Source organism: Oncorhynchus mykiss, chromosome 22, assembly GCF_013265735.2.
Source record: "Oncorhynchus mykiss isolate Arlee chromosome 22, USDA_OmykA_1.1, whole genome shotgun sequence".
In the NCBI taxonomy this organism is placed as follows: domain Eukaryota; kingdom Metazoa; phylum Chordata; class Actinopteri; order Salmoniformes; family Salmonidae; genus Oncorhynchus; species Oncorhynchus mykiss.
In genome coordinates, this window is record NC_048586.1 from 21,781,441 (window position 1) to 22,069,798 (window position 288,358).

The following is a 288,358-nucleotide window of genomic DNA, read 5'->3' on the forward strand; positions in this document are numbered from 1 at the left end:
GCCCTGTCCCCCTGTTTGAAACAATGTTCCAGAATAACACCTCACCTGGTTGATCGGAAGAAAAAGCCCAACCACCAGAGCTCTCATGTTTTTCACTATTTGTTGTTGACAACTACAAAACCTTTGGCCCAGGTTAGTCGCTAAATTTGTGCCAAAACAGATCTGCAGAGAAGAATGGGAGAAACTCCCCAAATACAGGTGTGCCAAGCTTGTAGTGTCATACCCAAGAAGATGAGGCTGTAATCGCTGCGAAGGTACTTGAGTAAAGGGTCTGAATGCTTTTTCAATTTTTTCTATTTGTTAAAAAATATATATATATTTGTCATTATAGGGTATTGTGCATAGATTGATGAGGAAAAACAAAACAATTTAATCAATTTTTGAATAAGGCTGTAATGTTGCAAAATATGGAAAGAGTCAAGGGGTCTGAATACTTTCCGAATGCACTCACCCATTGAAGTTTAAATTTAAAATGGGTAAGGCAAGGTTTAAGGTTAGGTTATGGTTTAGGGTAGGGATGTCCCAAGGATTTCCAATAGCACTAACCCTTGAGTGAGTGCTCGGCTTGTTCTTGAAGCTGTGGGCACCCGTGTGCGCATTGAAATCTACGCCCACCGTGAGGTATAGCACAGCCCACTGGGTGAAATGGCATGAAAATTTTGTGTCCCCTGACTTAACTTTGAGCATGGCAACCGCACTCTTGCCATAGTGATGTGGGGGAGGAGTGTGGAGGCAGGGACGGACTACAGCGTACTCCCAACATTCCTCCATCTAAACCTCTTGACATAGAGGATCAGAGGGCTATCAAGGATTCACTCTTGACATAGGCTACGGAGATTAGTTAATTACCTTTATTTATTCCTCCACAATTGCCCACCGAGAGACTGTTAATTGTTATGAGTACCCTGCTTCAGCAGAGCTCAAAATCTGTTAATTAGCCCCAGTAAGCCAGAACAAAAGTTAAGGTATTTTGGGGGATTCAGATTACTTTTTGAAATAAACCCCTTAGGGCATTACAAAAATAAGATTGTTTTATTAAGTTTAAAATAACCTCATCTCTAACTCAAGTGTGTAACCTGTACAAGTGTGTGGTGTGAAATGGGAAATGTGTTTTTTGCATATCCCACTCACCTTTGGAGAGTGGGGTCACAGCCAGGGATCAGCCATTATTTAGACCCGGGAGCAATTAGGGTTAAGTGCCTTGCTCAAGGGCAGATCAACATATTTTTTCACCTAGTCAGTTCGGGGATTTGAACCTTTCGGTTCATATTTAACATTTTGTGAAATGTAGAGATGTTGTCCTTTGACTTATTATCCCTATTATTAATGTTGCAGAATGATACTAAGGCCGAGATTCAATCCGATCAGTTTTAGATCCACTTAATAACACGTTGGACAGCTCTCACTGCTCAAGGTTAAAGGCACCTTTACTTTTAGAGGATTAGTTGGAAGTGCAGTAGATCCACATTCAGAGACAGAGTTGGGAGAAAAGACAGGTTGTTTTTGCAAAGGTGAGGTTCGGGTCACTTGTGGCCTTAGGTGATCAATGATTATTTGACCCATGGACTTAACGCTCAACAATGATTTTAAGGCAATGTGACAGCTTTGTAAGTCTTATGTACAGTATACACACAGTTTACACAGTACGTACAGTATATCACAATTGTATCTACTAATGCCCTCACAAACCAGATTGACTCTTCACACACAGACATAAATACTTTACACAACACACAAATGTTCTTTGGTCAATATAACACTATAACAATGTCCTATGGTTGTAGCAACACCATAAGTGCTGAAGTAGTTTATTTCACCCTGATAATAGTTTAGCATGGAACAGAAGATATTACTGTCAAACATTGGAGAAATTATCACATGTGGGAACATAACTGGCATTGGGTTCATAGAAAAACAGGCAGCTGAGAAGAAATGGTGAAGAACACTAATCATAATACATAGTACCGCATACAAATACTGGGTATTAAGACAGGAATGCTAGAAAAATACAATAGTCCTTTGAAATTGACTCTCCATAAATATCAAAACACAGACTCTATACTCTCTCTACTAGTACCACATCGGAAGACTTGATTGACACTTTAGAATGGTTTAAATGGCTAGTATACATTACACATGTACAGGCAACTGCCAAAATAAAGGAAACACTTGAGTAAACTAGGGATTTAAAGTATATTGAAAGCAGGTGCTTCCACACAGGTGTGGTTCCTGAGTTAATTAATAAGCAATTAACATACCATCATTTGTATTTGTATTTATTAGGGATCCCCATTAGCTGCTGCCAAGGCATCAGTTACTCTTCCTGGGGTCCAAACACACCAAAGCAAAATTATATATAAAACAAAAGATAAAACAGTGAACTATGTTTGTATAACATCCCTACACCATCACATATCCTCAACACAAAATGTTCAATACCACCATACAACAATATCACAATGTATGCATGTCTCTTCACAGTCCCTGTTGTTCCAAGGTGACATTTTTATCTGTTTTTTTAAATATGATTCTACAGCTTGCATCAGTTACTTGATGTGGAATAGAGTTCCGTGTAGTCATGGCTCGATGTAGTACTGTGCGCCTCCCATAATCTGGTCTGGACTTGGGGACTGTGAAGAGACCTCTGGTGGCATGTCTTGTGGGGTATGCATGGGTTTCTGAGCTGTGTGTTGCCTATTATTTTGGCTACCATGGCTCGAAGATATCTCAGTGACTTTGAAATAGGGGTCTCAAAGGAGCATAGGGGTTTTAAAGTGTGAAGTTCTGGCAGTTCCTGGTGGCCCAACGTCCTTTATTTTTGCTGTTACCTGTATATTGCGATACTCAAAACAACAATGGACAGTTACTCCTATTTTCTTACATATAAATGAAAAATTGCAATAATTAAAGGGTTATAATGAATGTAAACACTGATGTGTACGTGTTAGTGTGTATTAGGGGAAAGCAGAACATTTTAAGTGGCATCTAGTCAAATTACTTATTTGTTTGAAATTGCATTACAATCTGTTGACAAACATTTCATTGTCGTCAATTAATGTTACACAATAGTTTAAAGGGGCAATCTGTGGTTGTATCCATTTTGGGACTTTTAAATGAATGATACATACCCATTATGTTTAAAGAGTTTAACTTACAAATGGCCCATTAGCTTAGCTGTCATACCCCTTCAGAACCCAAAATATAAGCTTGTTTTACTCCATTGTTTGTCACAATGTAATTGTAAACAAACACTCTACAGCCTAAAAACATGGTTAAAACTATAATTGTGATATCATGGATGGTCAGTCCTTGCATCTGTATCCCTGTCTATGAATTTGAGAGTGGTTACATTTCTCAAGACCCACCAGCTTTTACCAAAACGGTGGAGGGGGATGTGCTTTGTAATCGTTTGAACTGCAGATTTCCCTTTGTTTGTTTATAGGGAGTATACATAGAGTAGTCATATTGAAAATGTACCTGATATGTATCCCAATAGTTTTAGGCATTTTTTGGCTTGATTCTCAGAAAGCCCAAAGGCTTTTTCTGTCATAATACATTTACCCATTTTGTCATGAGTGATGATGTAGGCTGGACTATGGTCAGTTGGGAATATGGGGGCAATACAATAGGTAACATATATGGGTCTTTTTCTTTTATAAACTAGGGCACCAGTGAGGATTCACTGGACAACTTGTTACAGCTGTTGATAATAATCTGCAATTTTTTCCCATCCCATTACATTAAGATATAATGGGGAATCATAGCTATATTCAATACAATTAATGAGTTGATTTTAAACCAATGTTTAACCCTTTATGGTTGGTGTCTTGACGGATTTGTCCAAAATCGTGTGACATAAAACATTACTTTTCTGGCCTTGCATTTACGGCTGTGTAAGTTATCGTTGTATCATATATTGAGAATTAATCAGTTAAGTGGAACTTGAATCCTGGATCCAGCTGTCTGACAGTTTCTTCTATAAGGATTTCAGAAATGCAGTGTAACTATGTAACATTTTGTGTCTCTTTATGTTAGGGGGTGAACAGTTTATGGGCACATAAATCCAAAATAAAGTATGCATTGCAAAATCAAATGCTTCTAACCAAAAGTATCCCCTTACCTTGATACATAAAACCTAAATCGATACTGTGATTAATGTGATTATTCAATAATTATGCATAATATTCATTGGATGCACATTTGGTGTCCAGCTGAATAGTTACCCCATGATATTTTCACACATCATCTGATCCAGGAAGACATTTTCAGAATGACAGTCAAGTGAAAACTGATGTTGTGATAGGGCATGTGGTGCAACAACAGCCCAAGTGCTGGAAAAAAAGGTGTTTGCGAGGAATGTCCAGAATATTTTTTTGTCTCATTTGTTACACCAGTGATTGTGCCTGGATCCACATTGGATCTAATATCCCTAGTTAATTGATGTTCATCATCTGTTGTTGTCTGCTTGATTTACAGCAGGGTCTCGTTAGATTTAACAGAGAAATAGTCAAGTTTCATGTTTTTATATGTTTTTGTGCCATAGATTGGACACGGAGTCTACTGTGAGCAATTGTGTAGGATAGACTATTGAGCAACACGCAACATTATTAATTATTCTGGATATAATGACAAAATGACATAGCCTAGTGGGTTTATTCACAATATGATTTGGTAATGAAATAACATGACAAATACATTTTGTTTTCGATGTTAGACCTGCAATTTTAAACAATATACAAGGGGCTTGAAGTAGCCTTCTTGAATTTGAAGCTCCGAAATTAATTTACTACCTTCAGACAATCCTCAATCTGATGCTTGAAAAGTTCTAATGTTTATTGTAGCCTATGTATAAGTTATCCCTCCCCCTTATAATTATCTGTTATTTCTTTCTGTTATTTGTTTCCTGCCTCTTCAATTGAAAGGTGTTGCACTACTATGTTGCGGTAAAACCATTTGCGGTTATTATGAGGACGACAGCATCTAATGTTGGCTTCGACTTGGCTTTCCATTAAAAAAATTACTTCATTTTTGGTCACTTTCTCATTATAAAAACATATAACAGCGATGGTGAGATTCCAATGGTGAGATTAATGCTACCGCTGTGCATGTCTAATTATGTGTGCCACATACTGTAGGCTACAGAAAAAAGCCTACGTTTTGGACATTTTTTGCATGCTTTTTGTGGGGAGGGGGAGTTCTATATTAGGCCCTATATGTACAATTATATAACATTGAGGTCCTTGAAAATAACAATGAAGTGCATGAAAAAGTCCATGAAAATGCTTGAATTTGACTTGCCAATGTCTGTATGAACCCTGCTTAGGATGCATAGGCCTATGTTGTTGTATAGGTGGAGTTGTGGGCCAATTTCTTCTAAGTACATTTTTTTTTTATATACCCCAGGTTAACAGGACTGAAGATGAACTATATACACAAGAGGAGAGAGACCGCCCTGAGGTAAATGGTCATCACAAGGCAAGGCAGGGAAACATTTTCCAAAAGCGTTAGGGAAGTAAAACATTTCATATAGCAGCTTAAGTTGCCAAACATGTCAGGATGCGTTCATAACAAGTAAAAGGTCAGACAATATACATTATATTTGGAGCATAAAATGGAGTTGCCTACATGCAATACCTCACACAGCCATTTTAGATCAAGTTGGATGAATGGAAAACACATGTTGGTTAACAATTAAGTACATTACCATAAATTAAAATGGTAAAAAAAAAAAAAGTTTCTTAGAAAATAGCAATTTCTCAAGCAAAAATGTAGCTAGGACTGTCTGGGGGTCGTCTGAGTTGGGAAGGGAAAACTAGCTGTTATTGGCAGAGAGGTTTGGAACTATTTCTTATTTGTCTATTACCAAATTACGACCTGGTGACGTCACCAGGCAGGCCAAAACTCCATCCTACCAAAACAGGCTGAAATTTCAAGGAGTCTTTTCAAACAGCTCTTACGCTAAATGAGCATTATCATCATTTTCACAATTTCACAGTATTATTCCAACCTTAGAGTGTGTTATTAATATGTATAAAACACTATATCATTTTGACTGCACTGGGCCCTAAAAAAGTATCAGATGTAGTCCATAAAAGACTAATAGTATTTCTGTTGTATTTTTATATTGTTATTTGTCAACTGTTAAATGTGCACTTCGCTCAATTTGTCTCATGTGTTCATTCAACTAGAAATTATTATTTTGGCATCTTACCTAAAAAAAGGTGGTGGAACTAGTTACGCACGCACGCACTCACGCACACACACACACACACACACACACACAGTACCTTTAACATATTTTCAACATATTTGACACATTGACGTACAATGCATTCGGAAATCTACACACAATACCCCATAATGACAAAGCGAAAACAGGTTTTTAGAATGTTTGCAAATACCTTATTTACATAAGTATTCAGACACTTTGCTATGAGACTCGAAATTGACCTCAGATGCAGCCTTGAGATGTTTCTACAACCTGGAGTCCAATTGCTTGGACATAATTTGGGAAGGCCACACCTGTCTATATGCGGTCCCACAATTGACATTGCATGTCAGAACAAAACCAAGTCATGAGGTCAAAGGAATTTTCCAGTAGAGCTCTGAGACAGGATTGTGTCGAGGCACAGATCTGGGGAATGGTACCAAAATACTTCTGCAGCATTGAAGGTCCCCAAAGAACACAGTGGCCTCCATCATTCTTAAATGGAAGAAGTTTGGAACCACCAAGACTCTTCCTAGAGCTGGCCGCCCGGCCAAACTGAGCAATCGGGAGAAGGGCCTTGGTCGGGGAGGTGACCAAGAACCCGATGGTTACTCTGACAGAGCTCCAGAGATCCTCTGTAGAGATGGGAATGTCCTTGAGTGGTACAGCCAGAGCCTGGACTTAAATCCGATCAAACATTTCTGGAGAGACCTGAAAATGTCTGTGCAGCGACACTGCCCATCCAAACTGACAGAGCTTGAGAGGATCTGCAGAGAAGAATGAACATGAACTTACCCCAAATACAGGTGTGCCAAGCTTGCAGCGTCATTCCCAAGAAGACTCAAGGCTGTAATCGCTGCCAACGGCGCTTCAAGTTCAAGTTCAAGTTTTTGTTTGTAATAATTTTGCAAACATTCCTAAAACATGTTTTTGCTTTCTCATTATGGGGTATTGTGTGTAGATTGATGAGGGGATTTATTTTTATGCATTTTAGAATAAGGCTGTAACAAAATGTGGAAAAACTAAAGGGGTCTGAATACTTTCTGAATGCACTGCACATGCTTACATAGTTCATTTATACATGAACTATTATTCAACATGGCATTCCGATATTCCTGCTACGCCACCATGTTTGTGTCAGTTATCATTTAATCTGACTATTCTCTCATCATTAATTTGATTTACTTATTTAAGCAATTTTAGGTTTTCTGTATAGTTGTCAAATGTTGGTAGGGCATATTACTCTGTTTTGATGTTATTCCTTAATCAGTATTATTAATAAAATAGTTTTTATTGTGTACTATTAACAGAACATTACAATAAGGAGAGGTTATAATTTTTGTGGGGGTATGATATTTGTGCATATGTAACTTTGTCAATCATCATTATTCACGATACATTCAGGATTATCCGTAATCATGGTAGCATCTACATTCATGTAGAAGTGTTTAGAAACATTTTCTATTATTATTTACAAGTGACACATAATAATCTAAAACACAACCAAAAGAAACAGCAAGTGCATCCAACAAATTTGAGGGGTTTGAAGCTTGATATAGTCATTGCATGCTATGGATATGGAACCAAATACTTAACTTTTTCACTACTTTAATACACATAAGTGAATTTGTCGCAATACTTTTGCTCTCCTAAAATGGGGGGACTATGTACAAAAAGTGCTGTAATTTCAAAATGGTTTATCTGATATGGATAAAAAATACTGTCAAATTAAAGCTGACTGTCTGAACTTTAACCCTAGTCAGTGTTTGATTTTAAATGCAAACTTCTGAAGTATAGAGCCAGAAGAAACAATACTTCACTGTCCTAATAATTACACTAAGTACAGTAAGTACAGTAAGTTGAAAACATTGTATGTGTGTGTGTGTGTACTTCCAGCCTTTTTTTCCCGGTAAGATGCCAAAATAATAATTGCTAATTGAATGAACATATGAGACAAATTGAGAAAAAATTTTGATTGACAAAAATTGAAATGTGCATATGTTTTCTCAAGTTTGGGCAAACTAAAAATGTTACGTTCAGGTAACACTGACTGAAAAGTGAAGTAAACCAAAAAAAGCTGAGGAACCAGATACTTGATAATAATTAGGTGAAACTAGATTTTATTTTAGTGTACGTGTTGGGGTTGAATTGAACACCTGCTTATAACTTATAACTTCAATATAGCCATATATTAATAAATATTTCCTAAATGAGTAATTGCATTTCCCTGAGCAAGCTGCATAGCAATATTCATGTTGAGCTTATGTATAACTGAGATCTGAGGCCTATATGACTATACACAAGTTTAGGAATGTGTAACACGTAATAAAAAGTGCTTGATAAATACAAAGTTAACCTGCTTTTATATTTACTTGTTCATACGGTTTGAGGCTGAATGTACTACATCTACTGATGTACAGTTATAAGTAGAGATCCCGCCTACACTGTACTTCTTTGATTGGTGGCTTATTATCCAAATCAGAGAGCCTTGAAGTTGTTTGTTGTGAACTGAAGCGTCAGTTGACAGTACATATTGCCCAGCACAGAACCTAGCTAATTATTTGTACTGGAGCTAGTCAGTCTGTATTGTATTGCAAACTGTTAAAGGGATAGTTCACACAAATTATATGTTGCTTTCCTTACACTGTAAGTAAAACCAAAGCATGGATTGCTGCCTTACCTTGGTCAATGACTGCTTACAAGGTATGTGAGTTTGTAATTTGGGTGAACTATCCCTTTAATAAAAACTGTGAAAGAAAGAAGATCATGGGGACCTTCTTCCCAAGCCATCCATCTACATGTAAGTTGACAAAATAAGGAACAATTAGTCAGCTACAGTACCGTAGCTAAGTGTGAGCTAACTGGTAAAGCTACTAATGAGGCTAATGTGTGTCAACTACAGCAGACCATGACTATTTCCCTTGACTTTAAATCAATGGCATGCTGATCTTAACACTTCAGGTACGTACTGTGGATAGAAACCCATCAGACAGAAATGGGCAGCTTTCAGGCTTCTAGTAGCCTTCATATGTTACCCTAAAACATTGTATTTGGCAATTTTATTCTGAAATTCAAAACACACAGAATAAAGACATGATTCAGAGGTTGATCCATTATCACAGGTTTTCAGCGAGCACCCATTGTTCACTGACACCGTGTTGCTTTTCGATGAGCCATGATTTGAGCTTCGGTGGAGCCAGGATGGTATAGGTAGGAATGGTAGCTTTTGCCTGACTCATGAGCCATTATAATCATGACTCTCTCCTTCAGGTTACATGGCTGCTGATTGCCCTCTCCCCACGATGCTGCACATTTTGTTTGATCATTTAGTCTGAAATGGAAGAGGAAAAGAGGATTAGATGATGCAGTGGGGAAAATCAACATCTGTGTTACACAACAAATGCAAATGCCATTGTTTCATTATGAAAAACCGCAAATTTTGCTCACCCACTGCTGTTGGGCAGAAAGTAAAACTGGGTCAACTTTCCTAGTACATCAAATCTTAGTGTTTCAGCCATATGGACAATAGTGGATTTTCATTGCAAATGGCATGAATGACTTGCAATTGAACGATTATAAGCTCAGCAAAATGTTTGAGACCTGTCGCTCTGCAGCTGCCAACGTGTTGGAATGTAACATCGGGTCAAAGCCATAAAATTAAGTCTGACGGTAGTTATTCAAATGGCAAAGGAGTTTTAAACCTTAATTAAGTGCATATTAGTGCATTAAACAAAACCTACAGGGCAGACTTTCGGGGGGGGATTTGAGGAAAGGTGAAACATGCTGATGTGTTTATTAATAACATTTGAGGAACTATGTCTCTTTGCTGGACTATTTAGTTGGTTTCAATGGGAAATTGTGTAGGGGCACAGATGGATAAGGTCTTGCGTTTGGCTGTTAAATACATACCAATAATGCTAATCATCATGCCAATCATTGGGTGAAAGTGGGGACCTAGAGGACTGAAATAAAGATAGTTCATTTTTTTTAAATACAGCTGTATATAGGGCCCAAAGTTTTCCCTTGCATGTGTCGTGACCAGCAAAATCCCTGGTTCCTAATCATCACCAATCCTACATTACTATTAATACTGTGAAGAGCCAACTAATGGTACACCCTAATGAGAAAACCATTATACACTTAGATAATCTACACACCAAAGTACTAAACTTATTGTTAAGGCTCCACAAAGGACTTCCTGCCTCAATACCAGGGGTTGGAACCGGTTCAGGGAACAGAACCAAAAACTGTAAAATAACGTAATTTGTTGATATACAGCAACGAAAACTGGGAACGAAAGTGACCTATACTGATACAAAACAAAAATTCAGTTGACTGCCTAGGCTAAAAAAAACTATAAGTTGCCCCCTGCATAGCAAGCTGCTCTACCTGTACTGACTGGTGAAGTAATTTAATGTAGAGCTAATAAAATAAATTAGAGGTTTAAAAAGGAACGATAAAAAACGGTACTTTCTTTGGGTTCGAACCACTTTAGAACTTTATTTTACACCTCGGAATAGTGGAACGGAATGAAAAAAAATAATGGTTCTGTTCATAACGAAAAGATTGGAAAATAATTTTGGTTCCAACCCCTGCTAAATACAGGTAGCAAACCACTATGACTTTGTTAATAACAATATGCTTCAATAAAAGCCGTATTTGAATAGGAAGACAATAACTATGGCATTGTAAAAAATAAAAACTTGATAATATTCTATTTTGACCTTGGGACCAGGACATTGCAAAGATACTTTCAGGGCTACCGGAACAGAGGTTTGAAATTTGCCTGGAGTGAGGAGAAAAAAACATGTCACACACACACTTCCTGAATTCGTCTTAGAAAAAAAGCTACCTATACAGAAATATGATACAGAAGCCACACTTCATGTCAACTTCAATTTCATGCACACAAAAGTTTTCTGACAGATAAAGGTGCCAAGAACATAACACATATCAGTCATCGGGCCATTGAATATCTAACCTTTCAGCAAACTACGGTACAGTGAAGGGTGTATAAAGAATTTTTAAAAAGTATTCTGCTGCTATTAAAACAACAAGACATAAGGCAGAAACTGTTCATATGAGCAGTTCTGTAATAGTCTAAAACAGTGTGTGGGTGATTCTGCAACTTTGGCTACTTTGGCCCTGCAACCTCTCAGAAATTAAAACTTATTGAAACCATTTTACTAGTATTATAATTGCTTTAGATTTGTCTGATAATGACTGCGATCGTACTATTCAGGAATGTATATATTTTTGTCATTTTTGTCTGAGGACAGCCATAGACAAATTTTATTTCCATCACGTCATTAAACATCCATTATTGTTGAAAATTAAATATATCATACAATTAATTTATAAAATGTCTTATACATTTGTACATGAACTTGTATTGAATATTATTTTTAGGGATGTTTAAGGTTTTCCTAATATTAATAATTCAGTATGACCCATGAATGTATAAACTTGCCTTTGTGACAGCTGAAAACATGTATTTATCGTGAAAAATAAGATATATCCAGCCAACCATATGATTTCCATATCTAAAACAAATCAAATGTAAATTATACATAATATACAAATGTACCTAAAAATATGGGTGTGGTGGAAATTACATGTAAAATAAAAAAGTATGATTTTACAGTACATTTTGAACAACAACCATTGTCTTATATTAATTAAATGTTTAACAAAGTTCGATTCCAAAAGTAGCCAATGGGCAGAGCTCAAGGTGTTTTTGAGAGATGGACCCAGATAGCAAAGGGCTCATCTACATAGAAGAGCTCAGTGAGCAAAGTGAAACTGTATAATTTGTGACTCACCACCTGGATTCGTTCTTATGTAGCAACATTTCAACTTCTGTTTTTTACATTGGATAAAAGTAGAGACAAAATTGTATATTTGTCTTTGAGGAAACAATGGGAAAGTAATTCTGCTTTGAAAGTTGATCAACTTGTAAACTCACTTTTGAGAAAACCATCTTTCAATGTTTTGGTACAACTATTGGAGAGCCCTTCTTTGTCTACACCTACGAATCCAGGTGGTGAGTCACAAATTATACAGTTTCACTTTGCTCACTGAGCTCTTCTATGCAGGTGAGCCCTTTGCTATCTGGGTCCATCAAACTTTTTAGGTACATTAAGCTTTAGCCCCACCCATCTCTTTAATGGTTGATCCGTGAGTTCTGTACTGACTTCCCAGCTACTTCCAGACATTTAACCCTTGTATTGTCTTAAGGGTCAAACATGACCCGCCACTATGTTAAAAGTAGAGACTCAGAGCTACAAAATGGTATATCATACACTGAATTTGAGGAAACAATGGGAAAGTAATTTTGCTTTGAAAGTTGATCAACTTGTACACTCACTTTTGAGAAAACCGTCTTTCAATGTTTTGGTACAACTATTGGAGAGCCCTTCTTTGTCTACACCCATTCAGCATTGTTCACACCCTCTTAAGCTTTAGCCCCACCCATCTCTTTAAGGGTTGATCCGTGAGTTCTGTACTAACTTCCCAGCTACTTCCAGACATTTAACCCTTGTGTTGTCTTAAGGGTCAAAAATGACCCGCCACTATGTTTAACAGAAGAGAAACCCCCCTAAATTACACTTTTTCAACTTGAAATTTGATGACTTTTCCTAGAGTGACCTCAACATTAGAAAAAGTCGCCATTATTCATTTTTCCATGAAAGCTGTACATCACCAGGGTGCAAAGATTGTCTTAGGGTCATGTTTGACCCGGCAGTTCTAAAATCATTTACACACCACAAAAACCACAAAGACACACACACAATTAGAAATTGAGATTGTGTGCTACTGGTCCTCATACATAGCCTTCGTGATATGGAACAAGATCAACCCTACCTGGATGCTTGATAAGCGGAACAAGAGGAGGGTGATCCTGGAGCAGCTGGGAAAGGCACTTGCAACCCCACACATTCAAAGAAGGGAGTGCATCCCCCGCACAGCAGCCTCTGCAGCACTTGTGAAACCTGTTCAGGGAGCTAAATCTTGTCCTGATCCACCCGAGGCTGCAGCTGGTGCAGGCAAGAGGAGGAGATGCCTATTCTGCCCCCCAAAGAAGGACTGTAAAAACAAATACTCTGTGCTGCACATTTGAGAAATACATCTGCAAAGTCCGTGCATACACACTTGCATACTGTCCTACATGTGCTAATTAGAGTTGAATGATTTACATTCTTCATATTTTTGTTTTGTATCTATTATCTTATTTTATTCTTATTTATTGTTGTTGTTTATACACCATGTGGGTGGGGGCAATGGTTAAAAATGGGGGAAGACTAGTCATTTGTAGTTGAATTCCTCATTGTACATAAGTATATAAGAGTATAACATACTCACAAGAATATAACAGTATGTAAGAGTATTTCACTAAGACTGTTATTTTTTCCCTTCAATGAAATGCATTCAAAACTACTTTCTGCACATTTCTGCTACTTTCTTAAGCCATACAAGTGCTATATCTTGCAAAAAATATTATGTTTACACCTATGCAGTACCTTTAGCAATAATAAAAATAAATAACAATAATAAACCTCTATTTTAGTAAAGAAAACAATTATGACAAGTGTGTTGTAATAGAAATTAGTGGTGTCCACTGATTAAATGCATTCTTTCTGTATTGTGAAGAGGGAAAACCCAGATATTCACAAAGTTTGTGATGAATGGCTGGTTATTTCTTCATGCAAAATAGATTTGGGGTTTAAAATTCAATTAAGCTTCTTTATTTTAGATAGTGAAGGCAGGTCATTTTTGACCCTTAGGACAAGGAGAGTATGCAGACTGTTAAGACTACACAAGGGTTAAGAGAGCGAGAGTGAACATTACTCGCCCTTGCAGAGCTGGTTAGGCTGTTACTGTATGTTATCCAGAGCATTGGTGACTGTAACTGTGCTGTCAGATTGTCCGTTCGTAAATGCAGAGTGTTCCGTGTTAAGAGCACACACTGGACCTCACAATGACAGTCAAGCACCCAAGCTACCTGGCTAACATTGGCTAGCTACTTCCAGACACATAATGAGAGAACACCCCACTCTGACCACCCCACTCTGACCACCCTAGCAGACCTGGTTAGGCTGTTTCCATGTTATCCAGAGCATTGGTGACTGTAACTGTGCTGCTGGCAACAATTGAATTATGCTTTGTTGACATTTACTGACACCAGACTTATTATACGGGTGTTGAGTGTTCAAAAATTAATCTGTTATTCTGCGCTCTGGCACACTAAAATGAGAGTATTTTGTTAAACAATGTAGCTAGATAACTAGCTAGGTAAACAATGAATCCCAACGCATGACGTAACGTTAGTTAGCGAGCTAGCCAACTAACATTAGCTAGCTAACAGTACACTAACTTGGCATGAAAATACTTTGTCAAATTTAGAAACGCGTAATATCTGAACATGTAGCTAGCTAGACCATGGTCTGAAATCAGAGTAGATAGCCAGAGCGAATTTACCAGCTAGTACGCCTTATCAACAGTTGGAATGGATACTTGCATAGTGGAGTCTTTTGTTAAGAAATGTAGCTAGCTAGCTACCACTTTCTGTCAAAATTAGAAATGTGTAATATCTGAAAATGTTGCTAGCTAGACTATCTTACATCATGGTTGGACGTGTCTCCTGTCTGATGCCATGCATGGTTGCCCATAGTTTGAAGATGTAATCCAGACTGGTGTTTTCTCCATCTCCTTTGTTATCATACTCGAATTCCACTGATTTCAAAACTCAGTCCTCCAGAAAATGGAGAGCATGCACATAACGTTAGATAGTGAGCCAGCCAGCTAACGTTAACAGTACACTTTAACTTGACATTAGGTTTATGCAGTTTTACTACGTGATACATTTAAAAAAGGAAGCTGTGTTTGACAAGCGTGCTATAAGGCAGACCAATCCAAACCCATCTCTCGGCATGTCCAGACCACTCATTATCTCAGCCAATCATGGCTAGCGGGAAGGTTACTCTCGTTTTCTGTGGCTAAACCAACTAGGCTTGTAATTTAGCAATTTTATCAGTCTTTACAGAGTTTGATATTAAGGTTCACATGTTCGAGAAGGCATTTCTGCCAAAAAAACGCATTTTGATAAAAACACATTTTTTACATTCAAACGGCTCTCCTGTGACGTCGTGAATTGCGACATACCCCTAGTTTCCTGAATTGGGTCACATTTGTGGCATATCCAACACAGGTGTGGAGGGTCACCTACTTGTGAGAATCACCTAAGTGAGTTGCCTGGATTTCACTGGTGTGTTTACACAGGTAGTCTCTGCAAAGTCAATATGCATGATGATCTCCTCTTTCCGCAGATTATCTTTTAATTCTCTCAGTTTGGAGTATTGGTGTCAAATGTTGTACACGTGTTTCCCCAACTTCTCTTTCAATCATTTTACATTTGAGTCATTTAGCAGACACTCTTATCCAGAGCAACTTACAGTTAGTGCATTCATTTTAAGATAGCTAGGTGGGACAACCACATATCACAGGCATAGAAAGTACATTTTTCCTCAATACCTTAGCTGTCAGTAGTCAGAGCTAGAAGAGGGTGGTGGTGGTCTAGTGGGGTCTAGTGCAAGTGTTGGTGTTTTTTTCGAGGTAAGGAGGAGGATTATTTAAGATACTGTTTGAAGAGCTGGGGTTCCAGATGGGCAGGGAGTCTGATGTCCTAGCTTCAGGGGGAAGCTGGTTCTACAATTGGGGTGCCAGGACAGAAAAGAGCTTGGACTGGGCTGAGTGGGAGCGGCCCTCCCGTAAGGGTGGCAGAACAGAGTGCTCGGGTTGGGGTGTAGGGTTTGAGCATAGCCTGAATGTAGGCTGTTCCGTAGGTAAGCACCATGGTCTTCAAGTGGATGCAAGCTTCAACTGGAATCCAGTGGAGTGTCAAGGAGCAGGGTGACATTAGAGAACATGGGGAAGGCTGAAAACCAGGCGAGCTGCTGCGTTCTGGATAAGTTGCAAGGGTTTTATGGCACAAGCGGGGAGCCTAGCCAACAGTAGTCCAGAAGGGTGAGGATAAGTGCCTGAATTAGGACCTCTGCCGCTTCCTGTGTGAGGTACGGTCGTACTCTACAGATGTTGTAGAGCATGAACCTACAGGACTGAGTCACTGCTTTGATGTTTGCAGAGAACTATCCTCTCCACGTCACCTGGTAGGAGCAGCTTGCCAGGTAGGATGCAATCCAAGAGTGTGTATAGCCTGAGACGCCCAGCCCTTAGAGGGTAGAGAGGAGGATCTGATGGTTCACGATGTCAAAGGCAGTGGATAGATCTAGGAGGATGAAAACAGAGGGGAGAGAGTCAGCTTTGATAGTGCGGAGAGCCTCCGTGACACAGAGAAGAGCGGTCTCGGTTGAGTGACCCATCCTGAAGCCTGACTGGTTAGGGTCAAGAGGATCGTTCTGAGAGTGATAATGAAAAAGTTGATCAGACGTCAGATATGTCTAGTGTTGGTTTCTTGAGGAGGGGAGCAACTCGGGACATTTTGAAGTCAGAGGTGACGTGGCCAGTGGTCAGGAATGAGTTGATGAGGAAAGTGAGGAATGGGAGAAGGTCTCCAGAGATGGTCTGGAGAAGGGAGGAGGGGATGGGGTCGAGCGGGCAGGTTGTCGGGCGGCCAGGCCTCACTAGTTGCAGGATGTCATCTGGAGAGAGAGGGGAGAAAGAGGTCAAGGTGTAGGGTAGTTCTGTGTGAGTGAGACCAGTGCACTCAATAGGCTGAATGAATGAGCAGCAGATGTGGTCAACCTTTTTTTCAAAGTGGTTGACAAAGTTGTCTGCAGAGAGGGAGGGGTGGAGAATTAAGGAGGGAGGAGGTGTAGGAACTAGTGAGAAGTATAATATATTTTTGTCTTTATCTGTTGTGGTAGAGTTCCATCTTTTTGCTAGCTAGTGCCATGTACTTTAAGTGCTGCCTATTTTCCCAGTGGTCTACTTGGTGTGTAAACGGCTGACTGCTCATAATTTGCAGATAGTTGTTGACACATCAACCAGGATCAAGGGGCAGGGCATTTTGTGACTTTGTTTGGTAACCAGTATCTGTATTGGGGGGTGAGTGGCTCTCCACCTCTGCTAGGCAATTAGCAATTATTGATAGTTCTTCAGTCTCCCCTCTACCCTTCTGAGGTTACATTTGCAAAACCCTTGGTTAACATAGAGATTCTGGAAACGTCAGAATGTGGCAAGAAATTAACTATATTCTGGTAATCCAAACAATTGAACATATGTGGTGGTACTTAATGAATATGATGTCAGTTCCGTTGTCATCTGAGACATTTTCATCAATGATAAGATGACATAAACTCTACAATGGAAAGTCTACACATCAGAGTTATCGGATTCACATGGAATTGTTGTTCAATTTAAATGAATTTGAATATGAAATTATTTGTGATGGGATGAAATGTGATTTTAGCTTCTAAAATGTGACATTTGGGTTTTCATAAGATAGGGCTGCTCAATCAGTGGCCCTCCCCTGTGAATGGACAAGGGCTATAAAACTTTTCAAACACACCCTCCTCTCCCTTCCTATATAAGCTCTTGATGACAACATAACTTCCTGTTCCGATGATATGAGGATGACGGTCCTATGTCAGAATGGTTCAGATAATAACTACAGAATGAAGCCAACATCAGCGTGAGCTTTGGTTGCGAATGGTATGAACTTTGAACTCTTATTCACTACAGAAGTGATACCTCCTAGCCGTTGAGTTAGCAACCGCAGCTGCGGTTACTGTAGATACTGTATTTACCATAGCACAGCTTTTTCCCTTTGTTCCTCAGTCTCCCGCTCTTTCACTCAACCCAGACACTTTTCATTTGTGTAACAAGCTGTCATATCTGTTCTGCCCGCTAGGGACGTTTTCCTTTATGACATAATTTGTAATAAAGTTATGATTAATTGTGTGTATGTGTAATTAGTTAGGTATTTAGTAAATAAATAATTAAACCCAATTTTGTATTGCTGATTCAACTTGTTAGCCAGGGTGTCACGCCCTGGTCTTAGTATTTTGTGTTTTCTTTATTAATTTGGTCAGGCCAGGGTGTGACATGAGTTTTGTATGTGGTGTGTTTTGTCTTGGGGTTTTTGTTAGGTGTTGGGTTTGTATTATAGTAGGGGTATCTAGCATAGTCTATGGCTGTCTGGAGTGGTTCTCAATCAGAGGCAGGTGTTTATCGTTGTCTCTGATTGGGAACCATATTTAGGCAGCCATATTCTTTGAGTGTTTCGTGGGTGATTGTTCCTGTCTTTGTTGTCACCAGATAGGCTGTTTAGGTTTTCTCACATTTATTGTTTTGTTAGTTTATTCATGTATAGTTTTCTTCATTAAAAAACATGAATAACAACCATTTTGGTCCGCTTCTCCTTCACCTAAAGAAAACCGTTACATAGGGTTCGTGCATTAAAAGGATTTACAACTTTCAGATGAGACTGAATTAAGATGACAATTGATATTGACTGACTGTTGATGTAAAATATTACTAGGTCTTTAAGAGTTTATTCGGAAGATAACAGCTCTATAAATATTATTTTGTGGTGCCCGACTCTCTAGTTAATTACATTTACATAATTAGCTCAATCAGGTGATATTAATTACGGATAAATTATTTTGTAGAATAGCATGTTATATCATTTAATCTGGCATAGCAAAGACACAACACTGCTTTCAAGAACAGTGAGTTCATCTCAGCCTATGCTACCCTTCTGTCCCTAGACTTTTTGGCCCTGAGGAAGACATGGATCACCCCAGAGAACACTGCTACTCCAGCTGTTCTTTCTCTCATAGTCCAAGAGCATCTGGTCGTTGCAGTGGTGGCACGTCTACTAATTTCTCCGAAGTGGAGATTTTCTTTTCTCCCTCTGAGTCAAGACCGGGAGGGGGACAAGGTGTTTATAAAACATATGGATGAGCTAATTAAGAAGCTGAGATTGAAGGTAGGCTTCTTTTATAGAAAAATAATGCCTCTCCCTAAACAGCAGGAGGAAGATTGTACAGTCAACTTTCCTGACATTTCTTGACTATGGTGACACCATTTATAAGAATGCAGCAGACACTACTCTTGAACCTTTGAATGCCGTCTACCATCAGGGTTGAGGAGTAACAAATTTACATGTAATCCTCTACGTTAAAACAGCTAAAATATTGTAATCAGATTAGATACTTTTGAAAACTGATTACTTTGAGGATTACTTTTACATTCAGAAAGGACGTTTCTTATGGAAAAAAGTGGGGCTTTTATTGCTCAATCAGAAAAGCACATTTTTTTGTCTATTTAAAATAACATCCAATTCATCCGAAATAAAGTGTAGACATTGTGTTGTAAACAACTTTTGTGGCTGGAAATGGCTGATTTAAAAAAACAATAATAATAACACAACGTGCCATTGGAACACAGGAGTGATGGTTGCTGAGTTTACTTGTTATCTTTGTGTACTATTTAAATTAGTTTGATCTGAAACATTTAAGTGTGACAAATGTGCAAAAAAATAAGAAATCAGGAACGGGGGCAAATACTTTTTCGCAGCACTGTATATAGTACCAGTCAAAAGTTTCCATTTAAGATACATTTAAAAAAAAAAAAAGAAGCTGACCAATCCAAACTCATCGTTCGGCATGTCCAGGCCACTCATTATCTCAGCCAATCCCGGCTAGCGGGAAAATTGCACTCGTTTTCTGTGGCTAAACCAACTAGGCTTGTAATTTAACAATTTTACTATAGAATAATAAAAGGGGTGTTCAAAGTAAATAGTCTTGTGGCCATTTGATTAGTTGTTCAGCAGTCTTATGGCTTGAGGGTAGAAGCTGTTAAGGAGCCTTTTGGTCCTAGACTTGGCACTCCGGTACCGCTTGCTGTGCGGTAGCAGAGAGAACGGTCTATGACTTTGGTGACTGGAGTCTTTGAAAATGTTTTGGGACTTCCTCTGAGGTCCTGGATGTCAGGAAGCTTGGCCCCAGTGATGTACTGGGCCGAATGCACTACCCTCTGTAGCGCCTTACAGTCAGATGCCGAGCAGTTGCCATACCAGGCAGTGATGCAACCGGTCAGGATGCTCTCGATGGTGCAGCTGTAGAACATTTTGAAGATCTGGGGACCCATGCAACATCTTTTCAGTCTCCTAAGGGGGAAAAGGTGTTTTCGTGCCCTATTCACAACTGTCTTGGTGTGTTTGGACCATGATAGTTTGTTGGTAATGTGGACACCAAGGAACATTTGACCAGCTCCACTTCAGTCCTGTCGATATTAATGGGACCTGTTCGGCCCTCCTTTTCCTATAGTCCACGATCAGCTCCTTTGTCTTGCTCACATTGACAGATATGTTGTTGTCAGGTCTCTGACCTCCTCCATATAGGCTGTCTCATCGTTGTTGGTGATCAGGCGTACCACTGTTGTCATCAGAAAACTCAATGATGGTGTTGGAGTCGTGCTTGGCCACACAGTCGGGGGTGAACAGGGAGTACAGGAGGGGACTAAGCACGCACCCCTGAGTGTCCCCAGTGTTGAGTGATCTCTGTGGCAGATGTGTTGTTGCCTATCCTTACCACCTGGGGTCAGCCCATCAGGAAGTCCAGGATCCAGTTGTAGAGGGAGGTATTTAGTCCCTGGGTCCTTAGCTTAGTGATAAGCTTTGTGGGCAGTATGGTGTTGAATGCTGAGCTGTTGTCAATGAGCAGCATTCTCACATAGGTGTTCCTTTTGTCAAGGTGGGAAAGGGCAGTGTGGAGTGCGATTGAGATTGTCATCTGTGGATCTGTTGGGGCGGTATACGATTTGGAGTGGGTCTAGGGTTTCTGACATGATGGTGTTGATGTGACCCATGACCAGCCTTTCAAAGCAAGTCATGGCTACCAACGTGAGTGCCATGGGCCGGTAGCACTCACGTTGTTAACCATCATTTTTTTGGGCACAGGCGCTATACGTGGTCTATTTGAAACATGTATGCATTAGAGACTCGGACAGGGAGCGGTTGAAAATGTCAGTGAAGACATTTGCCAGTTGGATTACCAGGACGTGGACTGTCTGGCCCCGCGGCTTTGGGAATGTTGACCTGTTAAAAGGTCTTGCTCACATCGGCTACAGAGAACTTGATCACACAGTCATCTGGAACAGCAGGCGCTCTCATGCATGCTTCAGTGTTGCTTGCCATGAAACGAGCGTTAAAGGCATTTAGCTCATCTGGTAAGCTTGCATCACTGGGCAGCTCGCGGCTGGGTTTCCCTTTGTAGTCCGTTACAGTTTATGCCCTGCCACAGCCGACGAGTGTCAGCGCCGGTGCAGTAGGATTCAATCTTAGACCTGTATCGACCCTTTGCCTTTTTGATGGTTCGTCTGAGGGCATAGTGGGATTTCTTATAAGTGTCCGGATTACCCTTTAGCTCGGATATTTCCTGTAATCCATGGCTTCTGGTTGGGATATATACGTACGGCCACTGTAGGGACGACGTCGTCAATGCTCTTATTGATGAAGCCAGTGACTGAGGTGGTATACTCCTCAATGCCATTGGATGAATCCCAGAACATATTCCAGTCTGCTAGCAAAAGTCCTGTAGCATAGAATCCTCATCATATTCCCTATTGACCTAGTCACTGGTACTTCCTGCTTTAGTTTTTGCTTGTAGGCAGGAATCAGGAGGATAGAGTTATTGTCAGATTTGCCAAATGGAGGGCGAGGGAGCGCATTGTATGCGTCTGTGTGTGTGGAGTAAAGGTGGTCTAGGAGGTTTTTTTTCTCCTCTGGTTACACATATGACATGCTGGTAGAAATGAGGTAAAACGGATTTAAGTTTGCCTGCATTAAAGTTCCCGGTCACTAGGAGTGCCGCTTCTGGATGAGCATTTTTTGTTTGCGTATGGCTTTATACAGCTCGTTGAGTGCAGTCTTATTGCCAGCATCGGTTTGTGGTGGTAAATAGACTGTTACGAGTAATATAGATGAAAACTCTCTTGGTAGATAGTGTGGTCTACAGCTTATCATGAGGTATTCTACCTCAGGTGAGCAATACCTCGAGACTTCTTTAATATTAGATATTGCACACCAGCAGTTATTGACAAATACACACCTCCACCCTTCGTCTTAACATAAGTAACTGCTCTGTCCTGCTGAAACACAGAAAGCCAGCCAACTCTATATTATCTGTGTCATCGTTCAGACAAGTCTCGGTGAAACAACAGTTTTTAATGTCCCGTTGTTAGGATAGTCTTAATTGTAGATCATCCAGGTTGTTTTCCAATGATTGCATGTTGGCCAATAATACAGAGGTTAGTGGTGGTTTACCTACTCGTCTGCAAATTCTTAAAGGCACCCCGCCCTCCTCCCCCTTTTTCTGTCTTTTCTTTACGCTGATGACTGGGATTTGGGCCTTGTCTCGACAAAGCAGTATATCCTTTGCGTCGGACTATTTAAATAAAACATCTTTGTCCAGTTTGAGGTGAGTAATCGCTGTTCTGATGTCCAGAAACTATTTTCAGTCATAAGAGACGGTAGCAGCAACATTATGTACAAAATGAGTTAAACAATTTAGAAAAAAAACTAAATAACACATTTGGTTAGGAGCCCGTAAAACGGCAGCCCTCCCCTCCAGCGCCATTATGTGTTGTCTCTGGTCTCAATGGGTTCTCCTAAATAAATAAAAGTAAAATAAAAATGAAACAAAATACTAATTGTTGCTGATATTCCAATCAATACATGTGACTTAAAGTGACCCACTGGAATACACAGAGTAGATTTATGGTCATTCTTTCCTGCTGTCTGTTATCAATCTTCCAGGAGACATTCAGTGAAATAGGATAGTTAGAGGCTTGACAAATAGCTTAGACCTGTGGGGTTGTATTGTGATGGTCAATATTCTCAATCCTGACAGAGACATCAGGCTGGCCCCAGTCTATAAGTGCACAGGACATTGTTAAATGACTCACCATGCTCCAATTTGGCAAGGGATTTGAAGAGAAATAACCAAGAGAGCATTTATGGTGGTGGTCGAATGCAACCAGGAAACAATATAATACTTTTCAGACTAAATTAATTGATATTAATTGACCCACTTGTTTGTTAAAGAGATTGCGTTCTCAAACCTAACAACACCACCTATTTCAAAATAGATAAGACTCCTTGAACTTTCTTGAAAAAAAATAATCAATTCCATCTGTATTTGATATCCACCAAAACAAAAAAGGATATACAAGATATTCTCTTATGCTGTGAAGGATTACAAAATATGCCTGGGGCATTTTATACAATTAACATACATTGTATGATTGATTGACATGTCAACCATTGTGAATCCTTTTCACAAGACAATTCTTATTAATCTCTAGATTACGAAAAAACTTGTAGTGACCATCACATCGGAAATCCTTGATTCATTATAGAACATGACAGGATGGGCCATTTGTGGAAACCATGAAAAGAAATAGTAATCATTTTAAGCATTAAGCAATTTAAAAAATATTACAAATGTACGTGAAGAGAGATTTCAGGTTCCTAATAAAATACCGAATGAGGCCTCTTGAGCATAGTGCTTATTCATTGGAACTTAACATCTGCTTTCATTAACAAATGTGATGTTTGCAATAGGCAGACACTTTATCAACCATGACTCACGCACTTCATCAGGCCTTATGCATGGTTTGCCAAAGGATTCGGAGCTCATTATCCCACATTTGATTTGTTGTGTGTAATTTTGTATTTAAACTGGCTCCACAGAACCCAACCTTTTACATATCCACTCCTGTAAGTGCATGCCTATGGTTGCTCAACTACAGCGGATTTAAGAGACTTTTATTTTATTCAGAAAACTCCTTTGCATTACTTGATTGCTATAATCAATTAATTGGATATAAAACCGGTTCTAACAGTGCTTAAACTGGAGTATCGACTGCTCTCTCTGTTGGCTCATAGCAGGGGTGGTCTTTGATTTGAAATGGTTAAATCTTGTTGGTTACATTCCACCTACCAATAAAAGCAACAATCATTTTAAAAAAAACTCACTGCTGATGGCTTCTTAGCAGTCGTCCTGGTCATTCTTTCACAATCATGTTATTCTAACTGCCGAGAAAAGGGGAAAAAGAGCAGTAGCTGAGAGCACTGTTTTAAGTTCTAAGAAATTCTAAGACCGCATTATAACAGCAGTGTCAAGTTACCTTGCTCTTACAACCTCAGGTTTACAGTATCTGCAGTGCATACGAATTTGGTAAATTGTGACACTCCATGTATAAAAAGTATTTTTTTTTACATTAAGTTAGTTTATTACGTTAAATTAAATCACTTGATATATGAAGAGTGTTGTGCCTTCCTTACATCCATTCCCAGTAGTTAGACATTTTTCTGCAGCACCTCTATTTGTTTGAGCACAAACCTTTTTGTTTCAAACTAAATATGACAAACAATCCTTGCTGTTGCGAAAAATTATTATTGCCATGGCACTGTCGAGTGTCATTACACACAAAATGAACCTCATACAGAAAATAAGTTGAAGGAATATGTCCTGTTGAATTGCACACAGTAACAGGAGAGCAAGACAGTTGTAGAATAAAACATCTAGAGCCTCTTTCACTGAATCTGGTGTTCGGTAATCAAAAAGGTTTGCTAGTGTCCCGTCTTAAGGCATGGTCATCACTTAACATTGGTGATTTTGTTTTGTTTTTCCAGTTGACAGTACACCCCACCTCAGAAATTGTGCCAACCAAAAAATACAGCAGTCTGGGCCACCTGATCACCCTCTCTGCAATGAGGTATGAATTTAAATTACCACCGATATTATTTATTTCTGTGAAATACATCTCCCCTCATGACAGGATCATTTTGTGTCTATTTGGCAGAGTCTAAACTGGGGCTATCATTTGCATACTAATCTGGGCAAGCCTCTCCTCTGCTCATTGAAAAGGTGATCGTCTGCCTTGATGCTGGCTTTAGTTGTAGTAATAACAGGGCCTGATCCCTGTCGCCTCCAGGACTATATTTACATCGAGTTATTGCATTTATAGGACCCTATTTCTATTTTACTGGCACCCTAGTGCCATAACAGTCATAATACGGGCATGATGGGACATTGAAGTTCCCAGCCACACTTCAATAATACTTCAGTCAATATTGAGATAATGATTAACCTATTGTGATTGTATGTGGCATGATATTATCCCTTGATACTGCCTTCCATTGAAACTAGCATTTTGAGTCCCCTAAGTGAGATTTGATTAGCCCTGAGATTTGATTAGCCCCAAATCGAATCCTCTGTTAATGCTCATGACCAGACAGAAAGAATTCACACCCCTTGATTTTTTTCCCACATTTTATGTGACTGACATAATTAAAAGTTTCAATTTGTAATTTGTCACTGCCGTACACACAATACCCATAATGTCAAAGTGGAATTATGCTTTTCTAAAATTTTACAAATTAAAAGCTGAGTAAGTATTCAAACCCTTTGTTGGGGCAAGCCTAAATAAGTTCAGAAGTAAAAATGTGCTCAATTGCATGGACTGGACTCTGTGTACAAGAAGTGTTTAACATGATTTTTGAATGACTACCTCATCTCTGTACCCCACGCATACAATTATCTTTTAAGATCCCTCAGTCAAGCGCTGAATTTCAAACACAAAGACCAGGGATGTTTTCCAATTCCTCGCAAAGAAGGGCACTTTTAGTGGACGGGAGGGAAAGATACTAAACAAAACACATTGAATATCCCTTTGTACATGGTTATGTTATTAATTACACTTTGGATGGTGTATTAATACACCCAGTCACTACAAATATGCAGGCGTCCATCCTAACTCAGTTGCCGGCGAGGAGGGAAACTGGTCAGAGATTTCACCATGAGGCCAATGGTAACTTTCAAACAGTCTGTGATAGGATAACATTATAGTTACTCCATAGTACTAAACTCATTGACAGAGTGAAAAGGAAGCTTGCACAGAATAAAAATCTTCTAAAACATGCATCCTGTTTGCAACAAGACATTAAAGTAATACTGCAAACAATGTGGCAAAGCAATTAACTTTTGTCCTGAATACAAAGTGTTCTGTCTAGGCCGTCATTGTAAATAATAATTAGTTCTTAACTGACTTGCCGGGTAAAAATAAATAAACAAATGTTCAAACATAGTGGTGGCTGCATCACGTTACGGGTATGCTTATAATCGTTAAGGACTGGGGAGTTTTTCAGGATTAAAAAATGGCGCTAAGTACAGGCAAAATCCTAGATGAAAACCTGGTTCAGTCTGCTTTCCACCAGACACTGGGAGATTAATTCACCTTGCAACAGGACAATAACTTAAAACACATGGCCAAATCTACACTGGAGTTGCTTACCTGAAGAAAGTGAATGTTCCTGAGTTACAGTTTTGCCTTAAATCTGCTTGAAAATCTATGGCAAGTTCTGAAAATGGTTGTCTAGTAATGATCAACAACCAATTTGACAGAGCTTGAATAATTTTGAAAATAATAATGGGCAAATGTTGCACAATCCAGGTGTGGAAAGCTCTTAGACTTACCCAGAAAGACTCACAGCTGGAATCGCTGCCAAAGGTTCTTCTGCAAAGTTGACTCAGGGGTGTGAATACTTATGTAAATGAGATATTTCTGCATTTCATTTTCAATAAACTTGCTACAATTTCTAAAAACACGTTATACTTTGTCATTATGGGGTAATGTGTGTAGATGGGTGAGAGAAAATATGTTTAATCAATTTTGAATTCAGGCTGTAACACTACAAAATGTGGAATAAATCAAGGTGTACGAATACTTTCTGAAGGCACTGTATCTCTGAACAAGATATCTCTGGGCTTTACCTGAGACTAGTCTGGGCAGCCTGCTCTGAGTATCACATACACTGGCACAGGTCACAAGGGGCTCAGACAGGGATTGGATGGGCTGAAGGAAGGCCACAGTGGGATAAGGCACTGATTGAACACGGGTCACAGTGGTGTCGGATAGTCCGGGATGGTCCTTTGAGCCGGCAGGCACTCTCCACCTGGGTAATGGGGAGAGCGACACCTCTGCACTAGAGGAACTGGGCACAGTGGGTGGGCTGAGGGAGTGACCCCGGGCCGATGGGGACTTGGGAAGGAAGTGGAGGAAGGAGGAGGAATCAAGGAGGGTGAACGTTCCAATGCCGCTGTCCAATGTTCGCATCTTGCAGCCAGAGCCTGAGACACAAGGAGAACACATGATGGGGCTTGGGGATGCAGGCAATGACAAGAGTTACACACAACAAAAGGAAAGAGATAACGGAATGACACATTTTTAAATAATTGGTTGAAGAGGAATCAACAAAAGACAAGCACATGCCTATTGTAGTGCATCAAATAAAAATGAGATACAATAATACTGCAACAATTATTTATACCCTAAGAATAATATAAACTTCCTCATGACCAGTTTAATAATCTAGGAATGAATGTGTTTCTAATAACATTGGGAATATGTCTCAACAACATGAACTGCAATCTCAAAGTGCAACACTATCCACAACATTATCCATTAAATTTCATGCATTTTTTTCTCTCCAACCTGATTTGATTGTATGTTTCCTCCTTGCCCCTGTCCTACCTCACCTACATTATGTTGTGCATGAGTGCGTCTTAACCAGTTGTGACTGGCTCCTGACACCCAGGCAGCCTTGTAGAATTTCAGTGCATAAATGCAACAGATGGTCTGGTTATTTCATTCTACCACACTCGACAAATGTCCTCTAAGAACCAAATGGATGGCAGTTCAGTACAATTACATGTAACTGTGACGCTGGCTTATGATTCCTCGCTATTGTTTCCACCAGAGAAAATCAGGCACATTAACCATTGATTTGGTGTCAGTGTCAAATGAGGTGAATATATGCTATTGTACAGCACTTTGAGATATCAGCTGATGTTCGAAGGGCTATATAAATACATTTGATTTGATATTGTACTTGTTGGTGGCAAACCTATTGCTAATGAATTACTGTTCAAGCTGTAACGTATACATTTAAAATTTAATACAATTAACTGTGCACATCATATAGTATTCTGGCCTACATAATAGTTCAAGTACAGTAATTACTTATTTTTCATTCTCATACTTCTCGCTTTGATACAATGAAAAAAACAGCAGTTTCAGATCTTATGTGAACTTTTTGAAAGAATTGAAAAAAAAAGAAGGTTTTATTCCTGCTGTCATGAAATCGAAAACCTGACCAAGCCGCTGATGCTTTATTCTGAAATGTTTCAACTATCCCTCCAATGAACTGGCACAGACAAACACAGCTCAGAACAAGATATCCTGAATTCAAACATCAAAGTCTTTGTCATGCTAACATGATTTTTGACATAATATCCAGTAGATTTCTTTATCAACGGAAAATATTGTCTCCTCTCCAGTGATCCAGAGGAAAGCTTGACAACTTCTTTGATAATTGGGTGTCTTCATTTAGTATGCATTTTATTCATGAATCAAGATGATTAAACTTAAATGATTCAGGTGGTCAGTTTCAAATTGTGATAAACAGCTCTAGAAATAAATAACGATGAAAGTAGCTCTACACTACACACTAGCTAAGGATCATGTCCTTGTCTGATCTCCTTTCAATTGGCCTGAAGGAATGAAAAGACTGAATGATGACTAACAAGCTAACACCTAAAAAGTTCAGGGGCTACAAACAGCCGAAGATGCACAAATGGAACAGTATGAAAATTGAAATTCATAAAAGGATGACTATAGTCCCCAACTGTTGTTAATATTCATGAGAAGGAGCGTAGTATTATACATGGCATGATGTTTACAGTTCATCCATATTCAAGCGTTCAAGATAATGTTTGAAGTTCAATGCACAGCAGCATAGTTCAAAGTACTAGTCTAACATAGTCACATGTTCATACTAAAGCCTGACATGTCATTTCAGTCAACTATACCCCAATAAGCCAAAATGGATGAATCAACATAGTTTCTTCATTATTTCAACTGACTTATCAACTTTGCGTCAATGTGGCTAGGTGGTTGAATTTGCAAAAAGTCAACCTAGTCAATACAGTCTTTGTCACATTCAGCTAATGAAACTCTTTAAAAGTGTGAAAAAAATGTGATCTGTGTTATTTCCTGATAGTTTCTGGTTGAAAATACAATCTACACAGGACCAGCAGGTTTGCATGGGTGGGAGTTTCGGCTTTCCAAGGTGACATCACCATGCGGTAAATTGGTTAATTGACCAATAAGAAAGAGTTCCAAACCTCTCTGCCAATAACAGTTTTTGCTTCCTCACTTAGACCACTCCCAGACAGTCCTAACAACATTCTTGCTTGAGAAATAGTTTTTTTGCTAAAAATCTATTTCTGACCATTTTAATGGAAAGCCATTACAGTTAGGTTTGTTACCCAGAAATGACGTAATGTTGATTAAAAAAAATGACTGTCATGGGTTTGGTATGGGTTGATAGGGGTAGGGGTTCTTAGCCTAAAAAGTTAGAAAATCACTTCAGTACAGACCAAAGATCTTTATGAGTCTATGAATTAATTCCGAGGAGACGTAAATGCATTTGTTACATGCACACTTTACAGATGTCTTGGCAGACCGATTTTACAAGTAAATTAATTCAAAAAGCCAAATATTTAAAAACACATCAGCATATTCTCCTCAAATGGCACAAAGAAAATTGCTCAAATATACTGAGTGACATTTAGACCTCCACTCACTTGGAAGTTGATTCTAGTTGCCTTTAAATTGGATACTTATATTACTTCTTAGACTCATGCAGAGTTGAAACATTTCATTTTAGCATGCTTGGCAGGGGCTTTGATACTATCTAAATCGTCCTTAATTATAGAGACAGAGCGAAAGAGCACTGTACTTCAGTATTTCTCTGTGAAGTTAAATGCACAGAAGGAAATCAATAAATCTGAGTGAGGGGGTGTCACGTACAGTCAAAACACAGTGTATGCCCACAACCTTGCTCTTTCAACTGTGGTTCCATCTCTTTCACTCTGGTTCACAGGTTAAACTGACATGTCAGAAAAGAGGTCAGAGAGCTAGGAAGTAAATCTGCCAGTATTAGCAATGCCTCAGTAATTTGATGGCTGAAAAATGTAAAAGGTTTTCGGAACCAAGTTTGAAAAATACTATATTGGGGTTTAAACAGAGGGTAAAATTGGCCTTGACTAATGGAAAGAGTACACTTGTGTAGATCTAATAGGATTGGATAGGTGCAAGTTGGGCTTATGACCATGAAACACCTATCTAATTCTTAAATCTACATGAAGTTCCCATGGGCAGGAGCAAAAGGTTGCTTCTCGACAGGTCCAATCTACCAAGTTCAATACAAATTGTTTTCTTAAATCCCTTACCGGTCACGTGATCTTGACCGGGGCTCTTTAATGCAGCTCCATTGTCGTTATCAGTCCTGAGGTTCATCCTCTGTGTTTTTGTCTGTTTGTGGGAGCAAGAAGAGAGAATAATTATACCTGTATGGAACAGAGGACTAAATTTGGCTCTGTGAATTGTAAAGAAGTAGATGAGGCGGCAGGTAGCCTACTGGTTAGAGCGTTGGGCCAATAACCGAAAGGTTGCTAGTTCAAATCCCTGAGCTGACAAGGTAAAAAGTAATTCTGCCCCTGAACAAGGCAATTAACCCACTGTTCCTAGGCCGTCATTGTAAATAAGAATTTGTTCTTATCTGGCTTGCCTAGTTAAATAAATCAATAAAATGAGTTCTCTATACTTGTGATTACATCTTTTATATTTAATTTGTGGTTTGCATGATTATAAAGTGGTATGACTGTATTCCTTACAAACGCAGACTGATTGGCTGACTCAAATTTCGTCTTTCATGCAATCCTCTATGTTAAGACATGTTTTGAGTTCTTTGTAAAGCACAATCTCACAGAAATTGGCATTGTTGACTTATTTTTACCCCTTGGTAATCTAATTGAACAGCGGCGGTCAGACTTTTTGTTAAGTTTGGTGGGAAAAACTAATTCTATAAACTAATTAAATTGCCATTTTAGTTGTCTAGATTATCTATTTGTGCAACAGGCTAACAATATTTATCTGAATCACATCAGGACAATGATGGACTGTCATTGAAAATGCTTTTAAGCAGTGTTCATTCTAATGATCACTCCATTATCAAGACTGCCTGTGAATGTTTGTAGATACTGTATCTAAATAGTCCATAGATTTCCCTCAGTATCTACATGAAGTATCTCCAGTATTCCCTGCATGTTTGTGTGCATGTATGTGTGAAAGCATGTGACATGCGTGAACGTGTGTTGGAGTGATTCACACAATCTGTGAAACACAAAGTTTTGTTCTGGTTATCTGTTTCATTGGTGTCTAGTAGTTTATAGTTTTTTAATCTCTCACCCTAATTCCATATCCATCTGATCTGCCACATATCTTCCTGGGTCCTTTATATTCTTCTCATATTTTCCTTTCTTTCGGTCACCCATCCCTTTTTTCTTGAATTAATCTCACATTTCTACTTTTGAATTAGATGGGACCTTGCGAGGTCAGTTTTGATAATACAGTATTTATTTCGCTTCACTTCCTTTCTGTATAGATTGTGGTATTATACAGAAATACTACCATTCAGAAATTGTGTTTTCTAGTGTTAGGGAAGAGATTGCAAGTCTTTCAGAGGATCTAGGCTACTGACAGGTTGAAATGAACTAGCACAGTTAAATGTTAATATAATTTCCTCATCTTACTTATGGTCCATGCAAAGTGGTGTTGGCACAAATTGTCATACACAGAAATACAGTTCTCTCACTGGCCATGCAGACATGTATATTCAATAAAAATCCTTAGACATTTAATTGACACGTCGTAGAGTTATGGTCATTTAATTTTCCAGTCAATTCAGGAAAGTGATTGGACATAGAATGTGTATGGGAAAATGCCCATAACATGAATTGAGCAGTTCTCAATTGTAGTTCCAGTTACAATTTAATCCCTGCACTGAATCAAATCTACATGAAATTGGCCCTAACCGACAACACAGTCCTTCTCTGCATTCTGGGTCAAATGGAATGTACCTTTGTGTCCCCACAGATGCCAGTTTGTCCTTGCATGTTGCTGTTAACTGAGGCTCCCTGGGAGGCCATCGAGAGGCAGAGGAGAAATGCATCTTGGGAGTCTCTTTTCCCCACCGAGCTGAAAGAAAACAGGTTCACTCGACCACTATAATCTACGTATCTTTCATATTTACGCAACATGCCCAGGGTGTTCCAGATAATAAAGTATAATGTGCAGCCGCTGCCTACCTCTTGAATTCTCACTGTGCTAAGTGTCTGAAATGTGTCAGAACTGGTCTCAGGACTTAGAAGTATTATAAATGTTTCTAACAGCGCTTAATAAAAAATAGCTTAAGATATCTGGGGCAATAAATCACCTCAAGGAAAGATATGAAGAGATCTGTTTGATAGTTCAGTCAAGTGGTGATGGTTAAGTGCACATGATGAATGACTTAAAATGGAGAACTCAGTATCTTTAATTCTTCAGACTAAGATGTTGGGATGGTCCAAAAGTTTTAGAACACCTACTCATTCAAGGGTTTTGCTTTATTTTTACAATTTTATACATTCTAGAATAATAGTGAAGACATCAAAACTATGAAATAACACATATGGAATCATGTAGTAATCAAAAAAGTGTAAAACAAATCAAAATATATTTGAAATTCTTCAAACAGACACCATTTGCCTAGACAGCTTTGCACACTCTTGGCATTCTGTCAACCAGCTTCATGAAGTGGTCACCTGGAAGGCATTTCAATTAACAGGTATGCCTTCTTAAAAGTTAATTTGTGGAATTTCTTTCCTTCTTAATGTGTTTCAGCCAATCAGTTGTGTTGTGACAAGGTAGGGGTGGTATACAGAAGATAGCCCTATTTGGCAAAAGACCAAGTTCATATTATGGCAAGAACACCTCAAATAAGCAAAGAGAAACGATAGTCCATCATTACTTTAAGACATGAAGGTCAGTCAGCACAGGACATTTCAAGAACTTTGAAAGTTTCTTCAAGTGCAGTCGCAAAAACCATCAAGCGCTATGATGAAACTGGCCCTCCTGAGGACAGCCACAGGAATTGAAAACCCAGAGTTACCCCTGCTACAGAGGATACGTTCATTAGATTTACCAGCCTAAGAAATTGAAGCCCAAATAAATGCTTCACCGAGTTCAAGTAACAGACACATCAGGCCTTCATGGTCGAATTGCTGCAAAGAACCCACTACTAAAGGACACCAATAAGAAGAAGAGACTTGCTTGGGCCAAGAAAATGGACATTAGACCAGTGGAATTGTGTATTTTGGTCTGGTGTCCAAATTGGAGATTTTTGGTTCCAACCTTCGTGTCTTTGTGAGATGCGGTGTGGGTGACCGGATGATTTCCGCATGTGTATTTCCCAACGTAAAGCATGGATGAGGAGGTGTTATGGTGTGGGGGTGCTTTGCTGGTGACACTGCCTTGAATTCTAAATAAATCACAGACACACTTAACCAGCATGGCTACCCCAGAATTCTGCAGTGTTGCGCCATCCCATCAGGTTTGGTTTTAGTGGGACTATAATTTATTTTTCAACAGGACAATGACCCAACACACCTCCGGGCTGTGTAAGGGCTATTTTATCAAGAAGGAGAGGGATGGAGTGATGCATCAGATGACCTGGCCTCAACAATCCCCCAAACTTGAACATATTGAGATGGATTGGGATGAGTAGGCTGCAGAGTGAAGGAAAAGCAGCCACTAAGTGCTCAGCATATGTGACAAATTTGTCAAGGCTGTTGGAAAAGCATTCAAGGTAAAGCTGGTTGAGAGAATGCCAAGAGTGTGCAAAACTGTCAAGGCAAAAACTGACTATTTGGTGAATATCAAATATCAAATATATTTTGATTTGTTTAAACCTTTTTGGCTACTATATGATTCCATACGTGTATTTAAAAGTGTTGATGTCTTCACTATTATTCTACAATGTAGAAAATGTAAAAATAATTTTAAAAAATCCTTGAATGAGTAGGTGTTCTAAAACTTTTTGACCGGTAGTGTACAGTCGTGGCCAAAAGTTTTGAGAATGACACAAATATTAATTTTCACAAATTCTGCTGCCTCAGTTTGTATGATGGCAATTTGCATATACTCCAGAATGTTATGAAGAGTGATCAGATGAATTGCAATTAATTGCAAAGTCCCTCTTTGCCATGCAAATGAACTGAATCCCCCAAAACATTTCCACTGCATTTCAGCCCTGCCACAAAAGGACCAGCTGAAATCATGTCAGTGATTCTCTAGTTAACACAGGTGTGAGTGTTGATGAGGACAAGGCTGGAGATCACTCTGTCATGCTGATTGAGTTCGAATAACAGACTGGAAGCTTCAAAAGGAGGATGGTTCTTGGAATCATTGTTCTTCCTCTGTCAACCATGGTTACCTGCAAGGAAACATGTGCCATCATCATTGCTTTGCACAAAAAGGGCTTCACAGGCAAGGATATTGCTGCCAGTAAGATTGCACCTAAATCAACCATTTATCGGATCATCAAGAACTTCAAGGAGAGCGGTTCAATTGTTGTGAAGAAAGCTTCAGGGTGCCCAAGAAAGTCCAGCAAGCGCCAGGACCGTCTCCTAAAGTTGATTCAGCTGCAGGATTGGGGCACCACCAGTACAGAGCTTGCTCAGGAATGGCAGCAGGCTGGTGTGAGTGCATCTGCACGCACAGTGAGGCAAATACTTTTGGAGGATGGCCTGGTGTCAAGAAGGGCAGCAAAGAAGCCACTTCTCTCCAAGAAAAACATCCGTGACAGACAGATATTCTGCAAAAGGTACAGGGATTGGACTGCTCAGGACTGGGGTGAAGTCATTTTCTCTGATGAATCCCCTTTCCGATTGTTTGGGGCATTCAGAAAAAAGCTTGTCCAGAGAAGACAAGGTGAGCGCTACCATCAGTCCTGTGTCATGCCAACAGTAAAGCATCTTGAGACCATTCATGTGTGGGGTTGCGTATCAGCCAAGGGAGTGGGCTCACTCACAATTTTGCCTAAGAACACAGCCATGAATAAAGAATGGTACCAACACATCCTCGGAGAGCAACTTCTCCCAACCATCCAGGAACTGTTTGGTGGCCAACAATGCCTTTTCCAGCATGATGGAGCACCTTGCCATAAGTCAAAGTTGCTCGGAGAACAAAACATTGACATTTTGGGTCCATGGCCAGGAAACTCCCCAGACCTTAATCCCATTGAGAACTTGTGGTCAATCCTCAAGAGAAGGGTGGACAAACAAAAACCCACAAATTCTGACAAGTTCCAAGCATTGATTATGCAAGAAAGGGCTGCCATCAGTCAGGATGTGGCCCAGAAGTTAATTGACAGCATGCCAGGGCAGATTGCAGAGGTCTTGAAAAAAAAGAGTCAACACTGCAAATATTGACTCTTTGCATCAACTTCATGTAATTGTCAATAAAAGCCTTTGACACTTATGAAATGCTTGTAATTACACTTCAGTATTCCATTGTACCATCTGACAAAAATATCTAAAGACACTGAAGCAGAAAACTTTGTGGAAATTAATAATTGTGTCATTCTCAAAACTTTTGGCCACGACAGTTTACAGTTACATACTCTTAGGTTGGAGTCATTAAAACTCGTTTTTCAACCACTCCACACATTTCTTGTTTAAAAGTGCTCTAGCATAGTGGGCAGCATTCGGAATTTTGGATGAAAAGCATGCCCAAATTCAACTGCCTGCTACTCATCCCCAGATGATAAGATATGAACATTATTAGTAGATTTGGATAGAAACACTCTGAAGCTTCTAAAACTGTTTGAATCATGTCTGTGAGTATAACAGAACTTATTTTGCAGGCGAACCTCCGAGGACAAACCATTCAGTTTTTGTTTTTTTAGGTCACTCTTTTCAATGGGTTTTCATTGGGAATCCAGATTGCTAAGGGACCTTCTTGCAGTTCCTACCGCTTCCACTGGATGTCAACAGTCTTTTGAAATTGGTTGAGGTTTTTTATTTTGTGTAATGAAGAAGTTACACAGTTCAGAACGAGACTAGAGTGAAGAGGACTCTTTGTTAGAGACGCGTGACCTGAAAGCTAGCTACAGTTTGTTTTCCTCCTGTATTGAACACAGATCATCCCGTCTTCAATTGTATCGATTATTTACATTTAAAAATACCTAAAGTTGTATTACAAAAGTAGTTTGAAATGTTTTGGCAAAGTTTACATGTAAATTTTGACATATTTTGTAGTCACATTGAGCAAGTTGGAACCAGTGTTTTTCTGGATCAAACACGCCAAATAAATGGACATTTTGGATATATATAGACGGAATTAATCGAACAAAAGGACCATTTGTGATGCTTATGGAACATATTGGAGTGCCAAAAAAAGAAACTCGCCAAAGGTAAGGAATTATATAAGGAATTATACCTTTATTTCTGCGTTTTGTGTCGTGCCTGGAGGGTTGAAATGTGCTTGTCAGTGTTTGTTTACTATGGTGCTATCCTCAGAGATAATTGCATCGTTTGCTTTCGCCGAAAAGCCTTTTTGAAATCTGACATATTGGCTGGATTCACAAGTGTAGCTTTAATTTGATATCTTGCATGTGTGATTTCATGAAAGTTTGATTTTTATAGTAATTTATTTGAATTTGGCGCTCTGCATTTTCACTGTCTTTTGGCCAGGTAGGACACTAGCATCCCACATATCCCAGAGAGGTTTTAACAAACTATAGTTTTGTGCATGACACATGCCATTTTTCCATCAATTGTTTACGGACAGATTATTTCACTTATATTTCACTGTATCACAATTTCAGTGGGTCAAAAGTTTACATACACTAAGTTGAATGTGCTTCTAAACAATTTGCAAAATTAGAGAAAATGATATCATGGCTTTATAAGCTTCCGTTAGGCTAATTGACATAATTTGAGTCGATTGGAGGTGCACCTGTGGATGTATTTCAAGGTCTACCTTCAAACTCAGTGCCTCTTTGCTTGACATCATGGGAAAATCTAAAGAAATCAGCCAAGACTGCAGAAATAAAAATTGTAGACCTCCACAATCTGGTTCATCCTAGGCAGCAATTTCCAAACACCTGAAGGTGCCACTTTCAACTGTACAAACAATAGTACACAAGTATAAACACCATGGGACCACGCAGCCGTCATACCGCTCAGGAAGGAGACGCGTTCTGTCTCCTTGAGATGAACGTACTTTGGTGCGAAAAGTGCAAATCAATCCCACAACAACAACAAAGGACCTTGTGAAGATGCTGGAGGAAACAGGTAAAAAAAGTAGCTATTTCCACAGTAAAATGAGTCCTATATCGACATAACCTGAAAGGCCGCTCAGCAAGGAAGAAGCCACTGCTCCAAAACCGCCATAAAAAAGCCACACTACGGTTTGCAACTGCACATGGGGACAAAAAATCCTACTTTTTGGAGAAATATTCTTTGGTCTGATGAAACAAAAATAGAACTGTTTGGCCATAATGACAATCGTTATGTTTGGAGGAAAAAGGGGGAGGCTTGCAAGCCGAAGAACAACATCCCAACCGTGAAGCACGGGGGTGGCAGCATCATGTTCTGGGGGTGCTTTGCTGCAGGAGGGACTGGGGCATTTCACAAAATAGATGGCATCATGAGGGTGGGAAATTATGTGGATATATTGAAGCAACATCTCAAGACATCAGTCAGGAAGTTAAAGCTTGGTTGCAAATGGGTCTTCCAAATGGACAATGACCCCAAGCATACCTCCAATGCTGTGGCAAAATGGCTTAAGGACAACAAAGTTAAGGTATTGGAGTGGCCATCACAAAGCCCTGACTTCGATCCTATTGAAAATTTGTGGGCAGAACTGAAAAAGCGTGTGCGAGCAAGGAGGCCTACAAACCTGACTCATTTATACCAGGTCTCTCAGGAGGAATGGGCCAAAATTAACCCAACTTATTCTGGGAAGGTTGTGGAAGGCTACCCTAAACATTTGACCCAAGTTAAACAATTTTAAGGCAATGCTACCAAATAATATTTTAGTGTATGTAAACTTCTGACCCGCTGGGAATGTGATGAAAGAAAGGAAATAAATAATTCTCTCTACTATTATTCTGACATATTTCACATTCTTAAAATAACGTGGTGATCCTAACTGACCTAAGACAGGGATTTATTACTAGGATTCAATATCAGGAATTGTGAAAAACTGAGTTTTTGGCTAAGGTGTATGTAAACTTCCGACTTCAACTGTATATATGTTTATATATATATTTTTACACATATTGAACCTCTTTTTTGGTCAAGCACAGACTACTGTACCTTCATTCTTTCATTTGTTTTTCTTAACCGGTACCGGTTACATCCAGACGAGTCCTGAGCCACTTGTGGGGGTCGTAGAGAAAAACTGAGAGAATTTCCTCTTTCCACAGTGGAGTCCCATTAGTTTGTAGCTCAAACGGTTCGGACTCTACCAAACAGAATTGGCACATGGACCGTATCGACTTCAGACGAGTCTCCTGACACTTGTGGGGGCCTTGGAGTAAAACTGAGTTTGTCGGCCAAACCGTTCAGATGCAACAGACATTTACGTGAGAAGACACATTTTTAGAATGTCTCATGGTCTGAATAACACAGCTCTAGCTCTGCTATCTTAGACCGCAGATGAGGAATTGCGACACTAGTGGTTTTGATGGATTGAGACGCATCCAATGCAAAACAAACAGATAAAACTGACAGATTTTGATGGGGATTTTTTTGTAATGCAACTTAGATTGATGCACAGGTGCGTCAGTCGACTCTAGGGGGTTTAAGCAGAGATTCTGATGTTGGATTTCATTGATTTTAATCTTTACTGCATCTCTGGTTACGAATATATAGTACAGTATATTTCGGCCTTTGTGGTAAGTATGACAAATGCATTTCAATAAAGCAAAGCATTATTTTGTAATTAATGAGATGTTACATTATCTTGATGCCTCTCAAAAACATTATTTTCCCAGCAGTAAAACAGTCAACATGACTTCTCAGCTACCCAACCTAATCAATATAAAAGCCTTACCTGTCCATTCGATGACCTTCACTTTTCCTCCTCTCCTTTTTGTCGGACTTTGCCTGCTTCCCACCCAAGAGAGATCCAAGCTTAGGCTCCTTCTTCTCCTCCTTTCCCTTTTGAGTATCTACGTTTTTGCCACTCGGAGCTGGGAGCTTGTTCTTACGGAATCCGAACCAGTTTGCCAGGGATGAGACGGATTTCTGCTTAGTTTCAGTTGTCTTCTCCTGCTCCTGAGATTTCTGCAAATTCTCCTTGATTCCCATCATGACCTTCTCCTCGATGATGGACTGCCTTTCTGGTTCCCCATGGATGGGTTCACAGAAGGTGCTAGAGAGCTGTATCTCAGTCTGGAGATGTGATGTTGAGTTTAACCTCTTGTGTTTCAGATCAAATCGATCACTGGAAGCCCCCAGATGTGGAGGTAGTGGTAAGCCTTCCTCAATCATGAAATTGTTAACGTGGGATCTGTTCATGGGACAATGGTAGCTGTTGGAGCAACTCATACTGCCCCAAAATACATCACCAAGAGAGTTCAAAGAGCTTCCTGAGTTAGTTTTGATGTGAGAACGGACTTTTCCTGATCTGCTGACGTTTGGTCTGTCCATGTAACGTGCTCCGAAGCTTTGACTGCGAGCCTTTGCTCCGTTCATCCCCATAACTGGGTGGATAGGAGGCTGGGTAGAGACTGAGACTGAGCGCTTGAATAGCCAGCCCTCTTCATCAAATCCCCAGTCCAAAGTTACACCATTCTCTGCTGCTGTAGGTGGGAGTGTAGGCTCCTCTAGTGAGCTACAGCGGGTCTTGAGATTTCTCCTAGCATTGACCTTGGCTACAGCTGCATTGACACAGTGCATCATTGGACGTGTGTAGGTGTCCTGGTAAAGGTTTTCAAAAGTCTGCACTCCCCTTGTAGCAGTGTTAACTGTAGAGTTGTTGCCCGGCTTTGAGGTTGACTCATTGGTTTTGGAGCCAAAAATAATGGATGACTTCACTACCCTGGTCATAGAATGTTGAGAGTTACTAACTATGCCATGGCAGAGAAGAGATGCTGAGGCCTGAGGTAAGAGCTCTGTACTTTGTAGCTCATCATTGCTTTGCTGGGACACAGGTAAACAGCCCTGGTTTGGCACCACAAAGGGGGCACTATTTTCCTGATGGGAAGCTTGTGCCACAGTCCAGCTCAGTGAGGATTGGGAATAGGCTGTTTCCTTAGATTCTCGAATAGGGGTAGAAGTTGGTAAGGTATGGTGAACTTTGGTAGGGACCAGTTTCGGATACTTTTTCATCTGAGAGCCCATTTTGTGATCCATATGATGAGTGTCTTGCATTTTGATGGGGGCTTGAGCTTGCTTTTGTAAAATAGATGAATGATGACCTGACTGAGATTTGGTGCTATTGGTGGTTGCCTTCACAGTGCTAGAGGTTTGGGGCTGAACCACAGGCTTATGCGCCTGAGGTAATGAGTCATGATCAGGTCGTATTAGTAGGGAGGTGGTCCGACCTGGTGGGGGTGGAGGAGAAAGGGACGTGATATCATTGCGAGGTGGATCGGAGTGCTGGTCTTGCTGTCTCTGTTTGAGTGGAAAGCAAGCTGAATTGTTGGAGTTGGGGGCTTTTGCTCCACTTGATGGGAGTTTGGAGACTGGTTGGGATACTTTAGATGGTCTCTTGGGGTAATCATTCAGCCCAGGGGGCTTAAATACCTTGACCAGTTTCTGAGGTGAAGAAGAAGGGGACCTCTGTACCCTATTCTCAAGTGGCCCTGAAGTTCTTGCACCAGTAGCATTCTTACCTTTCTCAAACATTTGTACTGATGCCTTTGCTGGACCTGGTGCCTTGTTGAGGTAAGTCTTTGTGCCAGGGCCACTGGACTCAGGAGTGTTCATGTGGTTCTTGGACCTTTGATTGACCTTTATCAGCTTCTGATGTAGAGGCTGGTGTAGCTTGGCCTGGTCTGGGCCTCCGTCCGCACTCTTGCTTCGGAGGAAAAAGGCCTTCCTTGCTGAGTTGCAGGCCTTAGGCTTTGCTTTCCTCTGTCGGGACTCCAAAATGGTGTAGTCCTTGGTATCAATTTCACCCTGGCTGTTCGGCTCTCTGTAATGCTTCGTATCCATGGAAGCACTGCGCTGTCTGACCTCACTAACCCAACTCAGAGCTCTGGATGCTGAATGATGAATGGGTTGTCTCACTTCCCTAGCCCCTGTCTCTAGTTGTTTGTCTGTAACTTTTTCTTGTGGCTGTTTAACACTCTCTGGCCTCAAATTGCAACTGTCCATAACATTCCAGTTTGTAAAGGCAGACTGCTTGTCTTTTTCTATCCAGTTTGTATTCTCAAGTCCACTCACAGTGGTAGGGGTCGCTGTTGGGCTAAGTCCAGGCTTCAGTGTAGGACCCTTGAGCAAGAAGACGTCTTTGATAGGTGAGGGGGGGTTGCTGGGACTTCTTACGAGTCTTACAGGCTCCTCTTGGGAGTTGTAGTCCGTAAAGCTCTTTTCCCCTTGTGCCATTTCCAATTCAGACGCAGGCTGTCCTTCCAGATGATGAGTGTCTTTGATGGGTGGGCAGCAAGACTCCCTGACTGGGGATTGAGGCGATTCATCATCTGCATCGTCCGAGTCAGAGATTAAGGTACTGACTCCTGCTCCTGGCTTGAAAGGCTTTCCCTTTGCCAATGCGGGCAGTACCCCTATTGGATGACACTTGACCCCTAGAGAGTATATGCCCTCGTTGGAGGTCATGCAGTTCTTGAAATGTGACGTGGAGGCAAGTGAAGATGGCTCCTGGGGAGCTGGGCTGCGCATTTGGAGCCTCTTTAGGCCCTTCAGAATGTGGCCCTCTTTCCAGCTTAGGTCCGGCTGCTCTGCTGAGACAGAGCAATAAGTTGCACTCATCCTCTTCTCTCGATTTATTGCAGACTGTTACAAAAGAGAGAGACAATTTAGTCATCAACAAGAAAAAAGAAGACATGGAATTTATTGATGAATGTTGAGGAACCTTCCTGCATAGTAACTTATTACAAGTTTACTTCACTGAATGAAACAGCAATTTGTTTAAGATCAGACTGGGAGACTCACCTGCTTGGTGGAGCCGCGTCCTTCTGCCCAAGTATGTGAGCCACTGGAGTACTCACTACAGGCACTGGATAAGGAGGCCTCACTGCCACTGCAGCTACTGTGTGGACAGGTCAGACTCAGCAGGCTGGGCCACCTCACTGCAGGAACACCGGCCTTCCCATTCCGTTGGACCTCCTGAAAAATAAGGAGTGTGTTCAGAAATTCAATTCAATCTTTACTGCCTCTGGAGAGTAGATAGTGATCCAGGCACCTACTGCTCAGTACGATACAAAGTAAAAACTAATGTGCAGCAGAAGAGGCCAAAGTACTATCTACAGTTGAAGTCGGAAGTTTATATACACTTAGGTTGGAGTCATTAAAACTCATTTTTCAAGCACTCCACAAATGTCTCATTATTAACAAACTATAGTTTTGGCAAGTCGGTTAGGAAATCTACTTTGTGCATGACAAAAGTAATTTTTCCAACAATTGTTTAAAAACAGATTATTTAACTGGGTCAGAAGTTGACTGTGCCTTTAAATAGTTTGGAAAATTCCAGAAAATTATGTCAAGGCTTTAGAAGCTTCCGATAGGCTAATTGACATCATTTGAGTCAATTGGAGGTGTACCTGTGGATGTATTTCAAGGCCTACCTTCAAACTCAGTGCCTCTTTGCTTGACATCATGGCAAAATCAAAAGAAATCAGCCAAGACCTCAGAAAAAAAATGGTAGACCTCCACAAGTCTGGTTCATCATTGGGAGCAATTTCCAAATGCCTGAAGGTACCACGTCCATCTGTACAAACAATAGTATGCAAGTATAAACACCATGGGACCACTCAGCCATCATACCGCTCAGGAGGGAGACGCGTTCTGTCTCCTAGAGGTAAATGTACTTTGGTGCAAAAAGTGCAAATCAATCCCACAACAACAGCAAAGGACCTTGTGAAGATGCTGGAGGAAACAGGTACAAAAGTATCTATATCAACAATGAAACGAGTCCTATATCGACATAACCTGGAAGGCCGCTCAGCAAGGAAGAAGTCACTGCTCCAAAACCGCCATAAAAAAAGCCAGACTACGGTTTGCAACTGCACATGGCGACAAAGATCGTACTTTTTGGAAAAATGTCCTCTGGTCTGATGAAAGAAAAATAGAACTGTTTGGCCATAATGACTACCGCTTGCAAGACGATGAACACCATCCCAACCGTGAAGCACGGGTGTGGCAGCATCATGTTCTGGAGGTGCTTTGCTGCAGTAGCGACTGGTGAATTTCACAAAATAGATGGCATCATGAGGTTGAGAAATTATGTGAATATATTGAAGCAACATCTCAAGACATCAGTCAGGAAGTTAAAGCTTGGTTGCAAATGTGTCTTCCAAATGGACAATGACCCCAAGCATACCTCCAATGTTGTGGCAAAATGGCTTAAGGACAACAGAGTCAAGGTATTGGAGTGGCCAACACAAAGCCCTGACCTCAATCCTATAGAACATTTGTGGGCAAGGAGGCCTACAAACCTGACTCAGTTACACCAGCTCTGTCAGGAGGAATGGGCCGAAATTCACCCAATTTATTGTAAGAAGCTTGTGGAAAGCTACCCAAAATGTTTGACCCAAGTTAAACAATTTTAAGGCAATGCTACCAAATACTATGAGTGTATGTAAACTTCTGACCCACTGGGAATGTGATGAAAGAAATGAAAGCTGAAATAAATCATTCTCTCTACTATTATTCTGACATTTCACATTCTTAAAATAAAGTGGTGATCCTAACTGACCCAAGACAGTACATTTTTACTTGGATTAAAAGTCAGGAATTGTGAAAATCTGAATATAAATGTATTTGACTTAGGTGCATGTAAATTTCCGACTTCAACTGAAAATACAGTGGCTTGCGAAAGTATTCACCCCCTTGGCCATTTCCTACTTTGTTGCCTTACAACCTGGAATTAAAATGTATTTTTTGGGGGGGTTGTATCATTTGATTCACACAACATGCCTACCACGTTTAATTAAGATGCAAAATATTTTTGGGGGTGAAACAAACAAGAGATAAGACAAAAAAAGAAAAGAAAACTTGAGCGTGCATAACTCCCCCCCAAAGTCAATACTTTGTAGAGCGAACTTTTGCAGAAATTACAGCTGCAGGTTTCTTGGGGTGTCTCTATAAGTTTGGCACATTTAGCCACTGGGAGGCAAAACTGCTCCCGCTCCTTCAAGTTGGATGGGTTCCACTGGTGTACAGCAATCTTTAAGTCATACCACAGATTCTCAATTGGATTGAGGTCTGGGCTTTGACTAGGCCATTCCAAGACATTTAAAAATGTTTCCCCAAAAACCACTCGAGTGTTGCTTTAGCAGTATGCTTAGGGTCATTGTCCGTCCCAGACTCAAATCTCTGGAAGACAGGTTTCCCTCAAGAATTTCCCTGTAATTAGCTCCATCCATCATTCCTTCAATTCTGGACAGTTTTCCAGTCCCTGCCAATGAAAAACATCCCCACAGCATGATGCTGCTACCACGCTTCACTGAGGGGGATGATATTCTCGGGGTGATGAGAGGTGTTGGGTTTGCGCCAGACATTGCGTTTTCCTTGATGGCCAAAATGCTCAATTTTAGTCTTATCTGACCAGAGTTCCTTCTTCCATATGTTTGGGGAGTCTCCCACACGTGTTTGCTTATTTTTTTCTTTAAGCAATGTATTTTTTCTGGCCACTCTTTACATAAAGCCCTACTCTGTGGAGTGTATGGCTTAAAGTGGTCCTATGGACAGATATTCCAATCTCCGCTGTGGAGCTTTGCAGCTCCTTAAGGGTTATCTTTGGTCTCTTTGATTAATGCCCTCCTTGCCTGGTCCATGATGTTTTGGTGGGCTTGGCAGGTGTGTTGTGGTGCCATATTATTTCCATTTTTTATAATGGATTTGATGGTGCTCTGTGGGTTGTTCAAAGTCTCAGATATTTTTTTATAAGCCAACCCTGATCTGTTCTTCTCCACAACGTTGTCCCTGACCTGTTTGGAGAGCTTCTTGATCTTCATGGTGCCGCTTGCTTGGTGGTGCCCCTTGCTTAGTGGTGTTGCAGACTCTGGGCCTTTCAAAACAGGTGTATATATACACTGAGATCATGTGACACTTAGATTGCACACAGGTGGACTTTATTTAACTAATTATGTGACTTCTGAAGGTAATCGGTTGCACCAGATCTTATTTAGGGGCTTCATAGCAAAGGGGGTGAATACATATGCATGCACACTTTTCAGTTTAACATGTTTTTAAACCTGTTATTTTCTTCATTTCACACCAATCTGGACTATTTAATGTTTGCATGAAATCCCCCAAAAATCAATTTAAATTACAGGTTGTAATGCAACAAAATAGGAAAAGCGCAGAGGGGGATGAATACTTTTGCAAGGCACTTTACCTCTATTAGCATGTTAACTGAAAGATTGCATTCTTTTGTCACATCCTGATCTTTGTGATTGTCTCCAACCCCCTCCAGGTGTCGCCCATCTTCTCCATTATCCCTTGTGTATTTAAACCTGTGTTCTCTGTTTGTCTGTTGCTAGTTCGGCTTGTTTGTTCCAGTCAACCTGTGTCTCAGCTCCTGCTTTTTCGAGTCTCTCTTTTCTCGCCCTCCTGGTTTTGTCCCTTGCCTGTCCTGACTCCCGAGCACGCCTGCCTGACCACTCTGCCTGCCGACCGGTACCTATGCCCCACTCTGGATTAACAACCTCTACCTTACCCTGAGCCTGCCTGCCGCCTGGTACCATTGCCCCACCTCTGGTTTACTGACCTCTGCCTGCCTTGCCTTGTCTATTGCCTGTCCCTGGCTTCTTTGCTGCCCTTCTTGACACCAGGCCATCCTCCAAAAGTCTTTGCCTTATTGTGCGTGCAGATTAACTCACACCTGCCTGCTGCCATTCCTGAGCAAGCTCTGTACTGGTGGTGCCCCGATTCCGCAGCTGAATCAACTTTAGGAGACGGTTCTGGCGCTTGCCCCCTGGGTTTTGGAGCTGGGTTTTGGAGTTCTATCATATCTCAAAAGGTAATGCATAATACAGTATGGGCAATGATCAATAATCACGCAGTGATCTATTACTCAGCTTCATTCCTCCTCTCTTAGCCTCTGCCTCACTGGCTGGAACCATGGAATCTTCTTTCCCAAAAGGAAAATTCTTCATCAAAATGTCAATCACATAGTCTGTGAGCAAAGAGAGAGTGTTTTCAGCCATACTTGATGGGTGAGAAGTTACATCAGTAGGAAAACAAGTATGTAGCCCTCTATTTTCAGTAGTCTTTCCACTATTATTTAGCAAGTATCAAATTGTATGAGGGATAAACCTTTGTTTATCCATTCACAACTAGTCCCAAAGTTGGGCATACATACATACATACACGCATGCACGCACGGAAACACGCAAACACACACGCACGCACGGAAACACGCACGCACGCACGGACGGAAACACGCACGCGCGCGCACACACACACACACACACACACACACACACACACACACACACACACACACACACACACACACATAAATGACTTAAAGATGCTGCGTCAAAAGCGTGCTATAATTGCTCAATGCGGTTCTGGGTCAAATCCAGATAGAAACACCCTGAAAGATGGCAAGTGTTGTGTGCGCTGTGACTCCTCTTTAAGTAGCATTGATCTCTAGAAGGGCAGCCATCGCCAACTTTCGCTCAAAATCATTAGTGTCGTCTGTTAGCAATAATTGATGTGAATAGTAAATAATTGCATCAGGGAGCTGGGGACGAGGTCAATTTGGTCCATTCATTGATATTCACCTAGTATTTGATGATCCGCTCTATTCTTTATTTCCCATGCGCTGCGGCAGAATGCCAAACCAAAGCACGTTCCAGCGGACTAATCTGGGAGCTAATTGCCGTTGGCAACTCCAAGAGTTTCTCAGAGATTTTACATCACTGATAAAGTCAGATAAAAACATTGAATTTACAGCAGCAACTACGATTCAAGGGTGACTTCAGTGCCAGTGCTGGGAGAATTGTTCCTCCTTTCATTATCTCAAGGACTTTAAGGGAAGTTTACTGTACAATAACTCAAATGTTTGTGTTTTTTTTGCTACTGAGATTACTTTTGAAAGTGACACAATTACAATTTGGAGGAACTACAGAACAATTGAATGTAACACAACAATTGCTTTAGCCATGAAAGATTGGCCTTCATTGCACAATACTTTTTTTTAACCTAAAGGCTACAACACTTTGGAGTTGGCACAAAAACATTAGTGCCCTGGACCTTAACCTAGACCATTGATTCCCAACCAGGGCTTACTAGGACCCCTGGGGGTACTTGGCTTATCCCCAGGGGGTACTTGAAAAGACTCATGAGACCATAGGCCTACTGGTAAAATGCACAAGGGGTACTTTAGGGGTATTCCAGGCAGAGCAAAAGTCAGTTTGTGGTCCAGTAACTGAAAAAGGTTGGGAACCACTGACCTGGACAATTTAAATGTCTTTCCTTTTGCACATTCCTCAAATAGTGGTCCATCCTCTGTATAAGCAATGTAATGTGATATTGATATAGCCTTTTGAAGAAAACTGGACAAACTCTGCAGCGCGGACAGTAATTACTACAGATTTCGATCAGACTGATTTCTGTGCAACATTGCTTATTAAATGACTTTATATGGAGGGAGATGGAATATTCAAGCATGCCCTGGGCTTTTATATAATTAGGGACTTAGAACATTGTCTTGACGGATGAAGCAGGTATTTTAGTGAACATATATTGAGAGTGGAAAGATTCCAGATTTCCTGTTCATTCGATCATGATATTGGGAGTCCTCCAACCGGGATTTTGGGAAAACCAGGGAATTTATTGAAAGTTCCTGGAATTTTGCAACCCTACTCAGTAACAATCAAATGTCAATCTGAGCAGATCATTAGCCTGCTTACTCTATGCCCCTCTAAGAGCTGAGTTAACATTGGTTGACATTACCTCATTCTTGTAAAGAATTGACAGAAGTCGGATTCCAATGTTGAAGGACATCGGAGGATTACACATATTTGAATGTGTGCTGTAATTTGTGCTGTGATTAATGTAATTGCAAAAGGTCAGTTTAATCGTATAGTGAAACCCTATAAGGCTGACTCATTTAAACTTTCATTCCATTCGAAATGAAAGCAGTCAATTCAGGAAGTGATGCGAATTCAAAATTAAAACATTAATCTTCTACTTATCAGTTTGAGAATTTCAGTTTACTTCCTGCATTGACACAAACAGTGGGGCCCAGAATTATGGACACCATTGATAAAGATTATCAAATATATCTGTATGAATTAAATAATTTAAATAGTGAGCTATATTCTATTTGCCAAAAAATAGGGAAATTATATTGCTCAGAGAAAGAGATTTTGTTTAAGATGTAATACTTTTTTCTCAAAAAGGTAGGGGTCAAAATGTTTGTTTTCAATAGTTTTCAATACCTCGCCATGCGAGGATAACAGCACAGCCATTTTCTAAAATGTTTTATGAGTTGGAGAACACATTGGGAGCAATCCTTCCAGATCCTTGATATCCTTTGTCTGTGCTTATGAATTGCCCTCTTCAATTCCCAAACCACAGCTCTTCATTGGGTTTCAAGTCTGGAGACTGAGCTGTCCATTGTAAAATGTAGATTCTGTGGCCAATTAACCATTTCTTTGTGGATGTTGATGTGTGCTTGGAGATATTGTCTTGCTGGAAGATTCACTTGTGGACAAGTTTCAGCCTACTAGCAGAGGCCACTAGGTTTTTAGCTAAAATGTCTTAATACTGTGGTATCGTGTGTCTCAGTTTGTAAAGCATAGAGCACTTGCAACGCCAGGGTGGTGGGTTCGATTCCCAATAGACACATAAAAATATATGAATGAACAATGACAGAGCGGCATAGGCTAAGATGCAATAGATAATATAGAATACAGTATATACAGTGCCTTGCGAAAGTATTCGGCCCCCTTGAACTTTGCGACCTTTTGCCACATTTCAGGCTTCAAACATAAAGATATAAAACTGTATTTTTTTGTGAAGAATCAACAACAAGTGGGACACAATCATGAAGTGGAACGACATTTATTGGATATTTCAAACTTTTTTAACAAATCAAAAACTGAAAAATTGCGCGTGCAAAATTATTCAGCCCCCTTAAGTTAATACTTTGTAGCGCCACCTTTTGCTGCGATTACAGCTGTAAGTCGCTTGGGGTATGTCTCTATCAGTTTTGCACATCGAGAGAGTGACATTTTGTCCCATTCCTCCTTGCAAAACAGCTCGAGCTCAGTGAGGTTGGATGGAGAGCATTTGTGAACAGCAGTTTTCAGTTCTTTCCACAGATTCTCGATTGGATTCAGGTCTGGACTTTGACTTGGCCATTCTAACACCTGGATATGTTTATTTTTGAACCATTCCATTGTAGATTTTGCTTTATGTTTTGGATCATTGTCTTGTTGGAAGACAAATCTCCGTCCCAGTCTCAGGTCTTTTGCAGACTCCATCAGGTTTTCTTCCAGAATGGTCCTGTATTTGGCTCCATCCATCTTCCCATCAATTTTAACCATCTTCCCTGTCCCTGCTGAAGAAAAGCAGGCCCAAACCATGATGCTGCCACCACCATGTTTGACAGTGGGGATGGTGTGTTCAGCTGTGTTGCTTTTACGCCAAACATAACATTTTGCATTGTTGCCAAAAATATCAATTTTGGTTTCATCTGACCAGTGCACCTTCTTCCACATGTTTGGTGTGTCTCCCAGGTGGCTTGTGGCAAACTTTAAACAACACTTTTTATGGATATCTTTAAGAAATGGCTTTCTTCTTGCCACTCTTCCATAAAGGCCAGATTTGTGCAATATACGACTGATTGTTGTCCTATGGACAGAGTCTCCCACCTCAGCTGTAGATCTCTGCAGTTCATCCAGAGTGATCATGGGCCTCTTGGCTGCATCTCTGATCAGTCTTCTCCTTGTATGAGCTGAAAGTTTAGAGGGACGGCCAGGTCTTGGTAGATTTGCAGTGGTCTGATACTCCTTCCATTTCAATATTATCGCTTGCACAATGCTCCTTGGGATGTTTAAAGCTTGGGAAATCTTTTTGTATCCAAATCCGGCTTTAAACTTCTTCACAACAGTATCTCGGACCTGCCTGGTGTGTTCCTTGTTCTTCATGATGCTCTCTGCGCTTTTAACGGACCTCTGAGACTATCACAGTGCAGGTGCATTTATACGGAGACTTGATTACACACAGGTGGATTGTATTTATCATCATTAGTCATTTAGGTCAACATTGGATCATTCAGAGATCCTCACTGAACTTCTGGAGAGAGTTTGCTGCACTGAAAGTAAAGGGGCTGAATAATTTTGCACGCCCAATTTTTCAGTTTTTGATTTGTTAAAAAAGTTTGAAATATCCAATAAATGTCGTTCCACTGCATGATTGTGTCCCACTTGTTGTTGATTCTTCACAAACAAATATAGTTTTATATCTTTATGTTTGAAGCCTGAAATGTGGCAAAAGTTCGCAAAGTTCAAGGGGGCCGAATACTTTCGCAAGGCACTGTACATATGAGATGAGTAATGCAAGATATGTAAAAATTAATAAAGTGGCATTATTAAAGTGACTAGTGTTCCATTTATTAAAGTGGCCAATGATTCTTCAAGTCTGTATGTAAGGCAGCAGCCTCTCTGTGCTAGTGATGACTGTTTAACAGTAGCCTTGAGATTGAAAAACAACTTCTGTCTCTTGGTCCCAGCTTGGATGCACCTGTACTGACCTCGCCTTCTGGATGGTAGTGGGGTAAACAGGTAGGGCCTCGGGTGGTTGTTGTCCTTGATGACCTTTTTGGCCTTCCTGTGACATCGGGTGCTGTAGGTGTCCTGGAGGGCAAGTAGTTTGTCCCCGGTGATGCGTTGTACAGATCGCACCACCCTCTGGAGAGCCCTGCAGTTGTGGGTGGTGCAGTTACCGTACCAGGCGGTGATACAGCCCAACAGGATACTCTCAATTATACATCTGTAAAAGTTTGAGGGTTTTAGGTGACAAGCCACATTTCTTCAGCCTCCTGAGGTTGAAGAGGTGCTGGTGCGCCACCTTCACCACACTGTCTGCATGGGTGGACCATTTCAGTTTGTGCGTGATGTGTACGCCGAGGAACTTACACCGTTCCACCTTCTCCACTGCTCTCCAGTCGATGTGGATAGGAGGGTGCTCCATCTGCTGTTTTCTGAAGTAAACGATCATCTCCTTTGTTTTGTTGACGTTGAGTGAGAAGTTATATTCCTGACACCACACTCTGAGAGCCCTCACCTCCTCCCTGTAGGCTGTCTCGTCGTTGTTGGTAATCAAGCCTATTACTGTTGTGTCGTCTGCAAACTTCATGATGGAATTGGAGGCGTGCATGGCCACTTAGTCATGGGTGAGCATGCAACCTTGTGGGGCCCCAGTGTTGAGGATCAGCGAAGTGGAGATGTTGTTTCCTACCTTCACCACCTGGGGGCAGCCCGTCAGGAAGTCCAGAACCCAATTGCACAGGGCAAGGGTTGATACCCAGGGCCTCAAGCTTAATGATGAGCTTGGAGGGTACTTTGGTGTGGAATGCTGAGCTGTAGTCGATGAACAGAATTCTTACATAGGTGTTCTTCTTGTCCAGATGGGACAGGGCAGTGTGCAGTGTGATGGCGATTGCATCGTCTGTGGACTTATTGGGGCAGTAAGCAAATTGAAGTGGGTTTAGGGTGGCAGGTAAGGTGGAGGTGATATGATCCTTGACCAGACTCTCAAGGCACTTCATGATGACAGAAGTGAGTCATTTAGTTCAGTTACCTTTGCATTCTTGGGTACATTAACAATGGTGGCCATCTTGAAACGTGGCGACAACAGACTGGGATAGGGAAAGATTGAATATGTAAACACACCAGCCAGCTGGCCTACGCATGCTCTGAGGATGAGGCTAGAGATTCCGTCTGGGCCGGTGGATCTTTGATGTCATGGGGCTATTTTGCTTCCACTTGTCCTGGGGCCCTTGTTAAGGTCAACGGCATCATTATTTTTACCCAGTACCAGGACATTTTAGCCAAAAACCTAGTAGTTACGAAACTTGGCCACAAGTGGATCTACCAGCAGGACAATAACCCCAAGCACACATCACCCTCCCCCATCCTAACAAAATGTATAATTGGCTCCAAAATGTACATTTTGCAATGGCCATCTCAGTCTGCAGACTTGAAACCCATTAAAAACCTGTAGTTTGAATTGAAGAGGGCAGTCCATAAGAGTAGACTAAGGATATCAAGGATCTGGAAGGATTCTCTATGGAAGAATGGTCTATACAGAATGTTGTGTGTTCTCTAACTCATAAAACATTTTAGAAAAAGGCTCAGTGCCATTATCATCACAAGGTGAGATGTTGAAAGGTATTGAAACCCCTACCTTTTAGCTTCTCCGAGCAATTGTATTGGTATAAAATGATATAATTTTTTTCATACAATATAGCTTAGTATTTTAATTATTTATTTTATACAGTCATATTTGCTCATCTTTTTCAAGGGTCTCAATCATTTGGACCCCACTGTATATGTGCATTTACAATCAAGCAACGTATGTCAGGAGTTCTCATTGGTAAAACGTACACTCTTTGCATGTGGAGGACATACACTACAAAAAAATGGCATATTGAAGACTTTCTGGAAACTTGTTTGGAGAATAATTATGCTTCAAAGCCCTCAGAACATTGAAGATTGCGTAAAAAATGCCACAAGAAAGTTAAACAATATCTGTGTTTGTGTCACACATGTACAGTATAGACAAGTCTTGGAGAAATTGTTGATGCTTCTCTACTGATGCCACTTTGCCTCAAACATCTATTATTCTGACCACGAACTCTGAAATGGGGGCAAAGTAAACATGATTTATTGACATGGTTCTCTTTGCAATTAATCGTTTGTAGCAAACATTTCCAAATATATCTCTATATCCCCTCCACACACTACCCTAGCTAAGGTGACACGCTACCCTCACCTGTGTCTTATGGCTTGGGGGTAGACGCTACAGTATTTGGGAGCCTCTTGGACGTAGACTTGGCTCTCTGGTAATCATTCTCCTCAGTGCTCTTGTCCCTCTTGTTTCCCCTGCCCACCTTCTTTCCCTCTCCATTCCCTGACCCCCACTGCCCCACCCTCAGCTAGTCACCCTCTCCCCCTCTTCTACATCTTCTTCATCTCTCCTATTTCCTCTTGGTTGCTGAGCACCATGCCTCACACAATAATTAGGCTGTACTGCTGTTCACTTTCATTTTCACACTAGACAGAGAGATGGTGAAACCAGCACTGGTGGCCTGGAAAGCCAACAGATAAAGCTAGGTTTTGGCCTATGTAGCGTAATGTAACCCTGAGGGAATGAATCTCCTGTGTGCCTCTATGTGACCTTTCTACAGAGCCTCAATATGACTACCTTTCTAAAGTGACTTATTGTCTTGGGGTGATTTTCCCAAAACCTTGGTATGTTAAGTGGCTTCCAAGTGGCGCAGTGGTCTAAGGCACTGCATCTCAGTGCTAGAGACGTCACTACAGACACCTTGGTTCAAATCCAGGCTGTATCACAACCAGGTCGGTGCACAATTGGCCCAGTGTCATTCTTGTTTGGCCGGTGTAGGCCTTCATTGTAAATAAGAATTTGTTCTTAACTGACTTGCCTAGTTAAATAAAGTTCAACCCTCCTGTTGTGTTCGTTTCATGTTAATTCATTCTGTGTACCCGGTCCAAATTGACTGCCCCAATATATCTGATTATATATACATATACACATATATATAATGTTGTGTTAGATCTTTTTGTGAACATTACAAGTTTCTATTTGCTATTTATGGCCTGAAAGCCATAAACTCGTTTTTGAGATAGAAAAAAAAAGCATAATGCATGGATTATTTTGACTATAACAAATATTCAGTGGAAACATATTGTGCTATTTATCAGACTACTTCACTGTCAGTTTCCTGGCCTCTCCTCCTCCTGGCCTCTCCTCCTCCTCCTCCTTGGCCTCTCTCCTCCTCAAAGATATGATCAAGAGCCTCACATACAGTATATCATTTGGTCATTGTGCTGCCACAGAAAGAATTGTGAGCAAGGCCTCAAAGAAGCTTTATATACCAGAGCTGTGGGTGTGGGTGTGTGGGTCTGGGTGTGTGGGTGTGGGTGTGGGTGTGGGTGTGGGTGTGGGTGTGGGTGTGTGTGTGTGTGTGGGTGTGTGTGTGTGTGTTCAAACACACATGCATGTGGGGGTTTGAGAGAGGAAGTGTGTCCATCTGATGAATGGGCATGTGCCTGAACTCAATTTTTCTACACTAATTGTAGTCTCACCCATTCATTTCTAATGACTGGTCATTTTTGACCCGGAACACAACAGGAGGGTTAAATAAACAATTAAAAAAATGTTTGAATCTTCATTGCTCTCCACAACCCAGCCACACTTCATGAGACAGTAACGATAGTAAAAATAGATGTTTGACAATCAGCCTTCTGTGCCTGAAGGAACGCAATTCGTTAAATTAAGCACTGCTGTTTTATGTGTGGTGAGCATCTGGCTCGTTGATATGTACGAAATACCACTTTAGCTACAAAGGTTTTGGGAAACACCCAAAATACTTCTACTCTCCATCGTGTTATTAATCTTGTTTCTGGGCCCTGTTTGATTTCATGTTTGTGTGTTTGAACAGGCAATGGTTATAGCCACCATCTCTAGTATGTGTATGTCTGCTTTGGCTATTTGGGAAATTGCCAGTGATAGGTATAATAAGATGTTTCAGCTCTCTGCAGCCGTATAGAGAAATCACAACCTCTAATGGAACCTGGGCACTTTGCTCCAGCACTATTGCAGTCCTAAGGCCATGGACCCTTGTCTTGATCATCACAGGCTTCATTGTTGCACATTAGAGAGACAGGGCCTTGAGACTGTTGTAGTAATGCATGAGCAAAGGCTTCTACATCTAATATGTCTCGGATATAATACAGTTCTATACAAACTTAATGTCTAACATTTAACTGAAAACAGTGAATACTTTTAAAATGTAAATCACAAGGTACATAATTCCAACTCCAACTCTTTCCTTTCTCTACTGTCTTCATCAACCCCTTCTTTCACTCTTCGTCTATCTCTGTCTGAGTATACAAAACGTTATGGACACCTGCTCTTTCTATGACAGACTGACCAGCTGAATCCAGGTGAAAGCTATGGTCCCTTATTGATGTCCACTTAAAATCAGTGTAGATGAAGAGGAGGACACAGGTTAAATAAGTGGGGCAAAAGGGTGGGGTGCAACTCAATATTAGGGAGGTTTTCTTCATGTTTTTTACACTCAGTGTATGTACTGAATGAGCTTGAGGCTCAAGTGAGGCAGATGTCACCGATGGGTAGAGTGACTCACTCAACACTGTCAGCCAACCTCTAGAGGGACGGGTGACACCGAGCTCTTCCAGTTAAGTGATTTCAGAACACATCAAATCACATCACTGACACTCTGAACGGAGAAAACAGGACATTTATTCAGTCCAGTGTCATGTGGATAGAGTAAAGGTGGATTGTTATTGGAATCTAAACATGATCAAATAAGTACCGTAAATTCCCTCAATGAATGAACACCGGTAGCAAGTGGACCGAACCCTGACACGAGATACTGTATGTGAAAATCATGTATTAATGTCTATAGAAGAATAGCATTATGTGAGTTACATGCCCAGATTTCAAGTTATGATTCTGCCTAAAAGCATAAAGTCATTGCCTAAGCATCTCGATGGCATAGTAAGGCTGTCTAGTACACCCACAGCATATTGGATAATGGTGTGTGCTGAACCAATAAGTCAGAACTGGGAGCAATCTCCACATTACATGTTCCTGTGGGCCATTACCACTTTATTCCAATGCTAAATATATCATATTAGCTGCATTTGAATACTCATTCTAACTGTACTATTTGTGAAGTAAATTCAGTATGTAGTATGATTATTGGTCATAGTATGGATATAGTTAGTATGCCAAAAGCTCCCGGATGTCCTACTACATTCGCCAAAAAACAAAGTACAGTGGTTTACTCCAGTAAAAGTTTTGTAATTATGCTGCGATACTTAGAGGTCATTTGTAGTTTAGTATGGTACCCTGCGTCACCACAAGCAGTGGACAAAATTTCCGTGCTTTTAGGGCAATAATGCAATTCTTCAGAAAATGGGCGTAGCTTTACAACGTTTTCAGATTTTAAGAAAATGGTGGAATATGTGCAGCCGAACTCTGCCGAAAACAGATATACATTAATTGCTTCAACAAATTATGACAAATGTTAAGACATTTTTTAGCAATGTAATAAAGTAATTACTTTTCAAATACGTAAGTTACGTTACATATTATGTTGGATTACAATGTGTTAGCTACGCTAGCCTTACAAACCACATAGCATGTCATAACAGTTGCTTGTATGTACCAGTTTGTTAGCTAGCTACCTAGCTGGCTACTAATACATCGAACTTGCCAGTATATTAACCATATGCAATCTAACTAACTACCCAATGTGTATTGACTTGATTATTCATGAAATGCTAGTTTAGCTAAGTGGTATAGTCATTGTGCGTTCTCAAATGGACATTCTTAATGAAGTTGTAAGATGTCTAGCTAGTAATTTGTTATGCTAACAAGCTAGCAAGAAGTTGCATAGCAACAGGATACACTTCCAGTATACAGGTGAAGTGCTAGTACAATCAACTGAAAGGATACCATTCATTTACAGTATACTAAAATTAACTAATAGTATATAGTATAGTATAGTATTCAACCCCTTTGCAAGCCTAAATAAGTTCAGGAGTAAATATTTGCCACAAAATAAGTTGCATTAACTCACAATAATAGTGTTTAACATGATTTTTCAATGACTGCCTCATCTCTGTACCCCACACATGCTCAGTTGAGCAGTGAATTTCAAACACAGATTCAAAAGACCAGGGAGGTTTTCCAACGCCTCGCAATTAAGAGCACCTATTGGTAGATGAGTAAAAAAAAATGAAAAAGCTGACCGGTGGCTTCAAACGCCTATCATTGGCCAGTACATAGCATCAGAGATCCATGGTTGAAATACATCAGGGATGGGCAACTTTGATGGGGGTGGGGGCCACACAAAATCTGAACTCATTTTATAACTAATTTCATGCAATTCTACAAATTTTGTCATGGGGCGGAGAGGAAAATGAGCTGTTTCCTGCAATTCTACACATTTTGCCATAGGGTGGTGAGAAATGTTTGCAGCTGTTAATTTGACCATGATAACAAGTTTAGAAAGCTGACTGCTAAACTAACTTAGTCTAAAAAGACTTCACTGACATGGCCAATTTTTTTTAACCTTTATTTAACTAGGCAAGTCAGTTAAGAACAAATTCTTATTTTCAATGACGGCCTAGGAAGTGGGTTAACTGCCTGTTAACTGCCTGGGCAGAACGACAGATGTGTACCTTGTCAGCTCGGGGATTTGAACTTGCAACCTTCCGGTTACTAATCCAACTCTCTAACCACTAGGCTACCCTGCCGGCCCAATTGACTGACATAACAAGAGAACAACTGCTGATGGAAAATCAAATATTGAAATTGTGTATTTTACCATCTAACCTTCAACAGTAAGTTGAAAGCCTGACTGAGTTCCAAAATTGTTATTATTTTGTTTTTTAAATTGTTTTTGTTTCGTTTTTTGGGTAAATTGACCTGAGGGCCTTCAAAAGGGGAGCCACGGACCGCCAGTTGCCCATCTCTGATGTACACTATTGGTTCTACCCTGTCGGATCTGTACCAATACAACTCCCTGCTTCAGTACCACTGATCTCCGGCAGGAAGAAGTGCAGTCAGTTGCTCCCTTAGTGAGTTGGTGAATTTGACCTTTACAGAAAAGGCCAGGGATGTGGGACAACGGTTTACTGCCCTTTTAAGCTCATAGTAAACTTAATGAACTGACAGGGGAATCAAACATTTCATGTTCAAACCATGACCATTTCCAGTGAGGTCAAAAAAGGAAAAGAACAAGACAGAGACCATAATAATTGTAATCTGTAATTCTCTCCTTCTATTGCATTTCCTTTTTCTTAAAATTAAATACCAACATTTAAATCGTCAAAGATTTTTTACTCCCTTGTGGACCTGTGTAGCCTCCTAACTGGCCAAGGCTTTGCAAAAAGATAAAATGATCCACCGTACAGTAGATGTGAAAACATCTACAAGACTGCACAGGGAGTAGATGTGCTGAATCCCCCACAAGACAGAAATATTAAAAGTGTCTCATACACCTTTCAAACCAAGATGTTTTTCCGCCAACTTTAGCATCCCACTAACTTTTTGCCCCACAATACTAACCTAACTGACAAAGTGAAAATAATGAAGCCTATACAGAGTACAAATGTTCCAATACATGCATTCTGTCTGTAACAACACACTAAAGTAATACTGCAACGCAATTAACTTTTGTCCTGAATACAAAGTGCTAATTTTGTGGCAAATCCAATAGAACACATTACTGAGTACTAGTCTCCACATTTTCAACCATAGTGGTGGCTGCCACAAGGCCAAATCTACACTGGAGTTGCTTACCAAGAAGACAGTGAATGTTCCTGAGTGGCCGAGTTGCAGTTTTGACTTAAATCTACTTGAAAATCTATGGAAAGACCTGGAAATGGTTGTCTAGCAATGATCAAGAACCAATTTCACAGAGCTTGAATACTTTTGAAAAGAATCATGGGAATCCAGGTGTGGAAAGCTCTTAGAGACTTACCCAGAAAGACCCACAGCCTTAATCACTACCAAAGGTGCTTCTACAAAGTATTGACTCAGTGGTGTGAATACTTGTTGTAAATCAGATATTTCTGTATTTCATTTTCAATAAATTATCAACATTTTCTAAAAACACGTTTTCACTTTTTCATTATGGGTTATTGTGTTTAGATGGGTAAGGAAATATAAATATAATACATTTTGAATTCAGGCTGTAACACAACAAAATGTGGAATAAGAAAGCCACCACTTTTATTTCCGCCAACCAACCTAGTCATGATTGCAGTAAAGTTCTGCCTACGGCTTAGTGTGAAATGTAACCTTAATGCTGAGGCGGAATTGGCACTCACTACGCTCTTAAGCTCTTGATGGTTGCTAGGCAAGGCCTGTTACTACTATCCTCCTGGTAATACTAAACTTTGCGAAGCGTGTCACTTCACCCATCTCTTCGAATAGCCCACCATTTGCACTGTTTTCTTAACCACAACTGGATAGATCTATAAAGAATTACTGTGGGAATAAATATAACTGAATGACAAAAATATTGGACGAAAGTAGGTCAAATTGGTCAAATTGTTGCTTACTGAAACTCCAAAAGTCATCCAATTGTTATAATTCATTTTAAGCAATAAGCCTACCTGCATGTGTTCCACGGTTTCGAGTTGCTTTGAGACAAGTGTGTAGACTCGTCTTAATAAATCAATCGTCAGATTTTTCTTTTCTGGATATTGGTTAGGCTACAATTTGGCCGTAGAAATATTAGCTAAATTGGGTTGAGTGCTGATCATTATCATCTTTCCCAGTTGGTTAATTTATTAGCACTAATCAGAACATTTTGCCAGCATGTTATGTAGCTTAACAAGTGGATTATTTTGCTCTTCACTCGAAGTCACTTTGTAGCCTAGGCCTACTCCCAACTAAAAGCCTCTGACTTATCTTAACGTGATTTTGTTTCACTGAATCTCCTTCTGTATATTTGGTTAATTATCTGGCTGATCAAATAAGTGGTGGTATAGCTCATCTATTCATTTGCTCAATTATCACTGATTAGAAACATTTAGCATGCATTATATAATGGCATTGAATACTCCTTTCTGATTGGCTTATATTTGCACGGTAGAATTAAATTGCTATAGTTCAGTTTTACACGTTTTGTTTGATATGCTTATGAAAGCAAAAGTCAAATTGAAAACAGTATTGGTATTGTTGAAATAGATTTTCATGGTTAGCTAAACTATCAAGTCTGTTTGTTTTGTTACCACAGCAACTACTGTAGCTATCTAGTAAACTTGCTACTTACTTCAGTGGATGTTGAACACATTTCTACCAACAAATTAACACATTTCTAGTGGCAAATGTGTTAAATTATAGCCATGGTATAAAAGGGATAATCAACTCGGGGTTCTATGTGTTCTCTGGAAAATAATGCAACTCTGTGGTAGGTCCGCTTCCACGTCGTTCACTATTTTCCATAGAAAGCATATCCCGTGTTGATTATCCCTTGCATAATGTAGACTAAATAAAGTATAGGTCTATTATTTTGTTCGATTGTGTAAAGGTGACTCCAAAAGCCAACAGAGGTTGTGAAATATGAATGAGACACATGCTTTTGAAAATATATATTGCTATTATTTTCATTCGGTATCATGATGAAGATAGCCTACTCTCAATGTAAGACCCTACGCCTGTTCCCTAACAAAGAGGAGTGAGGGTAGGAAAGAGATGAAAGGATAAAAAAAAAAATGCATGGACTTGCCTTGGGCTCTGTTTCACTTTTTTTTTATATGACAGCAGTTCCACACCTTTCCGTGACACAAGATGTGTGGGAAAAATATATTATTTGCATTTTATTCTGTTATATTTAATTATATTCTTACAAACAAATATGTGTGTTGACTGTGGTCAGGGTAGGTGTTTGTCTGTTTAATGAACAAAATAATGAACTATTGACTTCATTCATTTGGATGTAACAAACTCAAAATATGCTATTCTATTGTTCTGAAAATAAATTATATTAGTCTTGTGTTTTTTAGGACCTGCCTAAACAATAGACGCCCAACCACATCTTCACACCACTACTACCACTTGTCACTGGCATGCCTACCACTTGTCACTGGCATGCACATGCGAGGTATAAAAGGTGTATCCAGACAAGAATGTGGTTAAAATGGGCCTGTTTGTAAGGGGGTCATATAAACATTGCCTATTTTTTTAATAGGCAAAATACCATAAATCCTATGTGAAAACACTATAAGTTCGGCTGATCTACCTCGAACTTTGGGGTATTAACAAAGTAGCTCCTGGGAGTCTTGAAAGCAGCCACACCCTGAGATGACAAAGTTAGCTGTTCAAGGAAATTAAGGTTGGTCTCCTCTGTCTTGGATCTGCCGTTAGCTATCGTGAAATCAATATCATTAACAACTGTTTTTGAATATCTAAATGAGACAATTAACAAGATACTGTAATTGGATGTCATAACACTAAATTATTATTCGGAAATATCATTTAAATTACATGATTAGTCTGTGTGTATACACACACACACACACACACACACACACACACACACACACATGCACACACACGCACACACACACACACACACACACACACATAGTAACAGTCACAAGTTTGGACACACCCCCTCATTCAAGGGTTTTTCTTTATTTTTACCCTTTTCTACATTGTAGAATAATAGTGAAGATATCGAAACTATGAAATAACACATATGGAATAATGTAGTTACCAAAAGAAGTGTTAAACAAATCAAAATATATTTTATATTTGAGATACTTCAAAGTAGCCATCCTTGGCCTTGATGACAGCTTTGCACACTCTTGTCATTCTCTCAACCAGCTTTATGAGATGCATTTCAATTAACAGGTGTGCCTTGTTAAAAGTTAATTTGTGGAATTTATTTCCTTCTTAATGTGTTTGAGCCAATCAGTTCTGATGTGACAAGGTAGGGTTGGTATACAGAAGATAGCCCTATTTGGTAAATCAAGTCCATGTTAAGGCAAGAACAGCTCAAATAAGCAAAGAGAAACGACAGTCCATCATTACTTTAAGACATGAAGGTCAGTCAATGTGGAAAAAGAAGTTTCTTCAAGTGCAGCCGCAAAAACCATCAAGTGCTATGATGAAACTGTCTCTGATGAGGACCGCCACAGGAAAGGAAGACCCAGAGTTACCTCTGCCGCAGAGGACAAGTTCATTAGGGTTAAGTCCACCTCAGATTGCAGCCCAAATAACTGCTTTGCAGAGTTCAAGTAACAGACATCTCAACATCAACTGTTCAGAGGAGACTGCTTAAGATCAGGCCTTCATGGTCAAATTGCTGCACAGAAACCACTACTAAAAGACACCAATAATAAGAAGAGACTTGCTTGGACCAAGAAACACGAGCAATGGACATTAGATAGGTGGAAATCTGTGGTGTGTGATGGTGTGGGAGTGCTTTGCTGGTGATACTGTCTGTGATTTATTTAGAATTCAAGGCACAGTTAACCGGCATGGCTACCATAGCAATCTGCAGCCATACACAATCCCATCTGGTTGCGCTTAGTGGGACTTTCATTTATCTTTCAACAGGACAATGACCCAACACAACTCCTGGCTGTGTAAGGGCTATTTGACCAAGAAGGAGAATGATGGAGTGCTGCATCAGATGACCTGGCCTCCACAATCACCCGACCTCAACCCAATTGAGATGGTTTGGGATGAGTTGGACCGCAGAGTGAAAGAAAAGCAGTCAACAAGTGCTCAGCATATGTGGGAAAAGCATTCCAGGTGAAGCTGGTTGAGAGAATTCAAAGAGTGTGCAAAGCTGTCATTAAGGCAAAGGGTGACAACTTTGAAGAATCTCAAATATGAATATATTTTGATTTGTTTAACTTTTTTTTTGGTTACATGATTTCATATGTGTTATTTCATAGTTTTGATGTCTTCACTATTATTCTACAATGTTGAAAATAGTAGAATATAAATCAAAACCACAATGAACAGGTGTGTCCAAACTCTTGACAGGTACTGTATGTAAGTCATTGTCTTCAATAACTTCTTGATGCACCCATCCCGTTACCGGGATCATTTTCGTCAACATCCGTTGAATTGCAGAGCGCCAAATTCAAATTAAATTACTAAAAATATTTAATTTTCATGAAATCACAAGTGCAATATAGCAAAACACAGCTTAGCTTGTTGTTAATCCACCTGGCGTGTCAGATTTCAAAAAAGCTTTTCGGCGAAAGCATATCAAGCATTTATGTAAGGACATCTCTCTCAGTAGACAAAACATTACAAACAGCTAGCAGCCATGTAGATTGGTCACTAAAGTCAGAAAAGCAACAAAATTAATCGCTTACCTTTGATGATCTTCGGATGTTTGCACTCACGAGACTCCCAGTTACACAATAAATGTTCCTTTTGTTCCATAAAGATTATTTTATATCCAAAATACCTCCATTTGGTTGGCGCGTTATGTTCAGAAATCCACAGGCTCGAGCGGGTCCCGACCACGCAGACGAAAATTCCAAATAGTATCCGTAAAGTTCGTAGAAACATGTAAAACGTTTTTTATAACCACTCCTCGGGTTGTTTTTACAATATATAATCGATAATATTTCAACCGGGACTGTAGCTTCTTCAATAGGAGAGAGAGAGAAAATGTCTGCTCCAAACTGTTGCGCATGCAAAACGCTGCTGGCACCCAGCCATCCAATGAGGCGATGTGATCTTTCTCACTCATTTTTCAAAATAAAAGCCTGAAACTAGGTCTAAAGACTGTTCACACCATGGGGAAGCCATAGGAAAAGGAATCTGGTTGATATCCCTTTAAATGGAGCGAAGGCAGGCAATGGAACAGAGACATTTCAGGAAAAACAGCACCTCAGGGTTGGATTTTCCTCAGGTTTTCGCTTGTAATATCAGTTATGTTATACTCACAGACAATATTTGGACAGTTTTGGAAACTTTAGAGTGTTTTCTATCCTAATCTGACAATTATATGCATATTATCGATTCCGGGCCTGAGAAATAGGCAGTTTTATTTGGGTACGTTTCTCATCCAAACATCAAAATACTGCCCCCTACACTCAACAGGATAAGCAATGTCTATACACTGAACATACAAAATACCTGCTCTTTTCATGACAGACTTACAGTACTCATAGAAATCCACTTCCAGGTGAAAGCTGTGATCCCTTACTGATGTCACTTGTTAAAAATCCCCTTCAATCAGTGTAGATGAAGGGGAAGAGACAAGTTAAATAGGGAATTTTAAGCCTTAAGACATGGGTTGTGTATGTGTGGCATTCAGGGGGTGAATGGGCAAGACAAAAGAGTAAAGTGCTTTTTGAACAGTATGGTAGTAGGTGCCAAGTGCACCGGTTTGAGGGCGTCAAGAACGGCAACGCTGCTGGGTTTTTCATGCTCAGCAGTTCCAGTGTGTATCAAGAATGGTCCACCATCCAAAAAACATCAGCCAACTTGACACAAATGTGGGAAGCATTGGAGTCAACATTGGCCAGCATCTCTGTGGAATGCTTTCAACACGGGCCAGCATCCCTGTGGAAAGCTTTTGACATCTTGTAGAGTCCATGCCCCAATGAAGTAAACATTTTTTTGACCAATCCCATGAACCTGCTCAAGAGCTAATATAGCTTACCTTTAACTAGATTTATTGTTGGTCTTTATCCAGTCTATACTAAGCCAAGCCTACCTGGGAGACAGGGTTGCTGGATATTTTGACCCTCTGCTGGAACAGAACGTTCAGTATGCGGTTCTGCTGCTCCAAGTCAAACACGCGTGTCCTCAGCTTCACACACTCCTCTTTTAGGTCCTGAACATTCACCCACACAAGCACAAAGAAGGTGGGTTAAACGTTGTATAAACCGGCTTATAATTATACATGTCCATTGTGCCTTCCATTATGATTTATGTAGCGCTAGGAGTTTTTCCTGACCATGTGACCTAACCCGGAAACACTTAGGGCCCTATAAGACAATCTTCATACATTAAAATGGTAGTATGCATTCATAATATTTTACATACACACGACTCATAGAAAGTGTCCCTATACTATTAATTCCCAAGCATGGCACATCAGCAGAAAGTTGATAAGCATATACCATACTACTGTTCCAGCTGGCTGATAGCAATTCTTACCTAGGTAATGTAAAGCACAGAGAATTTTCAGCCAACCTTACTTGGCGATATGTTACTTCCTCAATTCCTGAATTGGAAGACAACACATTTCTTCTAAACTTCCATGGCTACTTGCAGGTGGTTCATTTTAAATTGACAAAATGTTACCTTATTAAATGAAATCATTTTTTTGCTCCATGAAGTGTATGCCGCTATATTACCTATTTCAAATCTTCTCATTGATCAAGACAGGTGAGTGTCATTGAACGCAAAGCATGATTTGAGATAGATGGGAAATAGAATAGACTTCATGGAGCAAAACCTTGATTTTATTTAATAACTTTTTCTTAATTCAAACAAACCACCTGCAACTAGCAATGGAAGTTTAGAAGACATGCATTGCCTTCCAAGTCGGAAATTGATTGGTTAAAAATTGGTTGGTTAAAAATTCTCTGTGCTATGCTTTACATTATAAGCAACAACGGCAATCAGCTAGCTGGAACAGTAGTAATGGCCTGACTAGTCAATGTAATAACTAGTAGTGAGCATGTGGTTTTTCAGTTAAAATAGACATGACGTGCTAACTAGAACACAACTAATTCTATTTATCATTATTAGCATTCCATCATTATTTATTTTATAGCCTCCCTTAGACTTGATTGACTAATGATGCTTTAATCAAACAAAACAAAGACAAACCTTTTGAGTGAGGAGTGCTTGAACAACCTGATTAGCCACCTTCAAGCAAAAGAGAGCAGAGAGAGAGAGGAGACAAACGAAAGAGAGACCTTGCATAAACACAACACTCAAAGAAAAGTTAAGACAATGTTCAGTCAGCATGTCATGATAAAGAAATCTTTGTCTTTCAGGCTTGTTGTACAACGTTTGTGTGAAGATGCAGAGACATTTACCTCCCCGATGTTTTAATTTTCCCCCATGATGAAATCGGGAGGGGACTGTAGATCTGTCTCCCTCCGTTTGTTTGTACTTTAGTCACACGCGATATCTCAGACAGCATTGGGATGATTTTGACTAGACTTGGGTGAATGATGCGTCCTGCTATAGAGATCTGGCATATACAAAAGTACACGGATTGGCCAAAGGCGGGAGCGATAGTAATTAACTGAAATTAGTTAGTCACACTCAATATCTCAATTGGCCCAAGGGGGTGCTGCATCATTCATGGGGGACAACAAGTTTACTGTTGCCTTGTTGTTGTTTGTTTGTTTCAAGGGCCCTAGTTGTTACTTTCATTACATATATTTAAAGCTTATACTATCATATACATCTCTACAGTTGATTGTGTGTGTGTGTTTAGGACAGCCAGTGGAATGTTGTAGATGGTAAATCCCCACACGCCCCTCATTAAGTTCTGATACAGTACAGTTGCGTATTAAGCCATGGCTAAAATCTAGTGTTTGTTGATCGGGAAAAGAGCGATAAAATAGATGCCAGAAGATTCAAATCAAATTTTATTTGTCACATGCGCTGAATACAACAGGTGTAGGTAGATCTTACAGTAAAATACTTACTTACAAGCCCTTAAAACGTATTAAAGCACTGTAGATTAAGAAAAAAAAGTGTTAAACAAAAAATAAATAAGAAGAAAATAGAAAATATAAGTAACTAATAATTAAACAGCAGTAGTAAAATAACAATAGCGAGGCAATATACAGGGGCTACCGGTACAGAGTCAATGTGCGGGGCACCGGTTAGTCGAGGTAATTGAGGTAATGTATACATGTAGGTAGAGTTAAAGTGACTATGCATAGATAATAAATAGAGATTAGCAGCAGCGTAGAGAGGGGTCTGGGTAGCCCTTTGCTTAGCTGTTCAGGAGTCTTATGGGCTTGGGGGTAGAAGCTGTTAAGAAGCCTTTTGGACCTAGACTGGCGCTCCGCTACCGCTTTCTGTGTGGTAGCAGAGAGTGTGGTAGCAGTGTGGTAGCAGAGAGTGTGGTAGCAGTGTGGTAGCAGAGAGAACTTGGGTGGCTGGAGACTTTTTAGGGCCTTCCTCTGACACCGCCTGGTATAGAGGTCACGGATGGCAGGAAGCTTGATGTACTGGGCTGTACGCACTACCCTCTGTAGTGCCTTGCAGTCGGAGGTCGAGCAGTTGCCAAACCTGATGATGGTGTTGGAGTCGTGCTTGGCCACACAGTCATGAGTGAATAGGGAGTACAGGAGGGGACTGTGCGTGCACCCCTGAGGGGCCCCCGTGTTGAGAATCAGCATGTCGGATGTGTTGTTACCTACCCTTACCACCTGGGGGCGGCCCGTCAGGAAGTCCAGGATCCAGTTGCAGAGGGTGTTTAGTCCCAGGGTCCTTAGCTTTGTGATGAGCTTTGAGGGCACACGGTGTTGAACGCTGATTTGTAATCAATGAATAGCATTCTCATATAGGTGTTCCTTTTGTCCATGTGTTTGTCCATGTGGGAAAGGGCAGTGTGGAGTGCAACAGAGATTGCATCATCTGTGGATCTGTTGGGGGGGGGTGTGCAAATTGGAGTGGGTCTATGGTTTCTGGGATAATGGTGTTGATGTGAGTCATGACCAGCCTTTCAAAGCACTATATGGCTACAGACGTGAGTGCTATAGGTCAGTAGTCATTTAGGCAGGTTACCAATGTGTTCTTGGGCACAGGGACTATGGTGGTCTGCTTGAAACCTGTTGGTATTACACTCAGTAATAACTCAGTAACTGACAGTTTGAAAATGTCAGTGAAGACACTTGCTAATTGGTCAGCACATGCTCGGAGTACAGCCTTGTGAATGTTGACCTGTTGAAAGGTCTTACTCACATTGGCTACGGAGACCGTGATCACACAGTCGTGCGGAACAGCTGAAGCTCTCATGTAGTATGCTTCAGTGTTACTTGCCACGAAGCTAGCATAGAAGTTTTTTAGCTCGTCTGGTAGGCTCGTGTTGCTGGGCAGCTCGTGGCTGTGCTTCCCTTTGTAGTCTGTAACAGTTTGCAAGCCCTGCCACGAGCGTCGGACCGACGAGCGTCGGACCTGGCGTAGTACGATTCAATCTTAGTCTTGTATTGACACTTTGCCTGTTTGATGGTTCGTCGGAGGGCCTAGCGGGATTTCTTATAAGCTTCCGGGTTAGAGTCTTGCTCCTTGAATGTGTCCTTTCGCTCCGAGCAGATGTTGCCTGTAATCCACGGCTTCTGATTGGGGTATGTACGTACATTCACTGTGGGGACGATGCACTTATTGATGAAGCCAGTGACTGATGTAGTGTACTCCTCAATGCCATTGGAAGAATCCAGGAACACATTCCAGTCTGTGCTAGCAAAACAGTCCTGTAGCTTAGCATCTGCTTCATTTGACAACTTTCTTATTGACTGAGTTACTGGTGCTTCCTGCTTTAGTTTTTGCTTGTAAGTGACGATAGACGATAGAATTATGGTCAGATTGGCCAAATGGAGGGCGAGGGAGAGCTTTGTACACGTCTCTGTTTGTGGCATAAAGGTGGTCTAGAGTTTTTTTTCCCTCTGGTTGCACATTTACCATGCTGGTAGAAATAAGGTAAAATGGATTTGAGTTTCCCTGCATTAAAGTTCCCAACCACTAGGAGCTCCGCCTCTGGATGAGCATTTTTCCTGTTTGCTATTGGCCGTTTACAGCTCATTGAGTGTGGTCTTAGTGCAAGCATCTGTTTGTGGTGGTATATAGAGAGCTATGAAAAATTCACTGTCTTGGTAAATAGTGTGGTCAACAGCTTATCATGAGATACTCTACCTCAGGCGAGCAAAACCTTGAGACTTGAGATTTCATGCACCAGCTGTTGTTTATAAATATACATAGAACGCCACCCCTTGTCTTACCAGAGGCCGCTGTTCTATCCTGATGAAAAAGCTTAAAATGTATGTATGTTATTCATGTCGTCGTTCAGCCAACTCTACCATTATGCTTGTTTACACTGAGCTGCGCTGGGGTCGGACAGCATGACTGTGTAGATGGAGACACTTTAGAGCCAGGAGGAGATATGGCCAGATCCTATTTTTGCCACACTAACAATTGAAATAAATGTCTTTAAAAATGGAAGGCAGTTGTGATGAGGCAAGATCAGGTGGTACCATTCTAGCCAAATGAGAGGGCAGATACGTGTGTGAACAACCACAACGGTCCTTGCTATCCTGGATCCTTAGGTTGTCCCTACCCCACTGAAGTTGAAATTTAAAATGGTTAGGGTAGGGTTTAGGGAAGCGACATCCCAAAGACCCTGGATAGCACAAAGAGGCACAACTCCAATATAGAGTATTTATTTCTCAAAGTTGCCGTGATGTCACGTGTCCTACTTATATCAGTACACTCGTAACAACCTAATAACCTAAGATTTACAAAATGTGTATTTGATCAAATAAGCGTCAAGTAGCAAGTAACCAATTACATTTTTTGTTGACCAATTTCAACACTCTCATTGACCTCCTTGCAAAAACTTCTCGCTTGGTGAGCGCAAAAAAACACCTGCTGGAGAAGACAGATTTTGGGCCGAGTTTGCTTCACCCCTTTCTCTCTGATGTATCTCAATCCAGGGATGAGAAATGCGATGTACTCACAATTGTCACATTATCCCCACTGTTACATCGATTACACAACTGCTAGTTTTTTCAAAAAGCTGCCCTTTTTGTCCTCAGGTAGCAGAAGCATAGAGAATGATAGAAGCATCGAGTCGTCAAAAGGCCATATTAACATGGGCAGCACCAGAGGGCTTCTGCCATTTTATTGTAGTCAACTGGGTGAGACTTCCAACTACATTGACTGATCCCCCCCCCTGGTGACCCTGTTGGAATCATGTCCAACAGGATCATCAGGATGGATCAGCCAATCGTGAAGAAGAAAATTGACTACTTCAAAATGGAGATAGCCTCAATAACGCTGCCCATAGTGTCACAGATGCTATAATGGCACAGATACAAAGATGAGTCCTCTATATATCTCTATGAGCAGAAACGATGTCAGCCATTTTCTAATGGCACTAGAACGTGTGTTGAACAACAAAGGATATTCAGCCAATCAGGCTCCGTGCAGACTACGTCGTCACGCTATGGAAATGTCAAAATAAAAGTACAGCGTGGTTTATGGCTTAGTATATGTCAAACTCTCCCAAAACTACGGATGCTCTTCCAGTACAATAATTGCTAATCACATCGACGGCGCTGTAGTGGAGCAGGTCGAGAGCTTCAAGTTCCTCTGTGTCCACATTACTAAGGACCTTTCATGGTATGAATACAGTCATGAAGAGGGAACAACAATGCCTCTCCTCCTCAGGAGGTTGAAACGATTTGGCATGGGCCTTCAGATCCTCAAAAGGTTCCACAACTGCACCAATGAGAACATCTTGACTGTCTTACCGACCATAGGACGCTACAGAGGGTAATGCGTAAGAACCAGTACATCATTGGGGCCGAGCTCTCTGCATCCAGGACCTCTATACTAGGCGTTGTCAGAGGAAGGACCTAAAAGTTGTCAAAGACTCCACTTCTATCTGCTATCGCACGGCTAACAGTACCGGAACCAAAAGGATTCTAAACCGCTTCTATCCCCAAGCCATAAGACTGCTTAACAGTTCATCAAATGGCTACCCTGACTATTTGCATTGACCCCATTTTTATTTGCACGGACTCTCTTGCACTGGCTCTATGCACACTCACTGGACTCTACCCTCACACATACTACACTGACACTCCAACACACACATACACCTACATACGCTCACACACACAAAACACACAAGCAAATTGATGCCACACACTTACACACTCAGTGGTACAAAAAGTACCCAATTGTCATATGTGGATAAAAGTAAAGATACCTTAATATAAAAGTATTTGGTTTTAAATATACTTAAGTATCAAAAGTAAGCATAACTGCAAAAATATACTTATGTATCAAAGTATGAATAATTTCTAAAATGCTTCTAAAATGTATGGAGTAAAAAGTACATTGTTCTTGAAAAATGTAGTGAAGTAAAAGTAAAAGTTGTCAAATATATAAATAGTAAAGTACAGATACCCCCCAAAACTACTTATGTGGTACTTTAAATTATTTTTACTTAAGTACTTTACAGCACTACACACACTCACACATAGAAACACTTGCGTCCGGGTTAGGGAGGGCTTGGCCGGTAGGGATAACCTTGTCTCATCGTGCACTAGTGACTCCTGTGGCGGGCCGGGCGTAATGCACGCTAACCAAGGTCGCCAGGTGCACGGTGTTTCCTCCGACACATTGGTGTGGCTGGCTTCCGGGTTGGATGCGCGCTGTGTTAAGAAGCAGTGCGGCTTGGTTGGGTTGTGTTTCAGAGGACGCATGGCTTTTGACCTTTGTCTCTCCCGAGCTCCCGAGTAACTACTAACAAATGGATACCACGAAATTGGGGAGAAAAGGGGATACATTTTTTTTTATCTCACGCTGGCCACTGTGTATTGATCTACACTGTCATGCTGTCCGACCCTAGTGCAGCTACCTAACTAGGAGAGTAGCTTGCACATTTGTTACTCCTGGTTTGATATTTGATATTATATCCTCTTTTACACTGTTTAAAATCTGTCTGTTTAAACTGCTGTACTTCTTATAATTAAAACAAACTTTTACGTGACAATCTCAAATCTTTTCAATAACGTTTTAATATGAGAGGCCCTCCGTCCTCTTCCTCAAAGCTGGATTATTATTTTTCTGGGGATACATTTATTTTATGGTAGCATTGAATATGAATTAAGGTAGCAGAATATCCTGAAAGGCTTGAATTTATATAATTGTGCAATTATGTTGTTTAGTTTCAGAGATCATTCAACATTTTTGCATTTTCTAGTGTGATGTTGAATGCATTACATATTGCCAACTGTGTGAGCTGGTAGGGGGCAGAAGATAGTGGTGCTTTTGGAGGGCACTTTGAAAGGTGATGACTGGTCAAGAGTTGCGTCACAGTGACCACAAATTCACAGCTATAACATGGCATAATTTTATCTAATGAGTTACGCTAACCTTATGTAATATCAATAAGAGCTGAAGGATGGGAGGAAGGTTGGAAATTGATGTACAGCAGTAATCTGTAAACAGAAATTTGAACACAAACAGATTATTCTTTGTCTGAAAGACAATTGCGCCTCCCCCTAACATACCATGCTGGCTCAGATCATTTCTTTCACATTGTCCATTTCAGCAGATCCTGAAACTATGGTAGATGAGTACCCAGGCTAGCTCAGACACAATACAACTAGATTACAACTAGATTCAGTCGCAGGTCTATTTTTTTCTTTAGCGGATGGTCTGGGGGCTGGAACATAATTAAGCAATAAGGCCCGAGGGGGTGTGGTATATGGAGAATATACCACGGCTAAGGGCTGTTCTTATTCACGAAGCAACGCATAGAGCCTGGATACAGCCCTTAGCCATGGTATATTGCCCATATACCACAAACCCCTGAAGTGCCTTTTTGCTATTATAAAGTAATTAGATCAGTAAAAATACATGTTTTGTCATACCTGTGGTATACCACGGCTGTCAGCCAATCAACATTCAGGGTTCGACCCACCCAGTTTATAATAACAAATCATTTGTCGACTGCAAATTGACTGCAAGAAGCAAACAGATATGTTTGACTAAAACATAATACTTTCAAACATTGCTTATATTTTTATACAATCACGTGTCTCTTTATTATACGTGGGAATAGTAGGGAACAGATTACTTAAATTAAAATCACTTGGAGCTCATTCCCTTGTGTCCAACAAAAATAGAAAATATATGCACATTCGCAAAGTATTCCGACCACTTGACTTTTTCCACATTTTGTTAGATTGTGGCCTTATTCTAAAATTGATAAAATAGTTTTTCTCCCCTCATCAATCTAGACACAATACCCCATGATGACAAAGCAAAAACTAGGTTTTTAGAAATGTTTGCAAATGTATTAAAATTAAACTGAAAAAATCCCATTTACATAGGTATTCAGACCCTTTACGCAGTACTTTGTTGAAGCACCTTTGGCAGCAATTACAGCCTTGAGTCTTCTTGGGTATGAAAAATAAGCTTGACACACCTGTATTTGGGGAGTTTCTCCCATTCTTCTCTGCAGATCCTCTCACATGCTGTCAGGTTGGAGGGGGAGCGTTGCTGCACAGCTATTTTAAGGTCTCTACAGAGATGTTCGATCAGATTCAAATTTGAGCTTTGGCTGGGCCACTCAAGGACATTCAGAGACTTGTCCTGAAGCCACTCCTGAGTTGTCTTGGCTGTGTGCTTAGGGTTGTTGTCCTGTTGGAAGGTGAACCTTCACCCCAGTCTGAGGAACACGTTTTGTTCAAGGATCTCTCTGTACTTTGCTTTACTCTGTTCACCTTTGCCTCGATCCTGACAAGTTTCCCAGTCCCTGCCACTTAAAAACGTCCCCACATCGTGATCACCACCGTGCTTCACCGTAGGGATGGTGCCAGGTTTCCTCCAGACGTTCCTACAGCATGTTCTGAGTTCAATCTTGCTTTTATCAGACCAGAGAATCTTGTTTCTCATGGTCTGAGAGTCTTTAGGTGCTTTTGGCAACCTCCAAGCAGGCTGTCATGTACCTTTTACTGAGGAGTGGCTTCCGTCAGTAAAGGCCTGATTGATGGACTGCTGCAGAGATGGTTGTCCTTCTGGAAGTTTCTCCCATCTCCACAGAGGAACACTGGAGCTCTGTCAGAGTGGCCATCGGTTTCTTGGTCACCTACCTGACCAAGGGCCTTCTCCCTCGATTGCTCAGTTTGACCAGCTCTAGGAAGAGTCTTTGGTGGTTCCAAACTTCTTCCATTTTGGGGACCTTCAATGTTGCAGAAATGTTTTGGTACCCTTCCCCAGATCTGTGCCTCAACACAACCCCCTGAGCTCTCCAGACAATTCCTTCGACCTCATGGCTTTGTTTTTGCTCTGATATGCACTACCAATTTAGGGACTTTTATATAAACAGGTGTCTGCCTTTTCAAATCATGTCCAATCAATTCATTTACCACAGGTGGACTCCAAACAAGTGGTAGAAACATCAAGGATGATCAATGGGAAACAGGATGCACCTGAGCTCAATTTCGAGTCTCATGGCAAACGGTCTGACTCCTTATGTAAATAAGGTATCTGTTTTTTATTTTCGCTTTGTCAATATGGGGTTTTGTGTGTACAGTTTTGGTTCTTAAAGTCTTATCCCATCGCTATAGTTCTCATACAAACTCGGGAGAGGCAAAGGTCGAGAGTCATGCGTCCTCTGAAACACAACCCAGCCAAGCCGCAATGCTTCTTGACACAATGCACGCTTAACCCGGAAGCCAGCCGCACCAATGTGTCGGAGGAAACACCGTACACCTGGCAACCGTGTCAGCGGGCACTGCGCCCGGCGCAATGGAACAAGAACATCCCTGCCGCCCAAACCCTCCCCTAACCCGGACGACGCTGGGCCAATTGTCCGCCACTCCATGGGTCTCCTGGTCGGGGCTGGCTGAGACAGAGCCTGGACTCAAACCAGGATCTCTAGTGGCACAGCTAGCACTGTGATGCCTTAGATGACTGATTCACTCAGAAGTCTTGTGTGTAGATCTCTGAGGAGTTTTTTTATTTAATCAATTTTAGAACAAGGTTGTAACATGACAAAATGTAGAAAAAGTAAAGGTCTGAATACTTTCCTAAGGCACTTTATATATATACAGTGGGGAGAACAAGTATTTGATACACTGCTGATTTGGCAGGTTTTCCTACTTACAAAGCATGTAGAGGTCTGTAAGTTTTATCATAGGTACACTTCAACTGTGAGAGACGGAATCTAAAACAAAAATCCAGAAAATCACATCGTATGATTTTTAAGTAATTCATTTGCATTTTATTGCATGACACAAGTATTTGATACATCAGAAAAGCAGAACTTAATATTTTGTACAGAAACCTTTGTTTGCAATTACAGAGATCATACGTTTCCTGTAGTTCTTCACCAGGTTTGCACACACTGCAGCAGGGATTTTGGCCCACTCCTCCATACAGACCTTCTCAAGATCCTTCAGGTTTCGGGGCTGTCGCTGGGCAATACGGACTTTCAGCTCCCTCCAAAGATGTCCTATTGGGTTCAGGCCTGGAGACTGGCTAGGCCACTCCAGGACCTGGAGATGCTTCTTACGGAGCCACTCCTTAGTTGCCCTGGCTGTGTGTTTCGGGTCGTTGTCATGCTGGAAAACCCAGCCACGACCCATCTTCAATGCTCTTACTGAGGGAAGGAGGTTGTTGGCCAAGATGTTGCGATACATGGCCCCATCCATCCTCCCCTCAATACGGTGCAGTCATCCTGTCCCCTTTGCAGAAAAGCATCCCCAAAGAATGATCATCCACCTCCATGCTTCACGGTTGGGATGGTGTCTTAGGGTTGTACTCATCCTTCTTCCTCCAAACACGGCGAGTGGAGTTTAGACCAAAAAGCTCTATTTTTGTCTCATCAGACCACATGACCTTCTCCCATTCCTCCTCTGGATCATCCCGATGGTCATTAGCAAACTTCAGACGGGCCTGGACATGCGCTGGCTTGAGCAGGGGACCTTGCGTACGCTGCAGGATTTTAATCCATGACGGCGTACTGTGTTACTAATGGTTTACTTTGAGATTGTGGTCCCAGCTCTCTTCAGGTCATTGACCAGGTCCTGCTGTGTAGTTCTGGGCTGATCCCTCACCTTCCTCATGATCATTGATGCCCCACGAGGTAAGATCTTGCATGGAGCCCCAGACCGAGGGTGATTGACCGTCATCTTGAACTTCTTCCATTTTCTAATAATTGCTTCAACATTTGTTGCCTTCTCACCAAGCTGCTTGCCTATTGTCCTGTAGCCCATCCCAGCCTTGTGCAGGTCTACAATTTTATCCCTGATGTCCTTACACAGCTCTCTGGTCTTGGCCATTGTGGAGAGGTTGGAGTCTGTTTGATTGAGTGTGTGGATAGTTGTCTTTTATGCAGGTAAAGAGTTCAAACAGGTGCAGTTAATACAGGTGGGAGAACAGGAGGGATTCTTAAAGAAAAACTAACAGGTCTGTGAGAGCCGTAATTCTTACTGGTTGGTAGGTGATCAAATACTTATGTCATGCAATAAAATGCAAATTAATTACTTAAAAAGTCATACAATGTGATTTGTTTTAGATTCCGTCTCTCACAGTTAAAGTGTACCTATGATAAAAAAATAATAGACCTCTACATGCTTTGTAAGTAGGAAAACCTGCAAAATCGGCAGTGTATCAATGTCACGTTCTGACCTTTATTTCCGTTGTTTTGTATTTATTTAGTATGGTCAGGGCGTGAGTTGGGTGGGCAGTCTATGTTTGTTTTTCTATGTTTTGGGGCATTTCTATGTTTTCGGCCTAGTATGGTTCTCAATCAGAGGCAGGTGTCATTAGTTGTCTCTGATTGAGAATCATACTTAGGTAGCCTGGGTTGCACTGTTTGTTTGTGGGTGATTGTCTATGTTAGTGGCTTGTTTCAGCACAGGTCTCATTTTGTAGCTTCACGGTCGAATTTGGTTTATTGTTTTTGTTACTCGTTTGTATAGTGTTCAGTCTTTCTTTATTAAAGATTTTACCATGGACACTTACCACGCCGCATATTGGTCCTCTGATCCTTCTCGCCTCTCCTCTTCAGACGAAGAGGAGGACGACCGTGACAATCAAATACTTGTTTTCCCCACTGTATATATTTTTTTGCTCAGAAGACTTGGGGGGGCCAAATTAAACCACCCAAATTCGGCCCGCAGACAGTTGAGGAACCCTGCAGTACAGCTTGGCTTGACATGACTCGGTTATGAATGAACCAATATAGTTGAGTCGGTTGTTCCATTTCTATTCAATAGAAAATATAGCCCTTTAATATGGGTCTCCCAAGTGGCGCAGCGGTCTACGGCACTGCATCTCAGTGCTAGAGGTGTCACTACAGAGCCTGGTTCAACTCCAGGCTGTATCACAACCGGATGCGATTGGGAGTCCCATAGGGATTTGGCCGGGGTAGGCCGTCATTGTAAATAGGAATTTGTTCTTAACTGACATGCCTAGTTAAATAAACAAATAAACATAACTATCATGACAAATCTGATGTCATCATGACACAAAGCACCCTGAGAGATTGCCTGAGTTTGGAACATTAGTTTTTGATGGGATTTTTTGGCAGAGTGAATTACTCTCACTACAGTTGTGTTGAAACATTTTGTCTTCTACCTGAATACTTAAAATTCAAGAGGGCAGCAATTGCCATGGTAACTGCCTCATTAAGGAAGCCTCTTCAAAAATGGAGAGGGAGATGGAGAGACAATCAGCCCGTTGTAATGGAGGAGAGGAGGAAAGGAGCACACTCAACCCACACTAGCTCGCTCCTGGCCAGTCTCTGAGCAGGAGGAGAGGTCTCATTCCTTAGAACTGTATAACTACACTCTATACTTTGTGGATGTTTCTGTAAGGAAACTACAGGAATTCCTAGTCCTTTCCAGACCGTATCAAGGATTTCAGCTTAGAGTAAACCAAGTGAACTGTGTGTCTGTGAGAGATAGAGCGAGAGAAATACACACTCACCTCATCCAGACAACGTTCATACTGCTTCCTCTGGTTATCGTTCTCCATCGTCAAGGCAGAGTTCTCCACCTGTAATAGCAAACACCTCCAGATAAACTGAATATGTACACAAAAAACACCTTCACATGTGTCCATATTCTAAATATAAATCTGTGAACAATTCCAGTCTTCCAGATAAAGATACCACGTGTATACAACGTATACACATTGTCTCTTGACTGAGCTGAAGGTAACCCCGGTGCTTCTTAACATGGTCATGCCATGAGATTTTACTTCTAACCAAATGAATTAGAGCAAGCCTTTTAACATATACTAACAGAATTCTGACCAGAGTTACATGCCCGTAACTTAGACATTCATGTGAATCTGTGTTGAGGTTAAAGGTTATTGTAAAGCACCCTTATCTCAGTGTTCCTGCTATTGAATCTGACTACTCAGATGTGTAATTCCTCCAGCTCATCTCTATTAAAACATGCCAGCGTCGTCTGGGTTAGGGGAGGGTTTGTTCTTGTCCCATCTCGCTCTAGTGACTCCTGTGGCGGGCCCGTGCGCAATGCACGCTGACACGGTCTCCAAGTGTACGGTGTTTCCTCTGACACAATGGTGCGGCTGGGCTTCCGGGTTAAGCGGGCATGGAGTCAAAAAGCAGTGCTGCTCGGCTGGGTTGTGTTTCGGAGGACGCACGGCTCTCGACCTTCACCTCTCCCGAGTCCGTACGGGAGTTGCAGCGATGGAACAAGATTGCAACTACCAATTGGATACCAAGAAATTGTGGTAAAAAAAATAAAATAATAGGAAAGACAAAGAAAAGAAGAGAGCGATTTTTAAATAACCGTTGACAGAATGCTGTAAGTTCAAACGGCTCATTGCTGGCTTTTGGCTAGTGATCCAGGTTGTTTAGTTCTCCAGGTGTGTTCATATGACCTACTGTGTGGAGTTATTGCCTAGCACTGGTTCTGGAATGGTGAACGTCTGAGCAACACTCATTTAAAAAGAGTGGCAATATAAATCACAACAGTGTCTGAAAAGAAGGCAAAGTGCTTCTGAGGAGAAAGAGATCGTAGGACACTGATAGATCATAGGACACTGATTCAGAGGTGTTGGGTTAAATGCGGATGACACATTTCATTTGAATGCAATCAGTTGTGCAACTGACTAGGTACCCCTTTCCATTCACTTTGAGTTAAAAAGGCCAACAAAGTCATAGAGCCTATAAGACTATCCCATTTAAAGGTCACGGAAATCCAAGTTATGAGCTTGAACTTTAAGAGGTGCCTTATAAGATATGGGCTGGATGGGGCCTCAATCTGCTATTGATGTAATATCACTTCACCTTTCCAAATGAGTCTTATTGATTTACAAGCTGCACTCATTTGCCGATCATTCCACTACTTGCTGGCGTTATCCAGGCCTTCCATTTTGATTGACATGCAGTTAACACAGTTTCAACCCAGATATCTGTCTCACTCCTCAGCAAGCAAATGTGAAACAAATTACTTTTTGGTTGAGGTTGTGAAGAGAATCATATGAGAGGCTTCTCCAGACAGTGAGCACAGTGGGCTGGATCTGTGTTCATTTGTTTATTGACTCACTTTCATATGCAGCAAATTGTTCATTGCATATTACACATGCTCTCAAGTGTGCCTTCACGGCTGGAAAACTAGGAAAGTAGTTTGAAATTAAATGGAAAAACATGTCAGGTCAATGAGTTTCAGTCTAAAAGTGTAATTACATGTAGAATTTAAAGGGATAGCATCCACCATGAAAATATGAGTCTTAAAGTCTGAAAATATCCAATAGGGTCTACAGAGGCAGACAAGTTAATCAATGTAATTCAAGAAGCCAGTTTATCTAATGGCATTACTAAAAAAGTCAAGGTCATGATTGCATGCTAAATGGAATTTGGATATCGTCCTCCTGAGATGTCCTCAATTCCAGATGAATTTCATTATAATAAAATGAAAACTATGAATGCTATTGCTGAGTTAGATGACAATGTTTGCATTAATCCAGTCTAATTCATTGATGGATATAATAGTTCATTACTCCTGCTGATCCCTTGATCATCAATATATCTGATTGGGGTATAGACCTAAATCACAGTCACACGGGGTGAGGCACATTTATGAAATCCTTTCTGTATGAACTGGTAAAGCAAAGGTAGACACATTTTTTTATCGTACTATTTATCCTAAAAGTATGTGTTTTATGTAGTGCATGAATCTCTATCTTTTCCTGGTTCAAAAAAAGACTGGTAAGTTTGCATTAGTCAGAGCATCACTATTCCACATGAATGTATTTCAGGAAAAAAACAGATCACTATTGCTGATCTGGGGTCTGCAGACAGATGGTAAGTTCTATTAGCTTTCTGTAGAGCAGGTGTGATTGAGGAATACTATCACAGGATCATGTGCATGGAATCATTTCTGGGTAACAATTAAGTGCCATACTGTGATTGTTCTCAATTAAAATTGTCATAAATAATTTAAAAAACATCTTATCAAAGAGCAATTTCTCAAGCAATTTTGCTAAGACTGTCTGGGAGTGTTTTCAGGTTTGGAACTCACTTTCTTATTGGTCTATTAGCAGATTTACTGCCTGGTGATGACACCAGGCAGGCCAAAACACCATCCCACCACAACAGGCTTAAATTTCATGCACTCTTTTCAAACAGCTCTTACACTAAGAGGGCATTATCATAATTTTTTTAATTTCAAAGAATTATTCCAACTTTATAGTGTTTTTGAATGTACTGGGCCTTCAACTACCTTGTCAGTGATTGAATTATCACACACAGGATATGACTAAGTACTGTCAAGTCAGACCCAGTCTTCTCTGCGTGAATCAGGGCCGGATTACCGAACAGGTACGCAGGGACCCCGGTAGTCGGGGTTCCAGGTCCCCAAATGTACATTTTTCTCAGGACTTTTTACATATAAATTACTTAAAAATGGACAGAATAAAGTAGAAAATAATAATTGTCATCGTATTTTTTCACCAAGCTTCTGTCTGCTTTAACCTGGAACAATGGAATCAGCCATGATTGACGGTCTAAGGAATGATACCTGGCAGCTAAAACAGACAGAATTAATGTGTATAGTTTTCAGTGTTTCTATCCGCTTTAGTACAATGCCCGATGCAATATCGTATACAATACTGAAGAATTTAAAAAGTTATCTTTGTGGGCCATATTCAGACTAAAGATACAAGCAGGGGCAGGTGTTTGCTCCAGCCAAGCAGTAACACACCTAATTCAACTAACCATAGCAGGACCAATTGGCCTTGATTTACAGAATCAAGTGTTTCTGCTTGGTGGGAGAGAAAGCCTCCAAGATTGTCCATCCCTGACCTACATACAAGTAACATCATTGTGACTGGCACTGTATTTACTTTTCATTTATGCTTAATCATGATCTTAATGATATAATACAAATGAAGCATGTGCCAATGTGAGTGAGCTTCAAATTCCTGACCAACTTCGATTATAACCAAGTACAGTGCCTTGCGAAAGTATTCGGCCACCTTGAACTTTGCGACCTTTTGCCAAATTTCAGGCTTCAAACATAAAGATATAAAACTGTATTTTTTTGTGAAGAATCAACAACAAGTGGGACACAATCATGAAGTGGAACGACATTTATTGGATTTTTCAAACTTTTTTAACAAATCAAAAACTGAAAAATTGGGCGTGCAAAATTATTCAGCCCCCTTAAGTTAATACTTTGTAGCGCCACCTTTTGCTGCGATTACAGCTGTAAGTCGCTTGGGGTATGTCTCTATCAGTTTTGCACATCGAGAGACTGAATTTTTTTCCCATTCCTCCTTGCAAAACAGCTCGAGCTCAGTGAGGTTGGATGGAGAGCATTTGTGAGTTTTCAGTTCTTTCCACAGATTCTCGATTGGATTCAGGTCTGGACTTTGACTTGGCCATTCTAACACCTGGATATGTTTATTTTTGAACCATTCCATTGTAGATGTTGCTTTATGTTTTGGATCATTGTCTTGTTGGAAGACAAATCTCCGTCCCAGTCTCAGGTCTTTTGCAGACTCCATCAGGTTTTCTTCCAGAATGGTCCTGTATTTGGCTCCATCCATCTTCCCATCAATTTTAACCATCTTCCCTGTCCCTGCTGAAGAAAAGCAGGCCCAAACCATGATGCTGCCACCACCATGTTTGACAGTGGGCATGGTGTGTTCAGGGTGATGAGCTGTGTTGCTTTTACGCCAAACATAACGTTTTGCATTGTTGCCAAAAAGTTCAATTTTGGTTTCATCTGACCAGAGCACCTTCTTCCACATGTTTGGTGTGTCTCCCAGGTGGCTTGTGGCAAACTTTAAACAACACTTTTTATGGATATCTTTAAGAAATGGCTTTTCTTCTTGCCACTCTTCCATAAAGGCCAGATTTGTGCAATATACGACTGATTGTTGTCCTATGGACAGAGTCTCCCACCTCAGCTGTAGATCTCTGCAGTTCATCCAGAGTGATCATGGGCCTCTTGGCTGCATCTCTGATCAGTCTTCTCCTTGTATGAGCTGAAAGTTTAGAGGGATGGCCAGGTCTTGGTAGATTTGCAGTGGTCTGATACTCCTTCCATTTCAATATTATCGCTTGCACAGTGCTCCTTGGGATGTTTAAAGCTTGGGAAGTATTTTTGTATCCAAATCCGGCTTTAAACTTCTTCACAACAGTATCTCGGACCTGCCTGGTGTGTTCCTTGTTCTTTATGATGCTCTCTGCGCTTTTAACGGACCTCTGAGACTATCACAGTGCAGGTGCATTTATACGGAGACTTGATTACACACAGGTGGATTGTATTTATCATCATTAGTCATTTAGGTCAACATTGGATCATTCAGAGATCCTCACTGAACTTCTGGAGAGAGTTTGCTGCACTGAAAGTAAAGGGGCTGAATAATTTTGCACGCCCAATTTTTCAGTTTTTGGTTTGTTAAAAAAGTTTGAAATATCCAATAAATGTCGTTCCACTTCATGATTGTGTCCCACTTGTTGTTGATTCTTCACAAAAAAATACAGTTTTATATCTTTATGTTTGAAGCCTGAAATGTGGCAAAAGGTCGCAAAGTTCAAGGGGGCCGAATACTTTCGCAAGGCACTGTATATGGTATTACAGCAAAAAAAATAAACCATGGTAAATCACCCTATGAAGTAATAATTATCCATAATTGAGGATGGAGAGAGGTACTAAGTGGAGAAGAGACCCTACCGTGCCTGAGCTTACCGCCAGGGCCCGTAGTCGCTCTAGAAGGGGCTTGGCCTCGTGGGAGTCCTCCTCATGTCCCCTACTGCTGCATCCTGGAGAGTTGGGCCTCCTATCTATCAAAGGGGGTGTTGGGCCTTCCAGACTGTTCTGCTGTTTCCACATCTCCTCCAGGAGTTTGTTCTAAACCATTGAAAGAGAGGTTGGAGAGAAACACAGAGCTGTTGAAACAGTTGCATTGCCTATTGGAACTAACGGGGTATGTGCCTCGTCAATTTTCTCCAACCTACAAGATACACAGTATTAATGGAAAGATCTTGAATTTGGCCATCATTTGTGGATTTTATTTAATCATGTACAGTAGGTGAACAGCTATTCTGTATTAGACTTCCAATTCATTGTATTTTGACTCCTTCCAAGAAAATCAATCACAGGATATGTTTGATGTTATATTTATATTCTGTAGCTGCCTCTTCACAATTATAGTTAGTTTGATAGCCACCACTAATACTGTAGGTTACTTCTTATTTTTCTGGCTGCTCATTTGACTGGTTTTCCACCTGAACTCATATGGGTGTCTTTGGTTGACCCCCCAATATTTATTGATTGAACCATAGAGATAATTCATCCCAATTTTTCTAACATTATGAAAAATGGGACCCCAGATGTTACAAAAACATCAACATTTACGAAGGTCTCCTTCCTTGCATCAATCCATTAAGTCTTGTGAACTGCTGTTTAAAAATGCATTGTGAATTATGAGACTTATTTGCATTTGTAATACGCTTCGTTGGTTTTTATGTCAAGCACCTTGACCCTCGCTACCTACACCAATCAATTGCATCTCACAAGTGCTAAAGGTGAGGACTAATCGAAAAGATAGAGGCGTGTGGGTGCATAGTGTGCCGTCTAGTCTTCAAAACGTCATGGCCTCAAATCGATTTAGAGTTCATCACATTGCAACTTTCTCAGAACCAAGCAACCATCCAGTAGACAATTAGTAAGGCCTCCAGGCAAGCATAGTTGGCTCATAATGACTTGCAGTGTAGTAATGAAATGCAGTGTAGTCCTGTGTGGTTCAGTTGGTAGGGCATGGTGCTTGCACCGGCAGGGTGGTGGGTTCGTTTCCCACAGGGGAACCGTATGAAAAAGTATAACAATGCTTGCATTCAGTACTGTAAGTTGCTCTGCATAAGAGTGTCTGCTAAAATGTATAATGTCAATGTTTTACATAATCGTGCACTATAATGGAACCATTTTCTCATTAATCCTGATTAAGAATATGTTACAGGTACTTAAAACCTGAATATTTGCTGCAGACCTCACATTGGGTTAATCTTACACAAATGTGTAAGATGTCACCGCATTGTATTTTAATGAACCTGGCCTTTTGAACCAGCACTCCCCAGCTATTTAACTTCTTTGGGACTGTGGTTAGCATACTCACCTTGGGTCCAGGTGACCAAGGTTCAAATACCACCAGTGGTGGTACTTACTCCTGGTGGTAGCTGCATTCGTGTCAGAATGTATGACAGGCCTAAGATGCTGTATGACAGTCGTCAGGAGATTTGATAGCATCTAACCTAAGGGTTGCCACTCTTCCCTCTATCTCTTCTGAATGCCCTATCACCATGCTACTGTGTACAGTACAAAATTTCAGGGGATTGCCAATGATTGGACATATATTTTTTATGGATTGTTCACAGCCTTTAATCAACACAGTTTATAAAGGAACCTGTAGGATGATTTATCAAGGGTTGCATACTTGCATAATAAAATATTTTGTTTATTTAATCAAATAAACAGAAATCAAGTAAGAACAAATATGGTCAATGTTCTACCTTGTAGGCTTTCATAAGGTCCAGTGGATCCACGCTGGGGCCCTCCAGTGTGTCCTGGTTCTGTAGCAGGCTCCTCACAGTCTCCTCCATACTGCAGCAACACAGAGCATTGGGACCAATCAGAACATAGACCATGCAATAAACAAGCCTGGAAGGCATGCAACAGAAAATGGTTAGTTCATCCGTTTCAGTCAGTTTTCATTCTGTTTGGTGCCTAATGAACACAATCCAGGTTCCAATATAGGAGCAATAGGCTAGTTCAGGTATTTTTCGGGATCAAAAAGGGGATTAGGTGGTGGGCATGGCAGGGGGTGTGGCAATGGGAGCGATCGACCCGTCAACGAGACTGAATTTCTCTACTACCCCCCCCCCCCCATCTTGCCAGTTTAGAGACATTTTTGAATTTTGTGGCCAATTTTCTGCCATTCATTTTCTCAATGTAGCTGAGAGACATTTTTACAATTTAAAGCTAATTTCCTACAATTATACACATTGTGCCATGGAGCTGAGAGAACATTTTGCAGTTTTAAAACGAATTTTATGTAATTCTATGCGTTCTGCCATGGCTAATGCTGTGTTCTTCTGCTCCAACACAGGGATGGACAAAAGCTGCCCGCTAGCCGGTGGCTAGTACTTTTCAGACAAGGCTAGTTGTAAATGTGGTAAACTAGCCTGCCTGCTATTGAAATTCTGTATTTTCAAATATCTCATGGAACATATTTTGGACCAGGTCTCGTAAAATATTGCAGTCTACTAGCCCAGCTGGCCAGTGCCAAAAAACAAAAATGACATCCATACTCAAAGATTATGACAAAATCAATACTGCTAAATTCATTGTTTTTGGAATTTTCAATTCTCCCTGACTGTCTAGCTTGGTGATTGTTGGTTCTCAAAGATGAGAAAAATACACTCAGTTGTCAGTTTATTAGGTACAACACCCTGTGGCTGTGGCTTGCTTTATGAAGCAGGCAGATAGGTATCAAGGCATTCAGTTAGTGTTCGATTGAATGTTAGAACGGGCAAAACAAGTGTCCTAGATGACTTTGAACTTGGTATGATCATTAGTGCCAGGCGCGCCGGTTCCAGTATTTAATAAGGAAAAAAAACTCCTAGGCTTTTCAAGCACAACAGTGTCTAAGGTTTACCGAGAATGGTGCAACAAACAAAAACATTCAGTCAGCGGAAGTCCTGTGGGCGAAAACAGCTTGTTGATGAGAGGTCGAAGGAGAATGGAAAGAATCGTGCAAGCTAACAGCCGGACCACAAACAGGCAAATAAAGGAACAGTACAGCTGTGGTGTGCAGTATGACATCTCGGAAATCACAGCGGTCCTCGTCACAGATGGGCTATTGCATCAGAAAACCACATCGGGTTCCACTCGTATCAGCTGAAAACAAGAAGAAACTTGGTCAAGTGGGCACCAACACTGGAATATTGAGGAGAATAAAAAACATTGCATGGTCTGACGAATACCGGTTCCTTTTGCGTCATGCTGATGGCAGAGTCAGGATTTGGAGTGAGTGAGGCCATGACCCTATCCTGCCTGGTGTCAACACTACAGGCTGGTAGATGTAGTGTAAGGGTGTGGGAACATTTTCCTGGCACATGTTAGGTCCGTTGATACCAATTGAGCAACGTTTCAATGCCACAAAGAACTAAGGCTGTTCTGGAGGAAAAGGTGGTTCTGACCAGTACTAGAGAAACTGGCAACTAAGTTTACATAGGTCTTTTATCTTTTCTATGTACATGCATACAGTACCAGTCAAAAGTTTGGACACACCTACTCATTCAAGGGTTTTTCTTTATTTTTACTGTTTTCTACATTGTACAATAATAGTGAAGACATCAAAACTATGAAATAACACATATGGAATCATGTAGTAACAAAAAAAGTGTTAAATAAAAATATATATATTTGAGATTCTTCATGATTCTTGAAGACAGCTTTGCACACTCTTGTTATTCTCTCAATCACCTTCATGAAAAATGCTTTCTTAACAGTTTTGAAGGTGTTCCCACATTTGCTGAGCACTTGTTGGTTTCTTTTCCTTCACTCTGCGGTCTAACCCAAACCATCTTGGGTTGAGGTCGGGTGAATGTGGATGCCAGGTCATCTGATGCAGCACTCCATCACTCTCCTTCTTGGTCAAATAGCCCTTACACAGCCTGGAGGTGTTTTTGGGGTCATTGTCCTGTTGAAAAACAAATGATAGTCCCACTAAGCGCAAACCAGGTGGGATGGTGTATCGCTGCAGAATGCTGTGGTAGCCATTCTGGTTAAGTGTGCCTTGAATTCTAAATAAATCACAGACGGTGTCACCAGCAAAGCACGCCCACACATCACACCTCCATGCTTCACGGTGGGAACCACACATGCAGAGATAATCAGTTCACCTACTCTGCATCTCACAAAGACAAGGCAGTTGGAACAAAAAATCTCAAATTTGGACTCATGAGACGAAAGGTCAGATTTCCACCAGTCTAATGTCCATTGCTTGTGTTTCTTGGCACAAGCAAGTCGTCTATTCATATTGGTGTCCTTTAGTAGTGGTTTCTTTGCAGCAATTTGACCATGAAGGCCTGATCTTAAGCAGTCTCCTCTGAACAGTTGATGTGTCTGTTACTTGAACTCGGTGAAGTATTTATTTGGGCTGTAATCTGAGGTGCAGTTAACTCTAATGAACGTATTCTCTGCAGCAGAGGTAGCTCTGGATCTTCCTTCCCTGTGGCGGTCCTCATGAGAGCCAGTTTTATAATAGCGCTTGATGATTTTTGCGACTGCACTTGAAGAAACGTTCAATGTTCTTGAAATGTTCCGCATTGACTGACCTGTCTTACGGTAATAATTGTGTTTCTCTTTGCTTATTTGAGCTGTTCTTGCGATAATTTGGACTTGGATTTTTACCAAATAGGGCTATCTTCTGTATACCAGCCCTACGTTGTCACAACACAACTGATTGGCTGAAACGCATTCAGAAGGAATTAATTAATTAATTACTTTGTTAATTGAAATGCATTCCAGGTGACTACCTCATGAAGCTGGTTGGGAGAATGACTACTTTGAAAAATCTCAAATCTCAAATATATTTTGATTTGTTTAACCCTTTTTTGGTTACTACATGATTCCATATGTGTTATTTCATAGCTTGATGTCTTCACTATTATTCTACAATGTAGAACATATAAATAAAATAAAGGAAGACTATTGATGAGTAGGTGTGTCCAAACTTTTGACTGGTACTGTATATATATAATTTATTTGTATTTACACTACCAATCAAAAGTAGGTCGCTTAGAAATGTCCTTGTTTTTTAAAGAAAAGCACATTTTTTGTCCATTCAAATAAAATTGATCATAAATACAGTGTTGTAAATTACTATTGCAGCTGGAAACGGCACATTTTTTATGGAATATCTACGTAGGCGTACAGAGGCCCATTATCAGCAACAATCACTCTTGTGTTCAATGGGACGTTGTTTTAGCAAATCCAAGTTTATCATTTTAAAAAGCTAATCGATAATTTAAAAAACTCTTTTGCAATTATGTTAGCACAACTGAAAACTGTAGTCCTGACTAAAGAAGCAATAAAACTGTCCTTCTTTAGACTAGTTGAGTATCTGGAGCATCAGCATGTGTGGGTTCATTACAGGCTCAAAATGTCCAGAAACAAAGAACTTTCGTCTGAAACGCATCAGTCTATTCATGTTCTGAGAAATTAAGGCTATTCCATGTGAGAAATTGCCAAGAAACTGAAGATCTTGTACAACACTGTATACTACTCCCTTCACAGAACAGCACAAACTGGCGCTAACCAGAATAGAAAGAGGAGTGGGAGGCCCTGGTGCACAACTGAGCAAGAGGACAAGTACATTAGAGCGTCTAGTTTGAGAAACAGACACCTCACAAGTCCTCACAAATTAAGATGGGCAAAAGAACACAGACACTGGACAGAGGAAGATCGGGAAAAAGTGTTATGGACAGAAAAATCTAAGTTTGAGGTGTTCGGATCACAAAGAAGAACATTCGTGCTGGAGCAGTGCTTGACGCCATCTGTCAAGCATGGTGGAGCCAATGTGATGGTCTGGAGGGGTTTTGGTGGTGGTAAAGTGGGAGATTTGAACAGGGTAAAAGGGATTTTGAAGAAGAGAGGCTATCATTCCATTTTGCAATGCCATGCCATACACTGTGGATGGCGCTTAATTGAAGCCAATTTCCTCCTACAACAGCACAAGGACCCAAAGCACAGCTCCAAACAGTGCAAGAACTATTTAGGGAAGAAGCCGTCAACTGGCCAGCACAGTCACCGGATCTCAACCCTATTGAGCTGTTGTGGGAGCAGCTTGACAGTATGGTACATAAGAAGTGCACATCAAGCAAATCCAATTTGTGGGAGGTGCTTCAGGAAGCATGGGGTGAAACCTCTTCAGATTACCTCAACAAATTGACAACTAGAATGCCAAAGGCCTGCAAGGCTGGAATTGCTGCAAATTGAGGATTATTTGAGTAAAGCAAAGTTTGAAGGACACAATTATTATTTCAATTAAAAATCATTATTTATAACGTTGTCAACGTCTTGACTATATTTCCTATTAATTTTGCAACTTATTTCATGTATGTTTACTTGGATAATAAAGACATTTCTAAGTGACCCCAAACTTTTGAATTGTAGTGTATATTCTTTAAACATTGTTTGGACTAAGGTGACCCAAAGAAAGGCTTAGGCGGCCTGCCCAATGATTGCAATGGCAGAAACATCCCTGTAGTTTATCAATAGAGGGAGAAATGCATAATAGCACAAGTCATGAGGCTGATATTGGCTGCGTTTCAGATCGACACCCAGGATAGTGTGTCAACCAACACAGCAAAGTAACACTTTATTCTAAGGGACACATAACGCATGACTATTTCCCAGCTGACTTAGCCATCATATAAGAATTATGAATGCATAGTGTAACCACATTATCAAAACCTCCTCACTAACAACAAGTAGCCTACAAAGGGGCCATCAGTCGCCCATTGTATCCATGCTTTAAATTTCTCTACTGGTGAATGCTTTGCCCATCAGTTAGTAACCTTTGCAAACAACCATCATGCTAGCTGACATTTGCACTCTTACTCCTCATTAAACTGGCAGATCCTTGTTTGCTGATTTATAATTGCTTTCCCTTAGAACAATGGATGTTTGAGAGACACTGACCGTGTTTCCCATAACGCTGTACTCAGTGACATTTTGCCCAGTCATTTCCATAGCAACCCTTCTCTGCTTAATGCATGTGGCACGGATATTAGTCCAACCCAGCTAACTGTGACCAGGCCTTTGACAGTCTTGCTAGGCAACACTTTCAGAGAGGGTCTTGGATATTGGAAATTAACACTGTCACTGACCTGAAACCCACCCAGCAAATGAAAAGGAGGAGTGAGGCCACTAACAGTATGCTTGACTAGGAGGAAATTACAAACAAATTCCATGAATTTTAGCTAGAAAGAAATGAAGGATTGAAATAAATAAAACAAAAGGAAAGTAACGAAATTCATTAATGCAACAATGCTACACAGTTGTAGTTTCATAGTACTTTATCCTAATAGATACATTTAATTCTATGTATTTATTAGAGAAAAGTATTAAGAACAACAGATTCACTGTGTGATATTTTGTGGTTACATAAGCATAGAAATTGCTGAGCTGTATCAAAGGTTTACATAATACTGTACTTTACTAAAATACTTTTCACACTGCTCTCCCTCATTGATTTCTTACCATGACGTTTAGCCATAACCTCTTCTCAACCCTGCTGAGGGAGCCCCTCTTCTCAGAGCTTGTCTAACCGTCATACTGGACACTCCATCCCCCCTTTTTCTGCTCTCCATTCACTTGTCACACTGACTGACCTTGACACTCGGGCTAACCTATGGCAGCCTGGTGCTTTGTGTCACAAAGTTTCACATCACTGTTTCATTCACAGATATCACTGTTTCAATCAATGTATTCCATACCAGTTTCACTACATCAGCTATGTCTCATTCAGAATATCATTCATATCCCCATCTCAGTGCTATTCCATTTATCACAGCGTTTTAGTTTTTTGGGGTGGATCAGCTTTAATAGTGCAAATAGATTGTGGCTTCTATCAATGTAATTGTCTGCATTATTTCCAATCCCACATATATATTTTTTTATAAATATACTGTACCAGTCAAAAGTTTGGACACACCCACTCCTTCAAGGGTTTTTCTTTATTTTTACTATTTTCTACATAGTAGAATAATTGTGAAGAAACAGCAAAACTATGAAATAACACATGGAATCATGTAGTTACCAAAAAAGTGTTAAACAATTCAAAATATATTTTATATTGGAGATGCTTCAAAGTAGCCACCCTTTGCCTTGATGACAGCTTTGCACACTCTTGGGATTCTCCCAACCAGCTTCATGAGGTAGTCACCTGGAATGCATTTCAATTAACAGGTGTGCCTTCTTAAAAGTTAATTTGCAGAATTTCTTTCCTTCTTAATGTGTTTGAGCCAATCAGTTGTGTTGTGACAAGGTAGGGGTGGTATACAGAAGATAGCCCTATTTGGTGAAAGTCCAAGTCCATATTATGGTAAGAACAGCTCAAATAAGAGAAACAACAGTCCATCATTACATGAAGGTCAGTCAATCAGGAACATTTCAAGAACTTTGAAAGTTTCTTCAAATGTAGTTGCAAAAACCATCAAGCGCTATGATGAAACTGGCTCTCATGAGGACCGCCACAGGAAAGGAAGACCCAGAGTTTAAGTTCATTAGAGTTACCAGCCTCAGAAATTGCAGCCCAAATAAATGCTTCACAGAGATCAATTAACATACACATCTCAACATCAACTGTTCAGAGACGGCGTGAATCAGACCTTCATGGTCGAATTGCTGCAAAGAAGCCACTACTGAAGGACACCAATAAGAAAAATAAACTTGCTTGCACCAAGAAATACGAGCAATGGGCATTAGACCAGTGGAAATCTGACCTTTCGTCTGATGAGTTCAAATTTGAGATTTTTGGTTCCAACCGCCGTGTCTTTGTGAGACGCAGAGAAGGTGAACGGACGATCTCTGCATGTGTGGTTCCCACCATGAAGTATGGAGGAGGAGGTGTTATGGTGTGGGGGTGCTTTGCTGATGACATTGTCTGATTTATTTAGAATCCAAGGCACACTTAACCAGCATGGTAACCACAGTATTTTGCTGCGATACAACATCCCATCTGGTTTGCGCTTAGTGGGACTATCATTTATTTTTCAACAAGACAATGACCCAACACACCTCTAGGCTGTGTAAGGGCTATTTGACCAAGAAGGAGAGTGATGGAGTGCTGCATCAGATGGCCTGGCCTCCACAATCACCTGACCTCAACCCAATTGAGATGGTTTGGGATGAGTTGGACCGCAGTGAAGGAAAAGAAGTGCTCAGCATACATGGAAACTCCTTCAAGACTGTGGGAAAAGCATTCCAGGTGAAGGTGGTTGAGCGAATGCCAAGAGTGTGCAAAGCTGTCATCAAGTTAAAGGGTGGCTACTTCGAAGAATCTCAAATATAAAATACAAAAACTTTTTTGTTTACTGCATGATTCCATATGTGTTATTTCATAGTTTTGATGTCTTCACTAATATTATACAATGTAGAAAAAAGTAAAAAGAAAGAAAAACCCTTGAATGAGTAGGTGTGTCCAAACTTTTGACTGGCACTGTATATCTTTTTTTAGAATATATTTTCCTTTATTTGTCCTGAACCCTATCACCCCTCCCCTAAAGGGGTAAACTATTGGACAACACTTATGCGTCTCCTTCCAGCTTATACAGTACATACTATATACATTTTACAGACACAGTATATTTTACATGAGTTATCTTTTGTTTGTTTTTAGTCCCGTCCTTCAGCTATCTGTCTCTGAAGACCATCCAGTTTTGATTTCAATTTGCCATATATTTTTCAACTGAGCTTTGATGTTTCAGAAAAGTTCTGAACCTTTCTATTCTCATAGTTTCTGTAGGTTTTTACATTAAAGATAAATAATATAATAATACTCTTAGCAAAAAAAAATTATCGATTGACTATGACTTTTCAGATCACCCAGCAGTGTTCTTTGTAGAGTTAACTCCAGGTAAATGTTGCAATTCTTCAGCCATTCCTGAACCTGAGACCAAAAACAAGCTTGGACAGTACCAAAATAAATTATCTAATGATTCGGGTCTCTTCATAGCAAATTCTGCAGTGCTGGGATGCTTGTATCCCCAATATATAAAACATTCTGTTTGTTGCAAGAATTTTGTATAATAATTTAATTTTGAAAAACTAAGACTTGAATCCAGCGTTGTTTTGTGTATCAGTTCATAAATCATGCGCCATGGAATCGGTACGTTGAAAATCTCTTCCCAACTATTTAGCAATCTATTGCAAATCTGTATTTTTTTTGTCCTTAAATTAAACTGCTTTCCTTTTTATCTGTCACAATTTTCTTTAACCATTTCAGTCTTTAACACAGGGAAGACAGACAAGTTCCTTACTTTCCCCCCCTTCCACTTGCCTCTTCCATTTTTGCAGTAATGCTGTAATTAGTTGGTTGTAATTTTGGATAGAGTAGACATGTCCATATATTTTTGTTCACTGCATGTGTGACATAACTCCACCCGTCGTGTTTATGATTTCATTTACAAAGATTATACCGTTTTTAAAACAGTTTTTCCAAAAATAGTTTATTTGATCAATTAGTATGTTTGAGTTTAACCATAATATTTGTTCTATCTTTATTGGTGGATTAAACTGAAATTGCAACCAGTTTTCTATGGCTTGTTTTAAAAATGGCTACATTTTGGAGATTATTTCATTTTCAAATAACCAAAATAAATGGTTGCAGCAATCTGAATAAGGGAAAGGGTCATTATTGAGCATGGGGTGAGCCATTCTTACTTATTTGCTAGAGAACCAGTTCGGATTTAAGTATAGCTTTTGTATGACTGAAGCCTTTAGTGAGTTGTGATGTCTTCACTAATGCTTTAATATTTAATCATTTCTGCCCTCCGAATTCATATTCATTATATAAATAGGCCAGTTTAATTTTGTCTGGCTTACCATTCCAAATAAAATAGAATATGTTTTGCTCATATACACTGAACAAAAATTTAAACGCAACATGTAAACAAAGTATTGGTCCAATGTTTCATGAGCTGAAATAAAATATCACAGATATTTTCCATATGCACAAAAAGCTTATTTATCTCAAAATGTGTGCACAAATTTGTTTACATCCCTGTTAGTGAGCATTTCTCCTTTTCCAAGATAATCCATCCACCTGACAGTTGTGGCATATCATTAAACAGTGTGGTAATTACACAGGTGCACCTTGTGCTGGGGACAACACAAGGCCACTCTAAAATGCGCAGTTTTGGCTCAGTGACTCAGTTGGTACAGCATAGCACTTGCAACGCCAGGGTTGTGGGTTCGATTCCCACAGGGGACCAGTACCAGAAAAAGTACAAAGATGTATCTACTCGCTACTGTAAGCCGCTCTGGATAAGAGCGTCTGCTAAATGACTACAATGTAAATGTCATGTCTCACAAAAAAAATGCCACAGATGTCTCAAGTTTTGAGGCAGGGTGCAATTAGCATGCTGACTGCAGGAATGTACACCAATGTACACTCTACCATAAACCTCCTGCAACGTCATATTACAGAATTTGGCAGTGTGTCCAACCAACCTCACAACCGCAGACCACGTGTAACCCCTCCACCCCAGGACCTCCACATCTGGCTTATTCAGCTGCAGGATCATCTGAGACCAGTTGCCCGAACAGCTGATTAAACTGATTAGTATTTCTGTCTGTAATAAAGCCCTTTTGTGAGGAACAACTCATTCTGATTGGCTGGGCCTGGCTCCCCAGTGGGTGGGCCTATGCCCTCCCAGGTCCACTCATGGCTCTTCATCGACCCTATCCTCGCTACATATTAGTCGCCAGACTCACTGGCTCCAAGTCATCCTTATCTCAGTTTACTGGTCACGATGGCAACACCCACCCGTAGCACGCGCTCCAGCAGGTGTATCTCACTGATCATCCCCAAAGCCAACACCTCATTTGGTCGCCTTTCCTTCCAGTTCTCTGCTGCCTGTGACTGGAACGAATTGCAAAAATCGCTGAAGTTGGAGACTTTTATCTCCCTCACCAACTTTAAACATCTGCTATCTGAGCAGCTAACCGATCGCTGCAGCTGTACATAGTCCATCGGTAAATAACCCACCCAATTTACCTACCTCATCCCCATACTGTTTTTATTTATTTACTTTTCTGCTCTTTTGCACACCAGTATCTCTACCTGCACATGACCATCTGATCATTTATCACTCCAGTGTTTAATCTGCTAAATTGTAATTATTCGCCTACCTCCTCCTGCCTTTTGCACACAATGTATATAGACTCTATTTACTCCATGTGTAACTCTGTGTTGTTGTCTGTTCACACTGCTATGCATTATCTTGGCCGGGTCGCAGTTGTAAATGAGAACTTGTTCTCAACTAGCCTACCTGGTTAAATAAAGGTGAAAAAAATGGCTGTGCCCCTGCCCAGTCATGTGAAATCCATAGATTAGGGCCTAATGAATTTATTTCAATTGACTTATTTCCTTATATGAAGAGTAACTCAGCAAAATCGTTGAAATTGTTGAATGTTGAATTTATATTTTTGTTCAGTATAATTTTAAAAACAAGTAATTAGGTGTTGGCAGGGCCATAAGCAAATTGATAAACTGGGATATGACTAAAGCATTAAATTAGGGTGATTTTTCCACAAATAGGTATTTTCCTTTCCTTGGTAGCAAGATCTATTTCTGCTAACTTTCTATTAAAATGTATTGTAGTGAGACCATTTTTTTCTTTTGGGATATGAATACCAAGTCCACTTCACCATCAGACCATTTTATTGGTAAACTACATGGTAATGATCCAACATGTAATACAGTACAGTATAGTAAACACCATTTGGTTGTAATTCAGAGAGTTTAGAACAATTATCTAGATCCTCTACGAGGCTTTGGAGGGATCCAAATTGTCGATTTAAAAGAAAACATCAGCATACAATGACACCTTTGTTTTTAAACCCTGGATTTCTAGCTCCTTGATATTATTGTTCTGATTTTAATAGCTAACATTTCGATGGCCATAATAAATATGGCTTTGGGGATGACCAGTGAAATATACCTGCCGGAGCGGGGTGTTACTATACATAACTTTAACCCATTGTATAATAGATTCTCCAAAATGGAAATATTCCAGGCATTTATATTTAAAGTCCAGGCATACTTCATCAAAAGCCTTTTCAACGACAGCTTTGTCTACTAATCCTGGTTTACCAGATTTTTCATAGTGTTCTAGTGTTTCCACTACTTGTCTTATATTCTCTCCAATGTATCATCCATGTAAAAAAGCTTTCTGAAAGGGATGAAAAATATCGTACAGTAGCTTTATAATTCTATGCACTAAGTCTAAGGAGCCTCCAATTTTTTTTTGGGGGGGGGGGGTATCAGACCTTCTTGTTGAGTATTGGATAATCTACCATTTTTATAGGAGTGGTTAAAACTTAATAATGGTCCTCTGAGTACATGAAAAAAGGTTTGGTATACTTCCACTGGTATGCCATCCAGCCCTGGAGTTTTCCCCAGCCTTAAAGGTTTTAATTGTATCAAGTTCCTCACCTGTAATTTGGCGTTCACATGAGTCTTTCTGTACAGCTGTTCATTTTACATTATGAATAGAAAACAAATCTTTACAATTAACTTTGGTTAGTGGAGATGGAGTAAACTGTAATGAGAACCTACATTTAAAGTACTTTGCTTCCTCTTTCAAAATATGGTTGGTGAATCATGGGTGACTCCATCCTTTGTAACAGGTTATAGTAAATTATTTTTGATAGCATTTCTATGTTGAAGATTAAAAAGAATTTGGTGCATTTTTTCCAAAATTCCATCCAGTTCACTTTATTTTTTTATAATATATTACACTTGATCTTTCTTGAATAAGTTCCTCCCATTCTTTTTGTTTTTCCTATAAGTTATTCACTGCCTCTATGGTACAGTTTTTATTGCTATCTGTACTGTTAGTCTCTCTATTTCCTTTGTTAATATGAACTCTTTTGACCTAAATTGCTTTGGTTTAAAAGATGAGTATTGCATTGGCCTCTAAAGGCACATATAAAAGCTCCCATAGAATAAGGTGATCTGCTGTACCTATGTCATGTTGGAAAAGGTCAGTTATAAATGCGTCTGTCCTGGTCAATAACAAGTTGTCATCCAATAGGCTTTGATTCAATTTCCAACATCCTCGTCCACGTGGCAATTCTGTCCGAGTAATGTATATATCAATTACTGGATGGTCCTAGCGCATTTAGTCCCGTATCAACACTTTTTAAAACTTTTGGTGCCAGCGAGAATGACATAAGAAAGTAGTTAAGACGACTAGCTTGACTGAGCCTCCCTCATGTATATCTCACTAGGTCAGGATATTTAAGCCTCCATATATCCACTAGTTCCAATATATCCATGATATTCATGATTTCCTTAAATGCATGAGGGTGATACTGTAGTTTGTAATGTGATTTCCTTTACCACCCATTGAGGTATTTAAAACTGTATTATAATCTCCCACCATAATAGTAGAATCTTCCAAAAATATTTTTGCAGGAATCTCCTTGCGAATGATTTTGCCGAAGATTGTATCACCGCCATCATTGATTGTAGGCTTGATAAGTTATTATATATGTTTTCAAAGAAGCATGGATCATCATTATTTGGACCGTACAGATTAATGAGCCAAATCTGTTTATGGTCTAATAACATATTCAAAAGATCCAATCTACCTTGTCGATCTGTTTGGAGTATTTGCACATTCGGATAAATTATTGTTAATTAATAGCATCACAACTTTTGAGTTTCTTTGCCCATGGGAGAATTATATATCACCCCCCCCCCCCCCCCCCCCCCCAAGTCCTTTTCCCATACAACTCCATCTAAAATTGTTGAATGAGTTTACTGTAAACAATAGATATTTAATGCCTTCTCTTTTAGCGAGGTAAATACTGATCATCTTTTCTTATTGTCTGCTAAGCCATTACAATTATAACTGGCTACACTTATTCTCCATTTACCATAATGAGATACAAGTTTCAAATATATTTATCGTAATATATGTTTGTTAATTTTTTTTTTAAGTACCATGATGATTGAGTGTCCATACAGCTGTATCATGATATTTGCACTGCTACTGAGTAAACTGTTCTCACTATTCCACCCACTAAAACCTTCCCCCATCCCAAGTTGGGATGTCATCCTAGTGACTGGCAGTCCACCCCTGTCCACCTGGATCCTTGGGCCTTTGAGAGACTGAGACCCATCCTTTAAAAAGAGCACACAGTGCCACCGACAGAACAAATGCAGATTAACACCAAAAAGCATATTTATATATACAGTGGGGCAAAAAAGTATTTAGTCAGCCACCAATTGTGCAAGTTCTCCCACTTAAAAAGATGAGAGGCCTGTAATTTTCATCATAGGTACACTTCAACTATGACAGACAAAATGAGAAAAATAAATAAATAAATCACATTGTATGACTTTTAATGAATTTATTTGCAAATTATGATGGAAAATAAGTATTTGGTCACCTACAAACAAGCAAGATATCTGGCTCTCACAGACCTTCTTTAAGAGGCTCCTCTGTCCTCCACTCCACTTACCTGTATTAATGGCACCTGTTTGAACTTGTTATCAGTATAAAAGACACCTGTCCACAACCTCAAACAGCCACACTCCAAACTCCACTATGGCCAAGACCAAAGAGCTGTCAAAGGACACCAGAAACAATTGTAGACCTGCACCAGGCTGGGAAGACTGAATCTGCAATAGGTAAGCAGCTTGGTTTGAAGAAATCAACTGTGGGAGCAATAATTAGGAAATGGAAGACATACAAGACCACTGATAATCTCCCTCGATCTGGGGCTCCACGCAAGATCTCACCCTGTGGGGTCAAAATGATCACAAGAACAGTGAGCAAAAATCCCAGAACCACACCTAGTGAATGACCTGCAGAGAGCTGGGACCAAAGTAACAAAGCCTACCATCAGTAACACACTACGCCGCCAAGGACTCAAATCCTGCAGTGCCCGACGTGTCCCCCTGCTTAAGCCAGTACATGTTCAGGCCCGTCTGAAGTGTGCTAGAGAGCATTTGGATGATCCAGAAGAAGATTGGGAGAATGTCATATGGTCAGATGAAACCAAAATATATATTTTTGGTAAAAACTCAACTCGTCGTGTTTGGAGGACAAAGAATGCTGAGTTGCATCCAAAGAACACCATACCTACTGTGAAGCATGGGGGTGGAAACATCATGCTTTGGGGCTGTTTTTCTGCAAAGGGACCAGGACGACTGATCCGTGTAAAGGAAAGAATGAATGGGGCCGTGTATCGTGAGATTTTGAGTGAAAACCTCCTTCCATCAGCAAGGGCATTGAAGATGAAACGTGGCTGGGTCTTTCAGCATGACAATGATCCCAAACACACTGCCCGGGCAACGGAGTGGCTTCGTAAAAAGCATTTCAAGGTCCTGGAGTGGCCTAGCCAGTCTCCAGATCTCAACCCCATAGAAAATCTTTGGAGGGAGTTGAAAGTCCATGTTGCCCAGCAACAGCCCCAAAACATCACTGCTCTAGAGGAGATCTGCATGGAGGAATGGGCCAAAATACCAGCAACAGTGTGTGAAGACTTGTGAAGACTTACAGAAAATGTTTGACCTCTGTCATTGCCAACAAAGGGTATATAAAGTATTGAGATAAACTTTTGTTATTGACCAAATATTTATTTTCCACCATAATTTGCAAATAAATTCATTAAAAATCCTACAATGTGATTTTCTGGATTTTTGTCTGTCATCGTTGAAATGTACATATGATGAAAATTACAGGCCTCTCTCATCTTTTTAAGTGGGAGAACTTGCACAATTGGTGGCTGACTAAATACTTTTTTGCCCCACTGTATATATTGCACATCTTAATTCAATTGTTGGGGCGGCAGGTAGCCTAGTGGTTAGAGCATTGAACTAGTAACTGAAAGGTTACAAGATTGAATCCTCGAGCTGAAAAGGTAAAAAATATGTCTTTCTGCCCCTGAACAAGGCAGTTAACCCACTGTTTCTAGGCCGTCATTGAAAATAAGAATTTGTTCCTAACTGACTTGCCTAGTTAAATAAAGGTAAAAAAACTAATAACAGTAATAATAAAACATATCCACAACTAACTAATAATATGCGTAATAATGTAGGCACTTCATACAAAGGATTGTTACCTATAATTAGGACCGGCATTACAAAAACAACTGTTTGGCAAGCAATTAATATTTTGTGAAACAGTTATTGTAATTCATCCTATACTTTACCTAACATCATTACCCCTTAGCAACAGATGTGGGATACATACACACACTCTCCCCACCGTTCCCCCTCAAACAACCACAAGCTCAGATGTTCAACAGTTGTTCCATCTCCGAGCCAAACTCAAGAAAATACTTGATGCGCAAATGCATATACAGTTGTAGCTGTTTGAGGAGGCATGCAAAATTTAGCAAGAATGGGGAGATTTGCTTTACTTCATATGGCTGCAGGGGCAGTATTGAGTAGCTTGAATAAAAAGGTGCCCATTGTAAATGGCCAGCTCCTCAGTCGCAGTTGCTAATATATGCATATTATTATTAGTATAGGAAAGAAAACACTAATGTTTCCAAAAATGTCAAAATATTGTCTGTGAGTATAACAGAACTGATATTGCATGCGAAACCCTGAGGAAAATCAAAACAGGAAGTGGCTTCTATTTAGAAAACTCCATGTTCCATAGCCTCCCTTTGCTGGATTTAAAGGGATATGAACCAGATTCCTTTTCCTATCGCTTCCTCAAGGTGTCAACAGTCTTCAGACATAGTTTAAGGCTTTTATTTTGAAAAATGAGCCAGAACGATAACATCGCTTCAAGTGGTCACATTAGTTTTGCTCACGCAACAGAGTTTGGGCAGCCATTGCTTTTCCCTCTCCTACTGTGAAAGACATTTGCGGTTGATATATTATCGATTATATATTTTAAAAACAACCTGAGGATTGATTATAAAAAACATTTGACATGTTTCTGTGGACATTATGGAAACTATTTGGAATTTTCGTCTGCGTTGTCGTGACCGCTCTTTCCTGTAGATTTCTGAACATAACGGGACAAACAAACGGAGGTATTTTGGATATAAAAATAATCTTTATGGAACAAAAGGAACTTTTGTTGTGTAACTGGGAGTCTCGTGAGTGAAAACATCCGAAGATCATCAAAGGTAAAGGATTAATTTGATTGCTTTTCTGATTTTCGTGACTAAGCTTCCTGATGCTAAGTGTACTTAATGTTTTGTCGTACGATCGATAAACTTACACAAACGCTTGGATTGCTTTCGCTGTAAAGCATAATTTCAAAATCTGACACGACAGGTGGATTAAGAAAAGGCTAAGCTGTGTTTTCCTATATTGCACTTGTGATTTCATGAATATAAATATTTGTAGTAATATTTATTGAATGTAGCACTATGCTATTCAGCGGTTGTTGATGACACAGCCATAACAAGTTAACCAATGTCAAGTCCTAGCTGAAGGAGCACAGAAACACCCCTTTCCCCTGAAACACACACACGCTGGTCCCCCGTTGTGACCATTTTCCCAAGCATCTCTGGGCAGTCAAACCTTTTGATTATTTTGTGCCGACCGGGCCACAATAATTTGCTCCCTCTCTGATTGTCCGAGTTTGACCCTCTCCCCATGTGTTACTGCAGCTAGTGTTGCCAGCACTGCCATTACCTGGGATGAGGTCTCCCCTGGAATTCCCACCACTTAAGTAAAAGGTTGTCAAGGTTCTCATTAAGCAGCTTTGAGAAATTCCTTGACAATTATGCTCATTCACCCGGGGGCTTTGATGAGGCAACCTCAAACTCTTGAGGGGACGGTGCTGCTTTAGTGGGTCTCTGAACGCAATTTATCTTTCTGTCTTGGTTGTCTATAGGATACTTTCAGTAGGCCTATAAAACAGTGAAGGACTTCTCCTTAGTGTGTGGGTCACTAAGGTTCGGTGTTTAGGGTATTGGGTTGGGGACGGTTCCATCGTGATAGGACAATAAATAGACTATATTTGTAATTTATTTTAAAATGTATATCCCATATCTGCACAAAATTCCACCACAACCATACTTGCCCCACAAACCGTGCCTTCTATGTCCTCTGTTTGCTGTGTTTTTATCCTTACCGTGCCAACCCAACTTTGGACTTTTTACTACTTTTGTGTTCCAGTTTCTTATATTTGAAGATGTCCTTTCTTCTAATGCTGCATTTATCACAGCTTTGTCTCACTACATCTCAGCCCCGTTATTCAAACACATATAGTATGATCCTCAGAACATCAAAGCAATGTCTCATTCATTATATCGCCATCTCATTACATTTCAGCTCTGTCTCACTTCATTCATTGCAATTCATATAAAATGGCATATTCTTAAACCAAACTATTCTTTATCTTTAATATAAATAAAACCTTGCTTTAGACTCTTCTTCTCACACACATTCAACCACTCACCCCCTGCTGTTTTTCCAATCCAATTTCAGGGACGTTGTTGTTCCCTCTAAATAACGCTACAAACATGGTGCACAGATTCCTCAGATCCATATTGTATCTGGGAGTCAGTTTGTATTTCGTGTGTATGAGTGGGCATTTCGAAAAAATGGGTCGTCGGCCTCTTACCCTAACTATGTTATTATTTTCCTCATACAGGACTTACATTTCTTACAGTTAAAAAATATCAGAACTGCTCACTGCTTTTAACAAGCATGCATGACACACTATAGAAATGTTGCTAAGATACCACCTAATCACAGTTATCATTACAACAATTGCTTTGTTTTCATTGAGTACATGAAACTAGGCTATATGATATGTCATCTTTCCAGGCAGATGGACAGTTCAGACAGGCAGTCAGGCAGGCAGACGGAAGGCAAAGGGATTGGGGGACTGCCAGAGAGACAATGTACACATGTAAAAGCACAAACAAATTCACACAGACATATAGCTGGCCTACTGTCACACATATAGGATAGGAGGCAGGTAGTAACATACCTGGCTTGCATGGTCCTAGTACAGCACCCTGTTCAATTATTATTAAAATGTTTTACTCCATTACTGTTATATGTGCCTCTAATAGTGACAGCATCAAAACATGACAGCTACAAATCACCTTAGAGACAGGAAAACAATCAGGTGCTTGTTTCTTCATGAATTGGGGTCACGCAGGTCGACCTCATGCCTTATCTTGACCAAGATTCAAAAACACAGCCTGGTCACACAGTGCTTTAACTGTGTTTTCATTGTTGGCCTTTTGGTGAGCTCTATCTACCCTGGCTTTCACATAATGAGTCTATTGTGAAGTCATAAGATCACTTACACACATTGGCAGTAGCTCATGAGGAAAATCCACCTTAAAAAATGCATGGATAAGATTAAATCACAGAAGTTTAAGTTCTTCTGTAACACTTCTCGTTGGTGGAAGGATAGGAGGACAAAAGTACAGCATGGTAAGTGTTCGTCGTGTTTTAATTGAACAAACTGAACACTACACAAAATAATAACGAAGAGAAAACAAAACAGTTCTGCCAGGTGAACAGACACTAAACAGAAATTAAACACCCACAACCAAAATGGGGAAAACAGCCTACCTAAGTATGATTCTCAATCAGAGACAACGAATGACACCTGCCTCTGATTGAGAACCATACTAGGCCAAACACATAGAAATATAACAACCTAGAAAAAGGAACATAGACTGCCCACCCCAACTCACGCCCTGACCAACCTAACACAAATACATAACAAAGTAACTAAGGTCAGAACGTGAAATCTTCACCTTAAATGGTACATGGTCGATGGTGGGTGCTGTGCCACCCACACAACAGACACGGATTCCCCTCATTAAATTGGAAAAGTCTAATGGTTATGTAAGCACTTGCAGTTTTCTCGATTACTTGAACACTGTGAAGGAAACTATTTGGGAAATATTGGATCTTTATTCAGGGATTAAGAATAGTCTCACTTCTATTAAATGTTTCATTACCATCTTATTCCATTTACTCTTTTCCACAGAAAAAGTTGGCCTATTGATGGTTATAGTTAGTATTTGTTTTAGCCATTATCTAATGAGTGGTGAGATTACCTTCTAATTTGATTTTTAAATATTATATTTTGACAAAGTTAGCTGATTTTGTAACATGTACTGTAACTTAAATTGTGATAGTGTTAGTTAATTTTGCAAAAGTGCGTTTGTAGTTTAGGTCTGTAAAGTTGTTTGCAGTTTAGTTGTTTGGATACGCCTCAATTAGGCCAAACAAACTTTCTGTAGGCCAACACCTCATTTACTTTTGTGGGGGAGCAATCCTTTGTGTGCCTGTTAAACTGGGTTTATTCCTGTTCATAGTTGTAAAATGTCTGATTTTTAAATGACTAAAAAATAGCATTACCGCTACAGCTATCTCTGTCTGTCCTCAAACCAGAGTTGGAACCCAATTAAGGAACTCTAACAAAAAGCAGACCTTTTTTTTCAGGCTATAATAACATAATTCTATATCTACTACCTTAGGCTCAATGCCCACACTACCTTGTGAATTATTATGTCATTTGAGATAAAAGTGAACTTGTTCTTCAGTTGTTAAAGTAAGTTATTGAAGACAATTGACCACTTTAGCCTGAACCATCCAGAGTGCAGGCACAGGTTGAACCGAGCTGTGGGTGAGAGCACTGGAGATCTGGTGCATACTACTCGCACCTCTCGCTTAGGCTCAATGCCCAATGGCATTGAGCCTAAGGGAGAGGTACACTACACTACTTTTAGAACACCTGCTCATTCAAGGGTTTTTCTTTATTTTTACTATTTGCTACATTGTGGAATAATGTAGTGAAGACATCAAACTATGAATTAACACATATGGAATTACATAGTAACCAAAAAAGGGCATTCTCTCAACCAGCTTCACCTGGTATGCTTTTCCAACAGTCTTGAAGGAGTTCACACATATGCTGAGCACTTGTTGGCTGCTTCTCCTTCACTCTGTGGTCCGACTCATCCCAAACCATCTCAACTTGGTTGAGGTTTGGGGATTGTGGAGGCCAGGTCATCTGATGCAGCACTCCATCATTCTCCTTCTTTATCAAATAGTCCTTACACAGCCTGGATGTGTTTTTTGGGTCATTGACCTGTTGAAAAACAAATGATAGTCCCACCAAGCGCAAACCAGATGGGATGGTGTATCGCTGCAGAATGCTGTGGTAACCTTGATGGTTAAGTGTGCCTTGATTTCTAAATAAATCACAGACAGTGTCACCAGCAAAGCACCCCCACACCATAACACCTCCTCCTCCATGCTTTACAGTGGGAAATACACATGCGGTGATCATCCATTCACCCACACAAAGACAAGGCAGTTGGAACCAAAAATCGCAAATTTGGACTCAAACCAAAGGACAAATTTCCACCAGTCTATTGTCCATTGCTTGTGTTTCTTGTCCCAAGCAAGTCTCTTCTTATTATTGATGTCCTTTAATAGTGGTTACTTTGCAGCAATTCAACCACGAAGGCCTGATTCACACAGTCTCCTATGAACAGTTGATATTGAGACGTGTCCGTTACTTGAACTCTGTGAAGCATTTATTTGGGCTGCAAGTTCTGAGGCTGGTAACTCTAATGAACGTATCCTCTGCAGCAAAAGTAACTCTGGGTCTTCTATTCCTCTGGTGGTCCTCATATGACAGCCAGTTTCATCATAGAGCTTGATGGTTTTTGTGACTGCACTTGAAGAAACTTTCAAAGTTCTTGAAATGTTCCATATTGACTGACCATGTCTTAATTAAAGTAAGGTTGGACTGTCATTTCTCTTTGCTTATTTGAGCTGTTCTTGCCATAATATGGACTTCGTCTTTTACCAAATAGGGCTATCTTCTGTATACCCCACCCTACCTTGTCACAACACAACTGATTGGCTCAAATGCATTAAGAACTTCTTCAGACTAGAGTCCTTTTTTCAGAATTTCCGCCTGACTGACCCAAAGTAAACTGCCTGTTACTCAGGCCCAGAAGCCAGGATAAGCACATCATTGGTAGCATTGGATAGAAAACATTTTGACGTTTGTAGAAATGTTAAAATAATGTATGAGACTATGAAACAATTGATATGGCAGGCGAAAATCTAAAGAAAAACCGTCCAGAATTTGTTTGTTTTTAGCTCCCAGGCTCTTATAATGGAAATGGGCTATGGGTTCTTTGTAATTCCAGCTCCCATGTTGCAATTCCACTAGATGTCAACAGCCTTTGTTCATTGTTTCAGGCTTGTTTCTTCAAAAATGAGCAAGAAGTTAGAGTTTTTGTACAAAGAATCCCGGTACAATATCAGTCTGTAGGTGCGCGATGAAGAGGATGCGCTTAATAATTTTACTTTTCTATTGAACATACTTCTTTCCATATGAAATATTGTAGTTCATTTACATTTTAGGATACCTGCGGATTGGGTAGAAACATAGTTTGAACGAAGTTTTAGCGGTAGCTTTTTGGGCTCCTTTGTCTGCACGTTGAATGAGTGGATTTTTTAAAGAAGGATTTTATATAATAAAACGACCATTCATGTTGTAGCTGGGACCCTTGTGATTGCAAACAGAGGAAGATTTTCAAAAGTTAAGCAATTTATTTAATCGCTATTTGTGATTTTATGAAGCCTGTGCTTGTTGAAAAATGTGTTGATGTGGGGCGCCGTTCTCAAACAATCACATGGGATGCTTTTGCTGTAAAGCCTATTGTAAATCGGACAATGCAGTTAGATTAACAAGAATGTAAGCTTGTAAACAATATTAGATACTTGTATGTTCATAAATGTTTAATATTACGATTATTTATTTGAATTTGAATTTCACCGGATGTAGTCGACAGGTGTCCTGCTTAGTGGGACGCCTAGCCTTATTAAGAAGGACAGAAATTCCACAAATCAACTTTTAAGAAGGCACACCTGTTAAAACCTGTTGACGCCAGGGGTTCCCCTAGAGGAACGCCCCCCCCCCCCCCCCCCCCCCCGTTCAGCTCAAACCGTGGCGCATGGAACGCAAAAATATTCTTAGAAATATTTAACCTCCACACATTAACAAGTCCAATAGCTCAAATGAAAGATAAACACCTTGTTCATCTACCCAGCATGTCAGATTTTTTAAATGTTTTACGGCGAAAACACACCACATATTTATATTAGACCACCACCGAAACCAAGACAAGAGGCAGCCATTTTGTCCCAGAAAATATAAAATTATAAAAGCAGGATTAAAAAATAAATCATTCACTAACCTTTTGAAAATCTTCATCAGGTGACAGTAATAGGACATGTTACACAGTACTTTTTTTTTTTTCAATAATATGCCATTTATATCCATAAATGTCCATTTACATTGAATTCATGTTCAGAAAATACTCAAAAATGTCCGCAGAAAATGTAGGTAGCGCCGCAAGATAACGTAAATAGACATCATAAACTTTGACTAAATATACATGTTCTACATATAGTTAGAAAGATACACTGCTTCTTTATGCAATCGCTTTGTTACATTTATTTTTAACGTTACAGAAATCGCACACTATTCAATATTCTGAGACGGCGCTCAGATATAAGCTACATTTCTCCGTAATGTTGGAGTCAACAGAAACACAGATTTCAGCATAAATATTCCCTTACCTTCGATGGTCTTCGTTCAGAATGTTCTGGAAAGGTTCATACTTACCCAATACATCGTTTGGTTTCAAGTCTTGCGTCTTTGTATTAGCTACTGCTAATAACATCAGCTGAAATGCACCCAAAATGTCCTCTGGTCCGGAAAAGTTGCGCATCAAAACTTCAAAATTACATATTATATGTTGACTAAACAGGTCAAACTAAGTACAAAACCAAGCTTTAGGATGTTATAGACATACAAAACAATTTTCAATTCAACCGGTCATTGTTTGTCCTTCTTCTGAGTACTGGAACAAAGGAATGGCTGTGACCAATTCGCGCCCTAACGCACAGGTTTTTTCTCGCGGCACTTACTCAAATCACTCCCATAGGGCCAATTCTCGCGGGATTTGAACGATTAAACGCTCTACAGAATGAGGACATCTAGTGGAAGACATAGAAAGTGTCCCCATATCCATAAGTGGTTGGGAAGGGTGGGGGCGATGACGTCAAAGTTGCTCCAACTTTCATGACCACAAAACTAGTTTGGAAGAATGCCTGCCCTGTGAGTTCTGCTATACTTACAGACATAATTCCAACGGTTTTAGAAGCTTTAGAGTGTTTTCTATCCAATAATAATTATTATATGCATATATTAGCAATTTTTGACATTTTTTTTTCAGTTTACTATGGGCACGCAATTGCTCCAAAGGGGGCAGTAGTCAGCCATATCTTTAACAGGTTTTAATTGAAATGCATTCCAGGTGACTACCTCATGAAGCTGGTTGAGAGAATGCCAAGATTGTGCAAAGCTGTTATCAAGTTAAAGGGTGGCTTTTTGAAGAATCTCAAATATAAAATATATTTGGATTTGTTTAACACTTTTTTGGTTACTACATGATTCCATATGTGTTATTTCTTAATTTTGATGTCTTCACTATTATTCCACAATGTAGAAAATAGTACAAATAAAGAAAAACCCTTGAATGAGTGGGTGTTCTAAAACTCAAACGCAACAGATTTTCTCCACTGTTCATAGCTAAATGAGTTTCACTTCCATCTGACTGATGACATATGGCCCAATGTTCATTAGCACAACCTCATAATGCATTTGCTGTAATAGATTTTCTGGTTCTGTCATAATATTTATTGTTTAATGTCAGTGGGAGTGTAACAGTGCTTTACAACATCCCAAATGTTATTCTGAATTTTTTTCCGGATCAGTTTTTAAATTTGCTGTATTTTTTTTTTAGAGAAATACAATTATGGATGGAACTTTAATTTCCCTGGAATTTCTACACACTCCATTTAAAATACTTGAATCGTTAGTACTCTACAATCGTAACAATGAATCCAAATTAAATCATTTAAAAAGGAGCATAAACATCTCTCTCACACATACCATATGATGTTCATGTTCAGAGGAGCAAGTGTCATGAAGATAGTGAATGTGAATGTAAAATAGTGAATGTGTTGATTGGATGTGCTTTATAAAATATTACATTTTCCATGCTTTGAAATCACCAACATTGCACAAACCGGCAAGCTCTACTGTGTAGTATCATACACCATCTGAGAAATGTTATGCAATTTGGGAAGAATTACTCAATAAACACTATTGTGTGAAGAAATACAATTTACAATATAATTATGTTACCCCCTTATGTTGAAGTTGTCCATTCAAAGCCAGTTAAAATCATGTGTCACTTGGCCCTATAGAGTGTATAATATCCATTTAGCCTATCTAAAATACTAAGGCTACTTTTTAATTCTCCACATCCACCTGATGATATGCTTGTCACTGATAGGTCATACAATTAATGTCAGTTTACATTGTAGGCCTACACATCGTTCCACTTTCCTCTACTACTTACAATGACAGAATAATATGTGATAATAATAATATTTTTTCCAATTAGCTTGGTTTTACTCAGTGGCAAGCTTCTGAGTGATGTGTGTAATATCTTGAGCTCAACAGGGTGAGTTAACTTATAGACATAAATCATTTGAGCCTAATCTCACACCTCGCACACATAGATGGGATCGGACCCTTGGAGCATGCATGCTTGTCACTGGTCTAATAGTTGGTAGGACAGAATGCAGCAACAGCAGTCTAATTTTCCTTTCTAATGCACTGAGAAGGCGAACGATATAAAATAAATGCAGTGCCGGCTTTTTGCAAATGGTTAACACTTCATATTACGTTTTGGAGAAAAGTGTTCACACCTGGCTTTGTTGTTCATTGAAAAATGTCTAGTCCACGTTGATTCAACATAATTTCATTGAAATTACTTGGAAACAACGTTGATTCAACCAGTGTGTGCCCAGCGGGTGGCTTCATAGAGGTTTATTGTGGTGATAGACAGTTTGATATTAAGGTGGATTATCAGCAGGATGGGGTGGCAGGTAGCCTAGTGGTTAGAGCGTTGGATTTGTAACCGAAAGGTTGCAAGATCGAATCCCCAAGCTGACAAGGTAAAAATCTGTTGTTCTGCACCTGAACAAGGCAGTTAACCCACTGTCCTAGGCTGTCGTTGAAAATAAGAACTTGTTCTTAACTGACTTGCCAAGTAAAAAAAAAAAAGTGATATGTTGAATAGGTTATGACAGTGTTTGGGTTGGGTTACCTTGTCTGAAGTCTGTATAGGTTGCCATGGGATTGTTCCATTTGATTTCCATAACTTATTGTCCGCACCCCTTTTTAATTTGAATTAAACTACATATTTTCTTATAGAAGTGGTCATAAAGTTACCTTTTGGACCTGAATGTCAAAACATTTATAAGATAGAGGTGTTCACAGTTGATCCATTCTACATACCACACCCTGCTGTGAGACATCCATGTCTTCGTCACTGGAAAAGATAAACGGTTGAGTTTTATATAATTTATAAGCAGGGTTGTCAAAATACTGAATTATTTCTTGAGTATTAGTATTAGGATGGCAAGTAGCCTAGAGGTTTAAGAGCATTGCGCCGGTAACCAATATGTTGCTGGTTAGATTCCCTGAGCTGACTAATTAACAATCTGCCAATATGCCATTGAGCAAGACACTTAACCCTAATTGATCCTCTGGATAAGATCGTCTGCTAAAATGTAAACGTGAACAACAACAAAAAATAATCATACAAATTCGGTTATTTTTTACCTTTAAAGTCAATTATCAAAAAACTTGCAAACTCAGATTTTTGTTTTTCATTTTCGCATGTGTTGTAGCTTACGTTATTTATACTGACTGATACCAGGAGAAAATCGGACCTCTGAAATCAAAATGGATGGCCCTCCCTTCAATAAAATATCATTTTACCCGACCCTCCCTGAACCCTTGAAAAAAACAAGCGACCGTTCTCTAGACCCAAAGTAATAATTAAAACACAAAGTCGATAGCAGAGAACATGCCTACCATTTACCCTCACTCCTAGGACAGACCAGAGCCTTATATAGGCCTATGCAGTTTCAGAAACTGTTCATTGTTTCGTAAGCATTACATGGCAAAGTAGTCAGAAGTTTGTGGATTCGCAGACCACCCCGGACAAGGGTAGACATGAAAAGATCTCCATTATAATAAAAGCCCCTCATGAATCTATCACCTTATTTGCGGTCTGAGAAACTACATGTTTTTTATAAACGCATTTTATGCATTTTACATGACTGGAGACAAGCAGAATATATTTTTTTAATACCACAACAGAGCATGACAACGAATGGGTGCATGCTGCAGCACCGTATATATTTTTATTTCTATACATAGTCTAAGTTTGAAACAGTGCTAAAGTTGTGTATTGACTGTAAAAATAGAGCGCAACAGAACCAACTGAAGTATCACACATGAATTTAGAGAAAAGGCCATTTGTTTTTTAACATTGCAGTTGCATATCATCATGAGGCCTGTACGCATTTATAACTTTAACTATAACTATATATAACTATATATATATAACTATAACTATAATTTTCTAATTTATTCTATTTTATTGGGGGCTGTGCTTTGGCAAAGTGGGTGGGGTTATGTCCTGCCTGTTTGGGCCTGTCCTGGGGTATCGTCGGACGGGGCCACAGTGTCTCCTGACCCCTCCTGTCTCAGCCTCCAGTATTTATGCTGCAGTAGTTTGTGTCGAGGGGCTAGGGCCATTCTGTTATATCTGGAGAATTTTTCCGGTCTTATCCGGTGTCCTGTGTGAATTTAAGTATGCTCTCTCTAATTATCTCTCTCTCTTTCTTTCTCTCATTCTCTCTTTCGTTCTTTCTTTCTCTCTCTCAGAGGACCTGAGCCCTAAGGACCATGCCTCAGGACTACCTGGCCTGATGACTCCTTGCTGTCCCCAGTCCACCTGGCTGTGCTGCTGCTCCAGTTTCAACTGTTCTGCCTGTGGCTCTGGAACCCTGACCTGTTCACCGGACATGCTGTTTTCAACTCTCTGGAGACAGCAGGAGCGGTAGAGATACTCTGAATGATTGGCTATGAAAAGTCAACTGACATTTACTCCTGAGGTGCTGACCTATTGCACCCTCGACAACCACTGTGATTATTATTATTTGACCCTGCTGGTTATCTATGAACATTTGAACATCTTGGCCATGTTCTGTTATAATCTCCACCTCCTCATAGCCTGGTTCCTCTCTAGGTTTCTTCCTAGGCTCTGGCCTTTCTAGGGAGTTTTTCCTAGCCACAACAGTGCTTCTACACCTGCATTGCTTGCTGTTTTGGGATTTAGGCCGGGTTTCTGTACAGCACTTTATGACATCAGCTGATGTAAGAAGGGCATTATAAATACATTTGATTGATTGATTGATTGATTCCATGCTATTGTTGATACAAAATAGATTTGTGTTGACTGTGATTAGGGCATAGGAATATACTGTAAAGGCGTCTTCTAGGCTAAATTAACAAACTAGGCATGCATAGCTCACCGCATGATCCTTAACCAAAGGCAATGTAGAATGACTGTATAGCCTAATAAGGCATTTTTCGTTTCAAAATTACTTAATTGTAAGTCATATTTTTTTACAGATAATTTTATACAGCCTAAATAAGAAATGTATAGACATGTTGTTGAAATGCTGTTGTTGATGTGTTGTTGAGATGCTGAGTGCTCCTGCCAGCCTGTTGCATGTCACAAATGCATCACAATTTATTTCTTAAATGCCAAGCTTAAAAAAAAAGAAATCTTTATCCTTTGCGTCAGACTCATTAAAGAAAACAATTCGGCCAGTTAGGTGAGTAATCGCTGTTCTGATATCCAGAAGCTCTTTACATTCATAAGAGGCGGTAGCATCAACATAATGTACAAAATAAATGCGGAAAAAAAACACAAAATAACACAATTGGTTAGGAGCCCGTAATATGGCAGCCATCCCCTCTGGTACCATTCTTCCAATCTTTTCCACCTGAAATTCCTCAAACATACCAGTAAATGTCATGGATGTAAGTTTGTTGTGGATTGTCATGGTGTTTTGGGGGTTGGTGAGGTGTGGTTTGAGTTGCCATATTACCATCTATAAGTTACAGGCGTAATTCCCTCACACATAAGGGAAGGGAAATCATTTAACTGCTTTACATATATGCTGCATGGCTCCCTAAGGTGGAGTGGGTGGATATGAAGTTGCGTTACAGTACCTGACAAAGTGTTGTTGTAGTGACACCATCTGCTAATATCCTTGCTGAGTCTCGTCCCTGTCCTCTCTCCCCACGCCCAGATGTTGTTTGTTCTCCGGCTAGACTTTCGGATCGCTCAGGCTGTAAGAGGAATGAATAGTATAATAATTTAATACAATGAAAAAATATAGTAGGCTACATATGTTCACTTTTTTCATCAACATGAGAAAATAACTGTTGATACTGTAGATGAACTCCACAAAAATGTGTAAAAGCCCCATAGTTTACAGGTTGAAGGTATGACAAGTAAAACTAAAAGCATGCTCTTCAACCGATCGCTGCCCGCACCTGCCCGCCCGTCTAGCATCACTACTCTGGACGGTTCTGACTTAGAATATGTGGACAACTACAAATACCTAGGTGACTGGTTAGACAGTAAACTCTCCTTCCAGACTCACATTAAGCATCTCCAATCCAAAATTAAATCTAGAATCGGCTTCCTGTTTCGCAACAAAGCATCCTTCACTCATGCTGCCAAACAAACCCTCGTAAAACTGACTATCATACCGTTCCTTGACTTCGGTGATGTCATTTACAAAATAGCCCCCAACACTCTACTCAGCAAATTGGATGCAGTCTATCACAGTGCCATCCGTTTTGTCACCAAAGCCCCATATACTACCCACCACTGCGACCTGCATGCTCTCGTTGGCTGGCCCTCGCTTCATATTCATTGTCAAACCCACTGGCTCCAGGTCATCTGTAAGTCTTTGCTAGGTAAAGCTCCACCTTATCTCAGCTCACTGGTCACCATAGCAGCACCCACCTGTAGCACTCGCTCCAGCAGTTATATTTCACTGGTCAACCCCAAAGCCAATTCCTCCATTGGTCGCCTTTCCTTTCAGTTCTCTGCTGCAAATGACTGGAACAAATTTCAAAAATCACTCATATCTCCCTTACTAACTTTAAGCTTCAGCTGTCAGAGCAGCTTACAGATCGTTGCACCTGTACATAGCCCATCTGTAAATAACCAATCCAACTACCTCATCCCCATATCGTTATTTTATTTTATTTCTCCTTTGCACCCCAGTATCTCTACTTGCACGTTCATCTTCTGCACATCTATCACTCGTGTTTAATTGCTAAATTGTAATTATTTCGCAACTATGGCCTATTTATTGCCTTATCTCCCTAATCTTACCTCAGTTGCACACACTGTATATAGACTTTTCTATTGTCAAATCAAATCACATTTTATTTGTCACATACATATGGTTAGCAGATGTAATACGAGTGTAGCAAAATGCTTGTGCAGTAATATCTAACAAGTAATCTAACCTAACAATTTCACAACTACCTTAAATGTAAAGGAATGAATAAGAATATGTACATAAAAATATATGAATGCAGTAGATGGTATAGAGTACAATATATACATATGAGATGATAAATGTAGAGTATGTAAACATTATATAAATTGGCATTGTTTAAAGTGGCTATTGTGTTGACTGTACGTTTGTTTATTCCATGTGTAACTCTGTTGTTGTGTGTTGCACTGCTTTGCTTTGCTTTATCTTGGCCAGGTCGCAGATGTAAATGAGGACTTGTTCTCAACTGGCCTCAAAAGTTATATTCTTCAAGAATAAATGGGTATATAGCATTAACTGAAAAGTCCAAAAATGGATGTAACAATCACAGAATTGTAAAGATCCAAAACCAATGAGTCACATGTAACACAACCTAGTGTGTTCCAGACAATGTCAGCTCTGTGATAGTATGTATGAGCTAACTGCAGTAAAATGTTGGTTCATTGACTCAATCTTTCCCAGAGTGAAAGATTTTCATTATACCTGTATGCAATTTAAAATTATGCAATGATTTAATTTTGTTGGATAGGAACCAATTTAATCTCTGGAAGTATCTACCAAAACATTTTACAGTTTAACTACAAATGTGCGAGACATACATTTGAATGTCAATTTTGTATAATTTCTGTCTCTGCGTTGCCAAGATCAGGTGCCTGGCAATATTGACTATAACTTGGGTCACCACTCCCATCTAGTGGTGAACACCATCAGTTACTAGACCCTCGGGGCTCCATGTCATGTGACACGTTTGATTTAATCCCAGCATGTTTCTTCTTGTATTAGCATTATGTCTGTGTTTGTCACTGTTATGGATGTTCTGTGTATTGGAAATATACATAAAGGACAAATATTTGTCTTAAAAATGCACTGAAAACGCACTATACTGGTTATTAAACGCAGTCTTATGTAGGGGCATTATATAACAGGTTGCCTCATAACATTATCAATTATCTTTTTGCTCTATTATCCCCTGCAGAGGTAGCGCTCAGTCCAAGAGCATGAACTTTTGACATGCAATTATGAATGACCTGGAATTTACCTTTTTATGTCCCATGTCCACAACAAATTCAAGGAAAAATAAAGTATTACTGAGGCATGAGTGCATGGAACTCCCATCTTATATAATACAAGTGAATAGCAAAACTGGTTACAAAAAATGAATAAAGCAACACCTCACGGCACAATGCCTCTCCCCCATGTGACCTACTTGTGTGTATGTACTGACATGTACGAGTAACTAATAGATGCACACACACACTAGATGTTAATGTTTTTGAATGCATGCAAATTGTAAAGTCTTTTGTCTGTATGTCTTTAGTTCTGTCGGATCCGAGTAAGACTAGCTGTCGCCATTGATGTCGACTAATGGGGATTCTCTTTTTTTTTTTTAAATGCCTTAGTTGATAAGTGCCATGTATTCTGCCCTTGAGTTGCGTTCCCATGCAAAACTAGACAGATAGCTAACAACTAAGTCTTCAATAAAACTCCCAAGGCGTGACTTTTCTTGAATGAATATATTGAAAACGTTTGTTGTGAAACTGCAAAATACAGAAAAGAATATACTTTAGTATTCAATTCACACCGAAACACTGTAGCTGTACATTATACATTTGAAGTTGCATAAATACAAAGCACGCGCTAAGGTACCATGCATCTGGCATGATGCCAAACCATATAGCTAATTGTTACTCATATGGTAATTGGCTCCTTTCATTACTCTAATAATGCACAACCATTTATGTAGAATAAGCATATTACACTAGGAACAGTAACAACTACAGTATTGTATATTTTACAATTCGTTTGCATGACGCACGAGCAAAGTAATACAGCTAACGACATACATGAAAGGCATTGCAATTTGTGAGTAAATGCAACCAACATTGATATGTAAGCAACGCTATCAATAACAAGATTATAATCATTAGCTAAATGCTTGAATTGAACTTACAAACAAATATTTTCCAAGGCTGAAGCGTGACAAGAAATAACTACATTGAAAGACCTGCACCGTAGCGTTGTTTGTAGCTGCTTCTATGCGTGCAGAACAAATTCTCTACTTCCTGTTTGCGTAGTCTTTCTAAGTACCAGAAACATCCACTAGGGGGCAAATAACACCATTGAACACAATGAAAATCCAATTGAACCATTGTAATAAAATAATCTGTTACCTTTAACAGGATGGCAGCACACCATGTGTATCTGCACACGGTTACAATGCCATCATTTTATAGCTTGTGGATTATGGATCCATGGAGATGGTTCATAATCATAACACCAAGACTGTTCTAAGAAAGCATTATACCTAGCTTGATATCAGCTAATTTATCTTTTTTTTAATGCAGACTCTGCATTTAAAATACAGTAGGCGATATCAATCAAAGAGATTGTGAAAGCTCAGAGGCTACAATAAGATAATCTTATTCCACAAAATAAATTAAGATCCTTGATTTGTGTGAGAGTTCACTGAATTAGGATCTGCTGGAATTCAGGACAAGTGACCTAGGAATGTCACGCTAGGATGTTGAAGGTGTCACGTCCCGTCACAAACCGGCTCAAAGCCCGTAACAAAAGGGAGACGACGTGGAGATAAGGAGTAACAAAATATATATTTATTAAAAAAGTAATTAAGTATAATATACAATGGTGTGTGTAATCAGTAATCAGTAGTGTAAGTGAGTGTTTTGCATGCATGAATGTGATAATGCAGGGTGTTGAAAGCCACCAAGAAACAACTATCTAGAAAGGTGTCTGCATGGAGAGAGTCTCCATGAATGTGGAAGAGGTCTATTTATCCTGGGACACACCTGGCCCAGGTGTTTGCCATGTAGCTGACGACCCTCCCAACTCCGCCCACCGGCATCCTAATAAGGAAACAAGAACAAAGAGAATATGGCAGACAGAGTGGGAGGTTCGTCACATTCCCCCCCATAAAACCGGGGACCAACAAGGGCCCCGGAACAACGACACAGCCCCTGCGTCCCAAATTGACACAGCCCCTGCGTCCCAAATTGACACAGCCAACCTCCTCCCCAGACCTCAGCAACCGTCGCACAGGAAGCAACATTTAAGAGGAAAGTAGAAAACAAGACCAGGAGGGGGCAGACAGGACAGAGAGAACATGACAATACGAAATAATGGTCAGTCACGTAAACATTTAGGAACAGGGCGCATCAGCAATCACGTTTTCAATCCCCCGGATGTGCCGCACATCGAGATGGAATGATTGTAAAAATAAACACCATCACATTATCCTCTGGTTTGGACACATCATGGACCTCAAAAAAGTGAGGGGGTTATGGTCGGTGAAGACCACAATAGGTACTACCCCCGACATACACTTCGAAGTGTTGTAGCGCCCAAATGAGTGCTAGCGCTTCCTTTTCAATAACCGAATAGTTCAACTGATAATCGTTAAACTTCTTAGAAAAGAAACAGGCCTCTCAACCCCAGACACATCTGCTTGCAGCAAAACTGCACCTGCCCCCACATGACAAGCATCCACCTGCAAGGTAAATTACAAATCCACACAAGGAGCAGCCTGCACCGGAGTTGAGGTAAGCTACCTCTTTGCATTTTCAAAAGCGTGTTGACAACGAGTAGACCAAATGTAAACAGCCTTAGCTTTCAGCATATCTGTCAAGGGAGCGACCACAGTAGAGAAGTTATTACAAAAACTACGGTAATAACCAATCATGCACAAGAAACGCATCAGTTCCTTTTTAGTAGTTGGTGGTGGAGAAGCATCAATAGCCACCACTTTAGCCCGAGCAGGACACACTTCACCCTGCCCAACCACTTTTCCAAGGTATGTAACGGTCGCCTGAGCAAACTCACATTTAGCCAGATTGCGGGTCGCCTCACAATCAGCCAGACGTTTGAACAAGGATTGAATATGTTGAATGTTCTTCCCAAGTATCTGCATATATAACTACATCGTCAGAAATAAACAGCGCACCCGGTCAGACCGGCGACAACCCTTGTTCATAAGTCGCTGAAGTGGCAGGTGCATTACGCAGACCTAAACCGAATACGAGTACAGACCAAAGGGTGCAATAAAGGCAGTGATTCCAAGTGCCCTAGTCGTCAGTCAAATTTGCTCACAAACTTAGCTGCACCGACTTCATCAACAGTCCTCCATTCGAGAAAGAGGAAATTAATCTGGCTTTGTGACACTGTTTACCTTACGGTAGTCGTACAAAATCGGTTTGTTTCATCCGATTTACTGACAGGGAGAAGCCCAACTGGAGAAAGAAGGCTCTGCTATCTTACTCTCCAGCATGTCAGCATGTACTTGACCTCAGCATCCAGACAACGTAGTTTCTCTGAAGAAACTCTATAGAACCGCTGACGAATGGGGTCAGCATCTCCAATGTCAATATCATGTTCTATTAAGTTTGTATGCGTAGGTGTATCAGAAAACAAACCTGGAAATCTGTATCAGACCAACCATCACTTTCCGCCCATCAACAGGTAGGTGAGGGAGAAGACTGTCTAAAATATCCTGTGTTTCTGAATTTTTCAGTCTACCCTGCAATATACAATCGTCAGGACCAGGAACATCCTCCTCATGCACAGATCAAGCACGACAAGAACCCAAGGAAACAACGGTATCAGCCAAAAGAACAGGTTTTACCATCCTCTGTAGACTCCCACTGTTCTGTCTGAGGAACGTGCATAATAGGGTTTTAACAGATTTACATGGCACAGCTGGTGTGCTTTCCTCTGTTCTGGAGTGGCAACTAGATAATTTTGCTCAGTGTACTGGCACACCACTGTATATGGACCTTGAAACTTGGCTTGAAAAGGAGAACCAACAATTGGCAGCAGCGCAAGAACCTGGTCACCCGGACTAAAGTGACGAGGCTCAGTTCGGCGATCAAATATGCCCTTCATCCTCTCCTGTGAAGATGATAACTTCTCTTTAGCCATTTCACCAGCGGCGTACAGGCGTCGCTGGAAATCACACACATACGATAACAGGGACTGAGGAGGCTCGGGAGACTTCCAGTCATCTTGGAGAACAGATAAAAGTCCACGCACCCTATGTCCAAATACAAGGTCATTTAGACTGAAACCCGTGCTCTCCTGTGAAACTTCCCTAGCGGCTAACAGTAACCAAGGCAACCCCTCCTCCCAATCCTTATCCATCTAGTACAATAAGCTCTCAACAAAGACTTGTGTTTGATGGAAACGTTCCAGTGCTTCTTGACTTAGCGCATGATAGGCGCTAGACAAATTGTGTTTAATATGGAGTTGTTGAAGAACCTGACTAAACCGATTAGAGGTGAAATTAGATCCTTGATCACTGAATGACCTTAGTTTCTCTCATTGTTTGGAATCCCTGAGTCAAAGCTTTTACCACAGACTTAGTCGTGATAGATCGGAGAGGATAGGCAGCAGGAAACCTAGTGGTCTGACACATCACAGTGAACAGGTAACTGCTACCCTTTTTAGAACGCGGCAGAGGACCCACACAGTCAATAACCAGATACTCAAAAGGTTGGCTGAGTACAGGAATAGGAAACAAGGGTACCGGCTTAGCTTGATTAGGCTTATCAGTTAATTAACAGGTGTGACAAGTTAATAAAATCAGAAACATCCCTCTTTAATCTAGGCTAAAAGAAATGTCTTAATATGCGATTGTAGGTTTTCCTCACCCCCATATGTCCAGCAATGTCGCTGTGAGAAGTTTCCAACACCAACTCGCAAAGCTTAACTGGTACAACAACCTGACTAATTGCCACCCCCAGAAAACAACTATCATGAGACACCCACTTTCTCATCAGGACATCCTCTTGGAGAAAATAGCCATGGGCGACATCTCCCAACTGTTCTACATGCACAATTTGGTCACGCAACTCTTCTAACATGGGGTTATCCCGTTGCGCATTGATCAGATCTGAGCGGGTTACAGATAACGGGATAACAGGGAAAAAAGTGACACTTCTTTGTATCATCATCATTAGTCGGCGCAGTGACCAGTTCACCACGGCTCATAGAACGTGTCACTGCACACGCAGAGAACACCTCTGGGAAACTCTGTACACTCATCGGGAATCCCAACAAATGACGGCTTAGTGGAAACCACTAGAGATGGAAATACGACAGGCCATACACGCTCACCAGCCAAGTTATTCCCAAGGATAACGTCGATACCCTCAATAGGCAAGGAAGGGCGCACCCCCACAACAACTTCACCAGCTCACAATCCAACATCAGTTTATGCAATGGAATTGACAGAGTATTCAAACCTATTCCCCTAATTAGAACACTATTCCCCGAATCAGTCTCAGCAGTAAAGGGTAACACAGACTCCAACACAAATGATTCAGAGGCACCTGTGTCTCAGGATCTTCACTGGCACTAGGTCTTTACTTCCTAACAGACACAAAACCTTCCGTAATGAAAGGTAAATAGTCTGGATCAATATGGACTTTCACATTCTCCTGGGCCTAAGGAAATGAGTCATGAGTGAACTGATGTGGAACAGGTGCAGCTAACGCGGTAGGCTTAGATTTTGCGGACTTGAGAAGTGGACATTTGTTTTTCCAATGACCTGAACCTTGACAGTAGTGACACTCCTGCCCAAAGTCAGCTTTTCCATGAGAGTTAGGCTCAACCCTAGTTGAATAGAACTGCCTGTGAACCAAAGTATCTCGGTGAGCAAAGCCCAAATCTATCCGAACGCCCCCACTCTTTCCGAATATGGGGCTCTGCAACGACACTTGTGAGTCAACACATACTCGTCTGCCAAAACCGCAGCTTCAGCGACATTCTTTACTTTCCGTTCGTTAATATACGTGGCAATACGATCAGGAATTGTGTCCTTAAATTGCTCTAACATACTCAGATCACACAGCCCTTGGAAAGTCACAACTGCATAGGCAGAAACACTCAAACAACAAAAATAATGTCTCAGGGTCTTTTTCATTAAAAAGTTCCCAACAATATCAAATATCTCTGGGGCACGACCAAAAGAGGAACTACCCCTAGGTAAATCTGGGTCACCTTCCCAGAACAAACACTCCCCTGAGATCTTTCCTTCCCTAACCAACTCTACACTTTCTTGTTGCAACTTGATTTTAGCACGCTCCATATCTTGTTTAAATGCCAATTCCTTTTCGAACTTTACACGATCATGCTCTAGCTTCTCAGGATCATGCTGCCGATCATGCTCTAGCTGTAACAGAAGCAGTTCTTTCTGCTGTTCAAAAAGGCTACTAAGGACTAAACGATGGAATGGCCATTGTAACATTATGGGGAGAAGACAAGTCCTCAGCAGAGACTGGCCCAGTGGTAACTTCAAGAATACCACTCTCCATCAGATTGGCCTTCAATATCAACCTAATATAATTCTTTAAACATTTATCACTAATTTCAACCTTGTAGTGTTCAGCGACCTTCAGCTGTTCTTTAGTACCTAAATCTAACAATTCCGAATGAACTCTACATAGTCACAAAAAAAAAAATCTCATTCTTCCCCTCTGCTGAGCACACCAGACCACAACCCGAGAATTGACAATCACCCTGAGCACCACAGGAGAGATGAGATACTGTAGGTTTTGGGGAAGCTCTGTAACTCAACCCTAGTCTTCGTGCGGATTTGCGGTGGGAATTGATGCACTGTAGCCCGCTGGCAAGGAAAAAAACTCCCCAGCATGCTGGCAAGTTCCACCAAGCCACGGATGTGCCCCTGAGACAACTGCTCAGTCCACAGACACCACACAAAAAATAAACATTAACCATGCCCAACATATTCCAAAAAAATGAAACACATCACTAAGCCTATCAGGGGAAAAAGGCTATAGCTCCGTGTAGCAAGTTCCACTACCCTACCCAAATCTCCCACCGAGGTACACAGCCAATTACTCACCTCAGACTGATGTCCCAACAGAAAGTATAACAAGAGTTCCAAGGCTAGGCAGGGCCTGGAAACTAACCATTATACTCTCTCCAATGCAGCACACAAACCAAACAAAAGCAACCAATATTGGGCCTATCAAACTCAAACAAAATATTCAAACTAAACACGTACCTCCACGGTCTCCCAAACCAATAGTTCAAAGATCCCGGATGAGCCCCCACTTGTCACGAACCGGCTCAAAGCCCGTAACAAAAAGGGAGACAACGTGGAGATGAGGAGTAACAAAATATATATTTATTAAAAAAAGTAACTAAGTATAATATACAATGGTGTGTGTAATCAGTAGAGTAAGTGAGTGTTTTGCATGTATGAATGTGATAATGCAGGGTGTTGAAAGGTGCCAAAGCAAACAACCAAAACGCCACCAAGAAACACAACAAAATCTAGAAAAGTATCTGCATGGAGAGAATCTCCTCCATGAATGTGGAAGAGGTCTATTTATCCTGGGACACACCTGGCCCAGGTGTTTCCCATGTAGCTGATGACCCTTCCAACTCCGCCCACCGGCATCCTAATAAGGAAACAAGAACAAAGAGAGAATACAGCAGACAGAGTGGGAGGGTCGTCACACGTCCTGACCTAAGTTCATTTTTTATGTCTCTATTTTGTTTGGTCAGGGCGTGAGTTGGGGTGGGCATTCTATGTTTTGTTCTAGGTTTTGTACTTATATGTGCTTGGCCTGGTATGGTTCCCAATCAGGGGCAGCTGTTAATCGTTGTCTCTGATTGAGAACCATACTTAGGTATGGTATGGTTCCCACCTGTGTTTGTGGGTAGTTGTTTTCTGTTTTGTGTTGTTTCACCTGACAGGACTGTTTTGTTTCTTACATTCTCTGTGTTATTTTTGTTTTGTGTTCTGTTATATTAAAATATTCTCATGGACACTTACCACGCTGCGTATTGGTCCGATCTTGACTACTCTTCCTCAGACGGGGGAGAATTGTTACAAAAGGGCTGTACAAGTGCTGCTGTACTGTGGTTTGTTTGTTGCATAATTACATTACCAAGTCAAATGATTCACCCACTGTTGGGATTTACTGTGAGGACAACCTTGATAGGCCCTCATATGCTCAGATAAATAAAACATCCACTGTATGGTGACCCGGGTAGAGCATAACATTGTAGCCAATGGTCATAGTGGATTAATACACACCAAATGATCCAACATAAAAAATAAGAATTAACACTGTGTGTTAAATCAACACTGAATGTGTGGAGTCTGTGGACCCATATACACACCGGAACAGTGTTAAATTAACACACTGCTTAGTGTAAAGCCTTATTCAAATATTTCCCAGAGTGCCTTTCGAGTAAATTGTAGACTTTACCACCCATGACTGTATCTGTTATTAACAGAGACATCATTGTTGCATTCATCCATTTTTGGGTCCTATGGACTTCACCAAGTGAGATGCTAACTGAATATGTAGTCATAAAAAAAATGAATTTAACACAGTACTGCAATGTTGAGACAGGCAGCCCAATTCTGATATTTTTTTCAGTAATTGGTATTTTGACCAATCACAACAGATCTTTTCACATCGGATCTTTTTCTGCGCTGATCTGATTGGTCAAAAGACAACTTAGTGAAAAAAGATCAGAATTTGGCTGCCTGTGTAAACACCGCCTATCATACATCATTCATAATTTGAGGGCCTAGTTTTACCCTAATAAAGGGGCCTGAATCACTTTGAACCAAAACCACACCCATGATTTTCATATTTCCCTACAAGCTCTATTGCAGTTAGATTTTTTGAATTGTTTGTGCATGTACATTGATTGATTTATTTAGTCGTTATTTTTATACTACTCAAATATACATTTTCAAAAAATTTCTAAACTAATCCAATATGTTAGTTGGACTTATTACACCCATTACTGAAATGCTTGTTCCAGTTTAGACGCTTTAGATAGTCTCATAGCATAGTCTTCCCAACCCTGGCAGTCATTCTAAATAAAGGTTGTGGGTGACATTTTGGGGGGAAATACCCACACTGGCTAGATTCCAATTGGAATCACCGTTCAATCCTGCTTAAAGTGACTTGCAGGCCTGATGTGGTCTGTAAACCATGAGTTTCAGTCCATTGTATTACACTCAGAATAAAAGGTTTAGATAAAAGGGGTACAAACACATTTCACTTTAGTGGTACCTTGTAACTTCTTAAAACATTGTTGGTTAAGGGCTTGTAAAGTAAGCATTTCACTTCCTTCAACCAGCATTTACAGAAAATCAAACCAACTTTTATTTGTCACATGCGTCGAATTCAACAGGTGTGGACCTTACAGTGAAATGCTTACTTTGCTAACTGATGCGTAATTCCTATTGGAATCCATCCAGAGTCAGGATATTCAACAGCTGGAATTTTTATTCACCTGCAACGTGCATTCAGAATTAGTTTTCAACCAGTTTTCATAACTCTGAATATCCTTATAATTTTTGTTCAAAATGAAAATGCATGCTGTCATACAAGGTTAGAAGCTACATTTTACAACATATACAGGGTTTCCGGGTACTCCTGTAAAGCCCGGCTCATTGGCTATCGAGCTAGCTTTGTTTGATCCCAAATGGTGCTTATTTGACAAAGATACAAGAGATGGCCACCCGCGTCATCGGCGTGCTATGAAGGCGTCGCTCTCTGACCAAATATGGTGTCCTATAGGATACACTACACCCCTAATGAAATAGTGAAGTCTTGTTACCTTCTACGATCTCTGAGGAATAGATATGAATGTGATTTTACTCGTTGAAACTACACTCAACTACTTTTGTCCTTCCCCCTTTCTGACACCCAGGTGGCAACACGCATCTCTGCATGCCTGGTAGATATCTCAACTTGGATATCCGCCCACCACCTCAAGCTCAACAAAACTGAACTGCTTTCTCCCGGGGAAGGCCTGCCTGCTTAAAGACTTCTCCATCACGGTTGACAACTCCACAGTGTCACCCTCCCAAAGTGCAAAGAACCTTGGCGTGACCCTGGAAAACACCCTGTTGTTCTCTGCAAACATCAAAGCAGTGACTCAGTCCTGCAGGTTCATGCTCTACAACATCCGTAGAGTACAACCTTACCTCACACATGAAGTGGCGCAAGTCCTAATTCAGGCACTTGTCCTCTCCCATCTGGACTCCCAACTCGCTGTTGGCTGGGCTCCTCGCTTTGTCATCAAACCCCTGCAACTTATCCAGAACGCTACAGGCTGCCTGGTTTTCAACCTTCCAAAGTTCTCTTGTTACCCAGCTCCTTAACACACTCCACTGGCTACAAGACCATGGTGCTTACCTACAGAACAGAAAGCGGAACTGCCCCTACCTACCTTCAGGTTATGCTAAAAAACCTACACCCCAATCCGAGCACTCAGTTCTGAATGAATCTGTTATACAATGCGTTTCTTTGGGGAAATAAAACGATGGCCAAATTCAATGTTTCATCAAATTATATATATGTATTTTTTTTAGAAATATATTATATAAAATTGATACCTAAAGAGGTCCTACGTTTCAGAAATCAAGTGGCCCTGGGACTTTTAATTAAGCAATGTGCATGCACAAACATAGATATTGAAATACATATGCTATTGTGTTAACATTTTTACTTATGTCAATAAGGTATCTGTTTTTTGTTTTTAATAAATTTGCTACAATTTCTAAAAACCTGTTTTCACTTTGTCATTATGGTGTATTGTGTGTAGATTGCTGAGGAAATGTAATGTAACGAAATGTGGAAAAAGTCAAGGGGTCTGAATATTTTCCGAAGGCACTGTATTTATTATAACATATTCCCATAGGATCTCAATTGGTGAAGTCCATAGGGCTGAAAATGGATGAATGCAACAACCATGTCTGTCAATAAAAAATACAGTCATGGGTGGTAACTCTGGGTAAGGCAAGACACTGGGAAATATTTGAATAAGGCTTTAGCAGCACGCTAATTTAACACTGTTGCCATTTGTACAGTCGCGGCCATGCTGTCAATTAACTTCTGGCCACATCCTGACTGATGGCAGCCCATTCTTGCATAATCAATGCTTGGAGTTTGTCAGAATTTGTGGGTTTTTGTTTGTCCACCCGCCTCTTGAGGATTGACCACAAGTTTGCAATGGGATTCATGTCTGTGGAGTTTCCTGGCCATGGACCCAAAATATCGATGTTTTGTTCCCAGAGCCACTTAGTTATCACTTTTGCCTTATGGCAAGGTGCTCCATCATGCTGGAAAAGGCATTGTTTGTCACCAAACTGTTCCTGGATGGTTGGGAGAAGTTGCTCTCGGAGGATGTGTTGGTACCATTCTTTATTCATGGCTGTGTTCTCAGGCAAAATTGTGAGTGAGCCCACTCCCTTGGCTGAGAAGCAACCCCACACATGAATGGTCTCAGGATGCTTTACTGTTGGCATGACACAGGACTGATGGTAGCGCTCACCTTGTCTTCTCCGGACATTTCCGGATGCCCCAAACAATCGGAAAGGGGATTCTTCAGAGAAAATGACTTTACCCCAGTCCTCAGCAGTTTTTCCTGGTGAGAAGTGGCTTCTTTGCTGCCCTTCTTGACACCAGGTGTTATGGCGGTGTAAGGGAGGCAAAGTCAGGTGCAGGAGAGCAGAATAGAGTAAATATGCACACTTTTATTCCTTTCAACAATAGGCACAAAAATGACTTTAGACCGTCCCCTCGCCCATACCCGGGCGCGAACCAGGGACCCTCTGCACACATCAACAACAGTCACCCACGAAGCACCCATCGCTCCACAAAAGCCGCAGCCCTTGCAGAGCAAGGGGAACTACTACTTCAAGGTCTCAGAGCAAGTGACGTCACCGATTGAAACGCTATTTAGCGCGCACCGCTAACTAAGCTAGCCGTTTCACTACCGTTACACTCACCCCCCTTTTGACCTTCCTCCTTTTCCGCAGCAACCAGTGATCCGGGTCAACAGCATTAATGTAACAGTATAACTTTATACCGTCCCCTCGCCCATACCCGAGCGCGAACCAGGGACCCTCTGCACACATCAACAACAGTCACCCACGAAGCATCGTTACCCATCGCTCCACAAAAGCCGCGGCCCTTGCAGAGCAAGGGGAACTACTACTTCAAGGTCTCAGAGTAAGTGACGTCACCGATTGAAACGCTATTTAGCGCGCACCGTTAACTAAGCTAGCCGTTTCACATCCGTTACATGAACATACACCATAAACAATGAACAATTACACACAAAGACATGATGGGGAACAGAGGACTAAATACATGTAGATTGATTGGGGAATGAAAATCAGGTGTGTATGGAACAAGACAAATGGACAAATGGACATATGAAAAATGGAGCGGCGATGGCTAGAAAGCCGGTGACGTTGATCGCCGAACGCCTCCCGAACAAGGGGAGGAACCAACTTTGGAGGAAGTCGTGACACCAGGCCATCATCCAAAAGTCTTCGCCTCACTGTGCGTGCAGATGCACTCACACCTGCCTGCTGCCATTCCTGAGCAAGCTCTGTACTGGTGGTGCCCCGATCCCACAGCTGAATCAACTTTAGGAGAGACGGTCCTGGCGCTTGCTGGACTTTCTTGGGCGCCCTGAAGCCTTCAACAATTGAACCATTCTCCCTGAAGTTCTTGATGATCCGATAAATGGTTGATTTAGGTGCAATCTTACTGGCAGCAATATCCTTGCCTGCGAAGCCCTTTTTGTGCAATGATGACGGCACGTGTTCCTTGCAGGTAACCATTTTTGACAGAGGAAGAACAATGATTCCAAGCACCACCCTCCGTTTGAAGCTTCCAGTCTGTTATTCGAACTCAATCAGCATGACAGAGTGATCTCCAGCCTTGTCCTCGTCAACACTCACACCTGTGTTAACGAGAGAATCACTGACATGATGTCAGCTGGTCCTTTTGTGGCAGGGTTGAAATGCAGTGGAAATGTTTTTGGGGGATTCAGTTCATTTGCATAGCAAAGAGGGACTTTGCAATTAATTGCAATTCATCTGATCACTCTTCATAACATTCTGGAGTATATGCAAATTGCCATCATACAGACTGAGGCAGCAGACTTTGTGAAAATTAATATTTGTGTCATTCTCAAAACTTTTGGCCACAACAATATATGGGTCCACTGTCAGTGTTGATTTAACAGTGTTCTTTTTTCATATACAGTGCCTTGCGAAAGTATTCGGCCCCCTTGAACTTTGCGACCTTTTGCCACATTTCAGGCTTCAAACATAAAGATATAAAACTATATTTTTTTGTGAAGAATCAACAACAAGTGGGACACAATCATGAAGTGGAACGACATTTATTGGATATTTCAAACTTTTTTAACAAATCAAAAACTGAAAAATTGGGCTTGCAAAATTATTCAGCCCCTTTACTTTCAGTGCAGCAAACTCTCTCCAGAAGTTCAGTGAGGATCTCTGAATGATCCACTGTTGACCTAAATGACTAATGATGATAAATACAATCCACCTGTGTGTAATCAAGTCTCCGTATAAATGCACCTGCACTGTGATAGTCTCAGAGGTCCGTTAAAAGCGCAGAGAGCATCATGAAGAACAAGGAACACACCAGGCAGGTCCGAGATACTGTTGTGAAGAAGTTTAAAACCGGATTTGGATACAAAAAGATTTCCCAAGCTTTAAACATCCCAAGGAGCACTGTGCAAGCGATAATATTGAAATGGAAGGAGTATCAGACCACTGCAAATCTACCAAGACCTGGCCGTCCCTCTAAACTTTCAGCTCATACAAGGAGAAGACTGATCAGAGATGCAGCCAAGAGACCCATGATCACTCTGGATGAACTGCAGAGATCTACAGCTGAGGTGGGAGACTGTCCATAGGACAACAATCAGTCGTATATTGCACAAATCTGGCCTTTATGGAAGAGTGGCAAGAAGAAAGCCATTTCTTAAAGATATCCATAAAAAGTGTTGTTTAAAGTTTGCCACAAGCCACCTGGGAGACACACCAAACATGTGGAAGAAGGTGCTCTGGTCAGATGAAACCAAAATGGAACTTTTTGGCAACAATGCAAAACGTTATGTTTGGCGTAAAAGCAACACAGCTGAACACACCATCCCCACTGTCAAACATGGTGGTGGCAGCATCATGGTTTGGGCCTGCTTTTCTTCAGCAGGGACAGGGAAGATGGTTAAAATTGATGGGAAGATGGATGGAGCCAAATACAGGACCATTCTGGAAGAAAACCTGATGGAGTCTGCAAAAGACCTGAGACTGGGACGGAGATTTGTCTTCCAACAAGACAATGATCCAAAACATAAAGCAAAATCTACAATGGAATGGTTCAAAAATAAACATATCCAGGTGTTAGAATGGCCAAGTCAAAGTCCAGACCAGAATCCAATCGAGAATCTGTGGAAAGAACTGAAAACTGCTGTTCACAAATGCTCTCCATCCAACCTCACTGAGCTCGAGCTGTTTTGCAAGGAGGAATGGGAAAAAATGTCAGTCTCTCGAATGTGCATAACTGATAGAGACATACCCCAAGCGACTTACAGCTGTAATCGCAGCAAAAGGTGGCGCTACAAAGTATTAACTTAAGGGGGCTGAATAATTTTGAACGCCCAATTTATCAGTTTTTGATTTGTTAAAAAAGTTTGAAATATCCAATAAATGTCGTTCCACTTCATGATTGTGTCCCACTTGTTGTTGATTCACAAAAAATATGTTTGAAGCCTGAAATGTGGCAAAAGGTCGCAAAGTTCAAGGGGGCCGAATACTTTCGCAAGGCACTGTATTTTTTACTAGAGAATTTGCTGTGTAGTTCCACATTATCCTCACAAATTGTTCCCATGACAAGTGAAAATATAAGAGTAAGATTATGTTGAACCTTACGTGAGCAATACTTAAATGTGTGCAAACATGTAAGCCACAGTCCTAAATTGAGCCCATGGTATGGGAACAACTGAGGATGGGCCTACAGTCATTCCATTACCGTCTTGTCAGCAGCAGCAGTTTTCTGTATGTGTGCTTATATGGAAAGACTTGGGCCAGAAAAGTGTCATTAAATGTCTTCCTCTGGGTAGGGGGTAAATTGGTATAATTGAGGAAGCTTTCCTCTTCCTCTCACATTGGCCTTGGGACCTTCCCCCGGAGCATTTAAATACATACATCTTCAGTAAATCACATGCAGCTGCAACCCAGACAACTTAATAATTTGACTTAATTTGTCTTAATACAGTGTACTGTGCTGTTTTATTCCAGAACCCAGAACCAACTATGTCCCCCCCACTTCTCAGATTCAGCAGTAGTGCTAACAGACATTACGGCAGTGTCCTCTGCTGGACCAACTGTTCTGGAAACAACTCCAGTAATGTTCTAAAATAAAGTATAAAAAACTGTTGTTTAAACCTCCGAAGTCAGCTGAAAATGAACTTAACCTCGACATCTAATAATTGTTGTGTGGGTGTGCATTACATTTAGCTTGGTTACAACACCGCTACGTCTGTATAAGCGGGGCTAGCCATCATAGTTCCCAAGCTATTGCTTGCTGCAGCACGCACATATGTCTTGATTACATAAACAACACCTTGATTACATAAACTATTTGATTTAATTAAATAAAAATGTATGCACACTACCATATGCATACATATCTATGTTTCACTGTCTATCATCTTCTTGTTGTACTGTATCCAGAAAAAATTTAGACTAATTACTGTACTGTATCCAAAAAATTTAGACAAATTACCTCTTCCTAAATGCATTTCTCAGTCTCCCTTGTCCACATAGTCGATTGTGTGCCTTGACGGGCCAAGCATGAAAATCTAGCTGTGGACATTGACCATCCCCTTGCCCTGAGCCACATCACATCCACTGTTGAGTAAGTGCTCTGTCCTATTCAGGGCTGCTGTGGTGTTGTTGCCATAGTCTTCCATTTCTATTGTATGAGACTACCTATTCATCAGGAAGCAATATATCACATATCGGCTGCTACGCACTTTCAACACATGACTACGTACTTCTCAAAATTCTGTAATCGCCTTTTTGGATGTGTGTGCAGACTTGCTTAGATAGGTGCTACCAGAGCAATTCTCAGGCCATGTATAACACACCTACGATGTGGTAATTCAATGCCACACTGAACAGTCTTACATTTCTACATGACAGCCATTAATTCAAAGCAGCCATCATGGCAGCATCTTACCCTGTCAGTGGCTATCCACGATTAGGGACGTCAGTATAGATAGCACATGGAGGAATCTTCACTGCAGAGCATGCACTGAGGGGTGGTGCTTAGTGGAGGTGCCACATAGCGCCATCCTTCGTCGTCAGGTCTCCCTTGAAAAATAGGTATTTTGATCTCATTTGGACTAAGATAGAGTTAAATAAAAAATTGTGAAGGGTATCCGTGGTAGTCAGAATCCAGCCAGGGAACCCAGTCAAGGTCCCATGTTGAAGCTACAATGAAGAGAAGGCATGGTTTGGTCTTCAAGTCTTCAACAGCTGTTTAGATCCAGGGAGGAATTGCAGGGAAATCCACTGGGAGTCTGAGAAAATCCACGTGAGGTTCATGTCCACAGAAAATGACAGAAAAGGCTCTTGCAACAATACCATAAACCCATGTGCACCACCATTGCTCTCTCTCTCTGATCCTCCCTCTGCAATTCGTTCCTTTAGCGCTCTATTTCTGTCCTTCTCTCTGATGCTCACTCATACTTCCACTTCAGTGCCCCCTCTCTTTCTCTCCCTCTCTTTCTCTCCGTATTCTCAGCTGTGTCTCAGCGTTATGCTCAGCCTGTGCCCAGCGGATGTATAACATGTGTTCAGGGTGGGGGTTGGGGACTGCTGACTTCATAGGTGGCACGTTCTGCTCCTGCAAGGCGGGTGAGGATAGCCGTTGCATTTTGGACTATTTTAATGAGAGTGACCATGATAGACTTACAGTGCCTTGCGAAAGTATTCGGCCCCCTTGAACTTTACGACCTTTTGCCACATTTCAGGCTTCAAACATAAAGATATAAAACTGTATTTTTTTGTGAAGAATCAACAACAAGTGGGACACAATCATGAAGTGGAACGACATTTATTGGATATTTCAAACTTTTTTAACAAATCAAAAACTGAAAAATTGGGCGTGCAAAATTATTCAGCCCCCTTAAGTTAATACTTTGTAGCGCCACCTTTTGCTGCGATTACAGCTGTAAGTCGCTTGGGGTATGTCTCTATCAGTTTTGCACATCGAGAGACTGACATTTTTTCCCATTCCTCCTTGCAAAACAGCTCAAGCTCAGTGAGGTTGGATGGAGAGCATTTGTGAACAGCAGTTTTCAGTTCTTTCCACAGATTCTCAATTGGATTCAGGTCTGGACTTTGACTTGGCCATTCTAACACCTGGATATGTTTATTTTTGAACCATTCCATTGTAGATTTTGCTTTATGTTTTGGATCATTGTCTTGTTGGAAGACAAATCTCCGTCCCAGTCTCAGGTCTTTTGCAGACTCCATCAGGTTTTCTTCCAGAATGGTCCTGTATTTGGCTCCATCCATCTTCCCATCAATTTTAACCATCTTCCCTGTCCCTGCTGAAGAAAAGCAGGCCCAAACCATGATGCTGCCACCACCATGTTTGACAGTGGGGATGGTGTGTTCAGCTGTGTTGCTTTTACGCCAAACATAACGTTTTGCATTGTTGCCAAAAAGTTCCATTTTGGTTTCATCTGACCAGAGCACCTTCTTCCACATGTTTGGTGTGTCTCCCAGGTGGCTTGTGGCAAACTTTAAACGACACTTTTTATGGATATCTTTAAGAAATGGCTTTCTTCTTGCCACTCTTCCATAAAGGCCAGATTTGTGCAATATACGACTGATTGTTGTCCTATGGACAGAGTCTCCCACCTCAGCTGTAGATCTCTGCAGTTCATCCAGAGTGATCATGGGCCTCTTGGCTGCATCTCGATCAGTCTTCTCCTTGTATGAGCTGAAAGTTTAGAGGGACGGCCAGGTCTTGGTAGATTTGCAGTGGTCTGATACTCCTTCCATTTCAATATTATCGCTTGCACAGTGCTCCTGGTGATGTTTAAAGCTTGGGAAATCTTTTTGTATCCAAATCCGGTTTTAAACTTCTTCATAACAGTATCTCGGACCTGCCTGGTGTGTTCCTTGTTCTTCTTTAAGCATGCTCTCTGCGCTTTTAACGGACCTCTGAGACTATCACAGTGCAGGTGCATTTATACGGAGACTTGATTACACACAGGTGGATTGTATTTATCATCATTAGTCATTTAGGTCAACATTGGATCATTCAGAGATCCTCACTGAACTTCTGGAGAGAGTTTGCTGCACTGAAAGTAAAGGGGCTGAATAATTTTGCACGCCCAATTTTTCAGTTTTTGATTTGTTAAAAAAGTTTGAAATATCCAATAAATGTCGTTCCACTTCATGATTGTGTCCCACTTGTTGTTGATTCTTCACAAAAAAATACAGTTTTATATCTTTATGTTTGAAGCCTGAAATGTGGCAAAAGGTCGCAAAGTTCAAGGGGGCCGAATACTTTCGCAAGGCACTGTAAGTTTCCTCCAAAGCTACTTCAAAATCACAATACATACATAATACTTTACATGAGAAGGGCAATTATTCTAACACTGCGTCAAAAGGTAGTTCCAAGATATTTGACCAACGGTATACATTACTTTCTTTGAATTGGCAGAATAAATTAGGTTTAAAAGGAATGCGTTTGACTTTTGGGTACTGCCGAGGAAGATAATGTTATGCTGTAACGACTGAATTGGCCTCAGGTCTCAAATTATCCGAAATAAAATGATAAAATCACAGCGAAAACACCTTACTTAAGAAAAAAATGTTATGTTTCACATATCAGCTTAATAACTTGCTTATGAATGGTTGCCCATTTGCGCACATCATTTATTAGTCCTTCTTCAGCGGAGTCGTATGATTTAATAAAAGATGCACTGAAGACGGAGTTATCTATGCATTTGACAGGGCAGAGAGAGAAAAAAATAACTGCTCTGGAATATTATTAATAGTACGTTGGAAACTGTTGTAAATAAATCAGATCCTTTATGTCTGTATCATGTCACATGACACTCAGTTGAAACACTGTCAGGCTAACTCATGTCGAAAGAATCCTATGTCGCATCTATTGAAGAACTAAAAAGGCACAAAACTCTAAAAACACTGGATTATTACAATGAAATGTTTACAGTGAACATTTTATTAGATATGAATATTTATAGTGAAAATAAGGGCTGTAACATTAACACCTGATTTGATATAATATCTACAGTATATTATTGCTATGAAATATACAGTAACAGACAACCAATGCCACTCTATCATAATGTCTGTTTGCCTAGTGACTACCTAATCTACACTTTCTAGTGAGTATCTAAAAGGGCCCTCCTTGAAAGTCCTTATAGAAGGAAGTGTCAACCTAGAATCTAGCATGGTTGCATTTACAGTCGTTAAGGCTATCAGAAGTGACTCACTAGGCCTAATGAGGTTAATAGGGAGGGAGGGTGGGGTGTAGATTGATAGAGAGGGAGGAAAAGAGAGTGAGGAAAAGAGCAAAAAACAAGACAGTGAGAGAGGGAAGCAGAGAGAGAGCCCGAGTGAGCTCGAGACCGAGAGAAGCTTAAATTACATTTCCCTGGGAATAAATAAAGTACCTATCTATCTAATGCTCAATCAGTTGATTTCCTTTACATGAGGGAAATACATGAGACTTCAGACTTGTGGCTGACAAACATGTTCTAAGCCACCAGATGCCACGCATTACCTGGACCATTTTCATCCCATAAAAGTAAGCTAATACATGGGGACATGAGTGACAGCTGCTTAGATTACATTAGGTAGCTTTTCAAAACAAAGTGCAGAGTGAGTGCTAATATATGAGTTTGAGGTAGATACTGTTTGGATGTTAAAATAGCAAAAATGTGAATAGGGTTCCATGTACAAGTCCATACGTGTGTGTGAGAGTGTTGGGAGGACCAGGACACCCCTGGGCTTATGCTGTGACCTACATTGGGGCCTGATGCTCCCAAGGCTGGCAGGGAGTGTGTATTTGTGTGTGTTGTGCAGTATGTACTGTACTGATGAGATGAAGCTGCATGGCTGCATTAACTGTATGACTAAGAGCCTCAGCTGGAGGCTCAAAGAGATTAATGTGCACACATTAAGAGGGAAAGTACAAATGCATTTAAACGCCAATGCAAACAAATACAGCCTACTGTAGGACCTAAAGTACATACCTAAAGTACACAAACCATGCAAGTACATAAATTCATAACGATGGTGCATGCATACAAGGGTGCAACATCAAATTCTATCTCTGGAATGCATTGATAGCTCACACCATCAGATCGCTTGTGGGCTTTCAAATGTATGTAAAACAGACCAGGGTAAAAATAATATGATGTTTCCTTCCTTTCAGTTACTTTAGGTACACTTGATTTAGCTGTGCAGGGTTTTCAGGAGGTGTGTGTGGGGGGGGGGGTGTATGTGGGGCTGATGGCATCACATCATCTAGCTTTGAGGATCTTCCTTCAGAGACGAAGCCAATCCCGAAACTATTTAATAAAATTCCACCTTTGTTGTTCATTCAGTTAAGCCTGTACTCGATTGAACTGCCCTCATGTAACCAATGAGTGTAATCATCTCGTCCCAGCACTATCTTGTCATCTAGCCAAATTCCCCAGCATGTCATCAAATGGTTAATACTGTGAGTCAAAAGGGAGGCAAATAGCCTCACAATACACACTACAGTACTCTGTAATGTAACACTCAAATTTCACAGTGCACAGATACACAAAGACAATTAAAAACATGAAAATGTGAAGATGAAATTATAAATGAGTAATAACGTGAATTAAATAAGTAGAATTATCACAATGCATAGTGGACATGCATACAGTACATATCCCTCTTGTAGCCAAGCTACACTGAACAAAAATATGCAAAACATGCAACAATTTCATAGATTTTAACTACATTTATTAGGCCCTAATCTACGGATTTTACATGATTGGGAATACAGATATGCATCTGTTGGTCACAGATTCCTTTAAAAAATGGTCCTCACAGTGGACCTCAGGATTTCATCACAGTATTTTTGTGCATTTAAATTGCTATCGATAAAATGCAACTGTGTTCGTTGTCCGTAGCTTTATGCCTGTCCATACCATAACCCCACTGCCATCATGGGGCACTCTGTTCACAACTTTGACATCTGCAAACCACTCGCCCACACTCTCTCTCCAAAACAACATCTGAGGCGGCTTATGGTAAATAAATGAACTGGCAACAGCTCGTGTGGACATTCCTGCAGTCAGGATTCCAATTGCACGCTCCCTCAAAACTTGAGACATCTGTGGCATTGTGTTGTGTGACAAAACTGCACATTTTTTAATGGCCTTTTATTGACCCCAGCACAAGGTGCAACTGTGTAATTATCATGCTGTTTAATCAGCTTCTTTATATGCCACACCTGCCAGGTGGATGAATTATTTTGGCAAAGGAGAAATGCTCACTAACAGGGATTAAATACACATTTCTGCCCAAAATTTGAGAGAAATAAGCTTTGTGCGTATGGAACATTTCCGGGATCTTTAATTTCAGTTCATGAAACATGGGACCAACACTTTACATGTTGTGTTTATATTTGTGTTCAGTATAGATTCATTTAATTGGCATACTTTATGCAATTAGTTGAACGTATAGTGAAAGTGCATGCTTTATATGAATACATAACATTGATTCTCTAGGGTATTATGCATCTGTATCTTGGATGGCAAAAATTGCCTTCAGAAGACTGACTGACTAAAAGCGATGTATGCTTAATTACAGGAAATTACCAAGGACCCATCTGTAAACACAGTTTCTTATTTATACCAAACAGGAAGTGACCTGACCATCGCCCAAATTCCAAAGTGGAGGACATTAGAACATATTATCTTGAATAGTTTAAGCACCACCCCTAAACTTAACCCTATCCTTGACCACTTTTGGAGTGAGCCATTTCTATGAAAATTGTCATTTTAAATCCAATCACAAAAGGCAATAATGACATAACTCAAATCAAATGTTATTTGTCACATACACATGGTTAGCAGATGTTAATGCGAGTGTAGCGAAATGCTTGTGCTTCTAGTTCCAACAATGAAGTACTAACCAACGAGTAATCTAACCTAACAATTCCACAACTACTACCTTATACACACAAGTGTAAAGGGATAAAGAATATGTCCATAAAGATATATGAATGAGTGATGGTACAGAACGGCATAGGCAAGATGCAGTAGATGGTATAGAGTACAGTATATACATATGAGATGAGTAATGTAGGGTATATATATAAACATAAAGTGGCATGGTTTAAAGTGGCTAGTGATACATGTACATGCAAGATGCAGTAGATGATATACAGTGCCTTGCGAAAGTATTCGGCCCCCTTGAACTTTGCGACCTTTTGCCACATTTCAGGCTTCAAACATAAAGATATAAAACTGTATTTTTTTTGTGAAGAATCAACAACAAGTGGGACACAATCATGAAGTGGAATGACATTTATTGGATATTTCAAACTTTTTTAACAAATCAAAAACTGAAAAATTGGGCGTGCAAAATTATTCAGCCACTTTACTTTCAGTGCAGCAAACTCTCTCCAGAAGTTCAGTGAGGATCTCTGAATGATCCAATGTTGACCTAAATGACTAATGATGATAAATACAATCCACCTGTGTGTAATCAAGTCTCCGTATAAATGCACCTGCACTGTGATAGTCTCAGAGGTCCGTTAAAAGCGCAGAGAGCATCATGAAGAACAAGGAACACACCAGGCAGGTCCGACATACTGTTGTGAAGAAGTTTAAAGCCGGATTTGGATACAAAAAGATTTCCCAATCTTTAAACATCCCAAGGAGCACTGTGCAAGCGATAATATTGAAATGGAAGGAGTATCAGACCACTGCAAATCTACCAAGACCTGGCCGTCCCTCTAAACTTTCAGCTCATACAAGGAGAAGACTGATCAGAGATGCAGCCAAGAGGCCCATGATCACTCTGGATGAACTGCAGAGATCTACAGCTGAGGTGGGAGACTGTCCATAGGACAACAATCAGTCGTATATTGCACAAATCTGGCCTTTATGGAAGAGTGGCAAGAAGAAAGCCATTTCTTAAAGATATCCATAAAAAGTGTTGTTTAAAGTTTGCCACAAGCCACCTGGGAGACACACCAAACATGTGGAAGAAGGTGCTCTGGTCAGATGAAACCAAAATTGAACTTTTTGGCAACAATGCAAAACGTTATGTTTGGCGTAAAAGCAACACAGCTCATCACCCTGAACACACCATCCCCACTGTCAAACATGGTGGTGGCAGCATCATGGTTTGGGCCTGCTTTTCTTCAGCAGGGACAGGGAAGATGGTTAAAATTGATGGGAAGATGGATGGAGCCAAATACAGGACCATTCTGGAAGAAAACCTGATGGAGTCTGCAAAAGACCTGAGACTGGGACGGAGATTTGTCTTCCAACAAGACAATGATCCAAAACATAAAGCAAAATCTACAATGGAATGGTTCAAAAATAAACATATCCAGGTGTTAGAATGGCCAAGTCAAAGTCCAGACCTGAATCCAATTGAGAATCTGTGGAAAGAACTGAAAACTGCTGTTCACAAATGCTCTCCATCCAACCTCACTGAGCTTGAGCTGTTTTGCAAGGACGAATGGGAAAAATGTTCAGTCTCTCGATGTGCAAAACTGATAGAGACATACCCCAAGCGACTTACAGCTGTAATCGCAGCAAAAGGTGGCGCTACAAAGTATTAACTTAAAGGGGCTGAATAATTTTGCACGCCCAATTTTTCAGTTTTTGATTTGTTAAAAAAGTTTGAAATATCCAATAAATGTCGTTCCACTTCATGATTGTGTCCCACTTGTTGTTGATTCTTCACAAAAAAAATACAGTTTTATATCTTTATGTTTGAAGCCTGAAATGTGGCAATGTGGCAAAAGGTCGCAAAGTTCAAGAGGGCCGAATACTTTCGCAAGGCACTGTAGAGTACAGTATATACATATACATATGAGATGAGTAATGTAGGGTATGTAAACATTATATTAAGTGGCATTGTTTAAAGTGGCTAGTGATACATTTTTTACATCAATTTCCATTATTAAAGTGGCTGGATTGAGTCAGTATGTTGGCAGCAGCCACTCAATGTTAGTGGTGGCTGTTTAACAGTCTGATGGCCTTGAGATAGAAGCTGTTTTTCAGTCTCTCGGTCCCTGCTTTGATGCACCTGTACTGACCTCGCCTTCTGGATGATAGCGGGGTGAACAGGCAGTGGCTCGGGTGGTTGTTGCCCTTGATGATCTTTATGGCCTTCCTGTGACATCGGGTGGTGTAGGTGTCCTGGAGGGCAGGTAGTTTGCCCCAGGTGATGCGTTGTGCAGACCTCACTACACTCTGGAGAGCCTTACGGTTGTGGGCGGAGCAGTTGCCGTACCAGGCGGTGATACAGCCCGACAGGATGCTCTCGATTGTGCATCAGTAGAAGTTTGTGAGTGCTTTTGGTGACAAGCCAAATTTCTTCAGCATCCTGAGGTTGAAGAGGCGCTGCTGCGCCTTCTTCACAACACTGTCTGTGTGGGTGGACCAATTCAGTTTGTCAGTGATGTGTATGCCGAGGAACTTAAAACTTACTACCCTCTCCACTACTGTCCCGTCGATGTGGATAGGGGGGGTACTCTCTCTGCTGTTTCCTGAAGTCCACAATCATCTCCTTTTTTGTTTTGTTGACGTTGAGTGTGAGGTTATTTTCCTGACACCACACTCCGAGGGCCCTCACATCCTCCCTGTAAGCAGTCTCGTCGTTGTTGGTAATCAAACCTACCACTGTAGTGTCGTCCGCAAACTTGATGATTGAGTTGGAGCCGTGCATGGCCACGCAGACGTGGGTGAACAGGGAGTACAGCAGAGGGCTCAGAACGCACCCTTATGGGGCCCCAGTGTTGAGGATCAGCGGGGTGGAGATGTTGTTACCTACCCTCACCACCCTGGGGGCGGCCCGTCAAGAAGTCTAGTACCCAGTTGCACAGGGCGGGGTCGAGACCCAAGGTCTCGAGCTTGATGACGAGTTTTGATGGTACTATGGTGTTAAATGCTGAGCTGTAGTCGATGAACAGCATTCTCACATAGGTATTCCTCTTTTTCAGATGGGTTAGGGCAGTGTGCAGTGTGGTTGCGATTGCGTCGTCTGTGGACCTATTGGTGCGGTAAGCAAATTGGAGTGGGTCTAGGGTGTCAGGTAGGGTGGAGGTGATATGGTCCTTGACTAGTCTCTCAAAGCACTTGATGATGACGGAAGTGAGTGCTACGGGGCGGTAGTCGTTTAGCTCAGTTACCGTAGCTTTCTTGGGAACAGGAACAATGGTGGCCCTCTTGACGCATGTGGGAACAGCAGACTGGGATAAGGATTGAGGCAGTGGCACTGTATTGTCCTGAAGACAGAGCAAACAAATGTCTATGCGTTTTGACACGTCCCGGCGAAGAACTCTACCATGCCAAACAGAGTGCACGTTTGTTTGTCTGAAGGTGGCCAGAACTTTCCTGTCTGACGCTAGACCACGTCTTACAACACGAGGTGTGTACACACTTTGGTCTGGATACACAGTTGCTTTTTTTACTCTCATTGAGTCCAATCTTAATGGTAGTTTTAGAGTTTTGAACATGAGAATGTTACAGAACGCACCTTTAATATATTTCATGATAATATATATTTTTTGGTATAATTATAAACAATAATATGAAAATAGTAAAGTTATAATAAAGTCATGTTTATTCTTTAAAGTCAAATAAAGAAGGATTAACCTGTTAATAGAACAATAAATTGCAACATTTTGCAGCACTTTCAGTGTTACTCTGACTTGGGATATGCATGCTTAACAAAATTAATTGTGTAGGTATCCCACTGACATCGTTAAATGATTTACAAAAAAGTATTACCTCAACTCCAAATTGGTAATTTGTCCCTTTGTGTCTTGATGAGTACTTATATTAAGATGATCACAGTTAAGGTCTATGGCATTGAAGTTTTCAACCATGATCACCACACTAAATGAGATTCTCTGTACAATATCCTTGTTCAAATGTGCTACATCAAATCCAGAGCCCACAGATTCAAAACTGTTGTGTAATAGTCGTGCATTTCTGCAATTCATATGCTTTAAACCTTGCCGATAACAGCTTGCATGTCCTTTTACATTCTTCGTTCAATCAACCTGAATAATACAACATGTTGAGGTTTTGTAGTAAAGTTTGGAAGGTTACATGTGTAACCTGCGCAGTTCTTTCCAGAACTCAGCGATGCCCAATGACAAAGCTTTCTCTGCCAGGCCTCTGCACTCATAGGGCGTGAACCCCACCAGTGCTGTGCCCTTAGTGGCCACCCCCTGCCGTCCTGCCAGCTCTGCCACCCTGGCTGTGATAAGAGATTCTGGGGCGTGGCAGTATGGCTGCCCACCAATACTGAAGGTGGGCCACGGCTCGCCCCTCTCCCCAACCTGGCTAGGAGGGTTCCCCTTCATGCTCTCCACATTGCAGGCTATCTCCACGGCACCCTCGTGTGGCAGGGCCAGCACTTGCACCCCCGGTATTCCCCCAGGAGTAGAATCCCTAATCGACATGGCGATGCTGCGCCCTAGAGCCAGGTCCTGGGTGTCGATGGTGACGTTGCAGTTCATGACGTAGGGACTAGCTCCGACACCTGCATGGCAAAGGTGGGGTCACAGGTCAGAAGATCAGACAAAAAGACACAAGACGGTGCAGAGATACGGTTATTTTCAAATGTGCCCAATTAGTGGCTACTGGGTACGCTCTCTCTGTGCTATACTTCATGAGAGTGTAATGTGGGGGCACTGAGGGCCTGTCCTCAGAATGAAACATGCAAATCTAGCCTAACCCTATGTTTTAAAAATCACCTCTCAGTATTTGCGTAAACAGGACATCCACCAACCGCCAAGCCCTAAGCGAGTGCTAACCTGTGAGGCCATATCGTTTCTGTGGCAGGGGCCCCACGTCTGGTCGGCTGGCTCCTGTGTCTGGATTCTTCCTGAACCAGCCCATCTCCTTGCGTCTCTGCGCCAGGCCTCGGTGCTGGGGTGAGTCTGCCCAACCAAAGAAGAAAGCACTGGTGCCACTGACCCGTTCAGTCAGCCCAGCAGCCACCGCTGGACAGGGTGAGAGGATGGGTTAACACATACAGTTGAAGTCGGAAGTTTACATACATAGGTTGGAGTCATTAAAACTCATTTTTCAACCACTTCACAAATTTCTTGTTAACTATAGTTTTGGCAAGTCGGTTAGGACATCTACTTTGTGCATGACGACACAAGTCATTTTTCCAAAAAATTGTTTACAAACAGATTATTTTACTTGTAATTCACTATATCACAATTTCAGTTGATCAGAAGTTTACATACACTAGTTGACTGTGCCTTTAAACAGCTTGGGGAATTCTAGAAAATGGTGTCATAGCTTTAGAAGCTTCTGATAGGCTAATTGACAACATTTGACCCAATTGGAGGTGTACCTGTTATGCACGTGAGTGAGGACCCAAAAGCGGTTTAACAAAAACAGAGTCCTTTAATGTCAAAACACAGGGAAGACATAGATCCTCTTCAGATGTATATAATGGCAAAATAGACAACCCGCAGAGAGGGCGACAAATGAATCATAAAGTCCTTCTGATATTTACAGAAGAGTCCCCCTTCTTAGCAGCAGAGGAGAATAGCTGGGTTAGAGTCCCCTTCTTGGCAGCAGAGGAGAATAGCTGGGTTAGCGGCGACAGACTGCTGGTCTCTCTGGGTAGGCGCGGGTCGTAGAGGACAGAGGTACCTGATCACACGTAGCATCAGATGAACAGGCAGATTCCGACAGGACGGGACAAGGGTGAAGCAAACAAGACGATAGTTTGGTTCTGGCATGAGAAACTCAAACGAGAATCTGACAAAGACAGAAGCAGGAACAGAGAGAGAATAGAGACCTAATCAGAGGGAAAAAAGGAACAGGTGGGAAAAGGGTGAACGAGGTAGTTAGAGAAGATGAGGAACAGCTGGGGGAAGGAGAGGAAGAGAAGGTAACCTAATACGACCAGCAGAGGGAGACGGAGTGAAGAGAAAGAACAGGAACAAGACATAATATGACAATACATGACAGTACCTGTGGATGTATTTCAAGGCCTACCTACAAACTCAGGGCCTCTTTGCTTGACATCATGGCAAAGTCAAAAGAAATCAGCCAAGACCTCAGAAAAAAAATTGTGGACCTCCACAAGTCTGGTTCATCCTTGGGAGCAATTTCCAAATGCCTGAAGGTACCACGTTCATCTGTACAAACAATAGTACGCAAGTATAAACACCATGGGACCACGCAGCCATCATACCGCTCAGGAAGGAGACGTGTTCAGTCTCCTAGAGAATAACGTACTTTGGTGCGAAAAGTGCAAATCAATCCCACAACAACAGCAAAGGACCTTGTGAAGATGCTGGAGGAAACAGGTACAAAAGTATCTATATCCACAGTGAAACGAGTCCTATATCGGTTTGCAACTGCACATGGGGACAAAGATCGTACTTTTTGGAGAAATGTCCTCTGGCTGATGCAACAAAAATAGAACTGTTTGGCCAAAATGACCATCGTTATGTTCGGAGGAAAAAGGGGATGCTTGCAAGCTGAAGAACACCATCTCAACCTTGAAGCACAGGGGTGGCAGCATCATGTTGTGTGGGTGCTTTGCTGCAGGAGGGACTGGGGCATTTCACAAAATAGATGGTATCATGAGGGAGGAAAATTATGTGTATATATTGAAGCAACATCTCAAGACATCAGTCAGGAAGTTAAAGCTTGGTCGCAAATGGGTCTTCCAAATGGACAATGACCCCAAGCATATTTCCAAAGTTGTGACAAAATGGCTTAAGGACAACAAAGTCAAGGTATTGGAGTGGCCATCACAAAGCCCTGACCTCAATCCTATAGAAAATTTGTGGGCAGAACTGAAACAGCGTGTGCGAGCAAGGAGGCCTACAAACCTGACTCAGTTACACCAGCTCTGTGACAAGGAATGGGACAAAATTCTCCCAACTTATTGTGGGAAGCTTGTGGAAGGCTACCCGAAATGTTTGACCCAAGTTAAAGAATTGAAAGGCAATGCTACAAAATACTAATTGAGTTTACGTAAAACTTCTGACCCACTGGGAATGGGATGAAAGAAATAAAAGCTGAAAAGAATAATTCTCTCTACTATTATTCTGACATTTCACATTCTTAAAATAAAGTGGTGATCCTAACTGACCTAAGACAGGGAATTTTTACTAGGATTAAATGTCAGGAATTGTGAAAAACTTAGTTTAAATGTATTTGGCTAAGGCGTGTATAAAGTTCCGACTTATACTGTACCAATTGGATACCATGAAAATGGGATAAAAAAATGGATAAAAAAACAAACTAAAAAACAATTAAAAATAAATTAACTTGAAAATCTATGGCAAGACCTGAAAATGGTAGCAAGAATTTTGAAAAGAATAATGGGCAAATGTTACACAATCCAGATGTGGAAAACTCATAAGCCTTGTTCACATTGGCAGTTTGAAGTGAAATGTGTGCATATCCGATTTGAATCGGTTCCTTTTCCTGAAAGCTGAACAGCCAAAAATGCAAATTAATCGGATATTTCGAGACACATTTCAAACCACTGTCGTAAGTGGTTTGAGGTCAGACACAAATCTGATTCCTGGCAATGTGATTTGTGTTTGAATGGTCAAATCTGAGTTATTTGGCATATCTTGTTGCTTGCTAGCTACTCTGTTGAAAGTTTGACAAGAACATGTGGTAGCCAATTAGATTGTTAACTGTTTACAAACAAATTAGTGAATCGGGTATTGTGTGTAAATGGGTGAGAAAAAAAGAGTAATCCATTTTGAATTCAGGCTGTAACAACAAAATGTGGAATAGGTCAAGGGGTATGAATACTTTCTGAAGACACTGTACATACACCACTGCATGAGTCGCCTCACAATTCACACGTATACAGCATACAACATGATGAACTGAGAAGAGAGAAAAAGGGGGTCAAAGCTTTAAAGTGTAGACACATACATGCAGGCCACACACACACACACCTCTAGCTTCCTTGGCACAGTCCCCCAGTCCCACCTCCTCTCCCAGAGGGTAGAGGGGCACCAGGTCCACAGCGCCCATCGTTGGGTGGCCGCCTGCATAGGCACTCATGTCAATCATTCGACAGGCCTGCTCACACGCAGACAGCACTGCCTCCTCTGCAACAGAAACACATTGACAACGCCTTCTATTATTGGAATGACACAAGTGAAATCACGGTTCAGTTATTGGTTAAATTAGGGTGCTTAATTCCTGGTCTGCTTGAAAAATGTTTAGGCAGCAGTGTTCAGGGGTTACTATACCACTGCCCCTCATAAGAGTAAAAGATTGTCGGAGGATAATGAAGACCTTTGCTAAGTACTTGTCATATTTATTGTAACATTGTCATCCTGAACAAAGCCTGTAGGAAATGTCCCTTAGTGTAGTTGTTGTTTTTCCCCAATAAAAAGGACAGATACTCACTAATGCAGTCAATACTGGCCACGATGGTGATGACAGACCGGTTGTAGTCGTGATCATTAAAGATGTTGAGCACTGTTGTCCCTTCTCGCCGTCCGCCTGAAAAGATGCATACAATCGGAAAGATGCATAAATCCACGAAGAAACCATCATATTTTGTTAAATCATAACTATTTTTCACTCCTATCACTATGTTACTACTGTATATGCAGTGAACAATTAAACATTTTTACACAGGTAACTCACCATTACTGTCAAATACAGCTGCCCTGGCCACTGTTTCCACCAATTCCTTCCTGCGGGCTTCTGAGACATTGAGCAGGCAGGCGACCAGACGCTGGCCTATGGCACTATGAGCCATCCCCCTGAAGGACCCATGTCACTGAACTTTAGGTAGGCTGATTTTGCAGTGGTCTATTTCACCAGATACAAATTGTAGCTAAACACCAGTTATTTGACAACTGTACTGTATTTCCTTGGGTCTCTCTACTATATTCTGATGCTTGAAAAGTTCTCATTTTGGGATTATCTGTTTTACTCCATTTAAATACAAACTTCATGGAGAATGGAAACATTTTCATCCCAAAAATGTCAATATGTCTACAACATTATGTGGCAAACTGCAGCTTGGTTGATCGAAAAGAATGTGATATCTCGCCATCATAACATAAACAACATATCAAACATAAACATGGAGTACATTTTTTTATAGAAAAATTACAAATGCATCTGTGTCAAAGGAATATCCCACTTGTAATTTTGAATGTTGTCATCAACTAAAATTATACAAATCCAAACATGGCCAATACAGTTACACAAGACGAGAAAGCAAGCGCAGTTCATAAATGCATTCATTAACATATAAAACATGACATGCTAAACATCTCTCATGCGGGCCTGATATGAAGCCATAATGTAATACTTGCGTTCTAATAACCACGAAAAATGCCAACACAGTCAATCAAGTGTCTACTGTAAAGCGAAAAATGTATACACGTTGCATAATCTGTGATTCAGAAACTGCCTCTCCAATAGAAATCGGTCGTCACTAGGTTATTAGAACGCAAGTATTACATTATGGCTATTTATCAGGCCCGCACGAGAGATGTGGAAACCATAGAAAAACCTGATCACACTTGTAAACACTGTAATGGTAACGTCGGCTAAACTAAAAGCATGCGTAGAAACACATCATCTGGGCTAACTGTCGCGCCATATTGCGCTGGTGCAGGCTGTCAAATCAAAGGCACAACTTCGATACAAAAGTTATTTTTTATATAAATGAAAACGTGGCAGTTTGTTACTTTCACGAGGTTAGCGAAATAAGATGTTAAAGTACTTAAAACATTGGCTCGAATCTAAATTTTGTGAAAATTAACAACTAAGGAATAATTAGTCACTTCTGTAATTGACTTCTCAACCCCCGGCCTGGTCTGCTTCTCAAGCGTTCCCGGAAGCCTCTCGCGATGTTGCACCTCTGGGTTTAGTAACTCAGTAGTAAATTCAAACTTCAACCATTGAGTTTATAAATCGAGAGACAACATCGCGAGACTTCCGGGAAGGCATGCAAAACAGGCCAGGGTCATTTAGAGAAGTGACAAATTCTTCCTTAGTTGTCAATTTTCTCAAAATCTAAAAGCACAACCTTGAGTCGGGCCGCCAACCTCATAAAAGTGACCAACTGACACGTTTTCATCCAAAACAACTTTTTGAAGGTCTGCCTTTGATTTCACGGTCTGCACATGCGCAGTTTGGCGCGAGACGACCGTTAGAACCGATTACGTTTTTCAGCGCATGAGTTTAGCAAGCAAAAGACACCATGACTTCGCCTACAACAAGCGTGATCTGGGTTTTCTATTGGAGAAGCAGTTTCTGCCCATCTTTATATTGTACGGTCTTTTGCTGTGATCATGCGCAATTCGTATTTTGCTTACAGGAACCGGATGAGGGCTGGTTCCCGTGCTGACGTCCTTGGCAAACAGCGACACGTGGAGGACCAAAATGCAAAGACAACAACAGTACTCGCTTTAGCGTCACCCAGGTTGACAAAATTATCAACGTCTAGGATAAACAACGATGTTGAGGAGGAACTACAACGACATAAGGTAGAAAGTTGTTTATGACTATGTTGTCGATGTTGCATCGTTTTGCACGTTCATTGTTGTATGTCTGCCTCGGATGCTGTACATTAACTGGCCATGCATTTGCGTCTAAACTACATTAATCCGGTTTTAGCCCCCATGATAACCGCTCGTGGAGTTGCAACGGGCTTTCATTGTGCAGCCAAAGCAATGAGCGCTGCAGTAGGTTCATCGCCATTCGAGCCTCCAGAGCATTGTCTGCCTGGAGTCCAGGAAACACGCCCTGGGAGCCCGCCGCGACTGCGGAGACTGGTCGACATTCCGGGATGCCAACCGGACCGAGTCAACGACTTGCTTCTACTCAGTAACGTTACTTCGGATTCACAGGGACAGTGCGGTTCAGACGCCGAAGATCGCAGTGCACATGTTGTGTTTTTCCCTGGAGACATACAGGTGAGAGGTGTGGGTTTTGTCAGGCAGGTACATTTTAATATCACTTATTTCGCCATCAAATGAACATCTCAGCCATTTGTCATGACATTATGCAGGTTGGTAACATTATACACGTATGCCAATTGATGCCAAGCATGAAGGTGAAAGGCCGTTGCATAGCCAGCAACGGCCTTTAGCCGTTTCTGTTAGCCAAATTGGTTAGAGCTATGGTTGTTTACATTTCAAGTGGAGTGTCGAATTCACATACTCCTGCCCACAAATAATAACATCCATTCCAAGAGTTCCAACAGGCTAGCCTACTAAAATGTTATGATTCCAAGGGTGTCTTAGTATTTCCGAGGGAATGTTAGTATTCTCGGGTTGTTGCGAGTGGGATGCTCACCAATTGTTAATGAATGTGTTCATTGTATGCAACCCCACACCATGATCACATTAGGGACCACTCTTTCACCTGATGTGTTAAACTCAATTGGGAGGAGGATAGTTTAAAAACTAGTTTAGTAAGTTTGGTCTTTCACCCAAGGACCAAAGACATGAGGTTAGACTTGAGACTTGACGGAAGGGGTAGCCTTTTTTTCTCAGAATTAGTTCATGGTCATTGTTAGGCGAACTGCAGGGGGTCTTATCTCCCAATTGATGCTGTTGTTATTTCGTTGCCATGATGCACAAAAACATGAACCCTTCTTAAGCTGCTTTGTCATCCCATCTTTCTTTCTCCCTCTTCGACCCCTTCCCTTCTGTCCATCTCCCCCACCCTCACCCCCATCTGTCTATTTTCACTGACCCCCTCTCCTTTTCCCCACTTCTCTCTGCCTCCACCCAACTCACTCCTCCCGTCTATCTCGTACACCACTGTTCCTCTGTCCATCTCTCATCCCTAGAATTTCCAGCAGGAGATGTCGCTCCAGCCAGAGGGGGCGCAGTGGCTATCCTGGAGCCTGGAGAACGTTGCCCTCACCCTGGGTCGCCGCTTCCCTGACCGCCACGTGTGGGTGATTCGAGCCTCCCGCATGTACCTGCACAAGTTCAGCTGCTATCACAACTTTGTGGAGAGCAACCTGTTTGGAGCGCCCGAGCACTCACCTGACTACGGAGCATTTCGCCACCTGAGGTATCCCATCTCATAATGTTTTATTCTAGCACTGTGTTTGTCACTAACACTCACTACCTACCTAGAGTGCATTTGTTAAATGTTCAGACCCCTTGACTTTTTCCACATTTTGTTACATTGCAGCCTTATTCTAAAATTGATTTATTTTTCCTCAATCTACACACTGTACCCCATAATGACAAAGCGGAAACAAGTTTAGACATTTTTGCGAACTTGTATGATTTTTTAAAATACCTTATTTACCTAAGTATTCAGACCCTTTACTATGAGACTCAAAATTGGCCCCAGGTGCATCCTGTTTCTATTGATCATCCTTGAGATGTTTCATCAACTTGATTGGAGTCCACCTGTGCTAAATTCAATTGATTGGACATGATTTGGAGAGGCACACACCTGTCTATAAGGACCCCAAGTTGACATCAAAGCAAAAACCAAGCCATGACGTCAAAAGGAATTGTCCGTAGGGCTCCGAGACTGGATTGTGTCGAGGCACATGTCTGGGGAAAGATAGCAAAAAATTACTGCAGCATTGAAGGTTCCCAATAACACAGTGGCCTCCATTCTTAAATGGAAGAAATGTTGAACCACCAAGACTCTTCCTAGAGCTGGCCACCCGACCAAACTGAGCAATCGGGGGAGAAGGGCCTTGATCAGGAAGGTGACCAAGAACCCGATGATCCACTGTGAGGATGGGAGAACCTTCCAGAAGGACAACCATCTCTGCAGCACTCCACCAGACGGAAGCCACTCCTCAGTAAAAAGGCACTCCTCAGTAAAAAGGCACGTGACAGCCCGCTTGGAGTTTGCCAAAAGGCACATAAAGACTCTAAGACCATGAGAAACAAGATTCTCTGGTCTGATGAAACCTAGATTCAACTCTTTGGCCTGAATGCCAAGCGTCACATCTGGAGGAAACCTGGCACAATCCCTACGGTGATTGGTGGCAGCAGCATACTGTGGGGATGTTTTTGGGGGATGTTTTTCAGCAACAGGGACTGGGAGACTAGTCAGGATCGAGGGAAAGATGAATGGAATAAAGTACAGAGATCCTTGATGAAAACCTGCTCCAGAGCACTTAGGACCTCAAACTGGAGCGAAGGTTCACCTTCTAACAGGACAACAACCCTAAGCACACAGCCAAGGCAACGCAGGAGTGGCTTCGGCACAAGTCGAATGTCCTTGAGTGGTCCAGCCAGAACCTGGACGAGAACCTGATCGAACATCTCTGGAGAGACCTGAAAATAGCTGTGCAGTGACGCTCCCCAACCAACCAGACAGTGCTTGAGGATCTACAGAGAAGAATGGGAGAAACTCTCCAAATACAGGTGTGCCATGCTTCTAGCATAATTACCCAAGAAGACTTGAGGCTGTAATTGCTGCCAAAGGTGCTTCAACAAAGTACTGAGTCTGAATACTTATGTAAATGTGTTTTTTTTTTAAATAAATTAACAAACATTTCTAAACCTGTTTTTACTTTGCCATTATGGGGTATTGTGTGTAGATTGAGGATTGTTTAAAAAAAATCTAAAATGGATTTTAAGTCTAATGTTAAAAAAAAGTGGGAAAAAGTCAAGGGATCTGAATGCACTTATTTTTGATGCAGTTGTATCAACTTACTGTAAATTGCTTTAGATAATCTGCCAAATGACTCAATTATAACTGATTTGTAGGGCACTGCTGAGCAACGGCATGGAGCGCGCTGGCTTGCCCAACCCCCTCCCGCTTCAAAGGGGTGGCGACACAGTCGCCCCGGGTTTCTCCTTGGCCGTGGTGGGCTTCAGCAAAGGCTGTGTGGTGCTCAACCAGATGGTGTACGAGCTGGCGAGGGCACGGGCTGACCCGGAGCTGGGGCCATTTGTGGAGCGCCTTTCAGACATGTACTGGCTGGACGGTGGCCACCCGGGAGGCAGCGAGACCTGGGTGACTGACAAGCGGGTGCTGGGGGAACTGGCGGCCAGCGGGGTTGCGGTCCACGCCCACGTGACACCGTACGAGGTGCGTGACCCCATGCGAGCCTGGGTGGGCCGAGAGCATGGGTGCTTTGTCAAGAAACTTGAGGATCTAGGGGCCCGACTCAGCCAGAAGATGCACTTTGAGGATGAGCCCGCATCCATCGAGAACCACTTCCGGATCATCCAGGATTTCTGAGGCGTTTGTTCATTCCTGATTGTCTATTGGCATGCAAAGTAAAAAAAATAAAAATACTGTCAAAGCTTGATTCAATTTGCAAATTTCTGGTTTAATGCAAGGGGCCAAAGCTAGTTGGGTCTCATTCATCCCTCTTGGTTCTTCCTTTCATGCAGAAGTCAATCTATCACTATCCCTATCTCCCTAGACCTCATATTTCATGATCTAAGGGCTCAAATATAATTTACTTTAAAATCCAAGCATGCAGATCCCAATTGGAACGCATCTAGACACCCCTCAGTCATTTCTCCTAGGAATGTATTTCCTTACTTCTACTAGATTGGCCTTTACCATAGACAAAGTTTGCATATTGTACCGAATAAGGGCTATTTGCATGTGATCATTTGACAGAATGCACCTTTTAAAGAGTATGTAGCACAAAATCAAACCTTTAATGAAAAAAATTGGGGAAATGGCACCGCACAACCTCCAGTAAAGTCACTTTCTAACTAGGGATTTCATGTTTAATTTAGGTAGTACAGTAATTCTGCTCATAGATTATGCATGTATGAACTACACTTTAACATCCAGCCCATAGCGAAAGGTTTAAAAAATGCTGTACTTACTAGTCGCCAAAATTCCGGAGCATGTCTTAAGATCAAGGGCCAGACCTGTCAATTGTCAGATTATCTAACCTTGATTGTAATCTTTGCCTTTTTGTGAAATACAACACATTGATTGTAATCTAAAAAGTAGCTTTGATCCAATGTCCAATGTGGTTGAGTAAAGTTTATTTTCTTGCATAATTTCGGGGGCAACAGTTGACTATTGCTCAAGTGCAGCAGCTCCTTCCATTGAACTTTGTCTTGATGTCAAGTGACATACTGTGGTGACTTGGAGTGGGCCTCTGTTTCACCAAGGAACACTTGGTGGTGTTTGTGTGGAACAACTACATTTCCTGATGTTGCTTGGGTCAGAATGTCCCGTCTTGTAAATTGATTTATGTTCAGTGATGGACTTTGAGTTGGAGGTTAGCTTAAATTAATCTTGCAGGCTGATGTTCAGCATTCATACTGTATTCTAATAGACTAGAGTGATATCTCTTGGTAAGCTTATAGAGCTGCTTTTGCATTACCTACCATGCTGGATTTCTGGTGATTGTTTCAATGGCTACTGAAATGCAATGAATGTACTTTTCTACTTCATAGCCATTCCATTTTTCAAATGCTGTTTTTGTTCAAGACATGCTATTCCATAGCTGCTGTTGTATGATTTGCCCATTTAGAAATAAATGAACAACTCTTAAAAGATACAATACTGTTGGAATGTGTGTGTGTGTGTGTGTATAGTGGTTATTTCAGTCATAAACACTTTTTATATTTGTAAATGGTTGATTATACCTAGCTGCATGCATGCAATCATGATGCAAAATGCATTTTAAGGTACACTACATGACCAAAAGTATGTTGACACCTGCTAGTCGAACATCTCATTCCAAAATCATGGGCATTAATATGGAGTTGGTCCCCCTTTGCTGCCATAGCAGCCTCCACTCTTCTGGGAAGGCTTTCCACTAGATGTTGGAACAGTGCTGCCGGGACTTGCTTCCATTCAGCCATGAGCATTAGTGAGGGCGGGCACTGATGTTGGGCTCGCAGTCGGCATTCCAATTCAGGCCAGTCAAGTTCTTCCACACCGATCTCGACAAACCACTTCTGCATGGACATCTTTGTGCATGGGGGGGGGGGGGAATTGTCATGCTGAAACAGTAAAGGGCCTTCCTCAAACTGTTGCCACAAAATTGTCTAGAATGTCATTGCATTAAGATTTCCCTTCACTGGAACTAAGGGGCCTAGTCTGAACCATGAAAAACAACCCCAGACCATTATTCCTCCTCCACCAAACATTACAGCTGGCTCTATGCATTGCGGCAGATAGCGTTCTCCTGGCATCCGCGAAACCCAGATTTGTCCATTGTATTGCCAGATGGTTAAGCGTGATTCATCCCGCCAAAGAATGCGTTTCCACTGCTCCAGAGTCAAATCAAGAGCATTGAGCTTTACACCACTCCAGCCGAAGCTTGGCATTGCACATGGTGATTTTAGGCTTGTGTTCGGCTGCTCGGCCATGGAAACACATTTCCGGAGGCTACCTACAAACAGTTATTGTGCTGACGTTGCTTCTAGTGGCAGTTGGATCTCAAGAGTGAGTGTTGCATACTAGGACATACTTCTTTTTTTTTACACACTTCAGCACTCGGCGGTCCCGTTCTGTGAGCATGTGTGGCCTACCACTTCGTGGCTGAGCCGCTGTTGCTTCTAGATGTTTCCACTTCACAATACCAGCACTTCGTTGACCAGGGCAGCTCTAGCAGGGCAGACATTTGACAAACTAACTTGTTAAAAAGGTGGCATCCTATGTCACGTTGAACGTCATTGAGCTCTTCAGTAAGGCCATTATACTGCCAATGTTTGTCGATGTTACACACCTGTCAGCAACGTGTGGCTGAAATAACCGAATCCACTAATTTGAAGGTGTCCACATAACTTATCAATTACAACATCGATTATAAAGTAACATACGGTCATTAAACACCTGTACTAGCTAAGTCCTTACAACTTGTGCATCCACAATGGATAAGTGAAAATGGATAAGTTTTAAGTGGAGCTTAGAGGGGAAGTTCAGGATTTTACAACTTGATGTTAGATGGTTCCTCATCCTGAAAGTCAATGGGAGTGATAGGGGAATGTGTGTCAATGTCATTGCCAAATCAACTGCAATCAACTCCTTATTTGTTTTGATATTACTTTAAGATGATTTAGCTTTTTTTCTATATAAAAAAAAAAACATGTGACACATGGCCATCAGCACTAGGAGGCAATGTTTCCTCATCAGTAGATGGCAGAACAATGGAGATAATTGCTTACTTGCTTTTGGCAGCACAATGCCCCAGATGATGGCATGCCTTAGTTCTGTTGTTCATGGCCGCCGGTAGTTTCTCTGTTTAAAGACCATTCTTTGCAGATGTTGTCCACAAATGTTTCTTGTGGTCTTCGCACCTGAGAGGGAACCCATTGAGATAAGACAAAATGTAGGAAAAAAAGTAGACAGACTCCATCCACCATGTAGGTTTTCTATCATCTTTAATGAGCATTCTTGTTTGCTGATGACACCTAAATATTAGATTGATGTTGATCAGAAGATACAAATGGGGATTTGAAATTATCCATTCTAAAAACAAATGTAATATACCCACAAATCTATCAAATGTGAAATAAACATCGGTCTGAAGGTTATTGCTTGTGCTTCTAACTGGTATGAGTTTGACTCAGATGTTTCCTTCAGTATTACCCTGGTAAAGTGGGAGAAGATCTCACCACAGGAATGTGAAGTGCAAACTGGTCACCTTTGCCCCCAGAGAACACACAGGTCACTTGACTAGTATCTGTATGTAAAAGTAAATTCAGACAGCCATACAAAATGAAATCAGCAGTGGAGATCTTACAAATATAATCAAGTTGTACAAGTCCACTTTGTGCCGATTGGTGTCAGCAGTGCCTCGGACGTCTGCTTTTCATTTAAGTGTCTGTCTTTAAACGGAGGACAGTACTGACTACTGAACCACTCATTAATGACGTATTGGTGTTCCAGTTCTCCTTTAGGATGACAGCATACAATGAGAGCATGGCCGTGACTGGAGACAGCCCTCTCGAAGACAAAGGCTATTGTGTGTGCCAGGGCAGTGACATCTCTGGGAAACCTTGAGGACCACAACAAACAAGGATATGTGGTCTTTGCACCTCCTTGAACAAAGTGACATGTTCAGCTGAGGTCTGCTGGCAGTTAGGGTTCACAAAAATTCTTCAGGGTGGGTTATTCTTTCATAAATTCACAAATGGATGGGGAACAACAACAAAAGAGCACTTTCATTTTCTACATGGAAGTGCTCTGCTGGTAAAACTGTACAAATATCTCAGTCGAAACCTTTACATACATCACTTCCGTAATCAATGTGTTCTCATTCTCTGTAACCATCTCAATGTCATACCCTATCCTCATAACCATCTTTTCTCTTTTAAATCCATCTCTAATCACTTTTCCAAACCTTTCATGGAAATCCCACATTCACCACCAAAGCATATTTCAATTTCATGTCACCTTACCAAAACAGCTTTTTGTTAAGCAGTGCCATCAATACTATCCCATACAACCCGTATCTTCATAAACCCATTTGAATCCAGTTAAATAAAGCACACACATATGTACATCTAAATATAAACAAAACACCATCCCATTACATAAATATATTGAGAATCAGATTAGAATATAAAACTTATTTAAAGAGCAAATATAAAGAGGCACACGGTAGTTACGACCAAAGTGAATGGTAATTTGCCCTGAGATGAGGAAATGGAATGAACAGAGGAGTAAGACTGAATAAACTCACCTTCATACACAGACAATCTGTTATGATTCCCAAATCTACCCGACTCCCATTAAACTTAAGGCTTCCTAGCCATAAAAAAAAACCACAGTAGCTTTTTAATACCAATTAAAGGAATGCAGATTAAATTACTTCAGTAAATATCAGGAAATACATTGTGTTCAAGTTACACAAAAATAACATGTAATGCAAAACAACTTTTTCCAGTTGAGTAAGCAAATTAAATACCCAGATGATAAATAGTTAAATGCTTCAGTCACAGTTCCCCTAAGCAAATGACTCAAGAGGAACTGAAAACATTTGAAGAAAGACATTCGAGTAAGCATGGGTGGGGTGTGGTGTTTACTGTCCATGAGTCACCTTTTTACAGAACCCTCTTAAATCTCTATTACTGTGGAATTGTAAATCAGAGGAAGAGTTGGGGTTAACAGTAAACTGTAAATGTTATAGACAGACACCAGTGTGACTTGCTGGCTTACTAATTATGCAGGCCAGGGCTTGGTACTGTGCATAGACAACCTGTCTAAGATGACATCATACTGTGCTTTGAGATGTGGCGTGCTGGAGAGCAAGATAAGGGAATGTCACAATGTCACAGAATATAATGTGCGCAAGCCATGGCCTGAAGCTTGTTTGACAGTAGGGAGGTAATGTACAGCTTGGGTCAGGCAAACAAGGACATAGTGTGAGGACGTACTTTACTTTCACTTCCTCAAAGTCTGATTTAGCCCATATCTGCACAGTTCAGTGTTCTGTCGAATGATTTTAGCACAAAATACTAAGAACACTGACGACCACTTACTGGCCTGGCAAAAATGGTCAAGTAATAATTTGTTGACTATTTAAATGTCTCCTTTAAAAGTTACTTGTGGCAAAACAGTATTGCATAAATTTCCCTTGAGATATATCTGGCCTCATTCTTTAAATTCAGGGACAAAATATACCTGACAAAACAAAGACACTAGAAATGACCAAATCAGCTCACAATAAAATAGAATACTAATCTTAAATCAATGCATTATTTAGAAACACGAACTACACAGAAACAGTGACAAATTGACGTTAGATCACAAAGGAAGCTGGCTATCTTTGGTTTGGCTGGGCGCTCTTGGATACTGGCGAGCAGTAGAACAGAACAGAAGCGCTCTTGGGTAGGTGACACTTGCCGGCAGGTTCCTTGCTGCATAAAACCAATAAAAGCAAAATAGGAGCTTGTGGGAGGGGTGCGCCTGAGTCGCTCTTTCCCCCTCAGAAGTCCCCGTCTCCACCATTGGTGGTGGCAGGTGTCTCCTCCTCAAAGCGAAACCTCTTGGCCTGGGTGTGGGGTGAGTCCAAGGTGAAGTTCTCCTTGTCCTCTGGGTCCTCGGCTGGGGCAGCCCACTTGGTACCGCTGCTCCTCTCACGGGGGGTTTGTGGCAGGACAGGCTCGGTACTTGGGTATTGATGCTGCTGCCACAGCCAGGGGTGGGTCATGCAGTCGGCTGCACTGGGCCGGTCCCTGTGTGGAGAGGGTGAAGAGGGACCAAGGTCAAAACCAATTATTAGAAATGAAAAGCACAAAAGCATTTGCTCCAATGCTTCCTGTCAGTAGCAGTGATTTAACCATTAGAATTCCCTGAACCTTTACTGGCTGGTGATAGTCCCACTTACTCTGGAGTTTTGACCAGCAGCTTGCGGATGAAGTCGACAGCGAGCTCCGACACCCTGGAGAAGGCCTCTTGGCTATAGTCCACGTTGACCTGGGACACGTTCAGGTACGTCTCCTGCTTGTCATCCCCTGCAAATGGAGACTCACCCGTCACCAGCATGTAGGCAATCACTCCGACACTCCTGAAGAACACATAACACACACCCAGAATACAGTTAGTACAAATGCGTCAGAGGGTGCACACATGTGTTGACCTGCAAACATACATACTTCACACAAGTGCCTTAGGCAGGCACGGACATAAATCCACAGTCATTGTGTTAATATTGATGACTCACCACAAGTCAGTTGCCGTTGTAATAGGCTCATAGTTCAGGATCTCTGGAGCTAAGGTGAGAAAAGGGAGAACGAGAGAGGCCATATGATTACATCACAACATTGTTATTGTAGAATGTCAGACTTAATTGCAGCTGGTTGAAGGAACATTGGAGGCATGTTACATGGACGTTGCCTTACCCACGTACTCGGGCGTGCCCAAGATCTCTCGAAGCTCTCCGACCATGCCCAGTTTGCGTGCCAGGCCAAAGTCCACAATCTTTATGTCCCCCAGCGGTGCCAGGCTGGTTAGAAGGATGTTCTGGGGCTGAAAGAAAGAGGGAGGGATTGGGTGAGTAGTCCAAAAGGGTAACAAAGTTGTGCAGAGTCATAATACAGCTGTCATAATACAGCTGTATACAGCAGGTCCAGTCATTCACAATACTTCATGCATGAGATTGTGATCGCAGCAAAGATATTCATCTTTACATCACCACTTGCATAAGAGAGCAAATAGGGTTGAGAGGTGTATTTTAGGTGTATGTACATATGTTTGTATGTGCACAGTGCACTTCTGCTTATATACAGTGCCTTGCGAAAGTATTCGGCCCCCTTGAACTTTGCGACCTTTTGCCACATTTCAGGCTTCAAACATAAAGATATAAAACTGTATTTTTTTGTGAAGAATCAACAACAAGTGGGACACAATCATGAAGTGGAACGACATTTATTGGATATTTCAAACTTTTTTAACAAATCAAAAACTGAAAAATTGGGCGTGCAAAATTATTCAGCCCCTTTACTTTCAGTGCAGCAAACTCTCTCCAGAAGTTCAGTGAGGATCTCTGAATGATCCAATGTTGACCTAAATGACTAATGATGATAAATACAATCCACCTGTGTGTAATCAAGTCTCCGTATAAATGCACCTGCACTGTGATAGTCTCAGAGGTCCGTTAAAAGCGCAGAGAGCATCATGAAGAACAAGGAACACACCAGGCAGGTCCGAGATACTGTTGTGAAGAAGTTTAAAGCCGGATTTGGATACAAAAAGCTTTAAAGCTTTAAACATCCCAAGGAGCACTGTGCAAGCGATAATATTGAAATGGAAGGAGTATCAGACCACTGCAAATCTACCAAGACCTGGCCGTCCCTCTAAACTTTCAGCTCATACAAGGAGAAGACTGATCAGAGATGCAGCCAAGAGGCCCATGATCACTCTGGATGAACTGCAGAGATCTACAGCTGAGGTGGGAGACTGTCCATAGGACAACAATCAGTCGTTTATTGCACAAATCTGGCCTTTATGGAAGAGTGGCAAGAAGAAAGACATTTCTTAAAGATATCCATAAAAAGTGTTGTTTAAAGTTTGCCACAAGCCACCTGGGAGACACACCAAACATGTGGAAGAAGGTGCTCTGGTCAGATGAAACCAAAATTGAACTTTTTGGCAACAATGTCACCCTGAACACACCATCCCCACTGTCAAACATGGTGGTGGCAGCATCATGGTTTGGGCCTGCTTTTCTTCAGCAGGGACAGGGAAGATGGTTAAAATTGATGGGAAGATGGATGGAGCCAAATACAGGACCATTCTGGAAGAAAACCTGATGGAGTCTGCAAAAGACCTGAGACTGGGACGGAGATTTGTCTTCCAACAAGACAATGATCCAAAACATAAAGCAAAATCTACAATGGAATGGTTCAAAAATAAACATATCCAGGTGTTAGAATGGCCAAGTCAAAGTCCAGACCAGAATCCAATCGAGAATCTGTGGAAAGAACTGAAAACTGCTGTTCACAAATGCTCTCCATCCAACCTCACTGAGCTCGAGCTGTTTTGCAAGGAGGAATGGGAAAAAATGTCAGTCTCTCGATGTGCAAAACTGATAGAGACATACCCCAAGCGACTTACAGCTGTAATCGCAGCAAAAGGTGGCGCTACAAAGTATTAACTTAAGGGGGCTGAATAATTTTGCACGCCCAATTTTTCAGTTTTTGATTTGTTAAAAAAGTTTCAAATATCCAATAAATGTCGTTCCACTTCATGATTGTGTCCCACTTGTTGTTGATTCTTCACAAAAAAATACAGTTTTATATCTTTATGTTTGAAGCCTGAAATGTGGCAAAAGGTCGCAAAGTTCAAGGGGGCCGAATACTTTCGCAAGGCACTGTATATTAAGAGGTGTGGAGGGATAGACCTTGAGGTCCAGGTGCACCACGCTGGTCTGGTGGAGGAGGTGGACGCCCTCCAGCGTCTGTCTGATCAGCCGTGTGATTTGGCCCTCTGGGAGCAGCTCATCACAGTCACAGTGGTCAAAGATCTCACCCCCCGCCGCACTGTCACACAGAGAGAGAGAGTGTCACAGTGTCTAACACAAACTATCATAAAACTTTGTTGCATGATTGCATCCATAAAACCTAGGTGGTTGAGACTCAGCTGAGTGTATAAGCTTGTTTCATATAATTTCAGGTCAGGCAACAGATAATTGGGTATTTCCAATGGAATAGCCTTCCCCTTTCAGTTCTAAAAGGCACTTTGCTTTCAGGGCAGGATTAGAAAGGCTTTTCTCAAAACTCAATGAAACAAACAGGGAGGGTGGAAACATGTCTATTGACTCTCAGAATACACAAGAGTGCTAAGGGTGGGGTTTCCCTTTATCTACTTCCCCAGTGTCAGATGAACTTGTAGATATCATTTTTATGTCTGTCTCCGGTATTAAGAAATATAGAGGTAGATTTGCGAGCCAATGCTAACTAACGTTAGCGCATGACTGGAAGTCTATGGGTATCGCGCTAATTAGTAACTTTCTTCAAACTGCACGCAGAGAAATAATAGTATCAACGAGTTCATCGGACTCCAGGGAAGTAGATAACGGGCCTCATTGGCAAAATCCATAAGTGTCCCTTTAAGCACAGAATGTGGATTGCAGCCCATCTGCATTCTTCATTCTACTTTCTGTTTTGTTGGATTCAGTGTAAATTAGTACTGATTCCAATGAAGTTCAAGGCATAATCACACATACTGTCTCAGATATGAGAAACTTTCTTAAATAGCCTCTGTACAGTACAAAGATAGGTTTACATTTAAAAAAAAAATAGAAACATACATAAATAGCGGATTTGAAAGATGGGTTAAGGACTTGACAGATGTAATGGAGGAAGCTGATGGGGTGGATGTGTGAACAACAAACCTTTAAAATTGCTACTGATTGAACTGATAGCATTGAGTGCAATCTAAAAGTTGGCCATAACTCACTATTCCAGCAGCAGGATGATGTCGTGGTCTGTCTCATAGGCAGCGTGCAGGTTAACCACGCGAGGGTTGTTGCGGGCCGCCTCCAGCACACCCATCTCGTGCACCACCTCGGCCCGGCAGTCTCGGCCCCGCCGCCGCTTCCGAAGGAACTTGGCGGCAAACACCTTCCCTGTGGACCTCTCCACGCACCGCTTCACCACCGCAAATTTCCCCCTGGCACAGAGGACGAAGGGAGGGCCGAGTCATTCATCACACACTATCTGGGTCATTTTAGTCTACGCTGAAGGAGACAACTGTTACAATATGACATCAGTTAATATTTACATTTAGACAAACATTACATTTTGCTTTGGATAAATGTGTCTGCATATATTATTTATCCAGAGTGACTTATAGTCAACAACCACGGTGCACTGCCAACCAAACCGTACTGTGGCGGCTTTGATATTTTTTTCTCACATTGTCTTGTCAAGCACCGTTATAGCAACTAGGTGGATGCATAACCCGGCCAGCCTAGTAAGCCTATAGCTTGGTTTAGTAGTGTGAAAAGGGTTCAAATGAGGCCACTCCATACCCACACCCTACTATAACAAGTTGTGGTAATCAGGGTCTGAAATGAACACCTGCCACATGCAGATAGACATCTTACCCGCCAATGCCAAAATCAATTTCACCTGCCACCTTAGCATTTGCAGTGAAATAACTACTGTAATAGCTGTTTTCAAAGTATTTGTTTCATAGTTGTTAAATGAATTGCTCAAATAGTCGAATCCTATATAGACCATCGCACCTTTCGTTGCAACACTGCCTAGCTGGGGGATGTGCGCACATGAAGAGCTAAGTGAAAGATAGTCTAATTTACTTGAAACGAAAGTCTACTGAAGTGAGACATTGCCCTTGTGTTTCTTGGCTCTTTACATTGTTTTGTTCACAAGTTAGGTTGTTTTTCAATGTTTGCGTTTCAACTGCTAAGGAAAAGACAATGCTACAATGCTAGCCAGCTATCTCACAGGCACAAACATAACTCGAGTTGCATTACTACTTAATCTCCTGTGCGTAAAGGGGCAGGTGAAAATGGTCTCATAGTTTGGTTAAAAGACTATGGTCACAAAAAATGAAATTAAACAATATACCACATTCCTTATTACTAGTAATACATTTATTGTTTTAGAAACATTACAAAGCATGCTCATCTGCCTTTTTGGTGTTTTGCTATAATTCCTGCTGAAAAAAAATATTTAAAAAAATCTGAGTGGCTGGTAGATTTTTCAGCTACTTTGTCTTGCTCACATTGATGTAGAGGTTGTTGTCGTCGCTGCTGACCTCCCAATAGACCAGGCCTGGGAAATTCCAGTCCTCTGGGCCTGATTGGCATCACACTGAAGATCATGATTAGTTGATTATTGGAGGCAGGTGTGTTAGCTGGGTCAAAAGATTGGGGTCAATCAGGCCCCCGAGGACTGGAGAAGCCCAGGCCTGCTATAGGCTATCTCATCGTTGTCGGTGATCAGGCCTACTACTGTTGTGTCACCAGCAAACGACATGATGGTGTTGGAGTCGTGCCTGGCAATGCAGTCGTGGGTGAACAGGGAGTACAGGAGGGGATTAAGCATGCACCCGAGGGGCCCTCGTATTGAGAATCAGCACGGTAAATGTATTGTTGCTTACCCTTACCACCTGGGGGCGGCCCGTCACGAAGTCCAGGATCCAGTTGTGGAAGGAAGTGTTTAGTCCAAGGGAGCTTAGCTTAGGGATGAGCTTTGTGGGCACTATGGTATTGAACGCTGAGCTGTAGTCAATGAATAGCAATCTCATATAGGTGTTATTTTGTCCAGGTGGGAAAGGGCAGTGTGGAGTGCAATAGAGATTGCATCATCTGTGGATCTGTTGGGGCAGTACGTGAATTGGAGTGGGTCTAGGGTTTCCGGGATGATGGTATTGGTGAGACATGACCAGGCTTTCAAAGCAAGTCATGGCTACCAACATGAGTGCTACGGGGCTGTAGTCATTTAGGCAGGTTACGTTCGCTTTCTTGGGCACAGGGACTATGGTTGTCTCCTTGAAACATGTAGGTATTACAGACTCGGTCAGGGAGAGGTTGAAAATGTCAGTGAAGTCACTTGCCAGATGGTCCGCGCATGCTTTAAGTACACATCCTGGTAATCGTCTGGCCCCGTAGCCTAGTGAATGTTGACCTGTTTGAAGATCTTACTCACATTGGCTACGGCGAGCGTGATCAGTCGTCTGGGACAACTGGTGCTCTCATGCATGCTTCAGGGTTGCTTGCCTCGAAACCAGCATAAAAAACATTTAGCCCATCTGGAAGGCTCGTGTCACTGGGCAGCTAGTGGCTGGGTTCCCTTTGCATTCCGTAATCGATTTTAAGCCCTGCATCCGACGAGCGTCAGAGTAGTTCTAGTAGGATTCAATCTTAGTCCTGTATTGACGCTTTGCCTGTTTGATGGTTCGTCTGAGGGCATAGCTCTAGCCTGTAGCTCGGGACGTTGTCATCAACGCACTTATTGATGAAGCCAGTGACTGATGTGGTATACGCCTCAATGCCATTGGATGAATTCCAGAACATATTCCAGTCTGTGCTAGCAAAACAGACCTGTAGCATAGCATCCGCATCTGACATCTTCTGTATTGAGCGAGTCACTGGTACTTCCTGCTTCAGTTTTGGCTTGCAAGTAGGAATCAGGAGGATAGACTTATGGTCAGATTTGCCAAATGGAGGGCGAGGGAGATTTGTATGCGTCTCTGTGTGTGGAGTAAAGGTGGTCTAGAGTTTTTTTTCACTCTGGTTGCACGTGACATTCTGGTCAAACAGATATGTTTGACTGCATTAAAGTCCCCGACCACTAGGAGCGCCGCTTATGGATGAGCATTTTCTTGTTTGCTTATGGCATTAAACAGCTCATTGAGTGAGATCTTAGTACCAGCATCGGTATGTAGTGATAAATACACAGCTACGAAAAATATAGATGAAAACTATCCTGGTAGATAGGGTGGTCTACAGCTTATCATGAGGTACTCTACTTCAGGTGAGCAATACCTAGAGACTTCCTTAATATTAAATATCGTGCAGCAGCTGTTATTGACAAATAGACACATCCCATCACCCATCTTACCAGACGCAGAATTTCTGTCCCGCCGACTGTATATTATCCATGTCGTCATTCAGCCACGACTCGGTGAAACATAATATATGAATTAATGTCCCGTTGGTAGGACAGTCTCAAAAATGGTAGGTAGGACAGTCTCAAAATGGTTGAGGCGGGTTATCCACTTGCTGAAAAATTCTCACAAGGCACTCCGATTGCCTCCACGTGTACCTCTGTCTTTTCTTCAATCAAATGATAGGGATTTTGGCTTGGTCTTGGAGAAAGAGTATATCCTTCACGTCGGACTCATTATATAAAAAAAAAAATCTTCATCCAGTTTGAGGTGAGTAATAGCTGTTCTGATACCCAGAAGCTCTTTTTGGTCATTAGCAGCAACAGGTACAGTACCAGTCCAACGTTTGGACACACCTAAGAAACATAAGGTTTCTTTAAGTTAATCTTTCATTTTAAATGGAGAAAAGCACTGTCTACTGATAGAATGACTGTTTGTGAATTCTCATCCACGTGAAGTGCAACTAAAGCACAAAATGAAGGTTGATACCGAGCAGAAATTACAAGAGGCATTTTAGATCTGTTTTCTCCTGCGTCAAAAACACAGAATTCTACATTAATTAGCAAGTAAAAATGACTGCTTGAGTTATCTAAGCAAGTGGCTGAATTAATAAGGTGACAGGGAATCATATAGTGTTCGCTTTCTGCAGTGTTTGAAAATGAGTTCTGTACAGCTGCCACTGCTTGATTTCCTTGCGTTTTTATCCTCTCTGTTCTCGGCCTGTCTGCTCCTCTCTGACCAAAACAGGTACACATGCTGCTCCAGAGCCAGTACTATTCTTCCTTCACACAAGCATGTGTCAAAATTTTGTTCATTCGCACAATGTCTCTCGTTCACATTTGCTTGTATATGTCCAAACTAACCAAAAATTATATCCGGTAGCTAATACTGATATGTATAACTGCCTGTCATTGCAATTAGTTTATTTTCGTTTGTGCTCACTAGCCTATTTAGCTAGCAGCCTTTATGGAAATTCTCTATTCATTTTGTTAGCATTCTGGTAATAGATGCCCAATGGGCTTTGTGTTTTTTGGGCACCCCCTTGTGTACTAAAATGGTAATACCGTAAATCCCGGGATGAGAGAAGGACGGTATAACAATATGAAAATCTGCATACTGCCCAAACCTAGTTTGTACTGTAAATTAACATTGAATTGACAATTTCACAATCTAGGGAAAACTCAAATTGCCACCCTGTACACACACACACAAACAGGAAGAAGACCATTTTAGTCTATTTCCTCTTTCTCTGTGGCTGAGCTCAAGTCTAGTTTCCACACGTCCTTGCTTCCTTCGTCCTGCATTGCACTAGTAAGATGAGACACCAGGGATGGGATGTACCCTAGGCCATTCATTGACGCTCACTTCAGACTACAATACTTCTACTTAAAGCTATTATGTCACTCACATCTAAGTTACCTGTAATTAAATAATGATACATAAATTCATCTTTCTCCAAATGCTGGATTTTAACCCACAGCAGCCAATCCACCAGTCACTCTGATCTTAACTCCAACCCACCGATGTCCACAGATTAACCCATCTTTCCCAGTATAATGCAATTTTTCTATTTTCTTTTGCAATATATTCCTACATTTTACTATAGGACTCATAGAAGAGTCCTGGACCTACCTATTTGTACTATTTCTACAAATATACCCTAAAAATAAATACTTTACCCAAGAGTATAATGATATTTCCAATTGACCCATTGTGGTTTTTCAGAACCCCTAACAATACAGTTTGCAGGTCCATCTGAATCCTGATATAACAACCATTCCTAGACTTGACTTCAAAAGCGAGCCACCGATGGACAGTACCATAAAATGTTCTATTGATTCTGTTTCCTCGTGCACAAGGCTGACTGTTCAATGTCCCATATATTGAGCACTCCTTTGTATTAAGTGTTTTATATAATAGCTTAAATGGAAATTGGATTGTGTGAATTGTGTCATATGTCAGTTCAGACCCGATACCAAGGTATTGGGACATCAAAAACCTTATACGGTATTGCTGTCAAATATTTTTACTGTAAGACATGGATACATTTTTGGATTTATACTAATCATTGAGCCATTAGATTTTTCAATGGGTGGCAGATAAAATTGGAATAGGCATTTCCTTAGACTAATTATTTTATTTATTTTGTGGCAAAGCCGTGATGAGTTAACATAGGTGTGCAGTTGTCACACAACGCCACCAATGTCTCAAGTTGAGGGATCGTGCAATTGGCATGCTGACTGCAGGAATGTCCACCGGAGCTGTTCCCAGAGAATTGAATGTTAATTTATCTATCATAAAGGCGCCTCCAATGTCGATTTAGAGAATTTGGCAGTACGTCCAACCGGCCTCACAACCGCAGACCACGTGTAACCACACCAGCCCAGGACCTCCACATCCAGCTTCTTCACCCGAGGGATCATCCGAGACAAGCCACCCAGACAGCTGATGAAACTGAATAGTACTTGTCTCTGTAATAAAACCCTTTTGTGAGAAAAAAACGTATTCTAATTGGCTGGGCCTGGCTGCGCCCATGCCCAGTCATGTGAAATCCATAGATTGGGGGCAAATTTATTTAATTCAATTGACCGCTTTTCTTGTAACCTCAGTAAAATTGTTGAAATTGTTGCATGTTGTGTTTATATTTTTGTTCAGTATATTCAATCAAAGTTGCAAGATCGCTGAACTTTTCAAGGGATATGAACACCAAGCATATCGACTTCACCATCTGCCCATTTAAAATCGGGAGACCACATGACAATTTAAAGTTTATCTTTTAGAGGCCAATCTGCAATATACACTTAACATAGTCAGGTTATAGTCCAGAGAAACTCGAGAAATTATCCAAGTCCTCAATGAGGCCCTTCAAGGTTTAACTCAAGAGAAAACTTTAAGCATCGGCGTACATTGATACTTGTCTCTAAACCCTTATTTTTTTGCCCCTTGATGTTATCATTAGATCTGATTTTTAAAGAAAACAATTGAATGGCCATAATAGGTATGGTGACATAGCCAACCTTGTTTTACACCTCTTAACAATTCAAAGTACCCAGAAATAGTTCCTTGTATGGCAGCTCTAGCAGGGCAGAGATTGTACAAACTGACTTGTTGGAAAGGTGGCATCCTATGGTGTCACGTTGAAAGTCACTGAGCTCTTCAGTATGGGCCCTTCTACTACTTGTTCGTCTATGGAGATTGCATGACGGTGTGCTCGATTTTATACACCTGTCAGCAACGGGTGTGGCCGCAATAGCCGAATCCACATACTTTTGGCCATGTAGTGTAGCCTATAAGCTGGGGAGCATTTTTTTTTTTTGTCCAGATCATAGCAATCATGTCCTATTCCCTCGTCAGTTCATTACTTAAATAAATGGATTATGGCTATAGACTACCAATTAATGAGTTGTCATTAAGCTGCATAGCCAATTGTCATTAAAGTGTTATTCATTTAGACAGATTGCCCGAGTGGTGCTGTGATTGTCTTTTCAATTAGGCCTGTAAGTGAAGGGATTTACAACACATACCCTTCTTTTGTATCTGATGTGGTGGGGTGTAAATGTCCATCTTTCACCTCATTTCAGTAGGCTTAGTCGAGTATTGCATCTGTCGTACATCATCTGTTAAAAAGCTGTCCTAACCTATACAGTTCATTCATTGCTATTTCTACCATTCTATATCCAGGAACCCGATTTATTTAGCTGATTTCAGTGTGATGTCTCTTCCCTGCCATTTGACCCATAGTTGTGTGGGGTACACCAGAGAAAACAGGACTCATTTTTCCCCATAGCTTTTTCTTTATAGCTTTTTCATGTAGAGGGCTCTGCTCATGTCGGCGTTGATATAGATCCGATGGCCCCATACATCAAAAGGTCTGACTCCTGACTTTTTGGCTTTGATGGCCAGTCAGAACTTTATCTTTGTTCCTATAGTTAAGGGACTTGGCGATGATGCCCCTTGGTTTACTGATCGTGTCCCCTCTCGGGTCACCTGTTGGATGTGCTCGTTTGTTATGGGAGCCTGTGTAAAATTCTCCTGGCCCAGTAGTTGTGGTATTACCTTTTCCAGGAATTCTTCCATTCCCGTTATTCCACAGCATTCAGGGAAACCTAAGAAAATTAAGATTTGAACAGCGACTGAAGTCCTCCATCCCATTGAATCTTTCAGTAAGCCACCTAACGTATTTTTGTTCAGAATCTGGAGATTCTCACGTGCATTGAAAATAAGAATTTCTTAACTGACTTGCCTAGATAAATAAAGGTTAAAAAAATTGGCCTAGTAACAAACAACCTGGTGACTTGACAGTAGGTCTAAGCAAATTTGATTGGCACAGGAAGAAAGGAAAAGGGTCTGCTACTCATGAGGTAGGATTCAAATATTCAACTGTATAAAAAATATAAATCTTTATGTGGCTCCTTACATGCATGTACAATGGATTCGAAAAGTTTTCAAACCCCTTGACTTTTTCCACTGTGTTACGTTAGCCTAATTGATTAATTGACAAAACCCCATAATGACAAAGCATAAACAGTTATCATTTTAGCAAATGTATTAAATCAAAACTGAAATATCACGTTCACATAAGCATTCAGACCCTTTACTCAATATCTTGTTGAAGCACCTTTGGCAGCAATTATAGCCAAGAGTCTTCTTGAGTATGACACCACAAGCTTGGCACACCTGTATTTGGGGAGTATCTCCCATTCTACTCTGCATATGCTCTCAAGCGCTGTCAGGTTGGATGTGGAGCATCACAGCACAGCTATTTTCAGAGATTTTCGATCAGGTTCAAGTCCGGGCTCTGGCTGGGCCACTCAAGGACATTCAGAAACTTGCCTTGAAGCCACTCCTGCGTTGTCTTGGCTGTGTGCTTAGGGTCGTTGTCCTGTTGGAAGGTGAACCTTCACCCCAGTCTGAGGTCCTGAGCGCTCTGGAGAAGGATTTCATCAAGGATCTCTCTCTGTACTTTGCCCCGTTCATCTTTCCTCTTGATCCGGACTTGTCTCCCAGTCCCTGCTGCTGAAAAACATCCCCACAGCATGATGCTGCAACCAACATGCTTCACCGTAGGGATGGTGCTAGGTTTCCTCCAGACGTGAAGCTTGGCATTCAGGCCAAAGAGTTCAATCTTGGTTTCATCAGACCAGAGAATATTGTTTCTCATGGTCAGAGAGTCCTTTAAGTGCCATTTGGCAAACTCCAAGAGGGCGGTCATGTGCCTTTTACTGAGGAGTGGCTTCAGTCTGGCCTCTCTATCATAAAGGCCTGATTGGTGGAGTGCTTGTTGTCCTACTGGAAGGTTCTCCCATCTCCACATAGGAACTCTGGAGCGCTGTCAGAGTGACCATCGGGTTCTTGGTCACCTCCCTGACCAAGGCCCTTCTCCCCCGATTGCTCAGTTTGGCCAGGCGGCCAAGCTCTAGAAAGTCTTAGTTGTTCCGAAATTTCTTCCATTTAAGAATGGAGGCCATTCTGTTCTTGGGGACCTTCAATGCTGCAGACATTTTTTGGTACCCTTCCCCACATCTGTGCCAACACAATCCTGTCTTGGAGCTCTACGGTGAATTCCTTCGACCTCATGGCTTGGTTTTCACTCTGACATGCACGGTCAACTGTGGGACCTTATATGTGAACGACCGGCTTCAATTATTATTATAAAAAATGAATTTTTTAATCCGTCTTACATAGCAAACTTTGATATTGCGTTTTTTACATGGGATAAAAGTAGACTCAGAGCTACAAAATTGTACATCATACACTACAGTTGAGGAACAAAGTGGAAAGTAATTATGCGTTAATAGTGAATCTTGTAAACTCACGTTTGAGAAAATGGTCTTTGAATGTTTTGAAACTACTATTGGAGAGCCCTTCTTTGTCTACACCCATTCAACATTGTTCACACCCTCTTAAGCTTTAGCCCCACCCATCTCTTTAAGGGTTCATCCGAATGTACTAACAGCAGCAGTCAAGCATCCAAGCTAACTTGCTAGCTACTTCCAGACATCTAAGTGAGAGACAACAGCTCACTGAACATTACTCGCCCTAGCAGAGCTGGTTAGGCTATTATGTTATTCAGAGCGTTGGTGACTGCAACTGTGCTGTCAGATTGTCCATTTGTAAATTCAGAATGTTTCGCATTCAGAGAGCACACTGGACGCTCTGGCCGATGAGTCGGGTTGATCCGAACGTTCTGACCTCAACTGCAGTCAAGCACCCAAGCTAACTGCCCCATATTGGCTAGCTACTTCCAGACACATAATGAGAGAACACCCCACTCTGACCATTTGACTCACCCTATAGCAATGCTGGTTATGCTGTGTTCATGTTTTCCAGGGGGTTGGTGACCAACTCTGCTGCTGGCAACAATTTAATTATGCTATTTTTCCTATGCAGCATTCTATTTATTATACAGTGAACAGAGTGAGGTTCAATTAAATATTTGTTGTATTGAATAGAAGAGTGAATCAGTTTGTGTAGCATAACGTTTAGAAAATGGGAACAAGCGGGTGGGCGAACAGGGCGCTAGGCTACTCAGTAAAGTGATACTTCGCCTGGTATCATATCATTATTAAATGTTGGTATCGTGACAACACTAATTTAGATGGAAAAGTAAAAACAAATAAACAGTTCTACAACTGTTCAACAAAGTGCCTGCACTGCCACAAAAACCTTTTTATTATATTGCATTGAGTATATCAAACATTAGGAACACCTTACTAATATAAATTTGCAGCCCCCTCCCCCCTTTTCCCTAAAAACAGCCTCAATTGGTTGGGCATGGACTCTGCAAGTTCTCGTAAGCGTTCAACAAGGATGCTGGCCCATGTTGACTCCAACGCAGCCCAGAGTTGTCCTTTAGGTGGTGGACCATTCTTGATACACACAGGAAACTGTTGAGCATGAAAAACCCAGCAGCGTTGCAGTTCTTGACACAGACCGGTGTGCCTGGCACCTACTACCATACCCCGTTTAAAGGCACTGAAATAGTTTGTCTTTCCCATTCACCCATTGAATGGCGCACATACACAATCCATGTTTTAATCGTCTCAAGGGTTGAAAATCCTTATTTTAACATGTCTCCTCCCCTTCATCTCTACACTGATTGAAGTGGATTTAACAAGTGACATCAATAAGGGATCATAGCTTTTACCTGAATTCACCTGGTCAATCTGTCATGGAAGGAGTAGAGAAGTTCAGATCTCTATGCTGATATTTGTTTACAAGGAGTACATGATGTATTCCTAAATAGAAATGTAGAAGCATACAAATAAATCAAAGAGAACAATTAAAGTATTTCAGTTTTACTGATAAGGAACAGCTCAAAGTTCATGAATAAAAATGTTTTTGGAGTGATCCATGGTCAATGAAGCACAATGTACCCTTAAAAAATGTCACTTGCCCATTTAAGGGATGACCGTTACCACGGTAACTGGGCACTGTCTTGTCTGTGAAGAAAAAAAATCTGATAGCATCTTAGCAGCAGACAGTTGCAGCAAACTCAAACTACCTAGCTTGTGAACAAAACAATATAACTGGCCAAGAAACACAACAGTAGTCATACTTTAGTAGCCTTTCTTGTCAATTCGACCATCTTCATGTGGTCTTTGGATTGAATGTTTGCATATCCAAATGCTCAGTGTGACCACCCGCCAACGTGGCTGGGTGAAAAAGGCATTCTTACCCACAAATGACAAAATCTACCTGCATTTGGCAGGTGTTCACTGGAAGACAAAGGAGGCCACCTGTACTAATTACCTATCTAGCCTGCTTCAAACACCCGTGTGTAACAGAAGAAAGCTGCCAGAAATGTGTTGTAACTGAAATACTGTTGGCTGCAACTGTGATGAAGCCGGCTAAAACAGTGCACAGTAAGTGTTTTGATGTGATATGAAAGTAAAGGGCTTTATGCTTCTAGAACTGTATCGCAACTAATAATCAATTCATGTCTGTGTTTGGCTGTTTTGTCTTCCAGAGCCAGTCTACCTCTGAAAATACCTTAAGGTCTTTGGAACATAAGGAGTAACGGTCGGACTGCCTTCACTCCTTAAGAGTACATTCTTGGGCTAGGGTGTACCTAGTAATGGGTCCTTTATGGTAGGCAACACATGTTAGGTTTGGGACAGGCACACATACAGCACTTATAGTCACATATCTTTGTGAGGATAGGTCACAAAGATGAGGCTATCTACTTACAAAAGGACTGAGGTCATCCTGTTTGAATATGGAACAAAAAATGTAAAGTTCGGATTTTCCTGAAATTTGATAACAGAAATTATATTGGGAGAAAATCCTTAACCCACAAATCTGTTTGTAGATAGGCCTACTACAATTGCATTTACAGTGTGATAAGCATCAAGGTTCCACATAAAAAAAAGTACACAGCTGCACCATTGAGAGCATCTCGACTGGCTGCATCACTGCTTGGTACAGCAACTTCTTGGCATCACTGGGGCCGAGCTCCCTGCCATCCATGTCCTCTATACCAGGCGGTGTCAGAGGAAGGCCCCAAAAAAATGTCAAAAGACTCCGGCCACCCAAGACCACCCAAGACTGTTCTATCTGCTACCACACGGCAAGCATTAGCGATGCGCCAAGTCTGGAACCAACAGGACCCTGAACAGCTTCTACCCTCAAGCCATAAGACTGCTAAATAGCTAACCAATGGTTAGCCAGACTATCTGCATTGCCCCTTTTTGCACTAACTCTTTTGACTAACTCTTTTGACTCATCACATTTGTTGCTGTTACTGTTCATTATCTATCCTGTTGCCTAGTCACTTTATACCTACTTACAGTATATTTTTACATTTAACTAGGCAAGTGAGTTAAGAACAAATTCTTATTTACAATGACGACCTACACCAGCCAAACTCGGACAACGCTGGGCCGGTTTTCGCTGCCCTATGGGACTCCCAATCACGGCCGGTTGTGATACAGCCTGAATATGAACCAGGGTGTCTGTAGCCTCAAGCCCTGAGATGCAGCAAAATATACACACATACATATATACACCTACATACAGTGCCTTGCGAAAGTATTCGGCCCCCTTGAACTTTGCGACCTTTTGCCATATTTCAGGCTTCAAACATAAAGATATAAAACTGTATTTTTTTGTGAAGAATCAACAACAAGTGGGACACAATCATGAAGTGGAACGACATTTATTGGATATTTGAAACTTTTTTAACAAATCAAAAACTGAAAAATTGGGCGTGCAAAATTATTCAGCCCCTTTAAGTTAATACTTTGTAGCGCCACCTTTTGCTGCGATTACAGCTGTAAGTCGCTTGGGGTATGTCTCTCTCAGTTTTGCACATCGAGAGACGGGAAAAAATTTCAATTCCTCCTTGCAAAACAGCTCGAGCTCAGTGAGGTTGGATGGAGAGCATTTGTGAACAGCAGTTTTCAGTTCTTTCCACAGATTCTCGATTGGATTCAGGTCTGGACTTTGACTTGGCCATTCTAACACCTGGATATGTTTATTTTTGAACCATTCCATTGTAGATTTTGCTTTATGTTTTGGATCATTGTCTTGTCGGAAGACAAATCTCCGTCCCAGTCTCAGGTCTTTTGCAGACTCCATCAGGTTTTCTTCCAGAATGGTCCTGTATTTGGCTCCATCCATCTTCCCATCAATTTTAACCATCTTCCCTGTCCCTGCTGAAGAAAAGCAGGCCCAAACCATGATGCTGCCACCACCATGTTTGACAGTGGGGATGGTGTGTTCAGCTGTGTTGCTTTTACGCCAAACATAACGTTTTGCATTGTTGCCAAAAAGTTCAATTTTGGTTTCATCTGACCAGAGCACCTTCTTCCACATGTTTGATGTGTCTCCCAGGTGGCTTGTGGCAAACTTTAAACGACACTTTTTATGGATATCTTTAAGAAATGGCTTTCTTGCCACTCTTCCATAAAGGCCAGATTTGTGCAATATACGACTGATTGTTGTCCTATGGACAGTCTCCCACCTCAGCTGTAGATCTCTGCAGTTCATCCAGAGTGATCATGGGCCTCTTGGCTGCATCTCTGATCAGTCTTCTCCTTGTATGAGCTGAAAGTTTAGAGGGACGGCCAGGTCTTGGTAGATTTGCAGTGGTCTGATACTCCTTCCATTTCAATATTATCGCTTGCACAGTGCTCCTTGGGATGTTTAAAGCTAAAGAGAGTTTGCTGCACTGAAAGTAAAGGGGCTGAATAATTTTGCACGCCCAATTTTCCAGTTTTTGATTTGTTAATAAAGTTTGAAATATCCAATAAATGTCGTTCCACTTCATGATTGTGTCCCACTTGTTGTTGATTCGTCAGGAAAAAAATACAGTTTTATATCTTTATGTTTGAAGCCTGAAATGTCGCAAAGTTCAAGGGGGCCGAATACTTTCGCAAGGCACTGTATATACATACACACACCTCAATTACCTCGTACCCCTGCACATGGACTTGGTACTGCTACCCCTTGTGTATTTATTCCTTATTTTATCACACACACAACCACCCCCCCTCTCTATGCATTGTTGGGAAGGGCCCGGAAATAAGCAGTTCACTGTTAGTATACTAAACCTGTTGTTTACGAAGCATGTAACAAATACAGTTAGATTTATAGTTGTTATAGCTAAATATGGTATCCAGCCTTGATAGGATGAGAGTAAGTATTAGCTCACTAACGTTAGCTCTCTCGGATGCAAAAGGCCAATGGAATGCATTGGAGTCATAACAAGAACTGAGAGAATGGGTTGATGGAATGAGAAAGTTTGAAAAGGGGACATTGTAACATTGGCTCACCTGCCCAACTCGCCAGTGATGTCATAAACACTGTCCATCGGTTCCGTATTGATATGGGTTTGAATTTCTCCAAATAGCCCAGTCGGTCCATTGCGGCCGTCAATCCGCCTGCGAGACATCGTTGTTGTTAGCCGGACTTCACTGTGGCAATAAATTAGCACCTGTCAAGCCGAATCAAGGCCGTAGACTATCTAGCCAGCTAGTAGCTAATGTGTTTAGCCAGTGCTAAACCAGTTAGCTGAAAGTTATTTAGTTAGCCAATGTTGTAACTATTAGCTGGATAGCTACATAGTAACGTTAACTAAGTTACTAGCTAATAGCTAGCTAGTTTGAGATGCTTTAGCTGTGGATAATAACTAGTTAGTAGTAGAACAGCAGGTTAGTTACTTGAAAGACAGGTCACGAAGAACAACGGCTACCGTTCGCTAGCTAGCTATCCATCTAAACAACCGTACTAGCTCCTTTTTACTTTTCTTTAATAGACAGCTAACTATACATCACGAATTGTCACTTATCGGGTTGATTGACAAACAACTTAAACTTTCCCTATTGACTGTGTTCATTAATAAGCGAGTTTAGTGCCTAGCTAGCATCTGGATAAAATCCTTCCTCCCGTTGATGTGAGCAACACGTCTTCAAATTTAGATTGCGACCAATCTCGTTCGGACGGTTTTGACATTTTGTCGCCTCGTTCTGCGCAGGCGCGACGTGTCTAAGTCTTTTCAACTTCATCTCAATTTTCATAATACAATAAATATTTTAACCCGTGCATCAGTAGTAACTTAATTTATACTTCTAACTTGACTGGGTGTTCATTTAAATCATTTGTTAGGTATTAACACATTTTTTGGAAAGGTTGTCAAAGAGACGGCTCGTCGACGTGAACCTGTGACCCCTGATGCCCTCTGGTGGTTATATTCAAAGTAAAACACTTTAGGTTACGACCGTAACCCCGGTTCTCTATAGTATGAGTGAGGTATTTTACTTGTGGGCTACGCCCCCAGCGTATTTGTCAGAAGCTTTTATTACACTACACCAGCCATGATTGACTGGACATCGGGACGTGTGCATCGGGGAAGGGTGTCTTCCTACCCTATAAAAAGGTCCCACACAGTGTCTGAGTAATTCAAAATTAGCAACAGCTCTTCCTCACTCATGCAAGGAGGGTGGTCTGGTGAAATACCTCACTCATACTATCAGAGAACCGGGGTTACGGTTGTAACCTAAAGTTAGCTTTTCAGTATTTGCAAAACCTAGAGACTTCCTTAGATTTCGTACACCAGCTGTTGTTTACAAATACACATATCTAATCTTACCAGAGGCGGCTGTTCTGTCCTGCCACAAAAGCGTAAACCTGTCTGCTGTTCGTTATTCATGTCGTCGTTCAGCCACGACTAGGTGAAACATAAAATATTACAGTTTTTAGTGTCCCAACTCGCTGGAATACTTAATGGTGCCAGAAGAGATGGCTGCCGTTTTACGGTCCCCTAACAAATTGTGCTATTGTGTGTGTCTTTTTTGTGTTATTTGTAACTTATTTTGTACATAAATGTTTCTGCCACCATCTCTTATGACCACAAGGTAAGCGTTACCGGAGCGCCAAGCCTAGTTCCAAAAGACTTCTTAACAGCTTTTACCCCCAAGCCAAAAGACTCCTGAATATCTAATCAAATAGCTACCCAGACTATTATTGATGATGAGGCTCTCGTGTTCAGATATCAGTAAGTGGACTGGAGGCAGGGCATGAAAGGGATAACTGAATCCAGGTTGTTTCGGTCATCCGTTTCGGGTAAAGTAGCTGCGTAATTGCGCACCCAACTCACTCAGGTGCTTCACTATATCACATTTGGCATTGTCCGCAAACTTGAGTTCATTTGCACACAAAAAATCGAATAAATGGATGGAAAGACCTGTGTGTTGTCCTTGTTAATGCAGACAGAGAAGAGCTCCAACTTCTCAATCATAGCTTCAATTTTGTCCCGCATATTGAATATACAGTGGGGCAAAAAGGTATTTAGTCAGCCACCAATTGTGCAAGTTCTCCCACTTAAAAAGATGAGAGGCCTGTAAATTTTCATCATAGGTACACTTCAACTATGACAGACAAAATGAGAAAAAAAATTCCAGAAAATCACATTGTAGGATTTTTAATGAATTTATTTGCAAATTATGGTGGGAAATAAGTATTTGGTCACCTACAAACAAGCAAGATTTCTGTCTCTCACAGACATGTAACTTCTTCTTTAAGAGGCTCCTTTGTCCTCCACTCGTTACCTGTATTAATGGCACCTGTTTGAACTTGTTATCAGTATAAAAGACACCTGTCCACAACCTCAAACAGTCACACTCCAAACTCCGCTATGGCCAAGACCAAAGAGCTGTGAAAGGACACCAGAAACAAAATTGTAGACCTGCACCAGGCTGGGAAGACTGAATCTGCAATAGGTAAGCAGCTTGGTTTGAAGAAATGAACTGTGGGAGCAATTATTAGGAAATGGAAGACATACAAGACCACTGATAATCTCCCTCGATCTGGGGCTCCACGCAAGATCTCACCCCGTGGGGTCAAAATGATCACAAGAACGGTGAGCAACAATCCCAGAACCACACGGGGGGACCTAGTGAATGACCTGCAGAGAGCTGGGACCAAAGTAAGAAAGCCTACCATCAGTAACACACTACGCCTCCAGGGACTCAAATCCTGCAGTGCCAGACGTGTCCCCCTGCTTAAGCCAGTACATGTCCAGGCCCGTCTGAAGTTTGCTAGAGAGCATTTGGATGATCCAGAAGAAGATTGGGAGACTGTCATATGGTCAGATGAAACCAAAATATAACTTTTTGGTAAAACTCAACTCGTCGTGTTTGGAAAACAAAGAATGCTGAGTTGCATCCAAAGAACACCATACCTACTGTGAAGCATGGGGGTGGAAACATCATGCTTTGGGGCCGTTTTTCTGCAAAGGGACCAGGACGACTGATTCGTGTAAAGGAAAGAATGAATGGGGCCATGTATCGTGAGATTTTGAGTCAGCAAGGGCATTGAAGATGAAATGTGGCTGGGTCTTTCAGCATGACAATGATCCCAAACACACCGCCCGGGCAACGAAGGAGTGGCTTCGTAAGAAGCATTTCAAGGTCCTGGAGTGGCATAGCCAGTCTCCAAATCTCAACCCCATAGAAAATCTTTGGAGGGAGTTGAAAGTCCATGTTGCCCAGCAACAGCCCCAAAACATCACTGCTCTAGAGGAGATCTGCATGGAGGAATGGGCCTAAATACCAGCAACAGTGTGTGAAAACCTTGTGAAGATTTACAGAAAATGTTTGACCTCTGTCATTGCCAACAAAGGGTATATAACAAAGTATTGAGATAAGTATTTGGTCAATAACAAAAGTTTATCTTCCACCATAATTTGCAAATAAATCAAATGAGATTTTCTGGATTTTTTTTCCTAATTTTGTCTGTCATAGTTGAAGTGTACCTATGATGAAAATTACAGACCTCTCTCATCTTTTTAAGTGAGAGAACTTGCACAATTGGTGGCTGACTGAATACTTTTTTGCCCCACTCTAGTTGCGGAGAGTCCCTGTAATCCTAGATTCAGATCATTCAGGCGAGAAAAAACATCACCAAGATAGGCCAGTCGTGTGAGAAACTCGTCATCATGCAAGCGGTCAGACAAGTGAAAATTATGGTCAGTAAAGAAAACTTTAAGCTCCGTCTCTCAATTTAAAAAAAAATGTGTCAATACGTTGCCCCTTGATAACCAGTGCACTTCTGTATGTTGTAAAAGCGTTACATGGTTGCTGCCCATATAATTGCATAGTGTAGAAAATACACGAGAGTTCAGGGGCTTTGCTTTAACATTTACCCATTTTTACTGTTGTGTCCAAAACATCTTTCAAGCTGTCAGGCATTTCCTTGGCAAGCAAGAGCCTCTCGGTTGATGCTGCAGTGTACCCAAGTGGCGTTGAGAGCAACTGCTTGCACGCACGTTACCACTCCACTATGTCTCCCTGTCATGGCTTTTGTGCCATCAGTACAGATACCAACATGAGCAGCAACTACATTTGGCTACATATGGACCATTAGTGGAATTCCCGCGAGAGAGTAACAGTTAATGTGATTGAATGTTAATTATTTGACTAGGTTACCTGTATTTGACATTGTGTTATTTCGCTGAACACTAGATTGGTTTAATTTAATTTTTGTAAGTGAAACGAGGCTACTCAAGCGAGTAGGGTCGCACCCCAACCCAAGAGAGATTAGTCAATCTTGACTACTTTTCTGGATAAACAGTGCCCATCTGGACACCCTGTTAAAGAAATGTTGGGTGTCTCCAGGAGTGCAGTGCAACTTATGGAGATTTGTACACGGATGTTTGTGACATATTGGGCTCAGACTCAGCGTTGAAACCCTCTCATATTCAAGCGTCCTAATGGGATGACTACTAAAGCGGATGCCATCAAACCTAGCAGCCTCAGGCATGTTTTGAAAGAGACCAGGTACCCTGTGCGAAACAGTGCTAGGCAATTCTGGAATGTTCTTATACGTTTCACTGAAAGGCAAGCTTTGAATGATACCTAATCTAGGGTTAAACCTAGAAACAGTTTTCGTGGGAATTAGAATGCTCTTCGCTGTGTTTATTCTGAAACCTAGAAATATCAGGTGTTCCAAGAGCAGCTGACTGTTCTGTAGCGTTGCGATTTGCTCCCAGAGGACACACGCAGGTTCCCCCGGAGCTCGAGTGTATATAAATCTCTCTAATCGAGGTGGGGTGACTGCAAATTGCAGGAGCACCCTCTGTCAGGGGAAGGGTATTTGACAGTAGAAAACGCACTGCGCATGCTCGGCTGGTCTGCAGCGGGAAAACGCTTATGTGGCCTATCACTACAGAAAAAGCAGTAGTGCCCTCTGGTGGTGTTGTAGGCAGGCACACTGTTTGTTTTGATTTAGTCAGAAACATGTCTGACTGCGCACTTGGCCTGTAGCTTGGCTGCGCTAGTGGTAACATATTTTTAGTGTGAACTGACATTGGGTACTGACATCCCTCACCCCTGTGGTGACTAACTTGTAGACCTTCTCTGTCGGGGAGGACTGGAAGTGCTTGTACTTGGTTGGTAAGGTGGGGCCAGTTGAGGTCATGGAGGACTTCTGGCTAGGGTGTTGATGGGAAGCCACCAGTGGTTGGATGGGGGGCGTGTGGGCAAGCCCAATCCCTTCCATGTCAACACAGTCCAACACCGACCCGCCTTGGATAGGGTTCTTGGAGGAGAAAGGTGTACTCCAGGTATGGTTAACCTCCTCCAGGCCTTCTGAAAGACTGGTAGTAATTGCATGTCCGCCCGTTGGACTTTGGGTACCCTCGTAGTGGGACATCAAGTCAAATTTACTTGTCACATGGGCCAAATTCAGGTTAAGTGGGCATTGTGTCCAGAAGCAGTGCGTTAGGTTGTGTTTCAGAGGACGCACAGCTCTCGACCTTCGAGTCCGTACGGGAGTTGCAGCCGATGAGACAAGACTAACTACCAATTGGATAGGGGAGAAACAGGGTAAAGATTTTAACAAAAAATACAATTTTGGGTGGGGAAAAACAAACAATGCAGGTAAGAAAAATAAGTGTCAAGTAAAAAATAAAAGTAACAAATAATTAAAGAGCAGCAGTAAAATAACAGGAGCAAGGCTATTTACAGTGGGTACCAGTACAGAGTCAATGTGTGGGGAACTGGTTAGTCAAGGCAATTGAGGTAAGATGTAACGTCCTCTCACTGTCCTCAACTTAACATGTGTAAATATTTGTATGAACAAAACAAGATTCAACAACAGACATAAACTGAACAAGTTCCACAGACATGTGACTAACAGAAATGGAATAATGTGTCCCTGAACAAAGGGGGGGGGGGGGGGGGGGGGGGGGGGGGTCAAAATCAAAAGTAACAGTCAGTATCTGGTGTGGCTACCAGCTGCATTAAGTACTGCAGTGCATCTCCTCCTCGTGGACTGCACCAGATTTGACAGTTATTGCTGTGAGATGTTAACCCACTCTTCCACCAAGTCACCTGCAAGTTCCCGGACATTTCTGGGGGGAATGACCCTAGCCCTCACCCTCCGATCCAACAGGTCCGAGACGTGCCCAATGGGATTGAGATCCGGGCTCCTCGATGGCCATGGGAGAACACTGACACTGTAGGAAATCATGCACAGAACGAGCAGTATGGCTGGTGGCATTGTCATGCTGGAGGGTCATATCAGGATGAGCCTGCAGGAAGGGTACCACATGAGGGAGGAGGATGTCTTCCCTGTAATGCAGTGTTTAGATTGCCTGCAATGACAGCAAGCTCAGTACAATGATGCTGTGACACACTGCTCCAGACCATGGCAGACTGTCCACCTCCAAATTGATCCCGCACCACATTACAAGCCTCGGTGTAATGCTCATTCCTTCGACGACAAACGCAAATCCGACTATCACCCCTGGTGAGACAAAACCGCGACTCGTCAATGAAGAGCACTTATTGCCAGTCCTATCTGGTCCAGCGATGGTGGGTTTGTGCCCATCGACGACGTTGTTGCTGGTTATATCTGGTGACCACACGTGGTCTCCCTGTAGCGCTGGCTTAGGAGTCTCACAGTACGGACATTGCAATGCCTAAGGCATGTTCACGCAGATGAGCAGGGACCCTGGGCATCTTTCTTTTGGTGTTTTTCAGAGTCAGTAGAAAGGCCTCATAGTGTCCTATGTTTTCATAACTGTGACCTTAATTGCCTACCGTCTGTAAGCTGTTAGTGTCTTAACAACCGTTCCACAGGTGTATGTTCATTAATTGTTTATGGTTCATTGAACAATCATGGGAAACAGTGTTTAAACACTTTACAATGAAGATCTGTGAAGTTATTTATTTAGTTATGTAGGTAGACTTAAAGTGCCTATGAATAGATAGTAAACAGAGCAGCAGCAGCGTAAAGGGGGGGGGGGGGGGGGGGGGTGAAATGCAAATAGTCTGGTTAGCCATTTGATTAGCTGTTCAGGAGTCTTATGGCTTGGTGATAGAAGCTGTTAAGAAGTATTTATATCTAGACTTGGCGCTCCGGGACCGCTTCACGTGCGGTAGCAGAGAGAACATTCTATGACTAGGGTGGCTGGAATATTTGACAATTTTTAGGGCCTTCCTCCGACACCGCCTGGTAGAGGTCCTGGATGGCAGGAAGCTTGGCCCCAGTGATGTACTGGGCTATACGCTCTACCCTCTGTAGTGCCTTGCGGTCGGAGGACGAGCATTTGCCATACCAGGCCGTGATGCAACCTCTCGATGGTGCAACTATAGAACCATTTGATGATCTGAGGACCTTTGCCAAATCTTTTCAGTCTCCTGAGGGGGAATAGGCTTTGTCGTGCCCTATTCACGGCGGTCTTGGTGTGTTTGGACCATGATAGTTTTTTGTTGATGTGGACGCCAAGGAACTTGAAGCTCTCAACCTGCTCCACTATAGCCCTGTTGAGGAGAATGGGGTCTGTCGTGGTAATTTCCTGTATTACTAAACATTGAGAGAGCAAACCACACACAAGTCAGAGTTATATTAGAAAGTGCATCTTTAATAATATGAGCTTCACCATAGCCCTTTTTGACTCTCAGATCAATTCAGTGTCTATAAATGAGTCCCTACAAAACAGTTCTTAGTATCATTTATAGCCAAGACACACCCATCTCAACTCACATGACGAAACACAGATCTCAGGAACAGTTCACAAATAACCTTTTACTTGAAAGAGGAGTATCCCATAGTCAGATAGCATTAGCTATAAATTATCATTCAGTTTGGTCTCCTAAACGAAGTTCTTATCTCGTTCTTGGTACAAGATAGTACCAAACCATTACCTCATCCAGAATTGTCAATTCTAGATACTCCCATCTCAAATACACCCCCTCCTGGACAAGATCAGAAAAGACAGTGAACCTCTTAGGTTATATACTAAAGCAAGATAAGGGCAACCTCAGATGGGACATACAATAGTTAGACACATTCCCATAAGAAGACAAACCTCCATTCTGTCCTCCTCCCCTTCTGATATTCTTCATAGCATCACATGGTTTAACAGATACATTGACATATGAAGACAAGCCTGACCTCTCCCCTCTCTGGGCCCCAAGTGACTAAGCCCTAGCAGAGAAGGGATAACTGCAAACTGCCAACAGTATTATCCAAAAGAAGACATTCTATTACCATATCTCACATAAGCATGATTATGTTTCATTTACATCTTATTTATCAATGTTACCTAACTAATTCTGATTCAGCCACGACAGGTCCTGCTCGGTCCTCCTTTTCCTGTAGTTCACAATCATGTCCTTTGTCTTGATCACATAGCGGGAGAGGTTGTTGTCCTGGCACCACACGGCTAGATCTCTGACCTCCTCTCTACAGGCTGTCTCATCATTGTGGGTAATCAGGCCTACCACTGTTGTATGGTAGACAAACTTGATGATGGTGTTGGAGTCGTGCCTGGCCACACAGTCATGAGCGAACAGGGAGTACATGAGGGGACTGAGCACACACCCCTGAAGGGCCCCCCTGTTGAGGACCAGCGTGGCGGATGCGTTGTTACCTACCCTTACCATCTGGGGGTAGTCCATCAGGAAGTCCAGAATCCAGTTGCAGAGGGAGGTGTTTAGTCCCATTGTTCTTAGCTTAGCGATGAGCTTTGAGGGCACTATGGTGTTGAACGCTGAGCTGTAGTCAATGAATAGCATTCTCACATAGGTGTTCCTTTTGTCTAGGTGGAAAAGGGCAGTGTGGAGTGCAATAGAGATTACATCATATGTGGATCTGTTGGGGCGGTATGTAAATTGGAGTGGGTCCAGGGTGTTGGTATTAGACTCCGTCAGGGAGAGGTTGAAAATGTCAGTGACGACACTTGCTAGTTGGTCTGTGCATACTCAGAGTACACGTTATGGTAATCCGTCTGGCCCTGCGGCCTTGTGAATGTTGACCTGTTTAAAAGGTCTTACATAGGCTACAGAGAACGTCGTCCGGAACAGCTGATGCTCTCATGCATGTTTCAGTGTTACTTGCCTCAAAACGAGCACAGAGGTAATTTAGCTCATCTGGTAGGCTTGTGTCACTGGGCAGCTCACAGCTGTGCTTCCCTTTGTAGTCTGTAATAGTTTGCAAGCCCTGCCACATCTGACGAGTGTCGAAGCCAGTATAGTACCATTCAATCTTAGTCCTGTTTTGACGCTTTGGCTGTTTGATGGTTCGTCGGATTTCTTATAAGCTTACGGGTTAGAGTCCCGCTCCTTGAAAGCATCAGCGTTACCCTTTAGCTCAGTGCGGATGTTGCCTGTCATCCATGGCTTCTGGTTTGGGTATGTACTTACGGTCACTGTGGGGAAGACGTCATCAATGCACTTATTGATGAAGCCAGTGACAGATGTGGTGTACTCCTCAATGCCTTCGGACAAATCCCGGAACGTTTTTGCATGTAAGAAGGAAACAGGAAGATATGGTCAGATTTTCCAAATGGAGTGCGAGGGAGAGCTCTGTACGCGTCTCTGTGTGTGGAGTAAAGATGGTCTAGAGTTTTTTTCCCCTCTTGTCACACGTTTAATATGCTGGTAGAATTATGGTAAAACGGATTATAGTTTCCCTGCATTAAAGTCCCCGGTCACTAGGAGCACCGCCGCGTTTTGCTGTTTGCTTACGGCCATATACAGCTCATTGAGTGTGGTCTTAGTGCCAGCATCAGTTTATGGCGGTAAATAGACAGTTTCGAAGAATATAGATGAATACTGTCTTGGTAAATAGTGGGGTCTACAGCTTTTAATGAGATCCTCGCCTGAGGTAGAGTAAAATCTTGAGACTTCCTTAGAGTTCATGCACCAGCTGTTTACAAATATACATACACTACCGTTCAAAAGTTTGGGGTCACTTAGAAATGTCCTTGTTTTCAATGAAAAAGGAATAGAAAATATAGTCAAGATGTTGACAAGGTTATAAGTAAAGATTTTTAATTGAAATAATTGTGTCCTTCAAACATTGCTTTCGTCAAAGAATCCTCCATATGTAGCAATTACAGCCTTTCAGACTTTTGGCATTCTAGTTGTCAGTTTGTTGAGGTAATCTGAAGAGATTTCACCCCATGCTTCCTGAAGCACCTCCCACGCGTTGGATTGGCTTGACGGGCACTTCTTACGTACCATACTGTCAAGCTGCTCCCACAACAGATCAATAGGGTTGAGATCCGGTGACTGTGCTGGCCAGCTGACTGCTTCTTCCATAAATCGGTATTGCATTGTTTGGAGCTGTGCTTTGGGTCATTGTCCTGTTGTAGGAGGAAACTGGCTCCAATTCAGTGTATGGCATGGCATTGCAAAATCCAGTGATAGCCTCCCTTCAAAATCCCTTTTACCCTGTTCAAATCTCCCACTTTACCACCACCAAAACCCCTCCAGACCATCACATTAACTCCACCATGCTTGACAGATGGCGTCAAGCACTGCTCCAGCATCTTTTAATTTTTTCTGCGCCTCACGAATGTTCTTCTTTGGGATCCGAACACCTCAAACTTAGATTTGTCTGTCCGTAACACTTTTTCCGATCTTCCTCTGTCCAGTGTCTGTGTTCTTTTGCCATTCTTAATATTTTATTTTTGTTGGCCAGCCTGAGATATGGCTTTTTCTTTGCAACTCTGCCTAGAAGGCCAGCATCCCAAGTCGCCTCTTCACTGTTGACGTTGAGACTGGTGTTTTGCAGGTACTATTTAATGAAGCTGCCAGTTGAGGACTTGTGAGGCATCCGTTTCTCAAACTAGACACTAATGTACTTGTCCTCTTGCTCAGTTGTGCACCGGGGCATCCCATTCCTCTTTCTATTCTGGTTGGAGCCAGTTTGCGCTGTTCTGTGAAAGGAGTAGTAGACAGCGTTGTACGAGATCTTCAGTTTATTGGCAATTTCTCACATGGAATAGTCACAGTGAAGAGGGCACAGTGTGGACAGGAGCCAATGGAGGCTGACACTTCCCGGCCATGTTGCAGCCCAAGGCAAGCGGAGCACACCAAGTGGGTGTCCTTGGCCGATATCTTGTTTCCACAGGTACAGAGTCGTGCCAGGAGCTTCCCTTCGTTTGGAATGGGAGATTATTTTGTTGCCATAGCTGGGATGCTAAATTTCTAGCTTTCACTCTGTGGCACTCGAATGGCCGGATACCGTTTCCGAAATGACAGATTAGAAAAGATAGAAAAATGTACTAATAGCTAAGTAAAACCACAAAAGCTAGCTAGCGTGGTGGCTAGCTTGCTAACGACTAATCACTGTTGGGATACAGCCAACTTCGTCGTGAACGAGGTAGCCGTGTCACAGCTATACCCGGTCCTCCCTCTAATAATATTCCTCTAACTATGGTGAAGGAAAAGGAAAATTGCCACCACTGCACATTCCAGAGAATCGGGCCTGGCGAGCGAGTTCTAAGCTCACGTCTGTGAACAGTTTAGCTAACTCTGGAAAATGCAGCCGTGTCGAGGTAAGCTTTCTGATGAGAAGCGAGAAGAGGTGTTTCAATGACAGTCTGACTTTTTTTTAATTTTTTTTAAGGAGGGACACCTTTCCCCAACTCACACGTCTCGAAGTCCAGCCAATCATGGGTGGTGTAGTTTAGCAAAGGCTTCTGAAGAATACGCTGGGGGCGTATCCCATAAGTGAAATACCAAAACGATTACTTGAAAGAGAATAACATTGTGTTATCTGATCACAGAACAATTGTCTCCCTAGGACAGGGTCATTCTGATGTATTGCACAAAAAGCTGAAACCATCAATACAATCATTGATCAGCAAAAAAACATACTTTGCCTTTGAATTTATTAGTTGGGCCTGGGTATTTAAATTTTTTCCTATAGATGTTGTTTGTGGAATGCACAGTTAAAATAAGATGTGTTTGTTTATTTCTTCAGAAAGAAATATATAGGATAGAAGAAGAGATATTCTCTATCTTATAGAACAGAAAACCATGTCCATTTTATGCTGTAGATCTTCATCTGCTGCTCTCTAAACATTGGGCCCACTAGCTGAGCCCCTGGTTCATCTCTCAAAAGATACACAGAAAGAAAACACGCATTCATGTATCGCTAATTAAAACTTACCAATTAAAACTTGACATTTGTCATTGTCTTTTAATACAATAATGGTGGTGAAATGGAGAGATACAGGAGCTTTTGCATAGAGTAGTTCTGACACAGATGTCCAATCCTATTGGTAATTGATCAGCCATGGGGAGTGGTGGTGGCGGTGAGCTTGGTCCTCATTGGGTGAGGAGCAAACTGACTTTATTCTTATTTGGACATTTGCAGCAGAAGAAAAATCCTTAGCGTGGAAAATGTATTGATTGGCAGAAATGATTTAAAAACAGTTGTGAATGGTTACTGGGCATGCCATGAAACTGCCCCTCTAAACTCAAGGGGATGTGTGGCCGAGGCTGGGGTCATTCCTAATTCTGTCAACCTGACAAAATTAGGGAGACATGGTTGACTATGCAAGCCCCAAACCTTTGGTACATTCAGTGCAAAAAATATATTTACACACACCCACAACAGGTGCAGACATACATGTACACAAGGATGAGACATACAAGACCAGCACACACCGTGTGGTTTTCTGTGTAGCCATGAACCATGACCTCTAACCTCTGACCTATCATCAAGACAGGTGATCTCATGAATGTAACAAAAACAATTCCCTTAAAGTGTGTTGCCATAGTACTTCGTTAACATTAGTCATAACCCTTCATATAAACAAACATAAAGCTTATAACATTTCACAATTGTGAAGCCATAAACAATGTGGCACAAAAACTAAATATTTATTTGACCGCGTCCACCTCATCAAGGACACATTTATAACGCATTATAGCAGCATACCCTACAGTTCTTATCCGGCTCCTCCCGCCCTTTTCTCAACATCGATAGCGATATCCTCATGCAAAAGTTATTAAGGACAGACTTGTGTTGCACTATTTCTGCATGCAAATATCGAGATATAACACAACACCATCTAGGGGTCCCAGGCTCAGTGCAGCTCACAGAGTTGCTGAGATGGACCTTGCATGCAGTTTCAAGCCAGGCTGAGATATGAAGGCTTCCTCCACAATGCATCACAGTGGGGCTTCCAGCCCGAGTGGTCTGTCTAGCTCGCACAGACCTCTGTACAGTAGTTGTAATCATGCGTACACACATAAAAAGGGTGTGTCTGTGAACACGTGTGCGTCTGTGTCTGAATGAGTCCGTTGGGTAGGGGATATGCACTGAGAAGTCCAAAACCAGGATGAACACTTGCTTTCAAGAGATCATAAGCATCTGTGTAGGTGTGTAGTGTATGTCCCGAGCTTATATATGCTTCCATAGCTGTGTGTACGATACTGAAGTAAGTACCATATCATGTGCTGCCCTCGTGTTTGTATCCTGGAACTATTATAGAATACAATTAAGAGTTGTAGCTCTGTTTTTGTTGTGTGTAACACACCTAGCCATTTGAATGTTCTTTTGACCGACCAAATAAACATTACAAAGTCTCTCGTTACAACTTTTCGGCTGTGAGCCAAGAGGAAGAAATGGGTGCGCCCCACTATCGGGTCCCCAACCAACCCTCCTCAAAACACTGAGTGAAAGTGTCTGTCATAACAAGGCACGTGTCCGGTGCCACTTTCAGCCTTGGCTTCCATATTCAACAAATTTTAGGTGATCCACTTCCTGGTGTTTATTTGTCTTTGGCTGCAAAGGCTCCTCCTCCCACTACAGCAAGCCAGAGGTGCTGAAGTTTCATACATTCAGTCTTTTATGTGATACATTCATCAGTTGTGGATGGGAGGCAATATCATTAGTGAGAAATAGAGCCATGTTAGGCAATGTCTCACTGTGTGTGTGGAGCTACATATGTGTATGAGAAAGTGCATCTCATTTATTTTGAAAAAGAGTGACGCTACAATTGTATTTGTTATCGTGAGTTAGTGTGTGCCAATTTTAGAGCCTTGCTCATGTAGTCTAGCATAAGAAGACAAGTACAATGTGTTTTGGAGTGAGTCAATGCCTTTGGTGCACCTTAGGAGCTGTGACATGCAATTTAATCCCCTCAGAAATTAATCATGAGAGTCATCTTGAAAGTGTGTGAGAGTGAATGAGTGTGTGTTTGAAGACAAGGAATTAGTCAAATTATGTATTATAGTGTACGTAGTCTCCAGTCCCAGAGTAGAAAGACACAGTTCCGAGGTCCAGAACAGGGGGTCAATCCAGGAGGAAGCATAGGGTATTAGGAAGAGGTGTCTCTGGACTTGAAGGGCAGGCTGAGCCCCTGTAGGAAAAAGGAGATACAGTAACCAAGGCCAATAAACAGATAAGAGAAAGCACAAGTGTGGTTGTTGTACACAGGAATCAAATGGAGGGCATCAGTGCAGGTAATGGAACAGTAACGTGATTCCAGGAAGTGTGGGATCATGGAGGCGCGAGGTATAGCCAAGCCGGAGGGGGGGGGGGGGGGGCAAATTGGGATTGTCTTGGTGGTGAAATTGTCCCCAAAAGTTCTGTTGCTTCTCCAAAATGATAATTTCTGGTAGATGTCTATTCAGTTTCCATTGTGTACTGTGAGTACTGTCTCGCCTCAAGCTACGGTGACAGGATTTCCTCTCCACCATTGTTCTTTCCCAATTCGACCCCTGGCTGTGGCAGCCATTTTGGAGAGTTTACTCCAGGCCAAAGGTGCTGGTTTCCTCTACGGCTGTCAGCATCTTCTCATAGAGCATGGAGAAAGAAGGGTACGGCGGGAGGTCCAGACGGTTAAAGCATGTGTGAGCCCTGTAGAGAGGCAGACTGATAGTGAGAGGAGCGCACTGACAGATACACATAACATACAGTCGTGGCCAAAAGTTGAGAATGACACAAATATTAATTTTCACAAAGTTTGCTGCTTCAGTTTCTTTAGATATTTTTTTCAGATGTTACTATGGAATACTGAAGTATAATTACAAGCATTTCATAAGTGTCAAAGGCTTTTATTGACAATTACATGAAGTTGATGCAAAGAGTCAATATTTGCAGTGTTGACCCTTCTTTTTCAAGACCTCTGCAATCTGCCCTGGCATGCTTGCATAATCAATGCTTGGAGTTTGTCAGAATTTGTGGGGTTTTGTTTGTCCACCCGCTTCTTGAGGATTGACCACAAGTTCTCAATGGGATTAAGGTCTGGGGAGTTTCCTGGCCTGGACCCAAAATATCAATGTTTTGTTCCCCCGATCCCACAGCTGAATCAACTTTAGGAGAAGGTCCTGGCGCTTGCTGGACTTTCTTGGGCGCACTGACGCCTTCTTCACAACAATTGAACTGCTCTCCTTGAAGTTCTTGAAGATCCGACAAATGGTTGATTTAGGTGCAATCTTACTGGCACCAATTTCCTTGCCTGTGAAGCCCTTTTTGTGCAAAGCAATGATGACGGCACGTATTTCCTTGCAGGTAACCATGTTTGACAGAGGAAGAACAATGATTCTAAGCACCACCCTCCTTTTGAAGCTTCCAGTCTGTTATTTGAACTCAATCAGCATGACAGAGTGATCTCCAGCCTTGTCCTCATCAACACTCACACCTGTGTTAATGAGAGAATCACTGACATGATGTCAGTTGGTCCTTTTGTGGCAGGGCTGAAATGCAGTGGAAATGTTTTTGGGGGATTCAGTTCATTTGCATAGAAAAAAGGGACTTTGCAATTAATTGCAATTCATCTGATCACTTTTCATAACATTCTGGAGTATATGCAAATTGCCATCATACAAACTGAGGCAGCAGACTTTGTGAAAATTAATATTTGTGTCATTCTCAACTTTTGGCCATGACTGTACACGCACCGCATACACACTATTTTATGTGCATACATCTCACACACACACATAAGAATAGCTCATATAAACAGGTAGGCAAACATGGACAGACAGAGGGGTGTACTATACCTGGGTAAGGAGGTTATTTTACCCCACTTCTCCACACAGAACCTTCGTGGTCCATTGCTACCTCTGAGGGAGGCAAAGCCCTCATAGGGAATACTGGAGGTGCCCGTCACAAACTAAGGAGACATATACAATCCCCATTTAGGTAACATTTTATTTTATAGTGCCTAATGACCAGGTTTTCGCTGAGAAACTACATGTTAACAGGGCAATTATGTCAATATTACCCGGAATTATTTATCGGTTACTAGGGGATTAATTGTACCAGGAAGTTCCAAATGTTACCAAATAATATCACCTTCAATACCAGATAAATACCAGTGGAAACAGGGCTGAAAAATAAAGAGTTAGCAAAGTTAAGACTGGGGAGCTCAGCCTTTCGTCAGTATCAAACTATATTGGAGTGTCCCTTGAAAAGTAGTACCTGCAGCAGTCGGAGTCTCTGCTCATTGTTGAACCTCTCCACTGCTGCCCAGAACCAGCGAATGACTATGTGGTTGTCATGGTAACCTAGGGAGAAGGATGAAAGGTGTACCGATCAGCCATAGACCAAAATAAGCCTGATCTTCTTAGAAGCACAATCTGTAACAAAAGTGGTGCCCATGAGTTGTGCGGAGCCCAGCAGTAACACCTGATTCCATCAAAGGCATGATCTAAATCTTTAAAGACTAACATTAGATGATTAATATAATCAGGGGCGTTACTAGTTGGCTGGAAAAATATCCTCCCACACCGTCTGACTCTCCAAGGCTAAAACTGCCCCCCGCTGCTCCTCGGTCTCTACCTCCTCTGTACTCTGTGTTGTTTCTCCAGTCGGCCAGGTCGATCTCTGCAGTGCCAGCAATCACCAACTCCAGCTCTCTGGCATCAAACACAGACACCAGCCTCACGTCCACCACCTGACCAACACATGTCACAATTCTGATACATTTTCTATTACAGAGACATTACCACCTGGCCAAGACATATCACAATACTAATATACTCCTAATACATTAGGAGTAACCACATAAATTGTTATTGGCATGCATGATTATCTATTTCAGATAAATTACCCCTTGCTGCATCATTATCTATTACACAATAGCTGACGTAGCGCTGCATCATTATGCGGATACAATGCCACTTGACCAATACATTTGACAATGATAGACCATTATCAATGATGTGTGTGATGTCATAGGGCCCTGTGTTTTGTGTAACTATGTCACAACCTGGATTTGAACCTTTATTTAAAGCTTTTTCATCAAACTATCCCCTTTTCTTTTTATGTCAGATTTTCCAGCACTATCCTCAGACAATTGCTTAGATTTTTCTGTAATTCTAATTTCTGTCTAAGGCTTAAAATACAGGATAAAATCTTGCTATGTCACATGATTGCACAAAACACAGAGCCCTACCTCATAGAAGCCTCGCACCAGGCTCTCAGTCTGCTGAGCCACACCCCTTTCAATGCGCCACTTAACCATGCGCTCGATGTACTCCTTCTTATTCTTCTCTGACACTGGAACACCTGCACCGCCTGGCTTCAGCTCTCTCTCTGTGATCTATAGGGCCGTAAAGATAGAAACACAATATAGGGTGAATCCTACCTTACCATTGACATCAATGAATGACTAAGTAAAGTCAGGATTCACCTCCAAATACAACACATTGCAACAAGCAATTAAATATCAAATGCAGGGTAGTGTATGTAGTCTAAAATGATTGAAGATACATACAATACATTCATTATTCAAAACACAAGCATACACACAGACCTGCCCGAAGACCTCCTCGTTGACGGTGAAGGTGAGGTCCAGCATGTCCTCGATGTCATTGTCCTTCATCCACTGTAAACTCTGGTGGAACTCCTCGTCCAGGAACTCCAGGTCACTCAGGTCACATGGGCTGTAGGGGTCAAAGGTCAACAGAGGTGAAAAATGTATCTCATAACTAAGTCTTATATTAACATTTTAGTAATTTAGCATGATGTTTTCCAGAGTGTATATCAACCACATAATGAAATCATGGCAACTGAATAACTAAAAAGTCAAATCAATCTAACCAAATCCTGTCTGTTCAGCTTCTTCCAGTTCAGTAGTTACTACCTAAAAAATAGTGAGGTGTGTATTTGTCATATAATTTATTTTATGCTAAAGCATAACTAGCAATTTGCCAGGGTGGTTGCATTGTCAAACATATACAAATGTGGTGTTCATCGTGATAGGATCCCTAGCCATTTGCTAGCTAAGAGAACCTGATTGAGAAACTTACATACGCAGCAGGCCCTTGTAGAACGGGCGGGTAAAGAAGGCATCCAACAGATACTGGTGGATCAGAGCCAGGCCCAGGATACGCCCACTGAAACGAAACCTGGAAGACAGCAACATTGCTAGGTACAGTATGTACAGTATACGATGACAAGTCAGATGTTATTATAGGTCTATCTGCGTCTTTGTTCTTTATTTTATCTACAGCATGTCTGTCTTCCTAAATACGACCACTCGCCTGTCCATCCATCCATCCGTCCATCCATCCGTCCATCCATCCGTCCATCCATCCTGGTAGTGTAAACTTGTCACTCACCACTCGTGATGGTTGTCCACGAAGGCAGACATGGGGCTGATCTGCACAGTGTAGGTGTCGTTGGCAGAGTACTCAAACAGACCGTAGTAAGGGTTAAACAACTCCCTTGACACCAAGAAGAAGAACTCCCTCGAAGGGCCGCTGTAGTCCAGCCTATAACACACACACGTTTCATAAATCATGTATTGAGATTATGGAAAATAAACAATGTACACAGAGACAACATAACAACCGATGCAAATGAGCAAACTTAAGGTAATGTGTAGAAAATATTAAAAGACCTAAACTACAAAAGCAACACTCACCCTTCCTCTCCCACAAAGCTGACATACAGCTTACTCCTCTGCAGGTCTTTGCGGGAGTAGCACATGATCTGATTGAAGGCATCCTCCAACAGGTGATCTCTACGAACGATCAATCTGGAAGAAGGAAAAACAGCCAGTCATGAACCCACTCAGGCACAGCACACAAGCACACAGTTTAAGGAATTAACAAATCTAATTTTATTGGTCACATAGACATATTTATCAGATGTCATTGCGGGTGTAGCGAAATGCTTGTGTTCCTAGCTCCAACAATGCAGATCCAAACAATTCACAAAAATACACACAAATCTAAAAGTAAAATGGAATTAAGAAATAAATCAATATTAGGATGAGCAATGTCAGAGTGGCATTGACTAAAATACAGTAGAATACAGTATATACATATGAAATGAGTAAAGCAGTATGTAAACACTATTAAAGAGACTAGTGTTCCATTATTAAAGTGACCAGTGATTCCATGTCAGAATACTGCTGAAATTTAGCGGTTCTCTCAACCTGTTGAATGACGTCATCAAGTACTCACTTGACTTTCCCAGGTCCCTGGCCATAGCCCTTTGTCTCCAGCTTGCGATAGAAGTTTCTCAGTTTGGCCTCAAAGTCACGTTTGTACGGGGCAGGGGCACGTGCATTAGCTCTCTGAGTACCTGAGAATGGGGCGGGAGGAGGAGGAAGAGGAGAATGAAAAATAGACAAGTTCCTCAGAATATCGTAATTGTATCTCATTATTACAACTTTTATTAGCATAGATTTGGTTTGGAAAAAAAACACAAAACTTCACTAATTGAGAGCGCTAAGCTACTTTTATAGCTCAAGGCTTTTTCTCATTATCTTGCCCTTTCTTGGATGGATAGTTTCGATTAGAAGCAAGACTAAGGGAAGAAGAAGGGCATGAGGAGAAAATATGTGTGTGTGGTCTCACCAGGGGAGCTTTGAGGGGAGGAGCAGTAGCTAGGGTGCAGTAAGGCAGCAGGTGGCACATAGGACATGACCTCCTCGTCAAACAGGCTAAGGGAGAGAGGAGTACTTAAATTCTCACTCTCACACAGACAGACACGCAATACCTTCTCGTACACACAAACATACACCAAACACCAATCACAAACAGACATTAGCACATAAAGACGCACACAGAGGTCCCACCTGAGCAAAATGACTAGATCAGCATCGCTAGAGAGACGAGCAAGCCCAGAAACACCCTCGCTGCGAATGAACTGTAACCTTTCCCTGCAGACAAACACGTTAACATTCGTGATACTGCTGTTTGGCATAATCATAATACATTTAGGAGGTTAAGATTAAGGGTTAAATATCTGACTAAAGGGTTCCCATGGTGATTGGGGTGACCTACTTGAGTGAGTGGTTCCTGACGAGTTCTGGTTGCCTCTCTTGCAGGATCTCAATGATGTTGGGTTGCCGTAGAAATGCCACAATCTTGTCATTGTAGGCTGGGGAGAGACCCGTGTAAATATCAACATTACTGTGTCTATTAGTGCATAAGTTAGCCCTGTATATAGCACGTGTGTGTAAAAAGTTTAAATAGAGGGTGCTTATATTCTTCCTGTTTTACTGCATGTACAAGTGGGTAACCTGTAGGAGTTTGAGGGGTGAAACGGACATGTTTTTTTGCATATCCCAACTCCCCTTGAGACACCCTCAGAGAGTGGGACGTGGCCAGGGACCCTTGGTGCAATTAGGGTTAAAGATGCACTATGCAGAAATTGCTCCGCCATTTCCGGGTTGCTAAAATTCTAATAAATTGCCTAATTTCAGTTTTGTGACAAAACAAGCAGTCATTGTGTGGTGAATCATTGTACCATCTAAACCACTGTGAAATAGATTTTCCATAACTAAAATAATGTATATTCAGCTGTTTTGAAGCTGCTGTACAAAACCGAAAGTACAGTAAAAGACAACAAAAAAAAACTTCAGAACAGGAAGCATAAAAATGGCACACATAGATCTACCTCTTCTTGACTTGCTTTCAATGGGAATGGAAGTCTATAACTCATGTTTCTATGTGTATTTGGTCATATACCAAATTGTAGCTTTAAGTGGAGCAATTAGGGTTAAGTGCCTTGCTCAAGGGGAGAATTTTCACCTTGTCCGCACACGGATTTAAACTAGCAATATTCTGGTTACTGGCCCAACACTAACTGCTAGGTCACCTACCGTGCATGCGTGTGTACTCACCTACAGGCACGAGGTCCTGGTATTGATTGCGAGTGGACCCACTGAAGGTGCTGGAGGGGCGGGGCATGACAGGTGGGTTGGAGTGTCGCGTGTCATCTACCACCTGCAAGGGGACACTCCGAGTCAGGACGGAACCCTCTGCTGCTACCAATTGACACAATCAGGGAACTCCCAGCCATAAACCCAGCATTGTCATTTGTTTTCAATAGAAACATACTACTACTTACACCCATTTTAGGAGGTTAAGGAACCATTTCAATCTTTTTGATACATTATGAATTTTTTGTTCTATTAACCTAGTATTAGTCTTGCTAATTAGCATTATGATTGATATAGGTCTTATTAAACCAGCTAGTCTTAGTGATGATCACAGGTCAGTATTCCAGTGTGTCAGTGGTGTAGTGGGTGTAATAGAATAGATTTAGAGCTGATCTCAAGCCTGTATTAGTGGTGCAGTAGTACAGCAGTTTGCTGCGTTCACATAGTCGACTTATTACGGCAAGATGAAACCAGATGTAACATTTTCAGCAAGACAATGGCAAATTCTGATGAGGCCGACGACGGACAATATCATCCACTGCAGCGGTATTTCCTTTTTTGGATGTTAGTTGGCATGTTCTTCAAACCAGCCAGGAAAATTGCCAAGCCACATGTAGGTTAGTCCACTAGTTAGCATGCCGTCATGCTGTCCAGTCAGACTTTTTTTTAAGTGGCCTGTGTGAATGCAGCAGTAGTCTCTCACCTCGCCTGCGCTGTGGCTGCGTTGGCGGCTGAGGTGCTGGCGGTGGGTCAACAGGCCAGTGGAACGTGCACTCTGGAGGGGGAGCCGTGGGTCGATGAAGGTAGTGGAACGACGATTGTGATCCACAAAGAAGGGCTGTGAAGACACACAGCCAGCCACGTACAGTAAGATAGATAAAGAAACTACAGTATATGCATGCAGGTGTACATACAGTACCAGTCAAAAGTTTAGCCAAACCTACTCATTCTGTATTTTTACTATTTTCTACATTGTAGAATAATAGTGAAGACATCACAAATATGAAATAACATATGGAATCATGTAGTAACCAAAACTGTCATCAAGGCAAATTGTGACTACTTTGAAGAATCTCAAATATATTTAGATTTGTTAATCACTTTAATCATACATCATCAATCATACATAATACACTACATGTGTTATTTCCTAGTTTTGACATCTTTACTATTATCCTACAATGTAGAACATAGTAAAAATAAAGAAAAACCCTGAAAATGAGTATACCCAAACTTTTGACTGGTACTGTATATATTATACAGTGCATTCATTAAGTATTCAGACATCTTGACTTTTTCCATATTTCGTTATGTTACAGCCGTATTCTAAAATTGATTAAATACACTTTTTTCCTCATCAACCTACACACAATACGGATTAATAAAAATAAATGAAATATCACATTTACATAACTATTCAGACTCTTTACTCAGTACTTTGTTGAAGCAGCGATTACAGCCTCGAGTTTTCTTGTGTATGACGCTACAAGCTTGGCAGACCTGTATTTGGGGAGTTTCTCCCATTCTTCTCTGCAGATCCTCAAGCTCTGGGAGAGTCGCTGAACAGGTATTTCCAGGTCTCTCCAGAGATGTTCGATCGGGTTCAAGTCCGGGCTCTGGCTGGGCCACTTAAGGACATTCAGAGACTTGTCCCGAAACCACTCCTGCATTGTCTTGGCTGTGTGCTTAGGGTCGTTGTCCTGTTGAAGGTGAACCTTCGACCCAGTCTGAGGTCCTAAGCATTCTGGAGCCGGTTTTCATCAAGGATCTCTCTGTACTTTTCTCTGTTCATCTTTGCCTCAATCCTGACTAGTATTCCAGTCCTTGCTGCTGAAAAAACATCCCCCACAGATTGATGATGCCACCACAATTCTTCACCGTAGCAATGGTGCCAGGTTTCCTCCAGACGTGACACTTGGCATTCAGGCCAAAAAGTTAAATCTTGGTTTCATCAGACCAGAGATTCTGGTTTCTCATGGTCAGTTCTTTAGGTGCCTTTTGACAAACTCAAAGCAGGCTCAAAACGTGCCTTTTACTGAGGAGTGGCTTCCATCTGGCCACTACAATAAAGGCTTGCTTGATGGAGTGCTGCAGAGACTGTTGTCCTTCTGGAAGGTTCTCCCCTCTCCACAGAGGAACTCTGGAACTCTGTCAGAGTGACCATTGGGTTCTTGATCACCTCCCTGACCCAGGCCCTCCTCCCTCGAATGCTCGGTTTGGCCAGGCGGCCAGCATTAGTCTCTCACTGTTTCCACCTGCTACCGACCCCCCTCAGCTCCCAGCTGTGCCCTGGACACCATTTGTGAATTGATCGCCGCCCATCTAGCTATCGAGTTTGTTCTGTTAGGTGACCTAAACTGGGATATGCTTAACACCCCGGCAGTCCTACAAGCTAAGCTAGATGCCCTCAATCTCACACAAATCATCAAGGAACCCACCAGGTACAACCATAAATCTGTAAACAAGGGCACCCTCATAGACGTCATCCTGACCAACTGGTCCTCCAAATACACCTCTGCTGTCTTCAACCAGGATCTCAGCGATCACTGCCTCATTGCCTGTATCCGCTACTGATCCGCAGTCAAACGACCACCCCTCATCACTGTCAAACGCTCCCTAAAACACTTCTGTGAGCAGGCCTTTCTAATCGACCTGGCCCAGGTATCCTGGAAGGATATTGACCTCATCCCGTCAGCTGAGGATGCCTGGTCATTCTTTAAAAGTAACTTCTTCACCATTTTAGATAAGCATGCTCCGTTCAAAAAATGCAGAACTAAGAACAGATATAGCACTTGGTTCACTCCAGACCTGACTGCCCTCGACCAGCACAAAAACATCCTGTGGCGGACTGCAATAGCATCGAATAGTCCCCGCGATATGCAACTGTTCAGGGAAGTCAGGAACCAATACACGCAGTCAGTCAGGAAAGCGAAGGCCAGCTTCTTCAGGCAGAAATTTGCATCCTGTAGCTCCAAAAACTCCAAAAAGTTCTGGGACACTGAAGTCCATGGAGAACAAGAGCACCTCCTCCCAGCTGCCCACTGCACTGAGGCTAGGTAACACCGATAAATCCATGATTATCGAAAACTTCAACAAGCATTTCTCAACGGCTGGCCATGCCTTCCTCCTGGCTACTCCAACCTCGGCCAACAGCTCCACCCCCCCGACCCCCCCCCCCCCCCCCCCCCCCCCCCGCAGCTACTCGCCCAAGCCTCTCCAGGTTCTCCTTTACCCAAATCCAGATAGCAGATGTTCTGAAAGAGCTGAAAAAACTGGACCCGTACAAAACAGCTGGGCTTGACAATCTGGACCCTCTATTTCTGAAACTATCCGCCGCCATTGTCGCAACCCCTATTACCAGCCTGTTCAACCTCTCTTTCATATCGTCTGAGATCCCCAAGGATTGGAAAGCTGCCGCAGTCATCCCCCTCTTCAAAGGGGGAGACACCCTGGACCCAAACTGTTACAGACCTATATCCATCCTGCCCTGCCTATCTAAGGTCTTCGAAAGCCAAGTCAACAAACAGGTCACTGACCCACACTGAGTTCAGTGTGTCAAATCGGAGGGCATGCTGTCCGGTCCTCTGGCAGTCTCTATGGGGGTTCCACAGGGTTCAATTCTCGGGCCGACTCTTTTCTCAGTATATATCAATGATGTTGCTCTTGCTGCGGGCGATTTCCTGATCCACCTCTACGCAGACGACACCATTCTGTATACTTCCGGCCCGTCCTTGGACACTGTGCTATCTAACCTCCAAACAAGCTTCAATGCCCTACAACACTCCTTCCGTGGCCTTCAACTGCTCTTAAACGCTAGTAAAACCAAATGCATGCTTTTCAACCATTTGCTGCCTGCACCCGCACGCCCGACTAGCATCACCACCCTGGATGGTTCCGACCTAGAATATGTGGACATCTATAAGTACCTAGGTGTCTGGCTAGACTGTAAACTCTCATTCCAGACTCATGTCAAACATCTCCAATCTAAAATCGAATCTAGAAATCTGCTTTCTATTCTGCAACAAAGCCTCCTTCACTCACACCGCCAAACTTACCCTAGTAAAACTGACTATCCTACCGATCCTCGACTTCGGCGATGTCATCTACAAAATAGCTTTCAATACTCTACTCTAACTGCAAACTGGATGCAGTTTATCACAGTGCCATCCGTTTTGTTACTAAAGCACCTTATACCACCCACCACTGCGACCTGTATGCTCTAGTCGGCTGGTCCTTGCTACATATTCGTCGCCAGACCCACTGGCTCCAGGTCATCTACAAGTCCATGCTAGGTAAAGCTCCGCCTTATCTCAGTTCACTGGTCACGATGGCAACACCCACCCGTAGCACGCGCTCCTGCAGGTGTATCTCACTGATCATCCCTAAAGCCAACACCTCATTTGGTCGCCTTTCGTGCCATCGGGCCTGACTCCCCAGTGGGTGGGCCTATGCCCTCCCAGGTCCACTCATGGCTCTTCATCGACCCTATCCTCGCTACATATTAGTCGCCAGACTCACTGGCTCCAAGTCATCCTTATCTCAGTTTACTGGTCACGATGGCAACACCCACCCGTAGCACGCACTCCAGCAGGTGTATCTCACTGATCATCCCCAAAGCCAACACCTCATTTCGTCGCCTTTCGTTCCAGTTCTCTGCTGCCTGTGACTGGAACGAATTGCAAAAATCGCTGAAGTTGGAGACTTTTATCTCCCTCACCAACTTCAAACATCTGCTATCTGAGCAGCTAACCGATCGCTGCAGCTGTACATAGTCTATCGGTAAATAGCCCACCCAATTTTACCTACCTCATCCCCATACTGTTTTTATTTATGTACTTTTCTGCTCTTTTGCACACCAATATCTCTACCTGTACATGACCATCTGATCATTTATCACTCCAGTGTTAATCTGCAAAATTGTAATTATTCGCCTACCTCCTCATGCCTTTTGCACACAATGTATAGAGACTCACTTTTTTTCTACTGTGTTATTGACTTGTTAATTGTTTACTCCATGTGTAACTCTGTGTTGTCTGTTCACACTGCTATGCTTTATCTTGGCCAGGTCGCAAATGAGAACTTGTTCTCAACTAGCCTACCTGGTTAAATAAAGGTGAAATAAATAAAAATATATATATAATTATTATTTTTTTAATTAGGAAGAGTCTTGGTGGTTCCAAACTTCTTCCATTTACTATGGACAATTGCTTCGACCTGGCTTGGTTTTTGCTCTGACCTGCACTGTCAAATGTGGGACCAGGTGTGTGCCTTTCCAAACCATGTCCAATCAATTTAATTTTCCACAGGTTGACTCCAATCAAGTTGTAGAAACATCTCGAGGAGGATCAATGGAAACATAGCAATCTCAAAGCAAACGGTCTGAATACTTATTTAAATAAGGTATACGTTTTTTTTTAATACATTGGCAAAAAATTCTTAAAACCTGTTTTTGCTTTGTCATCATGTGTGTAAATCGATGAGGGGAAAATTGTATGTAATCCATTTTAGAATAAGGTTGTAACGTAACAAAATGTGGAAAAACAATCCGAAGCGGTGCAGCCAACGGGTTTCTCCACACATCGCGCTGACAGAAACAAACATCTTTCTGGTAAGAAGAGGGGCGGGGGCGTATGCCTCATGGCCAACGTGACATGGTGTGATGAAAGAAACATACAGGAACTCAAATCCTTCTGTTCACCTGATTTAGAATTCCTCACAATCAAATGTAGACCGCATTATCTACCAAGAGAATTCTCTTCGATTATAATCACAGCCGTATATATCCCCCCCCAAGCAGACACATCGATGGCTCTGAACGAACTTTATTTAACTCTCTGCAAACTGGAAACAATTTATCCGGAGGCTGCATTCATTGTAGCTGGGGATTTTAACAAGGCTAATCTGAAAACAAGACTCCCCAAATTTTATCAGCATATCGATTGCGCAACCAGGGAGGAAAGACCTTGGATCATTGTTACTCTAACTTCCGCGACGCATATAAGGCCCTGCCCCGCCCCCCTTTCGGAAAAGCTGACCACGACTCCATTTTGTTGATCCCTGCCTACAGACAGAAACTAAAACAAGAGGCTCCCACGCTGAGGTCTGTCCAACGCTGGTCCGACCAAGCTGACTCCACACTCCAAGACTGCTTCCATCACGTGGACTGGGAGATGTTTCGTATTGCGTCAGATAACAACATTGACGAATACGCTGATTCGGTGTGCGAGTTCATTAGAACGTGCGTTGAAGATGTCGTTCCCATAGCAACGATTAAAACATTCCCTAACCAGAAACCGTGGATTGATGGCAGCATTCGTGTGAAACTGAAAGCGCGAACCACTGCTTTTAATCAGGGCAAGGTGTCTGGTAACATGACCGAATACAAACAGTGCAGCTATTCCCTCCGCAAGGCTATCAAACAAGCTAAGCGCCAGTACAGAGACAAAGTAGAATCTCAATTCAACGGCTCAGACACAAGAGGCATGTGGCAGGGTCTACAGTCAATCACGGACTACAGGAAGAAATCCAGCCCAGTCACGGACCAGGATGTCTTGCTCCCAGGCAGACTAAATAACTTTTTTGCCCGCTTTGAGGACAATACAGTGCCACTGACACGGCCTGCAACGAAAACATGCGGTCTCTCCTTCACTGCAGCCGAGGTGAGTAAGACATTTAAACGTGTTAACCCTCGCAAGGCTGCAGGCCCAGACGGCATCCCCAGCCGCGCCCTCAGAGCATGCGCAGACCAGCTGGCCGGTGTGTTTACGGACATATTCAATCAATCCCTATACCAGTCTGCTGTTCCCACATGCTTCAAGAGGGCCACCATTGTTCCTGTTCCCAAGAAAGCTAAGGTAACTGAGCTAAACGACTACCGCCCCGTAGCACTCACATCCGTCATCATGAAGTGCTTTGAGAGACTAGTCAAGGACCATATCACCTCCACCCTACCTGACACCCTAGACCCACTCCAATTTGCTTACCGCCCAAATAGGTCCACAGACGATGCAATCTCAACCACACTGCACACTGCCCTAACCCATCTGGACAAGAGGAATACCTATGTGAGAATGCTGTTCATCGACTACAGCTCGGCATTCAACACCATAGTACCCTCCAAGCTCGTCATCAAGCTCGAGACCCTGGGTCTCGACCCCGCCCTGTGCAACTGGGTACTGGACTTCCTGACGGGCCGCCCCCAGGGTGGTGAGGGTAGGCAACAACATCTCCTCCCCGCTGATCCTCAACACTGGGGCCCCACAAGGGTGCGTTCTGAGCCCTCTCCTGTACTCCCTGTTCACCCACGACTGCGTGGCCACGCACGCCTCCAACTCAATCATCAAGTTTGCGGACGACACAACAGTGGTAGGCTTGATTACCAACAACGACGAGACGGCCTACAGGGAGGAGGTGAGGGCCCTCGGAGTGTGGTGTCAGGAAAATAACCTCACACTCAACGTCAACAAAACTAAGGAGATGATTGTGGACTTCAGGAAACAGCAGAGGGAACACCCCCCTATCCACATCGATGGAACAGTAGTGGAGAGGGTAGTAAGTTTTAAGTTCCTCGGCATACACATCACAGACAAACTGAATTGGTCCACTCACACAGACAGCATCGTGAAGAAGGCGCAGCAGCGCCTCTTCAACCTCAGGAGGCTTAAGAAATTTGGCTTGTCACCAAAAGCACTCACAAACTTCTACAGATGCACAATCGAGAGCATCCTGGCGGGCTGTATCACCACCTGGTATGGCAACTGCACCGCCCTCAACCGTAAGGCTCTCCAGAGGGTAGTGAGGTCTGCACAACACATCACCGGGGGCAAACTACCTGCCCTCCAGGACACCTACACCACCCGATGTCACAGGAAGGCCATAAAGATCATCAAGGACATCAACCACCCGAGCCACTGCCTGTTCACCCCGCTATCATCCAGAAGGCGAGGTCAGTACAGGTGCATCAAAGCTGGGACCGAGAGACTGAAAAACAGCTTCTATCTCAAGGCCATCAGACTGTTAAACAGCCACCACTAACACTGAGTGGCTGGTGCCAACACACTGACACTGACTCAACTCCAGCCACTTTAATAATGGGAATTGATGGGAAATGATGTAAATATATCACTAGCCACTTTAAACAATGCTACCTTATATAAATGTTACTTACCCTACATTATTCATCTCATATGCATACGTATATACTGTACTCTATATCATCGACGGTATCCTTATGTAATACATGTATCACTAGCCACTTTATACTATACTATGCCACTTTGTTTACATACTCATCTCATTTGTACATACTGTACTCGATACCATCTACTGTATCTTGCCTATGCTGCTCTGTACCATCACTCATTCATATATCCTTATGTACATATTCTTTATCCCCTTACACTGTGTACAAGACAGTAGTTTTGGAATTGTTAGTTAGATTACTTGTTATTACTGCATTGTCGGAACTAGAAGCACAAGCATTTCGCTACACTCGCATTAACATCTGCTAACCATGTGTATGTGACAAATAAAATTTGATTTGATTTGATTTGATTTGAAAAAGTCAAGGGGTCTGAATACTTTCCGAATGCACTGTATATTCACGTCATTGCACAAACTAAAACATTTACACACACACACCACCCCCACACACACAGTTTTCCAGACCTTGCCGGACTGGTCGTGCTTCATCTCCCAGCCCCTGGGTAGCTCCAGCTGTTTGTTGGTGAACATATTGAGAAAGGCCACCAGGTCCCTGTTGTGCTGGTAGCGCTCATAGTGGTGGGCGTCCCGACGCACCTTACTGATCATGTGCTTCAGGCAATTGTTGCTCGTAAACATGCGGTAGGCACTCTGAGGAGGGAGGGAGGGAACAGATTGATGAGGTCATCAAAGAAGGACATGTGAAATTCCAGGCTCTTCTGTAAATAGGGTTGTCATTGCTTTGATAAAACACAGAATAAGGGAAGAATGATGACTCATAATGGGAAATTAAATCCCAGGTAGCATACCTCATTGTTCTACTTAAATTAACCTGATCAACGCAACATTTGACGTACATTTGAAAACAGCATTTCATTCCAAAAAGCTGTTCCCTTACCACACACTTTTGCAAATTGTTAACTACTGAGAGATATGACGTGATAAGTGAGAGCTGGGGGATCAAAGGTGATCCATAAGAATGTGAAAGGTGAGGGTTGAGGGCCTGTGCAGCCAGACTCACAGGGTTAGAATGCAGCATGGTGAAGAAGTCTGGGCTGCACAGGAACTTTGCGCTGGGGGACTGGAGCAGCAGAGAGAGACGCGACCGGGAGCTGGGGTGACCCACCGCACTCTCTCTCCTGTACTCTACAACAGACAAAACACACATTGTAAGAGTAGAATAAAATCAGCAAAAAACGAAATGTCCCTTTTTCAGGACCCTGTCTTTCAAAGATAATTAGTAAAAATCCAAATAACTTCACAGATCTTCATTGTAGAGTGTTGAAACACTGTTTCGCATGTCTTTTCGATGAACCATAGACAATTAATGAACATGCACCTGTGGAACGGCCGTTAAGACACTAACAGCTTACAGACGGTTGGCAATTAAAGTCACAGTTATGAAAACTTAGGACACTAAAGAGGCCTTCCTACTGACTCTGGAAAAATATCAGAAGAAAGATGCCCAGGGTCCCTGCTCATCTGCATGAACGTGCCTTAGGCATGCTGCAAGGAGGCATGAGGACTGCAGATGTGGCCAGGGCAATACATTGCAATGTCCGTACTGTGAGACACCAAAGACAGCGCTATAGGGAGACAGGACGGACAGCTGATCATCCTCGTAGTGGCAGACCACGTGTAACAACACCTGCACAGGATCGGTACATCCGAACATCACACCTGTGGGACAGGTACAGGATGGCAACAACAACTGCCCGAGTTATACCAGGAACTCACAATCCCTCCATCAGTGCTCGGTCTGTCCGCAATAGGCTGAGAGAGGCTGGACTGAGGGCTTGTAGGCCTGTTGTAAGGCAGGTCCTCACCAGATATAACCAGCAACAACGTAGCCTATGGGTACAAACCCACCGTCACTGGACCAGACAGGACTGCCAAAATGTGCTCTTCACTGACGAATCGCGGTTTTGTCTCACCAGGGGTGATAGTCGGATTCGCGTTTATCGTCGAAGGAATGAGCGTTACACTGAGGCCTGTAATCTGGAGCGGGATCAATTTGGAGGTGGAGGGTCCGTCATGGTCTAGGGCGGTGTGTCACAGCATCATCGGACTGAGCTTGCTGTCATTGCAGGCAATCTCAACACTGTGTGTTACAGGGAAGACATCCTCCTCCCTCATGTGGTACTCTTTCTGCAGGCTCATCCTGACATGACCCTCCAGCATGACAATTCCACCAGCCATACTGCTCGTTCTGTGCGTGATTTCCTGCAAAACAGGAATGTCAGTGTTCTGCCATGGCCAGCATAGAGCCCGAATCTCAATCCCATTGAGCATGTCTGGGACCTGTTGGATCGGAGGGTGAGGGCTAGGGCCATTCCCCCCAAAAATGTCCGGGAACTTGCAGGTGACTTGGTGGAAGAGTGGGTTAACATCTCACAGCAAGAACTGGCAAATCTGGTGCAGTCCATGAGGAGGAGATGCACTGCAGTACTTAATTCAGCTGGTGGCCACACCAGATACTCACTGTTACTTTTGATTTTGACCCCCCTTTGTTCAGGGACACATTATTCCATTTCTGTTAGTCACATGTCTGTGGAACTTGTTCAGTTTATGTCTCAGGTGTTGAATCTTGTTATGTTCATACAAGTATTTACATGTTATGTTTGCTGAAAATAAACGTAGTTTACAGTGAGAGGACATTTCTTTTAGATGTTGGGAAGGGTGTGTGTGTAAAATAGTAGCATTTTGTTAGTCCCCACAAGGTCAAATGCTACTTCTAGGGGGGTTAGGTTTAAGGAGAGAATTTGTTTTAGGGTTAAGGAGAGAATTTGTTTTAGGGTTAGGCGCTAGGGTTTGTTTTAAGGTTAGGAGCTAGGATTAGGGGTTAAGGTTAGTGTTAAGGAAAATAGGATTTGGAATGGGACTGAAATGTGTCCCCACAAGGTTAGTTATACGAGACTGTGTGTGTGAGTGAGAGAGAGAGTGTGCGCACGCGCTAGGGCTATAAATAAAAAGAGATATAGCCTATATGAATTCTAGATACTTCTGAAGCACGCTGTGGCCTAAAAATTAATATGTAACCCTGTAAATACATATGTTTATTATAAAAAGCTAAAATGTTGATACAAATACCTGTCATTGAAATTAAGTCATTTGTAGAATATATGTTATTTTTACATTATGTAAATAAGCTGTTTTCCTATTAAAATGCATTACATTGGAAATTGTACACTGTCTTTTTAAAGGAATAGTTAACCCAAATTACAAAATGACACTGATTTCCTTACCCTGATTGCAGTCAATAGACAAGGTATGACAGCAATTTACGCTTTGCTTTAGTTTCCCTGGCACCGTTTCCACATGCACATATGGCACAAATCCCATTCAAGCCATTGGACCGATATCAGCATTTTTAGCGCATCATGTCCAAATCATCCAAAAGTATCTAAAATTAACTGTGAAGCTCAACAGTCACTAATAGATGATTTGAACATGCGTGAAAAATGCTAATATTGATCCCATGACTTGAATGAGATTTGTGCCACATATGCTAAAACATTACCATGTAGAAATAGTGCCAGGTAAACTAAACCAACGCATGGATTGCTGTCATACCTTATGCATAGACTGCTTACAGGGTAAGGAAACCAATATGTAATTTATCTGAACTATCCTTTTTACACTATAACTGCTGAAGCTTCTCCCAACAGTTGAAAGTGCATTACCCAGTTAATAAATCACCCTGATAATTGTCTCGAAACTGAACCTAAACTATACCGAAACTAATTTCACACATATAACAACAGGTTAAATAAATGTGATCAAGTCACAGAAGCACAAATATCATTACCCTCCAAGACATGATAACCTCTCACCGTTACTATAACAGACAGTGAAGGTTAGCATCTCTTTGTATATTTGTATATGTCTAACTTTCTCGGTCATCATTATTGATGATTCATTCAGGACGTAAATCATAGTAGCGTCCACATGAATTCTTATTTACAATAAAAGTGACTCCAAAATGACAACACATTATTTACCATTCATTTCTATTGGACAAAAACATGATCTGAAACACATCCAAAACAAATAGCAAATGCAGCCAACAAGTTTATAGAGTCACAAGCTGGATGTAATCATAAATTTGATTGACTGAAGTGAATTTGTCCTAATACTTAGTCCCCTAAAATGTAGGGACTAAGTACAAACAGTGCTGTAATTTCTAAACAGTTCACCCGATATGGATGACAATACCCTCACATTAAAGCTGACAGTCTACACTACTTTAACCTCTGTGCTGTGCTGGAGTACAGAGCCAAAAGTAGAAACAATGCTTCACTGTCCCAGTAATTACGTAGGCGACTATAATGGCATTAATTGTTTTTGTGCTGATTTTCACCCTTCATCAAGCACACTTGGCACTTATAAATGATGTTTAGGCTACTGATGTTTTCATAATTTACCGCGCATCTTGCTGACCATGTGTCTTGGTGGTTGGGGTAATTTATTAAAATAAGCTGTTTCATAGTTGTAACAAAGGCACTCCACAAAACACTTGATTTTTTGTTTTTACATATAGCCTACAGTATCAAACTAATGAAAATCCAAGTGTGTTATTTGTTTTTCTTCATATTCTTATGTTATATAAGAAAAATACAACCAAATTATAAATTTTGCCATAGCATATATGAAATATATTAATTACACTGTTAGAATGTTGCAATCAGAATGACGTCTCATTAGCCTTAGTCCCTCGAGGCCTACCAGTTTTATTAAGAGTTCCATTTTTGATGACGACATGCAAGATATGTCCTTCATTCATTACTATGATTATTGATGTACTGAAGAAGCTATCCCTTTTCTTTCTTTCTGTGCCCCCACATGTTTGGATATACTGGTAAAGTTACCAGGTTGTTAGCTAGCTACATGACTGAACAAGGTGTAAAATAAATGTGGACCGCAATATGTTTTAGAAACACCCGCAACATGGTTTATGAATGTAAAATGCGCCCACCCAATCTATGACAGGAAAAAAAAGACGTCGCACAGGTAATATGGGTCAGACCTTTTGAACAGTTTCGAATAGAAACAAGCAGTGTTCGCTATAGTAATTTTGCAAGCATGACACTCCCAAATTAAAACTCCAGATCGCACAGCAAAATATTTTTGTTGCATTTGGGACGAAACTGGTAGCACTTTATAGCCCTGTGTTTGTTTGTGTGAGTGAGAGAGACTATACTAGCGCACCAGGGATGGTCTGGGGTAGAAGGTCACTCTCTGTGAGCTCTGGCGGGAGGTCAACTGTGTTCTCCTCGGACCTCTCGCTGGTCATTGTCCTCCTTATGCTCTGATACCTGATGGAGAAAAATACAGAGACACAGAAATGGGTGTCAAGGGGAAATACAGAGGATTGAAGTTACAAAAGTATGTGTGCACGCGAGTGTGTGTGAGAGAGAGAGAGGGTGAGTGTGTATATATATATACACACACACACACACACACGACACACGACACACGACACAGACCTGCGGTTGAGCTGCTCCATCTGTTGGATGGAGTTGGAGCGGGTCAGGCCCTGGGGGGCGGGTGGTCCGGTGGGGCGCTGCCACGTGGTGGTCCGGTTCACATGATCCACAAAGAAAATACGACCGTGACTATCGATCCTCGCCTCCCAGTCTGTAAGGAGAACAAACACATTGCTTTACATTTAAGACACAGGCAACGTCCCAAATGGCACCCCATTTCCTTTTTACTGCATTACTTTTAACCAGGGCCCATAGGGAATAGAGTGCTACTTGGGATGCACAAACAGTCGCAGTCAAACTGAATTCACACATGGTTGACATGCACGGATGCATTCTAACATGCAACCATTGCACTTTGAAATAACAAACATGCAGTAGACCATTGTGCACATAGGACTTAGTCTATGATTTGGCCCACTTGTCTAAGATAAAACACGCTTTGGGGCACTAGAGCTGTCTAACATGGGCAGCGCCATTGAGGAATTCCACCAATTTGAAGTACAGTATGGGTTAAGGAAAGATCACATAATTCCATCCAGGTCATAAGGAGAGATCAGCCAATTAACTATATTCCTGAGCAAACATTTTATAACTGTAGGTGGCAGTAAATCACAAACCCTGGCTTTATACCAGTACACTTTAGGTGGAAGTATGCACCCTTTCAGTTTACCGATTCATAGAAGTAGTAGAAGAAAACAACTTTTTAACTTTTAACAGTTATTGCGCATGTTGTCACAGAAGCCAGTATGGCACAGGTACAAACAAACGCTCTCTATCGAGACAAATACACATACTATATCAAGCAGCTTTCTTTCTTTCTCTTTAGTCATCTTCCTTCACCTCAAATACCTACAGAGGTAGTATGTACAGAGACACTTACTAGGAGGTAAGGGTTCGTCCACTCGTTGGTATCGGTGGATGTCATGGCGCACTGTGGGGAGCGAGTGAACGGGGTGACCGTTCACTTGAGCACCTGAGCATACGCAACATTCAGGAAAGGCAGAACACATAGCCTTTTACATTTTTATTGTAATTCACTATTCGTTTCTACTGGATGAATGAGGGAATAATATTTAATGATTGTTCCAGGTAGGGGAGTATGTAGATGTTTTAATGAATCCCAAGGACGCAAAATAGATTATCATTTCAGAATGCCATTTAAAAGTAAATATCAGGTAAACATCAGACTGTAAAATATTATTTTTTTAAAAGGAGGTAGTTACATACCGTCCTCTCCATCCGTCTCCGTGGCAACTGCATCTGAATCCACAGTTCCTGCATCTCCCGCTGGCCTTGGCTCCTCCCCCACCTCATCCTGGGACACCCCCCCAGATGCCTGCAAGCTCCGCCTAAGCTCACTTATCTCCTCTCCTGGCTCCAGCTCATTGGCTGATGGAGCATCTCCTTCAACCTCATTGGCTGGCGTCTGCTCGTCTTCCACATCGTCTACATGCTGACTGGTGGGTGAGTTGTCGGTGATGGTATCTCCTCCTGGGTCAATGGCAGCTTCTGCCCCTGCATCCGCCTCCTACAAAGCCCAAAGACATCCAACAGCATGAAGGCCGATGAGGTCAGAGTGTTCTTTCCCAAATGGTGGGTTAGGACCAGGGATGAAGTGAAGCGTTAATAAATGCTGTTAATGCACCTTATTTGCTTTGGTGAATAATATTTGCACACCTACAACACTAAACTGACATTCTGTGGCATTCTGTGTTTACTCAACTTTTTTTTTTACCAATACTACAGTCCAAACCAGATGTACAGTACCTTCAGAAAGAATTCATATTTCTTGACTTATTCCACATTTTGTTGTGTTAAAGTCTGAATTCAAGATGGATTACATTGTGTTTTTCTCACCAATCTACACACAATATCCCATAATGACAAAGTGAAAACATGTTTTTAGAAATACAAAAATATCTAATTTGCATAAGTATTCATGACCGTGAGTTAGAAGAGTTAGTGAGTTAGTTACCTGTTAGAAACACCTTTGGCAGCGATCACAGCTGTGAGTCTTTCTGGGTAAATCTATAAGCGCTTTGCACAACTGGATTGTACAATATTTGCACATTATTCTATCTCTGTCAAGTTGGTTGTTGATCATTGCTAAACATCCATTTAAATCCTGCCATAGATTTTCCACCCGATTTAAGTCAAAACTGCAACTAGGACACTCAGGAACATTCAACGTCGTCTTGGTAAGCAACTACATTGTATATTTGGCTTTGCGTTTTAGGTTATTGTCCTGCTGAAAGGTGAATTTGTCTCTCAGTGTCTGTTGGAAAGCAAACTTAGCCAGGTTTCCCTCTAGGATTTTGCATGTGCTTAGCTCTAAGCCGTTTCTTTTTACCCCCCCAAAAGTTTAGTATTTGGTCCCATATTCCTTGCACACAATGACAACATCATGCTTGTGACTCTACAAACTTGTTGGATGCATTTGCAGTTTATTTTTGTTGTTTTCTTTGGATTATGTTGTACCCAATAAGAACTGAATGGTAAATAATGTTGTGTCATTTCGGAGTCACTTTTAATTGTAAGTAAGAAAAGCATCCACATTCATGGACATTCCCATAGACTTGCCTGTAAAGAGAGGCGGTGGAGCTACCGCCCTGCTTTCACTCCTTGTTGTAGTATATTTTAACACGTTTGTCCCCAGAATTGAATAGATAATCTGACGCAATTACGCAAGACTTTAGTTCAGGATTTCCAAGATTATTATTTTACTTACTACTAGAGATATACTATAGGCTATTTAAGGTGGAATTATTGCATAGAGAACTTTTAACCACAGGTTAAAAGCTCAGTGTAGTCAACATTCAGTTTTTCCTGTGTTTTGTATCATATTGTCACACCTACTCCCGCTCGACGTCGCAGGTCTACTAACCACCGGTCCTGGCAACCATCCTTACCCACACCTGCGCCCCCTTGTTACGCACACCTGGATCTCATCATCACCTTGATTAAGCTCCCTTTATTTTTCCCTCAGTAGCCTCAGTCATCAGGCAGTATTGGTTCTGGCCACGTTCAGTACGTTTCTGTTTTCTGCCTTATTCTTATAATTAAACTCACCTTCTGCACCTGCTTCCTGACTCCCAGTGTATATGTTACACATATTGTACAACAGCTGATGAAACTAACACTGTAAAAGTGTGAAAACATTGGATCAGTGTTATTTCCTCATAGTTGCTTCTTGAAAATACAATCTACACAGGACCTTCTAATCAGCAGGTTTGCATGAGCGGGGGGAGTTCTGGCTTTCCTTGGTGAGATCACTATATGGTCAATTGGTTAATAGACCAATAACAAAGAGAGCTCCAAACCTTTCTGCCAATAACAGCTAGTTTTCAGTTTTCCCCTCCCCATTCAGACCACTCCCAGACAGTCCTATCAAAAATGTAGCTTGAGAAATAGTTTTCTGCCACCATTTTTGGGGGGCCCATTTTAACAGAATACTATTACATTAAGGTATTTAATTATTATTCAGAAATTTTTTGAGATTTATAGAAAAATGACTGCATTGGGCCTTTAAGATCTACTTACTGCACCACCAGTCACACTCACCTGAGCTGTGGACATTGTGATTGGGCAACTCTCTGAGGAAGAGAAGACTGTCTGTGGGGCTGTTGCCATGGAGCATGAGTCAATCTCTGACGAGGGGTCGTCAGCAGGCCCCTGGCCCTCTTCTGGCCCCTCCAGGACCTCAGTCAAAATACTCTGGGACAGCACCTCTGAGAAGAAAGGAACTTCCTCCACCTCTGAGAAAACATCAGGCTCGGAGGCGTCTTCCAAGTCGAGGGCCAGGTCTAACTCAGGGGCCACATAAGATTCACCACCAGTGGCACATTCTTCCCCCTTTACCCCCTCCTGTTCATCACCCTCCACCCTGGGCTGAGGCTGCTCAGTGTCAGAGTCTTGTTGTAGCTCTGGGAAGAGATCTTCTTCATGGCCGCCGTTGAGCAGCAGGGGGGACCCGGGCACCGGGTAGATGTCAGTGGACCCCGAGCGCTCCTCTTCTTCGTCCGAGTCAATGTGCAGCATGGCGCTGAGACGTGTGTGAGTGGGAAAGCTAGACCGCAGCTTCGGGGAGGCAGCGCCGAGGGGCCTCTCTCCGGGACCCTTGGGGGCCTCGATGGCATCCAGGCCTTCACTTAGGGATCTCTGCAGCCGTTGAGGGCCAGAGTAGGATTCGCCCTCTGTGGTTCCGCCCTCTGTACCGCTGAAGTCCCTGTAGTCTGGGACTGGATAAGCTGTGGCCCCACCTTCCCAGGACCTCTGTGAGCCCAGAGAGCCAGTAGGGGAGGGGCCTCCAGTGACCACCCCTGGGAGTGGGTGGGGAAGATCCTCGTCATCTGACGGAGTCCCCGGGGCCCCATTATTGGGCACACCGATGATAAAGTCTAGTGAGGCCCCTGAGCATGAAACAGAGAAAAATTAATAATTTTGTAATACCTTGATTTTTATTACATTACAATTCATCAGTGTGTACAGTCGTGGCCAAAAGGTTTGAGAATGAAACAAATATTAAATTTTCACAAGGTCTGCTGCCTCAGTTTGTATGATGGCAATTTGCATATACTCCAGAATGTTATGAAGAGTGTTCAGATGAATTGCAATTAATGGCAAAGTCCCTCTTTGCAATGCAAATTAACTGAATCCCCAAAAAACATTTCCACTGCAATTCAGCCCTGCCACAAAAGGACCAGCTGACATCATGTCAGTGATTCTCTCGTTAACACAGGTGTGAGTGTTGACGAGGACAAGGCTGGAGATCACTCTGTCATGCTGATTGAGTTCAAATAACAGACTGGAAGCTTCAAAAGCAGGGTGGTACTTGGAATCCTTGTTCTTCCTCTGTCAATCATGGTTACCTGCAAGGAAACGCGTGCCATCATCATTGCTTTGCACAAAAAGGGCTTCACAGGCAAGGATATTTCTGCCAGTAAGATTGCACCTAAATCAACCATTTGTCGAATCATCAAGAACTTCAAGGAGAGCCGTTCAATTGATGTGAAGAAGGCTTCAGGGCGCCCAAGAAAGTCCAGCAAGCGCCAGGACCGTCTCCTAAAGTTGATTCAGCTGTGGGATCGGGGCACCACCAGTACAGAGCTTGCTCAGGAATGGCAGCAGGCAGGTGTGAGTGCATTTGCACACACAGTAAGGCAAAGACTTTCGGAGGATGGCCTGGTTTCAAGAAGGGCAGCAAAGAAGCCACTTCTCTCCAGGAAAAACATCAGGGACAGACTGATATTCTGCAAAAGGTACAGGGATTGGACTGCTGAGGACTGGGGTAAAGTCACTTTTTCTTAGGAATCCCCTTTCCGACTGTTTGGGGCATCTGGAAAAAAGCTTGTACGGAAAAGACAAGGTAAGCGCTACCATCAGTCCTGTGTCATGTCAACAGTAAAGCATCCTGAGACCATTCATGTGTGGGGTTGCTTCTCAGCCAAGGCAGTGGGCTCACTCACAATTTTGCCTAAGAACACAGCCATGAATAAAGAATGGTACCAGCACATCCTCCGAGAGCAATTTCTTCCAGGAACAGCTGGTGACAAACAATGCCAGCATGAGGATCCAGCATGATGGAGCACCTTGCCATAAGGCAAGTGGCTCTGAGAACAAAACATCAATATTTTGGGTCCATGGCCAGGAAACTCCCCAGACCTTAATCCCATTAAGAACTTGTAGTCAATCCTCAAGTGGTGGCTGGACAAACAAAAACCCACAAATTCTGACAAACTCCAAGCATTGATTATGCAAGAATGGGCTGCCATCAGTCAGGATGTGGCCCAGAAATTAATTGATAGCATGCCAGGGCGGATTGCAGAGGTCTTGAAAAAGAAGGGTCAACACTGCAAATATTGACTCTTTGCATCAACTTCATGTAATTGTCAATAAAAGCCTTTGACACTTATGAAATACTTGTAATTATACTTCAGTACTCCATAGTAACATCTGACAAAAATATCTAAAGACAATGAAGCAGCAAACTTTGTGGAAATTAATATTTGTGTCATTCTCAAAACTTTTGGCCACGACTGTACTTTAATATAGTTGTTAAACACAATAAATGAAAAGGTAATGGTCCTCACCGTCAGGTCCAGTGGATGTAAGCTCCACTTTGAACTGCATCTGGCCACTCACATGCTCAGTGGGCAACCGTCGACACAGAGAGAAGCTCAGAGGCTGGACACTGAAAACAGACAGATAGACGAACATACAAAACAACCAAAGGCAATCACTCAACTGTAGTGAACAGGCAATGATAAAGTACAGTGAACAATCAACAATTATGAGCATGGGTATACTTGAGTGTCAGTAAGAACACCTACACTGCCAGTCAAATGTTTTAGAAAACCTACTCATTCTTTATTTTATTTTTTTAAATGTTCTACTTTGTAGAATAATAGTGAAGACATCAAAACTATAATATAAAACATATGGAATCATGTTGTATCCAAAAAAAGTGTTAAAGAAATTCAAAATATATTTTATATTTGAGATTCTTCAAATAGGGTGAAGGAAAAGCAGCCAACACGTGCTCAGCATATGTACGAGCTCCTTCAAGACTGTTGGAAAAGCATTCCAGGTTGAGAGAATGCCAAGAGTGTGCAAAGCTGTCATCAAGGCAAATGACGGCTATTTGAAGAATCTCAAATATATTTTGATTTGTTTAACACTATTTTACATGATTCCATACAGTGGGGAGAACAAGTATTTGATACACTGCAAAATCGGAAGTGTTTCCCTACTTACACAGCATGTAGAGGTCTGTTATTTTTATCATAGGTACACTTCAACTGTTAGAGACAGAATCTAAAACAAAAATCCAGAAAATCACATTGTATGATTTTTAAGTAATTAATTTGCATTTTATTGCATGACATAAGCATTTGATCACCTACCAACCAGTAAGAATTCCGGCTCTCACAGACCTGTTAGTTTTTCTTTAAGAAGCCCTCCTGTTCTCCACTCATTACCTGTATTAACTGCACCTGTTTGAACTTGTTACCTGTCTAAAAGACACCTGTCCACACACTCAATCAAACAGACTCCAACCTCTCCACAATGGCCAAGACCAGAGAGCTGTGTAAGGACATCAGGGATAAAATTGTAGACCTGCACAAGGCTGGGATGGGCTACAGGACAATAGGCAAGCAGCTTGGTGAGAAGGCAACAACTGTTGGCGCTATTATTAGAAAATGGAAGAAGTTCAAGATGACGGTCAATCACCCTTGGTCTGAGGCTCCATGCAAGATCTCACCTCGTGGGGCATCAATGATCATGAGGAAGGTGAGGGATCAGCCCAGAACTACACGGCAGGACCTGGTCGATGACCTGAAGAGAGCTGGGACCACAGTCTCAAAGAAAACTATTAGTAACACACACGCCGTCATGGATTAAAATCCTGCAGCGCACGCAAAGTCCCCCTGCTCAAACCTGCGCATGTACAGGCCCGTCTGAAGTTTGCCAATGACCATCTGAATGATCCAGAGGAGGAATGGGAGAAGGTCATGTGGTCTGATGAGACAAAAATAGAGCTTTTTGGTCTAAACTCCACTCGCCGTGTTTGGAGGAAGAAGAAGGATGAGTACAACCCCAGGAACACCATCCCAACCGTGAAGCATGGAGGTGGATCATCATTCTTTGGGGATGCTTTTCTGCAAAGGGGACAGGACGACTGCACCGTATTGAGGGGAGGATGGAAGGGGCCATGCATCGCGAGATCTTGGCCAACAACCTCCTTCCCTCAGTAAGAGCATTGAAGATGGGTCGTGGCTGGTTCTTCCAGCATGACAACGACCAGAAACACACAGCCAGGGCAACTAAGGAGTGGCTCCGTAAGAAGCATCTCAAGGCCTTGGAGTGGCCTAGCCAGTTTCCAGACCTGAACCCAATAGAAAATCTTTGGAGGGAGCTGAAAGTCCGCATTGCCCAGCGACAGCCCGAAACCTGAATGATCTGGAGTAGGTCTGTATGGAGGAGTGGGCCAAAATCCCTGCTGCAGTGTGTGAAAACCTGGTCAAGAACTACAGGAAACGTATGATCTCTGTAATAGCAAACAAAGGTTTCTGTACCAAATATTAAGTTCTGCTTTTCTGATGTATCAAATACTTATGTCATGCAATAAAATGCAAATTAATTACTTAAAAATCATACAATGTGATTTTCTGGATTTTTGTTTTAGATTCCGTCTCTCAGTGTACCTACGATCAAAATTACAGACCTCTACGTGCTTTGTAAGTAGGAAAACCTGCAAAATCGGCAGTGTATCAAATACTTGTTCTCCCCACTGTATGTGTTATTTCATAGTTTTGATGTCTTCACTATTATTCTACAATGTAGAAAATAGTAAAAATAAAGAAAAACCTTTGAATGAGGTGGTGTTCTAAAACTTTGATCGGTAGTGTATGCATGGGTGCATCCGTTTGCCATGTTACCTACCCAGGTATCTTCTCAATCAGCCTCTGGACAGGAATGGTCAGCTGACCAAGGAAGCGCTTGATGATTGGTCGACTTTTGGCAAACTTGTCCTTCACCTCGATGTTCAGAATGTCTGTCATCAGTGCTACGAAAGTGTATTTCTACAGAGGGAGGGAGACACAGACTGTTAGAACATGTTTCTATGAGCTGGCTTTTTCACAATTTTTTTTTTAATGGTAAACAACAAGTGAATTGCGGCAATCAGAGGTTCAGGTCCAATTTAAGTGGACAGCAACTTAATCAGAATTCTGAAGTTCAGCATGACAGTGGACAGCAACCATCTGAGACGCCAAGCGAGACACAAAAAGGGAAAGCCTTGCCCGGCTCCCCATTAACTCTTTATTTGGAAGACCAGGGATGGGCAACCCCAAAAGGTTAGCGGATGCATGTGTGGGTATGGATGTGGATACGCAGACCTGCAAGCCACAGCAGCCCCTCATGAGGAGTTCAGATTGTGTGCCCCCCACCCCTATCAAATTTACCAATCCCTGACCTAGTCTCTTCAGCCATATTGATTTCAAATGTCTAACCTTCACAATTTTGTAAATAATAGGGAATATAGATCACCTCTCCATGCCACTTAGGGTTGGTGGTGTTGGCGATGATGGCGGAGCGTCTCTCCTGTCCATGGTGGCTGAAGGTGGGGAAGCCGCTCCTCTTCCCAGGGTGGATGGACATCTTCAGGTAGGGATCCGGGTTGAAGAACATTCCCTTCTTCAGCCCCACCGCACGCATATCTACACAGAGGAAGATTATCATCACATCAGGGGATGTATGTATCAACAGTATCAGAGTAGGAGTGCTGAGTTAGGATTGGTTTAGCCTTTTAGAGCACAATAAGTAAGACTACATGGACAGGGGGACCTGATCATAGATCCAAATTCCGACTCTGAGACTCTTATACATACAGTGTGGCCCCAGGTCCTTCACTGAGCATTGTCTGAGGGTTTGACAAAACAAAATTGGAGGCTAAACTGCCAACCAGAGGGGGCTAGTGGGTGGAGATAGAAGAGGACGGGCTTTGATGCCATTCCATTTATTCCATTCCATGAAGGATGATATACATATATGCAAAGTTAGAACCTCTTATTTTCAAGTGGGAATAGCACATGAGGAATAAAAGGTCAAATAAAGTGGTAGATTAATATGATTAATCTTATTGATAAGATTTATCAATAAGTGACAAAAGCAATTTGCTGCCAAAACATTGACAATCTTCTACTAAATAATTTGAAATGGAACTATAGTGTGTGCACCTTTTCTAAGACAGAGTCAATTAGGACATTTACTTGGTTTTAGCCAAACCACACCTCACCTGTTAAAGTAAAGCTGATTAGTTTGCGAGGATGATCTGTGGATGACTGCCCCTCACTTTGACCTTCTCCCTGAGAGACACAGAGAAGTTGTATAAACATGATAACAGTCTTAAAACACACACACACACACACACACACACACACACACACACACACACACACACACACACACACACACACACACACACACACACACACACACACACACACACACACACACACACACACACACACCAGGACTCCAGGATTCTTCACAGTGATGCAGGGGGTGGTTGCTCTCAGGGCTCCACTGACACCGTGGTAGTACTTGAAGCAGATCTTGGTCTCAGCTAGAGGGAAATAGAAAGATTCATGATATGAACACAACTTCTCTTTTCCTCTCCTCACCAACTCTTTTGCTGGCTGAATCTCATTTGTGAAACATGACTTCTAATCTTGCTTGTTAAGAGGGTAGTATGTACAGAGTAATGCAAACATCTTGCTCACAATTACTTGTATTCACATGTATTACAGAACTAACAATTCAATTAAAAGTAGTGTACTATGTAATTGCAGTGTAATTACCTTTCCAGTAGTTAACCATGAAATAATGGCCCTATGGGCCTTGCTCAAAAGTAGTGCACTACATATGGAATAGGGTGCTATTTGGAACAAAAACCTGTTAATTAAGCGTTGCCTCTCCCCCTTTGTTAATCTCATCACATTGGACCGCACTTTTTGCTCAAAGACATTTTGAAGCATCAATTCCACATCATACTTGATCATATTAAAGCTTTCTTTCCTTCACTCCCTCTCCTCTCGTTTTCTCTCCTCCCACTCACCGTCCATGAAGTAAGGACCAGGCTCCAGTCTCCAGACAATCTGACCCCTCTGTGTCCCATTCACCCCGCGATTCTTACAGTCCCACACATTAGACGGGCTGGTCTCATCTGAGCCGGCCAGGGAACAAAAAAGCTTTGTCAGACACTCAGTTTGTGTGTTTGGTTCTAAATGAGTAAAAACATGCATGTTTTGTGGTCTATAAAGACGTGAGAGTGACAGTTTAATTATTGAAAAACTAGAAAATGGTGGACCCCAATGAACACTACAATGTTACGGTCAGATATTTATTGAACAGCACATATCTACACTCCACATTGCAGCCTTATTATAACTCTTGTTCCATGTAAACTCAGCAAAAAAAGAAGTGTCCTCTCACTGTCAACTGCGTTTATTTTCAGCAAACTTAACATGTGTAAATATATGTATGAACATAAGTTGAAACAACAGACAAACTGAACAAGTTCCACAGACATGTGACTAACAGAAATGGAATGTGTCCCTGAACAAAGGGGGGGGGGGGGGGGGGGTCAAAATCAAAAGTAACAGTCAATGCAGCTGGAGGCCACACCAGATACTAAGTACTGCAGTGCATCTCCTCCTCATGGACTGCACCAGATTTGCCAGTTCTTGCTGTGAGATGTTACCCCACTCTTCCACCAAGGCACCTGCAAGTTCCCGGACATTCCTGGGGGGTTGGCCCTAGCCCTCACCCTCCGATCCAACAGGTCCCAGACGTGCCCAATGGGATTGAGACCCGGGCTCTACGCTGGCCATGGCAGAACACTGACATTCCTGTCTTGCAGGAAATCACGCACAGAACGAGCAGTATGGCTGGTGGAATTGTCATGCCGGAGGGTCATGTCAGGATGAGCCTGCAGGAAGGGTACCACATGAGGGAGGAGGATGTCTTCCCTGTAACGCACAGCATTGAAATTGCCTGCAATGACAACAAGCTCTGTCCAATGATGCTGTGACACACCACCCCAGACCATGACGGACCCTCCACCTCCAAATCGATCCCGCTCCAGAGTACAGGAGTAACGCTCATTCCTTCAACGATAAATGCGAATCCGACTATCACCCCTGGTGAGACAAAACCGCGATTAGTCAGAGAAGAGCACTTTTTGCCAGTCCTGTCTGGTCCAGCGACGGTGGGTTTGTACCCATAGGCGACGGTTGGCCTACAAGCCCTCAGTCCAGCGTCTCTCAGTCTATTGCGGATAGTCTGAGCACTGATGGAGGGATTGTGTTTTCCTGGTAGTTGCTGCCATACTGTGCCTGTCCCGCAGGTGTGATGTTCGAATGTACCGATCCTGTGCAGGTGTTGTTACACGTGGTCTGCCACTGCGAGGACGATCAGCTGTCTCTCCTGTCTCCCTGTAGCACTGTTTTAGATGTCTCACAGTACAGACATTGCAATGTATTGCCCTGGCCACATCTGCAGTCCTTTTGCAACATGCCTAAGGCATGGTCACGCAGATGAGCTGGGACCCTGGGCATCTTCTCTTTTGGTGTTTTTCAGAGTAGTAGAAAGGCCTCTTTCATGTCCTAAGGTTTCATAACTGACTTTAATTGCCTACCATCTGTAAGCTGTTAGTGTCTTAACGACCGTTCCACAGGTGCATGTTCATTAATTGTTTATTGAACAAGCATGGGAATCAGTGTTAAACCCGTTAAAATTAAGATATTTTGATTTTTACGATTGATCTTTGACAGGTTTCTTTTTTCCCCCCTGAGTTTATAATGTCTGTTTTGCCCTATACCATAACCTTAGATACGTCAAACTTCAGACAATTATCCTTTAATTCGTAAATGTAGTGCCTAAAATACATTCTCTACAACCTCTAACACAAAGGACAAGAAATTGCAACCTCCCAGTGTTAAAACCGAGGGAATTCTGCTGTACGTAGCACTTTCACGTCAGGCTGAACTGAACAAGCACGAAGCAGCATGATGTGGGGGAAAGATGTGGAGGAGAGAGGGAGGAGGAGGAGAGATATCATTGAATGTCTGCTTAGTTGTGGAAAGTGGGAAAGCACGCAGCACCCTGGGGGGATTAATACCCTGACGCTAGTAATGAAGTGCATGATAGCTTTGTGATCGATAGCTAGAGGGATCCCTGCATGGATTGCCTTCTCTGCTTACTCCCTCCCTCTCATATTTTCACCTGACAGGGATGATTGGGATCTCTCTTCCTTAAAGGAGGAAATCCAGACAGGTCAAGGGGCAGGTGGATAGAGGATTCAGAAGCTTCTGGAGGTTGACTGACTCGTCCCACAGCCAATTATTATATTGGTAAACTGGTAAATTAGTATTAGAGAGGAGTCTTAGACAAGTCTAATGTGGTTGCTTATAGTTTGTGTTAGATAAATACTATTTAGTTTGTTAACTGAAAGTATTTAGTGGGCATGTATGGATGGAACCGAATTGGTTATACTGTAGGTTCAAAACAATATGTGGTTCATTATATGAATAAATATGAAAAAATTGGAGAAGTTGTTTTTTCACTGCAATATTTAACAAGTAGCCTTATACAGTGTGCCGCTTAATGTATAATGAACAAAAATATTAACGCAACAAATTCAAAGATCTTACTGAGTTACAGTTCATTAGGACATCAGTCAATTTAAATTAATTCATTAGGCCCTAATCTATGGATTTCACATGACTGGGAATACAGATATGCATCCTTACAATGGACCTCAGGATCTTTTCAAGATATTTCTGTGCATTCAAACTGCAACTGTGTTCATTGTCCGTAGCTTATGCCTGCCCATACCATAACCCCACCACCATCACGAGGCACTTATGTTCACAAACGTTGACATCACCAAACCGCTTGCCCACACGATGCCATTACAAGTGGTCTGCGGTTGAGGCCGGCTGGACGTACTGCCAAATTCTCTAATAAAACGGAGGCTTATGATAATTTCTCTAACATTCAATCCTCTGGCAATAGCTCTGGTGGACATTCCTGCAATCAGCATGCCAATTGCAAGCTCCCTCAAAACTTGAGATATCTGTGGCATTGTGTTGTGTGATAAAACTGCACATTTTAGAGTGCCTTTTATTGTCCGCAGCATAAGGTGCACCTGTGTAATGATCATGCTGTTTAATCAGTTTATTGATATGCCACACCTGTCAGGTGGCTGGTTTATATTTGCAATGGAGAAAGGCTCAGTAACAAGGATGTTAACTGCATATGGAAAAATTCTGGGATCTTTATTTTCAGCTCATGAAACATGGGACCAACACTTTACATGTTGCGTTTATATTTTTGTTGGGTGTAGTTTACAATCAAAATCCTGACTCTAAGCAGGGCTATTAAACAGTGCATTCGGAAAGTTTTTTAAACACCTAGACTTTTTCCACATTGTGTTAGGTTACAGCCTTATTCTAAAATAGATTAAATAGATTTTTGTTCCACCTCAATCTACACGCAACACCCCATAATGACAAAGCAAAAACAGTTTTTGAAAATGTATAAAAACTTAAAAACAGAAATACCTTATTTACATAAATATTCAGACCCATTACTATGACACTCGAAATTGAGCTCAGGTGCATCTTGTTTCCATTGATTATCCTTGAGATGTTTCTAAAACTTGATTGGAGTCCATCTGTGGTAAATTCAATTGATTGGACATGAATTGGAAAGAAACAAACCTGTCTATATAAGGTCCCACAGTTGACAGTGAATGTCAGAGCAAAAACCAAGCCAAGAGGTCGAAATAATTGTCCGTAGAGCACCGAGCCAAGGATTGTGTCGAGGCACAGATCTGGGGAAGGGTACCAAAACATGCCTGCAGCATTCAAGGTCCCGAAGAACACAGTGGCCTCATCATTATTAAACAAAAGAAGTCTGGAACCAGTGTAATGTACTTAAGTCGTTTTTTGGCGTATCTGTACTTTACATTTACATTTTTGACAACTTTTACTTCACTACATTCCTAAAGAAATTATGTACTTTTTACTCTATACATCTTCCCTAACACCCAAAAGTTGTGTTTACATTTTGATTGCTTACCAGGACAGACAATTGTATAATTCACACACGTATCAAGAGAACATCCCTGGTCATCCCAACTGCATCTGATCTGGCAGACTCACTAAACACATGCTGCATATGAAAATTATGTCAGAGTGGAGCGTGCCCCTGGCTATCCGTAATTTTAAAAAATACAAGAAAATGGTCCTGTCTGGTTTGCTTAATATAAGGAATTTGAAATGATTTATACTTTTGATATTTAAGTATATTTTAGCAATTACACTTACTTTTGAAAGGTAAGTATATTTAAAACCAAATACTTTGACTTGAACCAAATAATTCACTTGAGTCATTTTCTAATGATGCGGTATCTATACTTTTACTCAAAACCTGCTCCAGAGTGCTGAGGACCTCAGACTGGGGTGAAGGTTAATCTTCCAACAGGACAACGGCCCTAAGCACACAGCCAAGACAACGCAGGAGTGGCTTCAGGACAAGTCTCTGAATGTCCTTGAGTGGTCCAGCCAGAGCCCGGACTTGAACCCGATCAAACATCTCTGGAAATAGCTGTGCAGCAACACTCCCTATCCAACCTGACAGAGCTTGAGAGGATATGCAGAGAAGAATGGGAGAAACTGCAAAATATAGGTGTACCAAGCTTGTAGCGTCATACCCAAGACGAGGAGACTGTAATCACTGCCAAAGGTGCTTCAACAAAGTATTGAGTTGGGTCTAAAATACTTATGTAAATGTGATATTTTATTTGATACATTAGTAAAAATAACTAAAAACCTGATTTTACTTTCTCATTATGGGGTATTGTGTGTAGATTGATGAGGGGGGGGACACAATTGAATCAATTTTTGACTAAGACTGTAACATAACAAAATGTGGAAAAAGTATAAAGGTCTGAAAAATTTCCGAATGCACTGTATTGGAGACCACCCAGGATAGTCTAGGTGTATATGATATGTGGTGGTCCAAGTCAGATGTATGTGTTGACTCAGACTTCCCTTCTGTGGAACTTCAACAGCTCCAATTTCATTATTTACTCTGTAGTCTCCTGCACCAGAGACATGCATTTCTCAACTCTACATAACTTGCTAGAATCAGCAAGTCTTACACAACAGCTTGGATCAGTTCAGTCAGATCAATAGTATTAGTTAAAAAGTTTGCCTTGTCAGTCCAAATCAAAGAAACATTATTACAATAAAAATGTGAGCATTTATTTAAAACTAGTTACTAACTACCATTGTGAAATGAGCATGCTGAGTGTCTCACCGATGTGGTAGAGGCCAATCCAGTCGGTGGCATCCACCTCCTCCTTGATGTCCCAGGAGATGACCAGGTTCTCACCCATACCCAGCGTGAACTCCAGCGTGGACGCCGTCAGCGACGAGCGGCTCTGCGACGTCACCAGGTCCGTGTCACTGTTGGCCCTCGGGAGGCCAATGGGGCTACTCACCACGGAAGCCATGTCCCCGGCGGCGCCACTGCGCTCTGCCAGGCTCCGAAGGTTCTCCGGGCTGAGTGTGTGTCGCAGGTGCGGGCTGCGCCTCCGAGGCGCTGACAGGTGCTCCCGTCCCAAGTGTCCGGACAATCCGTGTGCATTGTGGGGGTGGGCCGTGTGGGGATGGTTACGGGTCCTTGGAAGGACCGCTGTGGCAAGTGAGGGACGCATGGTGGCTGCGGGGGAAAGGACAAAGCAGGAAGTTTGGAGTTGTTGTTACAGGAGCTGGCAAAAGGTTGGTGGGGATTAGATAACCGGAAACCCTTGGTCTTAGTGGTTGGGTTACGCTTCAAAGATGCGGTCTACCTCACTTAACTATGGTAGATTGCTACAGCTTTAGCTTTCAGATGGTAGTGTTAATAATGTTTCATGTGGAGGCTGCAGAAGTTATCCTTCCATAAAAGCTCTGCACTGTGTTGTACCTAAAGTTCTGACCATGCCCTCTCTGGCCAACGTAAAAAAAATATTATTCCTGGAGTGCAGTGAACAATCCAGGAGCAAAGACAGGTGGAAGACAGCCAGCGTTGTCCACTCTAATACCTTACGCTGTCCAACAAGCAACGGTCGAGACAGAGAGCCCAAGACTAGGAAAGAGAAGACAAAATGGAGAGGAAAATGAGGGACAGGGGCAGACAGACGAAGTGAAACAAAGAACAAAACGTCAGTACTCTTAACCGATGCACTGCATGCACAGCAAAAACAATGAACACTGGACAACGAAATGCAATCACGAGATCCCTGAACAAGCATTTGTCACCACCAGACTGCGATGTGGTGTCACAGAACCAGTCACCAATGCATTTATAGTACATTGCCGCCTAGGCCTAGCCATTCTAATTTACACACAGAGTGATTCTCTCTTTCCTAATCAACATTACAAATTAATGATGAAATTACATCAGGAAAGCTGGGTTAAGGCGAAACTGCTGATTGTTTCATCTCTCCTTCTAAATGAAATGCATGCAAATGACAAAATCTAAAACAGGATTTATTGTATTAGAGACACGTTTCCATAACAATAACAACCTCCCAATGTACTGTTTTGAGAACTGATTTTCCTCCTCTCTCTCTTTCTATGACTCTTTCCCTCTCTCCCTCCGTGCTTTGTGGAGTCTGTCAGATTGACTGCCCCAGAAAAAGGAACTTTATGATTCAATAGGAGCTTATTTTAGATGTGCTGAGCAACAACCAAGGCATTTTGGAAGATTAGCTATAATTTGAGCTAATGCTAGCACCAGTAATTTCTGATTTGGGATGATCTATGCTGGGATCATCTCATCGTCTGTTCAGCACTATTATAACCAACTAAGTAAGCTGTTGTGGGTGCGGACCATTACACAGTACTGTAGCTCCTTGATAAATTGAAATGATGATCTCTGTTGAACCAATTTACAGTACATTAGCAAAAGTATGTGGACACATGCTTGTCGAACATCTCATTCCAAAATCATGGGCATTGACATGGAGTTGGTCCCACCTATGCTGCTATAACAGCCTTCACTCTTCTAGGAAGGCTTTCCACTAGATGTTGAAGCATTGCATCCTATTTTTCCAACTTAATTGAGGAAAATAAGAACAATACGAAATGTATTTTTGATACTGTCGCAAAGCTAACTAAAAAGCAGCATTCCCCAAGTGAGGATGGCTTTCACTTCAGCAGTAATAAATTAATGAACTTCTTTGAGGAAAAGATCATGATTATTAGAAAGCAAATTACGGACTCCTCTTTAAATCTGCGTATTCCTTCAAAGCTCAGTTGTCCTGAGTCTGCACAACTCTGCCAGGACGTAGGATCAAGAGAGACACGCAAGTGTTTTAGTACTATATCTCTTGACACAATGATTAAAATAATCATGGCCTCTAAACCTTCAAGCTGCATACTGGACCCTATTCCAACTAAACTACTGAAAGAGCTGCTTCCTGTGCTTGGCCCTCCTATGTTGAACATAATAAACGGCTCTCTATCCACCGGATGTGTACCAAACTCACTAAAAGTGGCAGTAATAAAGCCTCTCTTGAAAAAGCCAAACCTTGACCCAGAAAATATTTAAAAAACTGTCGGCCTATATTGAATCTTCCATTCCTCTCAAAAATTTTAGAAAAGGCGCAGCAACTCCCTGCCTTCCTGAAGACAAACAATGTATACGAAATGCTTCAGTCTGGTTTTAGACCCCATCATAGCACTGAGACTGCACTTGTGAAGGTGATAAATGACCTTTTAATGGCATCAGACCGAGGCTCTGCATCTGACCTCGTGCTCCTAGACCTCAGTGCTGCTTTTGATACCATCGATCACCACACTCTTTTGGAGAGATTAGAAACCCAAATTGGTCTACACGGACAAGTTCTGGCCTGGTTTAGATCTTATCTGTCGGAAAGATAGTTGGTCTCTGTGAATGGTTTGTCCTCTGACAAATTAACTGTAAATGTCGGTGTTCCTCAAGGTTCCGTTTTACGACCACTATTGTTTTCACTATATATTTTACCTCTTGGGGATGGAATTTGAAAACATAATGTTAACTTTCACAGCTATGCGGATGACACACAGCTGTACATTTCAATGAAACATGGTGAAGCCCCAAAATTACCCTCGCTTAGAAGCCTGTGTTTCAGACTAAATGAAGTGGATGGCTGCAAAATGTCTACTTTTAAACTCGGACAAAACAGAGATGCTTGTTCTAGGTCCCAAGAAACAAAGAGATCTTCTGTTGAATCTGTCAATTACTCTTAATGGTTGTACAGTCGTCTCAAATAAAACTGTGAAGGACCTCTGCGTTACTCTGGACCCTGATCTCTCTTTTGACGAACATATCAAGACTGTTTCAAGGACAGCTTTTTTCATTGCATAACATTGCAAAAATCTGAAACTTTCTGTCCAAAAATGATGTAGAAAACTTGTATCCATGCTTTTGTTACTTCTAGGTTAGACTACTGCAATGCTCTACTTTCCGGCTACCCGGATAAAGCACTAAATAAACTTCAGTTAGTGCTAAATACGGCTGCTAGAATCCTGACTAGAACCAAAAAATGTGATAATATTACTCCAGTGCTAGCCTCCCTACACTGGCTTCCAGTCAAGGCAAGGGCTGATTTCAAGGTTTACTGCTAACCTACAAAGCATTACATGGGCTTGCTCCTACCTATCTCTTTGATTTGGTCCTGCCGTACATACCTACACGTTTGCTACAGTCACAAGACGCAGGCCTCCTAATTGTCCCTAGAATTTCTAAGCAAACAGCTGGAGGCAGGGCTTTCTCCTATAGAGCTCCATTTTTATGGAAGGTTCTGCCTACCCATGAGAGAGAAGCAAATTCGGTCTCAACCTTTAAGTCTTTACTGAAGACTCATCTCTTCAGTGGGTCATATGATTGAGTGTAGTCTGGCCCAGGAGTGTGAAGGTGAACGGAAAGGCTCTGGAGCAACGAACCGTCCTTGCTGTCTCTGCCTGGCCGGTTCCCCTCTTTCCACTGGGATTCTCTGCCTCTAACCCTATTACAGGGGCTGAGTCACTGGCTTACTGGTGCTCTTTCATGCCGTCTCTAGGAGGGGTGCATCAATTCAGTGGGTTGAGTCACTGATGTAATCTTCCTGTTAGGGTTGGCACCCCCCCTTGAGTTGTGCCGTGGCGGAGATCTTTGTGGGCTATACTCGGCCTTGTCTCAGGATGGTAAGTTGGTGGTTGAAGATATCCCTCTAGTGGTGTGGGGGCTGTGCTTTGGCAAAGTGGGTGGGGTTATATCCTTCCTTTTTGGCCCTGTCCGGGGGTATCATCGGATGGGGCCACAGTGTCTCCTGACCCCTCCTGTCTCAGCCTCCAGTATTTATGCTGCAGTAGTTTGTGTCTGGGGGCTAGGGTCAGTTTGTTATATCTGGAGTACTTCTCCTGTCTTATCCGGTGTCCTGTGTGAATTTAAGTATGCTCTCTCTAATTCTCTCTTTCTTTCTCTCCCTCGGAGGACCTGAGCCGTAGGACCATGCCTCAGGACTACCTGGAATGATGGCTCCTTGCTGTCCCCAGTCCACTTGGCCGTGCTGCTGCTCCAGTTTCAACTGTTCTGCCTGCGGCTATGGAATCCTGACCTGTTCACCGGATGTGCTACCTGTCCCAGACCTACTATTTGACCATGCTGGTCATTTATGAACATTTGAACATCTTGGCCATGTTCTGTTATAATCTCCACCCGGCACAGCCAGAAGAGGACTGGCCACCCCTCATAGCCTGGTTCTTCTAGGTTTCTTCCTTGGTTTTGACCTTTCTAGGGAGTTTTTCCTAGCCAACGTGCTTCAACACCTGCATTGCTTGCCGTTTTAGGCTGGGTTTCTGTTTTCTGACATCGGCTGATGTAAAAAGGGCTTTATAAATACATTTGATTGATTGATAACTCTGCAGCAGGAGACAAAGGTCACTGCCTTATTTGGGTTTCCTATAAGCCCCTAGTGCTAATGTTGACATATCTGAATCAGACAGGAAACGGTTCTAAGGGCCAGTTCAGAGAATGCCACCTTGACTTTTCCTCTGTTTCTGTGCTGGGTGGTGTCTCCCTGCTGAAACTTATTATATACCGGATAGGTTTTTGATTAACAAAAAGGAGAGCAGTGAAGTCAATCTGGAAACTCCTGTAACAGAAGTGTAATGTCTTACATTGTGCACATCTGCAATATCATCAGTTCATCCTGCTGCCCGAGGCAACATATCACGGAATCTCAGTTTCATAGTGATTTATAGTGAACGATCCATGTTGCTCAGTGCGACATTACATGAGAAGAGAGGTCATGCATGTGTGAGATGATTGCCTGTGTGTCCGGACTGATACTGGAGAAAGGAATGCTTGCATGGATGTCCCTGAGTCAACAAGACTATTCAACTGGGGAAGACATGCATGCAGGCACAAATCAATACAGTGGGGCAAAAAAGTATTTAGTCAGCCACCAATTGTGCAAGTTCTCACACTTAAAAAGATGAGAGAGGCCTGTAATTTTCATCATAGGTACACTTCAACTATGACAGACCTAGCCAGTCTCCAGATCTCAACCCCATAGAAAAGGGAGTTGAAAATCCATGTTGCCCAGCAACAGCCCCAAAACATCACTGCTCTAGAGGAGATTTGCATGGAGGAATGAGCCAAAATACCAGCAAGTGTGTGAAAACCTTGTGAAGACTTACAGAAAACGTTTGACCTCTGTCATTGCCAACAAAGGGTATATAACAAAGTATTGAGATAAACTTTTGTTATTCACCAAATACTTATTTTCCACCATAATTTGCAAATAAATTCATTAAAAGTCCTACAATGTGATTTTTCTGGATTTTTTTTTCTCATTTTGCCTGTCATAGTTGAAGTGTACCTATGATGAAAATTACAGGCCTCTCTCATCTTTTTAAGTGGGAGAACTTGCACAATTGGTGGCTGACTAAATACTTTTTTGCCCCACTGTATGTACACAGCTACATGTGCGCGCGCACACACACTTGTGGGAGAAGGAGCATTTTGAGTCCAGTGAGAGAAAAGTCTGTACACTTGAATGGTAGTTATGCAACTGTTCTTGAGGTCAGTCCTCAAATTCCTTCCATGTCTGTATGCCATTGTTTTCTCTAATTTGAGTGGGAGAGGTCTGGGTTATGTCTGTCTCACTGAGCCAACGGGATAAGGAGCCTGTTCACTGCCTCTATACACAGTAAGGAGCCTTGACCAGCCTTCCTTTCCTTGAAATAAATAATGGCTCTTACGTGACTGGATAGGTGAACGCTAGGCTTCTGCTACACCGCTTTAATCCATCATGTCATGTGAGATCTGTGATTGATTTGCATCTAGGATGTAAAGGAAGCAAGTATTCATTTTAAAGATGCAAAACAAGGCCATGGTAACCATTTATGCTTAGGACAAAAAATTGCAGATTCCAAAGGTTGGTAAAGAAAAAATAATAATAATGCTCTTCTTTATTGGGACTCACAGAATCCATCTGGTGCTTTGAGATTCTGGTTATAACTGTGTGAAAGAGTATTATTAGGCCTATAAATAAATAATCAGTTCCATTTTGAACTTGTTGGGCACCAGGTTTATGGTAAAGCATAGATTCCTATTGTTGGGAAAGAATACCAGAGCTGTTGGGTACAAATACTGGTTGAATAAACATTGCTTCCACATCATTAAAATGAAAAAAATGCAACAATTAACAATTTTACTGAGTTACAGTTCATATAAAGGAAATCAGTCAATTGAAAAAAAGGAATTAGGCCCTAATTTATGGATTTCACATGACTGGGCAGGGGTGCAGCCATGGGTGGGACCCAGGCCCACCCACTGGGAAGCCAGGCACAGACAATCAGATTATGTTTTTCCCCAACAAAGGGCTTTATTACAGACTGAAATACTTCTTTGTTTCATCAGCTGTCCGTGTGGCCAGTCTCAGACGATCCCACAGGTGAAGAAGCTGGATGTGGAGGTCCTGGGTTTGCGTGGTTACACGTGGTCTGCGGTTGGGAGGTCAGTTGGACAGACTGCCAAATTCTCTAAAACAAAGTTGGAGGTGGCTTATGGTAGAGAAATAAACATTACATTCTCTGGCAACAGCTCTGGTGGACATTCCTGCAGTCAGCATGCCAATTGCACGCTCCCTCAAAACATCTGAGGCATTTTGTTCTGTGACAAAACTGCAGGAGGATGCATCTTGGCAAATGACAAATTCTCACTAAACAGGGATGTAAACAAATTTTAGAGAAAAGCTTTTTCAGTTAATGATACCAACACATTACATAGTGTGATATATATATATATATATATATATATACATACACATACACACACACTGCTCCAAAAAATTAAGGGATCACTTAAACAACACAATGTAACTCCAAGTCAATCACATTTCTGTGAAATCAAACTGTCCACTTAGGACGCAACACCGATTGACAATAAATTTCACATGCTGTTGTGCAAATGGAATTGACAACAGGTGGAAATTATAGGCAATTAGCAAGACAATAAAGGAGTGGTTCTGCAGGTGGGGACCACAGACCACTTCTCAGTTCCTATGCTTCCTGGCTGATGTTTTGGTCACTTTTGAATGCTGGCGGTGCTTTCACTCTAGTGGTAGCATGAGACAGAGTCTACAACCCACACAAGTGGATGGCACATCAATGCGAGCTGTGGCAAGAAGGTTTGCTGTGTCTGTCAGCGTAGTGTCCAGAGCATGGAGGCGTTACCAGGAGACAGGCCAGTACATCAGGAGACGTGGAGGAGGCCGTAGGAGGGCAACAACCCAGCAGCAGGACCGCTACCTCCGCCTTTGTGCAAGGAGGAGCAGGAGGAGCACTGCCAGAGCCCTGCAAAATGACCTCCAGCAGGCCACAAATGTGCATGTGTCTGCTCAAACGGTCAGAAACTCCATGAGTGTGGTATGAGGGCCCGACGTCCACAGGTGGGGGTTGTGCTTAGAGCCCAACACCGTGCAGGACGTTTGGCATTTGCCAGAGAACACCAAGATTGGCAAATTCGCCACTGGCGCCCTGTGCTCTTCACAGATGAAAGCAGGTTCACACTGAGCACATGTGACAGACGTGACAGTCTGGAGACGCCGTGGAGAACGTTCTGCTGCCTGCAACATCCTCCAGCATGACCGGTTTGGCGGTGGGTCAGTCATGGTGTGGGGTGGCATTTCTTTGGGGGGGCCGCACAGCCCTCCATGTGCTCGCCAGAGGTAACCTGACTGCCATTAGGTACCGAGATGAGATCCTCAGACCCCTTGTGAGACCATATGCTGGTGAGGTTGGCCCTGGGTTCCTCCCAATGCAAGACAATGCTAGACCTCGTGTGGCTGGAGTGTGTCAGCAGTTCCTGCAAGAGGAAGGCATTGATGCTATGGACTGGCCCGCCCGTTCCCCAGACCTGAATCCAATTGAGCACATCTGGGACATCATGTCTCGCTCCATCCACCAACACCACGTTGCACCACAGACTGTCCAGGAGTTGGCGGATGCTTTAGTCCAGGTCTAGGAGGAGATCCCTCAGGAGACCATCCTCCACCTCATCAGGAGCATGCCCAGGAATTGTAGGGAGGTCATACAGGCACGTGGAGGCCACATACACTACTGAGCCTCATTTTGACTTGTTTTAAGGACATTACATCAAAGTTGGATCAGCCTGTAGTGTGGTTTTCCACTTTAATTTTGAGTGTGACTCCAAATACAGACCTCCATGGGTTGATAAATTTGATTTCCATTGATAATTTGTGTGATTTTGTTGTCAGCACGTTCAACTATGTGAAGAAAAAAGTATTTAATAAGAATATTTAATTAATTCAGATCTAGGATATGTTATTTTAGTGTTCCCTTTATTTTTTTGAGCAGTATATATATATATATATATATATATATATATATATATATATATAGAGAGAGAGATATATATATATATATCACACTATTTATTTTTGCATCTGATAAAAGGTGAATCAGCGTGGAAAAAGGAATTTGGGTATTTTACCTAAATCCAATGACATGGTAAAATGTTTTGTTGAAATTCAAAACTATATGTTGAACTGATATCTGTGCCCGGTTGGATAAGCAAAAGGTTGAATTCTCTTCATTATTTTAGAAATGCTGTCTTCCTACAGCCCTTCTTTGAAGGAAAGTCACTGATCTGATATGACTAGATCGGTCAAAGATATGTTGTGGGGCCCTTGCTTTCTCCTGTCCAGTCATGTTAAATCAATAATTATTTAAAAGGAAATAAGGAAAGAAGACTGTAATTGTAAAGTATTATAGTGAATGGCAGGAGTGGGTAAAGTCATCTCCCTTAGGGAGTTTGTAACATCCCAGCGCTTCACCATTAAAAGTGACTCACGCCTCAGATCTGGGACCCACTTCAATGGCCACACAGTGCGACATCTCATTTTGACACCAATGTAGCAAACGATGGGGGTGATTACCTCCCCGAATGGGAATGCAACCTGGTTTCCCTGATCGCAAAACAGCTAGCAATAAACCTTGTGGAAGTTCACAACTACCGTATTTATGTCTTCCAGGCTTCCTGTCGATATTCTGTCCAGAGGACATTTGGGCCTCTCAAAGGCCAAAAAAACTCAGAGGATAGTAAGTGCACACACTTCCATGCCAAAAACACATCTTGCCAAGGAGAAGTGCTGAATCTTCACAATGCAAGGCACTGTTCAAAGCACACACACAAACATGGACTCCCCTTATATCAGGCGCAGGGGGGTGGGTGTGTGTGTACATGCTGACAGTAGCATGTTAGCAAGTGTGTGCTCAGTATTGTTTTGATTTTTGAACTGACGGCACAGACTTGTATTGGTTATCAAATACTGTAATTTAAACAGCTAGCACACACTATACTTCTACACAGTGTTTTTCAACATGGATACACCTTGCTCTGAGTGTATTCACCTTGCTCTGAGTGTATTCTCCGAGGACGTTTTCTTGAGTGCGTTCTTGTGAGGATGAGAGTGTGGAGAACGCATAAAACATTACATTTGACAAGCACTCGCACTCCCTCTACTGTATTGCCTCACACTGCATCTCCCCATTCACTGAACCTGCTTCCAGCCATGACAATGGCAACAAGAGACGAAACAAGATACACATAAAGCAAACATTTTACTTCAGAATTATTAGCTAGATATGTGATAATGTAGCTACCCAGATAGTTTAATTGGCAAAAATGACCTAAAACTAATGTTACATAAGGTAGATGTCAATTCTTCATGGGTAGCTAGCTAACAATTCTTTGTGGCTATCTGGCTAGCTAACAGTAGTACCTAGCCAGTTAGCCCTATTGACATATTATGGGCTTGCGATCTACAGTGTGTAGGCAGGTAAACATGCCCGAAACAGCATGTAATTATTAACGTATGAAGATTAAATATTGTAGTCAGAAAACATAAGAGATGTGGATAGGCAGCATTTAATTCTGAAGTTTGTAATAACATATTAACACATGTAATAAAGCATTCACTGATTATTGTCTGCCTGTGGCCTAACCATGCAATTATAAGCTTGCACTCTGTTTTATAAACTCCCCTCTCCCTGTCCCACAGCAGATACTAACCGCACTGGCATCCCCCCCGCACAGGTGGCTGGCTATGATAACACACCCACATCCAAACACACACACTGAAACTCTCTAACCACACACACCAGCACAGAGAACAAAGAACTCAGTTCTGCACCAATGAAGAAGGGACAGCGGGACCAGACCCCGCCCTGCTGTTCCACGCCAACCAGTCCGAAGCAAGAACAAAGACGATTCTACCTACGTCATTCTATGTACAAATTCTGATGCACGCTTTGTTTTCGGCGCACGTTCCAGGGTCTCTCTCTGAGTCAATTGAACAGCCTGAGCAATATTTTTCATTGTAATAAACAGCCTTACATATATTTTATTCCACCGTGTCCTGGTTCATGACCGAGTCCAGTTCCTCCAATCTTATCATCAACAAGTTAGACTGTATTTTCTCTCGCTTCAGCTCAAATAATGTGGTTGCGTCATATTTCTTTGCATATTTCCGTTGAAGCTTGCGTCGATGCATGCTTCAAAATATGTACTAATGGAATATGCATTTGAGAAGTGCCTTACGGGCTCCGTTTCGCGCACTTTGATTTGGACTCATACTCCGACCCTCCCGTGTGGTAGTCTGCATTTTGAGAACACCCAGGCATTGTATCTATGACGCATACACGTACAGTACTCTCAGAGCCACAAATAAAAACACATGCAGAATGCACTCACAGTCCACACAGCTATAATATGATATCATGTAAATTAAGCATGCTGATGTTACTGTGGATATAGGCTAATCATTGACCTGTTCACTATGGGTAATGCAGTTCATACGAACGTGTAAGCTTTATTGATGCACTGAGGCCTCATAATAATGAATGCAGTTCTGACTCACTATGAGAGCAATAACTGTATACTGTGCCAGGGTTTGTCATGGCTACTTCGTTGGCTGCTTCCCCATGGGAATACTTGCCTGGAATGAGTCACATGCTGAGAGGTATCCCACAATGACCTGCAATGCGAGTGAGCACCACGGAAGCTCACTTCCTGTTTTCATGCAGTACCCCTTTAGAACGCTGATATTTTTATAAACAATGGAAGAAGGCTACTAACATATGCACATTAATCTGCACCTTAATTTTACACTTATGTGCATACACACAGACAGAAAGACACGCAGGGTCAAGAAAAAACATATGAAACAAGCATGTAAACTGTACAGCCAAACCAGACAAATCCATTTAACTTGTTCTCACTCTCCCTACTGTACATCACTTTGTCCAACTACACCTGCACTGCATGACCCCACAAAAGAGATGGCGACAAAGACAGCCTGAGACAACCAGGGACAATACGATGGAAAATGTACCATTCTGGGTCAAAGTTGTCCATTGGCACAGACCTAGGATCAGGTCATCTTCTCTGAATCCTCACCTTAGCGACACTTGTTTTAACCATTTCATTTTGAGTTTGATTCATTTCATGAACTGAGTTCAAATGGAAATGATCTTAACCCTGTCTGTGACTGCATCCATCCAAGTGAAGATTGGCAGGACTATTTGAAATTCAATATAAGATGCTACTGTTTGCTTTGATATAAACTAACGTAGGAGCCGTAAAAGAAAGAGTGGAGTGGAGTTCCCACATCTGGTTTTCTGCAAAAAAGAAGCTAGGTTGAATTAGCTGCATCCCTGAAAACTGGATGCATCCGGTTGTTGGCAACTAAGCCTAGCTTTGACACATCCTGAGTGTATCACTGATCACCTGATTTGAGGTGACTATACTGTACGTAAAGGCCAGGGGGGCACAGTTCTTGTCAATTAAATGCACAATTAAATTGATCAATTAAATGCACTGATTCCCCAACGAATGTACACACATGAAGGCTTTTGGTTTTGACATTGAGCCGATTCAAGACAAATTCATGTCGTATACACATCCACCATAGTTGCTGCGATGTTCTGAGCCAGCACAGTATGGTTTGAGTCTGCATGATATTGTGAAAGGGTAATAGTTTCCTCTTCCCAGGTCTTAAATCAGTGTCAGGTGAACAGGATAGAACGAGAACTAGCAGACACGTCAGCCCTTGAAGACTGGAGCTGTGACACCCTGGCTGTAGGCATAACAAACTCACTCATAACATCTGAAATAATGGCATGATGTCAATGCTCAGCTGCATAGCGCATGGAGTGAGCATTATGCTGTACTCCCCAGGGCATTACGCAGCCACAAAGTTATGTTACAATGGGTAGCCTATACCACCTACAGAGAAGTATCATGTTTTATAGCCTACTCTCAATATTGACAGGTGAATTGAACACATCTTACTATATTACCTAATGTAGACTACAAGGCAAGTTAGCCTACATCAATTAATTAGCATGTCAACACGTTAGGCTTCTCTCGAGCTGTCGAGGCCACAGGCGCATTGCTTTGCACACATTACTGAATAGGGACCGCACTGAACAGTTGGCGATCATTGCTCGCTATTGGGTTAGGCTACTCTGGGAATTCCCTACGTCAATTCTTAATGCAAATCTCCTTGACAAGACGCAGGCTATAAAATCAATCAATTTCACTTAATTGAAAGTGATGACATGCACAACATGACACTATTCACATGTAACGGTTTGGCTATACTAACAGATTTACATTCCTTCGGTCACCATCCTAAACGATAATAAAATGGCACATGAAATATTGACCACGGGTGTATCCATGGGTAGTATACCCATTGCTTACCTTTTGCGCAGAGGTGCGATAAAACAGACGTACACAAATTAAACGCGAGCATAGCCTTTATCCGCAGTTATGGTGTAGATATCACGATGGTTTTGTTACCTCTCTGTGCAGTCTCGGATTTATGGACAGGCGGGATACCGCTTTAGGAGACCCAAGTCCAGGCCAAATATGTAGAGGCAGCCTGGGTGTGAGTCATGTATAGCATCGGTATCTCTCCTCCGGTTGGCAGTAATGTTGGCGTGAAATTTTTAGGCTGCGGAGGCTGGACGGCCTTCTTGTAGGAGGCTGTCAGTGTCTAAAGGTGCGCGCTAGAAACACAATTGCCCCTTATTATTACGACCACAACGTTCGTTTTGTCGTCTTTTCAATGTATAGCTTTCTATGGTTTTGCGTCGCAATGCGTATTCCACACACTCAGCCATACTATCCGAATCATCTTCCCTGCCAGCAGATGCTCAAATCCGAACGCCCTATCCCGCAAGCAACACAGATTTGAAGCCGAACCTACAGAGTAAGATAGCAAATGTAACCTACCTAATTATTGCAGTTAGCCTATGAGTCGTTTGTCTAACAGGGGTAATTATGGAATTATTCATAATATACCTGATGCGTAAACCGTGCCTCCTCTGTTGAAATGGGCGGTGACTTAAAGGAGATAGACCCAGCCTGCAGAGCTGTGTATGGCGGCTGGCAGTGCAACCTGGTCTCAGAGTATTTTGTAGTATTCTGTACGTAAATCAGGCCCGCCTACTATTTTTTGTGGTCAAGGTTTTACGTTTACTATGTTACATCTAATATATGAGACCAGGTTGGTGTGTTGGAACGCGTGCATGCACGTCTCATATAGGCAGTGGCGATTTTTGCATATAAATTTTGGTGGGGCAAACTAAAAAAATATATTTTTAGATGCATGCCAGCAAACCCACTGCACAACACTAAACAATACATTAATTACACTATAACGGTGACAAACGGTGCCCACACAGTCCCAACACCTTACCACTGCTATACCTGTTAATTAATCAGTCTAATTTACTGCCTTTAAAAAAAACATAGCTGATATGGCTGACTTGCTTAAACAAATTAGGTTCCTACTGATAATTGAGATGTACAAACTATGACATAAGGGGATGATGAGCAGATAAGACTTGATACTACCCATCCTGCATGCGGGAGCGTAATCATAGCCTCAAACTAATTAGCATAACGCAGCGGACATAAATCTTCCTAGAAAATGTTCCTATTCATGAAAATCACAAATGAAATATATTGAGACACAGCTTAGCCTTTTGTTAATCACACTGTCATCTCAGATTTTTAAAATATGCTTTTACAGCCAACGTTAGACAAGCATTTGTGTAAGTTTATCATGGCATAATACTATGGCTAGGCTCTGCTAGCATCAGGCAACATTTTCACGAAAATAAGAAAAGCAATCAAATTAAATAATTTACCTTTGAAGAACTTCGGATGTTTTCACTCAGGAGACTCCCAGTTAGATAGCAAATGTTCCTTTTTTCAAAAATATTATTTTTGTAGGCGAAATAGCTCCGTTTGTTCTTCAGGTTTGGCTGAGAAATCGACCGGAAAATGCAGTCACTACAACGCCAAACTTTTTTCCAAATTAGCTCCATAATATCGACAGAAACATGGCAAACGTTGTTTAGAATCAATCCTCAAGGTGTTTTTCACATAGATATTCGATAATATATCCGTCGGGACAAATGGTTTCTCATAAGAAGCGATTGGAAAAATGGCTACTTGTGTACTTTACGCAAGATTTTCTGCGGGAGCCATCATGTGACCACTTGCTCAATGTGGTTCCTTACGGCTATTCTTCAACATAAATGCGTAAAAAGACTTCACAATGTTGTAGACACCTTGGGGAATACGTAGAAAACGTAAGCTCATTCGTAGCTCATTCACAGCCATATAAGGAGTCATTGGCATGAGGCGGTTTCAAAAAATGCGGCACTTCCTGATTGGATTTTTATCTGGGTTTCGCCTGTAACATCAGTTCTGTTGCACTCACAGACAATATCTTTGCAGTTTTGGAAACGTCAGAGTGTGCTCTATCCAAAGCTGTCAATTATATGCATAGTCGAGCATCTTGTCTTGACAAAATATCCAGTTTAAAACGGGAACGTTTTTTATCCAAAAATGAAAATACTGCCCCCTAGTTATAAAAGGTTTTTAATGAACGAGCTAGGACTGGCGTAGTCAATATAACTATTTGATCAGCTTTTTTGAAATGTACCAGCAACATAATTTAGAACATGGGCTGTTCTTACAGTATTCTCCCTGTACACCAAGTCAGAACCATAGGATAAATCAAGGGGGCATATAAGCAGACAATTTATGCAGCGGCATACAATACATTTTTGGACTCACCTTGTTGTGCTGTGCTCACTTGAAGCTGGTGCGGCAGTCCTTCGTGTGCAATTTTTTCAGAAAACGTCATCAAAGTCTGGCATTCTCTAGATTTATGGTGCTTTCAAAATAACCGAGAACACTGAGAAAAAACAAGGTCGTCAGTGATCTTCAGGTCAGAGCTCTAGAAAGAGGCCCGAGTTCCCGACTTGCAATTCCGAGTTGGATGACAGTTCAAAACGTATTTTCCTAGTCGGAACTTGTGAATTCACTAAAATCAGATTTCCCAGTTCTGAGTTTCCAGTTGTTTTGAGCGCGGCAGAAGTCATGCTGAATTGACACCATGGCTAATGTTGAATGTTTATACGTTTAAGCTTGGAAAAGAGACCCTTAAACACAGACTTGGGACCACACACCCACTCCACTGAATAGCAGGCAAGTGATTGCTTTCCAATGCTTGCAGTTAGCCACTGACTTCTTCCAAACCACTCACTGATGAAGTAACAATTTCCAACTTGTTGTGTAAATGTTAATGTCCAATGGCCAATGAGCACCGATATGTTTTATCTGTAATTTCTCTTCAAAATGTCTAATGTGACAAGGATTTAAAAGGATTTGCCAGTAGATTGTAGACTTGATTCATGATGATGACTGATACTTTTCTAGCTGAGATTTTGAAAGTATGGTCTTGACATGATCAGTCCAATCAAAGCTGATATAAGATATCATGTGATTTGAAGTAATTTTATCTGTGACCAATGATCTTGAGCTTTCTTGGATGGGCACTTCAAATGCACAGAGAAGGTGTGGACACACCTTCGCATTCCAGGCTTTTTCTTAATTTACTATTTTCTACATTGTAAAATAATAGTGAAGACATCAAGGAGGTGAAATGCAAAACTGACCTTGGGACTACTACATATCTGGCTGTATTTCAATGTAAAGTATCTCTTTAATAATACTTCCTGTTGACCCGACCGAGTGATATCTCACCTATGATCATGCTGTGCCCTCTGTGTCAGCCAGTTCAGATGAGGGAGGGGTTCACCAAAACAGCTGATATAACCTAGAGGATTTAGGGAGAAGGGGGAGAGGGATGAAGTGAAGAAGAGAGACTGTTATTGTGTGTGTGTGGTCTCACCTGGTGTCCACACTAAGTGGCTACTGAATACTTTATTAAACTGAAAAACAGACACGAGGACAAACAATAGAAGATAATTTCAATAGAAGATACTGTATGTGACGCAGACACCTATCGGATGGTACCTGAAACATTTAAATATAGAGGGGCTATGTGTCTGACCACTTGGCTATTGCAAAGCTAACCTCCAGGAAAATCATGACATTGCAGCAACAGATGATCCAGTGAAAATGGCTGTGTTTATGTGGTGTAAATCTGAAAATTAGCAGATGACAGATGGTTTTTTAAATTAATGCATGTGAGACTGGTTCCATGTACAACAAGACAGGCAGAGATGGAGAAAAACAACACAGAACAGTTGGTTACCTCTGGTTATGGACACTTTTGCCAGCAATAAAGCTTCCACGGCCTGTTCCTCGGACAGTGAACATCTGGCAATATCTACATTTTCGACCCCTTGGTCAGCTCGCTCTCTGAAAGTAAAGAAAACAGCTTATTTTTTATACATATGAAAACAATAACTGAGATATGACCGTTCAATCTAAAGCAGCAGATGATTTTTAGGATACGTCAATACAACCCATTGCTGCTTACCTGAGATGCCATCTTCGTAAGGTGTCCGCTTTGACTTCCTTTGTGTTGGAAAAAAGTTGCTTTCAGAACAATTATTTTTGATCGAAAATATAAAAATGTTTTCTCTAAAAAAAGACAAATGTACCTCAAATAGCATTTAAAAAATTACCTGTGAATAACCACACCTTCATACAAACGTGCTACTGTATGCAGAATTCTACTGTATGCAGAACCGAAGATGCTGCCATATCCTGCCAGCACGCCCACAAGCGAGGAACTCCGGAGCAGAATGATGCCATGTGGAAAGGAATGAGATGGGAACAGCAATTTGTTGCAAGTTGAGGTGGGCTAATAGCTGAACAACAGGCTATTCAACCTTTACTAAATAATAGTCTAATAGCCGAGCTAGGTGTGAAAATCTCCCCTCCTATCACAGACTAGATTTGCCCTAACGAACCAAAGGGGTAGCCTGCTACTCAATGTAATAAAGTAATGACTTTTCAAATAAGTTACCTTACACATTATGTTGGCAGACAATTTGTTAGCTACGCTGTTTGAATGTTAAATGACGAGACAGAGGCATTGATGCGAGTAACCAGTCTTGTTCAGTACATCACAACACATCCGGGTATCTCAAGCACCCCGGTAAAACACAAGAGTTGCAGTAATGAACATTTACCAACAGATGGCATCACTGTGCCATCTTACACCCATAACATACGCTGTCCTTACAAACCACATAGCATATCATTACAGCAGTATGTACTGGTATGTTTTTTATTTTATTTTATTTGTTAAAATGTTTACCCCCTTTTCTCCCCAATTTCGGGGTATCCAATTGTTAGTAATTACTATCTTGTCTCATCGCTACAACTCCCGTACGGGCTCAGGAGAGACCAAGGTCGAAAGCCATGCATCCTCCGAAACACAACCCAACCAAGCCGCTCTGTTTCTTAACACAGCGCGCCTCAGACCCGGAAGCCAGCCGCACCAACTACGCCACAGGAGTTGCTGGTGCACGATGAGACAAGGATATCCCTACCAGCCAAACCCTCCCTAACCCGACGATGCTTGGCCAATTGTGCGTCATCCCGCGAACCTCCCGGTCGCTGCCGGCTGCGATGCAGTGCCCTAGACCACTGCACCACCCGGGAGGCCCTATGTACTGGTATGTTAACTAGCTACCTAAAGTTAGTAGTTATACTTGACTTGATTATTCTCGTCATTCTTAGCTTAACTAAATGGTACAGTTTTGTGCTTTCTCAATGGACATTCGGGTAATTTCGTAAATTCGCTCTGGCTATCTATAGGCAAAAAAATTCTAAATTCAGCCAAGGCTAAAAAAGAGCGTTGGCTAAACTGGAACACTAGCGTGAGCCCAAAGCAGATTGATTGACTTGAACGTCGCAGAGCCTGTTTTGACTGGAGTGATGCTTAGAATTCCATTAAATACGTATGCCTTTTCATTTTACCACTACAATCTGTTCGTTGTACGAAACTGGAAAAAAACTACTTGTGTAGAAAGTAAACGTCCGCACCTCGATGGTGTCAGCTGTGCTTGCGTAATGAAAAAGTAGAAAAAAATAAGAACTGAGCTTGCTGCTCAGACTTACATAACTACAAAGAGGAGATTCTCCTGATTAAAATGGTACCCGTGTAACAGTTTTACTTCTCCTCGCCCCTACCTGGCCTCAAACCAGGAACCCTCTGTACACATAGACAACACCCACCCTCGAAGCATCATTACCCACCGCTCCACAAAAGCCGCGGCCCTTGCAGAGCAAAGGGAACAACAACTTCAAGGTCTCAGAGCGAGTGACGTCACTGATTGAAACACTATTAGCGCGCACCCCACTATAACTAGCTAGCCATTTCACACCGGTAACATCCGACTTAAAAAAAATCTAAATATACACATTGCAAGATATTTGGCGAAATAGACAGACATGCCTATATTTCTCCCATAGGAAACAATGGGAAGGCCGCAGAGTTCCAATATTATTTTTGTTGTTTACATTTTGTTGTTTACATTTTAACTATAAAACAACGTAAGCAGCCAACAATAGCGAAGCAGGCATTGTGACGTTGAACAATAAGCTGGGAATAGAACGTTCCGTTCGTAAGGCGAGTTGGTGCCACGGTGCTCAATAGAAATAAGGCCTGTTTTTCGCAATTACTTCAAAACGACGGCAAGCAGCTGGGAAATATGGTCATATTATGAAACTGGGCTCCACGGTGGATGCAATGAACTCGTTTTTATCAGAAAAGAACGTTGTTAAAAATGTGTGTCCAGCCTACTATCTAATATGCGTCCAGCCTTCTATGTACACGGATTTCAGAGCACTCTCGTCTGAGTGTACCAGAGCACAGAATAATTACTTTTACGAGCGCTCAACACCCATTGAATATGCCCTGTGTCCATAAATGTCAGAAAAAAAGTGTAATTAAATTGTTTCCAGCAGCACATTTATAGTCACCAACGCTCTGGTTAACACAAGTAGCTAGCCAATGTTTGCTTGGGCGCTTTACTGCCGTTGTAAGACCAGAACGCTCAAATCACTCCTCGGCCCGAGAGCTCCTCGGCCCGAGAGCTAAACGGTCTGAATTTACAAATTGACCATTTTTCTCTGAATTGGAACACTCTAATATGAATCAAATTAATTAAGCCAAATTTCATAAAATCAATCCCATATGCTATGTTATTACAAAAACGGTTTTAAATTCTCTGGTAATGCCAATACGGAATACTTTCAAATGCTTCTCAAAGAGGCCCTCTGGTGGTCAAACTAGCAATAACTTGCAGTAACGGAAGAAATGGCTGAGAATTAAATGACGTGCCACAGAATGCTGCAGCAGCACTCAGGATGTGCCGCAGTATGACAACTTTTAAATGATCTCCGCATGTGTAGTTTCCCACTGTGAATCATAGAGGAGGTGGTGTGATGATTTTGGGGGTGCTTTGCTGGTGACGCTGTTAGTGAGTTACTTAGAATTTGAGGCACACAGCATGGCTACCACATCAGATCATGCGACAATATAGCGCTAGACCCTCCAGCTATGTCTCATGAACTCTTAACAGTAAGCTACCTGCGCTCACCTCAAGACTGTTGCGTTCAATCTCAAAGTTTTTCTTCACTATTTCAGTGACATGAATTTCCTTTTAAATCCTGCAGTGATACGACATCCCATCTGGTTTGGGCATGGACAATGACCCAACACACCTCCAGGCTGTGTAAGGGCTATTTGACCAAGAAGGAGAGTGATGCATCAGATGACCTGGTCTCCATAATCACCCGACTTCAACCCAATTGAGATGGTTTGGGATGAGTTGGACCGCAGAGTGAAGGAAAAGCAGCCAACAAGTGTTCAGCATATGCGGGAACTCCTTCAGGACTGTTGGAAAAACATTCCAGGTAAAGCTGCCAAGTCGGGAATTCGGGCAAAGCTGTCATCAAGGCAAAGTGTGGCTACTTTGAAGAATCTAAAATCTAAAATATATTTTGATTTCTTTAACACTTTTTTGGTTACTACATGATTCCATATGTGTTATTTTGTTAATAGTTTTGATGTATTTACTATTATTCTATAATATAGAAAACAGTAAACATAAAGAAAACCCCTTGAATGAGTAGGTATGTCCTTTGACTGGTACTGCACAGTGGTGAATGCATCATACGTAGTGCATTAATGGATATGCTTTTTGTGCTCCTCTGCTCTCCGCAGACTGTCATTACACTCATGTAACAATGTCCCTAATCGGTTTTGCACATACAATTTGTATATTTTCAGATCAGCACCATGGGCATTTCTGCAGGGAAAACGCTAGCCGACTCCATCCTTAGAAAAAGAGCATGCAGACAACGTTCTCACTTATCAGCAAACAGGGAAACGCTCATCCAGAGGCGGTGCTCCTAGTGGCAGGGAAACTTAAATCCGTTTTACCAAATTTCCACCAGCATCTTAAATGTGCAACCAGAGGGAAAAAAACTGTAGACCACCTTTACTCCACACACAGAGATGCGTACAAAGTTTTCCCTCGCCCTCCATTTTGCAAATCTGACCATAATTCTATCCTCCTGATTCCTGCATACAAGCAAAAATGATAGCAGGAAGCACCAGTGACTTGGTCAATAAAAAAGTTGTCAGATGAAGCAGATACTAAGCTACAGGACTGTTTTGCTAGTACAGACTGGAATATGTTCCGGGATTCTTTCGATGGCATTGAAAAGTACACAACTTCAGTCACTGGCTTCTTCAATAAGTGCATTGATGATGTCATCCCCACAGTGACTGTACGTACATACCCCAACCAGAGGCCATGGATTACAGGCAACATCCGCACTGAGCTAATAGGTAGAGCTGCAGCTTTCAAGGAACCATCAAAAATGCAAAGCGTCTTTACAGGATTAAGATCGAATCATACTAAACTGGTTCCGATGCTCGTCGGATGTGGCAGGGCTTGCAAACTATTACAGACTACAAAAGGAAGCACGTCCAAGAGCTGCCCAGTGACACGGGCCTACCAGACGAGCAAAATTACTTCTATGCTTGCTTCAAGGCAAGTAACACTGAAACATGCATAAGAGCATCAGCTGTTCTGGACGACTGTGTAATCACACCCTCCGCAGCCATTGTGAGTTAGACCATTAAACAGTTCAACATTCACAAGGCCCGAATGGCCAGATGGATTACCATGACGTGTACTCCGAGCATGCGCTGACCAACTGGCAAGTATTTTCAATGACATTTTCAACCTCTCCCTGTCTGAGTCTATAATACCAACATGTTTCAAGCAGACCACCATAGTCCCTGTGCCCAAGACCACTAAGGTAACCTGCCTAATTGACTACCGACCCGTAGCACTGACATCTGTAGGCATGAAGTGCTTTGAAAGGCTGGTCATGGCTCATATCAACATCATTATCCCAGAAACCCTAAACCTACTCCAATATGCATTGGAGTGGGTCCCCAACAGATCCACAGATGATGCAATCTCTATTGCACTCCACACTGCCCTTTCACACCTGGACAAAAGGAACACCTATGTGAGAATGCTATTCATTGACTACAGCTCAGAGTTCCACACCATAGTGCACTCAAAACTCATCACTAAGCTAAGAAGCCTGGGCCTAAACACCTCCCTCTGCAACTGAATCCTGGACATCCTGATGGGTTGCCCCTAGGTGGTAAGGGTAGATAACAACACATTCTCCACGCTGATCCTCAACATCACCAGCAAACTAACATTGTCCAAGCACACCAAGACAGTTGTCAAGAGGGCACGACAAAACCTATTCCCCCTCAGGAGACTGGAAAGATTTGGCATGGGTCCTCAGATCCTCAAAAGGTTCTACAGCTGCCTGGTATGGCAACTACTCGGCCTCCGACCGCAAAGCAGTACAGAGGGTAATGCGTACGGCCCAGTACATCACTGGACCTCTATACCAGGCGGTATCAGAGGAAGGCCCTAAAAATTGTCAAAGACTCCAGCCACCCTGGTCTTAGATTGTTCTCTCTGCTACCACATGGCAAGCGGTACCGGAGCACCAAGTCTGGGTCCAAGAGGCTTATAAAATAGCTTCTACCCCCAAGCCATAAGACTCCTGAACATCTAATCAAATGGCTACCCAGACTATTTGCATTGCCTCCCCCCTCTTTTACACTGCTGCTACTCTCTGTTATTTTCTATACATAGTAACTTTAATAACTCTACCTTCATGTACATATTACCTCAATTACCTCAACTAACCGCTGCCCCAGTATTATTTGGAAAGAATTCTTTACCATAATCTTCCTTCTGTGAGAAAGGATGTGACGGAAAAGAGAACATCTGCCTAAAATAATTAGATCTTTTAAAATATAATTCAGAGAATCATAGATGACTACACCTCCAGTAACGAGTTTCTGCAAATTATTTTTGTTAGCGTTCCTTTATTGGAGATTCAGGAAGAATTTTCTGCATTTTCTCCATATTCCATCCAGTTTGCATTATTTTTGTAATAGATATTTTTGTTCATATCCACTTCATAATGTTCAGATATTTTTACAGTTCCCATACCTTCTTTATTTTCATAACCTAAAGACCCTGTAGAATTTACTACAGCCACAGTGTTATGGAGATGTCTGGGAATAGCTGTCCATAAAGAGGTTGTCCATAAGGATAAAGGGATGCTTACCATTCTCCCTTTGTTGTCTTTGTACCGGATACAGTCTCTTACGACGTTCATTTATCTCCCTTGGAAATTGGTCATTGAGACCGAATTTGGTCCCTTTAAGCTCCCTTCCCCTGCTTTTGATCAGCTCCTTTTGTAGGTAGTGTTCAAATTTTGCAATGATCGGTTGGGGCCCCTTGGTCTTGTCGCTCCGAGCTCCAAGTCTGTGTACTCGGTAGAAAGCCACCTTGTTTACAGTCTCTATATGAAGTTTCAAGGCATGAATCCTCTGGTTTATTGGATGCGTCCTCAGTAATCCCAGTAATCAAAGATTTTCAAGCATGCTACGGCTTTGTATGTCTAGTAGAAACTCCTTCATCACCCTGTTTTCCCTGAGTAGACAATCCATGTTGGAATCGTGTATTTTTACCTTGGCTGTGAGTGTCTTGTTTTCTCTTTGGAGTATGATCATTTAATTCTGGCTGAACTCCAAACTCCCCCCTCAGCCCTGCTACCTCCTCACATAACTTTTCCAGTGTTGCATGGATTCCAGCCAGAGCCCTAGCATCTACCTCAATGGTAAGTAAATTGTCCGTCTCTGTAGATTCATCTGTTTTTCTTTTTTTTGTCGGGTTAAAGTTATTTTGTGAGGTGGTCGGATCTTTCCATGATGGAGCATGTTGTTCCTCCATAGCGTAAAGCTGTTGGTACTCATCGATTTCCCTTAGGATCTCCTTAGCTCTTTACTGCAACCAGTTGTCTCACGAAAAGATAACAATGAGTCTTTCCCACGACGATGACAGGTGTCTGTAGTACAGCCAGCTAGCACTTGCGGAATCCACACAAAAAAAAGGAACATCAACTTGCAGTCCCAGCCGTAAAGGCTAACCTCGTTGTGAAATCCTTAGCAACAAAACTTTAGTTCAGATTAAAATGTATTTAATGAACAGGTTTTAATATAAACAACAAACCGTGTGTAGACATTTCTTACTTTTATTTCTTATTCTTATTTTTGGGGGGTATTTTTTATTTTTTTAACTGCATTTTTGGTTAGGGCTTGTAAGTAAGCATTTCACTGTAAGGTATTTGGTGCTTGTGACAAATAACATTTGATTTGATTCGAAATGCCACTGCAGGGCTACCAGTTAACTTGTTATGGCTACAATCCCCCAATCGGGATAAGGGTCATCAACAACCGCTGAATAGCATAGCGCTACATTCAATAAATATTACTACTAATATTTATATTCACAAGTGCAATATAGGAAAGCACAGATTAGCCTTTTGTTAATCCACCTGTCGTGTCAGATTTTGAAATTATGCTTTACAGCGAAAGCAATCCAAGCGTTTGTGTAAATTTATCGATCGCACAACAAAACATTAAGTACACTTAGCATCAGGAAGCTTGGTCACAAAAAAATCAGAAAAGCAATCAAATGAATTGTTTACCTTTGATGATCTTCGGATGTTTTCACTCACAAGACTCCCAGTTACACAACAAATGTTCCTTTTGTTCCCTAAAGATTATTTTTATATCCAAAATACCTCCGTTTGTTTGTCGCGTTATGTTCAGAAATCCACAGGAAAGAGTGGTCACGACAACGCAGACGAAAATTCCAAATAGTTTCCATAATATCCACAGAACCATGTCAAATGTTTTTTATAATCAATCCTCAGGTTGTTTTTAAAATATATAATCGATAATATATCAACTGCAAATGTCTTTCACAGTAGGAGAGGGAAAAGCAATACCTATCCAAACTCTGTTGCGCGAGCAAAACTCATGTGACCACTTGACGCGATGTTATCGTTCTGGCTCATTTTTCAAAATAAAAGCCTGAAACTATGTCTGAAGACTGTTGACACCTTGAGGAAGCGATAGGAAAAGGAATCTGGTTCATATTCCTTTAAATCCAGCAAAGGGAGGCTATGGAACATGGAGTTTTCAAAATAGAAGCCACTTTCTGTTTTGATTTTCCTCAGGGTTTCGCCTGCAATATCGGTTCTGTTATACTCACAGACAATATTTTGACAGGTTTGGAAACTTTAGCGTGTTTTCTATCCAATACTAATAATAATATGCATATATTAGCAACTGAGAGTGAGGAGCTGGCTGTTTACAATGGGCACCTTTTCATCCAAGCTACTCAATACTGCCCCTGCAGCCATATGAAGTTAAGGGCAACAGACCATGCATACTGTATGCGTTAACCAATCAAGAGCAGTTACACCTGAAATATATGTCTGTGTCTATGTCACAGTCACATGCGATTGAAGGAGCCACAAGAAGTCCAAGTGAAATGCCTGAGTGGCACTCCTTGAGGAGTGACTGCTTCTACTTTTAGGGAAGTCAGCCATGTGAGAGTGCAAAGCACAGCTGAAAACATAGCTGAGAGGAACTAGTCAAATGGCACAGATAAAGAGAATACTGTAAATGGAGACAGAGGTGTTGAGGGACTATTCAACTATGAACAACCTGAACTACAGGAAGTGTGGACCGGTTATCCACCCAAATGCACCATGGCTAGGTGCATCTGTTATATTAACCACTTGAGAGACCTTCATTCGGGCTTATAGAAGAAAAAGGCCCAAATGCAACAAGCTACATTGACTGTAGATACCTCAAAGTTGAGCATGGCACACACAAGTTGAAGGAGCGCCATTAACATTATTGAGTTCAGGAGCAGTTGATTGTCACAGGTATTGAATGGTGGGATTGTGTTGTCCTGTGCCCACAATGACATGTTTGTGGAGCGCATTTACAAAGATACAACTCTCTTCAATAAACTAAAGCAAAAATGTGATACCTTCTTTTACACATATTAAATCTGATTAACATATTACATTTGATTAAATAGCAGCGCACTCTTTCACTACACAGCATGTAGGATTATTTTGAAATAAGAATACAAACGGTTAGAAGGCTGGCTAGAGTGACATTAAAATGGCAGAAGCATGGTGTACACTCACTGGCGCTGCCCATGCTAAAATTGCCTTTTGGTCACTAGAGAACTCTATCATTCTCTATGGCTAGTACACACTAGCTATCTAGCTTGTAAACACATGCTACCTAGCTACTACACCCTATCTATCTAGTACAACTCTAGCTAACTAGCTAGTACACCAACAAGGGGTTACGCCTAGATCACACCAACAGCTTGATTGCGCAAAATTGAACACAGCATTGTCTGGATATATGTGCAACAAAGGTTCAACATTCCCCTTCTGCTGCCATTTCTGTCAAGCCATCTACACATACAGTTTGATGCATACTATCGATAAATCCAATATATATGTAACCGATGTGAAATGGCTGGCTAGTTAAGCTAATAGCTTTTCAATTGGTGACATCACTTGCTCGGAGACCTTGAAGTAGTTGTTTCCCTTGCTCTACAAGGGCAGTGGCTTCTGTGGAGTGATGGTAATGATGCTTCGTGGGGGGCTGTTGTTGATGTGTGCAGAGGGTCCCTGGTACAAGCCCAGGTAGGGTAGAGGGATGGAAGCTAAACTGTTACATTGATGCTGTTGACCTGGATCACTGGTTGCTGTGGAAAAGCGGGGTGAGTGTAACTGGTGTGAAATGGTTAGTGGGGTGTGTGCTAATAGTGTTCCATCAGTGATGTCACTTGCTCTGAGACCTTGAAGTAGTTGTTTCCCTTGCTCTCCAAGGGCTGTGGCTTTTGTGGAGCGATGGGTACCAATGCTTCGAGAGTCACTGTTGTTGATGTGTGCAGAGGGTCCCTGGTTCGAGGAGCGGGACGGAAGCTAAACTGTTACATATAGAACGCACTGCAACTGCCTCTGCAACGCTGCAGGGCGAACACAGTGTTGCATTGAAATGAATGTACTTCTGGTATACCAAAATGGAATAAGTCTGTTGGTGTGATCGAGGCATTAGGCTGTAATGACAGACTACATTTGTGTAGAAATTGCGGGCATTGCAAGTGTGTGCTTGCACGCTTGTAGCAGGTTTTGTACCACTCTTTTTTGGGGTAGTGGGTCAAAAGGTTTGAACCCCACTGGAATACATGATAGTGGAAACAAATGTTGGGTTGGATATATTAATGGTAGGCCACAATATTTTTTATATATGTTTTAGCACATACCCCCACAAGGTCAATGCACAGCCCTTGTGTGACATGTTGCCAAGGCATAGTTACCTAGATTAGACATTGCAGAAAAGAGAGGTCTCTTGAAATGGAAAACCAGTTTTACTACATTCTTTGTCAAGTGAAATCTAAGAGCTATGTTTTCAGACAGGGGCTAGTTTTAATGACTGGCTGCAGGGGCATCAGCTGGATTGCATTCAGTACGTTTGTACGTTTTGAAACGTTCAATTTAACGTAAATGGTGGTGTACTGATCGACCAGTTGAAATTTGGGGAGGGGTTGGGGAACGCTGTCAGCATGGCCACCGCCCTTTAAACACGTCACTCGTTGCTTCAAGACACACCCACCAAACACACATCAAAGTATTTTCAATAACATTTGGTGAAAACGTGTCATTCAGTACAAACTGTTCCGCAACGTAGCAAACTTTCAAGCGAACTGAACGCACCATAGGATGCCTCGAGGTGTCAGGTTAGGAGAGGTTTTTGGGCGTAGCCACCTGTGCAGGTACAAATACGGAAGTTCCCAACTACTAGATTTGACTCAGATATCAGTCAACAGCCAATGCTACCAAATCAATAGATTTGATTTGACTTCAACAGTCAGGACATTGCAATGCAGCGTAACACATTTTTTTAGGAGCGCAAAAGGACTTCAGTAGGGCCCATATGGCCGAACAGCTACCCGTACCGACTACTACATCCAGAGCTTCACCTACTGACAAAATGTATTCAGGCGATTCAAAAGGAACCGTCCAGGGAGGAGGATTCGGCGAGCGCACTGTCCCGGGAAGCACGGGGACGTTGAGCCCGAGCGTGGTCAACCAACTCTTGATGGAATTTCTGATGTACTTCGGGAGAGCGCTATTGGTCTTTTATCCTGTGTATTTGACAGGGTACCTCGGCCTCAGCGTCATCTGGATCCTCTTGTGTATGATGCTGATCATTTGGTGGAAGAAAAACCGCAAGTGGAAAGATATCCGAATTGGAACGGCTATGAACTTTCTGGATAACGAAACACAAGTGATCCACAACGAGTTGAAAACATTGAATATGGCAACTTGGGTATGTATTGGTATGCTGTTGATGTAGGCAGAGGTTGTTCCCCATATGTGGAAAAAAGTAATGTTATGTGGTACTCTGGCTGACATAAGATGAAAAATATGCATATATACACACGCACTCAGTCACACACACAATGAAATTTGTCCTGCTGGATCAGTAGGCGTTTCTACACATTTTACATAATGAATGAACTCATCTAGGCTACAGCTGTTCATGTCCTTGGGGGAGTTCATGTCTGGAAGGTTTTGTTTGACTTAAAGCAAAGCACTCTTAAGAATAGAGCCTACATAGGCCTATTTTAAATGTGTGTATGAGCATACTAATTACCCACTAAGACCAGATGCTCAGCACTAGCCTACTTGTATGATTGTTATAGCAATATAGTGTTATGGTCAAACCTGTAGAAGAGTAATTTGTCATCATCTTCCAGCCAGTTTCTGCCTCAATAATAGTAATACCTAACATTGCATTCCATTGTTGGGAAATAACAAAGTAGTGGCTGTATTGTTTGGGAGTGTAATATGCAAGTGCAGAAGCTTTCACCCCCGTATTCTTTCTTGCGTTTGAATCAAGCTGTGGTTTATTGCCAAATTGCAGTGAATGTTGGGCCTCTGTGTTTTGCCAAAGGCAGTCGTCAGTGCCACATTGACTACTGTGTCCCCAAATAACTGTAGGCTATAGAGCAGTGTTCTTAATCCATTCATGTGGACACATTAATATTTAGAGACATCATGGGAATATGTTTGGTGATTTGAAGTGTTGACATCATAGTTGTGTGATTATGCTGCAGGAGGTTTCATTCATCTATGCCTTACCACACCCATGCCTAATAGGAAACATTGACAAAGATAATAAAGTGCCACTGCTGAGGCTGTTGTACATTTAGAATAGTATTTTGTGAACATGTTGAGTAAAGTTGAAGCAGTAGTTGTCATTGTTAAAACAATATAGTGGCTATTTTGTATTTCGCAATGTTCCCGTTTTGTTTTTGGGGTTGTGACCTTCATCTCCTGCTCTCCCACAAGGTTTGGGATTACAATCCCTTGATTAGTCATCAGGTCCTGCCAAACCAGTATTTTTCATTTCAATATCAGAACCCCACACTGTGGTAGATTAAGACGACGCAGTTCTATATTCAACCACTCTGACTGGTCCCAGATCTGTTTGTGCGGTCTTGCCAACTCATATTCTTTGTTTAGCATTACAATAGCCATAAGAGTTGGCAATACGGCACAAACAGATCTGGTACCAGGCTACTCTGACACAAAAAAAGGCAATGGAAAGTAAAACATATATTAAAAAGGGAAGTTTACAGTGCCTTCAGAAAGTATTCACACCCCTTGACTTTTTCCACATTTTGTTATAGCCTGAAATAAAAATGGACTAAATGTTTTTTCTGTTGTCCTACAAACAATACCCCATAATGTCAAAGTGAAATTATGTATTTTAAAATGTATACAAATTAATTAAAAATGAAAAGCTGAAATGTTTTGAGTCTAAGTATTCAACCCCTTTATTACTGCAAGTCTAAATAAGTTCAGGCGTAAAACATTGCTTAACAAATCACATAATAAGTTGCATGGACTCACTCTGTGTGTAATAATAGTGTAGAATTAGTAACTCATCTCTGTACCCCAAACATACAATTATCTGTAAGGTCGATCACAGATTCAACCTCAAAGACCAATGAGGTTTTCCAATGCCTCGCAAGGGCACCTATTAGTAGATGGATAAAAATAAAGCAAAGATTGAATATCCCTTTGAGCATGGTGACATTATTACACTTTGGATGATGTATTGATACACCTAGTCACTACAAAGATACAGGCGCCCTTCTTAGGAAGGCTCCCTTCTCAATTGCCAGAGTGGAAGGAAACTGCTCAGGGATTTGACCATGAGGCCAATGGTGACTAAATCAGTTACAGAGTTTAATGGCTATGAGAGGAGAAGACTGAGGATGGAGCAAAATAACCTAATTGAAAGGGTGAAAAGAAGGGAGCCTGTACAGAATTTTTATTTTCCAAAACATGCATCATGTTTGTAACAAGGCACTAAAGTAATACTGAAAAAAAAGTGGCAAATCAATTAACACTTTTGCGTTCAGGACAAAAAGTTATGTTTGGGGCAAATCCAATACAACACCTTAGTACCACTCTCCATATTTTCAAGCATAGTGGTGGCTGCATAATGTTTTTGGGTATGCCTGTAATCGTTAAGGTCTGGGGAGTTTTTCAGGATAAAAAATAATTGGAATGGAATGGAGCTAAGCACAAGCAAAATTCTAGAGGAAAACCTGGTTCAGCCTGCTTTCCACCAGACACTGGGAGATGAATTTTCCACCAGACAGTGGGAGATGAATTTTCCACCAGACAGTGGGAGATGAATTTTCCACCAGACAGTGGGAGATGAATTTTCCACCAGACAGTGGGAGATGAATTTTCCACCAGACAGTGGGAGATGAATTTTCCACCAGACAGTGGGAGATGAATTTTCCACCAGACAGTGGGAGATGAATTTTCCACCAGACAGTGGGAGATGAATTTTCCACCAGACAGTGGGAGATGAATTTTCCACCACACACTGGGAGATGAATTTTCCACCACACACTGGGAGATGAATTTTCCACCAGACTCTGGGAGATGAATTTTCCACCAGACTGGGAGAGGAATTTTCCACCAGGCTCTGGGAGAGGAATTTTCCACCAGACTCTGGCAGAGGAATTTTCCACCAGACACTGGGAGAGGAATTTTCCTTTTCAGCAGGACAAGAACCAAAAACACAAGGTCAAATCTACCCTGGAGTTCCTTACCAAGAAGACAGCGAATGTGGCTGAGTCTAAACACATTCGCTGAGTTATAATCTGCTTGAAAATGGTTGTCTAACAATGATCAACAACCAATTTTGACTGAGCTTGAAGAATTTTGAAAATATGGAAATATTGCTCAATCTACCGTGTGCAAACATTTATAAAAACATGTTTTCACTTTGTTTTTATAGGGTATTGTGTTTAGATGGGTAAGACAATATAATTAATGATTTTTGAATTCATGCTTTAGCACAACAAAATTTAGAATAAGTCAAGGTAAGTTTAGGTGAAGGAGAGTCGGACCAAAATGCAGCGTGGTATTCTTGAAACATATTTAATGATGACGGAAAAAACACGAACAATACAAAAACAACAAACGTAACGTGAAAACCTATACAGCCTATCTGGTGCAAACAAACACAGAGACAGGAACAATCACCCACGAAACACTCAAAGAATATGGCTGCCTAAATATGGTTCCCAATCAGAGACAACGATAATCACCTGCCTCTGATTGAGAACCAATTCAGACAGCCATAGACTTTGCTAGAGAACCCCACTAAACCACAATCCCAATACCTACGAAAACCCCAAGACAAAACACACCACATAAATAAACCCATGTCACACCCTGGCCTGACCAAAATAATAAAGAAAACACAAAATATAAAGACCAGGGCGTGACACAAGGGGTATTAATACTTTCTGAAGGCACTACAGTGGGGCAAAAAAGTATTTAGTCAGCCACCAATTGTGCAAGTTCTCCCACTTAAAAAGATGAGAGAGGCCTGTAATTTTCATCATAGGTACACTTCAACTATGACAGACAAAATGAGAAAAATCCAGAAAATCACGTAGGATTTTTTATGAATTTATTTGCAAATTATGGTGGAAAATAAGTATTTGGTCAATAACAAAAGTTTATCTCAATACTTAGTTATATACCCTTTGTTGGCAATGACAGAGGTCAAAAATGTTCTGTAAGTCTTCACAAGGTTTTCACACACTTGCTGGTATTTTGGCCCATTCCTCCATGCAAATCTCCTCTAGAGCAGTGATGTTTTGGGGCTGTTGCTGGGCAACACGGACTTTCAACTCCCTCCAATGATTTTCTATGGGGTTGAGATCTGGAGACTGGCCACTCCAGGACCTTGAAATGCTTCTTTCGAAGCCACTCCTTCGTTGCCCGGGCGGTGTGTTTGGGATCATTGTCATGCTGAAAGACCCAGCCACATTTCATCTTCAATGCCCTTGCTGATGGAAGGAGGTTTTCACTCAAAATCTCACGATACATGGCCCCATTCATTCTTTCCTTTACATGGATCAGTCGTCATGGTCCCTTTGCAGAAAAACAGCCCCAAAGCATGATGTTTCCACCCCCATGCTTCAAGTTAGGTATGGTGTTCTTTGGATGCAACTCAGCATTCTTTGTCCTCCAAACACGACGAGTTGAGTTTTTACCAAAAAGTTATATTTTGGTTTCATCTGACCATATGACATTCTCCCAATCTTCTTCTGGATCATCCAAATGCTCTATAGCACACTTCAGACGGGCCTGAACATGTACTGGCTTAAGCAGGGGGACACGTCGGGCACTGCAGGATTTGAGTCCTTGGCGGCGTAGTGTGTTACTGATTGTAGGCTTTGTTACTTTGGTCCCAGCTCTCTGCAGGTCATTCACTAGGTCCCCCTGTGTGGTTCTGGGATTTTTGCTCACCGTTCTTGTGATCATTTTGACCCCCTCGATTTGGTGCGTGGAGCACCACATCGAGGGAGATTATCAGTGGTCTTGTATGTCTTCCATTTCCTAATACTTGCTCCCACAGTTGATTTCTTCAAACCAAGCTGCTTACCTATTGCAGATTCAGTCTTCCCAGCCTGGTGCAGGTCTACAATTTTGTTTCTGGCGTCCTTTGACAGCTCTTTGGTCTTGGCCATAGTGGAGTTTGGAGTGTGATTGTTTGAGGTTGTGGACAGGTGTCTTTTATACTAATAACAAGTTCAAACAGGTGCCATTAATACAGGTAACGAGTGGAGGACAAAGGAGCCTCTTAAAGAAGTTTACACGTCTGTGAGAGCCAGAAATCTTGCTTGTTTGTAGGTGACCAAATACTTATTTTCCACCATAATTTGCAAATAAATTCATTAAATATCCTACAATGTGATTTTCTGGATTTTTTTTCTCATTTTGTCTGTCATAGTTGAAGTGTACCTATGATGAAAATTACAGGCCTCTCTCATCATAAATACTTTTCTGCCCCACTGTATATGTCAAATCAAATGTGCCTCTGATTTGTTTCTTTGTCTAATATGTCCATCTCCCTGCATACAATGTTGACCTGTTCAAAAGTAAGTCTTAAATGAGGATGTCTTCATTATCTGGACTCCTGCCAACTCACAGAACCACAAGGGTTTGTGTCAACCAAACTCTCTTGTAAAGTTGTCTATTCTCTTCCCAAAGGTACACTTTCCCGAAGTTGAGAAGGTTGACTGGCTCAACAAGGTAAAATGTTTTTTCCATTCATGCAGGTCACTCTTTGTCTGTTGTGCTGTTGTCACCTCAGCAATGGAGTTGGCCCGACGGCACAAACAGATCTGTTTAGTGTAGTCTTGGGGACGGTCTGGCCATGAACTGCTTTAAACATTGACATGTTGCCCGCAAAGCTTTCAAAACAACATTGTTTTCAATGACATATCACATACACAACCTCTCAATGTTATGCTCTACATTTGTTTATCCACACAATGATTTGGTTATGCTGATCGCAACTAGTTCTCCTGTCATTCTTTGGTCATATGTCTGTCTGTATGTCTTTAGATTTTGCTGCAGGCGTGGCCTTTCTTTGGCATGTTCATGGAGAAGCTCCTCAAAGAGAAGATCCAGCCATCCATCAGATTGTCCAGCCCATACCTCAAAACATTCACCTTCACAAAAGTCCACTTTGGTCATACAGTGAGAGAGCTTTTGTTGTGTTAGCATATCAGGTTTCACCTCGTGGTTCTAGGTTTGTATAAGTTCTAGTACCTGGGGCCTCATTTATCAACCGTGCTTAATTCCTCACAAAATGTTACCGTATGTGGAGATCATAGGATTTGTATTCTCAACAAATTTTTCTGATCAAAGCCACATGTAGCAAATAAGCTGTTAAATTTTTTTGTTAACCAAACTTGAAACTTTCTCATTGACCTCCATACAAAAACTCCATGCTTGGTGAATACAAAACACTACCTGCTGGAGAAGACTGATTATGTGGCCTTTTGTCCCTCTCGTTTTGCCTCTTCCTCTCTGCTAAACTTCAAAACCATTCGATTTTGGGATTGGGGTAAAATCCAAAATTGTGCTATATATTCATTGGTATTGTCATGGATAATTTGTAAGCGATAATTATTAATGCATTACAAGCTCAAACACTTAATCCGCAAAAATAACAAGTTAATTACTGGGCAATAGGTTCTAAAAAATCCCTAAGTGCGGGGCCCACCCTAATCTGATAGTGGAAGTGGGGTGGTAGGTGCCTAGTCTCCCTTATGGCTCAAATCAGGTGCCTACATAGTATACACCATAGGCATACATCATTTACACACACACAGTACATACCCCATAGACATACATTATTCTCTCTCTCTCTCTCTCACTCACACACACACACACCCAGAGAGAGAAGTCTGCTCAGACAGATCCAGCTCAGAAAGGCCCAGCTCATGACCCTCCATCAGCAGCAGATTTTCATTTAGAATGAAAAATGAATGTGTTTATGCAACATGTTAGTGCATCGCATCGATTTGTTCTCTAATCAAACCGAATCACACCGAATTGTTTCAAACTAAAACGTATTGTTCCTATATCGTATCAGAGGCCATGCATGTATCTTGATATGTATCGAATCATCTTGAAAGGGAATGATGCACATTCCTAATGAATGGTAAGATTTGTTGTGTAGTAGCGGGAATAAACCAATCAGGAGATAATTAGAATATGAAATAAACATATTAGGCCTACATAAACATATTAGGCCTATTAGCGCCCAGTTATGCAATCTCCTTGCTAACAGCAAATGCATATTTTTATCATATTTTTGTATTACCATTTATGTATTAAATGAATTAAATGAATGTTAACAAACATCTCCATTTCCCCAAAAAAACTATATTTGCATGCAAAGCAATTCTTCAAATTCCCATACTATAAAACATATTTTTGCTACTATTTAGCACACAAGTATGATTATTCAGACACAGCCAGCATATATTTTTTATATATATACAGTGCCTTGCGAAAGTATTCGGCCCCCTTGAACTTTGCGACCTTTTGCCACATTTCAGGCTTCAAACATAAAGATATAAAACTGTATTTTTTTTGTGAAGAATCAACAACAAGTGGGACACAATCATGAAGTAGAACGACATTTATTGGATATTTCTAACTTTTTTAACAAATCAAAAACTGAAAAATTGGGCGTGCAAAATTATTCAACCCCCTTAAGTTAATACTTTGTAGCCACCTTTTGCTGCGATTACAGCTGTAAGTCGCTTGGGGTATGTCGCTATCAGTTTTGCACATCGAGAGACTGAAAATTTTTCCCATTCGTCCTTGCAAAACAGCTCAAGCTCAGTGAGGTTGGATGGAGAGCATTTGTGAACAGCAGTTTTCAGTTCTTTCCACAGATTCTCAATTGGATTCAGGTCTGGACTTTGACTTGGCCATTCTAACACCTGGATATGTTTATTTTTGAACCATTCCATTGTAGATTTTGCTTTATGTTTTGGATCATTGTCTTGTTGGAAGACAAATCTCCGTCCCAGTCTCAGGTCTTTTGCAGACTCCATCAGGAGTCTTCCAGAATGGTCCTGTATTTGGCTCCATCCATCTTCCCATCAATTTTAACCATCTTCCCTGTCCCTGCTGAAGAAAAGCAGGCCCAAACCATGATGCTGCCACCACCATGTTTGACAGTGGGGATGGTGTGTTCAGGGTGATGAGCTGTGTTGCTTTTACGCCAAACATAACGTTTTGCATTGTTGCCAAAAAGTTCAATTTTGGTTTCATCTGACCAGAGCACCTTCTTCCACATGTTTGGTGTGTCTCCCAGGTGGCTTGTGGCAAACTTTAAACGACACTTTTTATGGATATCTTTAAGAAATGGCTTTCTTCTTGCCACTCTTCCATAAAGGCCAGATTTGTGCAATATACGACTGATTGTTGTCCTATGGACAGAGTCTCCCACCTCAACTGTAGATCTCTGCAGTTCATCCAGAGTGATCTTGGCTGCATCTCTGATCAGTCTTCTCCTTGTATGAGCTGAAAGTTTAGAGGGACGGCCAGGTCTTGGTAGATTTGCAGTGGTCTGATACTCCTTCCATTTCAATATTATCGCTTGCACAGTGCTCCTTGGGATGTTTAAAGCTTGGGAAATCTTTTTGTATCCAAATCCGGCTTTAAACTTCTTCACAACAGTATCTCGGACCTGCCTGGTGTGTTCCTTGTTCTTCATGATGCTCTCTGCGCTTTTAACGGACCTCTGAGACTATCACAGTGCAGGTGCATTTATACGGAGACTTGATTACACACAGGTGGATTGTATTTATCATCATTAGTCATTTAGGTCAACATTGGATCATTCAGAGATCCTCACTGAACTTCTGGAGAGAGTTTGCTGCACTGAAAGTAAAGGGGCTGAATAATTTTGCACGCCCAATTTTTCAGTTTTTGATTTGTTAAAAAAGTTTGACATATCCAATAAATGTCGTTCCACTTCATGATTGTGTCCCACTTGTTGTTGATTCTTCACAAAAAAATACAGTTTTATATCTTTATGTTTGAAGCCTGAAATGTGGCAAAAGGTCGCAAAGTTCAAGGGGGCCGAATACTTTCGCAAGGCACTGTGTATATATATATATATATTCTCCTAATTTCAGCCCCTCCGAATCACTGGACTTAAAGTGTACACCCATGAAGTGGACAAGAGGCAGGTGGTTATGGACCTTCACATAAGGTAATAGTAGTAGTCAAAATCGAATCAATAACACACAGTACAGCACAATAAAGACACAATAGGCCTACATTGGCTAGTAGAATCAAGATGCATGTTGTAGTTAGGAGTACAGCAGAAGTAGTAGTTTTATTGTCCCAGAAAATCCATAACAAGGTACTGTAGTCCGTTCTATGACTCCCTGTAAACTATTAGGGCTTTGGATTTAGCTTGGTCCCAGATATGTTTGTGCTGTTGACAGTGCTTTTTGCTTCACAGTTACGATGGGGATGTGGACATCGACACAGAGGTGAAGCCGCCCATCACTGCTGGGGTCAAAAGTATTCGGGTAGGCATCCGATGTTCTTGTGTGGCATCTAGCTTGGCTCCATGTCCTACTGGCACATGCAACCACCCTATGCTAGCCTAGGATGACTGTGGTTCAAAATTGAACATTGTTATCATGACAAACAGGTTACGTCACATTGTTCCTCACACATCAAGCCGTGTGTTCAATTTGCATTGTGTGTAATTAGCTTTTTTGGTTTGAAGAGAAATTTCCCCTCTTGAGGAACTGTTTTAAAACTGGTTTTGATCTTTAAATTGATCTATATCAGCCCTTTTCTAATCATGTCAGAATGTTTTTTATTTTTCAGCTTCAAGGCATGTTGCGTGTCATTCTGGAACCTCTGATTGGAAATGCCCCGTTGGTGGGAGGAGTCACTATGTTCTTCATTCGTCGGCCGGTGGGTTCTGAAAGATGGCTCTGTTTGTTATTTATACCTATGACACCCAGAGATTAAAAAAAAAAAACTTTAGCTACCTTCGTTCACCCTCTTTATTATTGTTATTTAACTAAATGTTATATATTTTTGTTTTCAGGAGGACCAAGGCTAGTAGTATAGGCTATAACTTTTTAAACCCTACCATGTCACTAATGAGTATGGGACCTGTTTCATTTAAAGTTATCAAATTCAAAATGGTTTAATTTTCAGACCCTACAAATCAACTGGACAGGGTTGACCAACCTCCTAGACACTCCAGGTCTAAGGTAATATGTTTTTTTGTATGTTTCCATACAAGTACAAAATATATTTAGCATTTTTTTCCTTGAAAAAGAGTTCTACAAATTCAGATTTTTTTTGGTCTGAATGTATCAGTTTCAAAATCACTATTTTAGATTGAAGTGACTTCTGCCCTTCAACCTTCACCTCCACAGTCACCTGTCTGAGCCAGCCATCATGGACATCATCGCTTCCCTTATGGTCCTGCCCAACCGCATGTGTATCCCCCTCATAGACCAGGTCAAAGTGGACCAGATGAGGTTCCCCCTGCCTCGTGTGAGTACAGTAAACTGATGCTCCACTGTGTTGAGACCTGTGTCAGTGCCAAAGGCCCAGTACAGTAGGTGTTCTGGTCGGACAACACAGGAGAATGGATAGACACAATTTGGGTGTATGGCACATCTATGGCACAGTTCCAATGATTGGAAGTGGCTCCATTAAATTGTAATTTTCTATGAAATGTCAGAACAAGATTTGACACCAAACATTGGTTTTAATGGGGTCTTCAAATATTTCTATATCTCTAAAAATCTGTTAATCAAATCTGGTTCCTGTGTTGCTGGCTAACTTGTGTTCATATTTTGGGGGTCTAGAAATATGCTAGTTCTGTTAAATTTGTATTTTAGTGGGTGTGTGCAGTAAGATCTTGCTGTGTTTTGTACTTTTTTTGTAACTACAGTATTTTTTGATGTTTTAGGGAGTTGTGAGGGTACACTTGCTGGAGGCCCGGGATCTGATAGCGAAGGACACTTATATGATGGGAATGGTGAAGGGCAAGTCTGACCCCTACGCGGTGCTTAGGGTCGGCAATATCCACTTCCAAAGCAAGACCATCCAGGAGAACCTGCACCCACGCTGGAACGAAGTTTATGAGGTAGGGACTCCTGAAAATCCTCCTACTGTAAATGTAGTCACACACACTCACGATCGTGCAGTCAACCCATTCTCTCTCCCCTTTGTCTATACAAACTTTGTTTTTATTTATTACCATATAATATATATTTGAATATATGATTTCTTACTCTGTTGTTTTTTATCCCCTTTTTTGTCAACTGCAGTTTGTGGTACACGAGGCCCCTGGGCAGGAGTTAGAGGTGGATGTGTTTGACGAGGACACTGACAAGGATGACATCCTGGGAAAGTGAGGAAACTACTTATTATGTGCACGAGAATAGACACAACCTCCCCATTCTGATTTCTTACGCCCACTTGTCACTGACTGCTGACCTATGTCAAACAGTCAGTAGTGCACAAGTAGGTTGTGGAATGTTCATATAGAAATATGTCATGTAGAACATATGCCTCTGACAATGTAGAGTAAGGAATCATTTCGGCTCTATTCATGACGTTATCTGGAATATTTTCCACAACATTTGTGTGACAAAGCCTATTGAACATGGCCCTGGTTAGATACTTTGACCATTTGAGCGCTTATTTATCCATCGTAGGTTTCGCTTGGACTTTGGAGAAGTGAAGAAGGAAAAAGAGATGGATAAGGTGAGAAGGTCACATTGAATGTTTAAGTTGTGGGATAGGCAACTCAGGTCCTGCAAGGCCAAAATACTTCTGGTTGTCTTTCTCTACCTCTAATTAACTGAGGTGAATGAACCTACAGCAGCTAAGGTGATAATGGATGGGGTCATTTTTGCTGTTCTCCAAATAGAATTTTAACATTTTTAATTGTGTAGAAATGCAGTAAATGAAATTCAACTTTCAAAAAATGTCCAGGGAGGACCTCACTAACTCAAACCCTGGTTATGGCCCTGCACACAACGGAACACATTTTTAAAATGTGGATACAAATAGAAATTATTGTTATTAGCTAAGGTAGTCTCCCGGTTTCAGTGTGTTTTCTACTTTTTGGTATCTAAAGAATGGAATGAGAAGACTCTCTTGCCAATCAGTGATATAAATCAATACATCAACTATCAGGTAGAAAAGAAAACTAGCAGAACTTTTGGCCCTCCATGTCTGGAGTTGACTAGCCTTATTTTGAGAGGTTCTGAGGGTGATAACATCTCGGTTCAGATGAATAAACTCTTCCCATTTCGTTGTCATAGTGGTTCCCCCTGGATGATGTGACGAGTGGAGAGGTTCATCTCAAACTGCAGTGGCTCTCTCTACAAACTGACCCGGGACTCCTAGTGGAGGTAAGCGCTCTTAAGCAGTTTATAACCACTCTTAAGCAGTTTATAAGCATTCTTAAGCGGTTGAGCTGACTCACCCAAACCGTGTTGTGGAAGCTCTGATATGTCTTTTCATATTGTACAGCCCGGGGCGCTAAAGGAAAACAACAAATGTGCCTATTAACCGTATACAACCTTTGACGAATATTGTATATTTCTTTTATTTTTCCGTTATAGAAATCTGATGGCTGTGCTTGTGCTATGCTTGCTGTGTACCTAGACAATGCCTCAAATCTACCAGTAAGTACCTCTGTCAAGCCTGTACAGCCACGGAGACTCACATGTTAACTAGCACAAACAGTCTGCGATGTGAATATAAGATGCGATAACCAAGTTTATTCGGTTATGAAAACATTAGTACACATTCGCTGAGCACTAACAAGACACTCTCCACTCAATCGGAATGCCCCAGGGTGCCTTAGCACATGCATATAACAAAGAGTTAGCAATTTTGCATAAACATCATGTGATAGGCCGATGACAATCAAATATAAATGTTACAATGTAATCCCCTTATTGAAGATTATCATCACCAGTACCATCATTCGTAACCCATCGCAATTGACCCTTCGCAAAGATCTGCCTCAGAATTTTGGGCAACCATTCACAGCGCTCCAATGGATAACAACTGTCGTCGAGTCCTCGGACAAGCTCACATTTAAATCGCATGAAAGCCAGTGAAGGCTATGGCAAATACTGAGAATTTTCTTCAAAAAATACATGTTCAATTATTTAGCCATTTAAACAGTGCACCAGGTGTATTTGCTACTGTGATTCCTGAAATGCAGAGCTTGTTGATGGAGTATTTTTCTAATCTGAAATTAAACCTTTGTTACATTGTTTGCTAGCTCAGCTGGTTATTAACTAGCTCTCAGTTTCTCAAAATGAATGTTAGCTAACTAAGTTAGCAATGTTATGAATACAACTCCCATCTGCTGTCGGCATTAGGATACGATTTGAGCGCACTAGTTATCTCTAAAAGTTGTTATAGCTTTGACTGCATGCTGACAGTGAATTCAGAGCCGTTCAGTGGCTAGCTACACTACAAACAGAACATTACTAGATTCCTGTGAAGCAATTGTAATGACAGTCAATCAGGAAACTATTGGGTGTCTGTTTTAATTTCATTGTATATAAGAAACACAGTTTGAAATCATTGTGGGGATTTCGCCAGTGATGGAATGGGTAGTTAGGCTTCCCTGGAAAATGTGACCCATTTCAGGAAGCTAGGTGTATGTCACACTCTTTTTATTTGTATTTTTTTTATATATACAGTGGGGCAAAAAAGTATTTAGTCAGCCACCAATTGTGCAAGTTCTCCCACTTAAAAAGATGAGAGAGGCCTGTAATTTTCATCATAGGTACACTTCAACTATGACAGAAAAAAATGAGAAAAAAAATCCAGAAAATCACGTAGGATTTTTAATGAATTTATTTGCAAATTATGGTGGAAAATAAGTATTTGGTCAATAACAAAAGTTTATCTCAATACCCTTTGTTGGCAATGACAGAGGTCAAATGTTTTCTGTAAGTCTTCACAAGGTTTTCACACACTGTTGCTGGTATTTTGGCCCATTCCTCAATGCAGATCTCCTCTAGAGCAGTGATGTTTTGGGGCTGTTGCTGGGCAACACAGACTTTCAACTCCCTCCAAAGATTTTCTATGGGGTTGAGATCTGGAGACTGGCTAGGCCACTCCAGGACCTTGAAATGCTTCTTACGAAGCCACTCCTTCGTTGCCTGGGCGGTGTGTTTGGGATCATTGTCATGCTGAAAGACCCAGACACGTTTCATCTTCAATGCCCTTGCTGATGGAAGGAGGTTTTCACTCAAAATCTCACGATTCACGGCCCCATTCATTCTTTCCTTTACACGGATCAGTTGTCATGGTCTCTTTGCAGAAAAACAGCCCCAAAGCATGATGTTTCCACCCCCATGCTTCACAGTAGGTATGGTGTTCTTTGGATGCAACTCCGCATTCTTTGTCCTCCAAACACGACGAGTTGAGTTTTTACCAAAAAGTTATATTTTGGTTTCATCTGACCATATGACAGTCTCCCAATCTTCTTCTGGATCATCCAAATGCTCTCTAGCAAACTTCAGACGGGCCTGGACATGTACTGGCTTAAGCAGGGGGACACGTCGGGCACTGCAGGATTTGAGTCCCTGGCGGCGTAGTGTGTTACTGATGGTAGGCTTTGTTAATTTGGTCCCAGCTCTCTGCAGGTCATTCACTAGGTCCCCCCCGTGTGGTTCTGGGATTTTTGCTCACTGTTCTTGTGATAATTTTGACTCCACGGGGTGAGATCTTGCGTGGAGCCCCAGATCGAGGGAGATTATCAGTGGTCTTGTATGTCTTCCATTTCCTAATAATTGCTCCCACAGTTGATTTATTCAAACCAAGCTGCTTACCTATTGCAGATACAGTCTTCCCAGCCTGGTGCAGGTCTACAATTTTGTTTCTGGTGTCCTTTGACAGCTCTTTGGTCTTGGCCATAGTGGAGTTTGGAGTGTGACTGTTTTGAGGTAGGAGCCTCTTAAAGAAGAAGTTACAGGTCTGTAAGAGCCAGAAATCTTGCTTGTTTGTAGGTGACCAAATACTTATTTTCCACCGTAATTTGCAAATAAATTCATTAAAAATCCTACAATGTGATTTTCTGGATTTTCTTTCTTCTCTTTTTGTCTGTCGTAGTTAAAGTGTACCTATGATGAAAATTACAGGCCTCATCTTTTTAAGTGGGAAAATTTGCACAATTGGTGGCTGACTAAATGCTTTTTTTGCCCCACTGTAACTACACAAGATGTCTTACTTAGTTAAAGTGGTTCCAGTCTGCCGTGAAACGTTCATCCCATGTAAGAGTCTAGCTACATTTTCAGAAATTATACATTTCTAATTTTGTCGGAAAGTCATTTTCATTTCAAGTCAAGCTAACAAACATTAGCTTGCTGGCTCGCTAGCCAAGGTGTATGATCTGTGTAGTAATGTTATTTCTATCTCAGAAACCCATTTGCATTGCCTAATGTTAGCTAGCTAGCAAACGTTGAACCTAGTTGGTTAGCTTTAGCTACCTGCAGATTCATACTACAGCATTTCATGCATGGTGGCTAACTATGACAATCAGTTTGTACTGTTTGGGGGTGATTTTACAGCCATCTATTGTATTTCATGAACATGTGTACATGTCTAGACAATAGTGACCCATCTACTTAGTTTGATGTGTCTGGGGGTTATAGCATTTCTTTCACATGACCCATCAATTTAGACAAGTGTCTCGGGAAGCGTCATCTAATAATTATAAAAACATTTATCTGTACCCTTTCATTTTGTGATATTGCTACTATGCAAATTTTCAAGTTACCATTCCACTGTACCGTTTATAGCTGTATCATGTGCTTGTGACAAATACATTTTGATTGGTAAACACACACTATATCAAATACAGAGACTGTAATGTGAAGAACAACATGACCTGCACCGAAGTCAGATTAGGATATAGGCCAAGAACTAGATAAAGTGTATTTTTACCTGGCGGTTTCCTTATTGTAGGTTACTTATTTCACTATTTTTAGTTTTTGAAATCTTTGGTTGTTCACTACTCTACACTACTCTGTTTAGCACATGGCCTCACATGTGAATCCTTAGAGAGATGGGTGGGACTAAGGCTTAAGAGGGTGTGAATAATGCCGAATTGGTGTAGACAAAGATGGTGGTCGGTCAAATTTTGCAGATGTTGTCCGAGGTTGCAACAGTACCAAGAGGGGCGGGGCTTAGCGAAAGGTCAATTGTGCTCAAGTTTTCTGTCATAAAACGTGGCCTTCTGCATTGAACATTTTAGAGCTCTATTTTATCAAACCTAACGCAATGGTAAATATTAGCACTGGCTGGGTCTGGGGGTGTGTCAGAAATATTGTTGCTATTTTCACTGCAGTAATTGAGTTTATTAAATAGCATAGGCTACAGTAACATGTAATAGCAACATAACAAAAACAATGTTTTCTCAAGATGTTTGGAGTGTTGACAGTCAACATTGTTGTAATTGGCTTCAATGACTATGGGCCTTTACGCATCGCACTTCTCCTCAAATAAAAAATACTAGGCTCCCGTAATATGTTCTCAATAAGCATGATGTAGCCTAGGCCTACCGTTGATATGGTGTTATAGCACTGAATAATTTGAATACAAGAGGCGCTCTTTGGAAATCAGGATGGATATAAACAGACTGGAGTAGCCTATGCGCTGCAGGTAGACCTATGTGAATTGTGAATAATGCAAAAGCATGATGGCAAAAGCCTCACGAGTAGACCATTTAGAAACCTTTTATGGATAGCCTACTTGGCTAATGCATGGCTAGGATAAGAAAGACACCAGATTAATTGCTGTTGAACCTTCTTTCATTATAGTAGGGTAGTTGTAGCCTGTAAGGGCTTTTTTTCTTTATCAAATGAAATGGAAAACAAGCAATTATTACAGGAAAATAAATACCAGTGTCACCAGATCATGTCATCTCTCGTTCCATGATGGGCATATAACCTACATGGAGGGTTTTTTTACGCACATCCAAAATAATAACAGGAACTGGCTCAAATAATGTACAGTAGCCTACATAGATTAGGGGATACTCACAAACTTGATATTTTAATAAAGCTTTGGTGATTTAAGATGTATTTCAAAGCGGTCTCACGAGCCAAAGGACACACCTCAGATATTACCACTTCTCCCACCTCTGCACAGGCGTGCTCATGTACAAAGTAAATTACTAATCCTGGCTCGAGGATTTGAAAACGGAACCGTGCCGGCTTTAACAGGTCAAAATTGCAAAGAATGTGCATTTGACAACTGCTTAACGCCAGCTGAAAATAGAGCCCTTAAATGTGTTATTTTGATACATGCACTACATTTATTTGTTTTGCTCTATACATGCTCTTCATTCTACTTCATTGCAGGCATATGCCAGTATTTGTTTTTCTATCTGAAATATATATTGTATACTATTAATATCCATTTATTTGCCTACCACAGAAAGACCACAGTGAGTTCAGCCACTTTAAAAAGGATGGGAAGCACGCCAAAGATGCCAGGGTAAGATTGACCACATGCATGGGTCGTATTTAGTAGGGCACATAAAGGACAACATTTTGAATCATTTTGCAATGGAAACTAAAATGTTTCGTTTCTTATTGGACATGTCCAGGTAGTTCCTCCCTGTTTCAGTCTGTTTTCCATTTGGTGCCTAATGAATATGACTTAGGCAGAGTTGAATGGCCTGCTACTGGTACTCCAGGGTTGTGTTCACTAGAAACCAAATGGAAGCCAACAGCAGCAAACAGAACAAAACAGGGAGGGACCTACATGAATTTGTCCAACAAACTCTTTTCTGTTTGGAGTAAATGGTTTCCGTTGTGCACAGTACCTGGTACAGCACTAGTGTTTCCTGTTTTTCTGGAGAAGGCAGGTCATGAGGGTGTGACCGGTTGTATTCATTCCCATACCTGCTTTGTCTGCCCTGTCTTGATCTTTTTGATTCTGCTTCCCCTCCTCTGCTCCCCCTCCTGGTCACTCTGTGACACAGCTGTGAGAATCTTCAGTTTCGCTGATGTCACTCTTCGGGGAAAGTGTTAAACACTGTCATAGAAAATGCCTTTTGCATAAGTAAGGTCCCTTTCTGGACCGTAGGCAGCGAGTTCTGTCTTTGACCTGTGGTAATGCAGAACTTTTTCTGAAGGTTGATTAGTCAGAGGACAATCTCCACTGTCTGTATGTTGTGATGATTAGTCTAGAGCTCCTCTCTCTCTAAAGCATGAAAACATTAACAAGCTGCCAGGTGTAGCACAGTTTATATTATTTCATCTGTTTGTGCATTTGTGTCCTTTTATACAGTATAGTGTAGATCCCCGTGTTAAAGAAGTATTGACATTTCCCTCTCTGAAGTCTGCTAACACTATAGGCTCCCCTCTCTAGGTCATATAGTGTGCTAGCAGCTAGTGTGTGTGTATATACACAGAGAGCACCTTTTCTCTTATGAGCTGATGCATTCCTCTGTTTGCTCACGTGAGCCTAGCTCATATTATTCTCATGTGAGTGGAATGCAGACTCAAGGCAACCAATATGGGAGCTGCATGCAGGTAAACTAGAACATTCCAGAGCGCTCCGCCACTCATAAACCAGACATGTCAGACCTGGCTGAAGCTTGTTTACCTAACTTTTGTGAAATCTCTTGTTTTTCCGCTGAGTGTTCCTGACATTGAAATCTCTGATTTGGAGTTGGACAAGTACAGGTTCTAAGTAATGAAGTGAATATTATGCAGGTTAATTTAAAAATACAGTGAGCTCAAAGTATTGGGACAGTGTTTTGGCTCTGTACTCCAGGACTTTGGATTTGAAATGATACAATGACTGAGGTTAAAGTGCAGACTGTCAGGTTTAAAAAAAAAAAAAAATGACAGCACTTTTTATACATAGTCCCCTCCATTTTAGGGGAACAAAAGTATTGGGACAAATTCACTTATACTGTACAGTATGAAAGTAGTCAAGTTATTATTTTGTGTCCAATAGAATGGTAAATAATATATATTGTGTTATTTTGGAGTCACTTTTATTGTAAATAAGAATAGAATATGTTTCTAAACACTTCTACATTCATGTGGATGCTAGCATGATTACGGATAATCCTGAATGAATCGTGAATAATGATTCATAACCCCCCAAAAATGCTAACAGGTTAGCATGTCTTGGGGGTATGATATTTGTGCGTCTAACTTTCTCACTCATAATTTATTCATGATTCATTTAGGATTATCGGTAATCATGGTAGCATCCACATTAATTTAGAAGTGTTTAGAACACAGGAGGTTGGTAGCACCTTAATTGGGGAGGACGGGCCCGTTGTAATGGCTGGAGCGGAATCAGTGGAATGGTATCAAATACGTCAAACACATGGTTTCCATGTGTTTGATGCCATTCCATTTGCTCTGTTCCAGCCATTATTACGAGCTGTCCTCCACTGGTTTAGAAATATATTATAATTTACAATTAAACTGATACAATTTCATTATTTACCATTCAATTCTATTGGGCACAAAATAATCTGAAACACAACCAAAATTTACAGCAAATGCACTTTAACCTCCATTGTATCATTTCGATTCCAAAGTGCTAGAGTACAGAGCCATACCAATAAATACTTTTGGAGCTCACTGTACACACACACACTGACACACTCATATCTGAGCCTCTTTTATATCAATGTTAATGTTCTTTTAATCTATAGTTCACAAGGAGACACAACAATCCAAACTCTTATGTGGAGTTCTCCATTGATGAACAGAATCTGAAAAGCAAGGTATGTTAATACTGAATGCTGCTGCATTGTAGGGATAGTCATGCCAGGTGGATGTGACTTCTATTAATTAAATATAGTATATCCCCCACTGATACGTTTTGTCCATTGCATCATTCAACTGACTGTATCTGCCGTTAACCATTCTATATACAGGTAACTGCCAAAATAATGCAAATACTTTAGTAAATGAGGGATGCAAAGTATATATTGAAAAAAGGTGCTTCCACACAGGTGTGGTTCCTGAGTTAATTAAGCAGTTGACATCCCATCATGCTTAGGGTCATGTATAAAAATGCTTGGCTACCATGCCTATGCCCCCATAGGATGACAATGCCATGCGTGGTCTCTGAATGGTTTGAAGAGCATGAAAACTATGTAAACCATATGTCATTGGCTGTCTCAGTCACCAGATCTCAACCTAATTGAGCACTTATGGGAGATTCTGGAGCGGTGCCTGAGACAGCGTTTACTACCACCATCAACACAATTATGGAATTTCTCGAGGAAGAATGGTGTTGCATCCCTCCAATAGAGTTCCAGACACTTGTAGATTATATGCCAAGGTGCATTGAAGCAGTTCTTGCTCATGGTGGTCCAACACCCTATTAAGACAATTTATGTTAGTGTTTTATTTATTTTGGCAGTTACTTGTATCTTACAGGTAGGGCCCCTAAAATCCCTAAAATCCTGAATTTAAGGATTTTCTGCTTCTCCTAGAATTTCCTGCTTCTCCTATCCTGATTCCAGGAATCTTCAGACCTGGGTTTTCTGGGAAAACTTTTTTTTTTTTTTTTTTTTTTTTTTTTTACTTCCTGGAATTTTGCAATTTTGTAACAGGTGTTTTTCTTCGATTTTTTTTTTTCCTCAATTGGGTAAAAAATCTGTTCTCTCCTCAACTCCTCCTCTCCTCCGTGACCCGGAAACCAATAAGTGGTCACCATATGTAGGAGTTTAAATTCTTTAATAGGTGAAATGAGGAGATTCCTCTTCTCCTTGTTTGCCCCCTCCAGCAAAGGATGTTAAAGGTGTGTCCTACCACGGAAGAGTTTTGAAATCAGCCACACCCCCTTTGAAACAGCTGTTTTCTCAGAGGAGAAAACTTTGCACATCTTAAAAAAGTAATACATTACTTATCCTTTTATCTGTAAAATGTATAGTGCAGCTAGTTACATTTATTTTTACCACTTCACACATACTGTGTGTGAATACTGAGTGTACAAAACATTAGGAATACCATCCTAATATTGAGTTGCACTCCCTTTTGCCCTCAGAACAGGTTTTGAAATCATTCCACTGGGTTGCTGGCCCATGTTTACTCCAATGCTTCAGTTGTATCAAGTTGACTGGATGTCTTTTGGGTGGTGGAACATTCTTGATACACACAGGAAATTGTTGAGCGTGAAAAACCCAGCATCGTTGCAGTACTTGACACTCAAACTGGTGTGCCTGGAACCTACTACCATACCCCGTTCAAAGGCATTTAAATATTTTGTCTTGCCATTCACCCTCTGAATGGCACAATCCTTATTTAACCTGTCTCCTCCCCTTCATCTACACTTATTTAGTTGGATTTAACAGGTGACATCAATAAGGGATCATAGACAGACCAGATGAATCCAGCTGAAAGCTGTGTCATGGAAATAACAGGTGTCAACAGGTGTCACGGAAAGAACAGGTTTTGTACACTGTGTATTTTGGGATTCCACTCCTGTAAACGTAATTTGCCTGATGAGACACTAGAGAAGAGACAAAGTAATTTCTTACAAGCGCATTTGTTTCCACATTTCCTCGCTTCCCTCTGATGTTTTCAAAAAGAGGCACGGAGAGGACGAGGAGGAGGACATGAGGAGTCGAGGAAATCCAATTGAGAAAAGGGCTCCATTGTGCCCCCTCTTTATTGTCATTCCCCTCTCCTTCCTATAGGTGGTGTTTGCATCCAAAGACCCTGTGTGGGAGGAGTGCTTTACCTTCTTTGTGCACAGCATAACAAACCAGCGACTGAATATTCAGGTATACAACCCTCATGATAAAGTAAGGAAGAAACCTTCACACTGGTAGTAGTCAGTGCACACATAGACCTGATCATGTCATATAATGGGCAAATAGTCTGTAGTCTTTTAAATTTAATTTTCTGTTTTTATGATTTCAGGTCTACTTTATTTTTCTACTACTACTATTTTTTTTGTTTTTTACTACATTTCTCTGTTGTACTACTGTAGACATCAGACCTGGGATAACTATAGTATCAATTATGCTTTGTGAATAGTAACATCTTTTTTTAAAATAAGTTTACTACCATTTAGAGGTGACTACAAATATCTGAATACAGATTGCACAAAGTGACTACTTTTCGGAAACATTTGGATTTTCCACCTTCAACTACGATTAGTTAAACTAGTAGATTATCAAACCAACCAATGAGATTTACTCCTCGAACTACACACACGTACAGATAAAGTGTCTTGTTTCAAACAAATGTACCAATTTTAAAGGGATAGTTTACTCGCAATACAAATTAACATTATTTTCCACCTGTACCTTGGCTGTTGTCGATTTTCAACAAGGCAAGTTTGGATATTTCCTTACTTGGATACTTAAAATTCATATTTTGTTTGCAAGTGACTTATGCCGCTTTGATTAACAATGTAATAACTTGAGTAACATTTTATTAACATTGTTATATAAGTTGTGTATTTTAATTCCATAGCAATGGAGATGAGCTTTTTAAAATGTTTATTAAAAGAGGAATGGTAACTCAAATCAAATTTATTTATATAGCCCTTCGTACATCAGCTGATATCTCAAAGTGCAGTACAGAAACCCAGCCTAAAACCCCAAACAGCAAGCAATGCAGGTGTTGAAGCACGTTGGCTAGGAAAAACTCCCTAGAAAGGCCAAAACCAAGGAAGAAACCTAGAGGAACCAGGCTATGAGGGTTGGCCAGTCCTCTTCTGGCTGTGCCAGGTGGAGATTATAACAGAACATGGCCAAGATGTTCATAAATGACCAGCATGGTCAAATAATAGGTCTGGGACAGGTAGCATGTCCAGTGAACAGGTCAGGATTCCAAAGCCGCAGGCAGAACAGTTGAAACTGGGGCAGCAGCATGGCCAGGTGAACTGGGGACAGCAATAAGTCATCATGCCAGGTAGTCCTGAGGCATGGTCCTACGGCTCAGGCCCTCAGAGAGAAAGAGAGAATTAGAGAGAGCATACTTCAATTCACACAGGACACCGGATAAGACAGGAGAAGTACTCCAGGTATAACAAACTGACCCTAGCCCCCCGACACATAAACTACTGCAGCATAAATACTGGAGGCTGAGACAGGAGGGGTCAGGAGACACTGTGGCCCCATCCAATGATACCCCCGGACAGGGCCAAACAGGAAGGATATAACCCCACCCACTTTGCCAAAGTACAGCCCCCACACCACTAGAGGGATATCTTCAACCACCAACTTACCATCCTGGGACAAGGCCGAGTATAGCCCACAAAGATCTCCGCCACGGCACAACCCAAGGGGGGGTGCCAACCCAGACAGGAAGATCACATCAGTGACTCACCCCTCCTAGGGACACCCCTCCTAGAGACGGCATGAAAGAGCACCAGTAAACCAGTGACTAAGCCCCTGTAATAGGGTTAGAGGCAGAGAATCCCAGTGGAAAGAGGGGAACCGGCCAGGCAGAGACAGCAAGGGCGGTTCGTTGCTCCAAAGCCTTTCCGTTCACCTTCACACTCCTGGGCCAGACTACACTCAATCATATGACCCACTGAAGAGATGAGTCTTCAGTAAAGACTTAAAGGTTGAGACCGAGTTTGCGTCTCTCACATGGGTAGCAAGACCATTCCATAAAAGTTGAGCTCTATAGGAGAAAGCCCTGCCTCCAGCTGTTTGCTTAGAAATACTAGGGACAATTAGGAGGCCTGCGTCTTGTGACCGTAGCGTACGTGTAGGTATGTACGGCAGGACCAAATCAGAGAGATAGGTAGGAGCAAGCCCATGTAATGCTTTGTAGGTTAGCAGTAAAACCTTGAAATCAGCCCTTGCCTTGACAGGAAGCCAGTGTAGGGAGGCTAGCACAGGAGTAATATGATCACATTTTTGGGTTCTAGTCAGGATTCTAGCAGTCAGGATTCTAGCAGCCGTATTTAAACTAACTTTAGTTTATTTAGTGCTTTATCCGGGTAGCCGGAAAGTAGAGCATTGCAGTAGTCTAACCTAGAAGTAACAAAAGCATGGATACATTTTTCTGCATCATTTTTGGACAAAGTTTCTGATTTTTGCAATGTTACGTAGATGGAAAAAAGCTGTCCTTGAAACAGTCTTGATATGTTCGTAAAAAGAGAGATCAGGGTCCAGAGTAACGCCGAGGTCCTTCAGGTTTATTTGAGACGACTGTACAACCATTAAGATTAATTGTCAGATTCAACAGAAGATCTCTTTGTTTCTTGGGACCTAGAACAAGGATCTCTGTTTTGTCCGAGTTTAAAAGTAAAAAGTTTGCAGCCATCCACTTCCTTGAAATATACAGCTGTGTGTCATCCGCATAGCAGTGAAAGTTAACATTATGTTTTCGATTGACATCCCCAAGAGTTAAAATATATAGTGAAAACAATAGTGGTCCTAAAACGGAACCTTGAGGAACACCGAAATTTACAGTTGATTTGTCAGAGGGCAAACCATTCACAGAGACAAACTGATATCCTTCCGACAGATAAGATCTAATCCTGGCCAGAACTTGTAGACCAATTCCGGTTTCCAATCTCTCCAAAAGAATGTGGAGATCGATGGTATCAAAAGCAGAACTAAGGTCTAGGAGCATGAGGACAGATGCAGAGCCTCGGTCTGATGCCATTAAAAGGTAATTTACCACCTTCACAAGTACAGTCTCAGTGCTATGATGGGGTCTAAAACCAGACTGATGCATTTCGTATACATTGTTTGTCTTCAGGAAGGCAGTGAGTTGCTTTCTAATAATCATGATCTTTTCCTCAAAGAAGTTCATGAATTTATTACTGCTGAAGTGAAAGCCATCCTCACTTGGGGAATGCTGCTTTTAAGTTAGCTTTGTGACAGTATCAAAAATAAATTTAGGATTGTTCTTATTTTCCTCAATTAAGTTGGAAAAATAGGATGAACGAGCAGCAGTAAGGGCTCTTCGAGACTGCACGGTACTGTCTTTCCAAGCTAGTCGGAAGACTTCCAGTTTGGTGTGGCGCCATTTCCGTTCCAATTTTCTGGAAGCTTGCTTCAGAGCTCGGGTATTTTCTGTATACCAGAGAGCTAGTTTCTTATTAGAAATGTTTTTTGTTTTTAGGGGTGCAACTGCATCTAGGGTATTGTGCAAGGTTAAATTGAGTTCCTCAGTTAGGTGGTTAACTGATTTTCTGTCCTCTGACGTCCTTGGGTAGGCAGAGGGAGTCTGGAATGACATCAAGGAATCTTTGGGTTGTGGAACAAGTCAAGTGGTCTGTCTACCCAGACCTTGGCCAAAAATAGTTGTGTTTTGTAGATTATTTGAAACTAGTCCAATTTAAGATGGTCAACTAAAGGCAATTATTTCCTTTGATATTAAATAACTAATTGTATTTTTAATATAGGACAATTATTTAAAAATGAACATAAAATGTAAAAAAATATTCCATAAACATTTGAAGAACCAAAACTAAACCAGTGAGTTTAATTACTCAAAAGTATATAATTAAGCCATGGTTTGGAGGGCTTTCAGATCGTAGTAAATTAAAGATTGTCTGGAACCACTTTTGCAGATTCAAAACATCTAACAAAACACATTTTCAGAATTAATTATACCAGTTCATAAAGTTCTTCTTTAAGAAGCTCCTTTGTCCTCCACTCGTTACCTGTATTAATGGCACCTGTTTGAACTTGTTATCAGTATAAAAGACACCTGTCTACAACCTCAAACAGTCACACTCCAAACTCTACTATGGCCAAGACCAAAGAGCTGTCAAAGGACACCAGAAACAAAATTGTAGACCTGCACCAGGCTGGGAAGACTGAATCTGCAATAGGTAAGCAGCTTGGTTTGAAGAAATCAACTGTGGGAGCAATTATTAGGAAATGGAAGACATACAAGACCACTGATAATCTCCCTCGATCTGGGGCTCCACGCAAGATCTCACCCCGTGGGGTCAAAATGATCACAAGAACGGTGAGCAAAAATCCCAAAACCACACGGGGGGACCTAGTGAATGACCTGCAGAGAGCTGGGACCAAAGTAACAAAGCCTACCACCAGTAACACACTACGCCGCCAGGGACTCAAATCCTGCAGTGCCCGACGTGTCCCCCTGCTTAAGCCAGTACATGTCCAGGCCCATCTGAAGTTTGCTAGAGAGCATTTGGATGATCCAGAAGAAGATTGGAAGAATGTCATATGGTCAGATGAAACCAAAATATAACTTTTTGGTAAAAACTCAACTCGTCGTGTTTGGAGGACAAAGAATGCTGAGTTGCATCCAAAGAACACCATACCTACTGTGAAGTATGGGGGTGGAAACATCATGCTTTGGGGCTGTTTTTCTGCAAAGGGACCAGGACGACTTATCCGTGTAAAGGAAAGAATGAATGGGGTCATGTATCGTGAGATTTTGAGTGAAAACCTCCTTCCATCAGCAAGGGCATTGAAGATGAAACGTGGCTGGGTCTTTCAGCATGACAATGATCCCAAACACACCGCCCGGGCAACGAAGGAGTAGCTTCGTAAGAAGCATTTCAAGGTCCTGTAGTGGCCTAGCCAGTCTCCAGATCTCAACCCCATAGAAAATCTTTGGAGGGAGTTGAAAGTCTGTGTTGCCCAGCAACAGCCCCAAAACATCACTGCTCTTGAGGAGATCTGCATGGAGGAATGGGCCAAAATACCAGCAACAGTGTGTGAAAACCTTGTGAAGACTTACAGAAAACATTTGACCTCTGTCATTGCCAACAAAGGGTATTGAGATAAACTTTTGTTATTGACCAAATACTTATTTTCCACCATAATTTGAAAATAAATTCATTAAAAATCCTACAATGTGATTTTCTGGATTTTTTTTCTCATTTTTTTCTGTCATAGTTGAAGTGTACCTATGATGAAAATTACAGGCCTCTCATCTTTTTAAGTGGGAGAACTTGCACAATTGGTGGCTGACTAAATACTTTTTTGCCCCACTGTATATGTGTGGTGTACAGAGATGAGGTAGTCATTCAAAAATAATTTCAAGCACGATTATTGCACACAGAGTAAGTCCATATAGCTTATTACGTGGCTTGTTAACCTTTCTGGCGCAGGCGTTCCGCTAGCGACCCACCTCGACAACATCCGGTGAAATTGCAGAGCATCAAATTCAAAATACTGAAATAGTCATAATAAACATTCATAAAAAATTGTTATACATCGGTGTTATCAAAAGTGTTATACATCGGCTTAAAGATTTAACTTCTTGTTAATCCAGCCGCTTTGTCAGATTTCAAAAAGGCTTTACGGCAAAAGCATACCATGTGATTATCTGAGGACAGCGCCCCGCTTCAAAAGCATACAAACATTTTACAACCAAGTACAGGAATTACGTAAGTCAGAAATAGCGATAAAATTAATCACATACCTTTTGAAGATCTTCATATGGTTGCAGTCACAAGAGTCCCAGCTACACAATAAATGTTTGTTTTGTTCGATAAAGTCCCTCTTTATGTCCCAAAAACTCAGTTTTGTTGGCACGTTTTGTTCAGTAATCCACTGGCTTAAGGCGGTCAAAACATGTAGACAAATACATCCTAATATTAGTGGTAAAGTTTGTCGAAACATGTCAAACAATGTTTATAATTCATCCTCCGGTTGTCAATTGTCTAAATAATCGATAATATTTCAACCGGACAATAGCTTATTCAATAGAAAGGAAAAACAACGAAGGGCGCGCACTCGGTCACGCTCGCAAACCAGCACTGCATGATTCTACAGTCCACTGACAGAAAGGTCTCATTCTTCTTCATTTTTCAGAAAACAAGCCTGAAACATTATCTGAAGACTGTTGGCATCTAGTGGAAGCCATAGGAACTGCAATATGGGTCCTCACCCATTAGATACTCCATAGGCTTTCAATTGAAAACTACCCACGTAAAAAAATCCCACTCCCTGGATGGATTTTCCTCAGGTTTTTGCCTGCCTTATCAGTTCTGTTATACTCACAGACATTATTTTTACAGTTTTGGAAACTTTAGAGTGTTTTCTATCCAAATCTACAGATATATGCATATCCCAGCTTCTGGGCCTGAGTAACAGGCAGTTTACTTTGGGCACGCTTCTCATCCGGATGTCGAATTACTGCCCCCAAGCCATAAGAAGTTTAAAGCAAATTTTTACTCCTAAACTTATTTAGGCTTTCCATAACAAAGGGCTTGAATACCTTTTGACTCAAGACATTTCAGCTTTTTATGTCATTAATTTGACATTATGGGCTATTGTGTGTAGACCAGTGATGACATCTGAATTTAATCCATTTTAAATTCAGACACACCAAAAATGTGGGAAAAGTCAAGGGGTGTGATTACTTTCTGAAGGCACTGTAGAAACAGAAATAAAGTACACAATTACCATTGTAATCAGTGATGGGATTGTTTTTAAAACAAAAATAATTCTGGATGAGGCAAATATTTAGATCGATACTGAATATTTGATATTTTTCCATACCGCTCTAACACATGTAGGCTACTCAGGTAATTATATGCTCGTATCACATTGTACATAGCACATGGAATGGGATTTGATCCTTTGTTTCTGTGTGTGAGAGTGCCACTGTGTCTTATGGCCATAAAAATACAATGACAAAAGTATAATTATATTTCTATACAGGTCAAAGAGCACGATAAGAAGACGTTACTAGGCACACTCAATGTGCCCCTCAGCCGGCTCCTCAACACGTCAGATATGACCTTGGACCAGCGCTTTCTGCTGGAGCGCTCTGGGGCCAACAGCCAGATCAAGATGAAGGCCACTCTCAGGGTGAGGGAAAACTGCTCACATATCAGTGTTCTGCTTCAGGGGTTGGGTAAATGGGGCGAAATGTGAGGTGAGACTGGATCCGTGTTGCAGGCTTAGACTGGATTGGTGCCCTATAGTCTCACATGGAATGGTTAGGTGTGATGTATGTAAATCTGTTCTCAGACCAGTCTCTTTGATTTGTGTCAAGTTGGGTTGGGCGTCAGGTGGATATTGTGGCCTGCAATTATTATTTGGACTTGTTTGAGCTAGAACAATGACTTGCAGGTCACTTCTGTTGCAGATTAACTTTTTTTATTTGGTTCAAATTATAGGGATTGGGCTAGATTTGACTGCCACATCCGTTTGCGATATTACAACAAAGAAGTTACTTGAAACAACGAGCAATTTTTTTATTTATTTTTGCCTCGGACATCATTGCATGCGTGCTAGAAAAGCAGAGTATGTACTGCATTTATTTATTTTTTACCACGATGCTGGATGATCCTCCTCTTTTTCATCAAACAAAAACAATAGTATATGTGCTGCGGTGAACAGTGGTGCTGTTTCACCTTATGTGGATTTCAGCTTTAACAGTGGTTGACGAGAGATGTGCAAATGTGACAGGGCTATTGCAAGTTGTACACTATCTAGCTGTAAGTGGCGAATAGCCTTTTAGTGTCCTTGACATTGTCCCTACCCTCTATTCAAACACAGATCCTGACCCTGGAGAAACCAGAACCAAAGATCATTCTCAATCCTCCACCTCATCCTCAGCCCCAGCCCTTACAAAACCCACCCACCACATCTCCTACTCCTTCTCCCTCCCCGTCCCCCTCATTTTACACCACCCCTACTGCTGCAGCTCTGAACAGTTCCACCAATGGGTTCCATGGAGATTACGTGCGCGACCTCCACGGGTCTTTCCTGGCCGCCGACGGCCGGAGGACAGTCCCTTCCACCCCAGCACACATTCGGCGCTTCGACTCCCAAAGCCTCCTGTCGGAGAACTCCATCGCCTCATCCCGTTTTGACTTGACTGAAGGGGCCCCCTATCCTGAGTGAGTCATTAACTTACTATCAACAGTTCATTAGGATCCAAATGGGCCGAAAAGGAAAGAGATTAACATAAAAAAAATATTGGTTATCGTTGCAAAATGTTTTTCTACACTAATGAATGCACCACAGTTGGGGTCATTGGTTGGTAGTTACGTATAATATTGAAATAAATGGCTTAAGATTCAAACAGTCTTATTTGTGTATATTGTTTGTTTTTATATATATACTCAGTGATGTGTGGTGATGAGTCCTGACTTTGTACACTAAAAATAAAGTATTGCCATTTTAGAGTCACACCTCATCTGTGCTTGTTTGATTCTGGAAAGTTTCTCATCTGGTGTAGACTAACTCAAACATATTGTTGAGTCTTAGGTCCTAACTTTGTACAGAAGCAGTCCAAATGAATGAAAAGATGAGCACTGGAAATTACATGGTGCTTATCTTTTCCATTCATTGTAGAATGTGGGATATTGCTGGATCTACAAAACAGATGGCCTGGGATCTTGACAGAAGACTACTTTTGAGGTCTGAAAACATCTGGCAAAATGTGATTTTGATGTGTAATGTCCCTTTAACAATGACTCCAGCTACATCATGAACCACCAGGGGACCTTTGGGGAGATACAGCTGACAGTGCGCTATGTCACCCTGAGGAGCCGTCTCATCATCCTGGTCAACTCCTGCAGGTACTGTGCCTGGGAAACCTACTATCATGCCACACATCCCCACTCTATCTGTGTACTGTCTTTATCACTCACACTCACACTCACACAGGCACGTGCACAGATAAGGTTCTAGGGGTGTCTGAGCATCTGACCTTTTGCCCTCCTATGAGGAAAGTCTCTTTTCAGATTGGTAGTGTTTTAAAAATGAATTAAAAATTAACATTATTTTTCTTTTAGTCTCTTTTCTCGCTTGTTCTGCAATTAATTGCCCATGAAACTAGCTAATAATTTAAAAAAAAATGTATCTTGAAAAACTCCGGCTCCTCTGAGCGCGCACACTGCACTTGTCCTCCTACTGCTGCTGCACAAGCAGAAGCTACCGGCGCCTAGCGCTAGTATGAGTAGTGGCACACAGGGTACTTTTCTAATTTTATGTCGTCTTTCACGGTCACGTGAGAAGGATTCAATTTGACTGTTTTTAAGTAGGCATACAATGCAGATGTCAGCAGCAGAACAAACTTTTTTTTCACTTTGACCACCTGCCCCTCCAAAGATATGTACATGGCCCTACACACACACACACACACTTATCATATCTTGATGGATACAAACATACTGATATGCTGTACACTCATATGGACATTTCCAAATCACCGTTAGCACCCAGTCCATTGTGTAAACGTGTTATGATCTTTACTCTGTAATACAATTGAAAACTCTTAACGTTGTTTAGAATGGCACTCCTGAGGACGAGCAGACATTCAGAATAGAACATGTTCTCTGCCCTACGTCCTTCTCTTCACTTGGTTCCTTCATATAGAGCCATACTCTGCTAGGTCCTTCTCACCCAAGCCTTACTATTTTTGCTCTTTACTCCACAGGAACTTGTTTGCCTGCAGCAAGGACGGCTCAGATGCTTACGTCCGCCTTTACCTCCTCCCCGACCAGTCCTGGAAGCATCGCATGAGAACACAGGTGAAGAAGAAGACGGTGACTCCTGTCTTCAATGAGAAGTAAGGGCCTTACCTCCTTTGACCACCAGAGGGCATTCATTTTTGTGTCCATGGGTAGCCTGGAATCTAAGCTGCTTCTCCGAGCATAGTGAAACTGCATATGAGTTTCGATTCCAGGCTTATGAACATAAGGCCAATTCCATCTAAACTCTGTAAATTTAAGAAATACATTCAGGGCACCCTTCTGAATGCGAGTCTCTGACAAACATGTTGTTTTTACATCTCTCAGGTTTGAGTTTGACATGTCCCTGGAGGAAGCGGGGACTAGGAAGCTGGACGTGGCGGTCAAAAACAACCGGATGTTCCACACGCGGGAGAGGAAAGAAATTGGAATGGTAGGTAGCAATTAAGGAGGTTTAGGAGGTTTAGTAGGGAGGTTTAGGCTGCTGTCACTGTGGAAACTCTAGTCTAGAGTTTAGTCTAATCTGTGTTTAGAAGCATTTTTTAACTTTTTCCATTATTAAATTAGTAATACATATATGTAATTGTTGTAAATAATCTGTGTGTGCTTCATTCATCATCCTAAATCAAAATATATAATTATTTTGACATTGAATTATTTCATATTACGCTAATTCCCCTATACCGGAAAGAATGTTTTACTACATTACACCGACTAACGTTTTCACCACACACTATTTACAGGAAATACACATTCCTTTTACCTCAGATGAGGATAGTATAAAAGTTTATAGTCATCAAGATTACACAAAATCGATTGCTTACGGATGCCTGTAGCTCTGGACCTGAAGCAAAGGATATGTATATTCTTGTTACCATTTGGAAGGAAACACTTTGAAGTTTGTGGAAATGTGAAATGAATGTAGCAGAATATAACACATTAGAAAAAGTTTTTTTCATCTTTGAAATGCAAGAGAGAGGCCATAATGTATTATTCCAGCCCAGGTGCAATTTAGATATTTGCCACTAGATGGCAGCAGTTTGTGTGCAAAGTTTTAGACTGATCCAGTGAACCATTGCATTTATGTTCAAAATGTTGTATCAAGACTGCCCAAATGTGCCTAATCGGTTTATTAATAACTTTTCTAATTCCTAACTGTGCTCACTCCTAAAACACTCCTAAAACAATAGCATGGTATCCTTGTAATAGCTACTGTAAATTGGACAGTGCAGTTAGATTAACGAGATTTTAAGCTTTCTACCAATATCAGATATGTCTATGTCCTGGGAAATATTCTTGTTACTTACAACCTCATGCTAATTGCATTAACCACCAATCCTGTAGAGGTTAACCTTTTTAAACTGACTATCATATTTGTTGATTCAATTTGACTAAATTAGTATAATGAGTAATCCAGCAATGTCACAAGTTAATTAACATGAGAAAACTCAAGAAAATAGCAGCTCTACAGTGAATGGCTAAATTAGTTCTGGACAAAAAGGGTCCACGGAGCTGCTCCTCCTCACCACTCTCTATTTAGAAATCCATGTGAGAATATGATTCGCCAAAAATACGAAAAAGAAAACCTTTTTTTTTTTTACACTTTGTTCCATTGAAATCAACCCATATCAATGTGAGTGATTTAATTTATGTGCGTTATCAGTAGAACAGTAGAACAAGCTAATCAATTCCAGTCTAGAGTGACCACTTGGTAAATATTGGTGTGCGAGCAGTTTTAAAAGAATTTTACTAAATACTGTATTTTACTACACTAGTACATCTGAACATGTGTTTTACGTGTGTATGGGGGGAGGTGCAATTTATATGTCTTGGCCTTCAGCATATTGATTATGCTGAACCAGTGTTTGCCACTTGGCTATAAATTTAAAAAATCATAACAACAGGAAGCAGCAACCGTATCATATTCAATTTGTTTTAGGAATATACATTGTACTGTTAACATTTTCCGACAGGATTCTTCAAAAGGTTTTTAAATTGTTTTAAAATTGCAATATCTTGTGTTTTATAAATCTAGGCAAATCTTGTTGAGTGTATTAACAGATCTGCTGTTCATTTTGTCCACAGGTACTAATAGATCTTTCTCAGATGGACCTGGTAAAAGGTTTCACAGAATGGTAAGCAAGGAACTTCATCTTCTTTTCTATAATTGGAGCAGTCTCCATTTCCTCCTTCTCTATTCATCTAATGGTGTGGTCAGCATTTTCTGTACTATAAAGGGACTGATCCCTTAGCTCTGCAATTGAGTGCTTCTTCTCTTCTAAAGGAGGCAGTGTAGCACCTGGAGTCTTGAGGTATATCCAGTAACCTGATAGGTCAGCATTCATGACAATGTCATACTTTTTCTAAAACTGTGATTGAATGAATGTGTGTGGGCTGTTGATATTGCCTTCTGGGAACGCTATAATGTCCAAAAGTTATGGGCAGAGTTAGAAAGTTGGCTGGCAGAAGGATTACAATGTAAATGTACTTTTAATCCATCTGTCTGCATATTTCAAGACATGGCATATAAGTAAGATATCCTCATGGTTTGGACAATACTTTTCTCGTCAATCTTCTTGGAAAAATGTATAATTAACTGTAAATCAACCAATCCTCCATTGTTAACACAATAGAAAGGTCAACTGCGACAGAGAGAAACGAAATTGTGCAGTTGTAGGCCATGTGGCGGTGAGTGATGGTAGGTGGGTCTGGGCAGGGTTGATGTTGTGGATGTGTGTGC

General features: G+C 41.6%; 6 protein-coding genes across 21 annotated transcripts in view; 2 read left to right on the forward strand and 4 right to left on the reverse strand.

Annotated features, from left to right (window-relative positions):
• Positions 1–6,987: 6,987 nt before the first annotated feature.
• Positions 6,988–132,281, reverse strand: LOC110501594 (nck-associated protein 5). Of its 5 annotated transcripts, XM_021579269.2 has the most exons (14): positions 131,730–132,281; positions 113,303–113,422; positions 84,872–84,962; positions 83,052–83,213; positions 77,809–77,877; positions 65,944–65,982; positions 64,820–64,939; positions 42,310–42,483; positions 39,242–42,150; positions 32,221–32,338; positions 30,532–30,613; positions 27,010–27,366; positions 24,210–24,266; positions 6,988–9,539 (listed from the first exon to the last, which is right to left on the reverse strand). In XM_021579269.2, exons 2-13 carry the CDS (start codon positions 113,329–113,331, stop codon positions 24,253–24,255), a joined length of 4,164 nt encoding a protein of 1,387 aa, XP_021434944.2. In that variant the 5' UTR covers positions 113,332–113,422; positions 131,730–132,281; the 3' UTR covers positions 6,988–9,539; positions 24,210–24,252. The 5 variants fall into 5 exon arrangements, 4 of the variants coding, with proteins under 4 accessions (XP_021434944.2, XP_021434946.2, XP_021434942.2 ...); XM_021579271.2 differs by lacking the exon at positions 24,210–24,266; XM_021579267.2 differs by lacking the exons at positions 6,988–9,539; positions 24,210–24,266 and having other exon boundaries at positions 26,870–27,366.
• Positions 132,282–141,359: 9,078 nt separating this feature from the next.
• ftcdnl1 (formiminotransferase cyclodeaminase N-terminal like 1) lies at positions 141,360–154,974 on the reverse strand. Of its 2 annotated transcripts, none has more exons than XM_036958958.1 (6): positions 154,878–154,974; positions 146,425–146,543; positions 146,182–146,277; positions 145,722–145,877; positions 142,584–142,772; positions 141,360–142,309 (listed from the first exon to the last, which is right to left on the reverse strand). In XM_036958958.1, the coding sequence occupies exons 1-6, from the start codon at positions 154,931–154,933 to the stop codon at positions 141,870–141,872; spliced, it is 1,056 nt and encodes a 351-aa protein (XP_036814853.1). In that variant the 5' UTR covers positions 154,934–154,974; the 3' UTR covers positions 141,360–141,869. The 2 variants fall into 2 exon arrangements, with proteins under 2 accessions (XP_036814853.1, XP_021434949.2); XM_021579274.2 differs by lacking the exon at positions 154,878–154,974 and adding an exon at positions 147,579–147,719 and having other exon boundaries at positions 141,870–142,309.
• c22h2orf69 (chromosome 22 C2orf69 homolog) lies at positions 147,922–153,265 on the forward strand. Of its 2 annotated transcripts, XM_021579273.2 has the most exons (4): positions 147,922–148,283; positions 148,414–148,712; positions 149,594–149,823; positions 151,494–153,265. In XM_021579273.2, the coding sequence occupies exons 2-4, from the start codon at positions 148,419–148,421 to the stop codon at positions 151,969–151,971; spliced, it is 1,002 nt and encodes a 333-aa protein (XP_021434948.1). In that variant the 5' UTR covers positions 147,922–148,283; positions 148,414–148,418; the 3' UTR covers positions 151,972–153,265. The 2 variants fall into 2 exon arrangements, with proteins under 2 accessions (XP_021434948.1, XP_021434947.1); XM_021579272.2 differs by having other exon boundaries at positions 147,963–148,712.
• Positions 154,975–155,073: 99 nt separating the features above from the next.
• On the reverse strand, positions 155,074–176,264 carry stk17b (serine/threonine kinase 17b (apoptosis-inducing)). 3 transcript variants are annotated; one of them, XM_021579277.2, is made up of 8 exons: positions 175,956–176,264; positions 175,569–175,676; positions 161,617–161,829; positions 160,559–160,697; positions 158,559–158,685; positions 158,381–158,429; positions 158,045–158,224; positions 155,074–157,892 (listed from the first exon to the last, which is right to left on the reverse strand). In XM_021579277.2, exons 2-8 carry the CDS (start codon positions 175,604–175,606, stop codon positions 157,643–157,645), a joined length of 996 nt encoding a protein of 331 aa, XP_021434952.1. In that variant the 5' UTR covers positions 175,607–175,676; positions 175,956–176,264; the 3' UTR covers positions 155,074–157,642. The 3 variants fall into 3 exon arrangements, with proteins under 3 accessions (XP_021434952.1, XP_021434951.1, XP_021434950.1); XM_021579276.2 differs by having other exon boundaries at positions 175,569–175,709; positions 175,956–176,254; XM_021579275.2 differs by having other exon boundaries at positions 175,569–176,254.
• Positions 176,265–187,711: 11,447 nt separating this feature from the next.
• On the reverse strand, positions 187,712–239,914 carry hecw2a (HECT, C2 and WW domain containing E3 ubiquitin protein ligase 2a). 3 transcript variants are annotated; one of them, XM_021579280.2, is made up of 30 exons: positions 239,833–239,914; positions 226,243–226,647; positions 220,973–221,080; positions 220,386–220,480; positions 220,151–220,220; positions 219,403–219,572; positions 218,797–218,936; positions 216,444–216,544; positions 213,916–214,763; positions 211,582–211,882; positions 211,235–211,327; positions 210,355–210,505; positions 210,077–210,183; positions 205,890–206,014; positions 205,334–205,519; positions 197,370–197,441; positions 196,628–196,730; positions 195,786–195,882; positions 195,578–195,661; positions 195,357–195,442; positions 194,961–195,081; positions 194,417–194,530; positions 194,112–194,264; positions 193,800–193,898; positions 193,304–193,433; positions 192,944–193,090; positions 192,328–192,442; positions 191,968–192,053; positions 191,547–191,659; positions 187,712–190,401 (listed from the first exon to the last, which is right to left on the reverse strand). In XM_021579280.2, the coding sequence occupies exons 2-30, from the start codon at positions 226,640–226,642 to the stop codon at positions 190,290–190,292; spliced, it is 4,527 nt and encodes a 1,508-aa protein (XP_021434955.1). In that variant the 5' UTR covers positions 226,643–226,647; positions 239,833–239,914; the 3' UTR covers positions 187,712–190,289. The 3 variants fall into 3 exon arrangements, 2 of the variants coding, with proteins under 2 accessions (XP_021434955.1, XP_021434953.1); XM_021579278.2 differs by having other exon boundaries at positions 197,370–197,504; XR_005038799.1 differs by lacking the exon at positions 187,712–190,401 and having other exon boundaries at positions 191,597–191,659; positions 192,328–192,404; positions 197,370–197,504.
• Positions 239,915–253,931: 14,017 nt separating this feature from the next.
• Positions 253,932–288,358, forward strand: part of esyt3 (extended synaptotagmin-like protein 3) — a 40,867-nt gene continuing 6,440 nt past the window's right edge. Inside the window, exons 1-22 of one of the 6 annotated variants that reach the window (XM_021579281.2) lie at positions 253,934–254,638; positions 259,906–259,947; positions 260,263–260,397; positions 263,361–263,437; positions 263,693–263,762; positions 264,070–264,159; positions 264,409–264,464; positions 264,633–264,753; positions 265,175–265,351; positions 265,536–265,618; positions 265,926–265,974; positions 266,538–266,627; positions 266,841–266,903; positions 271,684–271,743; positions 273,932–274,003; positions 275,927–276,034; positions 282,854–283,003; positions 283,697–284,040; positions 284,626–284,724; positions 285,585–285,716; positions 285,946–286,051; positions 287,704–287,753. In XM_021579281.2, the coding sequence (XP_021434956.1) occupies positions 254,243–254,638; positions 259,906–259,947; positions 260,263–260,397; positions 263,361–263,437; positions 263,693–263,762; positions 264,070–264,159; positions 264,409–264,464; positions 264,633–264,753; positions 265,175–265,351; positions 265,536–265,618; positions 265,926–265,974; positions 266,538–266,627; positions 266,841–266,903; positions 271,684–271,743; positions 273,932–274,003; positions 275,927–276,034; positions 282,854–283,003; positions 283,697–284,040; positions 284,626–284,724; positions 285,585–285,716; positions 285,946–286,051; positions 287,704–287,753 (2,570 nt within the window). In that variant the 5' untranslated portion in view covers positions 253,934–254,242. Of the gene's footprint in view, positions 254,639–259,905; positions 259,948–260,262; positions 260,398–263,360; positions 263,438–263,692; positions 263,763–264,069; positions 264,160–264,408; positions 264,465–264,632; positions 264,754–265,174; positions 265,352–265,535; positions 265,619–265,925; positions 265,975–266,537; positions 266,628–266,840; positions 266,904–271,683; positions 271,744–273,931; positions 274,004–275,926; positions 276,035–282,853; positions 283,004–283,696; positions 284,041–284,497; positions 284,564–284,625; positions 284,725–285,584; positions 285,717–285,945; positions 286,052–287,703; positions 287,754–288,358 lie in introns of those variants that run through there. The other 5 variants (XM_021579282.2, XM_021579283.2, XM_021579284.2 and 2 more) reach the window with 5 other exon arrangements.

Excerpts from the sequence above, each read along its gene's own strand:
- LOC110501594 (XM_021579267.2), bottom strand. The coding sequence starts at position 113,331 with ATGGTGTCACTACAACAACACTTTGTCAG. Across the intron at positions 77,878-83,051 it reads AGCGACTACGGGCCCTGGCG|GTGGAGAACTCTGCCTTGAC; the intron begins GTAAGCTCAGGC and ends TTGCTATTACAG. Across the intron at positions 27,367-30,531 it reads CGGTCAAGATCACGTGACCG|GCTCTGGCTGCAAGATGCGA; the intron begins GTAAGGGATTTA and ends CTTGTGTCTCAG.
- ftcdnl1 (XM_036958958.1), bottom strand. The coding sequence starts at position 154,933 with ATGAACAACAGAACTAAGGCATGCCATCATCTGGGGCATTGTGCTGCC. Across the intron at positions 146,544-154,877 it reads CATTGTGCTGCCAAAAGCAA|GGGGATGGCTCATAGTGCCA; the intron begins GTAAGCAATTAT and ends TGGGTCCTTCAG. Across the intron at positions 142,310-142,583 it reads GAAACGATATGGCCTCACAG|GTGTCGGAGCTAGTCCCTAC; the intron begins GTTAGCACTCGC and ends TTTGCCATGCAG.
- stk17b (XM_021579276.2), bottom strand. The coding sequence starts at position 175,687 with ATGTCTCGCAGGCGGATTGACGGCCGCAATGGACCGACTGGGCTATTT. Across the intron at positions 158,430-158,558 it reads GGGCACGCCCGAGTACGTGG|CTCCAGAGATCCTGAACTAT; the intron begins GTAAGGCAACGT and ends TTCTCACCTTAG. Across the intron at positions 158,225-158,380 it reads ACAACGGCAACTGACTTGTG|GAGTGTCGGAGTGATTGCCT; the intron begins GTGAGTCATCAA and ends TGTGTTCTTCAG.
- c22h2orf69 (XM_021579272.2), top strand. The coding sequence starts at position 148,377 with ATGCATTTGCGTCTAAACTACATTAATCCGGTTTTAGCCCCCATGATA. Across the intron at positions 148,713-149,593 it reads TTTTCCCTGGAGACATACAG|AATTTCCAGCAGGAGATGTC; the intron begins GTGAGAGGTGTG and ends TCTCATCCCTAG. Across the intron at positions 149,824-151,493 it reads GGAGCATTTCGCCACCTGAG|GGCACTGCTGAGCAACGGCA; the intron begins GTATCCCATCTC and ends ACTGATTTGTAG.
- hecw2a (XM_021579278.2), bottom strand. The coding sequence starts at position 226,642 with ATGCGTCCCTCACTTGCCACAGCGGTCCTTCCAAGGACCCGTAACCAT. Across the intron at positions 197,505-205,333 it reads AGCACGACCAGTCCGGCAAG|CCCTTCTTTGTGGATCACAA; the intron begins GTCTGGAAAACT and ends GTGTCTTCACAG. Across the intron at positions 192,443-192,943 it reads TGGTGCGAGGCTTCTATGAG|GTGGTGGACGTGAGGCTGGT; the intron begins GTAGGGCTCTGT and ends TGTGTTGGTCAG.